Here is a 288,358-nt window from a genome sequence, read left to right on the forward strand (position 1 = left end):
GATGTCAGAAAGAACTGAACTGGGGAGGGAGGGGCTGAGTGGCCTAGTCGGGCAACCCAGAGGCCCAGGGCCAGTCAAATGGTGACATTTGAATTCAGTAAAAAAAACCTGGAATGAAAGGTTTAAGGATGAGCATGAAATCATTGTTGTAAAAACCCACCTGGTTCACTAACGTCCTTTGGGGAAGGAAATCTGCCGCCCTTACCCGGTCTGGCCTACACGTGACTCCAGACCCACAGCAAAGGCTGCCCTCTGAAGTGGCCGAGCAAATCAGTCATTTCGAGGGGGGTTAAGGATGAGCAATAAATGCTGGTCCAGCCGGCGATGTCCACACTCCATGAAGGATTTTTAAAAAAAACTTCCTGGAAGAAAAAGGTGGTGGAAATCCAGAGCGCTCTTCCCCAAGAAGCTACTGAAGGTGGTGCTGCCGTGCATCCTGTAGGTTGTGGGCACTAACTCCAGCCTGGTCCGAGGCAGGTGAATTGACTGGATCCTGGACGGAATGAGGCAGGTTTACCCCACTGGAGGAAAGTGAGTGAGCACCAGGCGGAGAACAGGAACCCCCAAAGATCGATCAGCCGTTGGCCCGTTTGATTTGCACAGTAGGTGGGTGTGTTTGGGATTTGTGACACCATTTGTTGAGGGCGCTCGGGTGCATGTTGCTTATTGGGTGGGATGCACTTGGTGTCCGTGGACCCAGGGTCCCAGCCACACCCTTTGCCTTCAGCAGGGGTGATGTCCAGTGTTCTGTTGTTGCTGCTCTCTGCCCTTCACAGGTGAGCACGTTTTGAGCACTAATGAACCTTTTACCTGTTGAATTCCCCACAGCCTTACAGAATGGAAACTATAACTACATCATCAATGGGAACTGGGCCATTAACTGGCCAGGGACGTACACTGCAGCCGGAACCAAGATCCACTACAGGCGGTCAGCTGATCTTGGCGAGAGCTTTGAGGCGATTGGGCCCACTAAAGAGGACCTACATCTGCTGGTAAAATCAATCATTGTGATCGGCCAGAACTCCTCACTCACAACTGTGTTGAAATGGAGACTCCTCGCTCCGTCTCCAACTCAATAACTCCAAAGACTTTGAACCTGTGGAATTCCTCACTCATCCCCACCTCCCACCATTAGGTGACACTTAAAAACTCAGTTTGATGTTTCCCAACCGTCTGAATTCTGAACATTCTCCCTCAATATCTCCTGTGCGAGCATTTAGATATTTGGTTGTCAGCTAACCCCGCATTAGGAATCAAAGTATCTTACCACAGATGTGTCCAATCGAGTGATGCCCCCAACTTTAAAAGGGTTGGCAAGGTAGAATTCATAGAATTTACAGTGCAGAAAGAGGCCATTCGGCCCATCGAGTGTGCACCAGGTCTTGGGAAGAGCACCCTACCCGAGCCCATACCTCCACCCAATCCCCATAACCCAGTAACCCTACCCAACTCTATGGGCAATTTTGGACACTAAGGGCAATTTAACACGGCCAATCCACCTAACCTGCACGTCTTTGGACTGTGGGAGGAAACCGGAGCACCCGGAGGAAACCCACGCAGACCACGGGGAGACTGTGCAGACGCTGCACAGACAGTGACCCAAGCAGGGAATCGAACCTGGGACCCTGGAGCTGTGAAGCAACAGTGCTAACCACTGTGCCACCATGTCGTCCATATTCAGGCCCTCATTTGGCACTTTTGCCAATCACATTAAGTCCATGTGCTCTGGTTACTAACCCTCCTGCCTCTTGCCCTATTTCAAAGACTAGCTGACATTCCAGTCGGTACCTGTTGGAGGCGCTGCAGCTCCATTTAGTGACACAGTAACTGAAGTCCCCTGTGCGTGTGGAAGATCCCATGGCCACCATTGCACAGAAGGGCAGGGAGTTCCCCCCTCCCCCCCCCCCGGTGTCAGGGAGTGTGTGTCCCCTGGTGTTAGGGAGTTTCCCCCCCACTGGTGTTAGAAAGTCCCCCCCCCCCCCCCCGCCTGGTGTCAGGGAGCCCCCCCACCCCCCCGGTGTCCTGTTCAATATTTATCTCTCAATCAACATTGCAAAAAACAGATTGTCTGATTATTATCACATCGCTCTTTGTGGGATCATGCTGTGCACAGCATGATCCCACAAAGAGCGATGTGATAATAATCAGACAATCTGTTTTTTGCATTAGTAAGTAATAGTTATCTACATTAGTAAGTACACTTCCAAAACTGTGTCATTGCCGGTAAAGCCCTTTGGGACATAGCATAGAATCCCTACAGTGCAGAAGGAGGCCATTCGGCCCATCGGGTCTGCACCCTCAGCACACCACACCTTGAGGTTGTTGATGCAATTTAAATGGGAGTCTTTCTTTTCACAGGTTCTGGCTATGGAGCAAAACTCTTGGATTGATTATGAATACTGGCTTCCTAACGATCGATACTGGCTGTACCACGGAGAGCGGAGTGCTCTGCAAGAGGCCTATCGGACGGTTATCCAGACGCCTCGATCAGTCACACACACACCGCAAACTGTGACCACCACCATCCCGATGACAAGCACAATCACCTCCGGTTAGTTTCTGAGCCATTGGGGTTGCCAACATTGGTTAGTGATTTTCAAAGAACAAAGAAAAGTACCCATGATGTGGAGATGCATTGGACTGGGGTAGCACAGTAAGAAGTCTTACAACACCAGGTTAAAGTCCAACAGGTTTGATTCAAACACGAGCTTTCGGAGCGCTGCTCCTTCCTCAGGTGAATCTGAGTTCACCTGAATCAGGTTCACCTGAGGAAGGAGCTGCGCTCCGAAAGCTCGTGTTTGAATCAAACCTGTTGGACTTTAACGTGGTGTTGTAAGAAAAGTACAGCACAGGAACAGGCCCTTCGGCCCTCCAAGCCTGCGTTGACCATGCTGCCCGTCTAAACTAAAATCTTCTACACTTCCTGGGTCCGTATCCCTCTATTCCCATCCTATTCATGTATTTGTCAAGATGCCCCTTAAACGTCACTATCGTCCCTGCTTCCCCCACCTCCTCCGGCAGCGAGTTCCAGGCACCCACTACCCTCTGTGTAAAAAAACTTGCCTCGTACATCTCCTCTGAACCTTGCCCCTCGCACCTTAAACCTATGCCCCCTAGTAATTGACCCCTCTACCCTGTGGAAAAAGCCTCTGACTATCCACTCTGTCTATGCCCCTCATAATTTTGCAGACCTCTGTCAGGTCGCCCCTCAACCTCCGTCGTTCCAGTGACAACAAACCAAGTTTATTCAACCGCTCCTCATAGCTAATGCCCTCCATACCAGGCAACATCCTGGTAAATCTCTCCTGCACCCTCTCTAAAGCCTCCACATCCTTCTGGTACTGTGGCGACCAGAATTGAACACTATACTCCAAGTGTGGCCAAACTAAGGTTCTATACAGCTGCAACATGACTTGCCAATTTTAGGGCAGCACGGTGGCGCAGTGGGTTAGCTCTATAGACTCACAGCGCTGAGATCCCAGGTTCAATTCTGGGGCACTGTCGGTGTGGCGTTTGCACATTATCCCTGTGTTTGCGTGGGTTTCACCCCCACAACCCAAAGATGTGCAGGGTAGGTGGATTGGTCACGCTAAATTGCCCCTTGATTGGAAAAAATGAATTGGGTACTCTAAATTTATTTTTTTAAATGACTTGCCAATTTTTATACTCAATGCCCCGGCCAATGAAGGCCTTCTCCACCTGTGTTTCCCCTTTCAGTGACCTGTGGACCTGTACACCTAGATCTCTCCGACTGAGGGTTCTACCATTCACTGTATATTACCTACCTGTATTAGACCTTCCAAAATTCATTGCCTCACATTTGTCCGGATTAAACTCCATCTGCCATCTCTCCGCCCAAGTCTCCAAACGATCTAAATCCTGCTGTATCCTCTGACAGTCCTCATCGCTATCCGCAATTCCACCGACCTTTGTGTCGTCTGCAAACTTACTAATCAGACCAGTTACATTTTCCTCCAAACCATTTATATATACTACAAACAGCAAAGGTCCCAGCACTGATCCCTGCGGAACACCACTAGTCACAGCCCTCCAATCAGAAAAGCACCCTTCCATTGCTACTCTCTGCCTTCTATGACCTAGCCAGTTCTGTATGCACCTTGCCAGCTCACCCCTGATCCCATGTACCAGTCTGCCATGAGGGACCTTGTCAAAGGCCTTACTGAAGTCCATATGGACAACATCCACTGCCCTACCTGCATCAATCATCTTTGTGACCTCTTCGAAAAACTCTATCAAGTTAGTGAGACACGACCTCCCCTTCACAAAACCATGCTGTCCATCGCTAATCTGTCCACTTGCTTCCAAATGGGAGTAGATTCTGTCTCGAAGAATTCTCTCCAGTAATTTCCCTCCCGCTGGAGAGGTTTAGGGTAGGAATTGCAGAGTCCGAGGCCCAGACAGCTGAAGGCACGGCCGCCAGTGACGGAGCGATGGGGGGGTCGGGGGAGGAAATTCGGGGAGCCGATCCCGATTCTCCGAAATGGGAAATCGAGGATTGGGGTTGAGTGGAGGCTGGTAGCGAATGGGAAGTGACATCCCGTAGGAATCCATACTGTTCACCATTTCGATCAGAAATTGGAGGGATGGCACTGATATTTGCAGCTGGTACCAAGTTGGGCAATGGAGCTCTTAATGTAGAGAACAGCAACAAAATACCAGCAGTTAAATAAGCTTCCAGAGGGAACAGATCAACAGCAAGTGAAACTCAATATAGTGAAGCATGAGCTGATGGGTTTCAATTGGGAGGATTAAGGCGGCTGCTTATTCCATGGAAGGTGAAAATTATATGAGGGAGAGGAACGAAATAATCAAGATGTAAAGATATGGAAATCATTGAAAGTAGCAAAACAAGTTGACGAGACCATAAAGACACAAACAACGTAATGGGGGTCCGTTACTGAAGGAATTGTGGTCGGCTATATTAGGGGTATCGCGGTACCTAGGTGGGATGTCCCTTATACTGTAGTATGAGTGGTAGAACCTGCCTGTTGGTTCCGCCCAGCAGGCGGAGTATAAGAGTCTGTGTTTCACCCACAGCAGTCATTCTGTACCGGAGCTGCTGGGGTAACTACTTGTTCATTAAAGCCTTCAATTGGACTACAATCTCGCTTCAGTAGCGATTGATCGTGCATCAGGAATAGAAGGCAAAAAAAAAATAGGGGGGTAAATAAAAAGGAAGGCGATCTCCCTTGTGTCCTTGTCAATGTTTTTCCCCAACCAACAGCAATAAATCAAGCAGATTGTGTTATTAACATTGCTCTTTGTGGGATCTTGCTGTGCAAATCAACTGCTTAGTTACCTCTACAACAACGACTATAATTCAAACATACTCCACTGATTGTAAAGCAGTTTGGGTTACACTGAGGACAGGAAAGGCGCTATAGAAATTCACATATTTCTTTACATCTTTCTAATGTGCTGTTATTTTTTGATTCTCAGCTGGAAGGCCCCCTGCTCTCCCTCGCTATAACTCAGCTTCACTGAGAAACCGTCTTCCATCACCATATAGACCAGGTTAGTGCAGCTCCTGCTCTCCCTCGCTATAACTCAGCTTCACTGAGAAACCGTCTTCCATCACCATATAGACCAGGTTAGTGCAGCTCCTGCTCTCCCTCGCTATAACTCAGCTTCACTGAGAAACCGTCTTCCATCACCATATAGACCAGGTTAGTGCAGCTCCTGCTCTGACACTCAACAACTCAACTAAACTTGTGAAATTGCCAAATGTATTGGAATTTCTAAGTAAATATGAAGTTGTATTTTTTGTCCCTAATTCATGGGGAAAGTAAACTCCGAAAGAGGTAGCTTCCTCCACAGCATGAACGCGAGTGTGCGCGATTGCAAGGGGATCGAGGGGTACAGATTCGCAAATCATTAAAGGTAGCCACACAGGATAACCAATCCATGAAAAATTAATCAAAACCTTGGGTCTAATTGCTAGAGGAATAGAAATGAAAAGTATGGAAGTTATGTTAGGCCCACACACACACCCATGGCCACACACACGCCCGTGCACACACACACGCCTGTGCCCACACACACGCCCGTGTTCATGCACACACCCATGGTCATGCACACACCCGTGCCCACGCACACACCCATGGTCACGCACACGCCCGTGCCCACACACACGCCTGTGCCCATACACACACCCGTGCTCATGCACACACCCATGGTCACGCACACGCCCGTGCCCATGCACACCCATGGTCATGCACACACCCGTGCCCGCACACACGCCTGTGCCCACACACACGCCTGTGCCCACACACACCTGTGGTCACGCACACGCCCATGGACACGCACACGCCCGTGCCCACGCACACACCCATGGTCACCCACATGCAGTCACGCACGCACATTCATGTACATGCAGTCACACATACATAAGACATGCACGCACAGCCATACCCACAGACTTAACACACATGCACACACATGTGCCCAGATTCACACACGGGTCCACACACAGACACGAGCGCACACGCCTACAGACACAAGTGCACATGCCCACAGACACGAGCGCACACGCCTACAGACACAAGTGCACATGCCCACAGACATAAACATATGCACACACTCAAGGGAATTGTCAGTAACAGGAGGCTGAGTGTGTCTTGTGCCCCAGTAATAATGGTGAGGTACAAGAGAGGGAGCTATTGTGGGGATGCCTGTAACCTCCATACCCGCTGACACAGACACTGTTATGCATGAACAGCTATGACTCGGAGTTCAGGCTGCTGGATCCCAGTGGACTTTAATCCTTTAAAATCTGCCTCCGAAGCTTCTAAACTCAGAGTGTTGACCTTTTTCTACTAAAGCTACAGGCAGGGATATGATCCACGAGTCACGGGAAGCTGGTTAAGAGGATTAAATACGTCAGCTCCACTTAAAGTTAGTAAATGTGAATGAGTATCTGCCTGCTGTGAAGGACAGTCCGCCCCCTTTACATCCCAACACATCTTAAATTATTAAGAGAAAGGCAGACTTGTGGCACCTTTCATGACCTGTGTCCCAAATTGTCTCACGGCCAATTAAATGCTTTTACCGGTGTAGCCACTTGTCTGTCCGACATTACCAGCTGGAAAGTAGCAAGTTGCCATAAACAGCGATGCAACGATGACCAGAATCTGGTTCTCGTGATGTTTGTTGAAGGGTAAATATTAACCAGCTCACCGGGGAGAACACGTCTGCTCTTTGCCGATTAGCGATGTGGGACTTAGTACAACCCACCCACCCGAGGGAGAAGCCAGAGGGCCTCAATTTACTGTCTCCTCAAAGAGGTACCTCGACTGATATTAACTTTAATTGACCTCGCCTCTCATCCACCAATCGCACAATAGTTCACCACACTGTACATAACCTACACTCCCCCCCCCCCCCCCAGTCAGGGAGAAGCCTTCGGGGTTTTTGATCTTTTGGTAAAGTCCTTTTACATCGGAAGTCTCAAAGTTTTTTTTTTCTTTTTTTTAAATAAATTTAGAGTACCCAATTATTTTTTCCAATTAAGGGGCAATTTAGCATAGCCAATCCACCTATCCTGCACATCTTTTGGGCTGTGGGGGTGAAACCCACGCAGACACGGGGAGAATGTGCAAACTCCACACGGACAGTGACCCAGGGCCGGGATTCGAACCCGGGTCCTCAGCGCCGTAGGCAGCAATGCTAACCATTGTGCCACCGTGCTGCCCTGGAAGTCTCAAAGTTAAGCCACAAAGGTGGAGAGATGAAGGAGATTGGGAAGATGTGTTTGGATGGTGACATCATGACACTGAAGAGGGTAAAAAGATGAGGAGGCTGACGACAGTGAGCGTACTGATGCATTGGGAAATGTTTAGCCCCGATTTACCATCGTACCTTCTCCTAATATGGCGATGTGCTCATGTCTGAGAGAATGTTCCAGAATCTCCGCCTTTTCAGACCCTTGTTGTTTGTACTGCCAAACAGCAGGAAGATTTCTGGCAGGTATTCAGTCGATGACTTAACCCCAGCGAACCCATCAAATCCCTCGTTAATTGAGGATAGTTATGGATGCCAAAGATTTCACTGCTTTTGACAAACTTTTAATTTTTTTTTCGTTCGAAATGCACCCATTATCGCTGAAAACTAACCGTCTTGCTGGGATTTCCTTCAATGTGCAAAGTTAGAAACATTGAAATGTTTCACCAAGGGCCAGGAACTGAGGGCTTTGAACCCCCTGGATCTCAGTTGATATCTAGACTCCTGGAATGGAACCAGCTGGCAGTAATGGGTGAAATGAGTTTAACCCTATTCATTCCAGCTCCACAGGCTGGAAGATTTGCGGAAGAATTAAATAGAATTTGCCCACATCCACAAGATGTCGCCTTGCAGGAAGTTGCCAAACCCACAGTCGCTACCGTCTAGGACAAGAGCAGCAGATACCTGGGAACCCCACCACCTGGAGGTTCCCCTCCGAGTCACTCACCGCCCTGACTTGGAAATATATCGGCCGTTCCTTCACTGTCGCTGGGGCAACATCCCGGAATTCCCTCCCTAACAGCACAGAGGCTGTACCTACACCACATGGACTCCAGCGGTTCAAGAAGGCGGCTCACCACCACCTTCTCAAGGGCAACTAGGGCTGGGCAATAAATGCTGGTCTAACCAGCGACGCCCACGTCCCGTAAATCAATTTTAGTCCAACTGATCAATGCTCCTTACGGGTCACCTCCCAGCTGCCTCGTTCCCATCCTATCACCTTATTTTCCTTTTCTCCTGCATCTCTATCCTGCTTCCCTTTAACTTCTTCAATATTATTCAACCCAATTCCTCGCTACAAGGTTTTATTTTTTATTCTTTAACGGGATGTGGGAAGTCCACGTTCTCCCCATTCTCCAGGTGAAGACCTTTCTCTGCATTCCCCACTGGATTTATTCGCCACTGTCTCAGTCCTCTCTGCTCTGCTCACAAGGGCAAACCGTTCCTCCAAGTCGTATTCAATCAAACACTTTTTGAATTTAAAAGCCTTGATCAGGTTTTACTCTTCTTGCGATAAGCCAACACGATCATTCCTGCTCGCGAAGACAGGAGATTGTGCGATGATTCTTGCTTCCAGGCTGGAGATAGAGGGAGGAGGGCGAGGAGGGTGGGAGGAACAAGGGGTTTATCAGAGTAAAGCAGAGTGAGGTGATGTTGTGATGTTAAGTTTGATTGGAGAAGAGCACCAGGGTATCTAAGGAGGAATGTCGAGGGGTGTGGACAGAGGCCCATGTTCTGTTTTGTTTCTAATTAAAGGGGCAATTTAGCGTGGCCAATCCACCTACTCTGCCCATCTTTGGGTTGTGGGGGCGAAACCCACGCAGAAACGGGGAGAATGTGCAAACTCCACACGGACAGTGAGCCGGGGCCGGGATCGAACCGGGCCCTTGGTGCCGTGAGGCAGCAGTGCTAACCACTGCGCCACCCTGCCCACCATGAGGGCCATGTTCTGTGATTTTTTAAAATATATTTTTTAAAATTGCGTTTTTGAACAAAGTATATTTACCGTTATGTACACAGATTAAGAAATATATCTATACATATGGAAGGGAAGGGCACACCCAAACATACCAAAACAAAGTTATAATAAAAAATAAAATAAAAAACAAAATAGAATAACTGGTAGGGTATTGTGCACCAGCTCAACAGCAGCAACTCTGGGCAATTGGCAAAAGTATTTACAACACATAAGTAGGCATCTGTTTGTGGGGGCGTGGGGGGGAACTGGGCAGGTAGATATACATTTGGGTGCCAGAGAAACAATTACAGAGGGTTCTTGTGATACTCGAATGGGTCTGGTGTTGGTGTTGTCACTTGCTTCTCCCGGACGGATCTCGCTGTCGTCTCGCGCTCACCTCCGCTTCAGCCGTTCCTCCCATCTTTCGCCTGGATTCTCCTTGTTCTCTGTTCCTGGAGATGCCAAGTTTGTTTTCGTATCCCGTGCCCTCCGTCCAGCCCTCATTTCCCTGCCTCTCCCCCCACCTCCCTGGTTCTCCTCTCTTGTTCCCTGTCCCTTCCCTCTCCCCCCTCCTCCCCCCGTTTCTTCCCCCCTCCCCTGTGGTTCGCCTATGTTCTGTGATGTTACTTCATTCATGTTGATTGAACATAAGATTAGTGAGTAGAGGAGGCCATTCAGCCCCTCGGGCAGCCTGCTACCCCACTCAATAAGATCATGGATGATCTGGTAGTAACCTCAAATCTGCATCTCGCCCGCCCCCAATAACCTATCACCCCCTTGCTCACCCAGAATCTATCCACCTCGGCCTTAAAAATATTCAGACTCTGCTTCCACCACCTGCTTAGGAAGAGAGTTCCTGACCTTCTGAGAGAAAAACAATTCTCCCCATCTCTGTTTTAAATGGCCGACCCCCTTATTGTTAAACAGTGGCCTCAAGTTCGAGGTTCTCCCACACGAGGAAATTTCCTCTCCACGTCCACTCTGTCAATACATACCCCTCACTAAAATAAACACTTCATAAAAGGAATGATCTCTATCAGTCTTGGTGGACAGCTGCATCCCCACTAACTATTCCCTAACATTTTATACTTAGTAACAGCAGGAGGCAGCTGTGAAAGTGAAATGTGGGCCAGGAGCATTGGCACGGTACGAGATAGTTTAACTCTGCCCTGGGCACGTGCCAACGTCAACTCCGGAGTCAACGGCAACCAAACAATGTTAACACCACAAGGTTAAAAATGGTGGCTGCAATCTTTGTCTCCATTGGCAACAGATTTCCAAAACCAAATGAAACAAAGAACTTGCCTTTCGCAACCTTGGGACATCCCAAAGCGCCAATGAAATACTTCAAACATGTAGTCACCGTAAATGTCACCATAGTCCCAGAGGACCATGGGCTGCTTTTCTCTTTGAGGGGGGGGGAGAGCTGACTGGTGGTGGTTTAACTCGAGGGTCACCGCACCTCAGGCGAGGGGCAAGGGTTGAGAAGGCGGGGCCTTCACGGAAAGCCTCAGCCGATACGGGAATTGAACCCTCGCTGTTGGCCTCGCTCTGCATCACGAACCAGCCGTTAACTGAGCTAACGAGATTTCTTTCTGCGTTCCAGCCCTGGAGTGCGACGTGAACCCTGTAACCTCTGATCCAGCGACAGCAGAGTTATCCCTCGGGCCACTAACTGCAGAGGGGCAGAGAGTTCCCGGCGGGAATCCAAGGCTAGTATCAATCCCTCAACCAACATCAGGGAAAAACAGATTGTTCGGGAAACGGGCACATTGCTGTTAGTGGGAGCTTGCTGTGCACAAATTAGCTGCCGCATTTCCGACAATGGTGACTTCACTTCAAAAGTACTCCAATGGCAGTGAAGCACTCACTCTGCGACTTTCCGAGGAGGTAAAAGGTGCTGAATAAATATGGGCAAACCTTCCTGCTCCCTCGGTACCAATCTCAACCCAGTTCCTTCCTTCACAGGAAGTGAGCATCGCTGGCTAGGCCCAGAATTTATTGCCCATCCCTAATTGCCCTTGAGAAGGTGGTGGGGGCAGCATGGGTGGCGCAGTCGGTTAGCACTGCAGCCTCACGGCGCCGAGGTCCCAGGTTCGATCCTGGCTCTGGGTCACTGTCCGTGTGGAGTTTGCACATCCTCCCCGTGTCTGCGTGGGTTTCGCCCCCACAGCCCAAAAATGTGCAGGTTAGGTGGATTGGCCACGCTTAATTGCCCCTTAATTGGAAAAACAATGAATTGAGTACTCTAAATTTACAAGAAAAAGATGGTGGTGAGCTGCCTCCTTGAACCGCTGCAGTCCCTGTGGTGTAGGTACACCCACAGTGCTGTTAGGGAGGGAGTTTGATCCAACAACACTGAAGGAACGGCCAAGTCAGGATGGTGAGTGGCTGGGAGGGGAACCTCCAAGGGGTCGTGTGTCCATGTGTCTGCTGACCTCATCCTTCCAGGTGGTGCAGGTTGTGTTTGGAACGTGCTGTCGGATGAGCCTTGGTGAGCTTGGTGAATCCTGTGCTGTGATCTGCCATCTTTCTTTGTGTCCCAGACAATTGTGGAAAGTGTCGAAAGGTTCGTGGGAAGTGGAATCGGGTCAGGCAGTACTGTGAGAAAGATTTTGGTGAGTCTGTCCTCAATATTTCATTGTCCTCACTCAAACTGAGGGTCATTGGTTCGGCCAAGGGATGAGGTTTCCAGCTTCCTTAGCAAGGCTCAAGGTTGGATTGCAAGCCAGATGTTTCCATGTAGAAGATGTTATTCACTAACGTTTTCTCATCGCCTCACCGTCAGGCACTGGGGTATGATGGGAAAGGATGGATCAACAAGCTCCATGACAGGGTCACAGGAAAATGATCAGTCCATACATCTATTGAAAGGCCCCATAATTCCAATTGAATCAATTGATCATCGAACCCTCCATAAATTTGATACTTTCGCATTTATATAGATTCCATCACTGGGGCAGAGCTGAGGCCCAAACCTAACCTGCAATGGTCATAGAATCATACAGCACAGAACAGGCCATTCGGCCCATCGAGTCTGCACCGGTCAAAAACAACCACCTATCTATTCTGATCCCATTTCCCAGCACTGGGCCCACAGCCATGTCTACCCTGGCTTAGCAAGCGCACATCTAAATACTTCTTCAATGCTATGAGGGTCTCTGCCTCCCCCACCCTTTCAGGCAGCGAGTTCCAGACTCCCCCCACCCTCTGTGTGAAAGGTTTTTCCTCACATCCCCTCTAACCCTCCTGCCCCTCACCTTAAATCTCTGCCCCCTGGTCACTGATCCCTCCACCAAGGGGAAAGGTTTCTTCCTGTCTACTCTATCTGTGCCCCTCATAATTTTATACATTTCAATCATGTCCCCCCTCAGCCTCCTCTGCTCCAAGGAAAACAATCCCAGTCTATCCAATCTCTCTCCATAACTAACACTCTCCAGCCCAGGCAACATCCTGGGTAAATCTCCTCTGCTCCCTTCCCAGTGGCTATCACATCCCTCCTATAATGTGGATTCCAGAACTGCCCACAATACTCTAGCTGTGGCCTAACCAACATTTTATACAGTTCCAGCATAACCTCCCTGCTCTTAAACTCTATGCCTCGGCTAATAAAGGCAATGTTACCATTTGCCATCTTAACCTCTGTACCCACCTGCTCTGCTACCTTAAGGGATGGGTGTACATGCCCACCAAGCTCCCTCTGATCCTAGGTGCTTCCCAGAGTTATCATGTATTCCCTTTGCCTTGTTTGTCCTGCCCAAGTGCATCACCTGACACTTATCTGAAGTGAATTCCATTTGCCACCGATCAGCCTTGGTCAGGCTGCTCTGGGCTAGAGATCCAGGGACTTGTTAGCCTGGGGTTTGGCGAGATGACCAACATGTGAGTTACGTGGGGAGAAATGAGTAGGTTCTCAACATGACATTGGCTCCCTGTGTGAGTACAAGCTGAGGACAAGCAGGGTCAGATTGTGCTGTTGATGAACAGTGAGCTGTTGCATGGGGATCTTGATGCTAATGGAATCTCATGGTATTCCCATGGGGAGTCAGCACCTTCAGGTGAGCAGGGAGGACATTGATAGTGGTGCCTAGATAGCGCACTGCCCTGAGGAACTATACTGAATCTTCTCTTCTCTTTTCCTTCCCAGTTTTACATGTGAAGATTATTAGCAAGAGAATCATTGGATCAGAAACACGTTACGATGCTCATGTGGTGACCAACTATAAGACAAGGTTCGCTGTCCTTAGGCGGGAGTTTCTGTGGGTCCCAAACATCTGTGACTGTCCCAGAATCTTCACTGCCAGGGAGTACGTGGTGATGGCACTTAGACATGTGAACTATGAACGGACGCTGAACAGGATTCTCCTGGCACCGGACAGCTTCGTCAGAGCCTATAGGCCCAAAGAGGACAAACTCCTGAAGGGTTTAGACGAAGAGTGTGAGAGGCGGGGATACCAGCTCAGGGTGAATGCATCTGGATAGGGTTCAAACACACATCAGTGTGGTCTGCGGCCGTTAACCCTGCGCAGACTGGACTCAAGCTAGATCGAGGGGCAAATGGGATCTCTGCCACCTCAGAGTTAGTTGGCAGACAACAAGCTGTGGATCAGTTGGCATTACAGACCAGTTAGAATCTTCACATTGGGCATTCTGCTGCACCTTCACACACCAGAGAACATAGAACATAGAAAAGTACAGCACAGAACAGGCCCTTCGGCCCTCAATGTTGTGCCGAGCCATGATCACCCTACTCAAACCCACGTATCCACCCTATACACGTAACCCAACAACCCTCCCCCCCAACCCCCAACCCCCAACCTTACTTTTATTAAGACACGACGGGCAATTTAGCATGGCAAATCCACCTAACCCGCACATCTTTGGACTGTGGGAGGAAACCGGAGCACCCGGAGGAAACCCACGCACACACGGGGAGGACGTGCAGACTCCACACAGACAGTGACCCAGCCGGGAATCGAACCTGGGACCCTGGAGCTGTGAAGCATTTATGCTAACCACCATGCTACCCTGCTGCACCAGAGATAACAATCACCAAACTGACCCGGGGGTCACGCTGCTGTTTGCACTGAATGAAGTTAAAATCCCGTCACCCCTGACCCAGAATCACACACCTTGTTATGGAATGAAATTCATTGCATTTTTCATTCCGTGGGAAGGTTCGAGAAGAGTTTTAGCCTTTTATACCCACCTGAACTCTCTCCGGTCAATCTCGCGCTGGACAGACTGGGTTGAGATTGATTATTGTGACCAATACGATCGGATTGTATGAAGTGTTCAGATGGAGTGGGTCTGAAATTCCTGACATTACAGGAACTTTGAGCAGAGAGTCCAAACCCGCTATCTATCCATAACCTCACGGGGAATGAAGAATTATATCTTCCTCCTGACATAAACCTACCTGTAGGTTTGCAAAGTAGAATCCACTGCAGGACGTTACTGGTCGAAATTCAGCGTCACGAGAGGCTGTTCAGCTCACAGGGCTAAATCGCTGGCTTTGAAAGCAGACCAAGGCAAGCCAGCAGCACGGTTCGATTCCCGTAACAGCCTCCCCGAACAGGCGCCGGAATGTGGCGACTAGGGGCTTTTCACAGTAACTTCATTTGAAGCCTACTCGTGACAATAAGCAATTTTCATTTTCATTTCACAAACTGCTTGATAAGACAATGGTCATTTTTGACCTTTCTCCGGGCAGCACGGTGGCGCAGTGGGTTAGCCCTGCTGCCTCACGGCGCCGAGGTCCCAGGTTCGATCCCGGCTCTGGGTCACTGTCGGTGTGGAGTTTGCACATTCTCCCCGTGTTTGCGTGGGTTTCGCCCCCACAACCCAAAAAGGTGCAAGCTAGGTGGATTGGCCACGCTAAATTACCCCTTAATTGGAAAAATGATTGGGTACACTAAAATTTAAAAAAAAAAAAAAATTTTGACCTTTCTCTCTCTATTTCTAGCCAATACTGTAATTAGTGCATACATCTACGTCCAGCCTAGTAGGTGGCATATTGGCACCCCTGTCAGAAGTTGTGGGTTCTAATCCCACTCCAGAGGCTTGAACCAAAACTGAAGGCCATGCCCCGTGCAGTACTGAGGGAGTGCCACACTGTCAGAGGGTCAGTACTTAGGGAGCGCCACACTGACAGAGGGTCAGTACTGAGGGAGTGCCGCACTGTCAGAGGGTCAGTACTGAGGGAGTGCTGCACTTTCAGAGGGTCAGTACTGAGGGAGTGCCGCACTGTCAGAGGGTCAGTACTGAGGGAGTGCTGCACTGTCAGAGGGTCAGTACTGAGGGAGTGCCGCACTGTCAGAGGGTCAGTACTGAGGGAGTGCCGCACTGTCAGAGGGTCAGTACTGAGGGAGTGCTGCACTGTCAGAGGGTCAGTACTGAGGGAGTGCTGCACTGTCAGAGGGTCAGTACTGAGGGTGCTGCACTGTCAGAGGGTCAGTACTTAGGGAGTGCCGCACTGTCAGAGGGTCAGTACTGAGGGAGTGCTGCACTGTCAGAGGGTCAGTACTGAGGGAGTGCTGCACTGTCAGAGGGTCAGTACTGAGGGTGCTGCACTGTCAGAGGGTCAGTACTTAGGGAGTGCCGCACTGTCAGAGGGTCAGTACTGAGGGAGTGCTGCACTGTCAGAGGGTCAGTACTGAGGGAGTACTGCACTGTCAGAGGGTCAGTACTGAGGGAGTGCTGCACTGTCAGAGGGTCAGTACTGAGGGAGTGCTGCACTGTCAGAGGGTCAGTACTGAGGGAGTGCCGAGGGAGTGCCGCACTGTCAGAGGGTCAGTACCGAGGGAGTACTGCACTGTCAGAGGGTCAGTACTGAGGGAGTGCTGCACTCTCAGAGGGTCAGTACTGAGGGAGTGCTGCACTGTCAGAGGGTCAGTACTGAGGGAGTGCTGCACTGTCAGAGGGTCAGTACTGAGGGAGTGCCACACTGTCAGAGGGTCAGTACTGAGGGAGTGCTGCACTGTCAGAGGGTCAGTACTGAGGGAGTGCCACACTATCAGAGGGTCAGTACTGAGGGAGTGCCACACTGTCAGAGGGTCAGTACTGAGGGAGTGCCGCACTGTCAGAGGGTCAGTACTGAGGGAGTGCTGCACTGTCAGAGGGTCAGTACTGAGGGAGTGCTGCACTGTCAGAGGGTCAGTACTGAGGGAGTGCTGCACTGTCAGAGGGTCAGTACTGAGTGAGCGCCGCACTGTCAGAGGGTCAGTACTGAGGGAGTGCCGCACTGTCAGAGGGTCAGTACTGAGGGAGTGCTGCACTGTCAGAGGGTCAGTACTGAGGGAGTGCTGCACTGTCAGAGGGTCAGTACTGAGGGAGTGCTGCACTGTCAGAGGGTCAGTACTGAGGGAGTGCTGCACTGTCAGAGGGTCAGTACTGAGGGAGTGCTGCACTGTCAGAAGGGTTGTCTCTCAGGTGAGATGTCAAACAAGTGGAAATAATGGTCTGTCGAGAAAGGTTAAAGGCGTTTTTCCCCAGCCAATAATTATCCCTCAAATAATGATCTCAAACAGAGGATGTCACGGTGGCGCAGTGGTTAGCACTGCTGCCTCATGGCGCCAAGGTCCCAGGTTCGATCCCGGCTCTGGGTCACTCTCAATGTGGAGTTTGCACATTCTCCCTTTGTCTGCATGGGTCTCACCCCCACAACCCAAAGATGTGCAGGGTAGGTGGACTGGCCATGTTAAATTGCCCCTTAATTGGAAAATAAAATAATTTGGCATTTATTTATATTTTAAAATAATCTAATACAGATTGTCTGGTTGTTATCAGATTGCTGTTTGTGGGATCTTGCTATGCGGAGATGTGTTTCAATGTTTCCTGCAGTGACTGCGTTACAGAGCACTTTGAGATGCACAAGACACGAGTTAATAAATGACCTCCAATTAAGGGACAATTAAAAAAAAAAATTTAGAGTACCCAAATCATTTTTTCCAATTAAGGGGCAATTTAGCCTGGCCAATCCACCTACCCTGTACATCTTGGGGTTGTGGGGGTGAGACCCACGCAGACACGGGGAGAATGTGCAAACTCCACACGGACAGTGACCCAGAGCCGGGATCGAACCTAACTCATAAACATTTACAAATCAAAGTTGGGACGGTTTTCCTTGAAGAGGGAAAGTCTGGGAGATTTGATTGAGGTATTCAAAATCATGAAGGGTGTGGGCGGCGGAGAAAGGGGGATACCCTTCCCACTGCTGGAAGGATCAGGAACGAGAGGGCCCAGGATTAAACTGAGTGACAAAAGAAGCAAATGCGACACCAGGAAAATTGACTCCAGCCAGCAGGTGGTTGGGGTATGGAACGAACTGCCTGAGAGTGAGATGGGGGCAGGATCAATCGCAGAATTCCCAAATGAATTGAACTGTTATCTCGAAAGGAAGACTGGACAGGGTTACGGGGAGAAAGTGTGGGGAATTGCACAGAGGGCCAGCACTGACATAATGGGCTGAATGGCCTCTTTCTGTGCTGTAATGATTCTGCGAGACCAGGAGGGAAAGGCTGGGATCGGTGGCAAATCGCTGTCGGGGAAACCCTTCAATGCCACCTGAGCAGTGAATGCTGGGCTGGTGAAGATTATTTTTTAATCTTGTAAGGTCCACATTGGTCTATATGGAACATGACTAAAGTCCCATCCCACTGACCTGGCAGAATGTGCAGTGAAAGCAGAGTAAATAACCATTAATATCTGTGCTGTGGGTGATGGGATGAGTCAGGGAGGGAGTGCATGATTCGAGGAGCCACAAGGTGAACCATCCACAGGTCGAGTGCAGACTGACCATTTTAGGGATGAAAACCACATTTATTTGCTTCAATTTTAAAATGCTAACAGTCACAAAAACGGTGACTGCTTTGGCGTGGGGTCATTCTGTATTCGAAACGGGGAGTACAAATCCCTATTCGGATATCCGTGGACAGTTCAAATTACATCAAAGTATTTATTGGGGCACACACTTTATTTCAGTAATTGGATTTAATCGCGTTCATTAATCTGAGAAAGATTCAAGCGATGGGCACCTGGGGGAGGGGTGCAAGGCCAGGGAAGGGATGAGAGGGATTGGGAGGAGCAGAGGGGGTCTGGGAGAGGTGAGGGGTCCGGGGAGCTGCTGAGGGGGCTAACGCGGGGCAGGAAACGGGCAAAGCGACATATCAAGGGCTTCCTGGACTGAGTGTCTTGTGGCCAGTCTGAAATGTGTCATCAATGCTGACTGCAGCAATTTGAACCCCATGCCTGCCTTGTAACCTGCAAGAACTAATCCAATAAATATATTAGATTTTTAAAAAGCCTTGTTTCTTTCCCTACTGTGCATATTCTGCAGTGAGGAATAATAGCCGGTAAATAGCCCATTCTGCATCATTACAGACAAACATGTGAACATACGAATTAGGAGCAGGAGGAAGCCATTCAGCCCCTCGAGTCTGCATTCAATAAGATCATTGGCTGATCTGATTGTATCCTCAACAACACATTCCTGTCAACCCCGATAACCTTTCACCCCTGGTTAATCAACAATCTATCCAGCTCTGCCTTAAAAATATTCAAAGATTCACGGCGCCGAGGTCCCAGGTTTGATCCCAGCTCTGGGTCACTGTCCGTGTGGAGTTTGCACCCCCACAACCCAAAGATGTGCAGGGTAGGTGGATTGGCCACGCTAAATTGCCCCTTAATTGGAAAAACAATGAATTGGGTTTTCTAAATTTATAAAAAATATCCAAAGATTCTGCTTCCCCCGCTTTCTAAGGAACAGAGTTCCAGAGAGTCAAGGCTCTCTGGGAGAAAACAAATTATCCCCAGCTCTGTCTTCAATGGGTGACCTCTTATTTTTAAACAGTGACCCTCCCCTATTTCCAGATTCTCTCACAAGAGGAAACATACGCTCCACACCCACCCTGTCAACACCCCTCAGGATCTTAATCAAGGTTTAATCATCAGGTTTCAATCAAGTCGCCTCTCACTCTTCTAAACTCCAATGATACAAGTCTAATCTCTCGAACCTTTCCTCATAAGACCACCCACCCATTCCTGGTATTAGTCTGCTAAACCTTCTCTGAGCTGCTTCTAATGCATTTACATTCTTCCTTCAATAAGGAGACCGATAATGTCCATGATACTCCAGATGTGATCTCACCAATGCCCTGGACAACTGAAGCACAACCTCCCTACTTTTGGGCTCCACGGTAGCACAGTGGCTAGCACAGTTTCTTCACAGTGCCATGGTCCCAGGTTCGATTCCCGGCTTGGGTCACTGTCTGTGCGGAGTCTGCACGTTCCCCCCGTGTCTACGTGGGTTTCCTCCGGGTGCTCCGGTTTCCTCCCACAAGTCCCGAAAGACGTGCTTGTTGGGTGAATTGGACATTCTGAATTCTCCCTCAGAGTACCCGAACAGGCGAGATTGCCGTGGCACGTGAGCCGCTGTGGAACCGGAATCTCGATCATCTTGCCTGGGTGTTGTTGCTGGTTGTCACTGTTCGCTGAGTTGTAACTATATAGATTGAAACAGTCACTCACTGGTACCGTGTCTTGTTATGCTCTTGTCGTAGCATAAGCTGCTTCCTTGATGTTCACTTTGACAAAGGAAGGTTCAGAAATGGAGATAGCTTCAACACGTTTATTGACCTATTAACAATTCTCCTACTCTGATTCGGCTCCACTGTTAATCCTTCTATAGCTACTCAGACTGACGAACCAGTCTGCTACAATCCACGTGGTGGGTGTGATGTTGAATCAACCCTGTGTCTGTATTCACTGAGTGTCTCCACTGGAAAGGGGAAGATCATGTGTACTGTGTCCTTTACATATGTGATGCATATCACCACACTTATCACAGTAACTTCATTGCAGTGTTAATGTCAGCCTACTTGTGACAATAATAAAGATTTATTATTATTAATAATAAATAATTCCCCTCAATAAATTATAACATTCTATTAGCTTTTCCTAATTACTTGCTGTAACTGTTTTATTGAGATTCATGTACGAGGACACCCATTCTTCCCCCACAACGTTATCCTTTAGCACGGCACCGTGGTCAGTCAGCTCGCCCACCCTCCACCCTCATTCAAACCAGCTGAAAGAACTTCAAACCCGTCAGACAATTGCTGAGGGTCTCTGATTCCTGTCACCTGCCTCAACTGCAGTCACACCCGCCCCCTGTCCCTGACCGCCTTGCAAATCAGAAGACTCTGGGTGGGATTCTCCGATTGCCGCCGCTGAAATCGCGTTTGGCGATTGGCCAGAGAATCCGTTTTTACGCCGAAATCGGGGGCCACGCCGGTTTTCGGGGAGTGCGCCGCTCGCTGCATGGACGTAACCTGAGGCCCTCCTCCGATGCTCCACCCGTGACGGGCCGACTTCCTGACGGCGCTGCTCGCGTGTGCTCACACCGATCGGGGACCTCGCGTGGCGGTTGCGGACTGTGTCCAGCACTCCACAGTCGGGGGGGGGGGGGTTGTTCTGCTGGCCGGGGGAGGGGGGGCTTCAGTGGGGGCTGGAGGGACTGGTGGGAGGAGGCGAGGGGGGTTACAGGGAAGGCACTATCTGGCAGGCTGGGTCCCCATGTAGCCATTGCAGGTCGCCAACGTGTGCATGCACAGCCATGTACCGGGCAATTCTCCATCCGTATCTGCCGCTGAAGCTGGGGGGCTGCTAGTCCCGCACTGGGCGGAGCATCGGTGCGGGGGGTGGGCGCCAACTTTTTGGTCATAAGACTAGATACAAGCTCTGGACAGAGCCTCGAAATGAGAGAATGCAGCCCTCTGTCTAATAGGGTGTGATCACTTCCTGTTACAAAGCATCCAGGTGATTCGTGCCCTCCCTGTTGTGTCGCAGTGTTCCCAGCTCAGCCTCTACCTCATTGACCTTGAGCCAAAGCTCCTCAAGCTGCAAACACTTACTGAAGATGATTTCTTTCCGGATCACACTGGTATCCGGGAGCACCCACATGCTGCAGCCGTGACACCTCACGCGTCCTTCCATACTTACTGCTTCAATTAATTGCTTCATTATTTTATTTATTTCTTTTTCTTTTATTAATCTTCTTATTTATAAATCATTACTAATCTTATCACAAATTCCTGTACTATTTTAAATCCCGGGAATAGAATAGACTTGACCACTTACCAGATTCCCACCAAGGTGCTCACACTTCCCCTCACATCGAGCAGGAAGCAATCCCGACCCAGTGGAAACAATATTTTCACAAAACGAAGACTTTGGTGACAGCGATGTTAACAGGTTGAAAAATAACCTGATTTTCCAAAATATATTTACTTCTTTCCAAACGGTGAGGGGCTGAAACTAACAACAGTCAACCGGTTTCCAGCTCAGGGAAGTAAATTATTTTAAACTTAATTCTTTAGCGGGTGACACACAAACAGGTGGTGAACAGTGTAGAAACAGACAGCTGTTTGTGTAAAACACAGTGGATGTGTCTGTCAGCTTAGCTGTGTCAAAGTATTTGTGCCTGTCTGCCTGTGTGTTTGTTTCAGTGTGTGTGTCTGCCTGTGTCAGTGTGTGTGTCTGCCTGTGACTGTCTGTTTCAGTGTGTGTGTCTGCCTGTGTCAGTGTGTCTGTCTGCCTGTGTCTGTCTGTTTCAGTGTACCTGTCTGCCTGTTTCAGTGTACCTGTCTGCCTGTGTCAGTGTGTCTGTCTGCGTCAGTGTGTCTGTCTGCCTGTGTCAGTGTGTCTGTCTGCCTGTGTCTGTCTGTTTCAGTGTACCTGTCTGCCTGTGTCAGTGTATCTGTCTGCCTGTGTCTGTCTGTTTCAGTGTACCTGTCTGCCTGTGTCAGTGTGTCTGTCTGCCTGTGACTGTCTGTTTCAGTGTGTGTGTCTGCCTGTGTCAGTGTGTCTGTCTGCCTGTGTCAGTGTGTCTGTCTGCCTGTGTCTGTCTGTTTGTGTACCTGTCTGCCTGTGTCAGTGTGTCTGTCTGCCTGTGACTGTCTGTTTCAGTGTGTGTGTCTGCCTGTGTCAGTGTGTCTGTCTGCCTGTGTCTGTCTGTTTCAATGTACCTGTCTGCCTGTTTCAGTGTACCTGTCTGCCTGTGTCAGTGTACCTGTCTGCCTGTGACTGTCTGTTTCAGTGTGTGTGTCTGCCTGTTTCAGTGTGTATGTCTGCCCGTTTCAGTGTGTATGTCTGCCTGTTTCAGTGTGTATGTCTGCCTGTTTCAGTGTGTATGTCTGCCTGTTTCAGTGTGTATGTCTGCCTGTTTCAGTGTGTATGTCTGTCTGTGTCTGCCTGTTTCAGTGTGTGTCTGCCTGTGTCCTGCCTGTTTCAGTGTGTGTCTGCCTGTTTCAGTGTGTATGTCTGTCTGTTTCAGTGTGTGTCTGCCTGTGTCTTGTCTGTTTCGGTGTTTATGCCTGCTTGTCTGTCTATGTCAGTGTGTGTGTCTCTCTGTACCTATGTGATTTTCTCTGTGCCTGTTTGTCAGTGTGTCTCCCTTTGTGCCTATCTCTGTGTCGGTGCCTTGACTAGTTTGTCATCTTGAACTGGGTGAAATTGTAAATATTTATTCTCTGATGTAGATCCGTGTTACATGGCAGAGGGTCAGAGGTGAAATCAATTACCATACCCCTCCCTGCGGAAAGCTGGAGATTCCCAGGAAATGTGAGGGGAGGAGCCAATACTGAAGCTCAGTTAGAGTCAACAGGAGATGGCAGCACGGTGGCGCAGTGGTTAGCACTGCTGCCTGACGGAGCCGAGGTCCCAGGTTCAATCCCAGCCCTGGGTCACTGTCCGTGTGGAGTTTGAACATTCTCCCCGTGTCTGCGTGGGTCTCACCCCCACAACCCAAAAGATGTGCAGGGTAGGTGGATTGGCCACGCTAAATTGCCCCTTCATTGGAAAAAATTCAATTACCTATCGAGTGTATGGGGTCAGTTGCCAGTGTCTGGGGGTCAGCTGCCAGTGTCTGGGGGTCAGCTGCCAGTGTATCGGGGTCAGCTGCCAGTGTCTGGGGTCAGCTGCCAGTGTCTTGGGTCAGCTGCCAGTGTATCGGGGTCAGCTGCCAGTGTATCGGGGTCAGCTGCCAGTGTATCGGGGTCAGCTGCCAGTGTATCAGGGTACCAGCTGCCAGTGTATCGGGGTCAGCTGCCAGTGTATCGGGGTCAGCTGCCAGTGTATCGGGGTCAGCTGCCAGTGTATCGGGGTCAGCTGCCAGTGTCTGGGGTCAGCTGCCAGTGTATCGGGGTCAGCTGCCAGTGTATCGGGGTCAGCTGCCAGTGTATCGGGGTCAGCTGCCAGTGTATCGGGGTCAGCTGCTAGTGTATACTCAGGAATAGACTCCATTGCGAAATAGAACAAATCTGATAAATAAACTAAATTGACAAATATAAAGCCTATTTGTATCAGTGTCAATTAAAAAATGAGAACAACATTGATGAATGGAGGGTGGGAGAGGGATATTTAGCTGCAGTGATCTGAGCCCGTGTTGAATAATGTGAAAGACACAAAACTGATGTAGCAGGTTTATTGACAATGTTCAATTCATTGAACTCTCCCGGAGAATGTGTCCAGATGTGAGGGCTCCCCTTCAGGACGTCTAATTCACTGGGTTCCCCTGGAAACAGCAGAGCTCAGTCACCCATCACCTATTGTCTGGATTTCTAATGTTGAATGATTCCAGCCACTGACCTTTCCAGGTATTTGGAATGCTGTGTCGGGATACTGCATCGGAATCCAAGCTGCTGGATCTTAATGATGGACCGTCAAGTGATGGGGGCATCAGACGGCGAGTGTCCAGGGCCATCACCTCCACAGATTCCACAAATTCCCAACTCTGACGTTGACCTCACAAATGCCCATTGTTGTCTTTACTTGTTGCCCTGAGGAGTGGCTGTAGCTTCACAGCACGCTAGCTACAGCTGGAGACCACTTATATCTGTGCTGGCTCTTTGGAAGAGCTATCCAGTGAATCCTGCAGTTTATTTTTCCCCTTTAAGTATTATCCAGTTCGCTTTTGAAAGTTCCTATCGAACCTGATTCCACCCCCCTTTCAGGTAGCACCTCCCAGAACCACAACCCACCGCGTAAAACATGTTTCCTCGTCGTTTTCTGGTTCTTTTGCTCAGCTCCTTGAACCAGACTTCCCCTGGTTAATAATAAAAATAATACCAAGTCTCCTGCCTGTTCCTCCTTATTTACTCCATCCAAACCCTTTGTAACTTCCTTTTCCCTGTTGTGTGTGGACAGATTGTTCAGTTGCTTCACAGGACGTGTAGGGTTCACACACACACACACACACACACACACATACACATACACATACACAAACACACATACACATACACACACACATACACACATACACACACATACACACACATACACACACACATACACACACACACACACACACACACACACACACAGACAGAGTGGGACTGGAGTCACATGGAGGGTAGGCAGAATGAGGAGGGTAACAATTTCCCTTCTCTCAGCGATACTGATCAGCTGTTGGGTTGTTTTTTTTTGCTACAATCCAGCTGATTTTTCTGGGTTAATAGTTTTGCTCCCGGCTCACCCGAATGTCAGAATTTGATCTCTCAGCTCGTCCTGGCGGGATTTAAACTCTCTGAGTTTCTCGACCAGTAACAGAGTCACAAGGCCTTGGTGCCCGTTTCTACGGGAGAGCCAGCTGCTCTTTGCGATCTAAAGGTTCCTTTCCAAACTGCCTCTCGGGGTTGGGCCCGTGTCACCTGCTCGGCCGCAGGGGGAATCCGCGAGTTGACGCTCCCCGATTACTGGAAGATTCCGTCCGCCTCACTCTTGCCGCTAAAAGCGCTCAGTCCGGGTGAGCGGCAATTTGGCATGGACCACACGCCGCCTTTCACTGTCCACGCAGCAGGGGGGAGCCAGGAGGATGAGCAGGTACAGCAGCAGGCACAGCCAACACGAACAACTCTTCACCCAGAACGTCGACCAGCTGCCCTGGGAAAACACCGTCTCCAGGGTGGCAGATTCATAACTGAAGCATTAACCGAGGGACAGGGAGAGAGACAGACAGAGAGTCAGAGGCAGCAGAGGGAGAGACGGAGAGAGTGAGCGAGAAGAGCAAGATGGAGAGCAGAGAGAGTATTAACAGTGAAACAAGCCCCGGGGAAATCAGAAATGCTCCATAAACTGTTTCAAAATGTTACACAGAATCATAGAATTTACAGTGCAGAAGGAGACCACTCGGACCATCGAGTCTGCACCGGCCCTTGGAAAGGGCACCCACCACCCTATCCCCATAACCCAGTAACCCCACCTCACCTTTTTGGACCCTAAGGGCAATTGATCATGGCCAATCCACCTAACCCGCACATCTTTGGGCTGTGGGAGGAAACCGGAGCACCCGGAGGAAACCCACGCAGACACGGGGAGGACGTGCAGACTCCGCACAGGCAGTGACCCAAGCCGGGAATTGAACCTGGGACCCTGGAGCTGTGAAGCAATTGTGCTAACCACAATGTTACCGTGCTGCATCGTTACGGTGTAGTATTCACCTGGAGCATTGACAAAGAGTCATCGGACTCGAAACGTTGGCTCTTTCCTCTCCCTACAGATGCTGCCAGACATGCTGAGATTTTCCAGCATTTTCTCTTTTTGGTTTCAGGTTCCAGCATCCGCAGTAATTTGCTTTTATTTATTGACCTGGTCTTTCAGTGCCTGGTTTGCACACTAAAAATGAAGAAGAGGCACTGACCCCATCCACCCACCCCGGAGGAATTGATCGAACCTGCACCCCACAAACAGGCCATTTGCTCCAAGTGTAGGTAATGGTCTCGGGGCAGCTGGTCACGTCCCACATGAACTTCGTCCCAAAACTCTGTTCACCAAACTGTCTCAGCATCTCCGAATCCTTCCCCTCGACCCCTCGTGATCACCCCAACTGCCCCTTTATTTATTTTTTTAAAATTTAGATTACCCAATTATTTTTTTCTATTAAGGGGCAATTTAGCGTGGCCAATCCACCTACTCTGCACATTTTTGGGTTGTGGGGGCGAAACCCACGCAGACACGGGGAGAATGTGCAAACTCCACACGGACAGTGACCCAGAGCCGGGATCGAACCTGGGACCTCAGCGCCGTGAGGCGGTTGTGCTAACCACTCGGCCACCGTGCTGCCCTAACTGCCCCTTTATTTATTCCCCTCCACCATTCCACATTCTCCACACTCTCCAAGTAAAGACGTTTCTCCTGATCTTTCAGTTGGATTTAACAGTGACTGTCTCAAACTGTCGGCTCTGAGATCTGCTCCCCCTTCACTCACTCACCACACTGAGTGTCCCCTTGCTGAAACTTTCCCTGTTTGACTCCGACACTGACTCTCACAGGTACAGTCCCACCCTCTGGCTCCGCTCCAGAATCTCGCACAAGTGTCGAGACTCTAAGGGCACAGACTGGGAGGGTAGACAGGTGACTTCTACCCTGTTCCTACACAACTCTCCTGGACGGACACACATTCCCCACCGGGAGTCAGTACCCCAAGGGCACTGAGGGCAAGTGCAGAGCCCCCTGCCCGACTCAGTACCACAACAGTGGCCCCTTCAACACTTGGACTGAACTGTTCCCACATTCAACTTACTTGAACCAGTTGGTCAATGTCATCATGACGTAGAGGGAGGCGAGGAAGAAAGCAAAGTGAAAGCAGGAGTAACTGTATGTGACTTGCTCCCTCTCGTTGTGGATCACTTTCTGTCCTCCTGTCTTCTCCACGTCAAACTTGGGCACTGTAGGTCACCAAAATACAGTTCAGGCACGGAGGTAAACACATTAATCTCTGGAATACAGTGCACAGCTTTCTGGGGGAACACAACACTTAAGAAACATTTCTTTTTAAAAATAATTTAGAGTACCCAATTATTTTTTCCAATTAAGGGGCAATTTAGCGTGGCCAATCCACCTAGTCTGCACATCTTTGGGTTGTGGGGGTGAGACCCACGCAGACACGGGGAGAATGTGCAAACTCCACACAGACAGTGAGCCAGAGCCAGGATCGAACCTGGGACCTCAGCGCCGTGAGGCAGCAGTGCCACCGTGCCGCCTTACTTAAGAAGCATTTATAATGCATATTGCACAGGGCCCACAGGAACTGTCCCCCATTGAGAGTTAGCAACTTCAGGAACTGTCCCCCACTGAGAGTCAGCACCTTCAGGAACTGTCTCCCAGCGAGAGTCAGCACCTTCAGGAACTGTGTCCCAGTGAGAGTCAGCACCTTCAGGAACTGTGTCCCAGTGAGAGTCAGCACCTTCAGGAACTGTGTCCCAGTGAGAGTCAGCACCTTCAGGAACTGTCCCCCAGTGAGAGTCAGCACCTTCAGGAACTGTGTCCCAGTGAGAGTCAGCACCTTCAGGAACTGTGTCCCAGTGAGAGTCAGCACCTTCAGGAACTGTCCCCCAGTGAGAGTCAGCACCTTCAGGAACTGTGTCCCAGTGAGAGTCAGCACCTTCAGGAACTGTGTCTCAGTGAGAGTCAGCACCTTCAGGAACTGTGTCCCAGTGAGAGGCAGCACCTTCAGGAACTGTCTCCCAGTGAGAGTCAGCACCTTCAGGAACTGTGTCCCAGTGAGAGTCAGCACCTTCAGGAACTGTGTCCCAGTGAGAGTCAGCACCTTCAGGAACTGTGTCCCAGTGAGAGTCAGCACCTTCAGGAACTGTCCCCCAGTGAGAGTCAGCACCTTCAGGAACTGTCCCCCAGTGAGAGTCAGCACCTTCAGGAACTGTCCCCCAGTGAGAGTCAGCACCTTCAGGACTGTGTCCCAGTGAGAGTCAGCACCTTCAGGAACTGTGTCCCAGTGAGAGTCAGCACCTTCAGGAACTGTCCCCCAGTGAGAGTCAGCACCTTCAGGAACTGTCCCCCAGTGAGAGTCAGCACCTTCAGGAACTGTCCCCCAGTGAGAGTCAGCACCTTCAGGAACTGTGTCCCAGTGAGAGTCAGCACCTTCAGGAACTGTGTCCCAGTGAGAGTCAGCACCTTCAGGAACTGTGTCCCAGTGAGAGTCAGCACCTTCAGGAACTGTGTCCCAGTGAGAGTCAGCACCTTCAGGAACTATCTCCCAGTGAGACCCAGTCAGCACATTTGAGGTAATCTTGATTAAAATTCTGTCCCTCACCTTCCTCATCGAGACAGCAGAAGCAACAGGAAGCTTTCTGTAACAGACAAGAGTGTCACAGTGAGTGAGTGTAAAACCCCAAGTGAAGGGAAAGAGACATGGCACATTGGAAACTGTCGTGATAAAATATAAGCAGATTGGAGAAGAGACAGATATTATGAAAATGAACTGAAAAACGTACCGAAAATCAGAAAAATTTGGAATGCTGCAGAACTATGTGGAGTAAACGCTTTGAAACTGGGAGTGATCTCCGGGTACCAGACCAAGGTGGTCGATAGAATAAAGAAAATGGTCATCCATGATCCAAATGAATGCTGGAACAGACTTTTTTTTTTAAATTTAGAATATCCAATCATTTTTTTCCAATTAAGGGGCAATTTAACGTGGCCAATCCACCTAACCTGCACATCTTTGGGTTGTGGGGGTGAAACCCACGCAGACACGGGGAGAATGTGCAAACTCCTCACAGACAGTGACCCAGAGCCGGGATCCGAACCCGGGTCCTCAGCTCCATAGGCAACAATGCTAACCACTGTGCCACCGTGCTACCCCTGCTGGAACAGACTTAAGGGGCAGAATGGCCTCCTCCTGTTCCTACGAGCAGCCAGAGAAGTCAAGTGATGGAGGGATGAATAATCGCGGAGGAGTGGAGTGAGGCAGGGTTAACAAGAGAGTAATTACTGACCTTAAACTCATATCTGTAAACTCGGAACATCCAGGTTGGTCCAAACACCTTGGCCAGACAAGATGCTTCATTACTACCCAGGGGGCATTGAGAGGGTCAGCGACGGCCAATCAGATTGATTGAAAGGAGAGTAACGATTGGGTCATTATTGCAGAACAATCACACTGACAGCAAAAAATGTTTGATTACAATCACAATAATGTTCTTCACTTTCGCACCATTTTACCAGCTTACAGGAAACACTTAAAGGTTACACAAGAAACGTTGCAATCGCTCAGGATTTGTTTACTGAATTAGAAACTAAATTTACCACATCTGGATTCTCCGCTAACCACAGTGAATGGGTGGTTGACATTGGTCACAGCACCAGGTTGCGACTGGCAACGGCAGTACCCTTCACTCATCACTCCATGTGGTGTAGGTGCACCCACTGTGCTGTTAGGGAGGGAGTTCCAGGATTGTGACCCAGCGACAGCGAAGGAACGGCCGATATATTTCGGCGATATACCTCCAGGCGATGGATTTGTGGAGGTAAGACCATGCCTGACTAACCTTATTGAATTTTTTGAAGAAGCGACTAAAGTAGTGGACGGGAGAATGTCTATATATCGACTTCCAGAAGGCATTTGATAAAGTTCCACACAAGAGGCTGTTCACTAAAGTGGAAGCCCATGGAGTTGAGGGCAAATTATTGACATGGTCAGGAATTGGTTGAGTGGCAGGTGACAGAGAGCGGGAATAATGGGTAATTACTCCGATTGGCCAGAGGTGACTAGTGGTGTATCACAGGAATTTATGCTGGGACCTCAATTATTCACATTCATTAATGACTTGGATGATAGCATAGAAAATCATATATCCAAATTTACCAATGATACAAAGTTTTTTTTAAATTTAGAATACCCAATTATTTTTTCCAAGGGGCAATTTAGCATGGCCAATCCACCTACCCTGCAAATCTTTGGGGGTGAAATCCACACAGACACGGGGAGAATGTGCGAACTCCACACGGACAGTGACCCAGGGCCGGGATTCGAACCCGGGTTCTCAGCGCCGTGAAGCAGCAATGCTAACCACTGTGCCACTGTGCCGCCCTACAATGATACAAAGTTAGGCAGCATTGCAGACAGCCTAGTTCTCAGTAGAAACTTACAAGGAGGTATTGACAGACTAGGTGAATGGGCATGGGAGCATAGTCTAACATTTAGGGCTGGATTCAGGAGAGATGTTAGGAAGAACTGCTTCACTCAAAGGGTGGTGAAGGTTTGGGACTCTCCCATAAACACCAGTTGAAGTTGGATCAGTTGTTGATTTTAAATCTGAGATGGTTTTTTGTTAAGCAAAGAGATTAAGGGATATGGCCATAACAACCTAAGAACTAGGAGCAGGAGTAGGCCATCTGGCCCCTCGAGCCTGCTCCGCCATTCAATGAGATCATGGCTGTTCTTTTTGTGGACTCAGCTCCACTTTCCGGCCCAAACACCATAACCCTTAATCCCTTTATTGTTCAAAAATCCATCTATCTTTACCTTAAAAACATTCAATGAAGGAGGCTCAACTGCTTCACTGGGCAAGGAATTCCATAGATTCACAACCCTTTGGGTGAAGAAGTTCCTCCTAAACTCAGTCCTAAATCTGCTCCCCCTAATTTTGAGGCTATGCCCCCTAGTTCTGCTTTCACCCGCCAGTGGAAACAACCTGCCCGTATCTATCCTATCTATTCCCTTCATCATTTTATATGTTTCTATAAGATCCCCCCTCATCCTTCTAAATTCCAATGAGTACAGTCCCAGTCTACTCGATCTCCCCTCATAAGCCGATCCTCTCAACTCTGGAATCAACCTAGTGAATCTCCTCTGCACCCCCTCCTGTGCCAGCACGTCCTCTCTCAAGTAAGGAGACCAAAACTATACACAGTACTCCAGGTGTGGCCTCACTAACACCTTATACAGCTGCAACATAACCTCTCTGCTTTTACATTCCATCCCTCTAGCAATGAAGGACAAAATTCAATTTGCCTTTGTAATTACCTGCAAACCAACATTTTGCGATTCATGCACAAGGTCACCCAGGTCCCTCTGCACAGCAGCATGCTGCAATTCGCTACCATTTAAATAATAGTCCAGAATAGTGAGCTAAACCAGCCCCTGGTTGGCTAAGGGCTAATCGCTGGCTTTTAAAGCAGACCAAGCAGGCCAGCAGCACGGTTCGATTCCCGTACCAGCCTCCCCGGACAGGCGCCGGAATGTGGCGACTAGGGGCTTTTCACAGTAACTTCATTGAAGTCTACTCGTGACAATAAGCGATTTTCATTTTCATTTCATTTTGCTGTTATTCCTACCAAAATGGATGACCTCACATTTACCAACATTGAACTCCATCCGTCAGACCCATGGCCACTCACTGAAACTACCGATATCCCTCTGCAGACTTTCAGTGACCTCTGCACACTTGGCTCTATCACTCATTTTAGTGTCATCTGTGAACTTTGACACATTACAGGGCAGCACGGTGGCGCAGTGGGTTAGCCCTGTTGCCTCACGGCACCGAGGTCCCAGGTTCGATCCCAGCCCTGGGTCACTGTCCGTGTGGAGTTTGCACATTCTCCCTGTGTCTGCGTGGGTTTCACCCCCACAACCCAAAGATGCGCAGGGTAGGTGGATTGGCCACGCTAAATTGCCCCTTAATTGGAAAAAATGAATTGGGCAGTCTAAATTTATTTTTAAAAACTTTGACACATTACACTTGGTTCCCAACTCCAGATCATTTGTGCAAATTGTGAACAATTTCAGACCAAATGCTGCAGACCACTGGCCACTGATTGCCAACCAGAAACACACCCATTTATCCCCACTCTTTGCCTTCTGTCAGTTAACCAATCCTCTGTCCATGCTAATACATTACCAAACAGACTCGAGGGGCTGAATGGCCTACTTCTATTCCTATAGTGTTCCCATGTATCTGCTTTCCTTAGCCTTCTAGACGGTAGAAGTTGTGGGTTTGGAAGGTGCTGCCTAAGGAGCCTTGGGGAGTTACTGCAGTGCATCTTGTAGATGGTACACACGGCTGCCCACTGTGCGTCGGTGGTGGAGGGAGTGAATGTTTAAGGGAGAGTGCGGCGATCGATCACTTCATTCACAAGAAGACTGATGTACCATCAATTGTACGCGAGGCGAGTGATTTACCAAAGTCTGGCTTTAATTGACTAGAACACAGCTCTGCGATCGTCTACAGTGGAAAGGGACGATCGTCAGGCGTCTGACCATTTATACCTCGTTAATAGAGGTGTGGTTAACTCAGCCTCTCAGCCAATCGGTCGAGATGCACATGACCGACCAGGGCCAATGGTAAGCCGACGTTCTGGCCCAATGGCAGACAAGTATGCAGATCATATCACCACAAAGACTCACCAAGCAAAGAGGACGCAGCAATACATGATGACGGCTCCGATGATTGCAACAATCTTTCCCTCTTTCTGAACTCCATCGTCACTGATATTGGGGAGACAGATACTGATGTTCTGACCCTGAAATTCCACTGAGAAAATGGGAGAACATTACTCTGTACTCATTCACAAAAACAGCTCCAAAGTTATCTCCTGTGTGACCGGTTTCATCCCCATCTTATTACAGGGTGCACATCCCAGCCAGTACCGCCTGAGGAATGAAACTTCCTGCGATGAGGGAGTGACGCATTGCCAAAGATGACCCCTGGTTTTAAACAAAGACTCTCTCTGGCCTCTCTGTAAAAGATCCCGTGATACTATTTTGAAGAACAGCAGAATCTCCTAATCCTAAAACCACTTCTTCAACCCAACCAACATCATCATAAACGGAATAACTGTGAGATCTGCTGTGTACAAAATGGCTGTTATTCACCTACAAATCCGTTACTACACTTTAAATTAATTAATTATCCATGATTCATCCCCTTCCCCATGCCCCACCCCCTCCCCAACCCCCTCCCCATGCCCCACCCCTTCCCCTCCCCAACCCCCTCCCCATGCCCCACCCCCTCCCCAACCCCCTCCCCATGCCCCACCCCCTCCCCACCCCTTCCCATGTCCCACCCCCTTCCCCTCCCCAACCCCCTCCCCATGCCCTACCCCTTCCCCATGCCCCACCCCCTCCCCAACCCCCTCCCCATGCCCCACCCCTTCCCCTCCCCATGCCCTACCCCCTCCCCATGCCCTACCCCCTCCCCATGCCCTACCCCCTCCCCATGCCCCATCCCCTCCCCATGCCCCACTCCCTCCCCAACCCCCTCCCCATGCCCTACCCCCTCCCCATGCCCCATCCCCTCCCCATGCCCCACTCCCTCCCCAACCCCCTCCCCATGCCCCACCCCCTCCCCACCCCCTCCCCATGCCCTACCACTTCCCCATGCCCCACCCCCTCCCCAACCCCCTCCCCATGCCCTACCCCTTCCCCATGCCCCACCCCCTCCCCAACCCCCTCCCCATGCCCTACCCCTTCCCCATGCCCCACCCCCTCCCCAACCCCCTCCCCATGCCCCACCCCCTCCCCATGCCCCACCCCCTTCCCCTTCCCCTCCCCAACCCCCTCCCCCTGTCCCACCCTCTTCCCCTCCCCATGCCCCACCCCCTCCCCATGCCCCGCCCCTTCCCCTCCCCATGCCCCACCCTCTTCCCCTCCCCATGCCCCACCCCCTCCCCATGCCCCGCCCCTTCCCCTCCCCATGCCCCTCCCCCTCCCACCCTCTTCCCCTCCCCATGCCCCACCCCCTCCCCATGCCCCGCCCCTTCCCCTCCCCCACCCCCTTCCCCGCCCCATGCCCCGCCCCTTCCCCTCCCCACCCCCTTCCCATGTCCCCTCCCCTCCCCATGTCCCACCCCCTCCCCACCCCTTCCCCTCCCCATGTCCCCTCCCCTCCCCATGTCCCACCCCCTCCCCACCCCCTTCCCCTCCCCATGTCCCCTCCCCTCCCCATGTCCCACCCCCTCCCCACCCCCTTCCCCTCCCCATGTCCCACCCCCTCCCCATGCCCCGCCCCTTCCCCTTCCCCACCCCTCCCCAACCCCATGTCCACCCTCTTCCCCTCCCCATGTCCCACCCCCTCCCCATGCCCCACCCCCTCGTGCCCCACCCCCTCCCCATGCCCCACCCCATGTCCCACCCCCTCCCCATGCCCCACCCCACCCCCTTCCCCACCCCCTTCCCCATGTCCCACCCCCTTTCCGTGTCCCACTCCTTCCCCGGGATCCTGCTGTGTACTAACCTGTTTCTGGGGGGCGGCTGGACAGTGCAGAGAAGGTCAGGTACATAACGTAGCAGCTGATGATTGAGGCTTGGAGCAAACTGCTGTGTGTCTGCCCTGTAATCAAACCCAAAGATTCATCAGGAAGGGGAGAGTTTGGGAAACACCTTTCACTCCCCCTGTTTAACACCATCCCCAGATTGCCCTCTGTCTCAGAGGTGTCAACTCCCCCTCAGGGACAAGGGAGGGGTACACTCCAGCCCCTCTACCACCTCACTCTAGAGTCTAGACTCTATGAACAGGAGTATTGAGAGGACATCACTCTCTCTCTCACTCTCTCTCTCACTCTCTCTCTCACTCTCTCTCTCACTCTCTCTCTCGTTCTCTCCCTCTTGTTCTCTCTCTCTCACTCTCTCTCTCTCTCGTTCTCTCTCTCGTTCTCTCTCTCGTTCTCTCTCTCGTTCTCTCACTCTATCTCTCTCTCTCTCTCTCTCTCTCGTTCTCTCTCTCTTGTTATCTCTCTCGTTCTCTCACTCTATCTCTCTCTCACTCTCTCTCTCACTCTCTCATTTTGTCTCTCTCTCATTCTGTTACTCTCAGCCTCAGTCTCTCTCTCGTTCTCTCTCTCATTCAGTCTGTCTGTCTCTCTGTCTGTTTCTCTCTCTCTCTCTGTCTCTCTCTCTCTCTCTCTCTCTCTGTGTCTCTGTCTCTCTGTCTCTCTCTCTGTCTCTCTCTCTCTGTCTCTCTCTCTCTGTCTCTCTCTCTCTGTTTCTCCCTCTCTGTGTGTCTCTCTCTCTCTCTCTCCCTCTCTCTGTCTCCGCCTCTCTGTCTCCCTCTCTCTCTGTCTCCTCTATCTCTCTCTGTCTCTCTCTCTCTCATTCAGTCTGTCTGTCTGTCTCTGTCTCCCTCTCTGTCTCCCTCTCTCTCTCTGTCTCTCTCTCTGTCTCTCTCTCTCTGTGTCTCTCTCTGTTTCTCTCTCGCTGTCTCCCTCTCTCTCTGTCTCTCTGCCTCTCTCTGTCTCCCTCTCTCTCTGTCTCCCTCTCTCTCTGTCTCCCTCTCTCTCTGTCTCTCTCTGCCTCTCTCTGCCTCTCTCTGCCTCTCTCTCTGCCTCTCTCTCTCTGTCTCTCTCTCTGTCTCCCTCTGTCTCTCTCTCTATCTCTCTCTCTTGTCTGAGCCTTTACTGACCTGCCCCAGTATGTCCATAACAGTCTCAATGACAGTGTTTGGCCCTCCTCCAGATGCTTGTGTCTGTGTGAAGGAAGCTATTTAAATGTAAGTTGTTGTTATGTTACTCACTCTGCTGAACACACTGACTCCTGGATAAGAAAGACACGAAGAAACAGAGGCTGATATTGAGGATGAGGAGAGCTTTGTTAATCAGACAGCCTGCTGGGTGGGTGTAGAACCTGTACATCAGTGAGAACACAGTGACAGCGATGCTGTAGAAAAGCAGAGTGACAGCCAGCACAGCAAGACTCCACAACTTCCCATCAGCAGCTCCAGTCATCCTGTTGGAGACACAGACCATTCAATGGGAGCCACAAGTGATCAATGACATCTCAATCAAAACACACCTCCCAGTCCCATCTCAATCAAAACACACCTCCCAGTCCCATCTCAATCAAAACACACCTCCCAGTCCCATCTCAATCAAAACCCACCTCCCAGTCCCATCTCGATCAAAACACACCTCCCAGTCCCATCTCAATCAAAACCCACCTCCCAGTCCCATCTCAATCAAAACCCACCTCCCAGTCCCATCTCAATCAAAACCCACCTCCCAGTCCCATCTCAATCAAAACACACCTCCCAGTCCCATCTCAATCAAAACCCACCTCCCAGTCCCATCTCAATCAAAACCCACCGCCCAGTCCCATCTCAATCAAAACCCACCGCCCAGTCCCATCTCAATCAAAACACACCTCCCAGTCCCATCTCAATCACCCATTCAATCTTCTCCCCTGCTAAACATGACATTCATACGGAGGAGAGAGACGATACAGAGTAAAGCTCCCTCTACACTGTCCCCATCAAACACTCCCAGGGCAGGTACAGCACGGGGTTATACAGAGTAAAGCTCCCTCTACACTGTCCCCATCAAACACTCCCAGGACAGGTACAGCACGGGGTTAGATACAGAGTACAGCTCCCTCTACACTGTTCCCATCAAACACTCCCAGGACAGGTACAGCATGGGTTAGATACAGAGTAAAGCTCGCTCTACACTGTCCCCATCAAACACTCCCAGGACAGGTACAGCACGGGGTTAGATACAGAGTAAAGCTCTCTCTGCACTGTCCCCATCAAACACTCCCAGGACAGGTACAGAACGGGGTTAGATACAGAGTAAAGCTCCCTCTACACTGTCCCCATCAAACATTCCCAGGGTAGGTACAGCACGGGGTTAGATACAGAGTAAAGCTCCCTCTACACTGTCCCCATCAAACATTCCCAGGGTAGGTACAGCACGGGGTTAGATACAGAGTAAAGCTCCCTCTACACTGTCCTCATCAAACACTCCCAGGACAGGTACAGCACGGGGTTAGATACAGAGTAAAGCTCCCTCTACACTGTCCCCATCAAACACTCCCAGGACAGGTACAGCACGGGGTTAGATACAGAGTAAAGCTCCCTCTACACTGTCCCCATCAAACACTCCTAGGACAGGTACAGCACGGGGTTAGATACAGAGTAAAGCTCCCTCTACACTGTCCCCATCAAACACTCCCAGGGTAGGTACAGCACGGGGTTAGATACAGAGTAAAGTTCCCTCTACACTGTCCCCATCAAACACTCCCAGGACAGGTACAGCATGGGGTTAGATACAGAGTAAAGCTCCCTCTACACTGTCCCCATCAAACACTCCCAGGACAGGTACAGCACGGGGTTAGATACAGAGTAGCATTGCGAAGAGAGGATTACAGTGAAGTTAAATACTGTAACCATTTGCAATCTCTGCGCTTCCCCAATTCCGGCCTCTTGTGTATCTCCAATTTCTCTCATCTTGTTTAAAGGAGTTCCTCAAAGCCCTAACTCTCTGAATGAACATTTGGTTATCCGTCCCAAGATCTCCTGAATGTGACAGCGTCCAATTGGTGTTTAATTATCGCTCCTGTGAGGCTCCTCGAGATGTTTCTCTCTGCTGTAAATCCCAGTTCTTATTCTGGTTGACCTCCGCACTGGCCCTTGCAGCTGGGGTCACTGCTGGGTGACCTTGGGCTGTCCTGTCGCTGGCCAAACCCCGAGGGTGCTGAGCGGAGCCCCGCTCACTGACCCACGCTGACAGCAGTATAGTGACCACAATGCTGGGGTCTATCTGTCCTCAGTGATTCTGATTGGAGACGTCCCCCTCCTCCAGAACGATTGGGAAAGGCCAGAGGGACTTTGACATTGACCAATAAACTCACCAGTTCTTGTTCCAGAAGTGTGCGAAGACGGTGATGAGCGAGAGCTGCATCAGGATGAAGAGCAGAGCGCCGGTCACACCGACATAACGCCAAACTGTCCGTCACACAGCGACCCAGTCCACAGGAGAGAGACAGGGGAGAAAAGAGGAACATTCGTTAGACAAGAATGAAGAAATGCAGGTGAGGGATGGGATCCAAACTGCTGGACAAAAGTAAAATTAACCTTCCATCTTCCCGATAGTCACACCATACAACAATGATGGAGTTGTTGACTAATCACAGCGATCAATGAGTTTACAACATGAGGTGGGAGAAACCTCACAGTGCTGGAGAGATTTGGGAAGCAGAGGTCCCAAATCAACTGTTCCATCTGGGTACGTTCCACCCCCCACAGGTCACGTCACAAATTCCTCACATCCTGGATCCTTCCACACCCCCCCCCCCCCCCCATAACCCCCCCCCCCCCCCCCGTCCACACATCCCCCCTCAACACCCTCCCTCCCCATCCACACTCCCCTCCCTACCCACCTCCTCCTCCCTCCTCCTGCCCCTCGATTTCCTCGGTCGTAGAAACATCCCAAAATCCTGTTCAAATTATCCCGACTGGTTACAGCCCCGGCCCCTCCCCTCCTGGGCCTGTTCTCATTCGAACCTTCCTGCCCCTCTCATACTATCCCCTCTCTGAGCTCGTGGATTCTTGGGTATTCCTGGATTCTCATCGGGAGCAGGGGGGGGAAACCAGCCAGGGTTGCTGTCTCCTATTGAAAGCCCATTGGCTGCCAGACGTTGGAGTTGAGTTTGATGCTTCTATGGTGGAATAGCAAATGCCCGTCACCATTCGACCTCAAACCAACCAGTTGAAACCATTTGTGCCACTAAAGCTAGTACTTTAAGGGGGGAGGGAAAGAGCGAGATGATTGTGATCCAGGCGCGGGGACAGGAAAGGAGACTGAGGGAAGTGTTGGCGGGGAGTTTCAGATATTTAGGGGGTTCAAGTGGCTAAAGAGTGGGGGCAGCTCCACAGGTTAAATCTGGGCAAAGCGGGCGACCAAATGAAAAGGGATTTCCACAGACGGGACATATTCCCGCTGACGTTAGCGGGAAGGGTCCAGACGGTAAAGGTGACCCGAGACTGCTTTTCTTTTATCAATGCCTCCCGATTTTTGTCCCAAAGGCTTTTTTTAGAAAAATAAATGCGGCGATTACAGGTCTTGTATGGACGGGGAAAACCCCCGAGAGTACAGAGGGCACTTCTGGAGCGGGGTCGCGGAGAGGGGGGCCTGGCCCTCCCGGGCTTTATTAATCGTTACTGGGCGGCCAACATATCGATGGCCAGGAGGTGGGTCGTGGGGGAGGGGTCGGCCTGGGAGCGAGTGGAAGCAGCATCCTGTAAGGGTACGAGTTTGGAGGCTTTACTGACTCCGCCCCTGCCGTTCTCGTCGGCTCGGTACTCTACAAGCCCCGTGGTGATGGCAGCCCTCGGGTATGGGGGCAATGGAGGCAGCACATGGGATTGGAGGGGGCGTCAGTGTGGTCTCCAATCTGTAACAATCACCGGGTTTATCCTGGGGAGGCTGGATGGGGGCGTCAGGAGGTGGCAACAGGCAAGGACCGAGAGATTTGGGGACTTATTTATCCAGGTGGGCTTTCCGACCTTGGAGGCACTAGAGTAGCAGTTTGAGTTACCGGGTGGGAATGGGTTTCAATATCTTCAGTTCCGGGACTTTGGGGGGGCAACAACCTGAGATGTGAGGAAGGGGAAAGGGGGTTGGAGGGAAACTGGTTGGGATTTTGGTGCTTTCCTGCCATCTGCTGGTCATCAGTTGACAATACAACAGCTTTAAATTCCAATAACCTTTGGAGCACAAGAAATATGTCACTTGGCCCAGTCAGTCCATGCCGGTGATTATGCTTCACATTAGCCAGTTCTACACAGAATACACATGGCACCCGTAGATAAAAATCTTCTTCATCCCAGCCCTCAGTTCTCCATAAGGCAGGAAGAGGTTAATACAAAAACAAGCCAGCACTCCTCACAGTGAAATAACAGAGTGGCAGGAAAGTGAATCACCGTTCACAGCTCAGACGGAGGCCATTTGGCACATTGTGTCTGTGCTAGCTCTCGTGGCACTCCGCCCATTCTTCCTTTGCCGATAATTATCCAACTCTCTTTGAAAGCCTCCACCACGCTATTCGACCGTGCATTCCCGATAAGAGCCACTCGCTGTGTGGGAAAGTTTTCCTCACGTCGCAGTTGCCTCTTTTGCCAATTGCCTTAAATCCGTGCCCTCCGGTTCTTGATCGTTCAACGCCAAAGGGAACAATTCCTCCCCGTTGAGTCTGTCTGGATCCCTCATGATTTTGTACAACTCTGTCCAATCTCCTCTCTAACAAGGAAAGCTGTAATGACCTCCAATTAGCATTATTGGTTGGCCAATTGGAGTATGAGCTCCCAGCACGGTAGCATTGTGGATAGCACAATCGCTTAACAGCTCCAGGGTCCAAGGTTCGATTCCGGCCTGGGTCACTGTCTGTGCGGAGTCTGCACATCCTCCCCGTGTGTGCGTGGGTTTCCTCCGGGTGCTCCAGTTTCCTCCCACAGTCCAAAGGTGTGCAGGTTAGGTGGATTGGCCATGCTAAATTGCCCTTAGTGTCCAAAATTGCCCTTAGTGTTGGGTGGGGTTACTGGGTTATGGGGATAGGGTGGAGGTGTTAACCTTGGGTAGGGTGCTCTTTCCAGGAGCCGGTGCAGACTCGATGGGCCGAATGGCCTCCTTCTGCACTGTAAATTCTATGAAAATTCTATGAAATTATAGCTCATTGAGGGGGCCCATATAAGCACCTGTGTAGGCTTTGTGATCCAGTCTTAAGTTGACTGGACAGCTAGCAGCACTGTTGGAGCTGCTCTTGTATATAGTTATTGGCAATAAATATTGGTGTGGTGACGGGACTTCTGCCTCCTGTGGATTATTACAAAAGCCATCCCAGCTTCTCCAATCTATCTGCGTAACTGAAGTTCCTCTAGAACTCTCTCTGCAACCTTCCCATTTTTTTTAATATAATAAATTTAGAGTACCCAATTCATTTCTTCCAATTAAGGGGCAATTTAGCGTGGCCAATCTACCTATCCTGCAGAACTTTGTGAAACCCACGCAGACACGGGGAGAATGTGCAAACTCCACACGGACAGTGACCCAGAGCCGGGATCGAACCTGGGACCTCGGCGCCGTGAGGCAGCAGGGCTAACCCACTGCGCCACCCTGCTGCCCACTCAGTTTTATTAACCCTGCTCTCTCACCCTGTCCTGCCACCTTCAATGATTTATACACATGTACACCCAGGTCCCTCTGCCCCTGAACTACCCTTTTTTTAAATATTGTCTCTCCGTGTCCTTCTGACAGAAATTAATCTCTTCACATTTCTCCGAGTTGGATTTCATCTACCAATTGTCTGACAATCCACCAACCTGTCTATTTCCTTTTGTCCTCCTCATATTTTACAATACTTCAGAAGTTATACAGTCTGAAAATTATGCCCTGATCGTCAATATATACATCAGGAAGAGCAGGGGCCGTAACATCAATCCCCGGGGAACTCCATTACAAATCCTTGTCCAGTCTGTCATGTGAGAGTATCTTTAAGAAATGGGTGTTTATAAATGGGTGTGTATATAAATATCTGTAGTGAGAGTACCTTTAAGAAATGGGTGTTTACTACTGCAGTGATGTCAGAGAGTGGGTGGAGCTGGGCTGTCTGTCAGCTTTTTACTTTCGTTTTAGGCTGTTTGCTGCAGAGTGTGTTTTAGTTTTGTTTTCAGAGCTGGATAGCTGCAGTCACAGCCAGAAGGTGTATGAATCTCTCTCTGTAATCTAAAGACTGTAAATGCATCCTGGTGATTTAAAACTAATAACTGCTCTCAGTAGTGACTTTAACCTGATTTGCTTCTGTTAAAAGTTTTTTTTTAAAGTCTTATGGATGTTAAAAGAACAGTTTAAGGATTACTTAGTGTTGTATCCTTTGGGGGGTTGCATTTGAATTAATGGTTGCTAAGATGTTCACTGTATGTTTTAAAAAGGTTAACTTGAGTTCATAGAATAAACATTGTTTTGCTTTAAAAAATACTTTCCCATTTCTGCTGTACCACACCTGTAGAGTGGGCAGTGTGCTCCCCATACCACAATCTAGTAAAAGCTGTGGGTCAGGTGAACTCCATCATACACTTTGGGGTTCTCTAAACCCTGGCCCATAACCAGTCCAAACAAAACCCAGCGGCTACTACCCTCTGTTTCCTGCCACTCAGCCTATCTCGAATCCATGTTGCTACACTCCCTCTTATTCCAGGAGCTATAACTTTACCCAAAATTCTGTTGTGCGGCACTGGCTAAAAGGCCTTCTGGACACTACATCAACAGCATTACCCTCATCAACCCTCTCTGTTACCTCTTCAAAAAAACTCCACAAATTCAATTGAACACAAATTGTGCTTAACAAATTCTCTCCTTAATTAACCCAGATTTGTCCATGTGGCTATTAATTCTGTCCCGGAATATTGTTTCCAGGAGATTCCTCCATTTCACGATGACTGGCCCAGCATTGCCCTTGGTAAAGATGGAGGGCAAGAGATACACAGAGCTTAGACAAGGTTAGGGGATGACACTATCCGGGAGAACCTTGCAGGGCTATTGCATAAGAGCATGAAGATAAGAAATAGGAGTGGACCATTCAGCCCCTCACATATGCTCCACTTCAACACGATCACGTCTCATTATTAACTTCAACCCCGTTTCCATGCCCGCTCCCAGAAATCAGAAATCTGTCTGTTGCGGCCTTAAATATTTTCAACAATGAAGCAGCCAGACTCTCTGGGGCGCAGAATTCCAAATTTCACACCGTTGTCGCAACTCTTGCTTTGACATTTCACTTACCGTGAAGGAACGATTCATCGGGAATAAAAAAGGCTGCAGCGGAAATCCCGACGAGGATCAGGAACTTCAAAAACCAGAACCTGCAGCAGAGACAGCACAGTGACTGAGAAACACAGTGACTGAGAAACACAGAGACTGAGAAACACTGAGACTGAGAAACACTGAGACTGAGAAACACTGAGACTGAGAAACACTGAGACTGAGAAACACTGAGACTGAGAAACACTGAGACTGAGAAACACTGAGACTGAGAAACACTGAGACTGAGAAACACTGAGACTGAGAAACACTGAGACTGAGAAACACTGAGACTGAGAAACACTGAGACTGAGAAACACTGAGACTGAGAAACACAGTGACTGAGAAACACAGTGACTGAGAAACACAGTGACTGAGAAACACAGAGACTGAGAAACACAGTGACTGAGAAACACAGTGACTGAGAAACACAGTGACTGAGAAACAGTGACTGAGAAACACAGTGACTGAGAAACACAGTGACTGAGAAACACAGTGACTGAGAAACACAGTGACTGAGAAACAATGACTGAGAAACACAGTGACTGAGACACACTGAGACTGAGAAACACTGAGACTGAGAAACACAATGACTGAGAAACACAGAGACTGAGAAACACTGAGACTGAGAAACACTGAGACTGAGAAACACAGAGACTGAGAAACACAGAGACTGAGAAACACAGAGACTGAGAAACACAATGACTGAGAAACACTGAGACTGAGAAACACTGAGACTGAGAAACACAATGACTGAGAAACAGTGACTGAGAAACACAATGACTGAGAAACACAATGACTGAGAAACACAATGACTGAGAAACACAGAGACTGAGAAACACTGAGACTGAGAAACACTGAGACTGAGAAACACTGAGACTGAGAAACACTGAGACTGAGAAACACTGAGACTGAGAAACACTGAGACTGAGAGACACTGAGACTGAGAAACACTGAGACTGAGAAACACTGAGACTGAGAAACACTGAGACTGAGAAACACTGAGACTGAGAAACACTGAGACTGAGAAACACAGTGACTGAGAAACACAGTGACTGAGAAACACAGTGACTGAGAAACACAGAGACTGAGAAACACAGAGACTGAGAAACACAGAGACTGAGAAACACAGTGACTGAGAAACACAGTGACTGAGAAACACAGTGACTGAGAAACAGTGACTGAGAAACACAGTGACTGAGAAACACAGTGACTGAGAAACACAGTGACTGAGAAACACAGTGACTGAGAAACACAATGACTGAGAAACACAGTGACTGAGACACACTGAGACTGAGAAACACTGAGACTGAGAAACACAACGACTGAGAAACACAGAGACTGAGAAACACTGAGACTGAGAAACACTGAGACTGAGAAACACAGAGACTGAGAAACACAGAGACTGAGAAACACAGAGACTGAGAAACACAATGACTGAGAAACACTGAGACTGAGAAACACTGAGACTGAGAAACACAATGACTGAGAAACAGTGACTGAGAAACACAATGACTGAGAAACACAATGACTGAGAAACACAATGACTGAGAAACACAATGACTGAGAAACACAGAGACTGAGAAACACAGTGACTGAGAAACACAGTGACTGAGAAACACAATGACTGAGAAACACAATGACTGAGAAACACAATGACTGAGAAACACAGAGACTGAGAAACACAGTGACTGAGAAACACAGTGACTGAGAAACACAGTGACTGAGAAACACAGAGACTGAGAAACACAGTGACTGAGAAACACAGTGACTGAGACACACAGTGACTGAGACACACAGTGACTGAGACACACAGTGACTGAGACACACAGTGACTGAGACACACAGTGACTGAGACACACAGTGACTGAGACACACAGTGACTGAGACACACAGTGACTGAGACACACAGTGACTGAGACACACAGTGACTGATCAGGTTAGTCCAGTTAGTGACGGCTCAGAGTCAGGCTCTCTCTCTCACACACAGCCACAGATCAGGTTAGTCCAGTTACCCATTGTGGATTAAAGCCCTGAAATCCCGACTCGACTTGACATTGAAGAGAAACACACACAGCAGCAGGTAGAAGCAGGACGTTCCGAAACAAACCCTGTACACGGCTGAATATCCAATTAACATGTCACAGTCGGAGCCAGGCTGAAGATGCTCACAGAACATCCTGAAGAAAGGCACCTGAAACAGAGACAGAATCAAACTGAACAGACTGGGAGCTGGTGGGAGCTTGGGATGGGAGCTGGGATGGGGGATGGGAGCTGGGATGGGGGATGGGAGCTGGGATGGGATCTGGGATGGGGATGGGAGCTGGGATGGGGGATGGGAGCTGGGATGGGGGATGGGAGCTGGGATGGGGGATGGGAGCTGGGATGAGGGATGGGAGCTGGGATGGGGGATAGGAGCTGGGATGGGGGATGGGAGCTGGGATGGGGGATGGGAGCTGGGATGAGGGATGGGAGCTGGGATGGGGGATGGGAGCTGGGATGGGGAATGGGAGCAGGGATTGGAGCTGGGATGGGAGCTGGGATGGGAGCTGGGATGGGGGATGGGAGCTGGGATGGGGGATGGGAGCTGGGATGGGGGATGGGAGCTGGGATGGGAGCTGGGAGCTGGGATGGGGGATGGGAGCTGGGATGGGGATGGGGATGGGAGCTGGGATGGGGGATGGGAGCTGGGATGGGGGATGGGAGCTGGGATGGGGGATAGGAGCTGGGATGGGATCTGGGATGGGGATGGGAGCTGGGATGGGGATGGGAGCTGGGATGGGGGATGGGAGATGGGAGCTGGGATGGGGGATGGGAGCTGGGATGGGGGATGGGGGATGGGAGCTGGGATGGGGGATGGGAGCTGGGATGGGGGATGGGAGCTGGGATGGGGGCTGGGATGGGGATGGGAGCTGGGATGGGGTGAGGAGCTGGGATGGGGGATGGGAGCTGGGATGGGGGATGGGAGCTGGGATGGGGGATGGGAGCTGGGATGGGGGATGGGAGCTGGGATGGGGGATGGGAGCTGGGATGGGGATGGGGATGGGATGGGGAATGGGAGCTGGGATGGGGGATGGGAGCTGGGATGGGGATGGGAGCTGGGATGGGGGATGGGAGCTGGGATGGGGATGGGAGCTGGGATGGGAGCTGGGATGGGGGATGGGGATGGGAGCTGGGATGGGGAATGGGAGCTGGGATGGGGAATGGGAGCTGGGATGGGGAATGGAAGCTGGGATGGGAGCTGGGATGGGGGATGGGAGCTGGGATGGGGATGGGAGCTGGGATGGGAGCTGGGATGGGAGCTGGGATGGGGGATGGGAGCTGGGATGGGGGATGTGAGCTAGGATGGGGGATGTGAGCTGGGATGGGGATGGGAGCTGGGATGGGGGATGGGAGCTGGGATGGGGGGATGGGAGCTGGGATGGGGGATGGGATGGGAGCTGGGATGGGGGATGGGAGCTGGGATGGGGATGGGAGCTGGGATGGGGATGGGAGCTGGGATGGGGGATGGGAGCTGGGATGGGGGATGGGAGCTGGGATGGGATCTGGGATGGGGGATGGGAGCTGGGATGGGGGATGGGAGCTGGGATGGGGGATGGGGGATGGGGATGGGAGCTGGGATGGGGGATGGGAGCTGGGATGGGGAATGGGAGCTGGGATGGGGGATGGGAGCTGGGATGGGGGATGGGAGCTGGGATGGGGGATGGGAGCTGGGATGGGGGATGGGAGCTGCGATGGGGGATGGGATGGGAGCTGGGATGGGGGATGGGAGCTGGGAGCTGGGATGGGAGCTGGGATGGGGGATGGGACATGGGGGATGGGGATGGGAGCTGGGAGTTGGGATGGGAGCTGGGATGGGGGATGGGAGCTGAGATGGGGGATGGGAGCTGGGATGGGGGATGGGAGCTGGGATGGGGATGGGAGCTGGGATGGGGGATGGGAGCTGGGATGGGGGATGGGAGCTGGGATGGGGGATGGGAGCTGGGATGGGGGATGGGGGCTGGGATGGGGATGGGAGCTGGGATGGGGGATGGGAGCTGGGATGGGGGATGGGAGCTGGGATGGGAGCTGGGATGGGGGATGGGAGCTGGGATGGGGGATGGGAGCTGGGATGGGGGATGTGAGCTGGGATGGGGGATGGGAGCTGGGATGGGGGATGTGAGCTGGGATGGGGATTGGGAGCTGGGATGGGGGGTGGGAGCTGGGATGGGGGGTGGGAGCTGGCCCACGCTGAACCAAACCCACGGAGGATAAATAGCTATCCTTCACAGTATCCCGAACCAACACAGACCTTTAGAAAGACATTTGCATGGGAATGGTAGATAACGGAGGGAGGAAAGCGAGTTCAGCACATCATTCTGATCCTGTCACATCCCCATGTACACTCTCCCCATCACTGACTCTACCCACCCCCTCCCACACCCCCATGTACACTCTCCCCTATCACTGACTCTACCCACCCCCTCCCACTCCCCATGTACACTCCCCCCATCACTGACTCTACCCACCCCCTCCCACACCCCCATGTACACCCTCCCCTATCACTGACTCTACCCACCCCCTCCCACACCCCCATGTACACCCTCCCCTATCACTGACTCTACCCACCCCCTCCCACATCCCCATGTACACTCTCCCCTATCACTGACTCTACCCACCCCCTCCCACACCCCCATGTACACTCTCCGCTATCACTGACCCTACCCACCCATTCACTCCCCTCCCACATCCCCATGTACACTCTCCCCTATCACTGACTCTACCCACCCATTCACTCCCCTCCCACTCCCCATGTACACTCTCCCCTATCACTGACCCTACCCACCCCCTCCCACATCCCCATGTACACTCTCCCCGATCACTGACTCTACCCACCCCCTCCCACACCCCCATGTACACTCTCCCCTATCACTGACTCTCCCCACCCCCGCCCACTCCCCATGTACAATCTCCCTATCACTGACTCTACCCACCCATTTAATCCCCTCCCACATCCCCATGTACACTCTCCCCTATCACTGACTCTACCCACCCATTCACTCCCCTCCTACATCCCCATGTACACTCTCCCCTATCACTGACTCTGCCCACCCCCTCCCACATCCCCATTTACACTCTCCCCTATCACTGACTCTACCCACCCCCTCCCACTCCCCATGTACACTCTCCCTATCACTGACTCTACCCACCCCCTCCCACACCCCATGTACACTCTCCCCTATCACTGACTCTACCCACCCCCTCCAACTCCCCATGTACACTCTCCCCTATCACTGACCCTACCCACCCATTCACTCCCCTCCCACAGCCCCATGTACACTCTCCCCTATCACTGACTCTACCCATCCCTCCCACATCCCCATGTACACTCTCCCCTATCACTGACTCTACCCACCCCCTCCCACTCCCCATGTACACTCTCCCCTATCACTGACTCTACCCACCCATTCACTCCCTTCCCACATCCCCATGTACACCCTCCCCTATCACTGACTCTACCCACCCCCTCCCACACCCCCATGTACACTCTCCCCTATCACTGACTCTACCCACCCATTTAATCCCCTCCCACATCCCCATGTACACTCTCCCCTATCACTGACTCTACCCACCCCCTCCCACACCCCCATATACACTCTCCCCTATCACTGACTCTACCCACCCATTCACTCCCCTCCCACAGCCCCATGTACACTCTCCTCCAAAGATGGAAGAATAGGGATTTGGGATGTGTGCAGGCACATTTGAGATATCTCGGGGTGGGTTGTCGGGCTGATGGAGGTTCGGGATGTCAGTGAGGCCTACATCAACTGGTGGGAGGCTGATCGACGAGGTACATGGCAAGTTTACGGTGGAGGTGGGTAGAGTGTTGATACTTACTCTCTCCCTCACTGACTCTGTGACGGTTCTGGAGAGCAGGAGGCAGCAGCCAGTTGAGCTGACAATGTGATACAGGGTGTACATCATCCGGGTGCCGGACGACACTTTAATACCTGGGAGAAAAGGGCAGCAGAGAGAGCAGGGAGAGGAGCCACAGCAACAGCAGATCTATGGCAGGAAGAAAAGACACAGCTGGTTACACGAGACAACATGTGAAAGATAATCTCAACACTGTCCCCATCAAACACTCCCAGGGTAGGTACAGCACGGGGTTAGATACAGAGTAAAGCTCCCTCTACACTGTCCCCATCAAACACTCCCAGGACAGGTACAGCACGGGGTTAGATACAGAGTAAAGCTCCCTCAACACTGTCCCCATCAAACACTCCCAGGACAGGTACAGCACGGAGTTAGATACAGAGTAAAGCTCCCTCTACACTGTCCCCATCAAACACTCCCAGGACAGGTACAGCACGGGGTTAGATACAGAGTAAAGCTCCCGCTACACTGTCCCCATCAAACACTCCCAGGACAGATACAGCACGGGGTTAGATACAAGTAAAGCTCCCTCTACACTGTCTCCATCAAACACTCCCAGGACAGGTACAGCACAGAGTTAGATACAGAGTAAAGCTCCCTCTACACTGTCCCCATCAAACACTCCCAGGGTAGGTACAGCACGGGGTTAGATACAGAGTTAAGCTCCCTCTACACTGTCCCCATCAAACACTCCCAGGGTAGGTACAGCACCGGGTTAGATACAGAGTAAAGCTCCCTCTACACTGTCCCCATCAAACACTCCAAGGACAGGTACAGCACGGGGTTAGATACAGAGTAAAGCTCCCTCTACACTGTCCTCATCAAACACTCCCAGGGTAGGTACAGCACGGGGTTAGATACAGAGTAAAGCTCCCTCTACACTGTCCCCATCAAACACTCTCAGGACAGGTACAGCACGGGGTTAGATACAGAGTAAAGCTCCCTCTACACTGTCCCCATCAAACACTCCCAGGACAGGTACAGCACGGGGTTAGATACAGAGTAAAGCTCCCTCTACACTGTCCCCAGCAAACACTCCCAGGACAGGTACAGCATGGGGTTAGATACAGAGTAAAGCTCCCTCTACACTGTCCTCATCAAACACTCCCAGGGTAGGTACACCACGGGGTTAGATACAGAGTAAAGCTCCCTCTACACTGTCCCCATCAAACACTCTCAGGACAGGTACAGCACGGGGTTAGATACAGAGTAAAGCTTCCTCTACACTGTCCCCATCAAACACTCCCAAGGTAGGTACAGCACGGGGTTAGATACAGAGTAAAGCTCCCTCTACACTGTCCCCATCAAACACTCCCAGGACAGGTACAGCACGGGGTTAGATACAGAGTAAAGCTCCCTCTACACTGTCCCCATCAAACACTCCCAGGACAGGTACAGCACGGGGTTAGATACAGAGTAAAGCTCCCTCTACACTGTCCCCATCAAACACTCCCAGGACAAGTACAAATAATTCCCCTGCACTGTCCTCAGTCTCTACCTTGGCAAAGCTCCGATAACTGGACCGATGTGATATTTCTCAGTTCCCTGACCTGTGGCCTTCCCACATCAGTAACAGGTTTGAGACCATGCTCACTGGCCCGGGACTTGGCAAATAGCTCAGAGGAAGAGTCATACGTACTCGACATGTTATCTCTGCTTCTTTCTCGACAGCTGCTGACGGACCTGATGGGTTTCTCCAGCAATTTGTGTTTCTATCTGAGATCTCCAGCATCCTCGGTATTTTGCTTCTAGCTTCACATGGGGCCCCTAACAGCTGGGAGGGACCCAACATCTAATCTTTTCATCGTATGGAGAACGGGGAGGAGTAAACCTGACCTTTCCTCTCCCCGGGGCTGCGGGACGTGCTGTACAGTTGCTGCATTCTGCCTCTGCCATAATATGCAGGATAGGCCTGGAAAACAGGCACCGACCCACTCAGGAACCAGGGTCTCCACGTTTGTTGGTCATGACTCAATAGTTTTACATCTCCGACATGAAGAAGCAAAGTGCTGGCCATGGGTTCAAATCCCATCTTCACTTCATCTGACAATTTGTAAAACTTGCATCAGAAAGCTGGGTTCAAATTTTCCAGGTTCTCTCATCTATAATGAGCCCAGGAAATGTCCTTCAGAAAACACCAACATTACTTGCTCTAAACCAGTGGGAAACTTCACCATGTGGTCAACTCAATATCTCGGCAAGAGGTTTAACAAGTGACCAGTCACAAACACCACTCAGGCAAGGAAGTGAAACTTTAAGATATTGTCATGTCCCAAGGGCAGTAAACGCACAGGTCACACTGGGGTGGAAGGTTGTTTCAGATAATGCGGACTAGAAATTCCCCTGAAGGTGCTGACTCTCACTGGGACACAGTTCCTGAAGGTGCTGACTCTCACTGGGACACAGTTCCTGAAGGTGCTGACTCTCACTGGGACACAGTTCCTGAAGGTGCTGACTCTCACTGGGACACAGTTCCTGAAGGTGCTGACTCTCACTGGGGGACAGTTCCTGAAGGTGCTGACTCTCACTGGGACACAGTTCCTGGAGGTGCTGACTCTCACTGGGACACAGTTCCTGAAGGTGCTGACTCTCACTGGGACACAGTTCCTGAAGGTGCTGACTCTCACTGGGGGACAGTTCCTGAAGGTGCTGACTCTCACTGGGACACAGTTCCTGAAGGTGCTGACTCTCACTGGGACACAGTTCCCGAAGGTGCTGACTCTCACTGGGACACAGTTCCTGAAGGTGCTGACTCTCACTGGGGGACAGTTCCTAAAGGTGCTGACTCTCACTGGGACACAGTTCCTGAAGGTGCTGACTCTCACTGGGGGACAGTTCCTGAAGGTGCTGACTCTCACTGGGACACAGTTCCTGAAGGTGCTGACTCTCACTGGGACACAGTTCCTGAAGGTGCTGACTCTCACTGGGACACAGTTCCTGAAGGTGCTGACTCTCACTGGGACACAGTTCCTGAAGGTGCTGACTCTCACTGGGGGACAGTTCCTGAAGGTGCTGACTCTCACTGGGACACAGTTCCTGAAGGTGCTGACTCTCGCTGGGACACAGTACCTGAAGGTGCTGACTCTCACTGGGACACAGTTCCTGAAGGTGTTGACTCTCACTGGGGGACAGTTCCTGAAGGTGCTGACTCTCACTGGGGGACAGTTCCTGAAGGTGCTAACTCTCACTGGGACACAGTTCCTGAAGGTGCTAACTCTCACTGGGAGACAGTTCCTGAAGGTGCTGACTGTCACTGGGACACTGTTCTTGAAGGTGCTGACTCTCACTGGGACACAGTTCCTGAAGGTGCTGACTCTCACTGGGACACAGTTCCTGAAGGTGCTAACTCTCACTGGGAGACAGTTCCTGATGGTGCTGACTGTCACTGGGAGACAGTTACTGAAGGTGCTGACTCTCACTGGGGGACAGTTCCTGAAGGTGCTGACTCTCACTGGGACACAGTTCCTGAAGGTGCTGACTCTCACTGGGAGATACAGTTCCTGAAGGTGCTGACTCTCACTGGGGGACAGTTCCTGAAGGTGCTGACTCTCACTGGGACACAGTTCCTGAAGGTGCTGACTCTCACTGGGACAGTTCCTGAAGGTGCTGACTCTCACTGGGGGCAGTTCCTGAAGGTGCTGACTCTCACTGGGACACAGTTCCTGAAGGTGCTGACTCTCACTGGGACACAGTTCCTGAAGGTGCTGACTGTCACTGGGACACAGTTCCTGAAGGTGCTGACTCCCACTGGAACACAGTTCCAGAAGGTGCTGACTCCCACTGGGAGGCACAGTTCCTGAAGGTGCTGACTCTCACTGGGACACAGTTCCTGAAGGTGCTGACTCTCACTGGGGGACAGTTCCTGAAGGTGCTGACTCTCACTGGGACACAGTTCCTGAAGGTGCTGACTCTCACTGGGACACAGTTCCTGAAGGTGCTGACTCTCACTGGGGGACAGTTCCTGAAGGTGCTGACTCTCACTGGGACACAGTTCCTGAAGGTGCTGACTCTCACTGGGGGACAGTTCCTGAAGGTGCTGACTCTCACTGGGGGACAGTTCCTGAAGGTGCTGACTCTCGCTGAGACACAGTTCCTGAAGGTGCTGACTCTCACAGCCCCTCGGTCTGCATTGCCAAGATCAATAAACTCAGCACTGGTCAAAGATTGAGCCTACTTCGTATCCATGTAGAAGGTGCACCTTCCCAATGAGGCAGCAAGGTTGATGACTGAGCTAATGTTAAAGAAAGAATGGTCACTGACATAAATCAGATATTCTACTACTAAAAGAAGAACTTGCATTGATATAGACCTTCTATAAACAAGGGTCATCCAAAAGTGCTTTCCAGCGAATTGATTATTTCTTGATACACGGTCGCTGTCATAAAAAAGCGCTGCCTCATTCCCCCCACCTCCAACAGTGCAGCACTGACCCTCTGTACTGACCCCCTGACAGTGCAGCACTCCCTCAGCACAGACCCTCTGACAGTGCGGCACTCCCTCAGTACTGACCCTCTGACAGTGCGGCACTCCCTCAGTACTGATCCTCTGACAGTGCGGCACTCCCTCAGTACTGACCCTCTGACATTGCAGCATTCCCTCAGTACTGACCCTCTGACAGTGCGGCACTCCCTCAGTACTGACCCTCTTACAGTGCGGCACTCCCTCAGTACTAACCTTCTGACAGTGCGGCACTCCCTCAGTACTGACCCTCTAACAGTGCGGCACTCCCTCAGTACTGACCCTCTGACACTGCAGCACTCTCTCAGCACTGACCCTCTGACATTGCGGCACTCCCTCAGTACTGACCCTCTGACAGTGCAGCACTCCCTCAGTACTGACCCTCTGACAGTGCGGCACTCCCTCAGTACTGACCCTCTGACAGTGCAGCACTCCCTCAGTACTGACCCTCTGACAGTGCGGCACTCCCTCAGTACTGACCCTCTGACAGTGCGGCACTCCCTCAGCACTGACCCTCTGACAGTGCAGCACTCCCTCAGTACTGACCCTCTTGACAGTGCGGCGCTCCCTCAGTACTGACCCTCTGACAGTGCAGCACTCCCTCAGTACTGACCCTCTGACAGTGCGGCACTCCCTCAGTACTGACCCTCTGACAGTGCAGCACTCCCTCAGTACTGACCCTCTGACAGTGCGGCACTCCCTCAGTACTGACCCTCTGACAGTGCAGCACTCCCTTAGTACTGACCCTCTGACAGTGCGGCACTCCCTCAGTACTGACCCTCTGACAGTGCGGCACTCCCTCAGTACTGACCCTCTGACAGTGCGGCACTCCCTCAGTACTAACCCTCTGACAGTGTGGCACTCCCTCAGTACTGACCCTCTGACAGTGCGGCACTCCCTCAGTACTGACCCTCTGACAGTGCGGCACTCCCTCAGTACTGACCCTCTGACAGTGCAGCACTCCCTCAGTACTGACCCTCTGACATTGCAGCTCTCCCTCAGTACTGACCCTCTGACAGTGCAGCACTCCCTCAGTACTGACCTTCTGACAGTGCAGCACTCCCTCAGTACTGACCCTCTGACAGTGCGGCACTCCCTCAGTACTGACCCTCTGACAGTGTGGCACTCCCTCAGCACTGACCCTCTGACAGTGCGGCACTCCCTCAGTACTGACCGTCAGTCTGGATTCCTACTCATGCCCAGTCAGACCAGGGGGAAATGTCGATGACCTGGTTGCCAAGCGATGGGTTGATTCTGAGGGAGGGATGCACCTTTCGGCCTGCTGGCTTTAATTTTCAGCATTTTCCTATCCAACTGCTCATTGCACTTTCCCTTAATCTAAATGGACTCCTTCGTCCCCAATTGAGGGGAAATCAGACTCATCTCTGACTCAGATTCATTCTCTCTGAATACTGTGGACCTGCTCACATCCATCGACCTTCTCTGCCTCCTAAACCCCAACTCCCCCTTAGCCTTGTCCCCTTCCCCGTTCAACCCCGCCAGTTACCTGTGCTCGAAAACTGCGCTCACACATTCCCCCACGGTCGAAGAGCTCGGGGTTCAGGGTACCCACAAGTCGAATACACCCCGATTTCGTCCTTGACTCTTTTGTAACAGGCTGTGCAGTCTGGGGAATGCCAACACCATGCTGCAGTGAAGCACCACAAAAATCACAGGCTGGCAAAATCAGACTCTCCCACCTCCAATAACCAACTCTCGATGAAAAGGGTTCTGCGGCCCGACAGCTTTCTGCTCAGCGAGGATGAGATGTGGACGGACCCCGAACTCGGAATGTCAAACTGTGTCGAGGCAGCATTAAAGAAGAGATTAACTGCAAATCCTTTGAGGCTCTTTAAACCTGCTTATTATACGGAAATAGAACTTGGGACAACACTTTAAAACGCTCAGCACACCAATGACCTGGAGGTTGTTGAGTAGACGGCGCAGGATGAAATGGATTCTGAAATCACACTGTGCTCCCCTTGGTCACACTTTACCTTGCAGAAGCTGTGGTCATGTTCCAGGGCAAGTTGTTCCTCTTCTCCACTCTGTCTGGGCAAACGACCCGGAATCTTTCGGGACAATTGCATTTTAAAACCAGAATAGGCCCCGTCCATAGCTAGACAAAGCGATCTCCTTTATTTAAATTAACTCTCAGGACGTGGGTACCATTGGCAGGACCAGCATTTGCTGCCCATCACTAATTGCCCTCGAGACGGCAATGCTGAATCATTGAATATGTGCAGATGAATAAGGAGTGGACCATTCGGCCCCTCGAGCCTGTTCCGCCATTCACGGTTGGCCGGATTGTAACTCAACCCCACGTTCCTGCCGACCCCCGATAATTCCGCGTTAATCAAGGATCTATCAGGGGCTGGTTTAGCTCACTGGGCTAAATCGCTGGCTTTTAAAGCAGGCCAGCAGCTCGGTTCGATTCCCGTACCAGCCTCCCCGGACAGGTGCCAGAATGTGGCGACTAGGGGCTTTTGACAGTAACTTCATTGAAGCCTACTCGTGACAATAAGCCATTTTCATTTCATTTCAAGCTCTCCCGTACAAATATTCCAGGGCACTGCTTCCAGAGAAAGAGATTTCCAAAGACTCTTAAACCTCAGAGAAAGAATTTGCACCTTTGAGTTAAATGGACGACCCCTTATTTGTAAGCTGTGATCCCGAATTCTAGATTCTGCAAGAGGAATCATCCTCTCCACATCCAGTAAACCTTCTCTGAATTGCTTCCAATGCATTTACATCCTTCCTTAAATAAGGAGACCGATACTGTCCACAATACTGCAGTTGCGATCTCATCAATGCCCTGTACATCCACAGCATCTCCTTACTTTCGTAATCAATTCCTCACTATAAACAAAACATTCTATTAACTTTCCCAATTACTCGCTGTACCTGCAGACTAACATTTTGCAATGCATGCACTAGGACACCCAGATCCCTCTGCAATCTCTCCCCATTTGGATAATAAGCTTGCTTATTCCTCCTGCCAAAGTGGAAAATTTCCCATTTTCCAACTTTATACTCCATTTGCCAGATCTTTGCCTGCTGACCTAACCTATCGATGTCCCTTTGCAGCCTCCTTATGTCCTCTTCACAACTTACTTTCCTCCCTATCTTTGAGTCAGCGGCAAGTTTAGCAACCTGACCACTGGTCCCATCATTTATACAAATTGTAAAGTTTTTAGAAATATATTTTTATTCAGCTTTTTCAAATTTTAGACATAGCAACAGCAAAAACAGGTAATAACAAACGCCACCCCAACCCCTCCCCCTAAAAAATGTGTAGGATCGCCGACATGGTGCCAGAGGATGAGACCCAGAAACCCACAAGCTTAGGACACGACCAGAACATGGTTAGCCAGGCCCCTCCCACAACACTCACCCCCTCAAGTAGCCATTGGACTTGGTCAATGGAGCCCCATGCACTCCCTTCAACTCTATCAGCCCTAACCTCGCACATGACGTTACGTTCACCCTCCACAGAATCTCACGCCACACCACCGCCTCGATCCCCAACTCCTCCTCCCTCTTGGCTTTCACCCCTTTCAAGTCAAGGTGGTGTGTGGCTTGGAGGGGAACTGGCAGCACTGTTGCTGGTCAATGCAGGATGTTGACAGAGGGGAGGTTCGGCCATGGTAATGCGGTTGAACTTCTCGCGTTAGAAACGATCATTGCCTGGCAGTGGTGTAGCGTGACTGTTACTTTGCTACTTCTCAGGTGAAGCCTGCGGTCGTTCAGGAAATGTTACCTGTGGGTATGGACCAATTCGGTAAGTGCGGAGGTGCAAATGGATATGCACACATTTGTACATGCAGAAACTGGGATCCGTTTATGACTTTGAATACATGGTCTATGCCAGTGTGTGTGTGTGTGTGGGGGGGGGGCGGAAAGAGGGGGGGCAATGTGAGGCCCACCTGGGTTGAGCCCCATGAGACATTTGGACCGTTGCCCGCGCAAAATGCCACCACATTCCACTGATTCCTGTCCGTGTAGTATTTTTCCTACCAGGATGACTGAAATGGTTCTCACGTAAAGCGAGGGTGAGTGAAGTGAGGAGTGTGCTGATTGCTCACAACACTGACTGTGAGAGCCGTGCGCTCCCTCTGCGCCCAATGTTTAATTGTTTCTTTTGTTTTTACCATTTGAAGTTAGTGACAGTTCTATGAATATATTAATTATTAAGCATTTTCTATAACTCGTTCTGAAATATTTGGCGTGTATTAAATGTATTCAATCTTATTCATGGGGTCATGATGAGTGAACAAGCCCCGATTTCAATCTCACAACCCACAGATGGAGGGTCACTAATGCGGCCCATCCTAGGTCAATGCGCTGTTCCTGTCATAGGGGGGAGTTGGGGACCCTTTTATAACTGCATTTTGAATCAAATACAAATTACAACATGGAATCTGCCCATGTTAGTGTTTATTTTCCATATGACAAGTCGCTCGTCACACATCCTTTTATTCCCCTCGCCTTTAACCATCTATTTTTAAACGTTGACACTTTCTGCCTCAGTCACTTGCTCCACAAGCTCTCAAACATGGGTGTAAGGAAGTCAACCCTAGGTCTTTCGGTGTAACCTTTCCCTCTTGTTCTAGAACTCCCTATCACCGGAAATGTATTACTATCTGCTCTGCTCCATCAGTCCATGTTTCTGCGCCCCCATCTTTAGAATTCTTTCCATTTTAATTGTTCACATGGTGAATTTCCACCTTGCTATCTCTGCACTATCCAGATTGCAATCTACTCAAAGGCTGTGGGCTGCACTAAGATTTTATAGATTCCCCATTATGTCCTGACTGTTATATCCCGTACTTTCATTACCAAACCCAGCACTCCATGGTCACCCATTTGGAACAGCTACTTTTAATATCGCGTAAAACTTTTTTTTTAAATGTATAATTTTTTTAAAATTTAGAGCACACAACTCTAACCACTGCGCCACTTGCCACCCCGAATGTCGAGAAACATAAAAAACGACTGGAAAAGTTTCTACAGGAATGTGAAAACGAAAAGATTAGTAAAGACCTATGTGGGTCCGTTCCAGGCAGACACAGGAGCGTTTATAATGGGGTGTGAGGAAATGGCAGAGAAACTAAACAACATGTGTCTGTCTTCACAGAGGAAGATAAAGAAATTGTCCAAAAAACACCAGAGAACCAAGGGACTGGCAGAGATTAGTATTGGTGAAAAAGTAGCACTGCAGAAATTAATGGGGTTGAAAGTACCGGAGGCCGGTACGGGAATTGAACCCGCGCTGCTGGCCTTGTTGTGCATTACAAGTCAGCTGTTTATCCCACTGTGCTAAACCAGTCCAATTTAGCGTGGCCAATCCGCCTACCCTGCACATCTTTTTTGGGTTGTGGGGGTGAAACCCACGCGCACACAGGGAGAATGTGCAAACTCCACGCGGACCGTGACCCAGGGCCGGGATCGAGCCCGGGTCCACGGTACAGTGAGGCAGCAATGCTAACCACTGCGCCACCATGTAATACATGACCCCCAATCACTCTGCCCTTCCAGTGCATCCTTTCTGCCATCGTCCAACTTGCTGATCATAACGTACTGCCTCGTATTCACCAACACGAATTCGACCCAACAGAGATTTTTGTGCAGTCCACAACCTTAATATCCTTCATTTTGCTCTCCATATTAGGTACTGCACTTCCTACTTTATAGAGATTTACAGAAGAATGAGGAGTGGGCCATTGAACCATCCATGCCTGCTTTGCCGTTCCATGAGGTGACAGCTGATCTGATCCAGGCCTCCCCATAACCCAAGGTTTGTAGCCCAGAACCATGGACAGTTAAGGTAAAGGCTCCAACTGCCTTCCCTCAGACGACCGATCAGGGATTCCTCCGACTCTTACCAGCTGCCATTGGCATGTGATTTGCAGGTTGATACTCAATCGGTTATGAACTCACCTTCCTCGGCCTGGGATGGGACTCAAATCTCCAGACTCTGGCTCAAAGGGCAGGGATCTTACCCACTGCACCCAAGACCTAACAACACTCCCTCAAATTATTTTTTTATATAATAAATTTAGAGTACCCAATTCATTTCTTCCAATTAATGGGCAATTAAGTGTTGCCAGTCCACCTAGCCTGCACAGCTTTGGGTTGTGGGGGCGAAACCCACGCAGACACGGGGAGAATGTGCAAACTCCACACGGACAGTGACCCAGGGCCGGGATCAAACCTGGGACCTCGGTGCCGTGAGGCACGAGTGCTAACCCACTGCACCACCGTTCTGCCCACTCCCTCAAATTATAGATGAACAGCTGTCTTAGAAAACTCTGTGGGACACCACCAAACATCTCCAACCACTGAGAATCTTCTGGTGTCGGCATCTTTCCTCAAATGGAGGGAAATGATTTGTGTTGATTGGACTAAGGGGACAGTGAAAAAATAGAGCCAGTTGGACAGCGCAGTGGTTACCACTGCTGCCTCCCGGTATCGAGGTCCCAGGTTCGATCCCGGCCCCGGGCCACTGTCTGTGCGGAGTTTGCACATTGTCCCCGTGTCTCTGACCTCCCACAACCCAAAGATGTAGGTGGATTGGCCACACTAATTTGCCCCTTAATTGGAATAATTAAAAAGAAAAATAGAGCCAGGCCTTTCAGCAGTGAAGTTAAGAAGCACACCAAAGGTGGTAGAAGTTTGAAACTACCTTCCACAAACAGGGCCACACCCGTGAATCATTTAACTCTGAGATGGGTGAGATTTCTGTTATGTACGGGGCAAAGTTCAGTCACAGATCAGCCATGATCTCATTAAACGGTGGAATGGCCACAATCAGTAAAATGCAATGTCCCGATTCCAATGTTTTTTTTTTAAATCGCAGTTTTTCAATTTGCCACACTCCCCTACTTTTCTCTGTGCGTAATTGCGACAACGGCTTTTTCAAAGACCAAAGCTGCATAATGGGGCCAGCTGGGGTCCTGGCACGATGAGGGGCTCAGTCTATGCATTAAAAAAGGGGTAATCAAGGTACAGCAGAGGTGGAATACAATCAGGGAATCTTAGAGGCAGGGCAGCCAGAAACAAGGAGGTCCAGAATATTACTTTAAATTGAGAAGCTGAAGAAGAAATTACTGTTTCAAACTTTAATGGGCGAATGTGGGGCTGATCGACCATTTTTCACACTAAGAATCATCTTCACCTCCACATTGTTAAATGTCCAAAGGCAAGTAGACATCAAGGCCAGGTTTGAGTCAGTGAGCTTGTATTTTATTGATTCAAGTCCTTTCGTTCCTTCCCATTCGGAAGGCTTTGCCCGTCTTCAGGATTCAGTGTTGGATCGCGAGCAGCACGTGTGCCAGCAAAGCATTCACCTCACCATGACCATCCCAGCCACCAAACAGTGGGCAGTGTTTGCACAGATGGATGGACCTCCACTTCCATCCACCCCTGCCCCCAATCTCTTTACAGTCCCCCCCACTCCCTCACCAACATGTCCGAGACAGTCCCAGGAAACAAGCCGTGACTCAGTCAGTGAGAGCGATCAAAGCTTCGACGACGTTGCCCAAATGTTCCCGTAGACCTCGTTCGGCTGCATTTCGAGAAATCTCCATCTCATTCATCTGGAGAAAAAATGACAAACAAATGTGTCACAGGGGGTGGCGTTTACATGGTTTCCCCTCACCTTCACTGGCTTGTGCTGGACATGTTTTGTCGGAGACTTTTAACAATATACGGAGTTTTTAATGATCTGGTGACGACAGCAGAGTAAATTACTTCAAATTCAATAAATATTAATGGGGGGGGGGGGGGGGGGGGACTATGGGGACAGAAGAGGGGTGTGGGACTAATCGGATTACTCTTTCAAAGAGCTACCGCAGGGGCGATGGGCTGAATGGCCTCCCTCTTGTCACAAGATTCAATAAGGTTAAGAAAGCCCTGCGTTATTCCAATCTGACATGTCAGGCCAGCACACACATTCTGCAATCATTTGGTTGTTATTCAAAAACTGCAGCCATTCTGCTTCAGGTGAATCAGTAGGGTCAGGGATTCTTAAAACCCACCTGACGTGGCAGACAGAGCCTCGCTTTAATGGCGTACCAGTAAAACAACATTTCTTAGAAATTGTCAGTCCCTTGTTCTGCAGTGGTGCTCAAACCCACATCCTCCTGTGGTGGGAGCAGACTGAAGCAGACAAACAATTTTTTTTCTGATTCCATTCTGAGTTAATTGGACTGAAGCCACTATGAAATTTGAATGGTTAATTGGGCCAACACCCTAAATCCTTGCAATACACAATGAACTGACTGCAACATAGAATATAGGAGGGCATTCGGCCCTTCGAGCCTGTTCCACCACTTATCATGATCATGGTTGATCATTCAACTCAGTAACCTGTTCCCACTTTCCTCGCCTTGGGGCTAATGATCCCATTAGCCCCAAGAGCAACATCTAGCTCCTTCTTGAACATGTAACGTTATGGCCACAACTACTTTTTGTGGTAGCGATTTCCACCGGCTCACACTCAAGTGAAAACATTTAAATTCATCTCTGTCCTAAATGGTCTACCCTGTAACCTCAGACTGTGACCCCTGGTTCTGGACTCCCCGACATCGGGAACATATCCTTCCTGCCTCTACCCTGTCTAGTCCTGTTACAATTTTCTAAGTTTCATTGAGATCCCCGTTCATTCTTCTGAACCCCAGTGAATATAATCCTAACTGACTCAATCTCCTCATACGTCAGTCCCGCCATCCCAGGAATCAGTCGGTAAACCTTTGCTGCACTCCCTCCATAGCAAGAACATCCTTCCTCAGATAAGGAGACCAAAACTGCACACAATATTCCAGGTGTGGCCTCACCAAGGCCCTGTATAATTGCAGCAAGACACCCCTGCTCCTGTACTCCAATCCTCTCGCTATGAAGACCAGCATAACATTTGCCGTCTTTACCGACTGCTGTACCTTTCAGTGACTAGTGTAGACACTCAGGTCTTGTTGCGCATTCTCATCCCTCAATCTGTGGCCATTCAATAATAATCTGCCTTCCTGTTTTTGCTACAAAGGTGGATAACCTCAATTTATCCAATTATACAGCATCTGCCATGCATTTGCCCACTTACTGAACTTGTCCAAGTCACACTGAAGGATCTCTGCATCCTCCTCACAGCTCACCCTCCCACACAATGTGGTGTCAAATTTGGAGATATTTAGTTCCCTCATCTAAATCATTAATATATATTGTGAACAGCTGGGGTCCCAGCACCAATCCATGTGGCACTCCACTATTAGTTATCATCCAATCTATAGGATCTAACTAGCTTGCAAAAAAATATTTTAAACATTTACATAAGATTTACCAAACCAGTCCCACCACCATGCTGGTGATAATAGGCCATCAAGCCTCCTCCCTCCATCTCCCCTTGCTATTCCTTTACCCCTCATGCAGTTACCGAAATGCATCTGTTTCGGCTGAGCCTTTGAGGAAGTACAGATGCAACCAGACACGGAGTACTGAGCGGGAAACTCTACCCATTTTATTTTGCATGGGGGTTTTCTTTTGCCCCGTCTCCAATGAACATCAGCATTGAGCAGGAATCTCCCACGTTTAACTTGGCACGGTATCATACTGGGGACCTGGCAGATAAAGCTGTCTTGAATCATTTTTTTAAAAAAATGCTTTGTGTAATTGCAAACATGACTTACAATCAATTCGACATCTTCCTTCCTGATGGTCACTTTTGCCAGCTCTTTCTCCCTGAAGGGAAAATGGGGGGAAAAATTAACCGCAGTTCTTACCCAGGCTGACTAATACAAGGCACAGCGAACTGGAAGAATGAACTTTCACCTCTCAGATGAAAGCAATTGGTCTGAAAGCCTTAAAAACAGCAGGACAGCACAAGAAGCTGGATCAGGTAGGAGAAGGGGTGCTTCAGGGAAAAGACTGAGAATGTGTTTTCAAGGGTAGGACCCATGTGCAGAGAGCATCTGGACGTTAGGATATTGGGAAATGGGGGGGTCAATCAGTGACGTTAATGAAGGACCATGATGACGGAGGTTCAGCTACTGACAATGAGATGGAGGAGATTAGAATCAGAACACAGAAGGTGTGACCGAGGAGGTATTAATTACAGTAAGAAGTCTTACAACACCAGGTTAAAGTCCAACAGGTTTGTTTCAAACACTAGCTTTCGGAGCACTGCTCCTTCCTCAAGTGAATGTTGATTCACCTGTTGGACTTTAACCTGGTGTTGTAAGACTTCTTACTGTGTCCACCCCAGTCCAATGCTAGCATCTCCACATCATGGGTATTAATTACATTGGAGGAGTGGGAGGGTCACAAGAGGTTGCACGGGCGACAATCAGAGATCTGTAAACAACATTGAGGACATCAGAATCAATGTTTTGAGGTTCTGAGTCAGCAAGGGGCTACACCACTTCAGCCTGAAGGAATGGCCAGACGGGGATTGCAGCAGGGGCTCAGGTTTGTGACAGGAGCTGGACTAAAGTTGGAAGGTTTTTCACTCCCCGGTACCATTCCTGCTTCCCTTCCTTCACCAACCCCCAAAGAGTAACCTGCAAACATCGAATGGGTGATTCAGACCTTTCCTGTTTCGCTTTCTGTTCACGCGACCTTCTGTCTCCAATGACGGACATCGCCTGTGAACAAACACACACCAGTCACAATCCACATTCACTGTTGTAAGTAAACTCTCCTCAGCCATTTTATGTCACCACCCACAGCAGTGCCCTCCCCTTTCAAATTCCTCAGTATTGATATATTCACGGTGCAGTTAGACAAATTTTCAATAAGACAAGGGAGTCAAAGGATACAGAGACAGAGAGATTAGTGCAATTGACACCAGCAAACAGATCAGCTATAATCTTATTGAATGGCCTCTGCCTGCCAGAAAGCCCTGTGAGAGTATGGCAGGGCAATGAGATTGGGAGGGGGAGATTCATGGGGAATTCAATCTCCCTCTCCCCTATTTCCAGTGTCACTCTCCCCTCCTACTCATCCCATCGCCATACTCTCAGCTCCCTCTCTTTACCCGACCCTCTATTCCCCAGAACCTCCTTTACTCATTCACTTTCTAAGGTCCCTCCACCTCTTCCACTCCCCAGAACCTCCTCCCCCACAAAACCCCATACCTCCCAGAACCCCCCTCCCCATATATCTCCCTCCCCCATATATCCCCTTGACCCCATAGCTCTCTGATCCTCCTTCCCCACAAAACCCCATACCTCCCAGAACCTCCTCTTCCCAACCCTATAGCTCCAGAATAACCCCCCGACACCATACCTCTGAATCCACTCCCCCTGTAGCCCCCCTCCCTAGACCCCATAGCCCTCCCATCGTGCCGCCCTTATGCCCCCTTCCCCTCCCCATGCCCCCCTCCCCTCCCTCCTGCCCCCCACCCTCCCTAATGCCCCCCTTCCACTCCATGCCCCTCTCCCCTCATGCCCCCTCTCCTCCCCTCCCTCCTGCCCCCCTTCCCCTCCACGCCCCCTCCCTCCTTCTACCCCCGCATGCCCCCCTCATGCCCCTCCTCCTCCTGCCCCATGCTCCCTCCCCCCTCATGCCCCTGTCCCTCCCCTCCTCCTGCCCCATGCTTCCTCCCCCCATCCCTCCCCTCCCGACCCCCTCTCCTCATGCCCCTCCTCCTTCCCTCATGCTCCCCTCTTCCTCCCCTCCCTCCTGCCCCCATCTCCTCACCTCCGTCCTGCCCCCTCCTCCCCTCTGCCCCCTCCCCTCCCTCAACCCCCTTCCCCTCCCCTCCCTCATGCCCCTTCTCCCCTTCCTCATGCCCCCCTCCGCCCCTCCCTCATGCCCCCTCCTCCCCTCCCTCATGCCCCCTCCGCCCCTCCCTCATGCCCCCTCCTCCCCTCCCTCATGCCCCCTCCTCCCCTCCCTCATGCCCCCTCCCCTCGTGCCCCCTCCCCTCCCCCATGCCCCCCCCCCCCCCCCCCCTGCCCCCCCTCCCCTCCCCCATGCCCCCCCTCCCCTCCCCCATGCCCCCCCTCCCTCCTCCCTCATGCCCCCCCTCCCTCCCCTCCCTCCCCCCTCTCGCCCCCCATCCCCCCTCTCCTCCCCTCTCGCCCCCCATCCCTCCCCCTCCTCCCTCCTGCCCCCCCTCCTCCCTCCTGCCCCCTGATCCTCCCTCCTGCCCCCCCTTCCTCCCTCCTGCCCCCCCTCCCTCCTGCCCCCCTCCTCCCTCCCGCCCCCCCTCCTCCCTCCCCCTCCTCCCTCCTGCCCCCCCTCCTCCCTCTTGCCCCCCCTCCTCCCTCTTGCCCCCCCCATCCTCCCTCTTGCCCCCCCCCATCCTCCCTCTTGCCCCCCCCCATCCTCCCTCTTGCCCCCCCCCATCCTCCCTCTTGCCCCCCCCCCCATCCTCCCTCCTGCCCCCCCCCATCCTCCCTCACGCCCCCCCCCATCCTCCCTCACGGCCCCCCCCATCCTCCCTCACGGCCCCCCCCCATCCTCCCTCATGCCCCCCCCCCATCCTCCCTCCTGCCCCCCCCCATCCTCCCTCCTGCCCCCCCCCCCATCCTCCCTCCTGCCCCCCCCCCATCCTCCCTCCTGCCCCCCCCCATCCTCCCTCCTGCCCCCCCCCCATCCTCCCTCCTGCCCCCCCCCATCCTCCCTCATGCCCCCCCATCCTCACGCTTCCCCCTCCTCACCGTCTCCAGGTCCGAGCTGAGAATCTCTTTCTCCTCCGCATAGTCGGTCACCCTCTCCAGATCCGCCGCCCCGCTGTCGTGTTTCCGCGGTTTCTCCGCCGGCCGCTCGGTCTCCTCATTCTCCAAATCCAGGTCGCCGTCAGCCTCCGCCATCTGCCCCGCGCCGCGCCGCCGGACACACGTCAGAACCCCGCGCCGGAAAACGCGTCAGCGCGCAATCCCCGCCGCCGGAAACTGCGTCAGCGCGCAGCCCCGCCCCCGCGCTGCTTCCGGGTTGTGCTCAGTCTCAGCTCTGCCCCTGTCAGTGTTGGCTACCATGGTGGGCAACTGGAGGCTCCAAACTCATGAATCCGTTCACTGCTCATCCAGGTTTACTTATGTTTAAAACACAATCGGAAATAGCATTCTGGAAATGTTTCCAAAATCATTTCAAATTAGTGAGGTTGGAATAAGTAAGTAAGGAGTCTTCCAACACCAGGTTAAAGTCCAACATGTTCGTTTCAAACACTAGCTTTTGGAGCACCTTCCTCAGGTGAATGACCAGTGCTCCGAAAGCTAGTGTGAAGGAGCTGCGCTCCGAAAGCTAGTGTTTGAAACAAACCTGTTGGACTTTAACCTGGTGTGGTAAGACTTCTTACTGTGCTCACCCCAGTCCAACGCCGGCATCGCCACAGGCTGGAATAAAACTGAGAAACACCCAGCACCGAGCAGCAACTCTTACCGAGTGGGGGGGACACAAACTGTCCAGGCATTGATCGTGGAGAGGATAGCTGCTGAATGATATCAATGGTTTAGTTGAGTGGGCAGAGAAGTGGCAAATGCAATTCAGTCTGGAAAAGTGAGGTCATGCATTTGGGGAGGGCAAACAAAGCAAGGGAATACTCAATAAACAAGACTCAATAAACAAGATATTGAGGGGTTGAGGAAGCACAAGACCTTGGACTACATGTCCACAGCTCCCTGAAGGTGTGACATGAATGTATGAATTTCATATATATATATATATATATAGTATTCTATGTATTTGGTGCTGTGAGGGATAACAGCCTGGGTTAGTGTCTGACTGCCGCAATAGTGTTTTCAAAAATCCTGGTTTGCAATACAGCTCGGATTCAGGGGATCCTGAGGTGCTCGTAAAAGTTTGGGCTAATGGATTTTTGCTGATATGAAGAGTGATGCGGAGTGAATAATTAGAGACATTGTGTTCAGTTCAGTGAGATGATACAGTTAATGGGAGAAGCCGGGGTTAAAGCAGTCAGATATTAAGGTTCAGAGTTTGTCTTTGTGTGGAAGGCAAGCTGTGATAGTTCCTGACAAAATACCGCCAGAAATTATGCACTGTTTTGACATTGTTCAGGTTTTATCTTTTCAAGCAGTCTCAAAAGACATCTCCAAACAGCAAGTATTCATGAGTCGACTAACTATTTTAAAGCGGATTGTAACGGGAGATCTTCTGTTGATGGAAGTAAAGATAGCAGTTAAGGGTTACAGTATTCACTGTATTACAGTATTAACATTATTTAAGGAGTCATTGTAAGCTATTTTCATGTGATGTAAAGATATTTTAATACTGCGTCAGTAAGAAAGTTTGTTTTAATTTACCTTATCCCTATTTTGTGTGAAATCATCCCTGGAGTGAGGTATCCTTTCCTCAGACTTACAAAATTTAAATAAAATATTGATGTTTCTGTCCAGCATCGTCGCCACTGTTGGGGTCTGGTCTGGGATCGTAATGGATAGCAGGACAGGTGGACAGGAAAGGACATGAAATGCTTTCCTTTATTGCACGAGATATAGAATACAAAAGCAGGGATAACATAATGATGGAGCTGTATAAAACTCTGGTTAGGCCACAGCTGGAGTTGTGTACACAGTTCTGGTCACCACATTACAGCAAGGCCCTGGAGAGAGCGCAGAGGAGATTTACAAGAATGTTGTCAGGGCGTGAAAATTGCAGCTCTGAGGCGAGATTAGATAGGCTGGGGTTATTTTCCTTGGATCAGATCAATGAGGGTTGCCCTAATTGAGGTGTACAAAATTATGAAGGGCCGAGATAGAGTAGACAAGAAAAAAAAAATTGCCCCGAGCCGAGGCTCCAATTACCAGGTGGCAAAATCTGAGGGGACATGACGGGAAACATTTTCACCCAAAGGGTAGTGGATGTCTGGAATTCCCTTGGGTAAGTTGATAATTGAGGCTGAAACACTCAATTAATTTCAAAGACACCTGGATCTACAACCAAAGTGCTGCAACCTGCAAAAGGCCACGGACTAGGTGCTGGAAAGTGGGATTAAAATGTGCAGCTAGTTTCTTTATTTCTATATTGGCCAGCATGGACACGATGGGCCAAGTGGCCCCTTTCTGCACCAGAACATTTCTATGGTTCTATGCGAAGCACTGTAGTCAGATCTGACCCCTAACCCCCCCCCCCCCCCCCCCCCCCCCCCCCACCACCCACCACCACACCCACCCAACTTCCGGTTGCGTGATGTAGATGAAGCGTGCACACACAGTATCTTCCCCCGACATTCTCGCTACTTATGGTGCCGCAAATCAACCACTGACACCGCAAAACCCGCTGCAGACGAGCAAGCAACAAACTGCGTCAACAAAAAAAGTAAAATAATTTTAGCCAAAGAACTCTGACTGATATCGATACCCCAGCCGATTTGGGTGCAACCAAGATGGCGGCCGCCTCTCCTGCGTTATTAACATCCTATACTCTTAGCAAAATTCTGATCGAACACGAGCCAAACCGAAAACCCTCTGGAGGCAGCACCGTCATGGATATGGAGACGGCAGTAACAGGATCACCGCACTGGAGTCCGAGTGGGTTGCAGCGGTTAAAGAGAACGTGGCGCTACGGATCAGAATCGAAGACCTAGAAAACCAGTCCAGATGACAGATCCTGGGCGAGATAGCAAATAATATGGAAAAGATTTCCTTGCTAAGATTAATATGGGGAATAGGACAAGGGGAGAGTGTTTAAGACTGAGATCAAGGAATTCCTTAGACACACTGACCAGCACCTGGAATGTTAGCTTAAGCGAAGTCGAAAACTGTGGAAACATTTGAAGGAATTGGATCACGTATTGGGAAATGGTGGGCAGCACGGTGGCGCAGTGGGTTAGCCCTGCAGCCTCACAGCACCGAGGTCCAGTTTCGATCCCGGCTCTGGGTCACTGTCCGTGTGGAGTTTGCACATTCTCCCCGTGTTTGCGTGGGTTTTGCCCCCACCACCCAAACGATCTGCAGGCTAGGTGGATTAGCCACGCTAAATTGCCCCTTAATTGGAAAAAATGAATTGGGTATTCTAAATTTATTGAAAAAAAATGTATTGGGAAATGGCGAGGGTTTTTTCTGAAGAAATTAAAATGAGCAAGTTCACTCACCTTGTGACCAATTTAGTATCTTCTCCATTAGAAATTCCCAATAACTCGTAAAATAAGTGGGATAACTACACCAGACAGATTAAAATAAAAGGAAATGGATTTGAATTTTCACCACTGACAAAATGGATGTTTTAAGCTACTATCTTTTTAAGCTGGTTGAATTATAAAATATATATATAAATTTGGAGTACCCAATTCTTTTTTTTTTCCAATCACTCCAGGGATGATTTCACACAAAATAGGGATAAGGTAAATTAAAACAATTTAGCGTGAACAATCCACCTACCCTGCACATCTTTGGCTTGTGGGGGGTGAGACCCATGCAGACAGACGGTGAATGTGCAAATTCCAGACGGACAGTGACCCGGGGCCAGGATGGAACCTGGGACCTCGGCGCCGTGAGGCAGCAGTGCTAACCACTGAACAAAGAACAATACAGCACAGGAACAGGCTCTTCGGCCCTCCAAGCCTGCACCAACCATGGTACCTGCCTAAAGTAAAACCGCCTGCACTTACGGAGTTTGCATCCTTCCATTCCCACCCTATTCACATATTTGTCTAGATGCCCCTTAAATGCCGCTATCGTACCGGCTCCCACCCCCTCCCCAGGCAGCGCGTTCCATATATTTACCACCCTCTGTGTAAACAAACCTGCCCTGCACATCTGTTCTAAACTTTTCCCCACGCACTTTAAACCTATGTCCCCCTAGTACTTGATTCTCCTATACTAAGAAAGAGCATCTGACTATCCACTCTGTCCATGCCACTCAATCTTGTAGACTGCGCCATCGTCCTGCCCCTAAGCTGGTTTCATGACCCCAATGTAAAGTGTTCCTTTCTTTCAGAGCCTACCCTGACCACCAGCTGGTTGTTAGGCCTTGACTCTGACAACATGTATTGGAGTTCTCTCTATCTCTCTCTCTATCCCTACAAAAGGTGGCGTGCATTTCATTTCAACCAGGAGCTGGCAACATCAAACTATCAAAATCTCCTGTAACTATAACCGTAGAATCATACAGCACGGGAAGGTATTGGTCCATTACAGAGGGTGCGGTTGGGGATTATCAAGTCTGATCAGTCATGATCTCGAATGGGAGAACAGACTCGATGGGCCGAATGACCTACTTCTGCTCTTGTATCTTACGATATTATTATGCCCATACACCTATCGTCAAACCCAGACCAAAAAATATTTGCAGTACCAAGTATTCCCTGCACAGCCAGACCATTCAATTCCACTAGTCCACGGTGGTAGTTACCCTGCACACAAGTCTCCTCACCACCGGCCAGCTTAGTCCCACCCTGTCCTTCTGGTCCTTGCTCCTTTAATTGCATCAGATAAAATGTCCTTGAAAATTACAATAGAATCCAGTTCTCCCGCCCCTTCAAGCAGTGCCTACCAGATCATAACAATGTGCTACATCTTTTTCTGATGTTATGTTAGAATTTCTATGGATCTTGGGAAGGGGCATGGATAAATTAAACCCAGGGTTATAATTTACAGTGTCCAGGCTTGCTGAACACCAATGATTCTCTTTCCAGATGGTGTGTGGCCCATCCCACAAGAATGAAACAAGAATAGAAATAGATTCACTAACTCACTATTTTTATCCTCCTCAACAAAAACAACAGGAAGGGGAAAAGGATACATGATTACAAAGTTGTAAACTTTCCAGAAAATAGGTTTTTAAAAAGCAAGTTTTAAATTAAATGTGAACAGCACATTTGCCAGGGGGAAACAATCTTTGAACAGAAGGTGACTTAAAGAGTTTTAGAAACTGGAGCTCCGGGGTGATAGGGTTCACCATGTCAAAGATATAACGCTTGGCCTAAAACACAAAGTTCATCCGGCCACAATGGCCCTGCTGCCCCAAGATTATGTGGTCTTCCTCTTCTTGGCTGACGGCCTCTCAAAGACGTCACGCACGCCAGCTGCCCGCTGCTTGAAGAATTTGCTGTTCTGAGCAGACTCCTGGGCCCATGCCGAGTCAAAAGAGGTGGTGTCCTGGTCGACCAGGTGAGTGTATTTTGTCCGACCTGAACGGCCAAAGTTTTTGACCTGGTGGAGAGAGCGAAACGAGGCCCAAGCTTAGTTTAATCAGCCAAACAGATTTGTTCAAACAGCAGCAAAACAAACTTGACAAAGTACTGGAAATACACAACCCATTGGTCACAGAATTGCATGGCACAGGAGGCCATTCATCCCAGCACGTCTGTGCTATACAATTAGATCCACTCCCGGCTCTTTCCCGATAATCACAATTTTCCTTCAAGTATTTATTGAATTCCCTTTAGGAGGCTACTATTCAATCATCACCACCCGTTTAGGCAGCACAGTCCATACAGAATTCCTACAGTTCAGAAGGAGGCCATTCTGCCCATTGAGACCCTCTGAAACAGCACCGTAACTAGGCCCACTTCCCCACCCTAACCTGTAACCCCACTTAACCTACACATCTTTGGACACTAAGGGCAATTTAGCATGGGCAATCCAACGAACCTGTACATCTTTGGACTGTGGGAGGAAACCGGGGCACCCGGAGGAAACCCACCCAGACATGGGGAGAATGTGCAGACTCCACACAGACAGTGACCAGAAGACGGAATTGAACCCAGGCCCCTGGTGCCGTGAGGCAGCGTTGTTAACCACTGTGCCACCCATTGCTTAGCATAACTCACTGAACACTTTTGAACAGCATTTTCCTCTCTCAGTAACTAAAATTTCTAAAGTCTGAATCAAAGGCTTAAAACAAAAGTACAAATAAAGGAATCGTATATCGTGAAGTTTCTGGTGTCTCTTTCATCGGCTCAGATTTCAGCCCTCGCAACTTTCTCATGTGGGGAAACGTGACCCAGTTAATAACTCTTTACACACTTGATTAATTGAAAAGGGAGCAACTGTGATTTCTCATTGCTCTATCCGTCACAACGGGCTGTTATAGTGCCAGGAAAATGCACAGCGGAGGTCAACTGATATCTGAAGAGCGGTTTTAAAGCTACTGCTCCATCGAAACATACGGCAATCTGATAGAGACTGCACAGCAAACCAAGTCAGCTTCTTCCTTTCAAATTATTATTTTTAAAAAATTGTTCATGGGACGTGGGCGCGTAGGCTGTGCCAGCATGTATTGCCCGTCACCAATTTCCCTCGAGGGGGCAGAAGTTAAGAGTTCACCACATTGTTGTGGGTCTGGAGTCACATGTGGGCCAGACCGGGTAAGGACGGCAGATTTCCTTCCCTAAAGTGAACCTGACAATCGATTCATAGTCACTTGTAATTCCAGATTGAATTCAATATTTCACCCTCTGCCGTGGTGGGATTTGAACCCGGGTCCCCAGAGCTTTACTCTGGGTCTCTGGATTACTAATTCAGTGACAATACCACTATGCCACTGCCTCCCCTGATGCTGAATAATGTGCTCTGCATTTTATTAACTGGAAGTGTAGGTCAGTGAGACGGTGAGTAAGTTTCTCACTCGAGTCTTGCTCCTCTTGTCCAATATGTTCTCGGGGTCCAGTGGGACCTCAGCAATAACCTTCAGCCACCAGAGCGCAGGGCACTCTGCTGATGCTCAGCTTGATCTCCACTTGAGCATCCAGAGCTGCTGCTGTCTCTGAACATCAGTTACTTTGGCATTGTCACAAGATCTCCCAATATTTGCATTATCCCCCTCCCACTCCACCCTGCACCCCCTCCCACTCCACCCTGCCACAATAAGGGTACCCCTCAGGTACTCCGAGGCATCCAGTTATCTAAGGGGAGTGATGCAGGAAGGCATGCACTTGTTGAGCAGTGTCTTGTGGGCACACAGCCGCGGGTAATCCAGGCGGACTGTACCTGCATGACTTTGGGCAGGATGGTCTTGTTGAAATGATCCTCCAGTGTTGGGGAACTGAAGTCGCGTTTGTACAGATCCTCCTCTTCATCCTGTTAAACAAGAGAGTCAGTTAGTGTAAGACACTAGAGGGTGTTTGACATCTATTAGCAAGTGATGCATATCCCAGGATAGACAAATATAATTTGTAATAAAATAAAACACATCCAATTCCTCCCATGGACCAGTTTATGCAAATAATCGGCACTTATTCAAATATTCCACGAGAGGTTAATGCTTTAATCTCTATCTCCCAAAGGTGCTGCGTCTCACTAGGGGCTCGTATCACATGCAGCCAGTGTCCTTCACAACTCTTTTGAATAACTATTACTGTTGGGTCATAGCAGTCGGTGAATGTCAGCAAGTTTTTAAGAAAAAATTCCAATTAAGGGGCAATTTAGCGTGGCCAATCCACCTGCCCTGCATGTCTTTGGGTTGTGAGGGTAACACCCACGTAGACACGGGGAGAATGTGCAAACTCCACACGGATAGTAACCCGGATCTGGGATCGAACCCGATCCTTGGCACCGTGAGGCAGCAGTGCTAACCATTGCATCACCGTGCTGCCTGGAACGTCAGCAGGTTAACCTGGTGTATACACCGTCACACTGGAGCCCAATCCTGTCCCCAATAGCAGTTTCTGAATATTAACAAGGAGCATGTGCACAGGCTGATGCATCTACTGCCAGAGCTACCAGAGAACCCCAACACACTGGGGTTTGTGTTTAGCGTTGGCTGAAATCAGCCCCTACTCACCATGAAGAAAGCTCCTCTGTGGTAGTATTTCTGCAGGAACTTGTACTTCCCTTTGCTGGCTTTGTTAGTGATGGCTTTGCTGTTGGCTCGAAGTTCTGCTCGTCTCTCCTCCTCTGTCAGATTGTGCATGCGATCAATCTCAGCTTTCTCCTTCTCCATGCTGTGAAATGGGCAGGTAATTAAACAAGGAATGGCCCATCACAACACAAAATAATTATTTCATCCACAGCGAGAGAGAGAGAGGGGGAGAGAGAAAGATGGAAAGACGCACAGAAAATCAGATGAAGAGGGGGAAAGCTGAATTTTATTCAAAGCCAGCATTATCGCACTTACTGCAGATAAACACTCACTGAAGGAAATAAAATACTGATGCATTGGACACAGACTGCTCATAGAAATGCCCAACTTACTTGTAGATTGAGTAAGGATTCAGCAAAGAGTGAGTTGGCTATGCAGCATATATACTGTTATCATGTTTCTGCACGATTTAAGGTAGATGGGGAGGGTGCGGCAGTAACAAAGAGGTGGTATATAGTGATTAAATACAGTACTCACGATTCCCGCTCTTCACGGTCACGTTTAATGCGTTTAAGTTCCCGAACTTTCCACGACTCGTATTCCTCTTCATCGTTCTCATCATCGGTGTTCAGTGCATCAAGAGCTGACAATGTTCTTCGTGACTCCTCGATCTCCCGCCTGGCCTCCTCCTCCACAATCTGCAAAACGGCAACACATGTCTCAGTAATACACCATGGTAACCACTGGTACTCTCTCTGCCCTCACTCAAACCACCCATCCCCAACCCAGTGGTACTGCCCTCCCTCAATCAGTGCCTTCCCTTTGCCCAACTGGACCCCCCCCCCATGGGGTGTCGGCACACCCACAGTGCTGTTAGGGAGAAGGTTCCAGGATTTTGATCCAGCGACAGTGAAGCACGCTTCCCATAACGGTTCTGACGTGCATGAAACTTGATCACCATTCTGTGACCAGTGCTGGAGGGCGGCAGGATTTCACACTGCACACAGGTCTGCAGCCTGCACTCAGTACCTTCAGCGTATACTTGCGTTGCTCCTCGCTCAAGCGTTTTGCCTCCACCTCCAGCTCCTTCTGCTTTATGGCCTCAGCCTCACGTTCCTGCACAGTAACACGGTCCTTTCTGGGGAAAAATCAAAAGGGGGCATTCATCAAAAGACCTCCATAGATAAGTTCATAATACAAACTCAGGTAAACAAAATTGGCTAAAATAGTTTTAACGTCCCCAAAGCCAATTGGTTTTTTCATTTTTTCATGGGGCGACAGCGTCACTGGTTAGATCAGCATTTATTACCCATCCCTAATTGTCCTCGACAAGGTGGTGGTGAGCCGTCTTCTTGAACCGCTGCAGCCCATGGGGTGTCGGCACACCCACAGTGCTGTTAGGGAGATGGTTCCAGGATTTTGATCCAGCGACAGTGAAGGAACGACGATGTAGATACAAGTCAGAATGGTGTGGGGCTCGGAGGGGATCTTGCAAGTGATGGTGTATCTACTGCCTTTGTCCTTCCAGACGGTAGAGGTAGTGGGTTTGGAAGGTGTTCTCAAAGGAGTCTTGGTGGGACAGCACAATGGCGCAGTGGTTAGCATTGCTGCCTCACGGCACCAAGGTCCCAGGTTCGATCCCGGCCCCGGGTCACTGTCAGTGTGGAGTTTGCACATTCTCCCCGTGTTTGTGTGGGTTTCGTCCCCACATCCCAAAGATGTGCAGGGTAGGTGGATTGGACACACTAAATTGCCTCTTAATTGGAAAAAAAAAAGAGTTGGGTATTCTAAATTTGTAAAAAAAAAAAGTCTTGGCGAGTTGCTGTAGTGCATCTTGTACACAAAGCTGCCAGTGTGTGTCTGTGGTGGACGGAGAGTGTTTGTGGATGGAGTGCCAATCAAATGGACCCTGGATGGTGTCAAGATTCTGGAGTGTTGATGGAGCCGCATTCATCGAGGCAAGTGGAGAGTATTCCATTACACTCCTGACTTATGGCTTGTAGATTGTGAACTTGCTTTGGGAAGTGAGGGCAGCACGGTAGCACAAGGAGATAGCACTGTGGCTTCATAGCGCCAGGGTCCCAGGTTCGATTCCCCGCTGGGTCACTGTCTGTGTGGAGTCTGCACTCCCCGTGTCTGTGTGGGTTTCCTCCGGGTGCTCCGGTTTCCTCTCGCAGTCCAAAGACGTGCAGATTAGGTGGATTGGCAATGCTAAATTGCCCTTGGTGACCAAGAAGTTTAGGAGGAGTTATTGGGTTACTAGAATAGGGTGGAAGTGAGGGCTTAAGTGGGTCGCTGCCGACTCAATGGGCCAAATGGCCTCCTTCTGCACTGTATGTCGGCATCGGTTTGGGTAGGGTGCTCTTTCCAAGGGCCAGTGCAGACCCAATGAGCCGAATGGCCTCCTTTTGCACTGTAAATTCTATGAAATCTATGAAAATGTCTCCACTTCATTCCCAGAGAAGCCTCCCTTACTGCATGAGGTTGATTAGGGGTTATGGGAGAAGGCAGGAGAATGGGGATGAGAAAATATCAGCCATGATTAAATGGCGGAGCAGACTCAATGAGCCGTGTGGTCCAATTCTGCTCCTATGTCTTATGTTCTCTGGACAATGTTATTATTTGTAGAACAAGCCAAGTGAATTGCTGAATGTCAGTTTAAGATGGTGTTGTCCCCTGTGCCCCCACACACTGCAGGCCCTTTTCCCACACTTGCTTCTTTGCGTGAGAAAGGTTGTGTGTCAGGCAGTTTCACAGATCAATCATACCTTCTTATAAAGACAGGCTTTAGCCTGGGTTCAGTTTCATCCTCACTGTCTGTATATTCTTCGTACTCCGACTCCTCCTCCGACTCTTCTCCGGATCGGCCCTCATCCTCCACTTCCAACAGTTCCAATTCCTCGTTCTCCCTCTCCTGAGCCCGCTGTCTCATCATGGCACGGCGGCGCTCGATTTCCTGGCAGGGTGGGAAGGGGAAAACTGTAAGTCTGCCTGGATTCCTTCACTACAATAACTGACCAAAGCTGTCCGCACACAGTCACAACTCTTTCCACTCGCCTGAAGCGAGGCCATCAATACAAGATCGTCACTAACATATCCAGTCGGGAATTCAGAAGAAACTTCCTTCCTCAGTGTGGGGAGAATGTGGAACTTGTCACTACAAGAAGCAGTTAAGGTGAATATAGTTGATACACCTGAAGGGAAGCTGGCTGAACACAAGTGGGAAAAGGGCAGAACAGTCGTATTGAATGGCAGAGAAGAGGGGCTGAATTGTCTATTTCTGCTCCTATTCAATGCTTATATGTTTTGATATGAATTTGAGGCTCGTGCAGAGCATAAACACCAGCACAGACCAGCCGGGCTGAATGTGCTCCAAATGATTTCTTAAGACGTCCACAGATCCAAAGGACAATGAATCAGTTCTGTTCTCTCCCGCCGCCCTAATCTTGTCCAGCCAACTTTACCCAACCTATCTGCAGACGCTGACCATCTCTTGATCCCCCAGTCAAGTGGCCTTAACTTGTTAACCCAGTAAAGCTATTTGACTGTGGCAGATATTCAGAGCCTGACCATGTCCTCATCACACCACAGCCTCAGCCGGAGCCCTGGTTCTCGCATTGCTCCAGGGAAGTTAACTGCAGTCTATCTACTTGCATCTCAGCTGCATTCAGCTAACTCAGCCAAGGTGCCAGCACCTTCCTGGGCATGGCTGCTCAGTTTTAAACCCATTACCCACATCAGTAATTAACGGTGAGGGAAGCCGCGTACCCCCATCAGACACACGCAGCACTGACCAGCGTCTCCGAGCCGCTGTGTCCCAAGGGTCTTGGCAGCTTGATCACCACGATTGCGTTCACCACCCTTGTTGCTGCACACGTACCCTGATCATACACCCAAAAACACAGGTGGCAGCAGCTACAATCTGTCTGTCAGGCACAGTACAGAAACCAGCCATTCAGTCCAACAGCTCAGTCTGCCTTTTTAATCTCTGCTCTACTGTAGTCACTCGATCAGCATATCTTTCTCTGTCTTGCTCACATGTTCCCATCTAGCTTCCTCTTCAATACGTTACGTTGTTTGCTTCTCGTGTTGCCTTTCTTCAACTGCAATAACCCAACAATATTCTGAAGAAAAAAAAGCGGTCAGCACCTAAAGAGACAGGCCTGTGATTCAGCTTAGAATCTGCACGAGTCCCGTCTCCGCCCAATCTTCACTGTCACACAGACTCCTGCTGTGGGCCGTCCAGCTTTTAAAACGTCATCGATGCCGGTGAGACCCATACACACCTCATCGTCCACCTCCTCCTCCTCTTCCTCGCTGGTGTCCTCTCGATCCATGTGCCATGGCTCACCCTCGTCCTCCGATTCTGCTTCCATCACCACCTCAGGCTCAACGATCATCCGATGCCTTGCCAGCCTGGAGAAAGGCAAAAGAAAACACAACCGTCATCTTCACAGAGAGCAACGGAACTCGAACGCTGATCATTTCTGCAGCCCCTGTCTCACACTCAGGATGTCCAGAGTGAACGTTCGTCATTGTTAATACGGTAAATGCAGCAGCCGATCTGTACGATCCACAAGCTGCAATTAAATAAACTGTTAGTTTTGGTTGAAGCATAAATATGTCAGGAAAATCGTGCCGTGGGATCTTTGACATGGACTTGGATTGGCCTTTTGGTTAACGTCACATTTGAAAGATGGCACCGTGGACAGCAAACCTCCCTCAGCCTGGTTCACGCTATGTTCAATTCTGGCTTAGGAACTGCAATCCACTTTAACTCCTTAACCGAGGGGCACTGAAATCATGAATCAGATCCCATTGCCTTCAACTGAGACCAGGCATTTCAACTGTGACCTTCTCTGATCTGTACAGTTTGGGAGCAGGCTGTATTTTTAAGGAGGAAGAAGTTTTACAAACAGAACAGAAACCACTAAAAATTAGCAAGACCTGCCTGGCAGGTCATGCGAGATCTCGGAGATGCGAGAGTCCCTTACCTCTCCTCCACATCCTCAGAGAGCCGGTTCTGGAGACGCTTCAGACGCGGGTCATTTACCAGCTCCTCTGTCACCTCAGGTTCTGCTTCCGCCTCCTTTGGCTTCTTAACAAACTGGAAGTCCTCCTCCTCCTCATCCGAGGACTCCATTGGAGCATAATCGGGTCGCTTACCAGAAACATAGCGTTTCACCTTCACCTTTTCCATCGACACCTCACCTGGGCACAGAAGACAGCTGGGTTCAGTAAAGAGCATCACTACAGTAACTGGACAATCATCGGCAACGAGGATCAAAATGGGCCTGGGTTTCAGGTCTCCTGCCCCAGCCCCTCGGGGCTGGTTTAGCACAGTGGGCTAAATAGCTGGCTTGCAATGCAGAACAAGGCAGCAGCACGGTTCAATTCGCGTACCAGCCTCCCCAAACAGGCGCCGGAATGTGGCGACGAGGGGCTTTTCACAGTAACTTCATTGAAACCTACTTGTGACAATAAGCGATTATTATTTTTGCGTTACTGAACTTAGATATCAAGATTAAAGTCATCACAGATGAACTATCACAGAGCAGAAATATCATAGAATCTTTTCTCTTCTTTTTAAAATAAATTTAGAGTACCCAATTATTTTCTTTTCCCAATTAAGGGGCAATTTAGTGCAGCCAATCCACCTGACCTGCACATCCTTGGGTTGTGAGGCAGGCACGGGGAGAATGTGCAAACTCCACACGGACAGTGACCCGGGCCAGGATTGAACCCGGGTCTTCAGCACCGTAGGCAGCAGTGCTAACCACTGCGTTACCATGCCGCCCCATAGAATCTTTAAAGTGCAGAAGGCGTTTGATCACTGGTGTAAAACTAGGATGGTGTAGGGTGTCATGAAAGTGTCTTGAAGGGGCTAAACCAGTAGGTGTTCGAAGGAAGGTGCCAAACAGGTGATTTGGTGATGTGGGGGACAAGGGGTGGAATGTAGTCACACAGGAAAGTTCCTGTGAAACCCAGATATCAATGCAATCTTCCACAATTAGACGACATTCCACGAGAGGTACATAGAAACATAGAAAATAGAAGCACGAGTAGGCCATTCAGCCCTTCGAGCCTGCACCACCATTCAATATGATCATGGCTGATCATACAAATTTAGTATCCCACTCCCGCTTTCTCTCTGTACCCTTTGAACCCTTTAGCCCCAAGGACCACGTTCAGCTTGAATATATCCAACAAACTGGACCCGACAGCTTTCTGTGGTAGCACGGTAGTTAGCATAAATGCTTCACAGCTCCAGGGTCCCAGGTTCGGTTCCCGGCTATCTGTGCGGAGTCTGCACGTCCTCCCCGTGTGTGCGTGGGTTTCCTCTGGGTGCTCCGGTTTCCTCCCACAGTCCAAAGATGTGCGGGTTAGGTGGATTGGCCATGCTAAATTGCCCGTAGTGTCCTAAAAAAAGTAAGGTTAAGGGGGGGTTGTTGGGTTACGGGTATAGGGTGGATACGTGGGTTTGAGTAGGGTGACCATTGCTCGGCACAACATCGAGGGCCGAAGGGCCTGTTCTGTGCTGTACTGTTCTATGTTCTAATTCCACAAGTACACAACACTTGGAGAGGATGTTATTCCGCATCTCAGTCCTGAATGGCTGACCCCTTATTCTTAGGCTGTGACTCCTAGTTCTGGACGTCCTCAACATCGGGAACATTCTTTCCACATCTAGCCTGTCCAGTCCCATCAGGATTTTATATGTTTCTATGAGATCCCCTCTCATTCTTCCAAACTCCAGTGAGTACAAACCCAGTCGATCCAGTCTTTCTCCATCTGTCAGTCCTGCCATCCCGGGAATTAGTCTGGTGAACCTTCACTGGACACCCTCAATAGCAGGAATGTCCTTCCTCAAACTAGGAGACCAAAACTGCACCCAATACTCAAGGTGTGGCCTCACCAAGGCCCTGTATAACTGCAGCAAGACATCCCTGCTCCTACACTCAAATCCTCTCGCTATGAAGGTCAGCATGCCATTAGCTTTCCTCACCGCCTGCTGTACCTGCATGCCAAACCTCACTGCCTGCTGTACCTGCATGCCAACCTTCACCGCCTGCTGTACCTGCATGCCAACCCTCACCGCCTGCTGTACCTGCATGCCAACCCTCACCGCCTGCTATACCTGCCAACCCTCACCACCTGCTGTACCTGCCAACCCTCACCGCCTGCTGTACCTGCACGCCAACCTTCAGCCACTGTTCCACCGTGACACCCAGGTCTCGTTACATTTCCCCTTTTCCTAAACTGCCACCATTCATGTAATAATCGGCCTTCTTGTATTTGCCACCAAAGTGGATAGCCTCACATTTACCCACATTATACAGCGTCTGCCAAGTATTTGCCCACTCAGCCAGCCTGTCCAAGTCACCCTGCAGCCTCTTTGCATCCTCCTCACAGCGCACACTGCCACCCAGCTTAGTGTCATCTGCAAATCTGGAGATATTGCATTCAATTCCTTTGTCCAAATCATTCGTGTATATTGTGAACAGCTGGGGTCCCAGCACTGAACCCTGCGGTATCCCACTAGTCACTGCCTGCCACTCCGAAAAGGACCTGTTTATTTCCACTCTCTGCTTCCTGTCTGCCGACCAGTTCTCGATCCTCGTCAATACATTACCCCCAATACCAATGGCTTTAATTTTGTCTCTTGTGTGGGACCTTGTCAAAAGATTTTTGAAAGTCCAGATACACAACATCCACTGGTTCACTCACCCGTGTCCACTCTACTGTTCACATCCTCAAAAAATTCCAGAATATTTGTCAAGCATGATTTCCCTTTAGTGAATCCATGCTCACTTGGACCGATCCTGTCCCCACTTTCCAAATGCTCAGTTATTTCCCCACCACCGATGTCAGGCCAACCGGTCTATAATTCTCCGTTTTCTCTCTCCCTCCTTTTTTTAAAAAGTGGGGTTACATTAGCTACCCTCCAATCCATTGGAACTTTCCAGAGTCCATAGAATGCTGGAAAATGATCACCAATAAGTCCACTATATCTTGGGCCTTAAGCACTGTGGAATGCCCTGGGGACTATCAATTTCCCCAATACAATTTCCTGATTATTAAGGATTTCCTTCAACTCCTCCTTCATGATAGACTCGCTGTCCCCTAGTATTTCTGGAAAGTTATTTGTGATCGCCTTAGTAAGACAGCTCCAAAATAAATTGTTCAACGGGTCTGCCAATTCTTTGTTACTCACTATGAATCCACCCGATTCTAACTGTACGGGACCTACATTTGTCTTCACCAGTCTTTTTCTCTTCACAAATCCATAGAAACGTTTGCAGTCAGTTTTTATGTTTTCTTCAAACTTACTCTCGTATTCTATTCTCCCCTTCCAAATTAAACCTTTGTCCTCCTCTGCTGAATTTATAAATTTCTCCCAGTCCTCAGGCCTGCTGCCTTTTCTGGCCAATTTATATGCCTCCTCTTTCTCTTTAACACTATCTCTTGTTAGCCATGTTTGGGTCACCTTACCCTATCTTACTCTTGTGCCATTAAAGAGACAGATGGCATTTGTTGCTCTGTAGTGGTGAAGGTTGATGAGAGCAGGATCAATTGCCAACAAAGGGCAAGACAGTCTGAATTGTTTCTCACAAGGAGGAAGCAACATCTTCCTCAAGACAGAGAAAGCTTGGGGGGGGGGGGGTGGAGAGATTATCCAGGGAAGACACCAGGAGTTAGGGGCAAAAGTACAAAGAAAAGATCTAAGAGTACAGGTTCATAGCTCCTTGAAAATGGAGTCACAGGTGGATAGGGTGGTGAAGAAGGCATTCAGCATGCTTGGTTTCATCGGTCAGAACATTGAAAACAGGAGTTGGGACATCTTCTTGAAGTTGTACAAGACACTAGTAAGGCCACACTTGAAATACTGTGTTCAGTTCTGGTCACCCTATTATCAGAAGGATATTGTTAAACTAGAAAGAGTGCAGAAAAGATTTACTAGGGTGCTACCAGGACTTGATGGTTTGAGTTATAAGGAGAGGCTGGATAGACTGGGACATTTTTCCAGGAGCAGAGGAGGCTTAGGGGTGATCTTATAGAGGTCTATAAAATAATGAGAGGCATAGATAAGGTAGAGAGTCAACATTGAGAGGGCATAGGTTTAACGCGAGAGGGGAGAGGTTCAAAAGGGTCCAGAGGAGCAAGTTTTTCCATACAGAGGGTGGTGAGTGTATGGAATGAGCTGTCAAAGGCAGTAGTAGAGGCGGGTACAATTTTGTCTTTCAAAAAGCACTTAAGACAGTTAAATGGGAAAGATGGGCAGATGAGGGATATGGGCCAAGTGCTGGAAAGTGGGATTAGAATAGTTAGGTGGTTGTTTTTGACTGCCGCAGATGCGAAGGGCCAAAGGGGCTTTCCTGTGATGTCCCAGGTTCGATTTCTGGCACTGTGTGTGGAGTCTGCACAGTCCCCCCGTGCAGCAGGGTAGCACAAGTGAATAGCACTGTGGCTTCACAGCACCAGGGTCCCAGGTTCGATTGCCTGCTAGGTCACTGTCTGTGCACGTTCTGTGTGGGTTTGCTCCGGGTGCTTCGGTTTTCCCACAGAGTCCAAAGAGGTGCAGGTTAGGTGGATTGGCCATGATAAATTACCCTTAGTGACCAAAAGGTTAGGAGGGGTTATTGGGTTACGGGGATAGGGTGGAAGTGAGGGCTTTAGTGGGTCGGTACTGAATCGATGGGCCGAATGGCCTCCTTCTGCACTGTTCTACGTATGTTCTATGTGCCTGCGTGGGTTTCCTCCGGGTGCTCCGGTTTCCTCCCACAAGCCCCGAAAGACGTGCTGTTAGGTGAATTGGACATTCTGAATTCTCCCTCCGTGTACCCGAACAGGCGCCGGAATGTGGTGACTAGGGGATTTTCACATTAACGTTAATGTAAACCTCCTTGTGACAGTAAAGATTATGTAGATGTCCATGAGCCCGAAGGCGATGGCACTGACGGGAACCTGCTGGGTTCTGATGCACTGGGGAAGGGGTCGGACTTGGCAGTGGCCGGACTCGGCTCTCCCTCAACCCAGAGCTCAGGTCTCCTCTCCTCCCCGGGGCCCCTGAACCCAGAGCCCGGGGTTCAGGCCTCCTCCCCACCCCGGGGTCCCTGAACCCAGAGCCCGGGGCTCGGGGCTCAGGCCTCCTCCCCACCCCGGGGTCCCTGAACCCAGAACCCGGGGCTCGGGACTCGGGGCTCAGGCCTCCTCCCCTCCCCGGGGTCCCTGAACCCAGAGTCCGGGGCTCAGGTCTCCTCCCCTCCCCGGGGTCCCTGAACCCAGAGCCCGGGGCTCGGGCCGCGCCTAGGCCCCAATCCCCGGGCTGGGCCGCTCACCTTTCTCATTGAGGACGGGCACGGCTCCGGCCGTGGACTGGATCGGCGGCTGTTTGGTGTTGAGGCCGAGCGGAGCCGCCATGATTGCGCCGCCGCTTCGGGAGAGAAAACCCGACTGAGAAAGAACAACAACCGGAGCAGAAACTGGCAGCTGGAACGGCCGGCGCGTACTGATGATCTCATCAAGAAGCGACCCAGTTCGGCTCTGCTCGCCTCGCGTCGCCCCGCCCCTCTGCTTCTATTGGCTGGTGGCGGGGGCCTGGGTTGTGAGGTCATATAACAGTGGGCGGGCGTGTGGAATGGGGGCGGGGCGTGTGGAATGGAGGAGGGGCGTGTGGAATGGGGGCGGGGTGTGTGGAATGGAGGAGGGGTGTGTGGAATGGAGGCGGGGCGTGTGGAATGGGGGTGGGGTGTATGGAATGGAGGCGGGGTTTGTGGAATGGAGGAGGGGTGTGTGCAATGGAGGTGGGGCATGTGGAATGGAGGCGGGGTGTGTGGAATGGGGGCGGGGTGTGTGGAATGGAGGAGGGGTGTGGAATGGAGGAGGGGTGTGTGGAATGGAGGAGGGGTGTGTGGGATGGAGGCGGGGTATGTGGAATGGAGGCGGGGTGTGTGGAATGGAGGAGGGGTGTGTGGAATGGACGAGGGGTGTGTGGAATGGAGGAGGGGTATGTGGAATGGAGGCGGGGTGTGGAATGGACGAGGGGTGTGTGGAATGGAGGAGGGGTATGTGGAATGGAGGCGGGGTGTGTGGAATGGAGGAGGGGTGTGTGGAATGGACGAGGGGTGTGTGGAATGGAGGAGGGGTGTGTGGAATGGAGGAGGTGTGTGGGATGGACGAGGGGTGTGTGGAATGGGGGCGGGGTGTGTGGAATGGAGGAGGGGTGTGGAATGGAGGAGGGGTGTGTGGAATGGAGGAGGGGTATGTGGAATGGAGGAGGGGTGTGTGGAATGGACGAGGGGTGTGTGGAATGGGGGCGGGGTGTGTGGAATGGAGGAGGGGTGTGGAATGGACGAGGGGTGTGTGGAATGGAGGAGGGGTATGTGGAATGGAGGCGGGGTGTGTGGAATGGAGGAGGGGTGTGTGGAATGGACGAGGGGTGTGTGGAATGGAGGAGGGGTGTGTGGAATGGAGGAGGTGTGTGGGATGGAGATGGGGTGTGTGGAATGGAGGAGGGGTGTGTGGAATTGGGGCGGGGTATGTGGAATGGAGGTGGGGTGTGTGGAATGGAGGCGGGGTGTGCGGAATGGAGGAGGGGCGTGCGGAATGGAGGAGGGGCGTGTGGAATGGAGGAGGGGTGTGTGGAATGGAGGAGGGGTGTGTGGAATGGAGGAGGGGCGTGTGGAATGGAGGAGGGGTGTGTGGAATGGAGGAGGGGTGTGTGGAATGGAGGAGGGGTGTGTGGAATGGAGGAGGGGCGTGTGGAATGGAGGAGGGGTGTGTGGAATGGAGGCGGGGTGTGCGGAATGGAGGAGGGGCGTGCGGAATGGAGGAGGGGCGTGTGGAATGGAGGAGGGGTGTGTGGAATGGAGGCGGGGTGTGTGGAATGGAGGAGGATTGTGTGGAATGGAGGAGGGGTGTGTGGAATGGAGGAGGGGTGTGTGGAATGGAGGAGGATTGTGTGGAATGGAGGAGGTGTGTGGAATGGAGGAGGGGTGTGGAATGGAGGAGGGGTGTGGAATGGAGGAGGGGTGTGTGGAATGGAGGAGGGGTGTGGAATGGAGGAGGGGTGTGTGGAATGGAGGCGGGGCGTGTGGAATGGGGGTGGGGTGTATGGAATGGAGGCGGGGTTTGTGGAATGGAGGAGGGGTGTGTGGGATGGAGGAGGTGTGTGGAATGGAGGAGGGGTGTGTGGAATGGAGGAGGGGTATGTGGAATGGAGGTGGGGTGTGTGGAATGGAGGAGGGGTGTGTGGAATGGAGGAGGGGTGTGTGGAATGGAGGAGGGGCGTGCGGAATGGGGGTGGGGTATGTGGAATGGAGGTGGGGTGTGCGGAATGGAGGCGGGGTGTGTGGAATGGAGGAGGGGTGTGTGGAATGGAGGAGGGGCGTGCGGAATGGAGGCGGGGTGTGTGGAATGGAGATGGGGCGTGTGGAATGGAGGAGGGGCGTGTGGAATGGAGGCGGGGCATGTGGAATGGAGGAGGGGTGTGGGATGGAGGAGGGGTGTGTGGGATGGAGGAGGGGTGTGTGGGATGGAGGAGGGGTGTGTGGGATGGAGGAGGGGTGTGTGGAATGGAGGAGGGGTGTGTGGAATGGAGGAGGGGTGTGTGGAATGGAGGAGGGGTGTGTGGAATGGAGGAGGGGTGTGTGGAATGGAGGAGGGGTGTGGAATGGAGGAGGGGTGTGTGGAATGGAGGAGGGGTGTGTGGAATGGAGGAGGGGTGTGTGGAATGGAGGAGGGGTGTGGAATGGAGGAGGGGTGTGTGGAATGGAGGAGGGGTGTGTGGAATGGAAGTGGGGTGTGTGGAATGGAGGAGGGGTGTGTGGAATGGAGGAGGGGTGTGTGGAATGGAGGAGGGGTGTGTGGAATGGAGGAGGGGTGTGTGGAATGGAGGAGGGGTGTGTGGAATGGAGGAGGGGTGTGTGGAATGGAGGTGGGGTGTGTGGATTGGGTTTGTCCCGGGGCGGCAGTTATTGGCTCATATCCAGCGGGTGTTGAATGTTGGCCTCTCCTCCTCTTTAGCCCCTGAGCCTGATATCTCTGGATGTTGAGGAAGTGTTCACAGGGCGGACTGGCAGCACCTTTTTGAGGTGTTTGCGAGATTTGGATTTGGGTAGAAGTTCACCTCATGGGTTTAGCGACTGCACAGACCACCTGGGACCTGTGTACGCACTAATGTGTTGCGGTTGGGGTATTTCCTAATGAATAGCGGTGCCCATTGTCGCCACTCCTGTTTGCGTTAGCGATAGAACCTTTGGCCATAGCGCTAAGGTCCTCGGGTGAATGGAGGGGGATAAAGAGTGGGGGGAGGGAGCACAGGGTGTCTTTATATGCTGATGATCTGAGGGGCTGTTCAGCTCACAGGGCTAATCGCTGGCTTTGAAAGCAGACCAAGGCAAGCCAGCAGCACGGTTCGATTCCCGTAACAGCCTCCCCGAACAGGCGCCGGAATGTGGCGACTAGGGGCTTTTCACAGTAACTTCATTTGAAGCCTACTCGTGACAATAAGCGATTTTCATTTCATTTCAACTCGTATGTTACGGATCCTGTCTTATCGATGGCCAAAATAATGAAGCTACTGAGGAGCTTTGTCTCCTTTTCAAGGTATAAATTGAACCTGGGGAATAGTGAATAATGCCCTGTTACTCCAAGGAGGAGGGGAGCCAATCTGGGGGTATTGCCTTTTTGTCTTGCCAAAGATAGCTTCCAGTATCTGGGTATCCGAGTGTCCCATGATTGGTCTATTCCTCACGGGTTAAACTATACATTCTGGTGAGTAGGGTGAGATCTGACTAACAGATAACCTTCCACTGACCTCGGTGGGCAGAGTCCAGACTGCTGTTAAGATGATCATTCTCCCAAGGTTTTTATTTCTATTTCAATGTCTTCCAGTTTCCTTTGCTAAGTCTTTCTTTGCCAAGGTTAACAAGTTAATCACCTCTTTTATTTGAGCGGCTAAGTCACAATATGTAGGGTATTCCTTCAGAGGGAAAGCAGATAGGGGAGGCCTGCTGTTGCCCAATTTTTTTGCTTATTACTGGGTCGTAGGGCAGCACGATGGCGCAGTGGTTAGCATTGCAGCCTCACGGCGCCGAGGTCCCAGGTTCGATCCTGGCTCTGGGTCACTGCCCATGTGGAGTTCACACTTTCTCCCTGTGTCTGCGTGGGATTCGCCCCCACAACCCAAAACAGGATAGGTGGATTGGCCACACTAAATTGCCCCTTAATTGGAAAAAATTAATTGAGTCCTCTAAATTTATTTTAAAAATTACTGGGTGGTATTGAGAAGGTACTAGGGTGGTTGAGGGAGTCAGATTCTATATGGGGGAAGACGGAAGTGAGTTGTGTAGGGGCTCGAGTTTACGGCCTTTCGTAATAGCTTCGCTCCCCAGCGAGATATTCCTCGAACCCAGAGATAATATCTACTTTAAGGATATGGAAGCAGTTTAGGCAGCATTACAAGCTGAACACCATGTCACTGTTGGTCCCTATCTGCGGCAACCATTTCTTTGTGCCGTCAGGTCTGGATGTTATGTTTAAGTCGTGGGTGTGACATTATCATAAATGTAAAGAACTGGAAGGTTTAATGCTATGTTCAATCATCCACTAGGGGGAGCTAGATGTACAACTATATAAGGCATCGATGCTAAGCCTTGTGGGTGAGAGGTTGAGGAGAAAGCTGGAGGACAGACTGAAGGAAAGGTAGTGTGAGTGAGAGCAGATCGTAGTTAATGTAATAATGTAGAGATTAGTAGTAGATGAGTGTAGATTGTATATTTATTATCAACTATTATATAGGAGTAAGTGTCGAATCCAATTAAGTAGTTTTAATAAATCTACAGCTTTGTACAATATAAAAGGTATTTGTGGTCTTTGTGACCACTACGCCAACCATCCTACAACTGGCAACACAAAGAACATCACAGTGGGAAGGAAGGGGCCTTGTGTATTGTGGGGATCTGTTCATGGAAGGGCGGTTTGCTAGTTGGGAGGAGACTTCGGTGAAATTTCAATAGTCAGGGTGCTCCTGTTCCGCTACTTCCAATTACCATGATTTTGTCCAGGCCTGTCCTACATTTCCCTGAGACCGCAACCCTCCCTGCTGGGGAGAATCCTATTGCTGGCAGGATTTTGGGGCGGGGGTGGGGGGGCAGCGTTCCAAATATTTATGGGCAGATTATTTCAATGGAAACTATCTCACTGGACCAGGCAAGGGAGAAATGGGTGGGTGGGGGGGTGCTGGCACTGATTTTGGATGAGGACATGTGGGGGTGAGGCCCTTCTTAGGTGAACTCCACTTCCTCCTGTGCGTGTCTCAGCCTGGTTCAGCTTCAGGTACATAGAGCTCACCTGACTAAGGCTAGGACGAGTGGGTTCTTTGCGGGAGTGGAGGACAAGCGTGAGCGGTGCTCCCTTGGGCCTGCTAATCACACCCACACTGTTCTGGTTGTGCCCGAGGATGGTAGGTTTTTGGGTCTCTTTCTCTAGCGCCATGTCAGTGATTCTTAACATTGATCTGGAGCCTTGTCCGTTGGTGGCCATTTCTGGGGTGTCGGACACGTCGCGGCTGCAAGCTGGGATGATGGCGGATGTTCTTGCCTTTGCCTCGTTGATAGCCGGAGGTGAGTTCTGCGGGGTGGAGATCTTCTACTCGGCCCAGTGTCTGGGTCTGGTTGGGTGATCTGATGGAATTGTTATATCTGGAAAAGTCAAGTTAGGGGGTCAGTTGAGGGTTCCACCATTCATTTCCGACTTTAAAGAGTTAATCACCATCAACTGTGAAGGAGGGGGGAGATGGTGTGGGGGGAGGGGGGGTAGTTATTAATATTGGAAATGGGTTATTTTTGTTGTTCGTTGGGTGGGAGTAAAACATTTGGACTATTGTACGATTTGATAGTCGTTATCTGGGCTGTTTGGTGTTTCTTTTTGTTTTTTAAAAATAAATTTAGAGTACCCAATTCATTTTTTCCAATTAAGGGGCAATTTAGCCTGGCCAATTCACCTACCCTGCATATCTTTGGGTTGTGGGGGCGAAACCCACGCAGACACGGGGAGAATGTGCAAACTCCACACGGACTGGCGTTGAAGGTTAGAATCGGACCTGGGATCTCGGCGCCGTGAGGCAACAGGGCTAACCCACTGCGCCACCATGCTGCCTGGCTGTTTGGTGTTAATGTCGTCTTTGTTATAAATGAAAAAGTTTCAATAAAAATATATTTCTTATAAAGGTGAAACACTTTACATTGCTAAATTCCACTATTGGAAAATGAAATGAGGAGAGATTGAGTCGGTTAGGATTGTATTCGCTGGAGTTTGGAAGATTGAGGGGGGATCTCAGAGAAACCTATAAAATTCTAACAGGACTGGATGGACAGGATTGATGCAGGAAGGATGTTCCCAATGGTGGGGGTGTCCAGAATCAAGGGTCACAGTCCGAGGATACGGGGTAGACCATTTAGGACAGAGATGAGGAGAAATGTCTTCACCCAGAAAATGGTGAACCTGTGGAATTCGCGACCACAGAAAGCAGTTGGGGCCAAAACATTGTATGTTTTCAAGAAGCAGTTCAATATTGCACTTGATGCGAAGCGTCACAAACATTATGCGGCGAGGGCAGGACCAGGCTATTGAGTTGGTTGATCAGCCATGATCATAATGAATGGCGGAGAGGCGGCAGGTGGCGCAGTGGATAGCACTGGGACTGTGGCACTGAGGACATGGGTTCAAATCCCGGCCCCCGGGTCACTGTCCGTGTGGAGTTTGCACATTCTCCCCGTGTCTGCGTGTGTCTCACCCCCACAACCCAAAGATGTGCAGGTTAGGTGGATTGGCCACGTCAAATTGCCCCTTAATTTGAAAAAACATAATTGGGTACTCCAAATATATATTTTTTTAATGAATGGCGGAGCAGGGCAGCACGTTGCCGCAGTGGTTAGCACTGCAGCCTCGTGGCGCTGAGGTCCCAGGTTTGATCCTAGCTCTGGACCACTGTGTATGAGGAGTTTGCACATTCTCCCCACGTAAGCATGGGTTTCTTTGTACTGTACCCCAGTGAGAGTCAGTTTGTGTGGAACCCGTTCCCCAGTGAGTCAGTGTGTGTGTGGGACCCGTACCCCAGTGAGAGTCAGTGTGTGTGGGACCCGTACCCCAGTGAGAGACAGTGTGTGTGGGACCCGTACCCCAGTGAGAGACAGTGTGTGTGGGACCCATACCCCAGTGAGAGTCAGTGTGTGTGGGACTCGTACCCCAGTGAGAGTCAGTGTGTGTGTGGGACCCGTACCCCAGTGAGAGTCAGTGTGTGTGGGACCCGTACCCCTTGAGAGTCAGTGTGTGTGGGATCCGTACCCCAGTGAGAGTCAGTGTGTGTGTGGGACCCGTACCCCAGTGAGAGTCAGTGTGTGTGTGGAACCCGTTCCCCAGTGAGTCAGTGTGTGTGTGGGATCCGTACCCCAGTGAGAGTCAGTGTGTGTGGGACCCGTACCCCAGTGAGAGACAGTGTGTGTGGGACCCGTACCCCAGTGAGAGACAGTGTGTGTGGGACCCGTACCCCATTGAGAGTCAGTGTGTGTGGGACTCGTACCCCAGTGAGAGTCAGTGTGTGTGTGGGACCCGTACCCCAGTGAGAGTCAGTGTGTGTGGGACCCGTACCCCTTGAGAGTCAGTGTGTGTGGGATCCGTACCCCAGTGAGAGTCAGTGTGTGTGTGGGACCCGTACCCCAGTGAGAGTCAGTGTGTGTGGGACCTGTACCCCAGTGAGAGTCAGTGTGTGTGTGGGACCCCTACCCCAGTGATAGTCAGTGTGTGTGGGACCTGTACCCCAGTGAGAGTCAGTGTGTGTGGGACCCGTACCCCAGTGATAGTCAGTGTGTGTGGGACCTGTACCCCAGTGAGAGTCAGTGTGTGTGGGACCCGTACCCCAGTGAGAGTCAGTGTGTGTGTGACCCGTACCCCAGTGAGAGTCAGTGTGTGTGGGGGACCCGTACCCCAGTGAGAGTCAGTGTGTGTGGGACCCATACCCCAGTGAGAATCAGTGTGTGTGGAACCCGTACCCCAGTGAGAGTCAGTGTGTGTGGGACCTGTACCCCAGTGAGAGTCACTGTGTGTGGGACCTGTACCCCAGTGAGAGTCAGTGTGTGTGGGACCCGTACCCCAGTGAGAGTCAGTGTGTGGAACCCCAACCCCAGTGAGAGTCAGTGTGTGTGGGACCTGTACCCCAGTGAGAGTCACTGTGTGTGGGACCCATACCCCAGTGAGAGTCGGTGTGTGTGGGACCCGTACCCCAGTGAGAGTCAGTGTGTGTGGGACCTGTACCCCAGTGAGAGTCAGTGTGTGTGTGGGACCCGTACCCCAGTGAGAGTCAGTGTGTGTGGGACCCGTACCCCAGTGAGAGTCAGTGTGTGTGGGACCTGTACCCCAGTGAGAGTCAGTGTGTGGGACCCCTACCCCAGTGAGAGTCAGTGTGTGTGGGGACCCGTACCCCAGTGAGAGTCAGTGTGTGTGGGACCCGTACCCCAGTGAGAGTCAGTGTGTGTGGAATTATACCCCAGTGAGAGTCAGTGTGTGTGGGACCCGTACCCCAGTGAGAGTCAGTGTGTGTGGGACCCGTACCCCAGTGAGAGTCAGTGTGTGTGGAACCCGTACCCCAGTGAGAGTCGGTGTGTGTGGGACCCGTACCCCAGTGAGAGTCAGTGTGTGTGGGACCCATACCCCAGTGAGAGTCAGTGTGTGTCAGACCCGTAGCCCAGTGAGAGTCAGTATGTGTGGGATCCGTACCCCAGTGAGAGTCAGTGTGTGTGTGTGTTGGACTCGTACCCCAGTGAGAGTCAGTGTGTGTGGGACCCGTACCCCAGTGAGAGTCAGTGTGTGTGGGACCCATACCCCAGTGAGAATCAGTGTGTGTGGAACCCGTACCCCAGTGATAGTCAGTGTGTGTGGGACCTGTACCCCAGTGAGAGTCAGTGTGTGTGGGACCCGTACCCCAGTGAGAGTCAGTGTGTGGGGGACCCGTACCCCAGTGAGAGTCAGTGTGTGTGGGACCCATACCCCAGTGAGAATCAGTGTGTGTGGAACCCGTACCCCAGTGAGAGTCAGTGTGTGTGGGACCTGTACCCCAGTGAGAGTCACTGTGTGTGGGACCTGTACCCCAGTGAGAGTCAGTGTGTGTGGCACCTGAACCCCAGTGAGAGTCAGTGTGTGTGGAACCCCAACCACAGTGAGAGTCGGTGTGTGTGGGACCCGTACCCCAGTGAGAGTCAGTGTGTGTGGGACCTGTACCCCAGTGAGAGTCAGTGTGTGTGTGGGACCCGTACCCCAGTGAGAGTCAGTGTGTGTGGGACCCGTACCCCAGTGAGAGTCAGTGTGTGTGGGACCCGTACCCCAGTGAGAGTCAGTGTGTGTGGGACCCCAGTGAGAGTCAGTGTGTGTGGGACCTGTACCCCAGTGAGAGTCAGTGTGTGGGACCCGTACCCCAGTGAGAGTCAGTGTCTGTGGGACCCGTACCCCAGTGAGAGTCAGTGTGTGTGGAACCTGTACCTCAGTGAGAGTCAGTGTGTGTGGAACTATACCCCAGTGAGAGTCAGTGTGTGTGGGACCCATACCCCAGTGAGAGTCAGTGTGTGTGGGACCCGTACCCCAGTGAGAGTCAGTGTGTGTGGGACCCATACCCCAGTGAGAGTCAGTGTGTGTCGGACCCGTAGCCCAGTGAGAGTCAGTATGTGTGGGATCCGTACCCCAGTGAGAGTCAGTGTGTGTGTGTGTGTTGGACTCGTACCCCAGTGAGAGTCAGTGTGTGTGGGACCCGTACCCCAGTGAGAGTCAGTGTGTGTGGGACCCGTACCCCAGTGAGAGTCAGTGTGTGTGGGACCCGTACCCCAGTGAGAGTCAGTGTGTGTGGGACCCGTACCCCAGTGAGAGTCAGTGTGTGTGGGACCCGTACCCCAGTGAGAGTCAGTGTGTGGGACCCGTACCCCAGTGAGTCAGTGTGTGTGGAACCCGTATCCCAGTGAGAGTCAGTGTGTGTGGGACCCATACCCCAGTGAGAGTCAGTGTGTGTGGGACCCGTACCCCAGTGAGAGTCAGTGTGTGTGGGACCCATACCCCAGTGAGAGTCAGTGTGTGTGGGACGTGTACCCCAGTGAGAGTCAGTGTGTGTGGAACCCGTATCCCAGTGAGAGTCAGTGTGTGTGAAACCCGTACCCCAGTGAGAGTCAGTGTGTGTGGGACGTGTACCCCAGTGAGAGTCAGTGTGTGTGGAACCCGTATCCCAGTGAGAGTCAGTGTGTGTGGGACCCGTACCCCAGTGAGAGTCAGTGTGTGTGGGACTGTACCCCAGTGAGAGTCAGTGTGTGTGGGACCCGTACCCCAGTGAGAGTCAGTGTGTGTGGGACCCGTTCCCCAGTGAGAGTCAGTGTGTGTGGGACTCGTACCCCAGTGAGAGTCAGTGTGTGTGGGACCCGTACCCCAGTGAGAGTCAGTGTGTGTGGGACTCGTTCCCCAGTGAGAGTCAGTGTGTGTGAGACCCGTACCCCAGTGAGAATCAGTGTGTGTAGGACCCGTACCCCAGTGAGAGTCAGTGTGTGTGGGACCCGTACCCCAGTGAGAGTCAGTGTGTGTGGGACCCGTACCCCGGTGAGAGTCAGTGTGTGTGGGACCTGTACCCCAGTGAGTGTCAGTGTGTGTGGGACCCGTACCCCAGTGAGAGTCAGTGTGTGTGGGACCCGTACCCCAGTGAGAGACAGTGTGTGTGGGACCCGTACCCCATTGAGAGTCAGTGTGTGTGGGACTCGTACCCCAGTGAGAGTCAGTGTGTGTGTGGGACCCGTACCCCAGTGAGAGTCAGTGTGTGTGGGACCCGTACCCCTTGAGAGTCAGTGTGTGTGGGATCCGTACCCCAGTGAGAGTCAGTGTGTGTGTGGGACCCGTACCCCAGTGAGAGTCAGTGTGTGTGGGACCTGTACCCCAGTGAGAGTCAGTGTGTGTGTGGGACCCCTACCCCAGTGATAGTCAGTGTGTGTGGGACCTGTACCCCAGTGAGAGTCAGTGTGTGTGGGACCCGTACCCCAGTGATAGTCAGTGTGTGTGGGACCTGTACCCCAGTGAGAGTCAGTGTGTGTGGGACCCGTACCCCAGTGAGAGTCAGTGTGTGTGTGACCCGTACCCCAGTGAGAGTCAGTGTGTGTGGGGGACCCGTACCCCAGTGAGAGTCAGTGTGTGTGGGACCCATACCCCAGTGAGAATCAGTGTGTGTGGAACCCGTACCCCAGTGAGAGTCAGTGTGTGTGGGACCTGTACCCCAGTGAGAGTCACTGTGTGTGGGACCTGTACCCCAGTGAGAGTCAGTGTGTGTGGGACCCGTACCCCAGTGAGAGTCAGTGTGTGGAACCCCAACCCCAGTGAGAGTCAGTGTGTGTGGGACCTGTACCCCAGTGAGAGTCACTGTGTGTGGGACCCATACCCCAGTGAGAGTCGGTGTGTGTGGGACCCGTACCCCAGTGAGAGTCAGTGTGTGTGGGACCCATACCCCAGTGAGAATCAGTGTGTGTGGAACCCGTACCCCAGTGAGAGTCAGTGTGTGTGGGACCTGTACCCCAGTGAGAGTCACTGTGTGTGGGACCTGTACCCCAGTGAGAGTCAGTGTGTGTGGCACCTGAACCCCAGTGAGAGTCAGTGTGTGTGGAACCCCAACCACAGTGAGAGTCGGTGTGTGTGGGACCCGTACCCCAGTGAGAGTCAGTGTGTGTGGGACCTGTACCCCAGTGAGAGTCAGTGTGTGTGTGGGACCCGTACCCCAGTGAGAGTCAGTGTGTGTGGGACCCGTACCCCAGTGAGAGTCAGTGTGTGTGGGACCCGTACCCCAGTGAGAGTCAGTGTGTGTGGGACCCCAGTGAGAGTCAGTGTGTGTGGGACCTGTACCCCAGTGAGAGTCAGTGTGTGGGACCCCTACCCCAGTGAGAGTCAGTGTGTGTGGGGACCCGTACCCCAGTGAGAGTCAGTGTGTGTGGGACCCGTACCCCAGTGAGAGTCAGTGTGTGTGGAACTATACCCCAGTGAGAGTCAGTGTGTGTGGGACCCGTACCCCAGTGAGAGTCAGTGTGTGTGGGACCCGTACCCCAGTGAGAGTCAGTGTGTGTGGGACCCATACCCCAGTGAGAGTCAGTGTGTGTCGGACCCGTAGCCCAGTGAGAGTCAGTATGTGTGGGATCCGTACCCCAGTGAGAGTCAGTGTGTGTGTGTGTGTTGGACTCGTACCCAGTGAGAGTCAGTGTGTGTGGGACCCGTACCCCAGTGAGAGTCAGTGTGTGTGGGACCCGTACCCCAGTGAGAGTCAGTGTGTGTGGGACCCGTACCCCAGTGAGAGTCAGTGTGTGTGGGACCCGTACCCCAGTGAGAGTCAGTGTGTGGGGGACCCGTATCGCAGTGAGAGTCAGTGTGTGGGACCTGTACCCCAGTGAGAGACAGTGTGCGTGAAACCCGTATCCCAGTGAGAGTCAGTGTGTGTGGGACCCTTACCCCAGTGAGAGTCAGTGTGTGTGGGACCCGTACCCCAGTGAGAGTCAGTGTGTGTGGGACCCGTACCCCAGTGAGAGTCAGTGTGTGTGGGACGTGTACCCCAGTGAGAGTCAGTGTGTGTGGAACCCGTATCCCAGTGAGAGTCAGTGTGTGTGAAACCCGTACCCCAGTGAGAGTCAGTGTGTGTGGGACGTGTACCCCAGTGAGAGTCAGTGTGTGTGGAACCCGTATCCCAGTGAGAGTCAGTGTGTGTGGGACCCGTACCCCAGTGAGAGTCAGTGTGTGTGGGACTGTACCCCAGTGAGAGTCAGTGTGTGTGGGACCCGTACCCCAGTGAGAGTCAGTGTGTGTGGGACCCGTTCCCCAGTGAGAGTCAGTGTGTGTGGGACTCGTACCCCAGTGAGAGTCAGTGTGTGTGGGACCCGTACCCCAGTGAGAGTCAGTGTGTGTGGGACTCGTTCCCCAGTGAGAGTCAGTGTGTGTGAGACCCGTACCCCAGTGAGAATCAGTGTGTGTAGGACCCGTACCCCAGTGAGAGTCAGTGTGTGTGGGACCCGTACCCCAGTGAGAGTCAGTGTGTGTGGGACCCGTACCCCGGTGAGAGTCAGTGTGTGTGGGACCTGTACCCCAGTGAGTGTCAGTGTGTGTGGGACCCGTACCCCAGTGAGAGACAGTGTGTGTGGGACCCGTACCCCAGTGAGAGACAGTGTGTGTGGGACCCGTACCCCATTGAGAGTCAGTGTGTGTGGGACTCGTACCCCAGTGAGAGTCAGTGTGTGTGTGGGACCCGTACCCCAGTGAGAGTCAGTGTGTGTGGGACCCGTACCCCTTGAGAGTCAGTGTGTGTGGGATCCGTACCCCAGTGAGAGTCAGTGTGTGTGTGGGACCCGTACCCCAGTGAGAGTCAGTGTGTGTGGGACCTGTACCCCAGTGAGAGTCAGTGTGTGTGTGGGACCCGTACCCCAGTGATAGTCAGTGTGTGTGGGACCTGTACCCCAGTGAGAGTCAGTGTGTGTGCGACCCGTACCCCAGTGATAGTCAGTGTGTGTGGGACCTGTACCCCAGTGAGAGTCAGTGTGTGTGGGACTCGTACCCCAGTGAGAGTCAGTGTGTGTGTGACCCGTACCCCAGTGAGAGTCAGTGTGTGTGGGGGACCCGTACCCCAGTGAGAGTCAGTGTGTGTGGGACCCATACCCCAGTGAGAATCAGTGTGTGTGGAACCCGTACCCCAGTGAGAGTCAGTGTGTGTGGGACCTGTACCCCAGTGAGAGTCACTGTGTGTGGGACCTGTACCCCAGTGAGAGTCAGTGTGTGTGGGACCCGTACCCCAGTGAGAGTCAGTGTGTGGAACCCCAACCCCAGTGAGAGTCAGTGTGTGTGGGACCTGTACCCCAGTGAGAGTCACTGTGTGTGGGACCCATACCCCAGTGAGAGTCGGTGTGTGTGGGACCCGTACCCCAGTGAGAGTCAGTGTGTGTGGGACCTGTACCCCAGTGAGAGTCAGTGTGTGTGTGGGACCCGTACCCCAGTGAGAGTCAGTGTGTGTGGGACCCGTACCCCAGTGAGAGTCAGTGTGTGTGGGACCTGTACCCCAGTGAGAGTCAGTGTGTGGGACCCCTACCCCAGTGAGAGTCAGTGTGTGTGGGGACCCGTACCCCAGTGAGAGTCAGTGTGTGTGGGACCCGTACCCCAGTGAGAGTCAGTGTGTGTGGAATTATACCCCAGTGAGAGTCAGTGTGTGTGGGACCCGTACCCCAGTGAGAGTCAGTGTGTGTGGGACCCGTACCCCAGTGAGAGTCAGTGTGTGTGGAACCCGTACCCCAGTGAGAGTCGGTGTGTGTGGGACCCGTACCCCAGTGAGAGTCAGTGTGTGTGGGACCCATACCCCAGTGAGAGTCAGTGTGTGTCGGACCCGTAGCCCAGTGAGAGTCAGTATGTGTGGGATCCGTACCCCAGTGAGAGTCAGTGTGTGTGTGTGTTGGACTCGTACCCCAGTGAGAGTCAGTGTGTGTGGGACCCGTACCCCAGTGAGAGTCAGTGTGTGTGGGACCCATACCCCAGTGAGAATCAGTGTGTGTGGAACCCGTACCCCAGTGATAGTCAGTGTGTGTGGGACCTGTACCCCAGTGAGAGTCAGTGTGTGTGGGACCCGTACCCCAGTGAGAGTCAGTGTGTGGGGGACCCGTACCCCAGTGAGAGTCAGTGTGTGTGGGACCCATACCCCAGTGAGAATCAGTGTGTGTGGAACCCGTACCCCAGTGAGAGTCAGTGTGTGTGGGACCTGTACCCCAGTGAGAGTCACTGTGTGTGGGACCTGTACCCCAGTGAGAGTCAGTGTGTGTGGCACCTGAACCCCAGTGAGAGTCAGTGTGTGTGGAACCCCAACCACAGTGAGAGTCGGTGTGTGTGGGACCCGTACCCCAGTGAGAGTCAGTGTGTGTGGGACCTGTACCCCAGTGAGAGTCAGTGTGTGTGTGGGACCCGTACCCCAGTGAGAGTCAGTGTGTGTGGGACCCGTACCCCAGTGAGAGTCAGTGTGTGTGGGACCCGTACCCCAGTGAGAGTCAGTGTGTGTGGGACCCCAGTGAGAGTCAGTGTGTGTGGGACCTGTACCCCAGTGAGAGTCAGTGTGTGGGACCCCTACCCCAGTGAGAGTCAGTGTGTGTGGGGACCCGTACCCCAGTGAGAGTCAGTGTGTGTGGGACCCGTACCCCAGTGAGAGTCAGTGTGTGTGGAACTATACCCCAGTGAGAGTCAGTGTGTGTGGGACCCATACCCCAGTGAGAGTCAGTGTGTTGACCCGTACCCCAGTGAGAGTCAGTGTGTGTAGGACCCATACCCCAGTGAGAGTCAGTGTGTGTCGGACCCGTAGCCCAGTGAGAGTCAGTATGTGTGGGATCCGTACCCCAGTGAGAGTCAGTGTGTGTGTGTGTGTTGGACTCGTACCCCAGTGAGAGTCAGTGTGTGTGGGACCCGTACCCCAGTGAGAGTCAGTGTGTGTGGGACCCGTACCCCAGTGAGAGTCAGTGTGTGTGGGACCCGTACCCCAGTGAGAGTCAGTGTGTGTGGGACCCGTACCCCAGTGAGAGTCAGTGTGTGTGGGACCCGTACCCCAGTGAGAGTCAGTGTGTGGGACCCGTACCCCAGTGAGTCAGTGTGTGTGGAACCCGTATCCCAGTGAGAGTCAGTGTGTGTGGGACCCATACCCCAGTGAGAGTCAGTGTGTGTGGGACCCGTACCCCAGTGAGAGTCAGTGTGTGTGGGACCCATACCCCAGTGAGAGTCAGTGTGTGTGGGACGTGTACCCCAGTGAGAGTCAGTGTGTGTGGAACCCGTATCCCAGTGAGAGTCAGTGTGTGTGAAACCCGTACCCCAGTGAGAGTCAGTGTGTGTGGGACGTGTACCCCAGTGAGAGTCAGTGTGTGTGGAACCCGTATCCCAGTGAGAGTCAGTGTGTGTGGGACCCGTACCCCAGTGAGAGTCAGTGTGTGTGGGACTGTACCCCAGTGAGAGTCAGTGTGTGTGGGACCCGTACCCCAGTGAGAGTCAGTGTGTGTGGGACCCGTTCCCCAGTGAGAGTCAGTGTGTGTGGGACTCGTACCCCAGTGAGAGTCAGTGTGTGTGGGACCCGTACCCCAGTGAGAGTCAGTGTGTGTGGGACTCGTTCCCCAGTGAGAGTCAGTGTGTGTGAGACCCGTACCCCAGTGAGAATCAGTGTGTGTAGGACCCGTACCCCAGTGAGAGTCAGTGTGTGTGGGACCCGTACCCCAGTGAGAGTCAGTGTGTGTGGGACCCGTACCCCGGTGAGAGTCAGTGTGTGTGGGACCTGTACCCCAGTGAGTGTCAGTGTGTGTGGGACCCGTACCCCAGTGAGAGTCAGTGTGTGTGGGACCCCAACCCCAGTGAGGGTCAGTGTGTGTGGGACCCCAACCCCAGTGAGAGTCAGTGTGTGTGGGACCCCAGTGAGAATCAGTGTGTGTGGGACCCCAGTGAGAGTCAGTGTGTGGGACCCGTACCCCAATGAGAGTCAGTGTGTGTTGGACTCGTACCCCAGTGAGAGTCAGTATGTGTGGGACCCATACCCCAGTGAGAGTCAGTGTGTGTGGGACCCGTACCCCAGTGAGAGTCAGTGTGTGTGGGACCCGTACCCCAGTGAGAGTCAGTGTGTGTGGGACCCGTACCCCAGTGAGAGTCAGTGTGTGTGGGACCCGTACCCCAGTGAGAGTCAGTGTGTGGGACCCGTACCCCAGTGAGAGTCAGTGTGTGTTGGACCCGTACCCCAGTGAGAGTCAGTGTGTGTGGGACCCGTGCCCCAGCGAGAGTCAGTGTGTGTGGGACCCATACCCCAGTGAGAGTCAGTGTGTGTGGGACCCGTCCCCCATTGAGAGTCAGTGTGTGTGGGACCCGTACCCCAGTGAGAGTCAGTGTGTGTGAGACCCGTACCCCAGTGAGAGTCAGTATGTGGGACCCGTACCCCAGTGAGAGTCAGTGTGTGTGGGACACATACCCCAGTGAGAGTCAGTGTGTGTGTGACCCATACCCCAGTGAGAGTCAGTGTGTGTGGGACGTGTACCCCAGTGAGAGTCAGTGTGTGTGGAACCCGTATCCCAGTGAGTGTCAGTGTGTGTGGGACCCGTACCCCAGTGAGAGTCAGTGTGTGTGGGACTGTACCCCAGTGAGAGTCAGTGTGTGTGGGACCCGTACCCCAGTGAGAGTCAGTGTGTGTGGGACCCGTTCCCCAGTGAGAGTCAGTGTGTGTGGGACTCGTACCCCAGTGAGAGTCAGTGTGTGTGGGACCCGTACCCCAGTGAGAGTCAGTGTGTGTGGGACTCGTTCCCCAGTGAGAGTCAGTGTGTGTGAGACCCGTACCCCAGTGAGAATCAGTGTGTGTAGGACCCGTACCCCAGTGAGAGTCAGTGTGTGTGGGACCTGTACCCCAGTGAGTGTCAGTGTGTGTGGGACCCGTACCCCAGTGAGAGTCAGTGTGTGTGGGACTGTACCCCAGTGAGAGTCAGTGTGTGTGGGACCCCAACCCCAGTGAGAGTCAGTGTGTGTGGGACCCCAACCCCAGTGAGAGTCAGTGTGTGTGGGACCCCAGTGAGAATCAGTGTGTGTGGGACCCCAGTGAGAGTCAGTGTGTGCGACCCGTACCCCAGTGAGAGTCAGTGTGTGTGGGACCCGTACCCCAGTGAGAGTCAGTGTGTGTGGGACCCGTACCCCAGTGAGAATCAGTGTGTGTGGGACCCCAGTGAGAGTCAGTGTGTGTGTGGGACCCGTACCCCAGTGAGAGTCAGTGTGTGTGTGGGACCCCAGTGAGAGTCAGTGTGTGTGTGACCTGTACCCCAGTGAGTGTCTGTATGTGTGGGACCCGTACCCCAGTGAGAGTCAATGTGTGTGGGACCCCAGTGAGAGTCAGTGTGTGTGGGACCCGTACCCCAGTGAGAATCAGTGTGTGGGACCCGTACCCCAGTGAGAGTCAGTGTGTGTGTGGGACCCATACCCCAGTGAGAGTCAGTGTGTGTGGGACCCCAGTGAGAGTCAGTGTGTGTGGGACCCCTACCCCAGTGAGAGTCAGTGTGTGTGGGACCCCAGTGAGAGTCAGTGTGTGTGGGACCCATACCCCAGTGAGTGTCTGTATGTGTGGAACCTGTACCCCAGTGAGAGTCAGTGTGTGTGGGACCCGTACCCCAGTGAGAGTCAGTGTGTGTGGGACCCATACCCCAGTGAGAGTCAGTGTGTGTGGGACCCGTACCCCAGTGAAAGTCAGTGTGTGTGGGACTCGTTCCCCAGTGAGAGTCAGTGTGTGTGAGACCCGTACCCCAGTGAGAATCAGTGTGTGTAGGACCCGTACCCCAGTGAGAGTCAGTGTGTGTGGGACCCGTACCCCAGTGAGAGTCAGTGTGTGTGGGACCCGTACCCCAGTGAGAGTCAGTGTGTGTGGGACCTGTACCCCAGTGAGTGTCAGTGTGTGTGGGACCCGTACCCCAGTGAGAGTCAGTGTGTGTGGGACCCCAACCCCAGTGAGAGTCAGTGTGTATGGGACCCCAACCCCAGTGAGAGTCAGTGTGTGTGGGACCCCAGTGAGAATCAGTGTGTGTGGGACCCCAGTGAGAGTCAGTGTGTGGGACCCGTACCCCAGTGAGAGTCAGTGTGTGTGTGGGACCCCAGTGAGAGTCAGTGTGTGTGGGACCCTGTACCCCAGTGAGTGTCTGTATGTGTGGGACCCCAACCCCAGTGAGAGTCAGTGTGTGTGGGACCCCAGTGAGAATCAGTGTGTGTGGGACCCCAGTGAGAGTCAGTGTGTGGGACCCGTACCCCAGTGAGAGTCAGTGTGTGTGTGGGACCCCAGTGAGAGTCAGTGTGTGTGGGACCCCTACCCCAGTGAGAGTCAGTGTGTGTGGGACCCCAGTGAGAGTCAGTGTGTGTGGGACCCATACCCCAGTGAGTGTCTGTATGTGTGGAACCTGTACCCCAGTGAGAGTCAGTGTGTGTGGGACCCGTACCCCAGTGAGGGTCAGTGTGTGTGGGACCCGTACCCCAGTGAGAGTCAGTGTGTGTGGGACCCGTACCCCAGTGAGAGCCAGTGTGTGTGGGCCCGTACCCCAGTGAGAGTCAGTGTGTGTGGGACCCGTACCCCAGTGAGAGTCAGTGTGTGTGGGACCCGTACCCCAGTGAGAGTCAGTGTGTGTGGGACCCGTACCCCAGTGAGAGTCAGTGTGTGTGGGACCCATAACCCAGTGAGTGTCTGTATGTGTGGAACCTGTACCCCAGTGAGAGTCAGTGTGTGTGGGACCCGTACCCCAGTGAGAGTCAGTGTGTGTGTCACCCGTACCCCAGTGAGAGTCAATGTGTGTGGGACCCCTACCCCAGTGAGAGTCAGCGTGTGTGGGACCCATACCCCAGTGAGAGTCAGCGTGTGTGGGACCCGTATCCCAGTGAGAGTCAGTGTGTGTGGGACCCATACCCCAGTGAGTGTCTGTATGTGTGGAACCTGTACCCCAGTGAGAGTCAGCGTGTGTGGGACCCGTACCCCAGTGAGAGTCAGTGTGTGTGGGACCCGTACCCCAGTGAGAGTCAGTGTGTGTGGAACCTGTACCCCAGTGAGAGTCAGTGTGTGTGGGACCCATACCCCAGTGAGAGTCAGTGTGTGTGGGACCCGTACCCCAGTGAGAGTCAGTGTGTGTGGAACCTGTACCCCAGTGAGAGTCAGTGTGTGTGGGACCCATACCCCAGTGAGTGTCTGTATGTGTGGAACCTGTACCCCAGTGAGAGTCAGCGTGTTGAACGTGCGGAAACAATTTTAGACTAGGAAGGTAAAAAAAAGGGGGGAAATCCGTTGAGAATAATCAGAAAAACCGGAAGTGGAAATTCTTGCCCGTCGACCTAACCAAAATGGCAGGAAATTAGCTAACTCAATAGTTTTTTTGCTTTTCCAAGAACCTAGTCCGACCACAGCGTATTTTCCCGAAGGTGGTAACGTGTGTATCTTTTGTTGCTGACACAGTTAGATGCCGATCAGTCCTGTGGTCAAGTCAGGACTGCCAAAACCACAGAGAGAAGCAGCTCAGAGGTAAAAGCATGTTTGAACGTTGGAAATTGGAACAGGTGTATAGTGCTTCAGGGCAATTCCATCCTCCCAGCTTACTGAGCCGATGAATAGGATGATAACCAATCTTCTGCTTCAACTCCACTGTACTGGGAGGGCCCCAAATTCCTGGATTCCACTCGTGCCCAAAATCCATTGATCTATGGCTTGAAAAACTGAATGACCTCTGTTGTTTGGAGCAGCGAATTCCAACCTTGCACATCCACTTTTAGATTAATTTAAGTTGTCATTGCTTTGTCATTAATATGTTTTCTGGCTTCAGCATCAGTCTTCTAATGACCATCATTAAACACTTTTCCGTGCAATTATATTTGTCTTCAAAACCTGATCTCCAAAGTTTATTTTTGAGCTCATCGAAATCTTTGCTGCCCCCTCTCCTAACTGGCACCAACTCCTGTTTACTCTGCCCTCTGTGCCCACTAGTCCATGTCAGCTCCGAGCTCGGAACATTTCAGTTTAAATTCTCATCCCCAGGAAGTCTTACCCTTCCTTATTTCTGTAATCTCCTCCAGCTCCACAGCTTCTCTATTTCTGGGCTCCTGCACATTCCTGATTCTAATTGCTTCCTCATCAATGGCTGTGCGGTTAGCTGCCTGGGCCTAATCTCGCTGATCCCTCTCGAAGACTTCTCCACCTCTCTCTCCCCATTTCTGTTCCTTAAAACCTACCTCTTTGACCGAGCTTTGACCTGACTCAACATCTTGTGGCTTAATGTCGGTCGTTATCTGATAATGTTGTTATGAAATGCTTGGGGGGAGATTCCCAATGTTTCTAGATAAATGTAAGTCGCTGTTCCTTTTTCATTTTGTGTGAGATCCAATAATTCCTCCCAGCAGCCACATTTAGTGAGTGAGTTCTGACAGTTTCACAAGGGACGGCACGGTAGCACAGTGGTTAGCACTGTTGCTTCAAGCGCCAGGGTCCCGGCTTCGAATCCTGGCTTGGGTCACTGTCTGTGCGGAGTCTGCACATCCTCCCCGTGTGTGCGTGGGTTTCCTCCGGGTGCTCCGGTTTCCTCCCACAGTCCAAAGATGTGCAGGTTAGGTGGATTGGTTGCGCTAAATTGCCCTTGGTGTCCTAAAAGTTAGGTGGGGTTACTGGGTTACGTTATGGGGATAGGGAGGAGGTGTGGGCTTGGGTAGGGCGCTCTTTCCAAGGGTGGTGCAGACTCGATGGGTCGAATGGCCTCCTTCTGCACTGTAAATTCAATAAAAAAATATTAAATGTACCCTATTAACATGGGCCTTGGAGCTCTGTTGGGTCTTTGTTTGGACAGTCTATGTATCCGCTTGAAGAAACTGTTGAGGGAATGACCTCAAAAGGTGACAGCAGGAAAGCCTTCCAAAAAGGTTTTACTTCCCACCAACCCCCTGACCACCCTCGCACTCAATCCCCCTCCTTGGCATCTCAGTTTTTTGCCTTGGTATCAATCCTCTGACTGTTCTCCTGGGAGACACCTTGGGGCTTTTTGCTCTGGCAACGTGGTATAGAGCTGAAGTTTCTGTCCAATTTGCTCTAAGGATCTGTACCTCTTTTGAGTAAGTTAGTAACAAAGTTAAACTAAGTGGCCCTTATTACCAGGGATGACGATGCAGTTCAGTCCCCCTCGGTGATGGGAGGACCCGACAGCACCGGTGAACACCTAGCCCCGCCTCTCCAGGAACACCTGGGCAGAGACCTTGGCAAAGGCACGAGGCGGGCAGTCAGTCCAAACAGACCCCTTGACCCGTCCACGGCCTGGACCTTCCGATGGCTACATTGGCCATGTTCAGGATCCATACTGTGGATTTATGTGCCTCTATCTGAACGATATGATGAAATGCTTTATCTCAGCTGACGTTTCATTCAGTTAGTTATACAAATATGATGTACTCGGGGAAGCGATGGTCTAATAAGGCGAGTAATTCTGAGACCCTGGCTAACTGCTCTGGGTAAATGGCAGCTGCTGGAATTTAGTCGATTGCTAAAACCTTGAATTAAAAAATATATATTCTTGGTAATAGTGAGAATTGTTGATTGTCGTAAAAACCGATCTGGTTCAAATGAAGAGGCATTGTGAAAGGGGAATAGAGTACAGGGCACCTATGTACACTGATGATCTTTGGTTGTATGTAAGGGATCCGGGGACAGTGGTGGGTGATATTCTGGGATACTGGAGAGGTTCGGTTTGTTTTCGGGATATAGGTTGAATATTGGGAAGAGTGAGTTTTTTGAGGTTGGCCCAATGAGAGGGGCAGCTGAGGTGAGGGGGCTGCCCTCGCGATGAGCTTTCGCTATTTGGGGTTCAGGTGGCGCGGGACTGGACGTGGCTTCGCAAGCTGAACTTTACTGGTTTGGCGAGGAGGGCGAGGGTGGATTTGCAGTGGTGGGACAGCCTTCCACTGTCTCTGGCGGGCCGGGTGCAGGTGATTAAGGTGAATATCTGGCCAAGATTTGTGTTCTTGTTTCTGTGCCTTCTGGTCTTTCTGCCCAAAGTGTTCTTTTGGGGCCTGGTGCAGCTCACAACAGGGTTTATATGGACGGGGTGGCCATATCAGATTCGGAGGGGTTTTTTGGAGAGGCAGGATGGGGGGTTGGGGGGAGGGCTGGCGCTGCTGAACCTGTTGTTTTACTATTGGGTGACCAATGCGGAGAAGGTGTTGGGTTGGTTTGGGAACCAAAAGGTTGTCTGGGTTCGGATGCTTGACACCATCCAGGACAAAGCAGTCTTCTTGATTGACACCCCATTCAGCACCTTAAATATTCACTCCCTCCACCTCCAGTGCACAGTGGAAACTGTGCGTATCATCTACAAGATCCACTTCAGTAACTCACCAAGGCTCCTATGACAGCACCTTCCAAACCTATGACTTGTATCACCTAGCAGGACAAGGGCAGCGGATTCCTGGCAACACCAATATTTGCCAAGTCACACATTTCCATTTCTTCACTGTCGCCGAGTCAAAATCCAGGAACTCCCTTCCTAACAGCATTGTGTATGTACCTACACCCCATGGTCTGGTGGTTCAAGTAGCTAACTCACCACTAACGTCTCAAAGACAATTTGGGATGGGCAATAAATGCTGGCCGAGCTAGCGATGCCCGCATCCTCTGTAAGAATAAAAACAAGGAGCAAATATAGGTCGGTGAGTAAAAGGTGAATGGAACTCATGCGAGCCAGGACTGTGTGTGTGTGTAGTTGTGTGTGTATGAGTGTGTGTGTGTGCGTGTGTGTGTGTGCGTGTGTGTGTGTGCGTGTGTGTGTGTGCGTGTGTGTGTGTGCGTGTGTGTGTGTGCGCGTGTGTGTGTGTGGGGGGGGGGGGGTGTTTGCATGTGCATATGGTGAGGAATCACAGACAAGAATCAAAGTAAGGATGTTTTGCTTCAGTTATACAGGACATTGATGGGATCACATCTGGAATACAGTGTGCAGTGTTGGTCTCCTTATTTAACTAAGGGTATAAAAGCAGTGGAGGTTCAGAGGAGGTTTACATATTTCCAATTTCCATCCGTCTCACCTTCACATAGTCCATCTCTGACACTTCCTTTGCCTTCCTTGACCTCTCTGTCTCTATTTCGGGTGATAGACTGATCACCAATTTTCATTACCAGCCCACTGACACCCAAAGCTACCTCGAACACAGTCCGAACACCCAGCTTCCAGGAAGGACTCCATCCCATTTCCCAATTTCTCAGTCTCTGCTACATCTGATCCAATGATGCCTCCTTCAATAACAGTCCCTCTGACATATCTGTCCTTTTCCTCAATTGAAGTTCCCCCCCCCCCCATCGTGATTGACAAGGCACTCAAATCGGTATGACTCATCTCCCACACCCCTCCCTCCCAGAACCCTCCCTCTTGTCCTCACTTTCCATCCGACCAACCTCCACATTCAAAGGATCATTCGCCGCCATTTCCACCAACTCCAACATGATATCACAACTTACCCCTCACCCCCACCCCTTCCTTCAGCATTCTGCAGGGACCGCTCCCTCTGTGACACCCTGGTTCACTCCTCCATCACCCCCAAATCTCCATCCCCTTCCCATGGCACCTTCCTTTGCAATCGCAGGTGCAGCACCTGCCCCTTTATCTCCTCACTGCTCAAGGCCCCAAACTCTCCTTTCAGGTGAAGCAGTGTTTCACTTGTACCTCCTTCAATTTGGTTCACTGTATTGGCTGCTTCAAACGCTCTCTCCTCTACATTGGGTAGACTAAACACAGATTGGGTAGAATGATGCAGACGTGATGGTTATATAGATTTATTTACAGTGGTCTGCATAATGCAGCATCTCTTTCCCAGTGCAATCCTTCGCTGGGAGGACGTAGATGGGTCTGCCTTTAACCTTTGCTCATAACGAGTCCCAAGTGTAGGCGTCTGCCCCCTATGTGAAGAGATTGTACTCCACGCGCCCCATGTGGAGATCAATGAAAACTTCCCCGTGGTCCTCATGGAGGGTATGACACAAGACGATTGCTTTGCAGAATCTTCCGCAGGCATGAGCCCACCTTTCCTGTTTCTTGTCATTTAATAATAATAATCTTTATTATTGTCACAAGTAGGCTTACATTAACACTGCAATGAAGTTACCGTGAAAATACCCCAGTTGCCACACTCGGTGCCTGCTCAGGTACACTGAGGGAGAATTCAGAATGTCTAATTCATCTAACAAGCACGTCTTTCAGGACTTGTGGAAGGAAACCGGAGCACCCGGAGGAAACCCACGCACACACGGGGAGAATGAGCAGACTCCGCACAGACAGTGACCCAAGCCGGGAATCGAACCTGGGACCCTGGAGCTGTGAAGCAATTGTGCTATCCACAATGCTACCGTGCTGAATGCCCTTCACTGCTGATTCCGCAGATCTCCGGGTAAGCGTTCTCCAAGGCGGCCTTCAGGACGCGCGACAACGCAGAATTGCCGAGCAAAAACTTATAGCTAAGTTCCGCACGCATGAGTGCGGCCTCAACCGGGATCTTGGATTCATGTCGCATTACATCCACCCCCCACCATCTGGCCTGGACTTGCAAACTCCTACCAACTGTCCTGGCTTGAGACAATTCACACCTCTTTAACCTGGGGTTACCCCCATCTCTGGATCTGTAATGATTTAATTACCTGCAAATGCTCGCATTCCAAGCATTGTCTGGCATCTCTGACTTTGTCTATATAAATGTTTCTGGAACATACCTCGCCATTCACCTGAGGAAGGAGCAGTGCTCCGAAAGCTCGTGTTTGAAACAAACCTGTTGGATTTAACCTGGTGTTGTAAGACTTCTTACTGTGCTCACCCCAGTCCAACGCTGGCATCTCCACACCATTTTATACAGTTTATAATCCATTGTATCTCTCCCTCTCTTTAGCTCTGAAGAAGGGTCATACGGACTCGAAGCTTTAACTCTGTTTCTCTGGACAGCACGGTGGCCTAGTGGTTAGCATTGCTGCCTCACGACGCCGAGGTCCCAGGTTCGATCCCGGCCCTGGGTCACTGTGTGGAGTTTGCACATTCTCCCCGTGTCTGCGTGGGTTTCGCCCCCACAACCCAAAGATGTGCAGGGTAGGTGGATTGGCCATGCTAACTTACCCCTTAATTGGAAAAAATGAATTGGATACTTTAAATTTATTTTAAAAAACTCTGTTTTTTCCATCCAGACGTTCCAGACCTGCTGCGCTTTTCCAGCATTTTCTGTTTTGATTCAGATTTCAGACATCCGCAATATTTTGCTTTAATTTACCAGCTTGATACCTGGAACGAGGGGATAGGTTGGACAGACTGGGCTTCTTTCTATCAGAGTTTCTAATAATAATTTTTATCAGTGTCATAAGTAGGCTTACGTTAACACTGCAATGAAGTTACCGTGGAAATACCCTAGTGGCTACGCTCTGGCGCCTGTTCGGGTACATGGAGGGAGAATTCAGGATGTAATATTCACCCAACAAGCACATATTTCGGGATTTGTGGGAGGAAACCGGAGCACCCAGAGGAAACCCACGCAGACACGGGGAGAAGGTGCAGACTCTGCACGGGGAGAAGGTGCAAACAATGCTAACCACTGTGCTACCCTGTCGCCCATGAAGAGTGAGGGGGTGACTTGATTGAAGTGCATAAGATCCTGAACAGCTTTGAGAAGGTGGATGTGGAAAGGCTGTTCCCTCAGGAGTGGGCCCCAGAATTAGAAGGCACTGTTTTATAAAGGCCCTTTTTTATTCTTTCAGAGGGTTTGCCAGTTACCAAGCCTCAACATCCCTTCTCTCTCTCCACAGATGCTGGCAGGCTTGCTGAGATCGTCCAACATTTTCTGTGGATAGATTCTTGCCAGGTTAGGATATTGAAGGCTATGGGGGGTGACCGGGACAGGAAGGGTGGCATGGTAGCACTGTTGCTTCACAGCGCCAGGGTCCCAGGTTCGATTCCCGACTTGGGTCACTGTCTGTACGGAGTCTGCACGTTCTCCCTGTGTCTGCGTGGGTTTCCTCCGGGTGTCCTCCCACAAGTCCCGAAAGACGTGCTGTTAAGTAAATTCTGAATTCTCCGTCGGTGTACCCGAATAGGTGCCGGAGTGTGGGCACCAGGGGATTTTCACAGTAACTTCATTGCAGTGTTTTTTTTGATAAATTTAGAGTGCCCAATTCATTTTTTCCAATCAAGGGCAATTTAGCGTGGCCAATCCACCTACCCAGCACATCTTTTTGGGTTGTGGGGGTGAAACCCACGCAGACACAGGGAGAATATGCAAACTCCACACGGACAGTGACCCAGAGCCGGGATTTAACCTGGGACCTTGGCATCGTGAGGCTGCAGTGCTAACCACTGTGCCACCTTGCGGCCCAATAAAGGTTATTAACTGGAAACAGGGTGGCGGGGGTCGGGGCCAGGACAGAGGGGGCGAGGCCAGGGGGAGGGGGCTGGGGCCAGGACAGAGGGGGCGAGGCCAGGGGGAGGGGGCTGGGGCCAGGGGGAGGGGGCTGGGGCCAGGCCAGAGGGGGCGGGACCAGGGTGGTGGGGGCGGGGCCAGGGTGGTGGGGGCGGGGCCAGGGGGCTGGGGCCAGGAAGAGGGGGCGGGGCCAGGCCAGAGGTGGCGGGGCCAGGATGGCGGGGGCAGGGCCAGGCTGGAGGTGGCGGAGTCAGGCCAGAGGAGGCGGGGCCAGGATGGTGGGAGTGGGGCCAGGATGGTGGGGGCAGTGCCAAGGTGGTGGGGCCAGGACAGAGGGGGTGGGACCAGGGTGGTGGGGGCGGGACAAGGGTAGTGGGGGCGAGGCCAGGGTGGTGAGGGCGGTGCCAGGGGGCTGGGGCCAGGACAGAGGGGACGAGGCCAGGGGGAGGGGGCTGGGGCCAGGACAGAGGGGGCGAGGCCAGAGGGGGAGGGGGCTGGGGCCAAGGGGGAGGGGGCTGGGGCCAGGCCAGAGGGGGCGGGACCAGGGTGGTGGGGGCGGGGCCAGGGTGGTGGGGGTGGTGCCAGGGGGCTGGGGCCAGGAAGAGGGGGCGGGGCCAGGGTGGTGGGGGCGGGGCCAGGGTGGTGGGGGCGGGGGCCAGGGTGGTGGGGGCGGTGCCAGGGTGGGGGCGGTGCCAGGGGGCTGGGGCCAGGCCAGAGGTGGCGGGGCCAGGATGGCGGGGGCAGGGCCAGGCTGGAGGTGGCGGGGCCAGGCGAGAGGGGGCGGGGCCAGGATGGTGGGAGTGGGGCCAGGATGGTGGGGGCAGTGCCAAGGTGGTGGGGCCAGGACAGAGGGGGCGGGACCAGGGTGGTGGGGGCGGGACCAGGGTAGTGGGGGCGAGGCCAGGGTGGTGAGGGCGGTGCCAGGGGGCTGGGGCCAGGACAGAGGGGACGAGGCCAGGGGAGGGGGCGGGGCCAGGACAGAGGGGGCGGGACCAGGATGGTGGGGGCGGTGCCAGGGTGGTGGGGGCGGTGCCAGGGTGGTGGGGGCGGGACCAGGGTGGTGGGGGCGGTGCTAGGGGGCTGGGGCCAGGACAGAGGGGACGAGGCCAGAATGGCGGGGCGGGGCCAGAATGGCGGGGGCGGGGCCAGGCCGGAGGGGGCGAGGCCAGGCCGGAGGGGGCGAGGCCAGGCCGGAGGGGGCGGGGCCAGGCCGGAGGGGGCGGGGCCAGGCCAGAGGGGACGGGGCCAGGACGGTGGGGGCGGGGCCAGGACGGTGGGGGCGGGGCCGGCTAGATGTTTTCCCTTTGCCGTCCGCGTCCCCAGCCTGCACGCATGCGCCCGCGGAGGTGGTGGGGGGGAGGCTTAGGGAGCGCGAGCCGAGCGGGAACCGGGTCGTTCGCTCGGAGCTGAGGGGGGGGCGCGAGAGGCCGGTGTCCGTGTCCCGACCCCCAGCCACCCCGCACCATGGACACCCGGCACCGCTGCTGAGGGCCCGGCGCCGGCCGCTGCTGCCCATATTGTTTTCTTTTTTTTGTTACCTCACGGAGTGAGTGACCGGCTCCTCATTCTGAGGGGGTGAGAGTGAGTGAGTGAGGGAGGGAGTGAGGGACGGAGGGACGGTGCGGGCCGGGCTCTCACCAACCCCCTCCCCTGACACCCGCACCCCCGGCGGCGAGACCCCGGAGGGAGCCAGCGGGCAGTCGGTGGCCGGAGCGCGGGGCCAGCCGCTCACTGAGCCTCGGGCATGGGGTGGGGGCCGCGGGCCGCCCTCTCCTGCTGGACCCTGGCCGCGCTCTGCGCCGCCTCCGCGGCCGCTAAACTTTACAGCAACACCTGGGCGGTGAGGATCGCCGGGGGGCAGCAGGAGGCCGAGCGGGTGGCCGCACAGCACGGCTTCACCAACCTGGGCAAGGTGAGCGGAACAGCAGCAGCAGCGTCTCCGCGCTTCACCGCGTCTCACCCCCTCCTCCTCACTCTCCACCCCCTCACTCTCCACCCCCTCACTCTCCACCCCCTCACTCTCCACCCCCTCACTCTCCACCCCCTCACTCTCCACCCCCTCACTCTCCACCCCCTCACTCTCCACCCCCTCACTCTCCACCCCTCACTCTCCACCCCCTCACTCTCCTCCCCCTCACTCTCCTCCCCCTCACTCTCCACCCCCTCACCCCTCCCCTCACCCCCCCTCCCCTCACCCCCCCTCCCCTCACCCCCCCTCCCCTCACCCCCCTCCTCCCCTCACCCCCTCCTCCCCTCACCCCCCTCCTCCCCTCACCCCCCTCCTCCCCTCACCCCCCTCCTCCCCTCACCCCCCTCCTCCCCTCACCCCCCTCCTCCCCTCACCCCCCTCCTCCCCTCACCCCCCTCCTCCCCTCACCCCCCTCCTCCCCTCACCCCCCTCCTCCCCTCACCCCCCTCCTCCCCTCACCCCCCTCCTCCCCTCACCCCCCTCCTCCCCTCACCCCCCCCTCCTCCCCTCACCCCCCTCCTCCCCTCACCCCCCTCCTCCCCTCACCCCCCTCCTCCCCTCACCCCCTCCTCCCCTCACCCCCCTCCTCCCCTCACCCCCCTCCTCCCCCCTCCCCCCCTCACCCCCTCCCCCCCTCACCCCCTCCCCCCTCCCCCCCTCCCCCCTCCCCCCCTCCCCCCCTCTCCCCCCCTCCCCCCCTCTCCCCCCCTCTCCCCCCCTCTCCCCCCTCCCCCCCCTCCCCCCCCTCCCCCCCCCCCCCCCCCTCCCCCTCCCCCCCTCCCCCCCTCCCCCCCTCCCCCCCTCCCCCCTCCCCCCCCTCCCCCCCCTCCCCCCCCTCCCCCCCCTCCCCCCCCTCCCCCCCCTCCCCCCCCTCCCCCCCCTCCCCCCCCTCCCCCCCCCTCTCCCCCCTCCCCCCCCCTCTCCCCCCTCCCCCCTCCCCCCTCCCCCCTCCCCCCCCCCCCCTCTCCCCCCCCCCCCCCCCCCCCCCCCTCTCCCCCCCCCTCTCCCCCCCTCTCCCCCCCTCTCCCCCCTCTCCCCCCCTCTCCCCCCTCTCCCCCCTCTCCCCCCTCACCCCCCACCCCCCTCCCCCCTCACCCCCCTCCTCCCACACACACACACACACACACACACCCACACACACCCACACACACACACACACACACATCCTTAAATATACTCCAAACCAACTCCACCATCACTTCTTTTAAATGGGATCTAATGAAACCGGTGCAATGTCAAATTGGAAAAGGGAATGGGCAAAGTAATGGTGAGATGTGACACAGATGATGGGCTGATTGACTTCCTTGGCGTAAAGTTGCCCCTGATTTTGCTTCAAGTAGCCATTTGCTACTCATTCTGTATTGCACTAACCCTTTGTATGCAATAGTATTTTCAGTCTCAATTTGTTTTGTTTCTATACATGTAATGTAGTTACAAACATAATTGCCCCCGAGTTAGATTTTCTGTTTCTCTTGTCTACAAGACCAAGCCAAGCATTTGCCACATAAAGATGTTGTGAGCAGGAGATTTGTGCAATCAGTGATCTTTATCATTGTGTCCTGAGGCTCTAATTTTTGTTCTGCATCAAAAAGTTCTCGCAACCCGTTCTCAGGTTTAGAATATAGTTCAATGGAATGGGCAAAAATGATTTGTTTCAACAGCATATGTGCTTTCATCTGGAATTTTTCATCTCTTGACTCTTGGTTGCTTTTGGAAATTTAAAACGTGAGAAGTTGAATAGAATAGATGGCTTCCTCTGTAATTTCATGACCCATGACTTATTTTGCCATGTTGTTTTGGTTTAATGTTGCAGGACTGATGCAGTATCTGAGGATCAATATTATACTCCTGAATCTGCCGTGTGTTTAAATAAGTTTTGGAATGAGATCTGCTACTCTGTTAGGACTCCACATGTTTTGAGTATGGGATTATGTACTGTAATAAAATAACACCTTTTGTATAATTTTGATTCCTTTTGGCATTATTTTGCCGTAGTATCAAATCTCTATCGACCATGTTGTGTACTTTGTTGATGTATGTTGCCACTTGTTCCTATCTTGTATTACAAGTGTGGAGCAAACTAGCATTCCTGGAACTCGGCAGAATCTAATTTCCTAGACCATTGGACAAGGAGTGTTTCACACTGCTATAAACTCATTTCTAGATATTAGTCAATATTCCGTATACCCAAGTTCAGAATTATGTTGCAGACCTATTCACCTTTTGTCTTTAGCCCAGAGATACCCAGGAGTGGGTCCCATGAACTGATGCATTAATCATTGAGTTTAATATGAAATACACCTTAATTTACCCGTGTGAATATTCTTATGTTCTAATGTGTACTGGTTTTTTGGTATACCTTGAATTAAAAATAATGATTGCACTATCTACAGATGCTCGTGTTTCCAGTACCAGTTTTATAGAATTTTATATAATCTTTATGGGAATATCTCGGAATGCAATTTTTAAAAAAAATATCGAAACTGAAGATGAGTATAGCAGTTTCCTAATGTCATTAAGTTTCAGCGCTATCAACTATCCCACATGGCATTTTTTAAACAATTATTAACCCATGTTTTGAAGTGATCAAAGTCTTGACGCGAGTTAACGGCTGTCTGCTTGTGATGCACTCGCCTCTGTGGAGTTTCTCTTTCTGCAACTTGTATATTCCTGACTTTGGCCTTGTTTAAACTCTTGTTTAGGGAGGCTCAGGTTGTTGTATTACATAGAACATAGAAAAATACTTGTTATTTCTTGTGTTCAGAGATGGGGGTGCAGAATGTGCAACATAAATTGGAACACTAAACAGATTATTCTTTCATGACATTTTGAGCTTCAGATTGTGAAATGTAGCAGAATGTTGTCTGTGCAATTTGGGAAGCAGGGAGTACAATCATTGTAATGTCAGGGAGGTTTAAATGAGTATTGCTGTTTTGTTAATCTCATAAAGCGTCAGGGAAAGTGTTATGGTGTCTTGCGATCTTGGTGTGCTGTTCACGCCTTTCCATTACCTGGTGTTGCTGGTCTAGAGACCTGTTTTGAAGCTTTAAATCTCCAATAAAAGAGGGAAGTGAATTAGTGTGGGAAAAAGTATGATGGAAGCTCATGAAAGGCTTGAGAATGTGCGTGCCTGGTGACATTGGCTTCTTTATATTGTATCACACTTGTGACATTTTAGGTTGATATCCGAGCTCCTTGATTTTAGTTAGGACTTTACAGTATGCATTCAACCCATATTAAACACCGTACTTCCTGCAGAAATGTACTTCATTGGGGTTAGAACAAGGAAGGTTGCTGACGAAGCGGTTAGTGTTTAATGTCAATTCTGTACCATGACCTTCAATACACAATACACTTTTAAACCATTTTTGTCATACTGTTAAGTCATTTCTATATAGTGCAAACTGAGTAGTTTTCCTGAGTGAGCTTGATGAAAAATTCATGAGTTTAATTTTGCTCAAGGCTACATTTGGCCTTTTCATAGAACATGGCAGTCGCTTACAATGGTTTGTTTCTTTTCAATTACAAGAGTAGGCCATTGAGCCCCTCGAGCCTGTTCTGCATCTGCTGAGATCGCAACTGGCCTGCATTCCATCTCCATTACCCGCCTTGACTCCACATCTCTAAATTGCAGAAACTGAATCCACAAAAGTAAAACCCACTTTTACAGTTGTTTCTGTGGTTCATGTATAGATTCAACATACACCCTGATTTTAAGTTGAGCAATGGTATCTTTTTTTTAAAAAAATTTTTTTAGAGTACCCGATTCTTTTTTTTCCCAATTAAGGAGCAATTTAGCGTGGCCAATCCACCTACTCTGCACATCTTTGGGTTGTGGGGGCGAAACCCACTCAAACACGGGGAGAATGTGCAAACTCCACACGGGCAGTGACCCAGAGCCGGGATCGAACCTGGGACCTCTGTGCCGCGAAGCAACTGGGCTAACCCACTGTGCCACCATGCTGCCCGAGCAATGGTATCTTAAACATCATAATTGGAACAAGTTAAACAATCTCGATAAATAAATATTATTCAACTCTCATTGAACAATATATCCAGGTTTGTACTTTGTTCCCCTGTCTGCGGGGGCTTCCCCCGGGGTGCTCCTGTTTCCTCCCACAGTCCAAGATATGCAAGTTAGGTGGGGTTTGGGGAATAGGGCAGGGGGTTATTGTAGGTCTGGAGTTTGCACATTCTCCCTGTGTTTGCGTTGGTCTCACCCCCACAACCCAAAGATGTGTTAGATGAATTGGCCACACTAAATTGCCTCTTAATTGGGAAAAGAAAATAATTGAGTACTCTAAATTTATTTTAAAAAAGAAGTCTTGAAGTCAAACCCTTGTCCAAAACTGTAGGAGGGAAAGTGAACAGAATAAGTCACCTGTTGAAATTGAATCTTCTATTGCAATTTGTAACGTGTTTTTTATCATATCAGGAAATGTGGCATCCAATTTCCTCACAGCAAGGTCCCACAAATAACAAAGATGAGGATATTGTGATTCTGCAACGGGACATTGATAGGTTCTGGCAAATGGAGTTCAATGTGGGGAAGTGAGGTCATGCAATTCCGTAGGAGGAATCAAAAGATAGATTGTTATCTAAATGGAGGGACTGCAGGTGAGTGAAGGACAGAGGGATCTAGGTGTTCTAGTGCATGAATCACAAAGCTAGCAGGCAGGTCCACCAAGGAGTTAAGAAGGCAAACGGCGTTTTGGCCTTTGGCAAAGGAGTTGGAGTTTAAAAATAGGAAGGTTTCATTGCAATTGTACAGGGTGTTGGTAAGGCCTAATCTGGAATACGGTTTGCAGTTTAAAAAAAAATACATTTAGAGTACCCAATTCATTTTTTACAATTAAGGGGCAATTTAGCGTGGCCAATCTACCTAGCATGCACATCCTTGGGTTGTGGGGGCGGAACCCACGCAAATACGGGGAGAATGTGCAAACTCCACACCGTCAGAGCCCAGAGCTGGGATCGAACCTGGGACCTCGGTGCTGTGAGGCAACAGGGTTAACCCACTGCACCACTGTGCTGCCCCTACTGTGTACAGTTTTGGTCCCCTTGCCTAAAAACAGGTACAGTAACATTGGAGGCAGTCCAAAGGAGATTCACCAGGCTAACTCCTGGGATGAGAGGGTTGTCCTAGAGAGACTAAATAGTCTAGGGTCTCTATTCCTTGGAGTTTGGAAGAGTGAGGGGTGACCTTTATGCAAATATACAAGATCCTGAGGGGGCTTGACAGGGTAGATGCTGAGATGTTTTTATCTTGTAGCTATGCCCCCTTGTTTGAGACTCTCCCACTCGTAAAAGGCCAGTCATTTAAAAAGGAGGTGCGTAATAATCTCTTCTGAGGGTGGTGAATCTCTGGAATTTTCTGTCCTGGAGTGTGGTGGAGGCTGGATCACTAGAAGTATTTAAAGTGGAGGTGGATAAATATTTGATAAATCGAGGAATGGAGGGCTGTGGGGAAATGGCACAGAAAAGGAGTTGAGGTCAGCGTAGATCAACCATGATGGTATTGAATGGTGGGGCAGGCATGAAGGCCCTGGTGGCCTACTCCTATTTCTTGGCAAGATAATTTTATTTTGATTGAAGGCTTGGTCAGGAGAGCTTTATTGCTCTTTGTATTGTACCATGGAATTTATTTGCATTTACCTGCACGGTTTTGCATTACACTGCACCCCAAAATGTATGAGTCATTTAAAACACTTTGGGTTAAGTGGAAATGTGTTGTTTTGTTTTACTTGGAATGGGTGGTGTTTGGGTTTGTATCTTGAAGGGCATGCTTTTTGGGTGATTGGTACTGTATTTGTTGTTGGTTTTCTTTTGTTGTGTATTTGATGAAAATGAGAATAAAATGATTTATTTAAACAAAGTGTAAATCTGTGGCAGGAACAGGTGACATTGGACCTATATTTCCCAAAGTTGTTCACCACTGGAATTTTCCAGGTACCATATTGTCAAAGAATTGATGGATATTAATTGCAATGGGTAGCCAGCAACTCCTTTTATCGTTGTATTGCGCAACCAGCAGGATGGTAGAAAGTGAACTCGATGGATTTTGGTCTTTTCTAGCCAGCGATTTGTATGTTCCTGTCATCTGAAAAATGGCTATTGACACTACTAGTGCTGGTACTGTTGTAAAATGTCAGCCTAGACTATGTTTTCAAAACTATGGAGCGAGGCTTGAACCCATGATATTCTGACTCTGGTGAGTTCAAGTACTAAGCCAGGGTTGATTTTTGAAAAGCTGTTTGTTTAAAGTACCCATTGAGAACAGGAAAGCTTGTGCAAAATAATCCTTTTTATCTCAGTTAGCAGAACTGCTGCTTTCAGAGGTCAGGAGTTGTGCTTTATTTTGAGTACTGGTCCCAAAATAGTGGGTATCTTCTTAAAAAAAAATCAACTTCTAAGTTACAAATATTTAAACAACATGTTTGAGGTGCCTTGGATTGCAGTAAATCTTGTGTATTGCACCATGGAGGGGAAAATATTTGTATGCTAATAATGACACCACCTGTGCTGGCAGATCCCACCATAATGTCCAGCCACTACAGCTAGTGATGGGTGCCAATATCCAAAATAAAACCCCCCAACATTGGAAAGCAGTTTTGTGTGTGATGCTTGCACAGACCCTGTCCCGCAAGGATTGACCTTCACAGCCACCTGCAATGAAGCACCAGATGAAGACCTTTCCAGTAAATGGATTTTTACTGTGTCCATCATATCATATTGGGCTGTTTAGCACAGGGCTAAATCGCTGGCTTTGAAAGCAGACCAGCAGCACGGTTCGATTCCCGTAACAGCCTCCCCGAACAGTTGTCGAAAAGTGGCAACTAGGGGCTTTTCACAGTAACTTCATTGAAGCCTACTCGTGACAATAAGCGATTTTCATTTCATTTCATCTTGTAGAGGCAATTATGCCAGCAACAATATTCACTGTACAAAGTTAAATTTTGCTCGCATCATATTTGACCTCTTCCCAATCATGCAAAAATAATCGAGTGGTTGCTGCTCAAATTCCTGGATTAAACAAAGCCTGTGCTCATTTCCTGAAACTTCAGGCGTGCTTCTGAGTAAAAACAGTTACCATTTACCAGGAAAGAGATGTGGTGAATTTCAAGTGGTTTGCTTACAAAAATGTGCGTGTCACGTAGTGGTGCGGCTTGAAGCAGCACCCATTTGAATACTTGCTGTGTTTGAAGAAGATGCATCTTTTGGTTCACTTTTAAAAACAAAATGGACTAATGTACAAAGATTACATAATTATAACATTTACTGATTTTAAGATCTTTAGGTCCATGGACCTGATACTTCAAATTTCTAAGATTTAATTTGTTGACTTTGAATACGTCTCCTATTTTAGTAGTCGTTGCTGTCGTTATTTGAACCGAATTATCAACATTTTGCAGCAATGTGGTTTTTGTGCAGTGACTGATTCAAATTCAATACAGTCACAGTTCAGTTTTGTGATTTTTAAGTTCTCTTACTTTTGGAAGTTGTGGATATAATTAAGTAGACTCATCAGGCATGACCTAACCTTTACAAGACCATATCTTGTGCAGCACGGTAGCATTGTGGATAGCACAATCACTTCACAGCTCCAGGATCCCAGGTTCGATTCCGGCTTGGGTCACTGTCTGTGCGGAGTCTGCACATCCTCCCCGTGTGTGCGTGGGTTTCCTCCGGGTGCTCCGGTTTCCTCCCACAGTCCAAAGATGTGCAGGTTAGGTGGATTGACCATGATAAATTGCTCTTAGTGTCCAAAATTGCCCTTCGTGTTGGGTGGGGTTACTGGGTTATGGGGATAGGGTGGAGGTGTTGACCTTGGGTAGGGTGCTCTTTCCAAGAGCTGGTGCAGACTCGATGGGCCGAATGGCCTCCTTCTGCACTGTAAATTCTATGTTAATATCTATGTTCTATGTTAAACTTGTGATTGTGTGAAACATGGGAATGTGTATAATCCTGAAACCTGATTCTCCATTTATAATAAATATTGGGGAGGATGTCAGACCAAGGGAGCATTGAGGTGGAATTATATTGTTATTAGTTTTTAAGAGGTAATTGATGCTACAGTTGAATGGCATTGTGGCACAAGTATTGTTGCATATTGGTATCAGCAAGGAACAGAAACATTGTTTAAAAGCAAAGTGCTTACTTATATTTAAAAAAATATAATCTTTATTGTCACAAGTCGGCTCACATTAACACTGCAATGAAGTTACTGTGAAAAGCCCCCTAGTCACCACATTTGGTGCCTGTTCGGGTACATGGAGGGAGAATTTGGAATGTCCAATTCACCCAACCGCACGTCTTTCGGGACTTGTGGGAGGAAACCGGAGCACCCGGAGGAAGCCCACGCAGACACGGGGAGAACGTCCAGACTCCGCACAGACAGTGACCCAAGCCGGGAATCGAACCTGGCACCCTGGCGCTGTGAAGCAACAGTGCTAACCACTGTGCTGTTGTCTCCATAGCACAAAACTGCCCCTATAACCATCAGTACTTCACCCTATTTTTTAAAGATGCTTTCTCCAGATGTAATCACATTTGATGGGATAAACTGATTCTTTAAAAAAAAATGTAAAGTGCCCAATTCTTTTTTTTCCCCATTAAGGGGCAATTTAGTGTAAATTGGGTTGTGGATTTGAAACCCACTCAGACATGGGGAGAACGTGCAAACTTCACACAGACAGTGACCCAGGGCCGGATCGAACCCGGTTCCTTGGCGTCGTGAGGCAGCAGTGCTAACCACTACGCCAAGGGATAAACTGATTTTCTGATTGCAAATGGAGTTGCAATATTTTCCAAGATCTTTGGGAATTTTCATTAGGAAAAGCCTTGTGTAAGAGTTATTTGTTCACTGTCATCGTATTATTGAATTTTTAAAAAAATCATTGTTGTTCTTGTAATTACATTGCCATTCTTGTGCTAAGTGTATTGCTGCACTGCATGTCGTGCACTGTAATTTGAATGCTGAGAAATTTATTTTGAATGGTATTTTCTCTGTATTCCAATCACTGCAGTTATTTGTTTCCCAAGGGGAAAGAGAAGTTAAAATGAGTCTTTTCACATAGTCAAAGCAAATAGCCTTTGGTTTCTTTTTACACATTACAAAAATGTGGCATTTTGGTTTTTACAATAACCACGTGTGTGTTATATTTCTACTGTTACAGTAAAAGTTCACACTAGTTTTAAAACAACTGTGGCAGTGTTTGCATTGAATTGTTACTACAGAAACACCCAAGAGTGCAAATGATTGTTGATTGCCATTCCCCATCACACATTGGACTAGAATGTCAGTGTTCTGTTGTTTTGCCTTGCAAGATACTGCTTTGCATTCTAATTTTTGCATATGTTTGTATTGTGTTGAAACATTTTGTCTTTAAATCAGACTACGTACACTGTCCCAACCTTTTGGATGTTATGTGGAATGTATCAAACTTTGATATCAGAGAACAGTTTAAATTCTTGTTTTCCCCAACTCGACTGCTCTTTTGTTCCCATCCCCCAAACCTGACCCATCCCAATCTAAAGTTGCTGATTCATGTTGTGATTTAGTTCTGCAGTAGTGGCAGTCTTTTTATTTCACCCGAGTGTTGACCTGCTTTTGAAGCGGGAGACGTTAACGTCAGCTCCAGTCCTGTCCTCGTGGACTGGGCGAAAAGATCAGATGTTCAAGTCAATTTAGCAGCCCTGCTGCTTCAACAGCTGAACAACTAACTCCACACAGACGGGGGATTGAATCTGGGGCTTCCTTAGATTGTGCTGATTTACTCTGCTTTTAGCAGCTGAACCATTGTAGAGTCAAGTCAGATTGGTACTGTAAATTGATTAATATCGCCACTATAGTATATAGGGTTGTTGCCATTTTGGGTAAAACTATTGTAGCATGATATAACTAGAGGAACTGTTGGGCCATTTGGATAACTGCTGCATTGCACAGTAAACAATGCAGTACTTCATATTTGTAGTGTCTGGCTATGTTCAAAGAGAATTAGAAAACCATTGGGTGACACGAGGTTGGAATGCCTCGCAATGTGCCAGATTTGTTTTAGTTAATTTGTGTGCCACTTTCTCTGGTGCTAATAAATAAGCTTATAGACTTGAGGTTTCAAAATTTAATGACTTTGACTTCGTTCTGTTAGTAATTTGAATGAAACCAACATAGACATCTGTGCGCACTTCGAGCAGGAATTGCTGCATAGCAATTGGGAATGGATATTGCATTTTGAGCTATATAACGCTCAAGTGAAATACTAGTGGAAGCAATTAAAGGAGATGAATGAGGATCATGCAAGAAGCTTATTGGCGCAACATTAAAGTGCATTAACATAAATTTTTCCCAGAGCATTTTGGTACCAGTACTCTAAATAAACCATATAGCAACACTAGAATCTCTGTCTGCTCGGACTGGGTTACTGCCTGCATCATCAGGAAGTACTGCGTTAAATGTTTCCCAAAGGAAGTTTATTGGGATAAAATAATTATCAGAATGAAAACAGCAATAATTTTTACAAGGTTAAACTTAAGCTTTAAAATGTTCAACTGTCAGTTTATAAGTGATTAGGAAGAGAAGACTGTACATTTTGCCCAATTTAGGGCAATTGAAATGGGATATCACTGAGGTTTCATTTCCCAGTGTTGTGACTGTAGTGTAATAATTTAAATTACCTATTCATTTTGTGCTAGCAGTTTAAATTCCAGCTGGTCTGTATATTGACAATGGTTCGACTGTTCAGCTGTCTGTGCGACTCACATTGAGGGCTTTTTCTCTCCAATTTATGAAGGGATTTTTGAAGTTTTGTGTACTATAATTGTTGGAAAAATCCACATGCATTTTTTTTTGCATATTCTGTCAGGACAAATCTAATCTTTGATCAACAATACATGATGTCAGCAAAATGTAGATTGTGGCTTTGCCCTATTGAGATCTGCATTTAAATTGGAAGAAGCTGTTCTGATGTGGGTATTTGTGTAATCAAACCTTGTTATGAAGCTGAGATGATGGCATGTTCTTGTTTGAAACAAGTGGAGGCTATTGATGTCGGGCCTTTACTAAAATATATAGTTTTTAGGAAGTCCGTATGTATTGTTAATGCAACTTTCAAATCTTGCAAAACAGTTTCTAATTCATATTTTTAAACCGTTTTAATAATGTTCTCGATTGGTTATCTGTTGAAGATTTTTCTTGGCATCTATATATTGTCTTTAGTGTTGAATGTTTTGTATCACTGAAGTGATATGCAGCCATTGTATTCGGCTCAAGATGGAATGTCAAATGAGTATTTGTATCAGTGCACTTAGTTTATTAAAACTCATCAAGACTGGATCCCCATAGAATTGGCTGGTGTATTCTTTTCTTGTCTAATGGATTTAATCTACACATGAAAATTGCCCTTAGTGTTGGGTGGGGTTACTGGGTTATGGGGATAGGGTGGAGGTGTTGACCTTGGGTAGGGTGCTCTTTCCAAGAGCCGGTGCAGACTCGATGGGCAGAGTGGCCTCCTTCTGCACTGTAAATTCTATGATCTATGATTATCTGTTCTGTGCTGTATTTTTCTATGTTCTATGATGAGCATGTACCAACCTAGCCCGTTGCATTATATGTGAAGTGTTTTAGGGTAACTCATGGCATTATTAAGTAATATTTAACAGGTTAACTGTCTTGTTAATGGTGTTTGCAATGCTAGTGTGGTGGAAAACCACATCAAATGAAAAAGTTAATCTTCAAATTACCTTGTACAATTTTAAAATCTTTTATCTGGTGAATTATTGAAGTTTCTTGATACTGAAGTACTTCTGTGGCTAAACTGGAATCTGTAGTAGATAGACTTGTTAGTCCATATAACTGCAGAGTTAAGACCATATACATTTGGCAATTGCATTTCAAAAAAATTTATCTTGGAGTTTGGTCTCAAATTTCCTACTCGGTAGGATTTTTTGTTGGCAATTTAACATGGTCAATCTACCCACCCTGCATATCTTTGGGTTGTGGGGGTGAGACCCACAGACGCGGGGAGAATCTGCAAACTATACATGGACAGTGACCCGGAGCCTGGTATCAAACCTGGGTCGTCGGCACAATGAAGCAGCAATGCTAACCACTGCGCCATGATGCCGCCACTACTACATAGGATTTAGCAGAATGGAAACAGCATTTGGCCCAGCAAGTCTGTGCTGGTGTTTATGTTCCACCTGAACCTTTTCCCACCCTAATTCATCTTACTCTATCGGCATATCTTTGCAATCCTCCTTCATGCACTTATCTCAATTAATCCGTGTGGTTGGTTGTGAATTGCCACTCTTTGTAAAGAAGTTTCTCCCCAAATTCCTCAATCGATTTATGAGTGACTACCTTACACATTCTGTTTTCCAAAGCTTTACACTTTAGCAAGTATAACTCATGGGTTGGCAGAATAAGGATATCATATTTTCTTGGAAGCTGTGATTTTTTTTTTTTTCTTTGCCGCCCTCGTTGTCAAGTTTTGTTTCAATTCAACCAAAGGCCTGCATTCCTACTCAGGCACAGGTAAAAAGATCCTAAAGCATTTTTTAAAAAGCAGAGCAGGGGTTTTTTCCTATTTTCTTGGCATGTATTTGCCTCCACCCAAAACAAATCATCTGATTGTTTATCTCTCCTGTTTGTGGGACTGTGCTGTGCAAAGCTGGCTGCCACATTAGCCTCCGTAACATTTAATCAATTAGCTTTGGGGTATTGAAAATGGGGTAGGTATGATATAAAATTCCTAAAATTTTGTATTTGAAAATGTCTTTTGTCGGCGATACGGTGGCAGCAGTGGTTAGCACTGCTGCTTCATGGCGCCACGGACCCAGGTTTGATCCCGGCCCCAGGTTACTGTCCCATGTGGTTTGCATATTCTTCCCATGTCTGCCCAAAGATGTGCAGGGTAGGTGGATTGGCAATGCAAAATTGCTCCTTAATTAGGGGAAAATAGAGGGAGCAGTCTGTTAACCAGCCATTAGGCTAATCTATCAATTTAGGCTGGTTAGAATATATTTAATAATCTTTTACTGTCACAAGTATGAAGTTACTGTGAAAAGCCCTTAGTCGCCACATTCCGGCGCCTGTTCACGTAAGCCAGTTCAGGAATTCAACCCGTGCTGCTTGTTCTGCATTACAAACCAGCTGTCCAGCCCACTGAGCTAAATCAGCCCTTTAATGTTGGAACTTGACACAGGAGGGAGAGGCAAATAGTTCCTGAGCTGTGGCCAGATGCTGTTATGTGTTTATTGGTTGGATGTTGCCAAGTTTCTGAACCTCTATGTTTGTAGATAGGAAAGACTGGGAGGTTAAGGAGTGCCATGGTTTCCCAGCATGAGGAAATAATGTGGGTCTCTTTTCAACAAAGCGAAGGCACGGAGGATGATGCATTTGAAGCTTCAAGAGGAGCAGTTACAATGCTAATGATGAAACAGAAATATAAACGTTGCACTGCATTGAGTACAATATGCTGTCGATAAAAAAGTACACTGGAGAATTCTACTGCTGTTTTCGTGCTATTCTGTTGCTGTTACTCAGCAGGAAGTTGGAATGCATAGACTTTCTGATGGTTAGCAATATCTAAGTAAAATTAAAATATTCGTATTGGCATTTATTTTATGCCAATATATTAAAACTGAAAAACCAAGGTGAAGGCCTAAGAGATGATCCAAACTTGGGAAATGAAAGTTGGTTGACACAGGCTTATAAAATGCAAGATATTGGAGTCAAAAAGATGATCTGGTTCCTGGCAAGGGATGAGCATATTGTGTATATACTTCAACCTAAAAGTGTTTTTGCAAACGACGGGTTCACTCTGCTTTCCATTGCCTTGCCAATCCAATGGAATCTTTGTAAAATTTAAAGTGACCATTTTTTTGTTTTCCAATTAAGGGGCGGGGCAATTTAGTGTGGCCAATCCACCTGACCACATTTTTGGGATGTGAGGGTGAGACCCACGCAGACACTGGGAGAATGTGCAAACTCCACACGGTCAGTGATCTGGGGCCAGGATCGGACCCGGTTCCTCGGTGCTGTGAGGCAGCAGTGCTAACTGCTGCCACCATGCCGCCCACTCCAATGGAATCTTAATTTCATAAGAAGTACTTAACAGCTTCAACATGCAAAATCCCTTCCGCTTGTTCTTTGGTACCATAATCTTGATCCTCCACTGCATGCGGATTTGATGGTAAAAGGAGTGGATGTCTAAAAGCTTATTCTGCATCTATCTGGGGATGGACTTCTATGCATATATCCCTTGACTTGTTACTTTGACAAAGGATTCTCTGGTAGTGAAGCTCCAAGCAAATTTTTTAAAAACTTAATCCAGTTGCCCTATATATCTCATGGAACTAAATCTGCTGTTGAGTCAGGATTCTTTCGGGGGAGTCAGTGCATTAATAAGTTTTACTCCTAACCCAAACAACTGATCTGAACTTAGTTCAAATTTGGAGGACATTCAATGTCTTTTCAATTGATGCTGCCAGAACCAAGCTTTCCTTATCTGACTTTGCAGTCTCTTAAAGCAGGTTCTGCAAGTTGTGTACTCTGTTTTCCAGACTTGCTTTGCTCCATTTTAGAAGCTGAACTAGCCTTCGTCGCAGGAAAGTCGAGTTTGCATGTTACACATAAACACGGGTAAATTGAAATAAAGTTGCTGAAGTAAGAGCCTGGTTTCATTTTTTTTTAATGCATGTGGATTACTTGCCTCTTTCTGGTTGTATAATAATTAAAGCTGGCTGTCTGATTATTTCCATATTACACAAGAATGGGAGGTCACATCATTCGAGTTTTCAAGTATATTCACTTTTTACATTTCTGCTTCTTCCCCTCTCCCTTCCCGATTTTCTTCCAAACACTTGAGTAAGCTAGCTACCATAAGACTGTACAGTATTTCTGTTAAAGAATGCCCAGTACTCTTAAATCATTAGGTGTCAATGATGAAAATATTTTACTGATCTTTTACATGAGAAAAGCTTGGTTCATTTTCTGTTTGAATAGATTCTGCGATTGTCACTGCTAAGTTTGAGTATACGTTGACTATAGCTGCAATTGCTCACAGCAGGCAGTTTCACATTTGCATTTCAGATAGAATGAGGTGAGGGAAACAATCTGTGTAGTACACTAACACTGTCACACACATTACTTTAAAGAATTTGGTCTGGCAGATGATTTAGTGAAGCAGTAGGTGTATTTTCCCTCGCTGCCCCACATGTTCTTAAGAGTCTGCATGTAAATGATAGGCTGAATGATCCCCACCTGTGCTTAGCCTTCCATGATTCCCAATCTTTAAAATTCTTGTGTCTGGCAAGGCAAGGATTGACCAATCATAGAATCCTTACAGTGCAGAAGGAGGCCATTTGGCCCATCAAGTTTGCACCTATCCTCTGAAAGAGCACCCTACCTGGACCCACGCCCCCACCCTATTCCCCCATAACCCCACCTTAATACCTTTTGGGCACTTAAGCAGAAGTTTAGCATGACCAACCCACCTAACCTGCACATGTTTTGGACTGTAGGAGTAAACTCGGAGGAAACCCATGCAGGCACTTTGGGAACATGCAAACTCCGCAGTCACCAAAGGCCAGAATTGAATCCGGGTTCCTGTTGCCATGAGGCAAGCAGGAGAATTATACTCTGCCATTTCAGCCAACTAGTGTTGGCATCAATTGATATGCAGCAGTGAGGCATTCTTTCCTTACCAACATTTAAGTGAAATTATTGGTGCGAAGTTTGGGACAGTTTTGTCTGCCCAACCTACAACATGTCTGATCTTTTTGAAGTTCAAGACTGTTTGTAAAAAATGTTGAAATTATGCCCTGAACATCAAGGTCGTTTATATCAGGAAGAGTAACGGTCTTAACATTTTCCCCTTGGGGACTGTACAGGATAACCAGCCTTCCTGTTGTCTGAAAAATAACTATTTGTCACCACTCTCGCTTATCACTGAAAGTGGAAACACATGTGGATAAGATGGTCAAGAAGACATACAGCATGCTGGCCTTCATTGGTCGGGGCATTGAATATAAAAATTGGCAAGTCATGCTGCAGCTGCTCAGGACTTTAGTTAGGCCTCATTTGGAATATTGTGTACAATTCTGGTCGCCACACTATCAGAAAGATGTGTGTGCTTTGGAGAGGATACAGAAGCGGTTTATGAGGGTGTTGCCTGCTAGGAAGTGCATTAGCTGTGAGAAGAGGTTAGATAAACTCGGCCTGTTCTCACTGGGACAATGGAGGTTGAGAGGCGACCTGATAGAGATGTACAAGATTGAGTGGCATGGACAAAGTGGATAGTCAGATGTTCTTTTCCAGGGTAGGAGAACCAAGTACTAGGGGCATGGGTTTAAAGTGCATGGGGAAAAGTTTAGAACAGATGTGCGAAGCAAGTTTTTTTTTTAAACATGAGGGTGGTAAATATATGGAACAAGCTGCCTGGGGAGGTGGTGGGAGTAGGTACAATAGGGGCATCTAGACAAATATATGAATAGGGTGGAAAAGTAAGGATACGGACTCCGAAAGTGCATACGGTTTTAGTGTTGGCAGATGCCATGGTCAGCGCCGGCTTGGAGGGCCGGAAGGCCTGTTTCTGAGCTGTATTGCTCTTTGTTCTTCCTTGTCACTCAGCCAATTTCTTATCCAAATGCCTACTCTCGTTTTGACCTCCAGTCTGTTAACACTATCAAATGTCTTTTCAAAATCCATATACACCACATTATCAGCATTCTCTGTTACCAGCTCAAAACTCCCAATTTAAAAAAAAAAAAATTTAGATTACCCAATTTTTTCCAATTCAGGGGCAATTTAGCATGGCCAATCCACCCACCCTGCACATCTTTTGAGTTGTGGGGGTGAAACCAACGCTGACACAGGGAGAATGTGCAAACTCCACACGGACAGTGACCCAGGGCCGGGATTCGAACCCAGGTCCTCAGTGCCGTAGGCAGCAATGCTATCCACTGCCACGTGCTGCCCTCAAAACTCCCAAGTTAGTTGAACATTGTTTTTTCCCCCTTAATTAATCCATGCTGGCTTCCCTCATTTATCCTGCTCTTGTTTAAGTGACTCTTGATTCCCAAACTAAGTTTCATGAGGTTTCTCTACCACTGACGTCAAACTGACTTCAAACTGACTGGTCTGTAGTTGCAGGCTTCATCCTCGTTTGAAAAAGGGTGTAACATTTGCAATTCTCCAGACCTCTGGCACCAGGCTAGATCTTCGAAAGTGAAAAGTTGAAATCCTTTGTGAAAGAGATAGTTTTAATGAAATATTGTGGCTCTGTGGTTGCTGATGTCTGGGTGGGTTGCCAAGAAATCCGTGGAAACTTTTTTGGTTGCATTTGCCATTTGCTGAGCAGTGTGGTCTGTTAACCACAATTTACTTAATTTCTATTTGCTGCATATATTGGTACAAACCAGATATTGTCCATTTTTAAAATCTAACTTTGCATAATTTGTTTTGTTTAAAGCCATGGAATCGGGTGACTTTATTTTGCTAGTGGGTAACTAAAGGATTTCAAACTTTTGTCTACTGGAAACAAAAAATGTAACTAATTGGGTTGTAACAAACTTTTGTCATTTGATGTGAAAATATTTGTTTCCATGAAGTAAAAATATTTTAAATGGCCGTTCAGTTGTCTGTTGTTGCAAATTACCTTGAATCTAAAGTGGATGCCCTGACTCTGGGATGTAGTGAAGGGAAATCCTTTGGACATTGACTCATTCACCTAGCTGGGCTTGGGATTGGTATGAAAAAAAAGGCTGCTTCATGCTGCTAAATTAATAGTAAATCACCAATATCCTCTCACTGGAATTAAAGTATAATCTAAAAGGTCACATTTTGCAAGCGTTGAGACACCAGACCAGACCCCAATATTTACTTGGATACCAGTCGAGCCCCAAACAATTTTTTTTACATTTGTGAAACTGAGGACAGGATACAAGGAGCGATTACATGATTCTGACCAATAGGTATCTTTTATTTTAAGACAAACTTTAATTTAAACACAAAATTAACCACATTAACATCAAAGCCAATTTTTTTGTAATTATCAGTTAAACACAAGTTCTTAAACACAAGGTAAAACTTTAACTTAGTATTTAAACCTGCTACAAACTCTATGCAACCTAATATAATTCAAATGCCACTTGCAAATAAAGTTAACAAACAGATTACTTGCTTAGCTGTGTAGAGACCTTTGGAGAGGGACCCTTTCAGGAGCAGAACCAGTACACTTCTCAACCTCGCAGTATTTGGCAAAAACTGTCATTCAACTTCAAATCCTTCTGCCTTGGCAGACTCCAATCCTATGGCAAACTGAGAACCTATCGACAGACCTGGCTCCTCCCATTAATTATATCTGTATCCTTGTTGCACGTTTTGCTATGGGTGCAAAACGCGTTTATTGGGGTGTATTAACTTCCAAGTGCTTAACACCACTAGGCTCTGTTCTATGTATTTATTCAGCTTTAGGAGTCGCCAGGTGCTGTATAGACACCGTCACGAGTATTCCAAGGTCAAGTTCAAAGTAATAAAGACGATACACCGATTAGTAAGGTCCAAACGATAATATTTATTATACAGTTATAATAAATACTCATGCACACACTAAGAGACTAAGCTATGACTAAACTAAAGTAATCAGAATACTTATCTAACAGGAACAGGCAAGGTCAGGGAGCGAGGCCTTCGTCCTGGTCTTGGGCTGCAACCTTCAGCAAGCGTTCTGGTCACTGGGGGTTCTAGCGGGCTTAGTTCGCGTAGCGAGCGTCGTACTGGCACTTACGGTTCGGCGGCTGGTGCTCAACGGCTGGAGTCAGAGTGTAGCTTCAAGGTCTTGGTCAGGGCCGGAGCACGGAATAACAGACCGGACAACACGAGGTCCCTGTCTTTTATAGGGATCCCAATGTCCTTCCCTCTTCTTGGGCGGGCTTTAACCTTTGGTTATCTATTGGGTCGATTCCTCATCGATACTGTTTGAATTCCCCAATGCGAGGGGGTCTCCGTGATGGGGGGGGGGGGCGTTTCTTATGCCCTTTTGTTTGGAGGTTTCTGGTGCCTCGATGTCTGGGCCTGGGTTCAAATGTGTCCATTCAGAATCAAATGTTTCTATTGTGTGGGTGTTCTGGTCTGATTGCCTCATTAGCATGCAAAGCGTTTTGCCATTTGCACCTAACTAAGGTCTTCTCACCTGAGCCCAAACTGGTTTCTGCTACTTGCAGAATGCAAAATGCTGTCTTTGCAGACTGCTGTTTTGGCTAAACTGCCTGTTTCCCTGCAGTCTTAGCGCTTGGCTTACTTTGTAGCTCAGCGTCCATTTTAGGTGGCTACAATCCCAATGAGATGTCACATGATCTTAGCTCGGACTGAATATGACCCCTCATAAATTATCTACTCTCCAGGGAATCTCCAGCAATCATAAAACTATCCCATTAGCCCTCTATATGTAAACAAGTAAATAGTTAGAATTAATCATGATCTCACCATTTACAACTCTTTAATTACAACTTTAGCAGACACAGTCTGGATACCTTAACCTGGGTTACATATCTACTGTAGCCGAGTTTATTAAAAACATTACTGCAGCAGATATAAAATACAATGTATAACAATTTCTACATTTGTCTCTAGTGCCACTGTAATTAAGCCTGAATTTTCTTTCTTTTAATAAATTTAGTGTACCCAATTCATGTTTTTTCCAATTAAGGGACAATTTAATGTGACCAATCCACCTAGCCTGCACATTTTTGGGTTGTGGGGGCCGAAACCCACGCAAAAACGGGGAGAATGTGAAGCCTGAATTTCAGCCTCTTAGTTAGCAATGGCAAAGAACAATACCAAGTCTGCAGCAGCAGTTTGGAGGTCATATTAATTTGAAATTCAGACAAGCTAGAGAACTGAGGTGATGTGTATTATGCTGTTGATTCCTGTGCCAGAAAACATTTGATTAAATTGAAGTCAATTAGCTGAACTTATAAATATGTTAAATCAGCCATTTATTTTAGAACCTTTAACATTTATTAATGTTGTTCATCAAACTTCTAAAGTTGCAGTGAATGCTATTTAGTTAAACGTTAGCCTTTCCTAAATACTGAATTTTCCAAGGACCAAATGATCTTGAATGCCAAAAATGCATGGGATTTGCTATGCTTCACATAAGCTTAGATGGTGGTTGAGTAGTGCAACATTTTCTTTTTTATTTGTTCTTTTATAGTGCCATGAAATTTATTGATCTGTGTCCCTGGGTGTTAAGTTAAAACGTCTGTGATCTGTGTCCCTGGATGTTATGTTAAATGTACTGTAACATTTAGGTACAAGATCATGTTCCTGCGCTTTATTATTCCCCAGATCACTTCAAGAGTCTGTTTCGGGAACTGGACAGGAAAGTGGCCAAGACAGGGACTGGAACAGGTCCCAGTAAAATAAAGTAAGGATAGGGTTGCAAGGAGCTCACTGAATAAACAGTGCCATTGCTGATTTATCCCGGGGAGAATGGATGGGGGGTTCCTGAGCTGGCACAGGGCAGGTATTAGAAGGATGGGGGACCTGTTTAGACGGGACGTTCGCGAGCCTTGGGGCGTTGGAGGAAGTCCTCGGTGGAGGAGCTAAAAGGTAAATGGGAGGATGAGCTTGGGGAGGAGATAAATGGGGGTACGTGGGCGGACGCACTGGGTAGGGTAAATTCTTCCTCTTCTTGCGCCAGGCTTAGCCTGGTACAATTTAAGGTTCTGCACAGGGTGCATATGACTGGGGCAAGGCTGAGTCGGTTTTTTGGAGTAGAGGACAGATGTGTGAGGTGTTCGGGGTGCCTGGCAAACCATGCCCACATATTCTAGGCGTGCCCAGCACTGGATGAGTTCTGGAGGGGCGTTGCGAGGACGGTGTCGAAGGTGGTGAACACCTGGGTTAAGCTGAGCTGGGGGGGGGGCTCGCAATATTTGGGGTATCGGATGAACCGGGAGTGCAGGAGGCGAAAGAGGCCGGTATTCTGGCCTTTGCGTCCCTGGTAGCCTGGCGGAGAATTCTGTTGCAGTGGGAGGATGCGAGGCCCCCCCAAGTGTGGAAGCCTGGATCAGCGACATGGCAGGGTTTATTAAATTAGAGAAGGTAAAATTTGCCTTAAGAGGATCCGTGCAAGGGTTCTTCAGGCGATGGCAACCGTTCCTAGACTTTCTAGCAGAGCGTTAGGTGATGGTCAGCAGCAACGTGGGGTGGGGGTACTTTGTGTTTACTATTGTATTTATTATTGTTTATCGTTTAATGGGGGGAATGTAGTCTGGGGGAATGTGTGATATAGCTATAATCTGTTTATTTATGCGTTTTTTGTTGTTTCTCTTATTTTTGTTTGTTGTTGAAAATGTGAAAAATTTTGAATAAAAATTATTAAACAAAACAAAACAGTGCCATTGGGGAAAAGTACACATTTGGAACAGTGGTGTTCTGCTTGGCATAAAAGTGTGCTTGTAAACTGTGTTTGTGTACTCTAGAATCTAGGGAGAAGGAATCTTGGAAGGTGGGATTGAAACCCTGTGAGGTGGGCTTTTGCTAAAGCTATCCAAGTGGGAGCGACATTTGGAGAGAAATCCAAGGCAGGCAATCTGAAGCTGGCAATCCTTTGAGATAGTTCCAATGCATCATTTACTCCAGTGTGACGTGCGTCTGTTAATTTGCTTCGCACTTATGTTAAGGAGTATAAGATACATATTGTAAATTGTTTTATTCTTGTGTAGTAAAGTTTGTTGTTTGTTTAAAACCTGTGGCTTTATTTTAAAAATAGGTGTCTTGTATCTCTCCCTATTTTAAACAAAAGATTATTGGTCCCTAACCGATATCTCTCTCGCCCTCTTCTTCAACTACCTACTGCCTCTTTGTTTGCTTTGTTTGGCCCCTTGTTCCGCACTAACCAATCACTGTTTTGTCAATGTACCATCTATCAATGTTCTCTCTTTATTATTCTTGTGTCTACTGTATGCATACTGTACGTTCCTCAGCCGCAAAAAAATACTTTTCACTGTACTTCGGTATTTGTGACAATAAATCAAATCAAAAATCCCTCCAATACCAGCACTGCCATTGCAGTGGAGTCTATTCCCCACAATTTTCAGGCTAAAAGCCCAATCCACAGGTCAGCCCATGGTAATCTTTCCGTTCCACAGTAGCATTATAATTCTAACTTCCCAGTTGTAAAAGTTATTCAAACCTAATCTGCAAGTTCAAATCTGGTTTTCCAATTGGGTTTCAGTTTTGTATTCTGTGTGTATGAATGGGTTAACTTGAATGTACTTTTTGGGGTGGCACAGTGGTTAGCACTGCAGTGAGGACCCGGGTTTGATCCCCACTCTGGATCACTGTCTGTGTGGAGTTTGCACATTCCCCCTATGTCTGTGTGGGTCTCGCCCCCACAACCCAAAGATGTGCAGGGTAGGTTGATTTCTCATGCTAAATTGCCCCATAATTGGAAAATAAAGAATTGGGTAGTTAAATTTATATTTTAAAAAACTTGAATGTACTTTGCGATTCCACTTGTGGATTTCCAGTGATTGTCACTTCGACAATCTCCACTTGATTTAAATTAGACTTTAACATTTGAACCTGCAGTCCACAAAAGCGCTTTTTGAAATTAATTTTTGAACCAGGCAACAAGTCCTTTTTAAGACTTCATTTAGCTCTGGAATGTGTTTTAACAAATGCAAAATCCAGCCTACACTCTTAATCAAAGTATCACTGAACATGGGCTTTTCTGTACAAAAGCAGAGTACTGCAGGAAATCTAAAATAAAAATAGAAAATGCGAAAGGTGATCAATAAGACTAGTTAGTCCCGGCGCTGGAGGAGTTCTGGAAGGGGGTGGCGAGGACAGTGTCGAGGGTGGTAGGATCCAGGGTCAAGCCAGGCTGGGGACTCGCGATTTTTGGGGTTGGGGTGGAGCCGGGAGTGCAGGAGGCGAAAGAGGCCAGTGTGCTGGCCTTTGCATCCCTAGTAGCCCGGCGAAGGATCTTGCTACAATGGAAGGATGCGAGGCCCCCCAAGCGTGGAGACCTGGATCAATGACATGGCGGGTTTCATTAAGCTAGAGAAGGTCAAATTTGCCCTGAGAGGGTCGGTACAAGGGTTCTTTAGGCGGTGGCAACCTTTTCTCTACTTTCTGGCTCAACGATAGGGTACGGGGACAGTAGCAGCAGCAACCCGGGGGGGGGGGGGGGGGGGGGGGGGGGGGGGGGACGATGACTATGTTTGTTTATTTAATTTAAATTTATTTTGAAGTTCTTTTGTTGTTCATTGGGGTTGGGGGGGGTGGGGGGATGTGATACATGCGTCGATACGGTTTGGGGGTGGTACAGTTATTATGGGTTATTTTGTTTATTTTGTTGCATTTCATTGTTTGTCGTTATGTTTTATATTTTCTGTAAAAAAATTCCAATAAAAATTATATTTAAAAAAAAAAAAGAAAATAAGACTAGTTAGTGTCTGTGGACATTAACAGTTAAAGTTTCAGGCTGGTGATGACCCTTTAGAACATCTGTGGTTTATTTTCCCGTACCATTCCTGTGGATACCTTGCAAAGATGAGTTAACTTTTGAAATTATTGAATCTGGCTCTTTAGTGACATTAGCAAAGAAACCTTGCATTTAGAAATGTTGAATTTGAAATTGCTTCCACTTCAAATTTATCTTGTGCCATTATACTCTGGTCGCAAACTGATGGTTTACTTGAGAGCTCAAAATTATAATGTTGACCCAGATTCCATTGAAGTTTGTGTTTTGGAGGAATCAGATTTCCTTGAAGCTTCATTGTGATGAATAGATGTGAATAACTTTTCCATGAGATGCATTCTTGCTTTGCAGGCACCCTTTTTGAACCATTATTATTTAGTGACCTTACATTTTGTTTAAAATAGCTCTACCCCTGTCCTTTGTTTCATTGCATTGTACTGTGGGCTCCTTAGACCTGTTACAATTGAATTTGTTTTAAACTTGTATTGACATCCTCTGAGGGGAAGCAGGATTCTGATTTCCTTGCATATTAGCTGTTCTTCCTTTTTAAAAAAACTTTTTTAATAAGTTTAGAGTAGCTAATTCTTTCTCTTCCAATTAAGGGGCAATTTAGCATGGCCAATTCACCTACCCTGCACAGATTGTGTGTGTGTGTGTGTGTGTGTAGGGGGGGGGGGGGTGGGTGGGTGTGAGACCCACGCAGACACGGAAAGAATGTAAAAATGCCACATGGGCAGTGACCCGGGGCCGGGATTGACCCCGGCGCTTGGCACTGTGAGGCAGCAGTGTGAACCACTGTGTCACCGTTCTGCCCTACTCCCATACTACTTTTAAAACGCAATTGTTTTGAGGAAGAATTATAGTTATTTTATTTGGCGAAATTCCTATGCAGATATGAGTGTAGTTAGCAAGGATGGGAATTATTGCTCTTGAGTCGATTTGCTTGAAGCAAGATCCTCCAACCGGTCTTGCAAATCATGCCAGTTAATATGCTTGAGTTCAGCAGTAGGTATTAACCAGAAAATCTGGAGAACTCTCACTTCAAATAATGCTGAGGTGTTTTGCATCTGCCTCAGCATGCAGATTTAACATTCCATCTGCGAGATGGAACCTCTGATTCATCAATGCGATGAGGTATCATGCTAGGCTATGTGCACAAATTCAGGATTCCTGCTACTCTCCTGTACCTGGATCAGAAGGGATGAGCAATTTTTTTTTCATTTCAAAAATCCTCATTGAGAAAAACATGAAAAAAGATGCCTGTTGTATAAATGAGTGGTGGCTGCCAGTTGTCAGAGTGAAGTAGTTTGATCTGATATGCTGTTGGGTTTTAACAGAGGATGTCACCTTTCTTGGAGAAAGCTTTTAAAAAAAAAAATGTACTTTTCTGAACAGTGGGGGAGGATAACCATTAGCTGAGCTTTGTTAGTTTATTTCCAATAACTTGAAGGTCTAAGAAGAGTTTTGTGAATAAATAAACATTTAACTTAAACAGTTCAGTCTGATTATTTTTCTTTCCCCCTTTGTAAAGTATGCATTTAAACAGAAACTTCAAAATTCCCTTTCCTGTCTTAGAACTAAGTTTTGTGGCATAAAAGCATGTGTAACATTCACTTCTGAAGCTTGATCTAAAATTCACACGTTGGGTAGGCTGAGAAGAGTATTGGACGCTGTCTTTAAGATACAGCAGATGAGCAGAATACTTTATTATTGCCCATTAGCATTGATCAGATTTCTACAAAATGTTGATTGAACTAATATTGATGGAAGAGATGAGAGAGAGAACCTCAGTAACCACAAATAACTCATTTTAATTTTACTGCACTGAATGGAGTGACAAGCATACATTAATGTACCAAATAAATACTACATTAATTCACACGCCTAAAAGCATTAGTTTACAAGATACTGAAACAGTTTAGGAAAACTGTCACTTGAGTTTTTATATGATTTAATGTTATGCCAATACACTACTTATGCTGTTATTGTAAATATCAACATTTTCCTCACTCTTCGATTCAACAAAATACCCTTCAGTGCCAACACTCTAGTTGGTGAATATGTAAACGAGCTGCGCTGCTGGTGGTTGTTCCAGTTGAAGTCTAAAATTTCTGCATGCTTGTTATGCTTTAAAGAAATGAGTGATAACACTTCATTTTAAATGGCATATTTTGCTAGGGCATTAAATGAAAATAGGATTTTACTTCAGGCACGGAACAGCGGTTGGCACTGCTGCCTCACAGCTCCAAGGTTACAGGTTCAATTCAGGCCTTGGGTGACTGTGGAGTTTGCACTTGCTCCCTGTGTCTGTGTGGGTTTCTGCTGGGTGCTTCCTCCCACTGTCCAAAGATGTGCAGGGTAGGTGGACTGGCCATGCTAAATTGCCCCTTAATTGGAAAAAATGAATTGGGTATCCTAAATTTAAAAAGAATTAAAGGTGGCATGCATCAGTGACGTTTTTCCTGCAGTACTGTTCTAGGTAGTGCTCCACCCACCGGTTCATTTGTTTGCTTTGGTTAGTGATTGTTTCCCTGACTTGGGGGTGGTAGTCTTGATGGCCCAAAGGATTTCTTAATATGGCCATACATTTCTCTTGTTTATGGTGTCAGAGGCCAGCTAAGAATGACTGTATAGACGTTACTAGTTTGCACAGTGCCTAGCTGTTCTTGGCACGGTGCTTTGGCGCAGTGCTGTTGGCAGCTTTCAGTGCGAAAGAGGTTTTCTTGCTAGGGGCTTGCTTGTAGTTCAGCAGTGCAGGACAATTGGCTATTGCATAGTTCTATCTTTTCAAAGTGGGCTTGAAAAGAGTCTATTGGGCTTCTAGTGTTTGCCAGAGTTTGTCATTGCTGAGTTATAATGTGGGCCCACTTGGCCTCTGCATCCCTATAAAGGTGTTTCGAAAGGCTTGTTTGAGGGAATTGAGAAACTCCTGTTTTAGAAGTGCGTGAGAAATCCTTGGTAGTGTTGATGCGGGGGCAACCATTTTACTTGGAATGATGTATCTTCTTTGGTTGTAGTCTTACTTTGCATACCAGGGCATGGTTGGTGTCACAGTCCATGCTGTGGAAGCTGTGTGTGATTAGAACAAAAGGCTCTTCTGGTGATGTCACTGGCATGATCTTGGATGTCTCCATGAATCCTGACGACAGGTTTTTGTTTGAAAGAACAAGTTGGTAATGCAGAGGCTGTGGCAAACACACAACTCCAGCAGTCTCAATCCTACTTGTCTTTCTAATGCCATGTTGCCCAAGGTGGGAGAACCATGAGTCATGGTTGACCCCAACCCTGGCATTCAATTCCCCCAGCAGGAACAGATGTACTGTGTTAGGGGTGCTGCTGATGATGTGGAGTTTCTCGTGGAACTGGCCTTTAACTTTAGGTGAGGAACGATGTTTGGACATAGATGCTGAGCAGGTATACTAGTCTGCACAGCAGGCAGTGGGATAGACTATGCATTCTGAACCATTTGCAGATTATTCTATTGTATTGAGCAAGGAGTTTCTGATGGTCTTGGCTCTTTCAGATGTACTTGCAGGGAGGTGCGTCTCTTGAAGTGCTGCAATGTCTATATTAAATTGGTTCAGATTATTAATGATAATGGCGGCCTTCCAAGAGTCGTCCATCTGTGTGAAGTCTTCAATTCATTGTGATGCCACAAAATTCAGAACTTCCTTGCTGAGCTCTCGGGTTTGCATTTTGTACATTGGATGATTCTTAAATCTCTGTAGTTTCATTCTACATCTTTGAGTTGCGTTTTATACAAGGGTCTGATTCAGTAGTTTTTGTAGCAGTTTAATTTTTTTTTTGCCACATTAGCTTATTCTAGCTATAAAACCCTTCAGAAGTCATCGATTAATTTTTTAGTTAAACTACTGATATATTTTTGAAGGTTATTATTGCGTTTCTTAATATATCTTTAAAAAATTAAACACATTTAAAAACAGCTTTTGAAGCATGGAAGGAAAAATGCAATCTGTTTTCAAATGACCCATGGAGATATCAGATTAACCTTTCCACGTGCTGGGTGAATTATCTCTGCCGAAAGGCCATGTGTTTGCATGAAAGACTTTTTATCAAACAAACAATTTGTTAGACAAAGTACTGTGCAAGGTTCCTTTGAACTATAAAAGAATTAGCAGCTGTACGTTATCTCAACACCTTTATATTCTGTTTTTATTGAGAAACATCAAAGGGTCAAGGCCTATAATAATATAGAGCACCAATAAGGTTAGAACAGAGGCCATAGAAAGTCTAGTGACTGCAAGGGTGGTGGTGGTGTCAAGCATGGGGTTTCACGAAACACCGATCTGTTACTATATTTTGGACCGGTTGGGCTGCATTGGGGGGACTTTGGGGAGTTTGGCCGGTTTTCGGGATATAGATTGAATATGGGAAAGAAGGGTGTTCCTGATCAATGTTGGGGGCAGGAAAGGAGGCTCGGGAGTTGTGGTTTAAGGTGGTGGGGACGAGTTTTTTAGATACCTCTGTATCCAGGTGCCACGGAGCTGGGCCCAGCTACAAAGGTTGAACTTGGCCTGATTGGTCGAGGGGCTGAAGATGATTTTTAGGAGGTGGGATGTTTTGCTGATGTCGCTGGCAGAGCGTGTGCAGACAGTGAAAATGACGGTGCTGCTCTGGTTTCTGTTTGTGCTTCAGAACCTCCCTATCTTTGTATGCCCCCCCCGCCCCCCTCCCGGGTCATTTTCCAGGAAAGTTAATGGGCTGATTTTGGGGTTTGTATAGGCAAGGAAGGACCTGTGGGTGTGGTGGTTTTTCTGGTGAGGGGGGCAGGCATTGCCAAATTTGATCAATTATTATTGGGCTGCAAACATTGTGATGGTGAGGAAATGGGGCCGTTGAGGAGAGGTCAGTTTGGGAGCAGGTGGAGGTGGCATCGTGTAGGTGAACATGCTTGAGTTTTTTTGTTGGTGCCACTGCCGTTCTTACCGGCCAGATAGTTTGTTAGTCCAGTGGTGGTGTTGGTTTTTGGGGGTGTGAGGGCAGTGTAGGGAGCACTTGGGGTGAGAGGGGATGTCGTTGTGGGTGCCTATTTATTATAACCATAGGTTTGTGTCAGCCAGACTGGATGCGAGGCTCCGGGGGTCGCGACAGGTGCGGATTAAGTACTTCAGGGACTTGTTTCTTGGGGGCAAATTTGAGGGGCTGGATGAGTTGAAAGCATTGTTTGAGTTACCTGATGTAGTGGGTTTAGGTACCTGCAGGTTCGGGATTTTGAGGAGAGCGGTGCAGTCGTTGCCGGGGTTGCTGCCTCTGGTGCTGCAAGATCAGCTTCTGCCAGAGTCAGATAGTTACAAGGAACTGATAGTGGAAGGGCATCCTAATGGAGAATGTTAAGTGCAAATGAAAGGAGGAGGAGTTTGGGACATGGACTGAAGCTTTGTGGCGGGTGACTGCATCCCCGTAGTGTCCGAGGTAAATTCTCATCCAGCTTGAAGTGGTGCATAGGGCTAACATTACGGGGGTGGAGGATGTGCTTGCGTGGGTGGAGGGCCACGAATCATGTTCACATGGGGATTGGTGGGGGGGGGGGGGGGGTGTGTGTGTGTGTGTGTGTGTGTGTGTGTGTGTGTAAGAACAGTGGAGAGAGGCCGATTTACTGGTCTTGATGGCCTGTAGACAGATTTTCGGAGACAGTTTAGAGCCTCAGAGCCGCCAAAGGCAGGTGTGTGAGTGAGCAACCTGGTAGAATTCCTGCGGTTAGAGAAGATCTAAGTTTGCTCTGCGGGGGTCAGTAGCAGGGTTCACTCGGGGTGGAAACCGTTCATCAATTTATTCAAGGAGAATTGAGGGATTGGCGAGAAGGGGAGTTAAAAGGGGGAGGGTGGGATGTTGTTGAGGGTCGGTGTCGAGGCGGCTGGAGGGGTGGCGTTGTATGTTAGGTTGATGTGATGTTCTTATGCTCTTTGGTTGTTATATTTTGTATATTTATATTTTGAAAAGCCTTGAAAAATTTTTTAAAAGTCAAGAAGTGTGGTAGCATTGCTGTGTTTTTAGAAGCTGCAATTTGAAGGGAGAAGGAAGACAAGAAACACAGTTCAAATCAGTACTGCAGTCTTACGAGTAAATCCAGTATGCCTTTGTGGTTACTGAAAATATATCCTTCAAAAGCATCTATTTGCGCAAGCAAAATTCCATAGCTGAGATATTTCGGTGCCTTGGCTGTCCATTATTACTCACTGCAGTATGATTCATTCATGTTCGTACTTTTTTAAATCAGGTGTTGGTGCAGCCTTAGTTAGAATGAAAAGCGCATTTATTAACTCCAATTTCTTCTTATGATTGATTTGGAAATAGTGGCTGCTATAGAGGTAAATGTAATAGTTCTTCATGCACAGCAAGATTCCAAAAACAATGAGACTAGTAAAATGTTGTCTTTGTCTTTGAACAAGGAAAGGTTTGCAGGAACAAATGTGTGCATATTTGTGAAGCTTTGAAATCCTTTCGCGGTCCAGCACCCATGCATCGTATAATTTTCAATATTTTGTGACCTGTGTTGCCCCATGAGAAGTATGGAAATATTTTTATTGGTTTATTCCACTCTATTTCAGGTGGGTGTATTTAAATATTGGTCTTTGATCTGTTATCGTGGTGAAAATTGGCGGAGCTAACTTTGCTCTCTGCTGAGCACCCTTCCTAACCAATGAAGAACATAGAATGAAGTACGTATTGCTGAAAAAACGTTTCGTTTTGCACTCGTGCAGATCGCAAGATTACGAACAGTGAAGGAACAACAATTTATACTGCATTAGCAGAGAACGCTGATTGGTTGGCAAATGGACTCTGGTAGAGGGGTTTCCATGGAGACTGCCGCAGGGTACAGTTAACTGCCAAACATTATTTCAAATTAAAAGGAGGCAGGCGAGCAAGGCAGTGCCATGGGGAATGAACCAGGGAATGGCTGAGTATATATTGTTCCCTTTACTATTGGTAATCTCACCATCTGTCCTAATGAGTGTAAGGTGAAAACTTAGGCAGCATGTCTCTTTCAGCAATACTCAAGAAAGAAAAGCTGCATTGTGTACATTTCTTGCCAGCACCTGAAAATTTAATTTTAATGGAAAATCCCACTGTTCTTGGCTAACATGTTTGGAGGTTCTTGAGTATGGCACTGGGTTTTCATGCGGGGAATAGCCAACCAGCCTAAAAGTAGAAGTCAAAATTACACCGTAAACATTTGAAACTGACCTTGCCTTTCTATGATATCCTGATTCCCCCCCCCCCCTTTTTGACATCCGATGTGGTTCGTGTTGATACAAAGCCAAAACTGCATCATAATTGAACTGTGATATATAACTACTGGGTTGTAACTGCAATTTTTAAAAAGAAAAATGTTTAATTTCCGCTCCAGTAGTTAATGTACTTGTCAATTAGAATGTCTTTCTTTTCTCTCCCCGCTTCCGCGCGCCAATATTTTTCTCCCCTTGTTCCCCCATAACAGCTTCTGTTCCTCCTTTCCTTCCCCATCCTTTTTCAAGTTGAAGGTTACTCCGGAACTTGAAGACTGAATCCGAGATGAAGGTGCTGAGTTACAAATAATGCAAGCTGACGTAAAACCTATGCAAAACTTCAATAAAATACTAACTTGTGCAGGTTCCAAATGGATCCTAAACCGTGAAGATAAAACAACTTGATAAGATTGGTGCTAATTAAATGTAGGGTTAAGATTGGTATTATTTAAATGCAGGGTTGGGGGCCGGTTAAGCTCAGTGGGCTAGACAGCTAGTTTGTGGTGCGGAATAAGGCCAGCAGATCAGGTTAAATTTCCATATCGGCTGAGGTTATTAATGAAGGCCTGCCTTCTCAACCTTGCCCCTCACCTGAGGTGTAGTGATCTTGAGGTTAAACCATCACCAGTCGGCTCTCCCCATCAAAGAGGAATGCAGCCTATGGCTTTTTGGGACTATGGCGACTTTACCTTTATTTCGGGAATCTGCAGCATCTTAATGCTTGTTTGGCTCAACAAGGAACATTCAAGCACTTTATTAAAAAAAAAGTTAATTCACTGCTAAGTCGAACTCTCCTCTGCTTAGGTTTCAATATCTTTAAAAAAAAAATTTTATTAAAATTTTCACAAAATATCAATAACAGAAAATAAGAACAGAAAGATCAACCCCCCCCCCCCCCCCCCCCCCCCCCCCACACTGCTGCCACGCTGCTGATTCCCTGGCCCGCCGCCATCTTGCCTTTCCTGCCTCACACCTTTCTCTGCTCCAAAGCCGATTTTCTGACCGCTCTGCTCCCGGCCATCCACCGGCGGAGAATCTTAGAGGAAGTGTTCCCACATGGGGAAAAGTCCAACCAGTACTGCTACGGGCCCTTAAAAGAGCCCAAAAGATCGAAAATAGCGGGAGCTACCGAACGTGCGGCTTAGCTCCGCATCACCGCAACCGGAAGTCCTTGGGCTTCAATATCAAAGATTTAGAGCATCCAATTCACTTTTTTGAAAATTTAGCGTGGCCAATCCACTTACCCTGCACATCTTTTTGGGTTGTGGGGGTCAGATCCACTCAGACATGGGGAGAATGTGCAAACTCCACATGGACACAGATCTGGGGTCTCTAGTTTTTACCTCGCCACTATTCTTAGAATTCCCCCTGTACCAAAAAGGGTCAATTTAGTCTAAATGGTGAGCAAGGATTCTCACTCCCTGACTCCTATACAGACTTAGGCGGGTGCTATTTGGGTCAAACTCGTGTTTCGAGTTATCCCCCGGCATAACCCATTTCTTCATAGAAGAATTTTATTTACTTACCACTTAGTAGCTTAGACACGGGTCCAGCTTCCTAAGTAAAGTAAACTTTCTAAAGAAAATAATAACCACTCTTTCAGGTTATTAATTTGAACTTAACTTTTATTTTCAAGTTAAAACGAAAACAACTACTTTTACAGAAAGGTAAAAAGATATTGTCTTGTTGGGACCAGTTGCAAACTTTCAAGTCTTTCTTGACAATCAGTTTGCTTTAACTTTGGATCTGTCCTGTTTCTCTGGGTCGTTAGGTCATCTGATGTTGCTTTCCAATCACCGAGTAAGTCTCTCTCTCTCTCTCTCGCTCTCTCTCTCTCTCTCGCTCTCTCTCTCTCTCGCTCCTCTCTCTCTCGCTCTCTCTCTCGCTCTCTCTCTCTCGCTCTCTCTCCTCGCTCTCTCTCTCCGCTCTCTCTCTCGCTCTCTCTCTCTCCTCGCTCTCCTCCTCTCCGCTCTCCTCGCTCCGCTCTCTCTCCCTCCGCTCTCTCTCTCTCGCTCTCTCTCTCGCTCTCTCTCTCGCTCGCTCTCTCTCGCTCTCTCTCTCGCTCTCTCCTCTCGCTCTCTCTCTCTCGCTCTCTCCTCTCTCTCTCTCTCGCTCCGCTCTCTCTCGCTCTCTCTCGCTCGCTCTCTCTCGCTCTCTCTCTCGCCTCTCTCTCTCCTCGCTCTCTCCTCTCGCTCTCTCTCTCGCTCTCTCTCTCCCTCTCTCCTCTCGCTCTCTCTCGCGCTCTCCTCGCTCCTCTCTCGCTCTCTCTCTCGCTCTCTCTCTCTCTCGCTCTCTCTCTCTCGCTCTCTCTCTCTCGCTCTCTCTCTCTCGCTCTCTCGCTCTCTCTCTCTCCTCGCGCTCTCTCGCTCGCTCGCTCTCTCGCTCTCGCTCTCTCGGCTCGCGCTCCGCTCCTCGCTCTCGCTCTCCGCTCTCTCGCTCGCTCTCTCGCTCTCTCTCTCTCTCTCAGCTCTCTCTCTCGCGCTCTCTCTCTCGCTCTCTCTCGCTCTCCTTCGCTCTCTCGCTCTCCCCTCTCTCCCTCGCTCTCTCCTCTCTCTTCTCTCGCCTCTCTCGTCTCTCGCTTCTCTCGCTCTCTCTCTCGCTCTCTCTCCCGCTCCTCTCTCCTCTCCTCTCTCGCTCTCTCTCGCTCTCTCCCCTCGCTCTCTCTCGCGCTCTCTCGCTCGCTCTCGCTCTCACTCTCGCTCTCTCTCGCTCTCTCTCGCTCTCCTCTCGCTCTCTGTCTCCTCTCTCGCTCTCTCTCGCTCTCTCTCGCTCTCTCTCGCTCTCTCTCCTCTCGCTCTCTTCTCGCTCTCTCTCGCTCTCTCTCGCTCTCCTCTCGCTCTCTCTCGCTTCTCTCTCGCTCTCTCTCGCTCTCTCTCGCTCTCTCTCGCTCTCTCTCGCTCTCTCTCGCTCTCGCTCGCTCTCGCTCGCTCGCTCGCTCGCTCTCTCTCTCTCGCTCTCTCTTCAGGCATGATTTGATTTCAATAGACGTGTGAATTTTGATCCCTGTCATTTCTATCGGTTTATTTTCAACTTGTGTCCCCAGCTCAAAATTTTGACTTTGATTTTGGCTTTAAATTATGTTTCTCATAGACTGATAGTCTCCAATTTTCTTTTAATTTACCTGATGTCAGCAGAGCTTCACATCTACTTATTTGACCCCCTATTCATTCTTTTCTATCTGCTGGTTTTAATTCAATGAAGGTGTGAATCATTGCTTTGAGCATTATGCTAAAAATCCACTTGGTTATAACTTGAAACATTTACATTTATCACCTAAGTCAACTGAAACCCTCGTCCATGCTTTTCCAGATGCTTACTAAGATGGTTAATTTCAATGAAGGTAAGTTAGGGTTTGCTAAGTCTGTTTGGGAGAAGGAATCTGCATTTTATAATCCTGTTCTTTGCAACTGCTGTTAACCCTTTGTGGGATCTTTCCCTGTATCCCCTCATATTTCTCTCAGACCAGATATTGCCAGACTTCCATGTTTCAAATGGCACATCTTTCCCTATTTTAAATTACAGGCCGTGATCAAACCTGAGTCCTTGGTGCCGTGAGGCAGCAGTGCCAACCACTATGCCACTGTGCCGCCCTTCAACCATGAATTATTTATGGTTTGTGGCAAATTCAGTTACTATAAATGGAAAAGGATTAAAACTGCCATATTTCTTACTAAATTTCAACTGTGCTTATAATCTAAAAGTTGTAAGATTTAGGTGTTTTAGGTTTTGGTTTGGTATTTTTTAAATTGAAGAACAGTAGCTCTTTTCTAATGCATTCGCTAGTTTAAAATGGCCAATATGTAAAATGCAATACATGAGGATATACTGGAGCAACCTGTCCAGGGTTTCTGTATTATAACAGTGCACACCCTATATTAAGTACTAAGATAGAGGAGCTTGTGTGTGACTAGAGCAGATATATTTTGTTGTCACATGTTAGACATGTGGAAGCTCGCAGTTACAGGATATTTGTAAGAGATGCTTGGAATGTGGCGACTAGGGGCTTTTCACAGTAACTTCATTGAAGCCTACTCGTGACAATAAGCGATTTTCATTTCATTTCATTTTGCAGTTCCAAATTTTGATTAATCCAGTGAAGATTGAAGTGCTAAATGTAAAAAGTTGATGGCTTTCCTTTGCAAGTTTGTTCGTTTGTCCTTGTAAAAAGTTTCCACTTGCAGTCACTGAAGGATTGGTTGTGACTGGCAAGTGTTAGCGATTGATCTCCCTCTGGGAAATTTTCTGTATGGGCCCACATGAGTAATCATTACTGTAGAATTACAAAGATCTTCATCTTTGCCTTTTGTGAATGACTTTCTTGAATTGAATTTTTGAGTCGAAATTATGTACATTTGAGCCTACTTTGCATTTTGCCTGCAGGGGAAAATGTAATTAGACGACTTGATGAGGCTGTGCAGTACTGTAGCTGTTTGTTTAAGGATTGAAGCAATTTGTTTAGTTGTGGAGTCTAAGTTTATTTGAGCCGTGGGAGTAAGGAGGTAATGTTTAACGAATGTTACTGAGTATTCACTGTATGTAATTTTTATAATTTGGCAACATCACACCATGAAGCGGCTTGTTCTTCAATTGGAGCTTCTCCATGGCATTTGAGCCCTGGATGTGAAAACAGATGTTCTGTTTTCAAATCTTGGCTTTCACTTGTATGTTTCCCATTTTTTTTTTTGCAGAGCGGAAAGGTGTTTTCAAATTTGGGGAATCTAGTTTGCTTCAGTTGAAAAGCCATCCATGTCGAAGCAGAAATGTGGGGGTAATTTTCCCCAAAGCACCGCAACGACTATAAACACGGACCTAACTATTAGGGAGGGTAAGGGGTCACTTTCTACCCCAAGAGTTTTTCAGACATGGTCTTTTTCTGCCCATCACCCCCCCCCCCCCCCCCCCCCCCCCCCCAAAATCCATAAATGATCGTGCCTTAGATTGCGACCTTATTTTGAAGAGTTGCTTTTCATGTGAAACTATGTAAATCACTAATTTAGCTAAAAGAAAAGTGAGCCCATGGGGAAAGAGTGCAGAAAATACAATATTTGAAGTATAATTTGGTTCAAATGTTGAAGAATTTGATCATATTAGATTTTACATGACTTAATTTGAGACAACTTGCCCAGAATTTGGACCAGAAATGGATGCGTCTCGATCAAACGCGCTCTATCTTCCCTCGTTACCTGTTTTCTTCCCTTGTTTTATTTCCTGAAGGCTATCATTCTTTTGGAGAACAGTCCCAGGAATGCTAAGACCATGTTGGAATTCGCCACACTTCAGGTTTAAGTAACACTGTTCACTTGCAAATGTCAATGGTTGGCAGGGGATAGGGGAAGATGAAGAAAGTACATACACTGTTTCTGTTTTCACCCAATTAACAACTTGGATTTATAGCATATTTGTAGAAAAACATCCAATGTGTTTCGTAGAACCCACACATGCTGAACTAAACTAGGAGGGAATGAATGACAAAGCTTGGTCAGGAAGGTCAATTTAGGAGGTTTTCGAGAGAAGACTGTAAAGAGGCAGAGAGATTCAGAGGCAATTCTAGAAAAGGCATGTCCGTCAGCGTTGGCATGGATGAAGCAGGAGTGGTGGTGGGTGGTGATGCAGAAATGGAAACAAGTGTTCTTTATGGTTGGGAGGGCATGGGGCACTGTGCCACCCTTACTGCACTATTCTAGAATTAGACAGCAAGAAGAAGGCAATTCAGCCCATGTGCTGTTTAGTCAATGTACTAGCTCCTTTGCAGGAGCTTTCAGTTTGGTTCCTCTCCCATTCCTCCCACAGTCCAAAGATGTGCAGGTTAGGTAGATTGGCCATGCTAAATTGCCCCTTAATGTGCAAAAGGTTAGGTGGGGTTACAGGGTTATGGGGATAGGGTGGAGTGTGGGCTTAGATAGTGTGCTCTTTCAAAGGGACGGTGCAGAGTCTATGCTGAATGGCCTCCTTCTGCACTGTAAATTGTATGATTATTTCTCATCAGGAATGCATTTTTTTTCAAGTAGATGCCCAATTTCCTTCTCAAAGTTACTGAGTCTGCTTCCAATATAGCATAATTTTCTTGCCTCTGTTCTTTTGCTCATTATTGCAATAGTTCTCAAAAATGGGGAAGGGCTGAGATTATGTTTCTATATGGGTTTTAAGTCCATGGTATTTTATTACATTATCTAATATTTTATTAAAAATGTGAAAAAGATGTGTGTGTGTGAAGTGCTGTATGGGAGCCTGAGCATTCAATAAGATGCTGCATAAATGCCAGTTTATTCTTTTCTCAGTCGGACAAGTTGTCAAACTTGATACAGTAATCTAATTGCATTTATAATGGTGTTAAATATACCTCATTTTTTAAAAGCCAATCTTACTATACTCTATTTTTCAAGAGCATTTAGATAGTTACATGGGAAAGGTGGGCATAGAGGGATATGGCCAAAAGCCGGGCAATTGAGATTAGCTTAGTGGTTTAAAAACTGGGTGGCATGGACAAGTTGGGCCAAAGGGCCTGTTTTCATGCTGTAAAACTCAGACTCTACCTTTACTTGATTTAAGTTGAATGGTTTGATCCTTTCAGGAAGGCTTCAAAAAGCCACCTTCTAGTTACTCATAGGTGAACAATCCTTTGGAGATTTATGAAACCAGCAGAATATTTAACTATTGCAAGACTTGTGTAGTTTATGAAGCTTTAGTGGAAAACTAACCAAGCAAATAATCTTAGTACCACTGATTTGCATGAAGAAAAAGTGGGTTCATAACGTTTGACCCTACTTGAAATTGGAAGTTGACTGCCATAATATCTTTGATTTCTCATTAAATTAAAATGTTGATTCCTGTTGCCCAATCTTTAAAGGCACAGAACACTATCTTGACATTGCTTATATATGCTATTAGTTTTATTGGCTTTATTCTTTTTTATTATAGGGGCTGTTTTAGCGCACCGGGCTAAATCGCTGGCTTTTAAAGCAGACCAAGGCAGGCCAGCAGCATGGTTCAATTCCCGTACCAGCCTCCCCGAACAGGCGCCGGAATGTGGCGACTAGGAGCTTTTCACAGTAACTTCATTGAAGCCTACTCATGACAATAAGCGATTTTCATTTCATTTTCATTTATTCTGTATGCATTTACACAAACATAAACAAAAGCGGAGTTTGTGAGATTCATGATGAAATAATCATCCCCGGATACCTTTGACACCACTTCTCTGAAATGCAAAATGATGAACCTTGCAGCTTGCCTGTTATATAATCTATCACTTGGTTTCAAGGACAGGTCTGTTAGTTGATAGCCAAGCACCTTGCCATTTCTTTTGGTTCATTTTTCGCATTTAGTTGTTCCTGAAGGGGTTAGTTGAGATGCAACAATTAATGTTTTATTTTTCATGGGAAAATGCCAAGGGGCATTGAACAAAATGAAACCATCAACTTTTAGATGAATTGCAATTGGTGTATGCAGTAACTGAGGAAAATAAATACAACTCTGCGTATGTGTGCTTTCGATAGGATATTTCCTACCCTTGCAGGAACATTCAGTTCCTAGAGTTCAGGGCTTGGAATGTTTATCCACAGTTTGTACAAAGAGAAATAACCCCGTGCTCACGATTGTTGGTTGCCATGGCAATTGGAGTTCAAGGGACGCTGGAGGTCCTTGCACTGTGATTCAGGCCTGAAATTGTCCATGAAAATGTCAGATTAACATGCTGCTGTTGCGCTTAACAGGGTGCCTGCATATGGTTTATATTTCAGGGCAGTGTTGTCATTGAGAAATGCGTGGCTGTGACATTATTTTAGCCAAGTGCATTAATTTTGATTAAACCCTATGCTCAATAGAGGTAAATGTGCTTTAGTTTATTTGCCATTGTATTCGTGCACTTAATTTCCAAGCATTTGTCAGCATTCCGTGAAAAACGTCAACCTTTCTCTTTTGCTGAAAGTTAGAATTGCGGCATGAATTTATCGGAACAAAGCACATCTTGGTGCAGATCCAATCTATTTGTCTTGCAGCTGCAGCTGGCACTTTGACTCCACAAGATTGTTGTCGATGTTGACTCGCGTGATGAGACGAGCCAGGCGCACCCCCCTCCCCTGCTGTCCACTCAGAATGGGGTTTAATGCTATCTGACTTACCTTTAACCATGACTTAGCCCGTTGGAGCTGCTGATTGTGTTCTGTTGTCCTGGGCTGGTTACTCCCAAGCTGGTGACAATAACTGCTCCCCTCTCCATGCAATGTTACTGGTGTTTCCATGGTAAGCTGGCATTTTTACCTACTTCACCATTTTAGCAGATAATAAGCAAGCAGAAACCAAGGAGGAAATCACATTAAAGAAAGCTCTTTCTCATTCTGTTTTCCTGCATGAAAGGTTTGGAGCATGCACCATGTAAATTAGAATTGCATTCACATACTCATTTTCTATTAAGTTTAAAAATAAATTCAATTGGCCCCATCCGCATTCCCAACTGTCTACTGTATTCGACAATGCCTTTTTAGTAAAGTAATCAACATTTCTAAAATCAGTTTAGTTGTGTGAAAATATTTTTGGTTTTGGGGAAAAAAGGTCTGCTAATTTCAGATGAGTCAACCTATCAATCAGCAGTCAACTCAGCAAGGGGGGGGGGGAAGAGAGAAGAGTATTAAACTAATATGGTAGGGGGATGGGAACGCATTTAAGGATTCCGAGCAGGAGAAATCAAGAACAAGAGAAAGGCGCAGCAAGGTGAATAAGGAAAGTGATAGGTAGAGAAACCAAGGGTTAGTATCAGCTAACGGCATCGTAAGACTGGTCAAGTAATATTAAAAGGACTAGCCTTAAAGTGCTTGGAGCATTCAACATAAAATGGATGAATTAGTTGTACAAATTAAAAATTATATATAAATTTTAGTACCCGATTCATTTTTTCCAATTAAGGGGCAATTTTGTGTTCAGTCCACCTACCTGCACATCTTTGTGTTGTGGGTGTGAAACCTGCGCATACACGGGGAGAATGTGCAAACTCCACATGGATAGTGACCCAGAGCCAGGATTGAACCTGGGACCTTGGTGCCATGAGACTGCAGTGCTAACCACTGAGCCGCTGTGCTGCCCTCTTAGTGGCACAGATACAGTGGTATGATATAGTTGGGATGACGGAGACGTGGTATCAAGGCAAGAATTGAGGGCTTTTCAGTTCTAAGGAAGGACAGACAAAGGAAAAGGTTGCATTGTTGATTAAAGAAGATATTGATACAATATTGAGGAAAGATATTAGCACAGGCGATGTGGAATCTGTATACGTGTGAGTTTCGCCCCCACAACACAAAGATGTGCAGGTAGGTGGACTGAACACACAAAATTGCCCCTTAATTGGAAAAAATGAATCGGGTACTAAAATTTATATATAATTTTTAATTTGTACAACTAATTCATCCAGAAACACCTGGGGCAAAAAAACATTTTGTAGGGATGGTATACAGATCACCAAACTCAAGTGGTAATTAGTCGCAGTACAATAGAGGAGGAATGTATGGAGTGTATACAGGATGATTTTCTGGACCAATACGTTGAACCAACAAGAGAACAGGCCATCTTGGGACTGTGTTGTCAACCATAATATGATTCTTTATCATGGTCGATAGGGAGGTAGTTGATTCTAAGACCAGGATCTTGAATCTCAATAAAGATAATACGAGGCATGAGTTGGCTTTGATAGACTAGGAAACATTACTGAAAGGAAGTAGTGGACAGGCATTCAAGGAGTGAATAGGTGAACTCCAAAAGTTGTTTATTCCTTTCTGATGCAAGAGTAGAAAGGAAACCGTGGCCAAACCATAGCTTACAAGGGAAATTAGAAGCATACAAGGTTAGCAAGAAAAAGCAATAGACCTGAGGATTGGGAACAGTTTAAAATTCAGCAAACTCAAACAAAGGGATTGATTAACATGGGGAAAATACACTATGGAAGTAAGCTAGCGGGGAACATATAGGTATGTAAAGAGAAAAAAAATTGATGAAAAACAACTAGGCACTTTGCAGTCAGAACCGGGGGAATTAATAACGGGCAGAAATGGCTGTGGAAGTAAATTCATGCATTTTTCTGTTTTCAAAGGAAGACATTAATAATGTACTGGAAGTTCTGAGAAACACCAGTTTTAATGAGAACCTGAAGGTTATTAGAAGTCAATGGTTTTAGGGAAATTAGTGGGATTCAAGGCGGATAAATTTCCAGGGCCTGCATCGCCACCCAGAGTACTTGAGGATGTGTCCTGAGAAATAGTAGATCCATGACTGTCATTTATGCTGTTGAAAAAAGGTGGAGGATCAGGAATCAGTTAAAGAACAGGAAACTAAATTACAAAGAGGAACAAACAGCAGAGTGGTGTTTTGTTATGCTCTTGACGTAGCATTAGCTGCTTCCTTGATGTGTACTCTGACAAAGAAAGGTTCAGACTTGAAGATAGCTTTAACAGATTTATTAAACTGTTAACGATTCTCCTACTTGGATTCTACTCTGCTGTTAATCCTGCTATAGCTACTCAGACTGACGAACCAGTCTGCTACACTCCAGGTGGTGGGTATGATGTGTTTCAAATCAACTGTGTACTCACTGTCTCCACTGGAAAGAGGAAGATCATGTGTGCTGTGTCCTTTATATATGGGTTGGTGTAATGCCCCCCTGTGGTGGTGTCACCCCTGTGTATCGTGAATGCCCATTGGTCGTGTCCTATCATACTGGCCTATTGGTTGAATGTCATGTGTCATGTCTCTGGCGCTCCCTCTAGTGTCTAGTCTATGTGTATTTACATTAACCCCTTGTGTGTGTATATATACAGTGATGCATATCACCACATTTCCCCCCCCCCTTTTTGTGTTAAAGAAAATTGAACAAAAAGAGGCAGATAAGTGATGCTATGTACAAGTTATGATGACTGTGATGACTATACAATAGTATACAAGACCAAATAATAGTTGCGATGACTTTGAAGATAAGACAATACAAAATAAAAGTTATGAATCTAATAGTTCATGAATTTATATGGTCTGGTATGGAAGTGTCAATGGTGATGTTGTCATTCCACTGTGAACGCCGTCAGTGTCCTGGTGTTTGGTCATCAGGAGGTGTTCAAGTGTTCAAATCACTTCATTGACTGATTTGGAGTCTGTTCTTTTTTTTTTTCGATGCTTATGTTCGCAATTCTTGATGTCATCTGTCCTGAAAGCTGGTTGCTTGTTGGTAATGTCGCAAACGTGAATTGGTAAGATGCATTGTCCTGCCATGGTATGTCATTGTACTGAGCTGAGCAGTAACAGTGTCCCGCAGTTGCAGCGTTGTACCATGTCGTACCAGTTGTAGTTCCATTAGTGTTGTTTTTGTCGTGCTTATTGACTTTGGTACGCTTCTTGCTATTGTCTTTGATGTTGTTGTTGTTGTTGTTGTGGTGGTTGGTTTTGTTGCCGTGTTTGCTGCTCTCAAGGACCACACTCTGTGGATAATACGAGTCCTTCACACAGTTACTCGTGTCAGCTTGCTTTGTGGCATCTGCAGTTTCCTTGAGCGTGCTGCCACTGAGACCGCAGCGCCCCCCGTCTGGAGTCAAGTCCGGCTTGCTTGAATTAACTTTGGCTTGTCGATTCTCCCCATCTGGAGTCTGGCCTGTTTCACCTGAGTCAGTTTTGGCTTGTCTATGCTCCCTGTCTGGAGTCATTGCAGGTTCACTTGAATGTTAAGTTTCGTGATGCTCCACATCCGGAGTCAAAACGTTCAGGAATGCATTTGCTTGTGGAGAGGCTCGAGCGGATGATGATTGAATTAACGTGGTGTCACCAGAGTCGCCAGTAGTCTCACTGTGATTGTCAAGTGCCTCTGTACACTAGCTGAGATCTGTCACGCTGCATATCTGGTACGGGAAATGGGATGTTGTCGGCACTTGTCGCACATACAGTGGGTAGAGCCTCAGTGTTGTCTTGTCGTTCACTTGAGCGTGGTAGACTGTCATAATCATCTTTCTGTGCACTTGAGCATGGTAGACTGTCATAGTCTTTCTGTTGTTCACTTGAGCGTGGCAGACCTGCATCGTCTGCTGCTGGTTGCTCAGTTAAGGTTGCTAAACCTTCATGGTCTTGTTCATGCAAGGACTGCGCTCTGGAGTCTTGCGTTCCTTCCATCGTAGAGTCCGTCCACGAGCTCGCTGTGGAGGCTTGTGTCACTCCCTCTGTGGGGTCTTGCAGCGTTCCTTGTGTGGAATCGTGCATTGATCTCGCTGTGGAGACTGTCATCACTTTCTGTGTGGAGGCTGGGACCCTTCGTGGTGCGTGGACCACTCTGTGTGGCAGCAGGCCTCTCTCTGTGGGCTTGTACCGCTCTCTGCCTGCTGGCGTCAGTGCATAATCCTGCACTCACGAGTCGGGATGTCATAATCCAAAGAACTCATCGTCTGTGTCTTCAATGTACAATCCCTCTAGTTGCGGTTCGGAGTTGGTATGGGGGTAGCCACCTCCAAGATGAAATCTTCGTCTGAGTCGTCTTTCAAGACCATATCACGTTTTGTCGGGGCTGGCATTGGGCTCGCGATGTCCAAAGAAGAATTCAAGGTCTGAGTCATAGTCTTCTAGGACTGTATCATCTCTTTAAGCGGTGCTAACTGCTTGTTGCAGGGTTCTGCGGAGGTTACTTTCAGCTACTGGCCGAATTTCAGGCATTGTGCTGTCTTTCCAGGTGAAAGAATCGGGTTTTATGGCTTTAAAACTTTTTTTTTGTGTTTTGGGACATTTCCCCTTTAAGTGGGTGTGGTCCAGGGCCTCTGACATCATGATGCTTGTGACGTAGAGCGTAGGAAGCGATTGCGCATGCACAGATCGCTGTTCCTTTACTTGGGGCCTTTTTTGCAATTGAGCATGTGCGGCTTCTCGTTCCCGTTTTGTGTGCTTATTGCGCATGTGCGGCACCTTTTCCTGGATGGCCGGAAATCAAAACTGCCGTTTTCTGCAAGCCTACCTCGTGGTGGGTGTTGGCGCCTCTTTTACCTTTTTTTTTTCTTCTTGTATCTTCCTCATAGAATTATTGGAATTTGTCCAGGACTGTCTGGAAGTCGCTCTTGTTTTGCCCCTTTTTTTTTTTGAAGGTCTGGAAGATTTCAGCTGCTCTTGGACCCGCAATGGTAAGTAGAGCTTTATTTTCTCTGCATCCGCCACGCCATCTAGGTCGGACGCTACCAGGTAGATCTCAAATCTCTGCCTGAACGCATGCCAGTTTTCACTGAGATTGTCTTGGTACCTGAGCTGATGTGGAACCGGAATCTTGAACATCACCTTGCCTGGGTGTTGCTGCTGGTAGTCACTGCTGAGTTGTAACTATATGGATTCAAACAGTCACTCACTGGCACCATGTTTTGTTATGCTCTTGACGTAGCATAAGCTGCTTCCTTGATGTGCACTCTGACAAAGGAAGGTTCAGACTTGGAGATAGCTTTAACACATTTATTAAATTGTTAACAATTCTCCTACTTGGATTCGACTCTCCTGTTAATCCTGCTATAGCTACTCAGACTGATAAACCAGTCTGCTACAATCCAGGTGGTGGGTGTGATGTGTTCAATCAACCCTATGTACTCAAGAGTGTCTCCACTGGAAAGAGGAAGTGTGTCTACGTGTATTTACATCAACCCCTTGTGTATTTACAGTGATGCATATAACCACAAGTGGGAATGGGAGTAAGCATTGGTCCAGTGTAAGTGTTAATAGATTGTACCACGTGAAATGTGCCCTAAATGGAAGGTGGCTGCTAATTATTGCCCACATTGGCTGCCAGGCCTGTGGTGTTAAAAGTTCCGAGCATTTTCATTGGTTTGCTCCTTTTAAGTCATCTTCATACCAAGGCACTTGCTGCCCAACTGAGTAGCAAATATGCTTTCTCTTTTTAAATTTAGAGTACCCAAGGGGCAATTTAGTGTGTCCAATCCACCTACACTGCACATCGTTGGGTTGTGGGAGCGAAACTCGTGCAAACACAGGGAGAATGGGTGCAAACTCCACACAGACAGTGACCCAGAGCCGGGATCGAACCTGGGACCTTGGTGCCTTGAGGCTGCAGGGCTAACCCACTGTGCCACCGTACTTCCCAAAAATGCTTTCTCTAGTGAATTGATGAGCTAAAACTTCGAGTAAGATTCTTTGCCGAGCATTGGTTGTTTCTTTCAGAAGCCTGGTTAATGTTTCTGTTCAAGCATCTTTGTTCAGAACTGGGTTGACCTGAAATATTAACTCTGCTTCTCTCTCCACAGGTGTTGGCAGATTTGCAGAGTATTTCGAGCATTCTTTTTAGTTCTGATTTACAGCATCTGCAGTATTTTGCTTTTGTTTCTTGCTAGTAATACCGTTCACTTACAGTAGCCATCCAGCTGTTTCAGCTATACTTGAGATTCAAAGTTTTGGTTTCAAGATTCTATTTTTTGATGATCCTTTCCCAGTAGCCTTGGCCAATGTTATACCACATCTAGAACATAGAACATAGAATGATACAGCGCAGTACAGGCCCTTCGGCCCACGATGTTGCACCGACATGGGAAGTCAAAAACTAAAGGCCATCTAACCTACACTATGCCATTATCATCCATATGCTTATCCAATAAACTTTTAAATGCCCTCAATGTTGGCGAGTTCACTACTGTTGCAGGTAGGGCATTCCACGGCCTCACCACTCTTTGCGTAAAAAGCCTACCTCTGACGTCTGTCCTATATCTATTATCCCTCAATTTAAGGCTGTGTCCCCTCGTGCTAGCCACCTCCATCCGCGGGAGAAGGCTCTCACTGTCCACCCTATCTAACCCTCTGATCATTTTGTATGCCTCTATTAAATCACCTCTTAACCTTCTTCTCTCTAACGAAAACAACCTCAAGTCCATCAGCCTTTCCTCATAAGATTTTCCCTCCATACCAGGCAACATCCTTGGTAAATCTCCTCTGCACCCGTTCCAAAGCTTCCACGTCCTTCCTATAATGAGGCGACCAGAACTGTACGCAGTACTCCAAATGCGGCCGTACCAGAGTTTTGTACAGCTGCAACATGACCTCATGGCTCCGGAACTCAATCCCTCTATCAATAAAGGCCAACACACCATAGGCCTTCTTCACAACCCTATCAACCTGGGTGGCAACTTTCAGGGATCTATGTACATGGACACCGAGATCCCTCTGCTCATCCACACTGCTAAGAATTTTACCATTAGCCAAATATTCCGCATTCCTGTTATTCTTTCCAAAGTGAATCACCTCACACTTCTCTACATTAAACTCCATTTGCCACCTCTCAGCCCAGCTCTGCAGCTTAGCTATGTCCCTCTGTAACCTGTAACATCCTTCCACACTGTCTACAACTCCACCGACTTTAGTGTCGTCTGCAAATGTACTCACTTCTGTGCCCTCCTCTAGGTCATTTATAAAAATGACAAACAGCAACGGCCCCAGAACAGATCCTTGTGGTACGCCACTCGTAACTGAACTCCATTCTGAACATTTGCCATCAACCACCACCCTCTGTCTTCTTTCAACTAACCAATTTCTGATCCACATCTCTAAATCACCCTCAATCCCCAGCCTCCGTATTTTCTGCAATAGCCGACCGTGGGGAACCTTATCAAACACTTCACTGAAATCCATATACACCACATCAACTGCTCTACCCTCGTCTACCTGTTCAGTCAACTTCTCAAAGAACTCGATAAGGTTTGTGAGGCATGACCTACCCTTCACAAAACCATGCTGACTATCCCTAATCATATTATTCCTATCTAGATGATTATAAATCGTATCTCTTATAATCCTCTCCAAGACTTTACCCACAACAGACGTGAGGCTCACTGGCCTATAGTTGCCGGGGTTATCTCTACTCCCCTTCTTGAACAAAGGGACCACATTTGCTATCCTCCAGTCCTCTGGCACTATTCCTGTAGCCAATGATGACATAAAAATCAAAGCCAAAGGCTCAGCAATCTCTTCCCTGGCTTCCCAGAGAATCCTAGGATAAATCCCATCAGGCCCCGGGGACTTATCTATTTTCACCTTGTCCAGAATTGCCAACACTTCTTCCCTACGCACCTCAATGCCATCTATTCTAATAGCCTGGGTCTCAGCATTCTGCACCACAACATTATCTTTTTCCTGAGTGAATACTGACGAAAAGTATTCATTTAGTATCTCGCTTTAGAATCTCGCTTATCTCCTCAGCCTCCACACACAACTTCCCACCACTGTCCTTGACTGGCCCTACTCTTACCCTAGTCATTCTTTTATTCCTGACATACCTATAGAAAGCTTTTGGGTTTTCCTTGATCCTACCTGCCAAAGATCTGTTTTAAATTTAGATATTGTAATCTCTTTGCTGTTTCAATAGTCCCCATAGAATGAACTCGTTACTTCCTACTATGACTATGAATTTTTTTTCTTGAATTGTTTAAAAAAAAAATTAATTTTGATGTGCTAATTTTCCAATTCTCCCCAACTGCCTTCAGGCATTGACTCAAAGATAGTCTACGTCTTTCAGGCCATTATTTGTACGAAGCATGTTTTGGCAGCCGCTTTGACTACAGATGTGGTTGACCATGGGGCAGAAGGGTGGTGCAATGGTTAGCACTGCTGCCTCACAGTGCCAGGGACCCGGGTTTGATTCCCATTTTGGGTGACTGTGTGGAGTTTACACTTTCTCCTAGTGTCTGCATGGGTTTTTTCTGGGTGCTCCAGTTTCCTCCCACAGTTGAAAGATGTGAAGGTGTATTGGATGTGCTAAATTGCCCCTTAGTGTGAGGTTACAGGGCAGGGCATTGGTCCCTAGGTAGGGTGATCTTTCAAAGAATCGGTGGACGAATGGCCTCTTTATGTACTGTACTGCAGGGCCTCTATGATTCTATGCCCATCCTAAGCTGAAAATACCATTAAAAATGTCAAAAGCCACAAATTCCAATAACACATTTTTTGAGATTGTTAAACTTTGAATTAAAGCATGAACCAAAGAATGCTTAAACACGCAAGATTCCATTTACACAGTTAAAATAAATTAGCCTTGCACAGCAGGTCCTTGATAATTGGAAGGCATAAATGTAGCCGTGGAACTTCTCCAAACCTATAACTAAACCAAGGCTTTTTTTTTTATTTGAGCGTACCTCGGTTTTGTTGGCGTCATGGATCATGATGCATACGTGACTGGTTTCCAATCGTCATGCTCGAGTGACAGAAAAACTGCTCCTAGACCACCTTTGGTCATGTCTATTGACACTTTAATCTGCTTAGATTGGTCAAAACATGCAAGAATCTGCGTGGTGATTAGTGAAATCTTGCGTTTCTTCCACTCTTATGTTGTCCAAGTGAAATCCGTTGTCTTGTGCAGGAGATCACATGGATGTGTTGCTTTTGCTGACAGGTTTGGAATGAATTTCCCTACAAAATTGATCAAAATCATAACGCATTGCTTTCTTGTCATGTGGTTTTAGCATGTTGACCATTGCTTGAATTTTGTCCTTGTCAGGGTAAGTGCCGTGCGATGAGAGCTTGTCACCTGGGAATGTGACCTCCGTTATTCCAAATTGGCACTTTTGCTTGTTGAGCTTCAGCTCATTTTTCCTGACGCTCATTAGAACTGTAAGCAACCTCGTATTGTGCTCTTCTATGGTTGAACCCAAACGTGGATATCATCCACGTACGCATATACATATTCGATGCCTTTGATTATGTGCTTCATGGCACGGTGAAAAAGTTCCGATTCTGAAATTATGCCAAACGGCATTCTCAAAGCAGTACTGTCCAAATGGCATATTAAAAGTGCAGTATTTTGTACTTTGTTCCTCTAGCTTTAGCTGCCAGAAATCTTGATGTGTCAAGTTTCGTAAAGAATTGTGCAGCAGCCATCTCGGATGTATGTGATTTCCCCTCACTGGTATTTGGTAATGTTCTCTTTTGATATTCTCGTTAAGATCTTTAGGATCCATGCATATGTGAATATTGCCATTCTTTTTCTTTACACAAACCATGGAGTTTACCCAATTGGTATGTTCTTCTATCTTTCTGATTACTTTTAATTTTGTCATTCTGTCTAACTCCTTTTTGAGGCACCCAAAGAGCTGCAGGTACTCTCCTTGCTGCCTGTGTCACAGGTTTTGCATCCTTTTTTTGAGTTGTATCTTGTAGGTGAATGGTAGTGGGCCAAAACCTGTGAACACATTGCTGAATTTGCTGATAATATTCTCCAAATGATTGGAGTGTTGATCCAATTCTTTGTGGATGCTACATACCAACTGCACTAGATCTAATTCTTCACAGGACTGATCACCTAACAATGAATCCAAGCTTTTGGTTACAGTGCAAAATGGGACAGAATTAACTCTGTTCTTCACCACCACACTCTGGTCACAAGCACCAAACGTTTAATGCTTGAACCATTATAATCTCAGGTATTTTGTGATTTCTTATTGGCTGAATTTTTTAGTTTTTAAAAAAATCAGTCATACTGATTAAATTAGCTTTGGAACCAGTGTCTAACTTCAATTGGACCACTACCGTCACTTCATGTGGTAGCAGCCATTTGTCCTCATCAACCGCATTTATTTTAAATGGAGTATTAGTTGACATTTTTAAGTGTTGGAGAAATTTTTGCTGTCTCCAGAAAATTATTCTTTTACTCCTTGATGTTCATCACAGGAGACTGTCTGCGCAAAGTGATTTTTTTTTCTTTGCACCTCGAACAAAACTTGCCAGATGTTGGACACTGCCTTAATTTGTGCCTTTGACCACATCTTTTACACACCAATGCTTTGTCCTGATCGTTAACCTGTTTATTGGTGTGCAAGAAGCTGCAGGAACGTTGCTGCCTTTTTCAAAGAAGGGCGGCAACTCGAGTGTTTTCCTCCAAGAGGACGTGCCATTAATGAAAAACATTTTAGACATGCTGTGCTGCTAGCTCGTGAGCCTGACAAATCTTAACTGTTTGTTCCAAAGACAGCTCCGATTCCCTCAACGACCTTTCTATTTGGTCCCGAATCATGAATAATTACAGATTTTAGCTTTTAACTTTACTTCGGGAATGAAATGATCTATGGACTCGTCTGTCTTCTGTAAACATGATCTAAACAGACAGCGTTCATAAATTTCACTCTTTCTGGAGGTGCAATGTGCATCAAATCCGCGAATTACTTCGTTAAAATTTTTACTATCTTTGTTGTTTGCAATTTAAACATATTAAGCACAGCTTTGTTCCCTGCTGCTGTTGAGTGCATTGCTACCGTACACAAATCTGATTGATCTCCTAAATTTGCTGCAGTAAGAAACAGATTAAATTGTTGTTTAAACACACGCCAGTTGCTGTCCTCCATTACTATGAAATCTGAGACTCCTTGGTCGTTTCAAAGACACTGTTGTTAATTCTTGCAGTCTGAAAAATCTCCAAATCTCTGTGGACCTCGTGGCAGGCGGTATTTAATACCATCCAACCCTGGTACCATGTAATGTTCTTGCTGGAAAGCACCTGGTACCATGTAATGTTCTTGTCGGAATGCCTGATTTATATTCTAAGAACACTTGTAGCTAAAGCTATAATCGATTTATTAACATTTAACGTTGGGTAAACTATATACAAAACAACAGATGAATAACAGTATGATCATGCACAAGTAACCTCTTTATCTCCAACTCTCCAGTCTGTCTGAGGCCACCTGACTCTAACATTCACTTATATACTAATGAGACTCCTAATGATCAGTAGGTGAATTACAACACAACCATGATATCACCACACAATCTACCCAACCTGAATTCCTGTGGACTATGCAAGGAAACCGAAGCACCCAGAGGAAACCTACACATGGGGAGAACATGAAAACTCCAGTCACCCGAGACTGGAATTTAACCTGGCCCCCTGTGCTGTGAGGTGGCAGCACTAACCACTGTGTGACTGTGCTGCCCAAATTGATTACTGGCTGGGGACTGACTTCACCCCTCCCTCCTCTTTGATAGCATTAAGAAAAGGAGCATTAATGGTGGCTAATGCCAGTTGTTATCACTAGCCCAAATCTGCAAATTTGGGAGCATAACAGAGTTGGAAATGTTTGCGGTACAATTTAGAATTTTATTACCTAAAGCTAGTAAGCTGGAGGCGATTTATAGCCTCTAAATATGAAAACATAGAGCACCACGTTGTTCTGGATGAAAGGGAAGTTGTATTGAAATGCAACTTCAGAGCCAAAGCTAATCTCTATTTGAACTGTACAATGTTTTTGCTGTTAGCTTTTGAAGAGTGTTGTTGTGCAACCAGTATGGCTACATGCCTGCATGTTAATTTAAAGATGTGTCAACACCAGCCTGCCCGGGTGCTTGAGACAGTAAACACGAACTGCAGTGCTCTGCAGAATGTACGCTTGTGCCATTTGTTTTCTTTTTAATGTGGCTTTGACCTGAACCTTGGATGTACTCATGGAAAGTGGATAGTTTAAAAAAAAAACTTTGGCTCCAGTGAGCTAAATCCGATGCTTTTGAAAAGACTGACGAGCACTATCTCATTTTTAAAATAATGGGGTTGAGCAAACTAGAAATCAGAATTTTACAGCAAGTCCACAACAGATCAGAGTCCCTGAAAGGGACATGCAGGTTAATATCTGAAGCTAGCCATATGAAACATAAGCCTGTTCTTTTTATGTTTCTATAATGCTGAGTTACCTTATTTCTCACATTTCCATAATCTGATTTGGTCTGACAAGTTTGTTCCTCCATTCTCTACAAAACAATAATACTTCTGATTAACGCTCAACATATGGCTGTTGAAATAATCACTTACCTAGAATTTGTTGTGCTGGGGTCATGTACTTAGTTTAAAAATCATTTTGCAGGGCAGCACGGTGGCGCAATGGGTTAGCCCTGATGCCTCACGGCACTGAGGTCCCAAGTTCGATTCCGGGTCACTGTCCGTGTTTGTATGGGTTTTGCCCCCACAACCCAAAGATGTGCAGGCTAGGTGGGTTGGCCATGCTAAATTGCCGCTTAATTGGAAGAAATGAATTGGGTACTGTAAAATTTGAAAAAATAATCATTTTGCTCGGAGTCAAAACTTCATATGAATTTATTTAATTTTTGTACGGCCAGGCTGATAGTTTCTAACAAATATTGGGCATATTGGATGTTTCATAACTTCCAGAATGTACAAACAACCCTCTGGTTGGGAAATCTTGGATTTGCTGTATTAAACATGTTATATTTATGAGGCATACTTAAATTGCCTCTGATTCATTCTTTTTCTTTTCCAATGTCAGCATAGTTATTGGGGGAAGTTGGCTGACTGTAAGGGAATTGAATTCACTTGCACATAGACAAAAGCAGTACCAGCATTTACAGTGCTCAAAGCGACTGCTTATGTAGGAATATGCTTTTCTATATTAAAGAAAACTTAAATAGGAGTTGTTAGCCCAATAAATAAAAACCCTATAAATTTGGCTACTGAAGTGAAAATAAAATATCCTTTAACTAATTAGATTTATAAGAGCTGTAAAGAGAAAAACGCTGGTTAATGTTTTAGTTTAGTCCATCCAGACCAATAAACATCCATGCCTGAAGGGGTTGTTCTTGTAGATGTTGTTGTACATCACAGCACTTCCTGAATTTGATTACTTTTTTGTTGTTGTTCAGAAACCACAACACGGGTTATTTTGTTTTCTAAATGAGCAAGCAGGTGGGTGAAATTTATTGTCGCCATTAATTATAGTTGCTCTCAACTCCCTGTCAACTAACCTTCTCCCACTGTCTGGAGGGCTGCGAAGAAGATTTGCACTTTTACAACCGCACTATGACATTGAAACCAAAAGACAGGCCTTCTCCCTAGGCATTTCAGTTGAGTATAGGTAAGTGGTTGAGAGTAGCTTCGCAGACTTCTGAAGTTGGGTGTCAGGCTTGGGGCAACTGGAATCGGAAAGATAGGACAGGTCACTCGAAACAAGCAGCCGATTGAGGAAATGATCTGTCTTTCTCATGGTTGAGGCTAGTGACTGAACAAAATTGTTCAGTCCAACCATCGTTTAAACAACTTTTCTTCCAAACAATACACGCACAAAAAAAGTTAGTGATTTTTCTGAAGTCATTATTTTAAAAAAACTTCAGAAAAATCACTAACTTTTTTTGTGCGTGTATTGTTTGGGAGTGAGGGAGAATTATACTGGAGAAAGTAGCTAGAGTTTGTGGCAAAAATGTTGGTCTGAAAGGGCAAGAATTAAGCCATTTTCAGGGTTTTTTCTTTATTGCCATTAACCTGTAGCTAATTAAAATCAATGGACGGAATAAACAATTTGTAATGCTATTCTGTGCAAATGTGGTGCCTGGAGATAATTCTCATTCAGATTGAGCAAAAGTAGACTGATCCAAGGTCTTCAATATTTAAATTCGCAATGCTGAATTAGATTTGACATAACCACAAACCTTTGTGCTTTTAACCGAGTTCAGGGAAGTGTGAGCAGTTCAGTGACTATTGGTGTAATGCGTTGTATTTCAAGTCTTTTTAAAGACCAGTTTATGTTGAAATATGCAGCTGTTTAATTTCAAATTGTCTCAAGTATTAGCAAGACTCCTTTTGTGCCACATGGTTCTTAAGTGCAGACGTATGTCTGGAACTTTAGTTAGTTGCATTTTCACATCTACAAAGAAAACTGGAGGAAATTTGTCATGTGCAATATGAATCAACACTAGTTTCATAAGTACTTTTTTATACATGTCTAGGGTATATGGAAAGCTTAAGATAGTGGGACATGCATCCTTTCTGCGCAATACATTTTTAAAAATGCAGTGTCTTCTCCCTCTCTTCCCCCTTCTTTCTCTTCCCCACCACCATTCTCTGAACTCCATGGAAACTGTCAGTCATGGAATGTAGGAAATTGTATTTTTGAAGTATCCATGTCGAAAGGGGTGCAGGTCTTTGGAGCTCCAGCCCGACTGTCATTATGCCACTGCCTCCCCATTGTTGTGTGATGCCAACACATACATATACTGCCGTCTGTGCTAACAGGGTAGTGATCAATGTAGAAACCCAGTTAACTTCCTCCCAGGTGCCAATTGCTGCACCATGCACCAGCAAACTTGAAATCAGAAGACCAGAATTTTAACTTGGGACCTTCGTAGTGAGGCAAGCTTAACAGATTCCAATTAATTTGCTTCTGCTTTAAGAATGAATTCCATTCGAATGACACCAGGGTATTGCATTCTAAGTTTGGGATATTAATGAAGACTTGCATGTGTGTAGCACGTTTCGAGTGGGGGGAGTGCTACTCGAGGTGCTAAGGGATAAGTGCAAAATATTTAGATGGTTTTCACCATCTTCCAATTGGTGTAAGAAATGTTTGAAATTGAGATGAGCCAAAAATCACTAAACTACCATGATCACATGCAAGTTCCATATGAGATGGACTGTTTGTTGAGGAAGGGAGACTAAAGTTGTCAGGGCCAAAACAGTGGACCAAAAAGTGGGAGGGTTGGTGGGCTGGGTGGGCAGTGTTGTGTTGCAAATTAAATGGGAAGGGGTGATCCCTTCTTGGTCTTGTCGTCTGATTTCTTAGGTTAAACAGCAAAATTAAGGTCGTCAGCCACTGGGCATCTGGTGCTTTTTTTAAAATGGAGTTCTTCAGGGAAGTGTTTTTTAAACAATAAACCTAAATGAAGGGCTGAAACCCACAGCAAAACAAGACAACTTCAAAGAGTAGCAGAGGAGGAAGGAGGCAGGGAAGCTAGCTCTATGTCGATGATAATCTTTTGTGTTAAAAACATGCGAAGCAATGAAAGATTGGTAAGGAGAGATATGAGACCTTGCAAAAGAACGAATTGGAGTATGCTGGTGGAGAGAGCACTGTAAATAGTATTGGGGCAACTTGAGAATTAATAAAGTTGTATTCAGTGGTGAGTTCCTATACAACTCTATATAGTTATATTGAAAGTCCGGTTATAACCACTTAAATATTCTGGGTGAGTGAATATTTCTCAGCGAGTGCTGTATAAAATATTCTCTGAATAAACAGTGCAGCTGAAGCAGCCTCATAGTGATAAGCAAAGGCGACAATAACAGTATCTTGTGCAATTGGGGATGGTGAAGAAGACTTGCAAGATGTGTTTATAATGGATCAAAAGAAACATTTGACATCTGACTGATATTGAACCCATTAGTTTGGCTCTAGTTGCACACTGCTGTACATTAATGCTTTAATCTGGTTGGAAAACAGAAACTTAAGTAACTATTTAAAAATAAGTTTAAAGTACCCAATTCATTTTTTCCAATTAAGGGGCAATTTAGCATGGCCAAACCACCTAACCTGCACATCTTTGGGTTGTGGAGGCAAACCCCACGCAAACACGGGGAGAATGTGCAAACTCCACAGTGACCCAGAGCCGGGATCAAACCTGGGACCTTGGCACAGTAGAGCAGCAATGCTAACCACTGTGCCACCATGCTGCCCGGCAGTAGTAACTTTTCTATTTTGAATGGAGAAAATGATGTGATCATCTAGAAATCCTAATCTTTAACCCAGTTTTTGAGTGTCGGGAGAAACGAAACAGAAGTATAACTAATTTGGCAAATCCCATCAGAGACGTGGAATAGCTGATGTGAAAATACTGATCCCATGGGGATGCCATGCTCCAGTTAAGGGTGAGGGATATTTGGAGAGAATTTTGACATGTATCTAGCCATCCTACCTGATCTGTTTTTTTTTTAAGTGCAGACACTAACACCTAAAGCACATGGTGTCTATTTCTCAACACTAGCTTATCTTCCCTTCATTTAATTCACAAATGTTTTCCATTTACTATAAAACCTTTTAATCCATTGTAACCCAAATTCTTAAATGGCTTACTATAAACGCTTAAGTGAGATTTCAAATTTACTAATGTAAATTAATTGAAAGATTTTATTCATAAAATGGCCATGTCATTAACCATGTCTCCTTGCCCTTGATAATCCTGGTTATGTTTTTGACCATTGTTTAATTTTCCAACAAGATACTGAATTTGAAGCCATTTGTAATTGCTGAAGAGAGTTTTAATTAATGGTTCATTTAAAATAGATCCACAGCTGGAAGAGATTTTCTAATGGTGGCAAAATAAAGTATGTGTGAATTTGCAATCTGCTGGAGCTCATGGAATCTCTTTATTTCACCATAGTGGTTTTGTTCGAATTTTTGTTTGATACTTGTATGTGGGTTTATCATGTGGTTGTGCGCTATTGACAGCTAGCAATACAGTAAGGGGCTCAGTGGACAGTGTAAAACCAAATCAGAAGCTTGATTTATGGGCCTGGACCCTACTTGCAAATATGAAATGAAAATCGCTTATTGTCACGAGTAGGCTTCAATGAAGTTAGTGAAAAGCCCCTAGTCGCCACATTCCGGAGCCTGTTCGGGGAGGCTGGTACGGGAATTGAACCGTGCTGCTGGTCTGCTTTAAAAGCCACCAATTTAGCCCAGTGTGCTAAACGAGCCCCTGGTATGACTGATATGTCTGACTGACGTGTGTAATGTACAGGTGCACTTTTGTACCCACTATTGCGATATGGTGACAGACGTGGCATTTTCTGTTTGCTTTTGCTTAAGAACGCAATTTGGGTATTACGGGAACGCCACGAAATTTGAGTAGTGCAAATATTGTCTGAATCTGATTTGTGTTTCTGTTATGCAGAGTGAATTCTGTTGCTTTAATTTCCTGTCAAATGCTTTCATTTGGGTACAAATCAAGTGGGACTGTTCTCTCTCTCCCTGCCATCAAAAGTTAGAATAGATTAAAGAAAAAAATATAAATTTATAAAGAAATTGTATTTTGACTGCTCGTTGTACTCAAGTATCAAAGCATCAGTCAAATAATTACCTTTTTGCCACTGTCCTTTTGATAGGCAAATGCACCAACCAATTTGTGGACACAAAGTTCCACAAGTAACAAATCGGCTAAATGGCTCTTTAATCTATATTTTCGTGGTTGTAATTTTTTTTAAGAACAGAGAATTTCAGAGCAGCACGGTGGTTAGCTCTATGGTTCTAATTTCCAAGCTCTCTTTTTATAAGTCTCCATGACATCGTTGTGTCTCCTGACCAGATTAACAGACCTCTATTTGCTGTCGATGCAACATTCCCTTTGTATTGCACTGAAATTTCCATTTGGAGGCAAAAGCTCTACTATTGAGATGTAGCAAAGTCTGTTCCTTATTCATAAAATTAATTTTCTAAATGGTTAATCAAGTCAGCTACTAAGGACTTTAAGACATAATTCTTGATAGCGGATAGAGGTCTGAACTTGAGGGAAAAGTTTAAAGTTGAATTTTGGACTTGGGATGAAAGTCTTAAAATTTGAGGTGTTGGGCATTTTTACATGAAATAATTGCAGACAGGTAGCGACAATGTGTAAATAATTCACAATAAATGGATGGTGGTGGATCACATTCTACTCCAGAGCATTCAACAGAAGTTTGGTTCCCTCAGCCAGTTCATACTTTGCTTCTCTTGTTAATGTATTAAGCATTTCACACACAGCTTCCTGATTTATACGCAGTTAATAATCGGGAAATAATTCTATAGGATCTACAAATTTTCTACCCACCCCAAGTTTTGTAGCTTTAGGCATTTAATTCAACCGTGCAATTGCTGTAAATTGTGCTGCCAAAAAAATCTTGGTTTTAAAATCCATTTTAAAATTCAGCCTCTCTTGGTGACAGCATTTAAAAAAAATCTCTATTGTCACAAGTAGGCTGACATTAACACTGCAATGAAGTTACTGTGAAAGCCCCTAGTCGGCACATTCCGGCGCCTGTTTGGGTACACAAAGGGTGAATTCAGGATGTCCAATTCACCTAACTGCACGTCTTTCAGGACTTGTGGGAGGAAACCCACGCAGACACTGAGAACGTGCAGACTCCACACAGACAGTGACTCAAGCCAGGAGTCGAACCCAGAACCGTGGAGCTGGGAAGCAACAGTGCCAACCACTGTGCTACTGTGCTGCCCCATTTAGAATTACTGGTGTTAAATCTGTTCCAAAAGTCCTCTGGTGTAAAGTCAGCCCACATAGAATTCAGCCTTCAAACTATTGTCTATGACTGTTGCTAAATATTGGGATTTATTTGTAACTTTAAATTATGCACTTTGCAATCTGCATATTATAAGCTTATTTGCGCACTTATTTTTAAAAAAAATCAGACGCTAAAATTAAAGCGGAATGAACTTCACTTCAAAAAATTGAGTTTATATGAAATCAGACTTGAATTGGGGAACTGAGTAAAAGCAGTAATTGTTGTGGAAAGGACTGAATAGATAGATAGTGGTGAGTGGAAGAAGAATGAGGTCAGCATCCAAATGAGAGTTTCAGGTAATGACGTTTGCCCCTGGGGTTTGTTGTTCGTCAACTCCTTATTCAGACAATTGGCTTCTGGCCTGGCATTACCTCAGTTTTAAAATTCCCTACCATTTTTTGTTTTAAATCCCTGTGGCCTTGCCCCGCCCGATTGCTCTAATCTCCTGCAGCCTGGTGACTCAGACTCCAGTGCTGCTTCATTTCAGGTCGCTTGCATGTCCTTGGTTTCTGATCTCTTCACCATTGGCTGCTGTAACTTCAGATGCTTAAGCCCGTGCTCTGCAATTGCCTCCCGAAACAGTCGTTTTTAAGCCACTCTTGAAAATGTACACTTTTTGTCCAAGCTTTTGGTCACCTCTTAATATCTCCTTTGGGATGCTTGTCAGACGCTTGTTTTGATCCTGCTCCTATGACATGTCCTTGTACGTTTTACTATATTGAAGGTGCAGTATAAATGCAAGTTGTTCAAATTCAATTTGTAAAATTCTCTTTTTGTTTCTCTAAATTTGTGATTCAAAATGACAGTTTTAAAAAAAGACATGACTAAACTACTGGTCATGGATCTCATTGATCCTGTATATATATCAGTTTATTTTGTGCACACAGGCTTCTACCTGCCTGTGCTTTATGTAGAGTTGAAATTAGCATAACGGGCCTGCCCAAGCTTGTCAATTTAATTTGTATATCACTCTTCCTTTTAGATTGAAAACTGTCATGCCCTCACCTCGCCGCACCTTGAATATCATCAAGTTTTGGTCATGGCACATGAGACGAATATATGAACACATGAGCATGCGAATTGGGAGCAGGAGCCATTCAGACCCTTTAACCCTTTAACCTGCTGCACTGCTTTATACGGTCTGATATCAGATGGATGATATGATTGTAGTCACTACTTTCCTGTCTACCCCTACCCTTTGACTCCCTTGTTGGTCACAAATCTATCCAACTCTTGCCTCATCTCAAATATTCAATGATCCCCACCTCCATTACTCTCTGGAGAATAGAGTTCCGCAGGAAAAAAATTCAAACTTTTATCTTTTTCCAACAGGTTTGAGATTCTTCTTCCCTTTGTGGATGAGAGGGGGATGTGGGAAGGATGAGCAAACTGACCACAGCACTGGTACAGGGAGCCATTCAAGTGGGGGAAGAGAAAAGAAATGTAGTAATCGGGCATAGGAGAGTTAGGGACATTGACACACTTTTTTTCTCTTTGACCAGGATCCAAGAGTTTCAAAGGTTGTGTTGCCTACCTGGTGCTCAGTATTGGGATATCTCATCTGGGCTGCAGAGGAACTTTTGAGTGGGAGGGTAAAGATCCTGTTGCCGTGATCCACGTAGGTACCAATGAAGTAGCTAGAACAATGACTGAGGTTCTGCTGAAGGAATATGAGCAGCTAGGGGCTAAATGAAAAAGCAGAACTAAAGGTAATCTCTGGTTTACTACCTGAGCTGTGAGCTAATTGGCATTCATGGCATATTGGCACCAGTACTGGGGATAGGAGGGGGGATCTTGTTCTAATGGGACAGTCTTCACCTGAATCATGCTGGGACCAGAGTCCTGGTGAATCTCATAACTAAGGCTGTAGATAGGACTTTAAACTATATAGGGGGAGGGTGGGAGAGGTTGAGTTGTATAGAAAATCAAAGTTAAAGGTGCAGATTAATGATGAGGACTTTAAACTAGTCAAAGGGGGTGGGGTGGTCCAAAGTTAGTAACATTTCCAGAACAAGTAAAGAACAAAGTAAAGCAGCAGGAATCTAACTTCGGGCACAGCAGATAAGGCGATAACCATGAGCAGGGGGGTCAACGTGGGACTGAGGGTGTCGTACCCAAGTGCACAGAGTACTCGAAACAAGGAAAATGAGCTTGTAGCACACATTGAAATTGGTGGGTACGATGTGGGCATTAGAGATGCAACCGCAAGGGGATCAGGGCTGGAATCTAAATATGCAAGATGTGTGTCCTATCACAAGGGCGGGCAGGGTTGACTTGTTGGTAGGAAATGAAATTAAATCAACAGCAAGAAGTGATACAAGGCTGGAAGGCGTAGAATCTGTCTTGGTTTTTTTTTTAAAGTAATTTTTATTGAAAAATTTTGTATTTATATAACAAACGAACTGCAATAAAATACCAACAATAACAATAATGATAACAGTCATAAACATTCGCCCATCCTCAATGAACAACAAAACATATTAACAACAACTTAACTTAACACAATATTAAGTTAAATAACCATAGAAAAAACATAGAAACAGTAAAGAACACCCGTCTTCTCTCTCGCGCTCTCTCTCTGACCCACACCCCCGAAAGTACTCTGTCCATCGCCCCCCGCGAGGGCAACAAAGGAAATTCCTCCACCTGTCGCCAAGCAAACTCCTTTACCTGCAAGTATCTGAACATGTTCCCTTGGGGGAGCCCAAATTTATCTTCCAGTTCCCCCAGGACCGCAAACCTCCCGCCAATAAACAGGTCCCTCAATTTACTGATGCCCACCCTATGCCACCCCCTAAATCCCCCATCAGTGTTCCCCAGGATGAACCGACGATTTCCACCTAATGGAGCCTCCATTGAGCCCCCTGTTCCCCCCCTATGCCGTCTCCACTGTCCCCAGATTCTTAGGGTCGCCGCCACCACCGGGCTCGTGGTATACCTCTTAGGAGAGAGCGGCAACGGCGCCGTTACCAGGGCACCCAGGCCTCGTACCTCTACAAGACGCCATCTCCATTCTCTCTCTCTCTCTCTCTCTCTCTCTCTCTCTCTCTCTCTCTCTCTCTCTCTCTCTCTCTCTCTCCTCTCTCTCTCTCTCTCTCTCTCTCTCTCTCTCTCTCTCTTCTCTCCCCCCCCCCCCCCCCACCACAAATCACCCATTTATGCACCATTGACACATTGGCCGCCCAATAGTACCCCAAAAGGTTGGGCAGCGCCAGCCCGCCTCTATCCCTCCCTCGCTCCAGGAAAACCCTCTTCACTCTGAGTCCCATGCGCCCACACAAAGCTCAAAATACTGCTAGTCACCCTCCTAAAGAAGGCCCTGGGGATGAAGATGGGCAGGCACTGAAAGAGGAACAAGGACCTCGGAAGCACCGTCATTTTGACGGACTGTACTCTCCCCGCCAACGATAATGGCAGCATGTCCCACCTCTTGAACTCCTCCTCCATCTGATCCACAAGCCTGGTGAAATTATGCTTGTGAAGGGTCCCCCAGTCCCTGGCCACCTGCACCCCCAGGTACCTAAAACTCTCCCCTGCCCTCCTAAGCAGGAGCCTACCAATTCCCTCCTCCTGGTCCCCAGGGTGCACCACAAACACCTCACGCTTGCCTAGATTTAGTTTATAGCCTGAAAAGGTCCCAAACTCAGCTAGCAGCTCCATCACCCCGGCATCCCTCCCACCGGGTCCGCCACATATAGTAGCAGGTCATCGGCATACAACGACACCCTATGTTCCTCCCCACCCTGCACCAAACCTCTGCACCTTCCTGAATCCCTCAACAACACCGCCAACGGTTCGATTGCCAATGCAAACAACAAGGGGGACAGGGGGCAACCCTGCCTGGTCCCTCGATAAAGCCGGAAGTACTCCGACCTCCTCCCATTCGTGGCCACACACGCCATCGGTGCCTCATATAGCAGCCTCACCCATCTAATAAACCCTTCACCAAATCTAAACCTCCCCAACACCTCCCATAAGTACCCCCACTCCACTCTATCGAAGGCCTTCTCCGCATCCAGCGCCACCACTATCTCAGCCTCCCCCTCAATCGCCGGCATCATGATGACATTCAACAACCTCCGCACATTCGTCTTCAGCTGCCTTCCCTTAACAAAACCTGTCTGGTCCTCGTGCACAACCCCTGGCACACAGTCCTCTATCCTGGTGGCCAGGATCTTTGCCAGCACCTTGGCATCCACATTAAGGAGAGATATGGGCCTGTATGAACCACACTGCTGGGGGTCCTTGTCCCTCTTTAAGATTAGTATGTCTTGGTAGAGTTGAGGAATCTCAAAGGAAAAAGACCCTGACGGGAGTTACGTACAGGTTCCCTAGCAGTCATCAGGATGTGGGGCAGAAACTAAATTGGGAGATAGAAGCGGCATGCAAAAAAACGACCATATTACAATAGTCATGGGGGATTTCTAAAGGGCAGGTCTGGTTGCTAGCGGATCCCAAGAAAATGAATTTGTGAAATGTCTGAAATGGTTTTTTTTGGAGCAGCTTGTGGTGGAGCCCATTAGGGAACAATTCTAGATTTGATGTGTAATGAGGCAGACTTGATAGAGAACTCAAGTGAAGAAACCCTTAGGGGGCAGTGAACACTGATAGAATTCACCTTGTAGGTTGAGGAGGAGAGGCTGGAAGCAAGTGTAAGGGTATTACAATTGAGCAAAAGTAACTACAAAGACATAAGGGGGGAGCGCACCAGAGTTGATTGGAAAGGGAGCGTCGCAGAGAAGATGATGGAACAGACTGGCTATTCGGGAAGCACAACAGAAATTCATCCCCAAGAAGAGGAAATCTGCTTGGGGGGCAGCGCGGAGTGACGTGAGGCAACTATGACTGACAAGGGAAATCAGGGCAACGTAAAAGAGAAAGCATACAAAATGGTGAAGATTAGTGGGAAGCCAGAGAATTGGGAAGCCTTTAAAAGCAAGCAGAGGACAATTAAAAAAAGCAATAAGGGAGATTTTTTCCAATTATATAAAAGGTAAGAGACAGACAAGAATGGATATTGAAGTAGTAATGGGGAACAAAGAATACTTTGTGTTGGTCTTCATGGTGGAAGACACCAGTGGCATACCACAATTCGAGAGTCGGGGCAGAGGTGCATGTAGTGACCATCACATAAAGAGAAGTTGCTGGGGAAGCTGAAGGGTTTGAAGGTGGATAAATCACCTGACTGGATGGGCTACACCCTGGGTTCTGAGGGAGACAGCTGAGGAGATTGTGGGACTATTGATGGTGGTCTTTCAAGAATAACTGGAGCTGGGGAGGGTCCCAGAGGACTGGAAAATGGCTAATGTAGCATCCCAGTTTTTTGTAAAATATTTTAATTCTCCATTTTCACATTTTCTCCAGAATTTACACCCCACCCACATGCAGTAAATGGTAACAAAATGCAACGTCAATTTCCTTAACAACAACGATCCCATCCTCCCACCACCCCAAGCAATGACCCACCTGACAATATAAGCATCAAATAGAACAAACCCTCCCACGGTAGGACAAACAAAGGAGAAATAAAAAGAGAAAGGAATTCGGAATCGCCTATGGTCACCATTAATCTATTGAGTCCCTCCCACCCTCCCCCTAACATTCAATGCCATCCAATCCTCGAAAGAGTACCGTGGATGACACCCATGCATTGCGAGGCGCCCCCCCCCGGCTCTTCCCCTCCACTTCCTCTTACAAAAATGCTCCCCCCGCCCTCTGTTCTCTCTTCTCCCCCACCCCTGCCAAATCTTTCCACCCTGGCTAGACTCATCGGGACCTATTCTGCCAGGCTCCGATGGCCGCAGCCCCCCCCCCCCCCCCCCCCCCACCCTCACTCCCGTGAATACCTCACTCCTACAGAATACTGAGGCCTAGGTAAAGTGGACATGGCGAAGATGTTTTCCATAGTGGAGAGACTATAAACCTCGGAGTGAATCTTTTCAAACTGAGATATGGAGGAATTTCTTCAGCCAGAGGGTGGTGAATCGGTGGAGCTCATTGCTGCAAAAGGCTGTGGAGGACAAGTTACTGAGTGTCTTTAAGACAGCTTCTTGATTAAGAAGGTGATCAGGTGAATGCAGGGAGAAGGCAGAAGAATGGGGATGAGAAATATATCGACCATGATCGAATGGTGGAGTAGACTCAATGGGGTGAATGGCCTAATTCTGCTCCTATAACTTAAGGTCTTATCTCACACAATGATGGAGGCAGTGCAGAAACAATCCAAGAGGCTAATTCCTCTGTGTCAGGTGTGAGATACAAGAAAAGACTAGGTAACTTGGAGATTTTCATCCTTGAAAAGAAGCAATCTTTCAGAGATATAAAATATCTAAAGCGAATGGAGAAGTAGGTTTGGAATATTATCGAATTGTGTGGATCAGGGGTCAGATGTTCACAATTAAGGTTTAGGACTGTTGTCAGAAAAGCATGTTTGTAGGGAAAGGAGTTCAGGAAGAGAATATGGTGGTGGAGGGGGAGAGCCTGGACTGTTTTACAAAATAAGCATATTCTGGAAGCCAGAGACTTGGGATTCCTCCCAATGAACAATGGGTGAGCAAAATGGCTTTTATTTTTATCAATAGAAAATTGTGACATGATTTCTGCTGTTTATTTATGCGGGTGGGGGGAATGAAACGGGTATAGCCTTCAAATTTTTAAAATAAATGTTTTTATTGGGTTTTTGAACAAAGTATATTTACCATATGAGAGTGCCTTTAAGCAATGGGTGTTTACTACTACAGTGATGTCAGAGTGGGTGGAGCTGGGCTGTCTCGGCTTTTTACTTTTGTTTTAGGCTGTTTGCTGCAGGGTGTGTTTTAGTTTCTTTTCAGAGTTGGATAGCTGCAGTCACAGCCAGAAGGTGTATGAATCTCTCTTTTTAATCGAAAGACTAAATCGATTCTGGTGATTTAAAACTAATGACAGTAGTGACTTTAACCTGATGTGCTTCGGGTAAAAGCTGTTTTAAGTCTTATGGGTGTTAAAAAGGAAAGCTTAAAGGTTTACTTAGTGTTGTAGTCTTTGGCGGTTGTATTTGAATTAATGGTTGCTAAGATGTTCACTATGTTTCAAAAAGGTTAACTTGAGTTCATAGAATATACATTGTTTTGCTTTAAAAATTACATTTCCATTTCTGCTGTACCACACCTGTAGAGTGGGCAGTGTGCTCCCCATACCACAATCTATTAGAAGTTGTGAGTCAGGTGATACATTTTGGGGTTCTCTAAACACTGGCCCATATAAGAAGAGAAGGGCACGCACAAACAAACCAAAAGTAAAATAAAAAATAAAATAACTGGTAAGGTAATATGCACCAATTTAACAGCAGCAATTCTGTACAACTAGCAAAATTATTTACAACACATAAGTAGGCAACTGTTTGGTGGGGGGGGGGGGGGGAGAGAACTGGGCAGGTAGATATACATTTGGGTGCCAGAGAAACAATTACAGAGGGTTCTTGTAATGCTCAAAATGGGTCTGGTGTTGGCGTTGTCACTTGCTTCACCCGGATGGATCTTGATGCCGTTGTCGTCTTGCGCGCACCTCCGCTTCAGCTGTTCCTCCCGTCTTTCGCCTGGATTCTCCTTGTTCTCTGTTCCTATAGATGCCAAGTTTCAGCTTCATAAATTTGACCTCTCTTCCTGACAATATCTCTGCATTCTTGCACATAATCTTTCCCTCACTACATAACTTCCATCGCATGCCTATTCTCATTTGTAAACTTAATATTTAATTGCAGATGTGCTAATTTAATACTCAGCTTCCAGATGATTTTTGACCGCAAATTGACCTGTTTGAGGAGGCAAAATTTCAATAAGGCCATGTTTGTGTGTTTTGTCAAACGAATTCTTGAAAATTACATCATAGCACCAGTTAGTGAAAGTTATTGCCCTTCACCTTCTCAAAAAGGTGATATTTCAATGTCTATTTAGTCAATCTTATTAGATTTAAGGTTTGTTTTTTGTTTTGGCGTAAGTGCTGAGGTTATGAAGAAAATACATCATTGCTGGCTGAGTAATTGTTCAGTCACTTCAAAGATTATTTTTTTTTTGGAGTAATCTGCAGGCAGTCACAGGGCAATGTTTTTGATATCGTCATGAATCATTTACACTCACGAACAAATGCTGATCCTCTCAATTTAAGCACTTGGAACAAGATGAAACCAAAATATTTAGTTGGCAGTCAGTTGATTTAGCCCATCATCCACTTCAAGTAGTAAATGGGAGCCCGTGAGCAAGTTAACCTGAATATTTGATTTTATTCGTATTGTAAACTGAGTGAAAGATTCTGCACAGTGCCTGCTCCCCCTGGGGTATAATTATGTGCATGTTGGTTTCTCACGCGAGGGCAATTCTTTATTGGGGAAAATGCTTTGATATGCTGAACCATCAGCCAAGTTGGTGAATTCTTTCTATTTTTAAAAATATTTTATTCAACTTTTTCAATTTTAACAAAAACAATAACTGGTAATAACCCTCCCCTCCCCTGGTGACCAGCTCTTCAAAGTACAAAATAAATGGCTGCCATCTTTGGTAGAACCAAAGTGTATTGAACTTTCTCGAGGTATAGAAATTTCATAAGATCCCCAGTAATACTGAGAGCGCTGGGTAGAGAAGCTGACCTCAAACCCATCAGCACCCACCTTTGAGCAATCAGTGAGGTGAAGGACAGAACATCAGCTGGCACCCTGTTTGCAGCTGCAGCAGGTCTGATAGCCAGAATATGGCCCTAAGGGGGCAAGGCTTCAGTCAAATTTGTAGGAGTGCAAACATGGTGCCAGAGAAGGAGACCCAGAACCCCACAAGCTTGGGACATGACCAGAACATCTGTACTTGGTTAGCCAGTCCCCTCCCACTCTGCTCGCACTCATTCTCCATTCCCACAAGCAGCCTGCTCATCCTGGATTGGGTCAAATGGGCCCCATGCACTACCTTCAACTGCATCAGCTGTAGCCTCGCAAATGATGTTGCAGTCATCCTACACAGCATCTCACAATACATCCCTTCTCTGGCTTGGCCCCCAACTCCTCCCCTAGTTTTTTTTTTTTTTTTTTAAATTTAGATTACCCAATTATTTTTTCCAATTAAGGGGCAATTTAGCGTGGCCAATCCACCTACTCTGCACATTTTTGGGTTGTGGGGGCGAAACCCACGCAGACACGGGGAGAATGTGCAAACTCCACACGGACAGTGACCCAGGGCCGGGATCGAACCTGGGACCTCAGCGCCGTGAGGCGGTTATGCTAACCACTAGGCCACCGTGCTGCCCTACTCCTCCCCTAGTTGATTATAGCCTCCTCCAAGGATATTGCCACCTCCGGTATAACCCTCCTATAAACCCCTGAGGTGCCTCCCTCCTTTCCTCCTCCTCCATCCCTTCCAGTGACAAAACCCTCTCCAACACAGAGGTCGAGGGCACCACCGGGAACATCGGAAGGATTTTCTTCATGAAGTCATACACCTGTAAACATCTAAATATATCACCTGTGAAAGTCCAAATTTCTCCACCAACTCGAAGCTCGGCCCTCGAAAAACATATCCTGCATCTCAGCAAAATCCTTCTCCTCCCATCCCCTAAACCTTGCATCCAACCTTGCCGACTCAAGCATGTGGTTCGCACAAATCGTCACCAACATGGATACCGCCCCCAATTTGAAGTGCTGCCAAAATTGTCTCCATATCTTCAGTGTGGAGGCCACCACCGCATTCCCGAGTGCTTCCCAGGAGAAAAAGGTAAAAAAGCCATCACCAACGTCCTTAGCCACGGCCCATTGCATGAGCCTGACTCCATCCATATCCATAAAGCCTCCTGATCCCCCAATAATATATCAATATATTGGTCTTGGTAGCACCAAGACACCCTCACCCCCCCCCCCCCCCCAACCCCAAAAAATTTTTTTAAAACCGCAAACACAAATAAAAACTGAATGTGGCAGGACATTCATTTTCACTGATTTGACTGCTGCCAGCCATGGACCGAGGGAGGCTGTCCTGTCTCTGTCCGCTTTCCTCCTGTTCGTCAAGCTTGTAAAATTCAATTTCCAAAGCTGGGCCTAATCCCGGGCCACCTGCAGCCCATAATATCTAAAATGGGAACCGCTAAGGCGAAATGAAATGAAAATCGCTTATTGTCACGAGTAGGCTTCAAATGAAGTTACTGTGAAAAGCCCCCCGTCCTCTTCTGTCAGGAAACACTCTTCTCCCAATTCAATTTATACCCCGAAAAAGCCCCAAATCGCTTCAGTGATGCCATGATATCATCCATTATGGGGATGGGATCCGTTACATATAAAAGATCATCAGTGCACAAGGATGCAGTGTTCACCTATCCCCCTCCACCTATCCAAAGCCCTCAGGGCAATGGCCAATAACTGAATTGCCAATGTGAACAAGGGGGAGGGGCAGGAGGGTGGGCGAGGGGAGAGAGAGAGAAAGAACACACCGGGCACCCCTGTCTTGGTCCCCTGTGCAATTGAAAATATGCCAAGCTCACATTGTACAAGCACTAGCCTTGTGTGCTTTTTATAATAACCAAACCCACGCCACAAACGTAGGCCCTGTCCCAAACCGTTCCAACCCTGAACAAATATCCCCACCCCTATCGAAGGCTTTCTGCATCCAATTCCACAATGACTTGCTGCCCCTTCTTCTGCCAGGGACAAAACCACATTGCTGATGGTGGCTTGGTCCCAAATGCTTTTCAACTTAATGGAGGACAAGAGCCTGGGCTAGCTTTGATGTACGTGAGAGTTGAACGAGGGTCTGTTGTGATTCCCTTCTGGAGGCAAATAACCTGCCACCTTGCTGTAATATAGGAATGGCTGCTAGAACAATGTTTCCTGTACTGTAATTGTCTCTGACTCCAAGAAGAAAAGGAAAAAGTTGCTATATATGCGCATAAAATTAAGACAACTTGGGTGTGTTCTGAAATCATCCTACATTAAGTGTATTGTTGAGAATGTTGTGAAGGATATTTGGAAAATGGTTGGATTAAAACATTGCAAGTTTGTTTTGAAGATTTGTCTTCATTGCACTAAAAAGATATTTGAAATATCCATATTGCTGTCCTGATTAACATCAACTAACTCAGAAACCAAGCTGTCTTCAGCAGCAACTTGCATTTATATATTGCTGTTAATGTAATAAACATCCCAAGGTTCTTGGGAGCCCTATAAATAAAATGTGATGCTCAGTCAAATGAGACAATATTGGGGCAGATGGCCCACTGCTTGGTAAAAGGGAAATGTTTTAAGTGTCTGAGGAGAGAGGGGTCGAGAGGTTTAGGAAGGGAATTCCAGAGATAAGGGCCTTGGCAGCTGAAGTCACAGCTGCCAGTGCTGGAGCGATTTTAAAATTGGAGATGTTCAAAAGGCCGCAATCAAAGGAATGCAGAGGTCTTGAGTGTTATGAGACTCTAAAATTAATCTTGCTATATATTACACATAGGGGCAGCAGGGTAGCATGGTGGTTAGCATAAATGCTTCACAGCTCCAGGGTCCCAGGTTCGATTCCCGGCTGGGTCACTGTCTGTGTGGAGTCTGCACGTCCTCCCCCTGTGTGCGTGGGTTTCCTCCGGGTGCTCCGGTTTCCTCCCACAGACCAAAGATGTGCGGGTTAGGTGGATTGGCCATGCTAAATTGCCCGTAGTGTCCTAATAAAAGTAAGGTTAAGGGGGGGGTTGTTGGGTTACGGGTATAGGGTGGATACGTGGGTTTGAGTAGGGTGATCATGGCTCGGCACAACATTGAGGGCCGTAGGGCCTGTTCTGTGCTGTACTGTTCTATGTTCTATGTATAACACAATACTCTTCCACTTCAAGTGTTAAGTTTGACTTGCTACACGTAAAAAGGCTTGTTATTTTTATAGTTAGTACTTTGCTGAAGTATAAATAAGTCTTTATGGTGTTTCTGTTTTGCAGATCTTTGATGATTATTATCATTTCCGGCACAGAGGGTTGGTGAAACGATCATTGAATGAACACACGTATCATCACAATAAACTGCGACTGGACCCTCAGGTACACAGGACTAAGCTTGAATTCATCTTTTCCATTCCTAAATTGGCTCTTGGGAACTTTGGCAACCAAACTAAAATTTGAAATTTTTAATAACCTGGGATATATGGCTTTTGTTTAAAGATTGTGCTCCCATGTTAAATGCAAGAACTATAAATTGTGTGCAGGTTTGTGAGAGCATAAGCAGTGTAGTAAATAGAATCTTAGTAAGCAAATCCAGCAGTGCAATCTGTAGGCTCTCTATTTCTGTACCTAGAGTACTTTCAAGCTGAATGACGCAGGGATGAAATGCTGGTGGTTGCTTGTGAATTATGAAAATCATGCAAGGAAGTGTATGACCTGGTGCTTCGTCAAAGATTATTGTGGAAAGTAAGAGCTCATGGTGTAGGGTGTAACATTGGCTAGTTAATAGGAAATGAAGTAGGCATTAATGGTTGGTAGGAGTGTCACAGGGACCAGTGCCGGGCATCAACCTGTTACAATTTATATAAATGACTTGGATGGAGGGACCAAACGTTGCTAAATTTGCTGATAAAATGAAGGTCGGTAGGAAAGTAAGTTGTGAAGAGGGCATAAGGAACCTGCAAAGGGTCATTGGTTAAGTGAGTTGGCAGAAATCATGCAAATTTGAGTATAATGTGGGTAAATGTGCAATTTTCCATTTTGACAGGAAGAATAAAATAAAGCAAATCAAACTAGTGGGAGATTGCAGAGCTCTGAGATGCAAAGGGCTCTATGTCCTAGTGCATGAATCACAAAAGGCGAGTATGAAGGTACAACAAGTAATTAGGGAAACTAATAGAATGTAATTTATTGCAAGAGGAATTAAATACACAAGGGAGATTGTGCTTCCGTTGCACAGGGTGTTGGTGAGACAACATCTGAAGTACTGTGTATAATATTGATCTCTTCATTTAAAGAAGGATGTAAACATGTTGAAAGCAGTTCGGAAAAGGCTTAGTAGACTAATGCCAGGATGAGCAGGTTGTCTTTGATGAGGGCTGGACAGGATAGGCTCATATCCTCTGGAGTGTAGAAGAGTAAGAAGCAACTTGATTGAAATTATTTAAGATCCTTGGGGGCCTTGACAGGATGGATGTAGTGAGGATATTTCCTCTTGGAGAATCTGGAACGAGAGGTCACTGTATAAAAATTAGTCCCTCTGAAGAGAAATTAGAAATTCTTTTGAGGGTCGAATGTTTGTGATTCTCTTCAAAAAGGAAGTGGAAACAGTGTCTTTGAATATTTTTTAAATTTTAGAGCACCCAATTATTTTTTTTTCAAATTAAGGGGCAGTTTATCATGGCCAATCCACCTAATCTGCACATCTTTGGGTTGTGGGGGTAAACCAGGGGCTGGTTTAGCACACTGGGCTAAATAGCTGGCTTTTAAAGCAGACCGGCCAGCAGCACGGTTCAATTCCCGTACCAGCCTCTCCGAGCAGGCGCCGGAATGTGGCGACTAGGGTCTTTTCACAGTAACTTCATTGAAGCCTACTTGTGACAATAAGCAATTTTCTTTTCCTTTTCATTTCATTCCAAACCCACGCAGACATGGGGAGAATGGTCATTGAATATTTTTTTTTCTTTTTTAAAAAATAAATTTGGAGTACCCAATTCATTTTTTTTTTCAATTGACGGGCAATTTTAGCGTGGCCAATTCACCTACTCTGCACATCTTTTGCGTTGTGGGGGCAAAGCCCACGCAAACATGGGGAGAATGTGCAAACTCCACACAGACAGTGAACCAGGGACCTCGGCGCCGTGAGGCAACAGGGCTAATCCACTGTGCCACCGTGCTGCCCTTTGAATATTTTTAAGGCAGAGGTTGAGTAAGGGGGTGGGTGAGAATGTGGAGATGCGTTACAGCCCAATCAGCCATGATCCTATTGAATGGCAGAGCAGGCACTCTGGGTTGACCATGGCTTCCTGCTAATTTGTATGTTTGTATTTATAATTTGAAATGTAACACTCCAGTGGACTGAATATCCCACATTTCAGCTATAGGGAACATCTTTCTTGACTAACCTTTGAATTTTTTGAGGAGTCAAGAATTATCTCCTAAGTGCACATAGTGAATACAGCGAGGGTGGAGCAGCAGAGGTTGGTGGACTTTTTTTTAAAAACGTGGCCAATCCATCCACGCTCCACATCCTTGGGTTGTGGGAGTGAGACCCACGCATCATGGGGAGAATGTGCAAACTCCACATGGACAGAATGTGCAAACTCCACATGGACAGTGGGATGTGAGGCAGCCATGCTAACCACTGCCACTTGCCGTCCTGTGGACTCCATTCTTGAAGTGGACCACCAGTACTCGCTTGCCCCAACCCTGAATTTGTTGGCAAGTAGGAAAAACTGAGACACCATTCAAACTATTGTCAGTGAACACCCCATGCTCAAGGGGTTAGTTTTATGAATACTGCGGAGAAGGCCAGTCTCCTCTTAGCACACCAGCTGAAGCTACAGGCAGCGTCCCAGAAGGTTGTACAGGTACGCAATACGAACAGCAGCCTGGTTTCTGCCCCCCCTCATGACAATCCGGTTTTTGAATCATTCAATTGGGGCCTCTATAGATCAGAACCTCCGGCTGAGGGAGTTCCGACCCTTAACAAAGCCCGTCTAATCCTTTGAGATCACCTCTGGGAGACGGGGCTCCAGCCACAGCACCAGCAGTTTGTCAAGTAACTTCACATTCACATTTTAAGAGTGACGCAGGTCGATACGACCAATACTCTGTTGGGTCTTTGTCTTTCGTTTGCACATTCTCCCTGTGTCTGCGTGGGTTTCACCCCCACAGCCCAAAGATGTGCAGGGTAGGTGGCTTGGCTGCACTAAATTGTCCCTTAATTAGGAAAAAATGAATTGGGTTCTCTAAATTTATTTTTTTAAATGAAAAGGCTGAGGGGTGGCATAAGAGTACTTAAAATTAGTTTCTATCAGGGCAGCGCGGTGGCACAGTGGTTAGCATTGCAACCTCACATCGCCGAGGTCCCAGGTTCGATCCCGGCTCTGGGTCACTGTCCGTGTGGAGTTTGCACATTCTCCCCGTGTTTGCGTGGGTTTCGCCCCCACAACCCAAAGATGTGCAGGGTAGGTGGATTGGCCACGCTAAATTGCCCATTAATTGGAAAAAATGAATTGGGTACTCAAAATTTTTTTAAAAATTAATTTTTATCGAGTGGATACAGAGAATGTTTCCTCTTGAGGGGAAGAACATAATTAATTAGAGGCCATCTGTATAGCATAGTCACCGAGAAATCCAATAGAAAATTCGGAGACAACTTCTTTACCTAAAGAGTGGTGAGAATGTAGAGCTTGCTCCCACTGGGTGGTTGAAGGGCACAGTATTTAAGGGGGAACCAGATGAGTATACAAGAGATGGGAATAAAGGGTTACAATGGCAGATTATGGATGAGAAAAGATAGGGGGATGCTCGAGTGGACCAAATGTTGGCATGGCCAGTTTGGGCTGAATGGCTTGTTTTTCTGCCTTGCATTGCATTTAATCTTGTGTCTGTAGCGCCTCTGGATCAGTAGCTAGTTCTGGATCAGTTCTGCAGCCTAATCCTTTGATGTACTGGACTGTATTTGCGTACTGCAATGTTTCTAGACTAGTTTTGGGTGCCTATAATCTGCTAACTGTAATTCACTGCCTGGGACCTGTGTTCATAGTTCACAAAAACAAAATCCAGCCTCTGGATGCATATGAACTGAATTTACTAGTCCTGCTTGTTTCCCTCGGGTGGAAGCAGTATTCAGTGTTCAGCTGACGCTCTGCTTTCACTCCCATACCAATTATTTAGATCCCATTGGGAGTTGAGGAAAACTTGAAACTGCTCCAGTTATGCTCTAGAGGCCTCGAGGTACTATTGTCGTCTACAAAACTTATTTCCTTCAATTTATCCATAGAATCCCTACAGTATAGAACGAGGCTGTTCGGCCCATTGGGTCTGCATCAACCCTCTGAAAGAGCACCCTACCAGGACCTCCCCATCCCTGTAACCCCACCTAACCTACACAACTTTGGGCACCAAGGGGCAATTTAACATGGCTAATTCACATAATCTGCACATCCTTGGACTATGGGAGGAACCTGGAGGAAACCCACACAGACGGTCATCCAAGGCCTGAATTGAAACTGGGTCCCTGGTGCTGTGAGGCAGCAGTGCTTACCACTGTATCGCCGGCAATGTTCTGCATTCACAACATTGATTCTAATTAAGGGCATATGGTCTGAATTCTGCTTGTGCATTTCAGCTTCTGGTCATGTTTTTGTGGACTTGTTTTCAATATAGGTGGGCTCAAACTCCCAATATTCTGGCTTCAATCCACTTCATGCGTAATTTAATTTGAAGTGGAGGCAGCATGGTCGACCAGTGCCGTGTTCTCAAGCTTTTGTGCAGATTCGATGACTGAACAGGACTGCAAATTTCAATGCTGTCTGCTTGGATGTTGGAAGCAGTCATTTAATCATCTGTATCTTAGTGGTATTGAGAATATAATCATGGATCATCTAAGAAGAGGCGTAACTGACTTTTCTGAAATATTCCATTTGCATGCAATATTGAGTGCCGCTTAACCTTTGTCCCTTTTAGGAGTAATAAACACATTTCAATTTAGCCAATGTCTTGTACTTTTTTCTTTTTGAGAGAGCATGCTGCACAGGATGTACAGAGAACGCAATGATTCTTTTTGAAGTCGCTCTATTCCAGTATCTAGCTATGTAACACAACACGGGATTTGGCAGTTCCCAGGTTCAGTTCTCCATCCCCAGCTGTTGGGCACTTCAAGTTTTCGACCAAGTTTGGAGGCGAGTCAGAATTAGCTAGGTGCCCCACTGCTGCTCCTTGCCTTGCGACAAAGTGTGGTGAAAGATCAGGGCATTGCTTGTGTGACTCATTCCAGGGAGGGGCAACCTGCCAACGCTTCATTGTGAAGAATTGCCACTTGGGTGAGATACTGCAGGGTGATGTTTGGAGTTGTTGTCCAGGAAGAGAGTGCTTTGAAAAGGTTCCCTGAGTATTTGCCATTTCGTCTTATTATTGTGTTTGGCAGTAATTGACTATGTTACTCCGTATCCCCATTAATGAAGCAATGAAGGAAACACGCAATACAGACTTGGGTTGAACTTTGATTAAGTAACAGAGGCAGTGGGTTTATTTCCTTTGGAGTAAACCAACAGGATGCAGCTGGCAGAGGCAAACAATGCACACAAAACAGTCGACCTGCAATTTGTGTAATATTCCCACGCAAAGAGGGCAAGGCATGCCAGTCGTATTGTTTTGGCTTCACAATTTGTCTCCTTTGATAAATATGAAAGAGGGTTGTTTCCAGTCTTTCAAGTCTGTCAGTCTGTTCAGCATTGTGTACACTCCTTTTTATTTAAGAAAACCAGGAGCAGGTAAGCTGACTTCCTTCTCGCGTGCAATTGGTAGAGATCGCTGGTTGGGGGCATGTGCAAACTGTCCCCTTTCGCAGCTCTCTATTGAGGCACCGTTTAACTGCAACTCCCTTCTCAGCTGAAGTACTGTCTATTTTTGCAGCATATGTGGTGTAAGGGCTGCATTGGTGATTATCATTGCGAGTATTGCAAACAGCTGCTTACAACATACACAACTTTTCTCATCTTGAGATATTTTAGGCTGAAGTATTGTTTAATTCTAGTTTCCCCGACATGGAGGGTTGCCAACTCTTGATGTATTCCTGGAAGTTTCAATCACAGACCTCGTCTCCAGTAGCCTCACCCAGTCAAACAGTCTTTTAAAAACTATCTCAAGTGTATTAGTTGTAAAAATATCGTTGAAAGAGAGTCAAAAATAACATTTAATGTCCATATGATTTTTCTCCTGGGTTATTTAGTTATTCACAAGTAACCAAGAGATTAATCTGAAGGGATAATAATCCTACCTATATAAGGTTTTAAATACATATTGGAGAAAGCCTGGGTGAAATTGGTGCAACAATCCAATCTCCAAGGGGACTCCGTGTTAATTTGGCCAAAGGATGCGAACAAGTGCTAAATGAAGACGTGCCTGTTTAAAGTCTGGATTTAGCACACAGCATTCCTAATTGTTGATGACCATAATTTCAATTTCTACCAGGGTGTTAAACCAGACACCTGCAGATTTGCCACTCGAGTGGAGCAATGTATATGGAGACCTTGCACGCACTTTGAATGTTGGGCTGCCTTCTCCTTAGGCAGTCCCTCGTGAGTAAGGATGGCTTGGTTCCTCTCTGGTTCTGAGATGGCTGATGAGTCCAATGTGCAATCTGCAGACTCCTCTCTTTGCTGAGCAGTTGGTGCTTGAAGGGTGGAGTGGATGAGCTGTTTGGAGGTTTGTGCACCTTTTTTGACTTTGTATTTTCATGACTAGCATGTTTGGTGCCTTTCTGGATGAACATTACCCATTTCGGTTGATTGCACGTCAGACTGTCCCATGAGTTGGCATGGATGTTTGACCCCTCCAGGACACGGCAAAAGTATTTTCCGTATCTTGGGAGCGTCTGCTGAGCGAAGGGAGATGTATACTGTTATGATGACAGAAGATGTTAATTTCTGAGCAAACCAAATCCCCAAGGGAAACTTGCCTTACCGGTCCATGTCCTTTTTCTGTATTCCGAAAACGAGAAGAAAACCTAATCTCGGCAACAAGTCGGCGGCATGGTGGCACAGTTGTTAGCACTGCTGCCTCACAACAAAGGTCCCAAGTTCGATCCCAGCCCTGGGTCACTGACCGTGTGGAGTTTGCACATTCTCCCCGTGTCTGCGTGGGTTTCGCCCCCACAACCCAAAGATGTGCAGGGTAGGTGGATTGGCAACATGAAATCCAGTAATGCTTTTGTGAATTTAAAATTAAAAATAGATGGTTTCTTAACAACAAAACTTAAACACACAAGATTACATAGTTAAAATTAGTCTTGCAGAAATTTCCCCCAAAAAGGTCCTACTTCGTCAGACCCACATGTGTAAGCAACCTAGGCAATGCTCCCTTCCAGTAGTATTCTCCCAAGGCAAAGTTGCAGTTGCTGTCACTTAAGGCATACAACACAACCTCTCAACACTTATTCCACTCTGCTGTGGAAATCCAAAACTTTAGAACAGGGCTGTGTTTTGCAGCCTCCACTTTTCTGCCTTGACTGGATGCTGATTCAAACTGCACCTCCTCTCCCAGCCTAGAGCTGTTGCCAACAGGCCTTCCTCGCACAGCCAATCTCCAAGTACTCCACAGTAACTAAAATACCCTTTTCCTTCGTATCGTCTCCATTCCATTGTTCTCGACACATTTTTGAATGCCACATTTCCAAAATATAAAAATCTTTAATGCATTCCTATGGCCCCTACTTTCGGGTTAAAGAAAATATCCTTGTTTACTTATAAAACCGTTGCAAATGCCCTTTGAAATGGCTGAAGACAACAGATCTCCAGGTACCTCTTCAAGCAAATTTCTAAACCCTAACCTGTACTTCGAAATCATGTGGTAACATTGGAATTGGGAGCAGAACAGCCAATTTAGCCCGTTGAGCCTGCTCCGCAATTCAGTCAGATCATGGCTGATCCTGGTATCGAATCCACCTGTTCCCCATATCTCTTTTTTTTTTAATATAAATTTAGAGTACCCAATGCATTTTTCCAATTAAGGGGCAATTTAGCGTGGCCAATCCACCTACCATGCACATCTTTGGGTTATGGGTGTGAAACCCACGCAAACATGGGGAGAATGTGCAAGCTCCACACGGACAGTGACCCAGAGCCAGGATCGAACCTTGGACCTTGGCGCCGTGAGGCAACAGGGCTAACCCACTGCACCACCTGTGTCCCCACCCCCCATATTATCAGAAGTATGCTATATCCTCCTTGAAACCATTTAATGATTCCGATTCCACCGCACTATAGGGCAGTGAGTTCCACAAATTCACCACCCTATGCAAGAAGTAGTTCCTCACCATCTCCGTTCTAAATCTACCGCCTCTCAAGCCAAATCTGTGACCTCTTCATTCTAGATTGCCCTACAAGGGAGAACATTTGGTCTACGTTTACTTTATCAACATCAATCCATTTTAGTATTTTATAAACCTCGATCAGATCCCCCCTCATTCTTCTAAACTCCACCGAGTATAGAGAACCCAAACTGTTCGATCTCTCCTCTCTACGTCAACCCTTTCATCCCCGGAATTAATCTGGTGAACCTTTGAACTGCCTCCAATGCCACTACATCCTTCCTCAAATAAGCAGACCAAAACTGGACACTATTCTAGATATGGTCTCGCAACACCCTATAAAATGGCAGCAACACGTCTCAATTTTTATACTCCAGTTCTTTTGCAATAAACGCTAACATTCCATTTTCCTCCTTAATTGCATGCTGTACCTGCGTACTGACTTTCTGCAATTCATGAACGAAGACATCCAGATCATTTGATCTGGAAAGTCTGCTTGCAGATGCATGCATTGAGCACCTTTAGTCCTGGCAAGAAGTCTCCATTAATCTTTTCCTAGCTTAATTCATTCATTTATGCGCACATGTCCGTGCACCCACCTTCTTTACAGAATAACACTGTATTCTCAAAGAAATAGATTTTAAACATCCATTCTCTTAAGACGACAAATTTTTCTTCACCTTTGATAAACTTTCTGCCAACTGAGGGAGGTGTGAAGTGAGTGATCTGGCTGGCACGTGATACTGTAGCAAGTTGCAGGATGCACAGGGACCAAGGATGGGGCGTAATAGGTCCTCATGGAGGAAATCCAGAGGAAAATGACTGCCCTGTACCTGCTGATGCAAAGAATTTCACCTCCCCTTTTCTGTCCCTCCCTCCTAGTACTGCCCTGCCTGGTTTCCTCCAAACCAAGGGGGATCATTTCGGCAAATGCCCATAACCAAGTGTTCCATTTGTCTTGCTGTCTCCAATAATGTGGAATAGCTCAAGATTTGCTCTTTAGGGATGAAGTCCTCAATCTCAGTAGTAAGGATTGCTGATGTTGATATCGTGATAGTTATCCAGCAAATCCCCCAATGAATTTCAGAGGCTGCCTTTACTGGTCTAGCATCACAAACATGAAAGGATGTGTATTATTTTAAACAACACTTAAAATCCATCAACGTCTTGTTTGCTTCCAGACAACTGGTTACTATTGGGAAAGTGCGTTGGGATAAGTGCTAACCACCATAATGCCATGCAGCCGCCTTTAAATGAGCAGTAGTGGGCATTTTAGGGTAATCAACCCTTTAATGAGCTGCTTGCCATATGTTGCGAGCAAGAGCTTCAGTTTCTTTTCCACAATGGCAACTGGAATTAAACATGGAGCAACTGGTTTCCGCTCGAGACTTGTAAAAGCTTTAGTGCCTGAACGCGATTTCAGAATTCAACCACTTTGTCTTGTGTGAAAGAGACGGCACAAGTAGTCAGCAGGATTGCAGACATATTCACTGAGTAGGCATCTTGCATAACCTTTCCAATTGCAGATGCTAACTGAAGCGGTTTCCTCCCACATTTCCTCCCACAGTCCAAAGATGTGCAGGTTAGGTGGATTGGCCACGATAAATTGCCAATAAGTGTCCAAAAATAGTTAGGGTGGTTATGGGGATAGGGTGGAGGTATGGGCTTAAGTAGGGTGCTCTTTTTACAAGGGCCGGTGCAGACCCGATGGGTTGAATGGCCTTCTGCACTGTATATTCTATGATTCAACAAACCTTTTTGCTCTTTGAGATTTAACTTTTTGCTGTATAATGGCAAAAATACAGGGGAAAGATCAGATTGGCAAGTTTGCTTTCCAGCTCTTTAGGGAAGGACATCTGAAGGAGACTCTGCTATCTTCCGTGCAAATATTTTGACTGCAGACTATGGAATACAGTTTGGGTGGAAACTGAAGTCATACATTGCAATGCAAGTTCTCAACCAACTTGTCCTTCATTATCTCTTCATGCTGATAATTCATTTTGTAGACTTGACCACCAGCTGATACTGTTTGCAGGAGTAATTGGGACCACAATAGTGATTTGCATTTCTCCCTCTCTTGAAACACCAACAGTAAAAGCTAAAATGGGTTACCAAGTTGGAGACCCTTGTGACTTGGTGAATTGAAAGGAAAACAGCAAACTTAAAGTAACAGGGATGTACACATTTCTGGTTCAACTCTTGTGCAGTTGTGTGGGTACAATGGCCATTAAGCTTGGAATAAGATCAGATTGGTTTATTGTCACGTGTACCGAGGTACAGTGAAAAGATGGTTAGGGTGAATCAGGTCATTGGGTTGAAACCTATGATCATGATGGCCTTCCACAATTTCTGCTGCCTCCACCAAACACCCTCCCCTTTCAGCATTCCAAAGGGACTGTTCCTTTAATCCACTCTTCCATCAGTGTCCCTTTCCTACAGCACCTTTCTGTGCAACTGCAGGAGATTTGGCTTATGCCCTTCCCCACCAGACCCCAAACACTCGTTCAAATTGAAAGTGATTTACATGCACTACTGTTACCCACAATGCGGCCTGCTCCACATAATAATAATAATAGCTTTTTATTGTCACAAGTATGAAGTTACTGTGTAAAGCCCCTAGTCGCCACATTCTGGTGCCTGTTCGGGTAAGCTGGTACGAGAATTGAACCCGCGCTGCTGGCCTTGTTCTGTATCACTAACCAGCTGTCTAGCCCACTGAGCTAAACCAGCCCTCATTGCGGTGATCAAATGTAGACTGGGTGGTCTCTTTGTGGAACAAAGCCATTTCATCCACAACCTTGACGGCAAGCTTCCAATTGCCTTTACCTTTAATTCTCCATCTTGCTCCCACCTTTGCGCTGACTGTTCTGTCCTTGCTTGTCGTGTTCCAGTGAAGCTCAAGGGACTGCACTCCATCTTTTGACTGGGTGCTTTTCAGCCTTCTGGACTTCACCTTGAGCTCAATTTTACGTTGGCCCAGATAACTAATCTGGCTTGTAGTGTATTTTTGGTCTTGCAAAGGGCTGACACTTGCGTGATGAACCAAAGACTGGCTCCTGTGGTGTAAACGTTTTAAATTAAACTGAAAGAGAAATTGGTACGACGCAATTCCTTTTATACATGGAAGGAGCTTCACGGTTCAATTCGCACTTTTCCCCCCTCCTTTCCACTGGCAACTGTTTGTTACGCAGAACCCTTATCAAAAGCTGAGAGGTCGGAGTTGTATCACCAATACTTTGCCATTCTTGGAATAGATGCTGGAATTTTGAAATTCACTGCAGTTTGAAATAGATTTACTGTGGATGGCCATGAAAGCATTAAAATTGATTCACTCTGATCTTAAACTCATTTCTATTGCAGGAATGAGCTTCTTTGTGTGGGATCATAGTTTAAGTCGGTCGCCAGTAAAAGAAAAATAATGACATGATATTGGTCTTTCATTAACTGGATCATTTCACTCCAGTGCTCCCATCTTATCCAGTCACTTGCTATCTGCTGTATTTCAGCCTATATCTTAAAATATAATTTGTTTACCCCTTCTACTTCTGTTGATGGAGCTGAAATTGTGGGTGGAAATCTTGAAATGTCACAATCCAGTGATCTGGGTGCTAAATTAAAAGTTTGTGGGGTTTGTAACATTGTACAGTGCAGGATGTTTTGATGCTCGTTACATTGTAGTAACCAGGGTGGGACCCTCTGGGAGTGTTTTGATAGGTTATCTGATCATTACTCGGGTCACCTTGAGGCAGTATGTTCAAGGGAATCTGCGAGCTGAGTGTCCCAAAGAAAAAAGGGATATGCAACAAGTTTCAGTCAAGTTAAAGGAAAGGTTCAAGTAAAGAGGGCTGCTGGGGCTAAGGTATGTGTTTGGAACTGTGGTGTTCTGCTTGGCACAACCATAGATCTGAAAATGTGCTTATAAGCTACTGTGAGTGTACTTGGGAATCCAAGAAGGTTGAATCTCTAAAGTGAATTGAAACCTGTGGGTGGGCAATTGTTAAAGCCACCCGAGTAGGGGTGACGTTTGGAGAGAATTCCAAGGCAGGATCTTCAAAGGGTGGAAATTGGAAACGTACAAGAAAGATTACGTTTGTGAGCATGGTTGACTCTCAGTGGGGCCAACATCTGGGTGATTGCGAAATTTATGTAACTTGTTTTGGTTGCATCCGTGATTTACTCAGTAGCGTGATGTGTCTGACTAGTTCTTTTTTTGTTAATTCATATGTATCTCATACTTACCCTGAAGAGTATAAGATGCCTATTGTAAATTGTTTTACCTTTGACCTTGTGTAAAAACATTTCTTCAAAACCTGTGGAATCTTGGGACTTTATTATAAAAGCAGGTGCCTTGAATATCAACCTTTATCATCTTCAACCAAAGCATTATTGGCCCCAACGGGATCACTCCACATGCCCTGGAGTCTGGCTGGCCAAAGATCGTAAGAAGTCACAAGAAACTTGAAGAATTTTATAATCAATAGTTAAGACTTTGTTTTTTAAGGCAGCTGTGGGCATTTATTTTAAAAAAGGGGGTGGCTGTGCCCACATGTGAAATAAGCCCAATTATGTACAGCCTTTAACTAGATCAGCCAAAAACTGTACTTCACTTTTCATTCCTCAAATTACTAGGCACCCCGGCGGAGCACCAGTATTATCTTTTTAATTCATCGACTGGATATGCAAGACGTCTCAGTCAAGTTATGCCAGCATTTATTGCCCATCCCTAGTTGCCCTTTAGATGGTTGTGGTGAATTGCCTTCTTGAACTGCTACAATCATTGAGGTGTAGGTACACCCACAATGCTGCTAGGGAGGGAGTTCCAGCATTTTGCCCCAGCAAAGAAGTAAATGGGCAATTTATAGCATAAAAGTTTATAACTTTTAGCACCTTTCTAGGACTTTGGGAGACCGAGTTGCCAATCCAGTGTTGAAACACAGGCTGTTGTCATTGTATACAGGCATAAGTGTCTTCCTAGTTTAAAAAAACCCAAAACCTTCCTTTGATCAAACTGCTCAGGCTAATAGTTCATGCAGGTCACATTACCTCAGTTTTGCCCTAAATTTGCAAACCGTCCCAAAAATAATTTTATAACTCTTCATAATTCATAGAATCCCTACAGTGCAGTAGGAGGCCATTCGACCCATCAAGTCTGCCCTGGCCCTTGTAAAAATCACCCTACTTAGGCCCACACCCCCACCCTATTCCTGTAATCCCACCTAATCTTTTGGGCACTAAGGGGCAATATAGCACAGCCAATCCACCTAACCTGCACATCTTTGGACTGTGGTAGGAAACGTGAGCACCCGGAGGAAACCCACGCAGACACGGGGGAGGGGGTAAAGTGCAGGCTCTGCACAGACAGTCACGCGAGGCCAGAATTGAACCTGGGTCCCTGGAGCTGAGGCAGCAGTGCTGACCATTGTGCCACCCATAATGCTGTGTAATTGTGACACCTTGGGAGGTACAAAGTCGTGGAGGGGAAAGCGTCTGGCTTGATAGGGTTGGTGTTGAGTAATGTGGTTTTAATTACAAGTGCTGTGACATGTCATCTGAATGCCAAGTGATTGGCTGGTTTGACTACTGCTGATATTTCTACCTGGAGTACTGGGATACAGAACACAGACAAATATATTCTACGTTACTTATTAGAATAATTGACTAAAATTTGATATTCCAATTTGAAATTCCAAATATCTAATTAAATTATTTTTGATCAGGTGGGAAGTTATGATGTTGGATCTTTGCTCTGCTGACTAAGGTTACACGGGTGGCCTGTGTGAATTAAAAAGTGTTTCTCACGTCTTTCTCAATGTCTGTCTCAGCCTGGGGGGATAAGTATGTACAAGCTGGTAGCTTTTGAGGTCTGGTAATTGTTGCTTAATTGATTTGGCTAAAATACCATTACTAGTTAAAAATGGACGTCAGAGAGCAGCATGGTGGCGCAGTGGGTTAGCTCTGTGGCCTCACGGCGCCGAGGTCCCAAGTTCGATCCCGGCTCTGGGTTACTGTCTCTGTGGAGTTTGCACATTCTCCCCGTGTCTGCATGGGTTTCGCCCCCACAACCCAAAGATGTGCAGGGTAGGTGGATTGGCCATGCTAAATTGCTCTATAATTGGGGGAAAAAATGAATTGGGTATTCTAAAAAAATTTTGAAAGAAAGAAAAAAAATGGACGTCAGCCTGTCAATATGTATAATCTAGAAAGGAGATATGAAATACTCCATTTCCATTGGCAATATATCTTGAATCTTTTGTTCAAAAAAAATTCATTATTTGTAAAGTTGTCACGTATGGGTGGAGTACCTTGAACAGAATGCCAAATCTGCCACCATTTCCTTCCACTTGAATTTGTGCACTTTTCATTAATCAGGTTTAACAAAATTGCTTTGTGATATCTACAGAGAAGGTTAATTTGTTCTTTCCTAAGATGCAATTTTAATTTTCTAACTAGGTCAAATGGCTGGAACAGCAAGTAATTAAGAAAAGGACAAAGCGGGATATTTACATAGAACCAAATGACCCCAAATTCACTCTGCAGTGGTACCTGGTGAGTAGTAATTTGTGTTGGCATCAGTTTATTAGAATGAAATGGTGCAGATCGTTCCCTGTGATTCTCCACATTCACAGAATCTTCACTCATTGGTGAAGACTTCTCCATGAACCGTAAGGAAAAGTAAAGAAATCCAACTTTATTTAAAAGAAATATATATATATCTACAGGGACTGGATCAAATTATAAGGAGGATAGTCGACAAGGTTGATTAATGCCGTCATTTTAAAATTAAGACGAGTAAATTTTTGTTTGACAATATTAAAACCGTGGCGTGCAGATTGCGCACAGATCAACCATGATCTAATTGAATATGGCACAGGCTCGAGGTGCTGAATGGCTTCCCCCTGTTTCTGTGTTTCAATGATTCAAACACTGCTGTAAATGTTTTGCTAATTGTGTGGTTTGTATTCTAATTTGATCAATCTTTGGGTGCTTTGAAGCCCTGAGAAACAACCATCAGCAACTGTTCCTCAGCCTCCTTAATTTCATGCTAGGGCAGCACGATGGCGCAGTGGGTTAGTACGGCTGCCTCATGGTGCCGAGGCCCCAGGTTCGATCCTGGCTCTGGGTCACTGTCTGTGTGGAGTTTGCATGTTCTCCCTGTGTTTGCGTGGGTTTCAGCCCCACAACCCAAAGATGTGCAGGGGAGATGGATTGGCCATGCTAAATTGCCCCTTAATTGGAAAAACTTAATTGGGTACTCTTGTATTTAAAAAAAAAAATTCTCCTCCTCTCGCGTGCTCTCTCTCTCTCCCCTCCCTCTCCCCCTCCCCTCTTCCCTCCCCCTCCCTCCCCCTTTCCTCTCTCTCTATCAACGTGTAGTGTCTCAAAATTTCAGCAAATTATGAACTTGGGGCAGAGAATGTTCTCCTGTTCAATCAGAGCCAGCCAGAGGAACACTGGTCAGGGCTGGTGTGATCTTCAGCTCCTGTTGGTCTGTTTTGTGTGTAATATTCCTGATTGACTCCATAGGAATCCAGAGATGCATCTTGATGTGGCCTAAGAGTACTTTTAGACAAATCATATATAAGCATCTGGGGGCACCAAAGACATGTCTTGTTTCCCCTGGTTTGCGTTGATCTATATCATATTTTTCATGAGGCTTTTAAACTATTGCTAAATTAGTGCAGACTCTGCCCATTAACTTCATTGAACTGCGCTACCTGCACTTGCAAGTCATTTTGCCTGTGTCTAGGATGGTGAGAGCCAGACTTAATGCACTTTAGGCAGCAATAATTTCACCAAACTCTGAAGGAAAATAAATATTGTACATTAATTAAATGCTAGCTTGTACATAATCAATGTGTTCAGGTTAATATGTTGTACCACTTGAGTAAACATTAAAGCAGCGCACTGTGCTAAAGTGTTTACTTTCCAGATAAATGATCAGTTCTGTTTGTATAGCACCTAATATGTGAAGAACTGTCCTAAGGTAGGAGTGGGAGCAAAGTTAGGGCTGTGGCAAGGCAAATGCAAAAAGGATGTGTTAATGTCACATGTAGTCAATTCGAAGCCAGGGTTAAAACGTCATATTTTAAAGCAAGGAAGGGCAGCTCACTTGCTGTGGTTGTCTATTATATAGCGTAACATGAATCGTCATGACCTGAATGTACAAGAAGCCTGGAAGCAGGGTTATACTGGGAAGGGTGTTGTCGTCTCTATTCTCGATGATGGAATTGAGAAGAATCATCCAGACCTATCAGCTAATTATGTAAGTATATGTGCGTGATATATTTTAAGTTTATATCTGGTATCCAAACAGTTGCTGCCCAATTCCAATTAGAAAGGAATGCTAATTCCCAACACTCCTCGGCGGGGGGGATAATATGTTCTGTCTTCCAAAACATGGGAAAAGTGTCATTAAAATCTTATATGATGATACTCGAGTATAACTTGTTCACAATAAACCAACCAATAATTCTTCAATGGATAGCCCAACACCTTTTCCCATTTAAAAGAAAAACAAGTTCAAAGGTGGCTCTCCAGACATATTTAACAGAGCTTCTCCAGAGCTGTGCACATCAGTAACATCCAAACAGCTCAGCAAATTGGAGGGGATCCAGTCTGCTCAGTCGAGCTGGAGTCAAATATTTTGCTGCTAGAGTTATTGTGCAATTTAATGTTGAAACAAAAATAGTCTACGTTAAATTAAAAACAAACACACTCCTTTCCCTACTTTAAATTTTCTTCTCCCCTTTAACATGAAAGGCCCTAATGATGCTTTCTGGACCTGGGGGAAGAGTTTGAATGCTGGTATCAGATGTTCAAACCTGCTTGAATACCTTTCACTGTTCTCAGCTTGACTGATCACACTAAATGCTCAATAATTCTGATCCGTACACTAGCAGGAGTCAACTGAGCTTCAATCCTTTGTTTTTGGGTGTAACATAGGGAAGGGGGAACTAAAGCTGCTTTCTCTCCTGTTCTAGGATCCAGGTGCCAGTTATGATGTGAACAATAATGACCCAGATCCTCAGCCTCGATACACACAGCTCAATGATAATCGGTAGGTCACTTCAAAGAGCGTATGTTGGTTTATACATGATTTTACTTCAGTGGTTTCCAAGTGATTTTGTCTGGGCACCCCTCTGTTGACATGCGCCAGACAGCCTCTGTTCCAGCTTCTAAGCTATGTTAGCTACCCACAGGAAACAGTACTGTTATTTTAAGTAGGGTGGAAAGATATTGCCGAGGATGGAGAAGAGATTCACTAGAATGGTTCCAGGAATGAAGGATTATGGTAACACACTGGCGATACTAGGGTTGCTCTCCTTGCATCAGAGAAGACTTAAGAGGAGACTTCGTAGAAAATCACAAATGGTTTAGATGGAGAAATTAAAGAGAAACTTTCCAATAGCTGAAGAATCAGTCGCCAGATTTTAGGTGGTTGGCAAAAGACCCAGAAGAAACATGAGGAAAATTATCCCATGCAATGAGTGGTTAGAATTGGCCTGGATAGGGTGATGGGCGCAGATTCAATAATCTTCAAAAAGGAATTGGATCATACTCGATGGAGGAAGGGATTTGAGAAAACAGGCGAGTGGGATTTAATTGGATTATTCTTTGTCAGAGTGTGTGCAGACTCATGGACTGTGCGGACCCCTCTGTGCAGATGAGTCAACACATATAGACGCATACAGAATTCTAATGAGTACTTTTACTTCTGTGGCGTTCAGACCCCAAATGTAAATACCATGAACTTCATGTCATCTCTGGTACCATAGTCCTGATTTTCCAAGGACCCTGAGGGTTAATGTAAGGAGAGCCTCTACTTGAGGACTAATCTCCTGGTGCTGCTCAACACCAAATAAGCAGTATTAGGAAAGAAGGACGACAAATTGTAGGAAAAAACTGACTTCTGAAACGAGCTTGCGGGATTTGTATTTTTTTTGCCTTGCATTTCTGGACAAATACCAATAATTGGGCAGCGATTAATTAGTGTTGTCACTGAAAATTTAGTAAGCAGTGCAAAGCACCAAAAGGGCATATTTATTCTTTCTGCCTTTCCAGCATGGGTTTTGCCTTGAAGATGCTTTACAGTAACGTTGGGATTAGGTACCAGTGGTTGCAAACTTGCTGCCAGCGGCTTCAAACTCGACAATGTATACTAACCTGTTATAATTGGTTAGGTAGAGAAGCAAATTCATATACAGTTGGTAATGTTGATGACCAGTTCTGACCTCCCCACAACATCGGTGTAGTGAAGTTTTGTTGACGTTGATTATGCCGAAGGAATCCATGGGGTTGTTTTACATTTCGGGCAATGGCACATGTAAGCACACTGCACATAGATGGGAATGAAAGGGATAGAGGAAGGAATGCATTCAGGTTTTTAAAAACATTTTCATGTACAACAGATTAAGTGATTTGTGGAGTTTTCATCTTTGCCATTTCTCCATAGACATGGAACGCGGTGTGCTGGTGAGGTGGCAGCTGTTGCGAACAATGGAATTTGTGGTGTGGGAGTGGCATATAATGCCAGAATTGGAGGTATGTATCAACTATTTTTATTCCCCCCTCCAATAACCCCTCTCTCTCTCTCCTCCTCTTCCCCCCCCCCCCCCCCCCCCCACTTATCATTCCCAAATACACTTCTTCCTGCAAATACACACCACTTTAGGCAATAGTCCTTGAAGATATTTAATTCCAGTAATATTACCACAAGACACCCTGTTGTTTCTGTAGGGGAGGTATGATGGGCTTTACAAGCACACGCACACTGTAGAAACTCACACATTTAGACCAGACACTACTCTGCGGTATCTGAAGGCTGCTCACTTTGCAGTTCTGCCCCAACACAGAACACACATCTGGAAGTCTTGCATAGCCACACTCCAACACAATTTAAATATGTTTTTTCCTCTTTTCCGATTGTTCTTACCCTTGTCTGAAACGTAGCTTTCCAAGATTATATTCTCCTTATGCCACCATGTTTGGGTAAAATAAACATTAATAACTTTGCTTTACGTATTTATTCATGACACTTTCCAAGTTGTAAACTGCTCCTTACCTCCCTTGTGAAATTCCACAGCTGAAAACCAAATCCTCACTTATCTTCTAATGCAAATTTCTACCCATTATGTATTCACTGTAGAACATCTAACATCATTTAAATGCCTGCCTTTTACACCTGGCCCTTGTGTCTTCAACTTTGTAGGCAGTCCTCAGCTTAGTCTCTCAATCCTGCTGTACAAAATATCACATTACACCCCAAAAATATTAAAATAATTTCTTCACAATATAGCAGCACGAGTTATTTGAAATTATTTGCCGACAGGCAGGAAGATTATTTTTCAGTTTCTAGAAAATCTCTGAGGATTATAGAATCTTTATACTACCTGATGCAAATGGTAATTGTGGCAAATTTGAGGCATCTGAGGAAAAAAACGCAGTGCTCTATTTTCCTGCCTCATCTGTTTTATATTGTTCAACTGTAATTAGTTTAATAGAAAACACAAGAATACACTTTGGCCTGCCTCCCCTTCCTCGCTGAGATCAGTACCTTCGGCACCAGTCTGTCTCTGGGTTGTTGCCAAAATGCTGGTTAGGTGTGAACTTTGTCAGCGGGTGCCATTGTGCCAAACCCTGAAGGGCAGTACAATTAAATTGCACTTGCAACATGAATAGCGATATAATCAGTGAGTGCAAACTGATCATTTTTTTAAATCTTCTTTTCTCCCTCCCCTCCTCACCACATACCTGCTGTTGAGTAAAGAATTCAAGAGTTCTGCTCCTATTCACAAACACCTTTATTTTCCTGGAACACACTCTGTACAAAACTCTATCACCGCATCACATCCACAAGAGCCACCTGCAGCCCCTATACATATTAGTGTCAATTATTGGATACTTAACATCAATGAGACATCTAATTGGAATGTCTCTTGACCCATTTCTTAACAATACCATTGGCAATATTAGCAGTCAAACGCTTGGAAGTGTTTGTAATATGTTCTTTTGTCCACTGTTTTAACATAGATGCTAATTAACGCTCCCTGAAAATATTTTGTGACGGATGATTTGTTAAGTGCATTATCCCCTTGTATTTTCGTGCCGAGCCTTGCATGCATGTTTTTTCTTCATGGGATGTGGCCATCTCCGGCAGGGCCTGCATTTCTTGCCGACCCCTGAGGGCATTGCCACATTACCGTGGATTTGGAGTTACATGTAAGACAGACGAGACAGATTTTCCTAGTGGAAGGACATTTGTAAACTAATGTTCTGGAGTTAAACATCAGTTGGCATGATGCCAGATTTGGCCCTAGTGGAGTGGGCAGGAAGACTTAAAGGTAGGACAGTTGATAAGCAGTGACAGTTGTTTAAGGAGATAGTCAATTCCAACTGAAATATATCCCAGAGAGGAAGAAAGATTGTAAGAGGGCGTGAACATATTGAATGGCAGAGGGGGCCCAAGAAGCTGAATGGCCCACTCCCACTTCTAACGTAAATGGACTTTTACGACAATTGACAATGGTTTCATGGTCATCATTACACTTTGAACTGAATTTCACCATAATGCCATGGTGAGATTGGAATCCAGATCCCCAGAGCATTACTCCGAGTCTCTGAGATTATTAGCCCAGCGCCAACACCATTCTGCTACTATGCCAGTGCCGCCTCATGTCAATTTGAAGGGGAAAACTTGTGCACAGCTTGCAGAGATTTTCAGGTTGTTGCCCAATTTAGCAGCTTTGAGGGAACGTTAAAAACCAGTTTATTTAAACAGCCAATTCTTTCACTAACCTTGTGGACAAAATAAATTGTCATATGCTCCAGAATCTTTAGCATTCAAAAGTGTTTTAAAGATGGGAACCATTGTGTTGGTGGAGGAAGGCATGGTGAGAAACCTGAACTCTGGAGTGCAGTGACCTGATGGATTGAATGGCCTTTTTTTTTGTACTGGAATTCCCTCCCTCACTATTTCTATCTCTCTTCCTTCAAAACTCTTCTTAAAATCTGTATTGGATCAAAATCTTAATATGTGGCTCAGAGGTCAGATTTAATTTCTATTAAGCACTTAAGGCGTTTGACTACATTAGAGTTTAGTACCCTATTCTTTTTTTTCCAATTGGGGGGCAATTTAGCATGGGTTGTGGGGGTGATAACCACGGGAATGTGCAAACTCCACACGGACAGTGACCCGGAGCCGGGATCGAACCCGGGTCCTCGATGCCTTGATGCAACAGTGCTAGCCACTGCATAACCGTGCCACCCGTGACCATATTATAGATCATGGAGTTTACATGCAGAAGGATTCCATTTGCCCCATCGAGTCTGCACTGGCCCTTGGAAAGAGCACCTTACTTAAGCCATGCCTCCACCCTATCCTAGTAACCCAGTAACACCACCTAATATTTTGGACACCAAGGAGCAATTTAGCATGGCCAACCTGCACATCTTTAACAGTGGGGGGAAACCAGAGCACCTGGAGGAAACCTACTACGCCGCAATGGGGAGAAAGTGCAAACTGCACACAGTCACCCAAGGCTACAATTGAGCATGGAGCTATGAGGCAGCAGTGCTAGCCACTGTGCCACACCATATATGTGATGCTATATAAATACAATCTGTTATTGTTGACCACTCTCAAACCAAACTAAATGAGCCTACAATAACTAGCTCCACGCTTTCACCCCAGCAACGTGATGACTCAACTCATGGCCAACAGCTTGTTGTTCACATGACCAGGTATGAAATCTCAGGATTTCAGTTTTACAATGTTCTTAAAATTATATTTCACTTTTCTAAAAAAAATACAAAGCACCAAACTGTTTGAATTTGAGTGGGTGTACTTGATTAAAGTGCTCCTGTTTTCACCACTATTGCTTCTCAAATAATTAATCATTCACATCAATAAACGTTTCTCACATTTTGCGCCGAATGTTAGCACACCGCAACAGTGGAGGCTATTATTTCCCATCTCATCTCTCATGTTTCCAATAAGAATCCTGGGGAATAGCTGAAATTCTACTTTCCCTTCCCTCTGTTTCTTGCACGTATTCTGTTCCCACTCTGCCCTTCCCCTCGGGTAGCTTGTCAGCTATGCTTTGGACCTGGAGCTGCCTTGTAGCTGATCCCCAAGCTGGCCAGCCCCACCATTTAAATGTTTGTTTTCTCAATTTTTGTAGGTGTGCGGATGCTTGATGGAGAGGTGACCGATGCTGTCGAAGCTCAATCTCTCGGCATGTATCCTCAGCACATTGACATCTACAGTGCCAGCTGGGGTCCAGAGGATGATGGAAAGACCGTGGATGGACCTGCTAAATTAGCACAGGCAGCATTTTTGAAAGGGATTTCTCAGGTCAATATTACTTCTGGGTGTTGTGCAGGAATATGCATTTTTGCATGAACTTGTTTGGTCTAATGACCTGTCTAATATGTTGTAAAATTGAGGGCTATGCTCAAATGGCGATCTAATAAATGCGAGCAGAAAACATTTTGCAACAAAATTATACAGCTAAACTTTGTTGAGTGCTCCATGAGGTGAACAATGTTGACTTGTTTTGTTGGAACGTTGACAGGGACGCAGAAATTTGGGCTCAATATTCGTGTGGGCTTCTGGGAATGGTGGCCGAGAGCATGACAGCTGTAACTGTGACGGGTACACAAACAGCATCTACACCCTTTCCATCAGCAGCACCACTCAGAATGGGAATGTGCCTTGGTACAGCGAGGCATGTTCCTCAACACTTGCTACTACGTACAGTAGTGGAGGTCAATTTGAAAAACAGATCGTAAGTTACAGTTTGGTGCTATCCAAAACATTTTTATGCCTTCTTTGTTCTTGATGCAATAATGCTGGAATAATCTATGCTCATTTTCAAAATGTTGCATTAAAACCTTTTTGTAAAGTGCCTAATAACAGTAGAATCTGAATTATTTTTCACATGCAGGGTTTACATTATGTTATGTAAGTGACCATTAACCTGTTTCAGTCACAAAATTTAAGAGATTATTTTCCTCTTCAAAGCATTGAAAGGCATGCAGTAACAACTGGGAAAACAAGATTAGAATGGACAGCTGAAGCTGGTAGTCGAACAGGCACACTCGTCCTGACCGTTCTTTTTCTGTGCTTTAAATTGATTTGTTCTATGCAATGTACTGTGGCACGAATAGAGTAATCACTAAGTTAGCTTGTATCGGCTGGGGGTAGAAAAAGTAGCAAATACAAATGGATTCAGCTTCATTTGAAGTGGCAGTAATGGACAAGGTTGGACGTAGTAATATTTTGAGCAAAGATTATTTGGGCTTTATCTACTCATTCAAGCTTCTCCGTTAGTTGCAGAATGCTATTAAGGAAACTAAAATCTATGTCCCTTTTCTCGCAGACAAATAGATTCAGTTGATTTTTTTCTTTAAAACCCTGCTGTGACTCTCTACTACCACCAACCCTGCTGGAAATCTGTTCCATAATTCTTTTGTCCTTTCTTGTATACTTAATATAGCTTGTTCCTGCCAAATCAGACTGAATCACAGTGGTGCCTTTCCATTAAAATCTGTACTGGCTGTGCAATGAGAAAACTTTGATCTCTCTCCACCCCAACCTGTGTATACTCCGCATGTGTTGCCTTTGATGTGTGACCAGCCTCTGCATGAAATGCCTTTGTTATTAATTGTCTAGATAGAAGTAAATGTTGGTGGAGGGAAGACTGTATAACACAGCTACTAATGCTGCATCATTCATTTTTGTTCTGATCACAAACACCTGGTCTGAAGTTGAAAATGAGACCCTTTTATTGGAGCTAACAGACATGTGTTTTTATCATACTTTCAGCTCTTAGTGCTAGTTTCTAGTACCTCATTAAGATTTTGCTCAGATATCTCATCACAGTTGTTCCCTTATTCCCCTTTAGGTTACAACTGATCTCAGACAGAAGTGCACAGAATCCCATACTGGAACTTCTGCCTCTGCTCCTCTTGCTGCTGGGATCATTGCTCTTGCACTGGAAGCAAAGTATGCATCTCTGTACCTCGTGCTGTTGGCAGCATAATTGTTTTGTGCCAACTTCCAAATTAAAGTTCAAATAAATTAGATATTTTAATTATGGGTATTTGCTATCAAAATTGCATCAGATATGATTTTGATTGCCAAACTAGGAACTGTATTGGTAATTTTGTTAGCCGACGGCACACCCTGTCCCCCTCTTCTTCTCTCCCTTCTGAGAGGTCTTTGGATTTTGCTGGGTTGGGTATCATTCAATTGGTCATTCTCCATTTAAGTCTGGTCTAATGGTCTTTTCTGACACCAGGACCAAGAAAGTATCGTTCAGGCCAATTGTGTTTGTATCTGACTTGTCAGAGATCACTGGATGCCTTTTATGTATCGGATAATAATCTCATATCATTTGTTAATTTCCCCCTCCCCACACACTAAAGCTCTTCCAAATCAGGCCAATGGTAGCAACCTGGTTATTTCCATGATTAACTTGTCTGCTACCTCTGCAAGCTGAAGATCGAACCTGAAATCGATCTGAATCATTCAGTGCATTTGACTACTGAACTATGAAAAAAACTTCATTAAGTTTATACTTCACATAATTGATGCAAGATTAAGCAGTTGAGCAAAAACGTAGTGTAAGTTTTTTTTCTCTTTTTTAAAAAATTGAGTACCCGATTATTTTTCCCCAATTAAGGGGCAATTTAGCATTGCCAGTCCACCTACCCTGCACATCATTGGGTTGTGCAGGTGAAACCCACACACACACTGGGCAAATGTGCAAACTCCACATGGGCAGTGTCCCTGGATCGAACCTGGGTCCTCGGTGCCATGAGGCAGCAGTGCTAACTTGAAGGTCTTATGTTGGACCCAATTAAATAAAAACAAATGTGTTAATTTTGATGTCTGCTGCAATTTAAATAAATTTTTAATAGTGATACAGAAGCATGGAAAGCTTAATGTTCTGTTGAAAATTGCATGTTGCATCACTGATGATGCTGAAAATATCTTCATTTTTTCCCCTTGTTTCCCTTTAGTAAAAATCTTACCTGGCGGGACATGCAGCACCTTGTGGTACGAACATCTAAACCCTCCCATCTTTCAACTAATGATTGGATTACAAATGGTGTTGGCCGCAAAGGTAGGGATAGCAGCTACTTGATTTGTCTGCTCGCATCTCCTGTTGAGACTCGCCTGGAAATGAAAGAAAAATGAGGGGCAAAAAAAAACATCATTGAAGCTTAACCATACAGTCCCCTAATTTTCTTACCGCCACAGCTAACTGCATCTTGTACAGGTCCCAGAATTTCTGTGACGTTTATTCGACCTGGCAGGTTATTCTATATATTTAATGAGCAACGGAGTTCTTTCTAATGACTGTATGAAATTATTAATCATAGAATTTACAATGCAGAAGGAGGCCATTCGGCCCATCGAGTCTGCACTGGCTCTTAGAAAGAGCACCCTATCCCCATAACCCAGTAACCCCACCCAACACTAAGGGCAATTTTGGACCCCTAAGGGCAATTTATCATGACCAATCCACCTAACCTGCACATCTTTGTACTGTGGGAGGAAACCGGAGCTCCCGGAGGAAACCCATGCACACACAGGGAGGATGTGCAGACTCCGCACAGACAGTGACCCAAGCTGGAATCGAACCTGGGACCCTGGAGCTGTGAAGCAATTGTGCTAACCACAATGCTACCGTGCTGCCCCCCCCTAATTTAGTTTGTTAGTTTGATCACTGGTTCCATTTTCCTGCATTGATTAGCTGCCTTCTCTTGTGTAATCCTTTCTCGAGGCCAAGGCCCTTGCTGAGAAATGCACCTCTTTTTGTCAGCATGTTGATGAAAGCCTTATTGGTTCACTGCATGCTTTGTGCAAGTTCATTGGATGCGAAGTGAACTTGCCTCACCTGATGAACGTTGTGTTTCATTGTATCATATTTATTGTCGGCTTTGAACCTCCTTTCCAGCCTAGTCATTTTAAGATGGTCATTAAACCATCATGGTAGCACAGCTGCTTCACAGCTCCAGGGTCCCAGGTTCGATACCTGGCTTGGGTCACTGCACAGAGTCTGCATGTTCTCTCCGTGTCTGCGTGGATTTCTTCCGGGTGCTCCAGTTTCTTCCCACAGTCTAAAGATTGCAGATTAGGTGGATTGGTCATGCTAAATTGCCCTTGGTGTCCAGAAAGGTTACGGGGCTAGGATGGAGGTATGGGCTTCGGTGGGGTGCTCTTTCCAAGAGCCGGTGCAGACTCAATGGGCTGAATGGCCTCCATCTGCACTGTAAATTCTACGATTCTATTAAAACCTATCCTGTTGACCAGGTTTTCTGTCACGTGTCCTTTGTGGTTTTATATACAATTTTGTTATGTAATTAATCATGGTGTTATTTTAATTCATTCATGGCATGTGGGCTGCCCATTTCTAACTGCCCTTGAACTGAGGCCAATTAAGAGTCAACCACGTGCTGTGGATCTAGAGTCGTCTGTAGGCCAGGCTTCCAGATTTCATCCCCAAAAGCACATTAACGAACTGGATGAGTTTTTTTTTATAAATGTTTTTATTCTCCATTTTCACATTTTCCTTCAATTTACACCCCACCCACAGACAGTAAACGATAACCAATACAAAATCAATCCCCTTAACAATAACAATGATCCCATCCTCCCACCACCCCAAACAACAGCCCACCTGTCAATATATGCATCCAATAAAACAAACCCTCCCACGGTGGAAACAAAAAACAAAGGAGAAAAAGAAAGGAGGAGTCCGGGACCGCCCATGGTCACCATAAAGTCCACTCCACGCTCACGCACACACTCAACGTCGTCCAACCTCTGAAAGAGTGCCGTACATGATACCCAAGAGTTGTAAACCCTCCTCCCCAACTCCTCCCGTCCACTGCCTCTTGTAAAACTCCTTCCCCCAACCTCGGTTCCTTCCCCCCAACTTTCCACCCCGGCTAGACCACTCTGACCCTGTTCTGCCAGGCTCCGATGGCTGCAGCCCCTCCCCCCCACCTCACTCCTGTTCACTGGCCGGCTTAGACCGGCTAGCGTGGAGGCCCCCGCCCGGGTCCCTTTCCCCTTGCCTGACCCTAGGAAAGCCCAAAAATCCCCTTTTAGCACACAAACCCTGCATATTCACCTACACCCCAAAGAGCCCTCACTTCGAGTGAAAGTCCCATCATTTCCCTTGTCCAAATATATACATCGGCTCCTTTAGCCCATACACCCGCATGCAGTGAAACAAAAAAAAAAAAGAAAATAGTCATGAGGTTACATCGGCACATGGCCATTTCTCAATTTCTCAGTTCTGCCACAGTCCTTCTGCCTTCGCAAACTCCCCTGCTGCCTCCGCTGTTCCAAAATAAAAGTCCTTGAGCTTGTAAGTCACCCTCAGCTTCGCTGGATATACAATGCCGCACTGCACCTTGCTAATGTACAGTGCCCTCTTCACCCGGTTGAAAGCAGCCCGCCTCCTCGCCAGCTCCACCGTAAAGTCCTGGTATACACGTATACCAGCTCCAGCCCACTGCACTGCCTGTTTCTGCTTGGCCCAGCACAGGACCTTCTCCTTCACACTGTACCTACGGAAGCAGGGTCACTACCCTTGGCGGCTCACTCGCCTTTGATACAGGCCTCCACGACCGATGAGCCCGATCCAGTTCATATCGGGAGGGATCCTCCCCCTCCCCCAATAATTTCACCAGCATCGCAGCAAAATACTCCGTCGGCCTCGGCCCTTCAACTCCTTCGGGCAGCCCCACAATCCTCAAATTCTGTTGCCTGGATCTGTTTTCCAGGTCTTCCATTTTTCCTCGCAGATCCTTGTTAATCTCCATCACCTTCCGCATCTCCTTCCCCGTCGATGTAAGTTGATCACCATGCTGCAATAATGTCTCCTCCACTTCCCTCAGCGCCTCCCCTTGCTCCCACACCTCTGCCACTGCGCTCGCCACCGCCGTCGTCACCGGGGAAATCGCCTCCTCCACCAGCTCACTCAAAACCTCCCTCATCTCCTTCCTCATTGTCTCCATGTATTTTGTAAACTGCCTTTCGAATTCTGCAGCCATTACCGTGGTTATTTCTTCAGCCGTAAGCAATGCGGCCTCCCCCGGTGCTCCAGCCTCCATTTTCCTTGGTGACCCCACGGTGACCTTTCTACTCCCCGACGAACGTTCAGCTGTTTCGCAGCCGTTATCTTACTGGACCTCGACATATCCCTTCCCTGAGCTTTCTCCTGGCCTTCACCACCTTCGCTGCCCCTAGGACCGGGCATCAATCCCTGACAATGCCATTCCCGAACGGGAGCCCTCCATCGCGCGGCTGCCTCCCGCCCGCTGTCACCGGAAGTCAGCTGTCACTGCTTCTTCAATGGCCTTGGTGAGATCTTTTCACAGTTCCCTCTACTGCTAGAATTCAGCTTTAATAAAGGCCCTCAAGTCAGCTTGAAGCCTTTAAGCTCACCCTTCCCCCGTCTGCATGCTGGAAGAGGCTTTGCTGCAGCTTCAGCCAAATCTTTCACTGTTTCTGCTGGGTCTGGTAACCAAGAAACATACCATTCCTGGGGGAAAAGTACTCTTCCAACATTCACCTACATCTTTTCATCAAAAATCCACCCCGTATTGGTTAAAAAATAGCTATTTTCTGTAACCGTGGGCAGGAGCTGCCTTGTGTGTGACCACTTACTCCATGGTCCACACCGGAAGCCGAACTGGATGAGTTTTTAAACAACAATTGACAATGGCCATCCTTAGACTACTGATTTCACCCCCCTCCCATCTCCTGCATTTTCTTTCTCGCTCGCGTGCTCGCTCCCCTCCCCTTTTCTCTTTGTCCCTACCCCTCCCCAACCACCAATATAGTTTCACTGGTTGGCATTCTTCCATTTGAGATGGTGGGATTTCAGCATCAGAATTTTGGTGATGTCAAACGAGTGAACCTGCAGGTCTCGTGGTTGAAGAAACCAATGTTCCTAATGTTAGAAAATTCCTGTAATAATTTTATTGTCAACTCGAGTGTAAGAAAAAATAGACAGAAATATTGCTGCAACCTCTGTTAAAAGGGCTTTCCTGTTCTCATACAGTCAGTCACTCGTATGGTTATGGCCTACTGGATGCTGGAGCTATGGTTGCATTAGCTAAGAATTGGACAAGTGTTGGAAACCAACGGAAATGTGTTATTGTTATCACCTCTGAACCAAAGTAAGTGGAGCTTCTCCTATAATTTGATATTGGTTTTTTGTGTGTGGATTGCAGTGTGCCTGAAGAGGGGTGTTTGAGTAAATTTCTGCTATGGTTATGTGTTCAAGATGAACTCTTGCCCCCCCCCCTTATTTATTTTACATCAATTTTTGAACTCCCCCCATCCTGAGGGTATGAATTTCTGCTCACAGTACAGTTCCTCTATTGCTGATTGTTCTCCCAGTACTTCCATTGAGTGGTCACTCGTCTGTGAAACCTGACAGTAAGTATTAACACTTCTTGGAAGATTCCTGGTCTGTGACCAATCCTATTTGGTGTCTGCATGCACCCTGTTTCCAACTGGATCACAGGATAGTAATCAGGCACAAGATCTCTGATTCTGGATCCCCCACCCCCAAACAAAATTTGTGGGGATACAATCAATTCTTGTGCCTGAAATACAGACCTAGATGAGTTAAATTACAAGTTTAGATTAAGATCAGTTTGGTGTGCAAGAATCAGCTACTCACTATCTTAACCAACCAATCAAAAGAGCCATGAGGAAAAAGCTTTTTAAAGCTGCTTTATCCCTGTGATTTAAGAATGGGTAGGCAGTCACTTCACAATCTCCAAGAAGCATTGTTGGTAAAGACGCTGGTTTGCTTGCAAATGAGCCAGTTTTTGATCCCTAATCAGCATTAGCCAATATTATCTGGAGTGACTTATTTTACCCTGGTGCCTGTGGACACAAAACAGTAGAACATTTCCCATTCCAGTCCTGTTTTCTGCCAAGTGTTGACATGACACTGCTAGAATGATCCCCCTCCCCACCATGTTAAGCCACTCACTCGTCGCTTATTAGCCTCTTGTCATGTAAGCATGGATATTTGGTCAGTAAGCTGAAAAGCTGGTCAGTGAGTTAGTTTCTAGCTTTATCAGATTCCGTTCCTGTATAGCTGCTCCTTTAGTCTTCACCAAAGAATTATGCCTTTAATACTCTCAAGCGACGGCATGTGGCGCAGTGGTTAGCACTGGGACTGCGCTGCCGAGGGCCCGGGTTCAAATCCCGGCCCTGGGTCACTGTCCGTGTGGAGTTTGCACATTCTCCCCATGTCTGCGTGGGTTTCACCCCCACAACCCAAAGACGCGCAGATTAGGTGGATTGGCCATGCTAAATTGCCCCTTAATTGGGAAAAAAAATAATTGGGTACTTTTTTTTTAAACCCTTATTTCCCTCATTCCCACCTCTGCCCTGACCCCTTTAATTAAAAGTCATCAATTTATAGCTGTTCACAAGTTATTGTCCACAGCTTTTAATGTTCCAATGAATCTGACCCAACTGACCCCTCTGTAGGTTCATGGTCAATTCTTGGCTGATAAGTGCAAGAGGTGTTGGCACACAAAACAAGTTCTTGAGGCGGCCATGGCTCCAACATACCAACACCATTATAAGCTCGGCTTGACACCGCACTGGAGTCCTACGCTATGCAATAAGCTGGGGCATGGTCATACTTCCCTCACCGCTGCTCTGAGGTTACATTGTGAGCTTATTTGGGTTGTGCTGCCTTTTTGTTTTTGCATCCTCACAGAAATGGCTGAGGCTTTGATGCACAGTAAATGTGAATGTTTATCCAAGTGCTATTCGAGATTTTAAAAAGCTATTTGACTGTATAGTTTATTCATGGAAGCTAAAAGAAGTTGAGCGTTGGTATCTGGTGAAAGTTTGCTCCTGGGCATCTCGTTTAGGTTTCATGTGTCTGGCCAGCTGTGCTTATTGTGCATAATCAGGTCAAGGCATGAATAGTCTTTTGTGACGAGTGTCTGACTGAAGATTAATTACTACAGAAGTGTAGTAGCAGGATTTAAAGACTAGCGTGTGTATGAACATAGTGTCCACCTATATGTGACTTGGCTGATGCACCTGTTTCTAATGAAGGGACAGTTGTTTATTACCTGTGCAAATAATAAGATCTTTGTATTGATCAGCCACAATTATTGTTTGTACTTTTGCCAAATTACCTTTACTGCAAGATATTATAAAAAGGAAAAATTGAAGCACTAACTTTAATAGCCAATTTATTATTTTTCCATTAAAGAAACACTTCAGTGTTACTATTTTGCTACTTTACACTGCTCATTTTAAATTACTCAGGCTATAGTATTTGAATATAATCCTTGCTTCTATTGCATTAGTATGAAAGGGGAAAATATTAACTTTTTAATAATCACTCAACCATGAAACCCGAGATCCCAGATTTGATACTCAGTCTGATCTTAGGGCAGGCAGCCGTAATGTGTGAAAAACATCACAACTTTGGCTGGATAATTGGCTAGGATTTGTGCTGTTGGTTATTTAGTGTTACCCCTACAGAGTGGATTCAGTAATAGTGTTGACACGTTTACATGGGCAGTTTCCCTTGTGAACATAAAAATTTATAATGTAAGTAGGGCAGAATGTACAATGGGGCCAAAATTATCTCTTGTGCAACCCAGTACAATTATTTCTCTGGACTTTTACCCCATTTCACTGAAGCCTGCATCTTTGCCTTGACTTCACATGTGCAGCACCATGAGAGGTTAACTCTAAACCCAATTCTTGTGCGATAGCATAAACCCAACCTTATTGTTGAAAATTCCGTGTCTGCTAATTAACATTTGTTAAAATAGGAAAGTAACTCATAAGATTTTTTTGTATAGTGATATCTGTACAATCCCTAGATAGAGGTGTGGGGGGGTGTATGTGGTGTGTGTGGCATGTTAGATGCAGCCGTTCTGTGACATTTTGAAAGAGTTGCATACTTTTGCTCCCATTGGATTCTGCCACAAATGTTTTGGCATCTCTGATAATTAATAATCTAATCCCGATCGTTTTCATTAAAAATGCACAAATTCAATTTGCAGTGTATGAAGATGAGATCCTGTTAGTATCTTGGCAGGTGAAACAGTAAATTACATTAATTACAGCAGAAATGGCACATCAATACCATAGGAATGTCCTCATGAGAATTCAAAGTAATGGGAATTTGATGACTTGAGTTTGTAGCATGGCTCTAAAGCTAGGAAATTTTTAAATAGACTTAACTCACCTGTCCTTATCAACGTGTTTTGATTTTGTATTGACTCGAGCTATGCACCATAACTCAAGTGAAGTTTGAACCATATTTTGAAATGCTGGAATGATGGGGCCGGATGTTGTCTTCAGCTTCACATCTGGTACAGCTTCAACTTTTTTGTCAACATTGGGCAGCACGGTGGCACAGTGGTTAGCACTGCTGCCTCACGGCACCAATGTCCCATGTTCGATCCTGGCTCTGGGTCACTGTCCGTGTGGGGTTTGCACATTCTCCCTGTGATTGCGTGGGTTTCACCCCCACAACCCAAAATATGCAGGGTAGGTGGATTGGCCATGCTAAATTTCCCCTTAATTGGAAAAAATGAATTGGGTACGCTAAATTTATATTTAAAACAACTTTTGTCAACATTGTGTGTAAAAAAAAAAAAAAAAAAAAAAAATTTTTTTAATTGTTTATTGTCATAAGTAGGCTTCAAATGAAGTTACCATGAAAAGCCCCTAGTCGCCACATTCCGGCGCCTGTTCGGGAAGGCTGGTACGGGAATTGTTGTGAAATAGCATATTGTCCTCCTGGTTTCTGCAATCCAGTTGGGGTTTGAGCAGAAGTGATGATATATAGCATTCTTTCAGCAATGAATTTGGGGAATTTAGATAATTTTGTTACATGCACATGAAAATGAAATGAAAATCGCTTATTGTCACGAGTAGGCTTCAATGAAGTTGCTGTGACAATCCCCTAGTCACCACATTCCGGCGCCTGTCCGGGGAGGCTGGTACGGGAACATATGTTGTATATTTTATCAAACAATTTTCTTCGAACGTCTGATCATTGGAGATTCTGATCACTGGAGATTTTGACTTGCTGTAATATTTCTTCCTCGTGGTGAAGACTATATCGCCAAATGCTTCTGGTGTGCAGAATTCTTAACCACCAAACCTGGTGCTTGGGCACTCATTACTGAAGTCTGTCAGCATTGATCTACCCTATCTTTTTTTAATGTTTCTACATTTGCTGTTCTATCCTTCCACCCATCTGCCCAATGAATAATTTTTGTATGCAAATTGGTGACTGACTCTTTCCTCCAAGGCTTGACGTATAAAAATGCAGCATTCAAGCCCATGTTAATGTAAAGTACGAGTGAAGAAAGGATTGTACTATCCAAACACATTTCGATGTTCTGCAGTATTACATATGAGTTTCCTTTAAGCCAATTTAAACATGGCAAAGGAATGCATGTCAAACACTGCAAGAATCATTCATTTGACTAGGGTAGGGGGATGTTGTTCTCCCAAACAGTCTTGGGGATCGTTTTAATGGTCATCTGAACCACTAGAGCAGATAAGTGGAATCTTTATGTCTATATAAGCTCATTGTAAGGTTTAGCATCTCTGCTAACACAGCATTCTTCCAATACAACACTAGTTTGTCAGTCTAGATTGTGTCCAAGCATAGGAGTGGGCCTTGAAACCAGAATGGTTTGAGCTTAAGGCAAGGGTTCTACCAACTAGGCCAAGCTAACGAGTGCAGGATTCAATCTGGAGTTTACACTGCAACAAATCACCCTGGGCCCAAATGACTGATGTTTGGTAATGTTCTGCATACTAATAGATTACTTCAATGGATATTCTGATGCTGCCTTTACATAATTCAGAACTCATGAATTTCTACAGTTCTGATGGTCAACTTGTCTTTTTAGGGATATTGGAAACCGATTGGAGATTCGGAAAAGGATTGATGCATGCCATGGAGGTTCAAATTTTATACACTCTTTGGAGCATGTGCAGGCAAGAATCACACTATCATATAACCGGCGTGGAGACTTGGCTATATACCTCAACAGTCCCATGGGAACTAGGTCAACTCTATTGGCACAGAGGTATGATTTTGCTATTCACTGTCAATCTGTAATTCAAGATGAGTGCATGAAATTTATGAATAATGAATGTCCTGCAGATTATGGAAATCAGTAGTGGGAGGTGGCACATTGGTGCAGTGGTTAGCACTGCTGCTTCACGGCGCCGAGGTTCCGGGTTTGATCCCGGCCCCAGGTCACTGTCCGTGTGGAGTTTGCACATTTCCCCTGTGACTGCATGGGTCTCACCCCCACAACCCAAAGATGTGTAGGGTAATTTCCCCTTAATTGGAGGAAAAATAGAATTGGACATTTTAAATTTAATTGAAAAATAAAAAAGATTATGGACATCAGCTTTCAATTCTGTATTATGTAGATTTTGTTTGTCACACTGTTTTGGCACCATTTTGTTCATTTGTAATTGGCAGAGAGGAGTTTAAAGTTCAAATGTTGTATGTAGCACCGCAATGTGGGGTGGCTGGATGACCCATTTGTCTCCTTTCCCATTCCCAAATATCATTAATGAAAGCTCTTGGAAGATAATGCAGCAAGAAAGGATGTATTTGCTGAGTTTGAACCATTTGAAATTTAGCCCCCAATCACTGGCTCACTGCTGGCGGCCAACTCATCTATTTCTGGGGAGTTGGTGGTGTAGTGGTATTGCCGCTAGACAATCCAGGGATCAGGGCAGATGGTGAAACTTGAATTCAATTAAAAGCCTCATGATGACGACATGAAACCATTGTTGATTGTTGTAAAAGCTCAACTAGTTTGCCCATGTCCTTTAGGGAGAGAAATCTTCCATCCTTGCCTCATCTGGTCTACCTGTAATTTCAGATCCACAGTAATAAATGCTGGCCCAGCCAGCGATGCCCACATCCATGAATGAATATATTTATTAAAATCTATAGTTGCAAACCAGTCACCTGCAGCAGGCTCCAGGCTAATCATCAGAGCCTTGAGAGCTCAAACAAAACTCTCGTTTGTGGCACTCCCACTGCCTTGAATCAATTTCTGTAGCCACTTGAAATGAAAATTGCTTATTGTCACAAGTAGGCTTCAAATGAAGTTACTGTGAAAAGCCCCCAGTCGCCACATTCCGGCGCCTGTTCGGGGAGGCTGGTACGGGAATTGAACCGTGCTGCTGGCCTGCCTTGGTCTGCTTTCAAAGCCAGTGATTTTAGTCCTGTGCTAAACCAGCCCCATTATCACTTTAAACCACTTTAAAGCTCACTCACCGTTTTACTGATTTTTTTGAGTATTGTCACGAGACAAAGTATACAAGCATTACTTAATTTCCACAAATAATCAAAGGAATGCCTTTATTTAGGTGCTGTAAAAAAACAGTGAAATTGGGCTGAGTCATCTTATTTAGAGGAGGTTGACCTTTAGGGCAGACAGTTGAAGAAGGTAAATCTGAAATGCCAGATCCTTGTGATGAAGGAGATTTTTGGCCTACATTCCATTTTGTCAGAGTAAATAGAACATGTTAGTGGATCTGCTGGGGCATCGGAGAGTCTGTATTCCGAGCAATGATTTGCACAGGGTATGAACTTTAATCTTGTTAATGTGGAGCTCCTGCTTTAAATGCTGTGGCATTCAACCTCTGAAAAGAGGGACTGTGAATTAGTGCTTTAGTCCTGCTCCCTAGGGTTCCAAAGATTTCCAAAAGCGTTACCTTGTGATGATATTGGAAGTGAGATTTCAGGAGTTTGTAATTAAAACCCTGTCCATCACTCAACAAATAGAGCATTCACATTGACTTTACCCATTTAGATGTAGAATATTGATTTTGCATGATTAATGGTGGGGATTAATTGGGAGAGGATAATAAACATTGCTTTGTACACTTCCTTAAATGTAGTGTTGAGTATGCAGTTGCTTAAACCCTTGTATTTTGAGATGAAAGAAAATGGTGCCAATTTTTCTTAGAATTTTGATGGAAGAACCATTGGGCTTTGTACTATCAATTGTGTTTTTAACTGCTGCAGACAGAACGACTACTCATCTGAGGGATTTACTGACTGGGCATTCATGACTACACATTCATGGGATGAAAACGCCTCTGGAGAATGGGTTCTGGAATTGGAGAATACATCTGGTGCAAATAATTATGGTTTGTGTTTGCAAAATTGGCATTAAGTAGTTGGCCTAAAACCCCTTTCCCCAATAGTCATGTGTGAATCGTAGAAATTACATTACTGGAGCTATTTACCCTTGTATCTTTGCTCTTTCCCCAATGTTTTAATATTTTCTGATATGTATTTGCTTTTAGATATTATTGTTTCTGCCTCGTGTATTTCATGACCCAATGATGCACCATGTGAAACTACTTCTTCGATTCCTTCCATTATTCACTGAGTCTGTAACCCCATGATACTGATACACTAACCAGCTGAAACATCCTTTTTTCAAGACTTAACGAGCAAAATTCTGCAGATGCTGAAAATACACAACACCAGAAATAGGAGAGTACACCATACACCCCCCTTGAGCTGCTCTATCATCGAATATGACCATGCCTGATCTTGGGCATCAACACCATTTCCCTGCCCACCACCCTTGATCACCTGTAACCCAAAAATCTATCTATCCTAGCTTTAAATGTATTCAGTGATGCAACATCCACAGTCCTAAAGATTCACAGGCCTTTAAATGTCCTTCATCATAGCCATAAACGATCAGCCCCCTAACCTGAGATTTTGCATTTTAGATCCCCAAGACCTAGGATAAAGGAGGAGAATTAGGCCATTCGGCCCATCCAGTTTGCTCTGCCATTCAATCATCGCTGTTATGTTTCTCATCCCCATTCTCCTACCACCCTCTCTCTCTTTTACCCCCCCCCCTCCCCAAACAAAATAACCCCATATCCTCATATTAGTCCTAAACCTATCTATCTCTGACTTAAAAACAGTGCTTTGGCCTCCACAGCCTTCTGCGACAATGAGTTAAACAGATTCACCACCAGGGCAGCATGGTAGCACAGGTGGATAGCACTGTGGCTTCACAGCACCAGGGTCCAGGTTCGATACCCCACTGGGTCACTGTCTGTGGGGAGTCTGCACGTTCTCCCCGTGTCTGCGTGGGTTTCCGCCAGGTGCTCAAGTTTCCTCCCACAGTCCAAAGATGTGTAGGTTAGGTGGATTGGCCATGATAAATTGCCCTTAGTGACCAAACAGGTTAGGAGGGGTTAGTAGGTTATGGGGATAGGGTGGAAGTGAGGGCTTAAGTGGGTCGGTACAGACTCGATGGAACGAATAGCCTCCTGCACTGTATGTTCTATGTTCTACCACCCTCCGGCTGAAGAAATTCCTCCTCATCTGGTTTTTTGTGCCCTCTGGTTCTAGTTTCTCCTACCAGTGGAAACATCCTCTCCACATTCACACTATCCAGCTTTCTCCATATTCTGCAAGTTACTACCTCCTTTTTTCCTAGCCCCCCACCCCCATCCTTCTAAACTCCATTGAGTACAGACCCAGAGTCCTCAACCGTTCCTCACATGACAAGTCCTTCATTCCAGGGATCATTCTTGTAAACCTCCTCCGAACCCTCTCCAAGGCCAACACATCCTTCCTTAGATGCAGGGACCAAAACTGCTCACAATATTCCAAATGGGGTCTAACCAGAGCTTTATACAGCCTCAACAGTACATCCTTATATTCTAGCCCTCTCGACATGAATGCTAGCATTGCATTTGCCTTCCTAACTGCCAACTGGACCTGCATGTTAACCGTAAGAGAATCCTGAACGAGGACTCCGCAATCAAGCTCCTTCAGAATCTTGTAGGTCTCAGTGAGATTGCCCCTCATCCTACCAAACTCAATTTACTCAGCCTCTCAACATAGGACAAACTCCCTTCAGTGTATTGCATCCAATGCAAATATATATTTTAAATATGGAGACCAAAACTCCACACACCACTCCAGCTGTGGTCTCTCCAAAACGCTGTGCTACTCTTATCAAGACCTCTTTATTTTTATTTTTTTTAATTTTTATTTTTTGCAGACCTCTTTATTCTTGTATTCAATTGCTTTCCAAGTCTGGGAGAATGTAGGAGATACTCTAGGTCTAGGAGCATATATGGAGAGTTAATGTTTCCGATGCTGCCAAACCTGCTGAGTATTTGCAGTACTTTCTGTTTTAATATCAAAATCTTTTCAATGTTTATGCTCTATGTTCTCCATTTTCAAAAGTAGTTTGATCTGGACGAGAAAAGGCAGCTTAGTTAGTGAGCACCTTTATGGAAATTGTATTTAAGGGCCACGCGCCAAATGGTGTCTCCATCCCCCACTTTCTGCCTCTCGGGTAACCCAAAACGGATTGAAAGTATCTTTGTCCTTTTGCATCTCGCTTCTCGCTGCTGCTGTTAACATGTCTGCTTCTACAACGTGTAGCAGATTTTTTTTTAACGCAGAAACTATCTATTCAGGTACACTGAGACAATTTACACTGGTTCTGTATGGGACGGCACCAACTAACTACAACCAGCAGAAATCTACCAACATCTCACTACCTGCCAATTGTAAGACTCTGAACTTTCAGCAAATGTGTGTGGGTGAGTAAACCAAAAAAAAGGATTTTAATTTAATGCGAGGAACAGCGATTTCTTTCTCTCAGGTGCCCTCTACAAACAGAAAAGGAAAATAATTATTGTATTGAAAAATCTTTAAACTCCTCCCTCCTCCCACAAACCCCCTAAAAAAGGTAATACAAATAGAGTAATTCATGAATGTTATGTAGAAGTTGTTTGTTTTAAGAGGTTTAGTAATTCTGACTCTAGGGGAGATCCGTTCCAAATTTATTTTTATTTGGTTTTGGCTTATTCATTTTTGCAAATTGTCGGTAATTAAATGACTAAAAATGAAAATTCTTTAAAATTCTGTGAAATTGGCATATATTTGGCCACGTTTAACAAAGGTTTTCTGTGAGTTTACCAGCCTGAATGATTGATGGTAACATTAAAAGATGCTTACAGTTGTATTTAGCACTTTGTTGATTCGTTTCTGCTCGAGTAGAATAAATATGCTGAGCCCCCAGTAATTCAGACACCACCTTTGCAACATTATTGGTCTATCTGGTACCATTTGGTGCTAGCACTCCCCATGAAAAGGTACTTGCATTTTTGTTTTTTTTTAAAAAAGTCCAGGGTAGAATTTTGTGGAGCGACAGTTGGGCTTAAGGGAAAAAGGCTAAGCATTTATTGTAAACACTAATTTGAAGCTATGCCCTGTATAGTTCCGAAAGATTAAGAATGTATAGTTTATAAGCATCTTAAAAGTAACTGCACCGTAAGATGAAGTATAAATCGAAAACTAATCTAACTGTGAACATGCACTGCAATAATCATGGGTGATTTTTAATGTTGTAGATTGAACCAATAAAATTTCAAGGTAGCCTGGAGGGGAGTTCATAGATTTGTATTCAGAACGGTTTCTCAGAAGATGATATTCTGGAAATTAAGATTGTTTGCGACCTGGTGATGTCTGATGGGATGGAATTAATTAATGACCTCATAGTAAAATCCTCTTGGTAAGAGTGATCACAACATGATAGAATTTCACGTTCCGTTGGAACATGAGAAATTAAATACTGACCCAAAGCCTATATTTAAGTTTGGAGTCCGGTTTGTGGCACAACAGCGCATCTGGCTCCAGATTAGAAGGTTGCATGTTCAAATCACGTCAAGCTCACAGATTTTCTGCCACTGGTTACAGGATTTTATATCTGGACAAAGTTCATTGTGTGGGTATGTTCTCAAAATAGTGAATTTCAAAACCATGACGACAATATATTTAAGTTAGAAGAGAGCTGGCAAAAGTGGACTGGGGAGGGGTTAAATAATAAGGCTATGGAGCAGCAGTGGCAGACATTGAACGAGATATTTCATAACTCAACAAAGATGTAGTCTTTCTTTCTCCATTAAATATGATGTACCATCCCTGGTTAACTAAGCAAGTTAAGGATGGTATCAGATTGAAAGAAGTTGTATGATACTACAAAAATCGATGGTGGGCCAGATGATTGGGAATTTTTTTAGAAATCAGCAAAGGATGACAGAAAATAGTGAGAAATTAGAGTACGAGAGAAAACTACCTAAATATACAAAAGCATTCAGGTAGTAAAGAGCTCAGTTTAGAAAAAGGAAGAGAGTAGCTAAAGTGAATGTTTGTCTTCTAGAGGATGAGACTCTGTAATTAATTTTTTTTTTTTTTTTAATAAATTTAGAGTACCCAATTATTTTTTCCAATTAGGGGGCAATTTAACGTGGCCAATCCACCTATCCTGCACATCTTTGGGTTGTGGGGGCGAAACCCACGCAGACACGGGGAGAATGTGCAAACTCCTCACAGACAGTGACCCAGGGCCGGGATTCGAACCCAGGTCCTCAGCGTCGTAGGCAGCAATGCTAACCACTGTGCCACCGTGCTGCCCGACTCTGTAATTAATAACGGTAAATCAGGAAGTGGCAGTGACTTAGTGCAAGTGTTTTAATATCTGTCTTCAAAATAGGAGACAAAAACTGCCCAAGAATAGTAGAAAATCAAGGGGCAAAAGGAATGGAGGAACTTGAAATAATTATGATCATTGGAAAAAAAAGTATGAAACGAAATGAAAATCACTTATTGTCACAAGTAGGCTTCAAATGAGGTTACTATGAAAAGCCCCTAGTCGCCACATTCCGGCGCCTGTTCGGGGAGGCTGGTACAGGAATTGAACCGTGCTGCTGGCCTGCCTTGGTCTGCTTTCAAAGCCAGCTCTTTAGCTCTGTGCTAAAACAGCCCCAGGGAACTATTGGAGAAACTAATTGGACAAGAAGCTGGCAAGCCTGCTGAAACTGATGGCCTGTTGGCCGCAGATAGTGGTACATTGTTTGTAATCAAAGTTTCCCTAGATTTTGGAAAAGTTCCAGCAGATTGGGAAATCGCAAATGAAACACCTGCTCAAGGAAGCAGTGAGACAGAGCAGGAAATAGTGACCATTTTGTCAGTTAGTCTAATATCTGCCATTTGGGGGAAATGTATTATTGAGTGTGTAGTAGCAGGATATTTAGAAAATCATAAAACAATCAGGCTGTGTTAACGTGGTTTTCCAAAAGGCAGTCACTGAGGCTCCACATGGACAAGATAAGAGCTCATGGCCTTGGGATGATGTATTAGCACGAAGAGAGGATTGACTAACAGGAAACAGTGACATGGCAAATGAGTCATTATCAAGCAGCAACAAGTGAGTGCTGCAAGGATCAATGTTGTGGGCTTTAACTATTTACCATCATTTTAATAACTTGAACAAAGGGACTGTGTAGCCAAATTTGCTGGCTATGCAAAATGGGTGGTGAGGAGAATGCAAAGTCAAACAGATATAGATGGATTGAGAGTGGACAAAAAATTGACATTGATTAATTGGGTCCATTTAGACAGGAAGTATAGAAAAACAGAATAATTAAATGGACTGCAGAATTCTCTTAAAGGGATCTAGGTGTCCCTGTTCATGAATCTCAAGTTTGCATTTACAGCAAGTAATTAAGGAGGCAAATGGAATGTTGGCTATTATTGCAAGGTAGCTGAAGTATAAAAGTTAAAAATTAGGTGCCACAGTGGTTAGCACTGCTGCTTCACAGCGCCAGGGACCCGTGTTCGATTCCCAGTTTAGGTCACTGTGCGGAGTCTGCATGTTCTCCCTGTGTCTGCGTAGGTTTCCTCCCACTAGTGCTTTGTTAGGTGAATTGGACATTCTGAATTCTCCCTCTGTGTACCTGAACAGGCACCGGAGTCTGGCGACAAGGGGATTTTCACAGTAACAGTGTTAATGTAAGCCTACTTGTGACATTAAGTATTATTATTAAGTAGGGAAAATCTTGTTACAAATGTACAGTAAATTGAGACCACACCTAGGGTTGTGTGTGTAGTTTTGGTTGTTTTACTTAAGGGGGATATTCTTGCATTGGAAACAGCTCAGAAAAATATCACATGGCAAATTCTTGGGTTGTAGTGGTTATCTTATGAGGAAAGGTTGAGTACAGTGGGCCTACATTTATTGGAGTTTGGGAGAATGAGAGGTGATCTTTGAGTCTGATCTGAGGGGGCTTGGGGCAGCTTCACAGTAGATGTGAAGAGGATATTTCCTCATGGAGGAATCTAGAACTAGTAGGGGGATGGTTTCAAAATAAGCAGTCACCCGTTTAAGGAGGAATTTATTCTCATTTGGGTCCTTAATGTTTGGAATTCTCTTCCTCAGAGGCTGGATCATTGAATATATTTAAGGCTGAGTTTGCCAGAATTTTTGATTGACAATGGGGTCTTGGATTATGGGGGGTGGAGAGGGAGGTAGACTTATAATCGTGTTTTACCTTTTTTTTAAAAAAACTTAGCATTTCACAGAATTGCAGGATTGTTTTTTCACAGAAGCCATTTGGCCCATTGGTGTCTGCACCAGCTCTCCAAATGAGCATCATGACAATGCCATTCCCTTCCTTTTTCCTATACCCTGCACATTGTTTCTATTCAAATAACCATGTAATGCCCTCTTGAATGCCTCCATTAAACCTGCCTCCACCACACTTTCAGGCAGTACATTCCAGACCCCAACCACTTGTGTAAAAAGTGTTTTCTCGCATCACATTTGTAAATCACTTTAAATCTCTGCCCTGTCGTTCTTGATCATTTTATGAGCGGGTTTCTCCCCATTGCTCATAATTTTGAATATCTCTGTCAAATCTCCTTTTGGCTCCCTCGAAGGAGAGCTGTCCCAGACCCTCCAATCTATCCTCAACTGGAGTTTCTCATCCCTGGAACCTTTCTTTTAAACCTCTTCTGTATTCTCCAATGCATTCACATCCTATCTGTAGTGTGGCGCTCAGAACTGTCACAATATTCCACCTGGGGCCTAGCCAATGTCTTGCGTACATTTGGCATAACCTCCTTGCTCTTGTACTCTATATATTCCTGTTAAAACCCAGAATACTATGCTTTATCAACTGCCCTCTCCACCTTTTAATGGCCTGTGCGCATATACACCCAGGTCCTATGCTCCTACACCCCTTTAAGAATTTTACCCCTCATTTTATTGTCTCTCCTGTTCTTCCTGCAAAAATGCATCACCTCACATTTCTACTTCTCGAACTTCATTTCCACTAACTGGAACTACTGCTTGAGAGTTTAGACCTTTAATTCCTTAAAGAATACTGTCATAAGATTAGAAACAAGCGCCATGGCCGTGATTATGGTGAGTAAACAATTATATAGTGAAATAAAATGTTACGTTAATTCATAAGTGTTGTAGCTTCTGGAATTTTTATTTTAACAGCACTCGAGTCCTGCAGTGACTGGACAAATATTCCAGAAAGAGACAAAATAAGGTCATTTTAGGAAGCATTAATTAGATGACTCCCAAATTTGAAAAGAGGTAGACTAGTGTGAATTTTAACATGTTTCCCATGGATCGGACAGCTGAGACTAAAATGAAATGAAATGAAAATCGCTTATTGTCACGAGTAGGCTTCAATTAAGTTACTGTGAAAAGCCCCTAGTCGCCACATTCCGGCACCTGTACGGGGAGGCTGGTACGGGATTGTAGGATACAATATTTGCACTTTAGGAAGACTAGTCAGGAATGAGTCATGATCATAAACGATGTTGATGTGAGAGACGGGGACAAGGAACTTTTCACCTGGAGGTTGAGGGGTGATTGGAGGCTTATGGAATAGAATAAAGTCAAGGCAACTGAACCGAACACAGATATCTCGCAGGCTGATGGTTGGGAATCTGTTGAGAGTTTGAACCTTGGCACCCTTTCAAAATGGCACCTTGATCTCTGAGGAGCCGGTCTTGTTGACGGGTTCCACTCCTCACTGCTGAAAAAGAAATTCCAAGTGTGGGCGAGACTGGGGAGAAACTGGCCAAGGCCCAAACAAATGACTGTGGGTGGTTCCAGGTCTGGGCCTCACCCAAAAAGCTGGTGGGAAACACCCTGCCAAACTGGCCCACAATTACACTTAGTCATTTTTGGGAGAATCGTACCCCATGTTTATAGTTACTCTTAGCTGCACAGCAATGGGGATGCTACAATAGAGACTGACATTTCTGGTCTATGGAAGATCGAACATGACTCCTAGCCCTGGTTAATCTCCAGTCTCTCAGTCTGTGTACATTGGGTGCAGACATGGATGAGATCAGTTGAGGTTCCACTGCATGTTTGAATAACTTGTGAACATTCATTGTTTGAGTGCGCACATAATGAATGGTTCCTTGGGCAAAACACGAGAAGTGATTTGCTAAATTTTAACAATCGAGGTAAGCACCTGGATTTTATCAGAAGAAAATAATTGGGAAAAATACTTTGAAAAACTTCAAAGTTTGTCATTTAATTTATGCACCCTGCTGAGCATTTTAAATGGCTTCTGTCTGCCCAATAAGGTTGCAGATGCAGCCAGTCCTGTTTTGTAAACTTATTGCTCTTTATAATCTGTTTGCTAAATGTTTCGAACCAATGCCTCAGCTTTGTTTTTGAATTGCGTTTTAAAGCGCACAATTATCTTTTTACCGTTGAGCCATTTTATATAGTTTTCAGCAAAAAATTAATCTGGTGTTTTGATCTTTTGAGCCATGCTTCAACAGGGAATATTTTAATAGGTCATTTTAAAAATAGTTTGTGGGTTCCTTTTGAAGTTCACTGGTTGTTTTCTAATTTTTACCTTGTCTGTTAGGATTTATTTTTGTAACCTTCTGTTTCATGTCGACCTTTTTTTCTGTATTTGCGATTATGGAAAGGCCTCTCCGTATTGTGTCTTATAAAAGGGAAAAGCTCTGGGAAATCTGATCCTTTCTCTACACCTTGCTATAACTGTTACATTATATTCTGCAGTCTCTCCTTCCTTCCTTATGTACGGTATCCATTGTTTGTACAGCATGCAAGAAACAATACTTTTCACTGTATACTAATACATGTGACAATAATAAATCAAATCAAAAAAATTGAAAACACAATACAACTACTGTTGGTCTAGCGAAGACGCCTTCAGACTGCAGATCCGGCATCACAAGTTCTGATGACGAGTGTCTACCTGAAATCTTATCCTTTTTCTCTCCCCTTATAATGGATGTCATAAATATTTATAGTGCTTTTGTGTATTTTCATGCATCAAGATTAGTAAGATTATTATATTTTTCAAATTTCGTATTGAGAATTAGTTGTGTACATCTTAATTTTTTCATTATTGCTGATTCTACTTTTATTCGGAGTAAAATGTGTATTTGCTCTGGTTTGTAGCTGGTGCTCCAGCAGCGCTTTTTCAAATTTGGAACAATTATCAAGCTCACTTCAAACACCATTGAATTTCTTACTGCTCATACTTCACACCAAGTTCCCATAATCTATTTTATACCAGGATTATTGTGCACAGTGTCAATTTTCCACTGCTAAGATGCAGCTGCATTTTAGTTTGTCTAGCTTTTCAAGGGCCAATATGTAAAATACTTTGATACTTTGAAATGTCTTTTTAAAATTTATTTATAAGGTGTGGCCTTTGTGGGTTTGACCAGAATTGATTGCCCCATCCCTAGTTGCCCTCCAGAAGGTGGTGGTGAGCTGTCTTCTTGAACCTCTGGTCCCTGAGGTGTAGATACACCCACAATGCTGTTAGGGAGGAAGTTTCAGGGTTTTGACCCAGCGACAGTGAAGGAACGGCGATATGTATCCAAGTCAGGGTGCTGAAGTCCTGGTTCAATCCCAGCAAGGGAGGGGGCCTCCCTTTCTTTTCCCTATAAATTTAGAGTACCCAATTTTTTTTCCCAATTAAGGGGCAATTTAGCGTGGTCAATCAACCTACCCTGCACATTTTTGGGTTGTGGGAGTGAGACCCACGCAGACACGGGGAGAATGTGCAAACTCCTCACGGACAGTGACCTGGGGTGACCCCAGAAGCTGTACGGTCGGAGTCAGAGAGTATTGACTCCAGTATGGAGCCAACCAGCTGCTGCCTAGCCTGCTGTCTCCGTGCTTCATAGGCAATAATCTCACCCCTGATCATGGCCTCCAGCGCCTCCCAGAACATGGAGGGTGAGACCTCCCCATTCTGGTTGCTGGTAGTGTACCCGTCTGTGGCCTGTGATATTTTCTAACAGAAAACATTGTTGACGAGGAGGGAAGTGTCCAACCTCCATGGGGCATTGCCTGTCTCCAACCTCATGTCCATGTAGTGTTGCCGGAGATCATGATTGCGGTGTATTCACATAGCACCGCTTTCCCACTACAAAGAAGTTGATGCATGTATGTACCTTATGTACTTGGGAGAAAGAGAATTGTTCTCTCCTGGGTGTGTAAATGTGCTGAGTTCTTTCGCCATGCTGGAGGTCTTTGTTTTGGGGTTCCACCTGCCTGTCCGTGGGTCGTGTACACAGCTGGAGCCCCCTCCCATGATGGGTCAGTGCATGTCTATGTCGGGGATTTTTGCCATGGTCTTCTTTATAAACTATGCGTCGTCGCAGTTGAGCGCGTATACGTTAACTAAGACTAGTGTTCCATCCTGGACACCGCTGACCGTGACGTACTGTCCACCTGGGTCTGTAACCGTCCTCGTCGCTGTGAACACCGTCCTCTTCCTGAGCAGTATGGCCACCCCCTAGCTCTCGTGCTGTAACATGAATGGTATGTCTGCCCCACCCAGCCCTTTATTACCTGCAGTCAGTCCTTCTCCCTCGGGTGTGTCTCTTGGCGTACGATTGTCAGCTTTCATACTTTTTAGGTGGGCATCTCTCTCTCACTGCACTCTCTCTCTCTCCTGCACTCACTCTCTCTCTCTCTCTCTCTCTCTCTCTCTCTCTCTCTCTTGCACTCTCTCTCTCTCTCTCTCTCTCTCTCTCTTGCGCTCTCTCTCTCTCTCTCTTGCACTCTCTCTCTCTCTCTCTCTCTCTCTCTTGCACTCTCTCTCTCTTGCGCTCTCTCTCTCTCTTGCGCTCTCTCTCTCTCTTGCGCTCTCTCTCTCTTGCGCTCTCTCTCTCTTGCGCTCTCTCTCTCTTGCGCTCTCTCTCTCTTGCGCTCTCTCTCTCTTGCGCTCTCTCTCTCTTGCGCTCTCTCTCTCTTGCGCTCTCTCTCTCTTGCGCTCTCTCTCTCTTGCGCTCTCTCTCTCTTGCGCTCTCTCTCTCTTGCGCTCTCTCTCTTGCGCTCTCTCTCTCTCTTGCACACTCTCTCTCTCTTGCGCTCTCTCTCTCTCGCACTCTCTCTCTCTCTCTCGCACTCTCTCTCTCTCTCTCGCACTCTCTCTCTCTCTCTCGCACTCTCTCTCTCTCTCTCGCACTCTCTCTCTCTCTCTCTCGCACTCTCTCTCTCTCTCTCTCTCGCACTCTCTCTCTCTCTCGCGCTCTCTCTCTCTCTCGCGCTCACTCTCTCTCTCTCGCGCTCACTCTCTCTCTCTCTCTCGCGCTCTCTCTCTCTCTCGCACTCTCTCTCTCTCTCGCCACTCTCTCTCTCTCTCGCGCTCTCTCTCTCTCTCTCGCGCTCACTCTCTCTCTCTCTCTCGCGCTCACTCTCTCTCTCTCTCGCGCTCTCTCTCTCTCTCTCTCGCGCTCTCTCTCTCTCTCTCTCTTGCACTCTCTCTCTCTCTCTTGCACTCTCTCTCTCTCTCTCTCTCTTGCACTCTCTCTCTCTTGCACATTGTGTTACCCAAAATGGCCGCAGTCACTATACTCACCATGAGGCCGGGTCCCTGCGCACTGGGGTTTCCCTTTGGCCAGGGGCGATTCAACATGACTGCCAACGATGTATATGCCATGTGGATGCGCCCCTGCACTGGGGTTTCCCTTTTGTTTGGGGACCCTCCAAAGTGGTTGCTTGCAGTGCCATCTTCTTCTCTGTTGTAGCCAGCCTAGAGCCCCCACACCCACCCATCCATCTACTGTCACCTGACACTTTTTCCTCCCCGGGAGATATGCCGTGGCCCGCCCCACTCCGTTTGTATCTCTTGACGCTAGCTTTTCTGCTAGTGCAGTGGTAGCCACTCCTGGGGTCCGTCTGAGCCTTTCCTTCGCCTGCTGTTGTTTTTTTCCCCTCTTCCACTTTCTCCCTTTATTTTCTGTGCCCCACTGCCCTCATCCCCTGCTTTCCTGGCCTTAGCGGTACAGTTCTGCACAAAATGCCTTTTAGTCTCAGTTTCTCAGGGTGACTGAGGTGGTTTACAGTTATGACCAACTCCTTGGAAGTTGGGAAATAACCAAATTGTTAATGTTGAATTGAGTCTCAAGGGAGTTGGAATTCAAGGAGTTGTATGGCGTTGTAGATCCTGTTTGGAGTACTCTGTAGACCCAAACATCAGGAAATATGATGATATATGCTTAAAGAGTTAAATTACAAGGAGAGGATGCATATATCAGTGGGATTCCTTTGAAATTAAGTTGTGACCTCATAGAGATGTTTAAAACCAGTTCTCTGTATCGACCCCATTGAATCTGTCTTTCCTCTTGTAGGGAAATCTAGAACAGGAATACATAATATTAGGTCGTTTAGGGAAATCAAGAAACCATTCGCAGAATAGTGAAAATCTGGAGCTCGCTTCCATAGGTCTGGATGCAAGGGCAGTTGGGGCTTTTAATATTGAAATTTTTATTATGTAAAGGTGTCTAAGTGTAGGAAACGAAAGCATGCAGATTAATTTGAAGTACCGATGACCCGTGATATAATTGAATGGCAAAACATACTTAAGTGGCTGAATGAAGATATGAAATGTGAATTAGGAGGAGGAGTAGGCCACTGTGCTGTTGGAGCCTGCTCCACCATTCAATAAAATGGTGGTTGATATAATTGCAGCCGCAACTCCATATTCCTGCCTGCCCCCGGAGTTGAGAATTGCCATCTTTTGTTACCTTGAGTTAAATTGGATTGGGCATGAGTTCACTCGATATTAACGTTAAAGTGGCCAGCTGTTGACTATGTGCCACAATCCGTCTTTGCTGACTGTTTCAGGTTGATTACTCAATTTTTAAAAAGGGGTACAAATAATACTCTTCAAAAACTGGAGAAGTGAAAGACCTTTGTTTTATCTGCCTATAAATGCATTTCAATCAAACTGGTGTTCAGTTAACCTGGCCCCTTCCTCCACTCCCGAGATGTAATATTAATATCAATTGTGTCTGAACCTGACTTTTAATCCTGTATAATGTGACAGAAAGATAGTATCACAGTGAACCTTCGACTAAATGCTTAATTCTTGTTGATCCTAATTCACCTCCAATTGCTTTCGCCTCTGTCACCGGTACTCCAATTTTATTCGGTTCAAAATATTCTAACTCAATGTTGAATGGTCAAAATCTCACCTTGCTTTAGTTTCAAGTGAACACAGTGAAAGCGGGTATGAAAGGTAATTTAAAATATTGCACAGACCTTTCCAGTCTTCAGCCAAATTAAACCCAAATTAATCGTACTGACTGAGTGAGCTGTTGGATCCTGTTTTATAATTAAATTCAATCAAGTCTTGAATTATTTTATTTTGCCTGAAGTCCTTTGCCTTGTCTGTTTGGAGCTTTGCTAAAGTTGAAAGGTAGTCACTACTGAATTTGTTCCTGAAGTATTTTTTTCTCTCCTATTCTGTCTTCTCAGAATGCGAAGGTGTGTTCTTCCTGCATCAGCAAAGCTGCGTGGAAAAATGTCCATCTGGCTTTTATAATGGACTCGTCAATGGTCCATTGGAAAACAACATTGAATCTCAACAAGTTTTGGCCTGCCTTCCTTGTCATGCTTCCTGCCGCACATGCAATGGGTTTACAGCCAATCACTGCCTTTCTTGCCTCCCTCATTCACGCTACAATGAAATTAAGTTGAGCTGCTCAGCCCAGATGCAAGTCAGCAGAGAGTCTCCCCTGGAGAAAGAGGAAGTTGTTGAACCGCTCACTGAATCACACGTACCTACATGGTTTGCGTTAACCATCTGTGCCTTCATTATAATGGTATTTTTTATAATATTTATAGTTCTTCAGGTCAGGTCAGGATTCCAGTTCAGCAAAGTGAAAGTCTACACTCTACAAAATGGGAAAGGGATTATATCTTACAAAGGAATTTCTGACGCCTGGAAAGACGGGGATTTATCCGAATCGGATTGTGAAGAATTTGATGTTGAGGGCCAAAGCGAGAGAACAGCATTTATAAAGAAAATACAAAGTGCCCTCTAATATTCCTCTTTTCAAATGTTCCACCCGTTGCTAATGAAGGGTTGTGTGTCTCATTTTCATGGACTTCTGAGAAAAGCGTCTTTAGGGGACAAGGAATCCGCGCACCCACTTTTATCTGGAAGGTGGGTGTTTAATTGGGCATTTTTCACAGCTGTTACTGAGGTAGGTTGGTGACTCTGGTTCCCAGCTAAACCTGGTCAGGGCCATAGAATGGTAAAGTGGAATTTTATTTTTTTGCAATTCAATATTATAATGGAAATTTTAGGACACTCACAATTGACAAGAACCTTCTTGTTTGCATAAATTGAGAATTAATTTTGAAGAATTTGAAATTGTGGTTTAGGAAACTTTCAGAAAGTTATTTCAACCACAACTTAATCAAAGGGGGCAGAAACCTCACTGATGCTTGGTGACACGTCAGATCCAGTTTCCGAGTAGCAAGAATATTGTTAGTTTCAAGGGGTACCATTTTTGCACTTTAAATTATTTTTCAGAAGCTTCAATCCCTTAAAACACTCATTGAACTGTAATTGAAGTTTGAATTAATTTTTAAAATACTTCTCTCCGTCCAGTTACTCTGACTCATTGGGTCACTCATTTCCTATTGTGGGCTGACTTATTTGGAGCAGCAAGATCCCAGATTAAAACTATGCAATCAGCCAGGGTTCCTTCTGCTCATGCTAAAGATATGCATCTGGACATCTGATCAGGTGTGGGCTTATTATAGATGACACTTCCTGTCAGAGCTGCGATGTAAAGATTGGCACTTGAGTGAGGCTGACAATCACTTGTGGATCTGTCATCCAGCAACAGCTGCTTCACGAGAAGGGAGAAATAAATATATAATTAGTCAGTGAAAACATCACCTTCCAGAGCAGATTGGTTTCTGGCCGTTTTGAGGCAAATAAAATAATTAGATGAAGACAACAAACCACACTAGAATTTGATTTGTTTTATGCATGATTTGAACAATTAATTTGTAACCCAGGGAACTGGTGATGCACATATTATACTTGGAGCCTGGATTTCAAATCAAGGCGAAGGTGTCCATCTGCTGTCTGTAAGGATTTTATGCAAAGTGACTGGTCTTAAATAGCTTGACGGCTAAAGAAGAAACCTCCCACTGACTTGCAGATCTCACCTTGAGAGACCAGAGGCTGATGCAGGAAACGGAGAAGTATTATCCGAGTGCAGCGGGAGGTGCTTTGGGGGTTCGTGCTGAGATATATGTTTGGCCAGGGAAAAGAGGCCTCATGTCCACCAACTTGGAGAAATATTTAATTTCTAAGCAGTAACACATCACTTTGATCACAAAAGGTCCTCTTGTGTAGTGTAAATATTTATTGCACATCACTTTACTTACTGAGGTGTTGATGCAACTCACCTCAATAGCACTTTGTACCAAAACTCCTGCTCCTATTTAGATCAGTGTCATTTTCAAATAGTGTCTTCCAGTTATTTTAATTGAAGGATTTTGCTGTAAGCATACTATATATTATTGATCAGGTCTGATCAGGAAAGGCTGACGCAGCTTTCATATAAAACAGAACAGAGCAGTCTGAAGTTGAACATTAAATATGCTTTAAGCTTGAGTCACATTTTCTTAATGCAGTAAAGCAGTCTGCAGTAAGTTTGGTATTCAGGATTAGTGAACACAACTATACTTTGTTCAACTGTTTCCAAATTAGCACTGAGCTTAAGGAAGGAGTATTATTTGAGTACGCTTTCATTTTAAGGAACATATGACTGGGAAATGGGTAACAAAGGACACCCGCGTGCTAATCCAGCCCAGTCTGATGCAATGGGAGCTTCTCCAGTTGTAAGACCCTTACTTAAAATGAGTCTGGATATTGTCAAATTAATTCTAAGTGGACACAGTGCCCTTAATTTGGTGCTAAATTGGCAATCTAATTCAAAGATTGCAGGGTGACTGGAGGGGGAAATGCCACACTGTAGGCAGGACAGTGTAGAGGAAGCTGAGCCTGCCCTGAGGATGTTTAATATTGGCAAAGACTATCTGAAATGGAAAGTGTCCCATTTCCAAGCTACCTTTACACACACTAACTTCGCAAGAACATGCCTGTTGATTGAATAAATCTAGACATGCAGAAAAACAGAACCCTCTAGGACAGCCGGGTCCACTCTGAACACGTCTATAGGGCAGGATTTTCCAGCCATTCCCACCAGCAGGATTTTCCAGTTCCGCTGATGGTGATCCCCACGCTGCTAGTTCCCTAGCAACCAAGGGTGTAAACAACGGAAAGCTACGTTGACAGCGGCAGGACCAAAAAATACTGCCAATGGCAGGCCGTCTCTGCTGCGGCAAAATATGTCGTGAGGGGTATAGAAAATCCCACCCTTAATCTCTACCCTCTGATCAGTATTTCTACCTCTTTAGTTAAATCTTCAGTTAAATTTTAGTTTTCCCCTTTAACCATTGGTGCCTCCTGACCTGTGAGTTTGCTGTGTTGAAATTTGTGAATATTAGCTGTGAAAAATGTTTATCTTCTCTGCTGTATGTCTGTTTTAAAAATTAAAAAAAATACAATGAGCACAAAACATTGGGGTTGGTGGGAAGTCTTTCCCTTCGAGAGGTATTGAACTGAAACGGGACTTTGGGACAGAAAAGCCTTCAGACATTTGAAACCCCCTCAGGGTGATTCATTCACATCAAGGTTTCATTTAATGAAGCAAAAGAACTGTCTCAAAGAATTGTTTTTTTTTTAAAAACTGCATTATTATTGATTTTATAATGCATCAACAATTATGAATAAAGTTAAGCATTCAGCATTCAAAAGAAAAGCTTCAGGGCTGGTCAGGGAAAAATCCTCTCAGAACCTAATTGTAACTGCTATAGGTTTTGTTTTTCCTAGCCCATGCTTAGTCCAATGATCCATTTGCTCCATATTTGGAAATAGACAACTAATCCTTTTTATTCCCAATCAGTTTGTCACAAGGCTTATGTAGCATAGTGACTCTAATTTTTTTTTCAGATTATAAAAGTTTCTTTTATTAACAAAACACAAGAACAGTTTTAATCACTATCAAACCACATTATAAGGATGTCATACTTTAAACAAGCATTCACACAAATAGGATGCTGGTATCTCCATGCTTTCATTTTCTTGTTTTCAACATTTTGTTGAGCCGACACTTTCTGGTCACAGGAGGAAGAATTTCATCTTCACTTATAATTTCATCACAGTCATTCCTTGCTTTACCTTTACCAAGTTTGTGTCTTTTGCTTCTCAGCGGTGCAGCGTCTTTCAAGGCCCAATTGGTCTTTGAGGTACCGGATCCCGTTTTAGATTCAGTATTCTTTACTTTGGGCTTCACATTTACTTTAGATCCATGGTTTGCATCAACATTTTCTTTGTCCTTCTTTGTGGCATTTTTCTTAACATCACTTCTTGCTGCAAGTTTGAATCTTCCTGTTGCCCCAGTTGTTTTGGAATTTGCAGGCCAAATCAGAAAGCCTTTCTCAAGGCCTTTAGAAAGGGCTCTCTTGAGACTGTTCTTAAAGTAGACTGGGTTCACTGTGGGGTAGGTTGACAGAATATAGTTCCTTATAGCTGGCACTGTTGTACCTTTCGGATCTTTGCTTTCCTTCAATGCATCAAGAACCATTTTTAATACAGGAGGGCGCTTGTGAAGAATCAACACAGTGCTGATTCTCTTGCTCACACCATGAATTTAGCAGAGCTTTGGAACCAACATACTCATCAACATGTTTTGGAAAACTAGGAGCCAGTGTAGAAACACCTGGATTCAGTATGAAGGGAAATCATAGGAGCTGTGTGCAGATGTGCATTCTCCCCTACCCGGCGCGACGGAGGGTGCCGGAGTAGGGGAGTGGTGCCAACCACTCAGGGGTTGCGCCTCCCCAAAGGTGGGGAATTCTCCCCACCTTTGGGGGCCAGCCCCGCGCCGGAGCGGTTTGCACCAGACACCCAGTGCCCCCGGCCGCCGCATAGTGACTCTAATACACTACAGAGAGAAATCAAAGTTAAATCAACATTTCAAGCTGTTATACTCTTCACTTGTGATTGCTTCCACCACTACCCAGCCAGTGACTAACTTGGTCCCTTTAGTAATTCATATTGTTGCAACAGTGCTTTCCATAAAACACCCATGTCTAGGAGGACAAAATCTCCGTTTAACACTCAGGGAGGTGGGTTTCTTTTCCCTCATGGTTCCATTAAACCTATAAATTTTGCGCACCTAAATCCTGTTGGGAAAAATGATGCATTTACACAACTTTCAACATTACCCATGTTGAGTTATACCTGTAAATGCGAAGTTACTGGTTTCACTTGAATTATGCGCAGGAGACTGATTTCAAACTTCTCAAGTATGGAGATCCTGTGAGAAGGGTTTAGGGCGGAATAAATTGTTGCCTTCAGCTAAAATGGAGGAGAATATTTTGCCAGTGGCTGAGTAGAATTGAGTGAATTTTAAATGCCCCAAATAATACTCTTAGCTGGGATTCAGGGAGCCTGAAAAGTATCCTGCTCCTGATTTGTTATCCAGTAGCCCTTTTTTTGGAAAGTGAATGTGTGGGGATACCTGTTAAGGATAGGGCTGAGGTTGGTTTTACTGTCTACAGATATGAGAAGGGCCACCTTGGTGAGGTATAGCAGGATAAACCCACCCTGATGAGAATTGGCATTCAAAAATTGAGGGCAGAAAGATGACCACGGGAAGAAAAAGCTATTTCATTTGATGCTTTTTGGCAAACCATGTTGAACAAATTGGGGTTTTACGTATTTAGTTTTCAGATGAAATAATATAATTTGCCTTATTAGTTGGGCTTCTATTATGGAACTTAAGTCGATTCTCTAAATCCCTGAGGATGTCCTGTGTGGTTTAGCAGCTTTGCTAACCATTCCTGATTGTTATCTATTGACTTTGCACTATATGCACAATATTATCTTCCCTTCTATTATGATGAATCTCTAGCACTAAAACAGTGTTGCAGAGGCATTGCTGAACTCCCAGGTGTTTAAGCGTTGCTGGTTCAGTCTGGCTTAAAGTGATGGCACCATGTGACTTTTATTTTAATAAAGCAATATGATTGTGGGCTTTTGGGTTGGTGGGGAAGGTCTATGATTGTTAATCAATGAATTCATGAAAAAAAATTGTAAATAATTGTAATATATATATTATAAACCATGATTTCATAATATGCAACCTCTATGTGTAATGGAATTGAGTAGTGCGTATGCGTCCATCAGGGAATCCCAATGTTGAGTTGATTGTCCCAGTGCTTTGGGTGATGAGAGGAAATGACTTTGCCCGTTCTGCTACTTTGTTTTTGCAGTGCATCGTGGGATACTTGATGGGGTGGGTTGGAGGACAAGGGACACAGAACTATACTTCAAAATGGTGTTGCGTTGTAGCAGTCTCCTCTTGTACAAGTGATCTATGGATCCTTTTACAGACCTGTCACCAGAGTTCCATCCTCTTTCCTGCGAGAAATTTACTGCTCGGACTCGGAAAGAAGGGGGTAATGCTTGTTGCAAGTGACCAATTTAGGCATTTGAGTTGTTCCGTCCATTCCCAATACATTTTTTTTTTTTTGCTGAATGTTAAACCGCTCCAAGTTCCCATATTGTCCACGCACTTTAGACTGAGTGACTTTTTTTAATGAACCCCTACCCCGCCCAGATGGTTTGCCCCGCAGATCACTATTCTGTGATTTTGTTGTTCAATCTTTGTGTCCCTACACAAACCCAAATCGTTTTTTGGAAGGGTTTGCAAAATAGCTGCCAAAATAGTTTAATATTGTTCTGGGGTGTTTCTTTTTGAAGAACGTATTGACGCACTAACATGCAAAAATTGTTGAAGCTGATGGGTCGTTTTGATTCTCTTTGCACAGCTCTAAATGGTGACAGTTTATTGTGCAAAAACTATAAATGATTAGTCATAGTTACCCCAGGGTCTTTCTGATTGAATTGGGTTGTGTGCGGGTCTCCATGAGTTTTACGCATTTTCTGGTGATTAATCAGTCATAATTACTTTTATCCTAACTAAGTAAAAACCAAGTGACAGAAATGTTTGCACATTTTGTTGGAGATTAGGTGTAGTTGGTAGTTCATAATAAATTATAACACTTCAGTGGGTTACCATGTTCTCATCTTCCCCTTCCCTCTCACAATGTGTAGTTGTGTTGCACTAATATATTTTATCATTCCAAATCTTGTCTTATGCATTAACCATTCACAAAGTCAAATCTTTAATTGAAAGTTCTACTTGAGAGACTCTCCCAGTGGCTTGGCCAGGATAGCAGTGAACTATACAGATGAGCAGGTCCTTTGTTTGACACTCAATCTGTGCTGAGTTATTGATTTCAGGCAAGGTGAAGCTAGTTGACCTCTGCGGAGGATGGTGGTGGTGAAATTGGAAGTGGAGCATGTCCACGTTGTATTCTGCTACTTGCTGTGGTACAACTCCCCAACTCCCTTTGCCTAAGCTTGCACCTGAAGACAGTTTGTCAGGAGCCTGGAAGCCAACCAGCACCAATTGAACCATACCCTAGCGGGGCTGGTTTAGCACAGTAGGCTAAATAGCTGGCTTGTAAAGCAGAACAAGGCAGCAGCGCAGGTTCAATTCCAGCCTCTCCGAACAGGTGCCGGAATGTGGCAACTAGGGGCTTTTCACAGTAACTTCATTGAAGCCTACTCGTGACAATAAGCTGTTATTATTATTATAGTGTGAGTCGAGCCTTTGGGAGAGATGGGGAGGAGGTGGGGAAAATAAGAGATGTGCAGCACCCAAAACCATTCACAAAACGAAATTGAAAGGGCTACATGAACTCAGTTGCAGTTATTATTCCACAGTGCAATGCACTAAAACATGAAATGATGGCTGCTTGCTGTGATGTGCAGTCCAATTGCTATAATACTGATATTGTGGATGATTTACAAAGATAAGTGAACAGACATATTTTTGTACAATATTATATAGTGCACAGTAATTTTCTTGTAATATAAAATTGCTTAAAACAAATTACTCTTATTTAATGGATGTGGAAATATTGTCATAGATCTACTTAAAGAAATTAAAGACTTTCAAAGCAAAATTGTGTTGTATTTTCTTTCTCGCATGACAAAAGTCTGATCTTTGCAGGAAGATGTTTGAAGTCTTTGCAGATCGCCTGTGCATTTTTAAAATCTGGGTTTTCTAACAATTAACAATTGCACTAACCTTGGTCGAGAGGTCTGATGTCGCAAGAGCTTGTGTTGCCACATGCACCAATCTTGAGGGGTTAGTGGAGTTGCAACTCCTTGGAGTGCAGGATGTGTTCATTATATAAAAGACAAAAACCAGAAGACTCTGAAGAGGGAGATAGACAGCCAGCTTCTTAAATATACTTTACTGCATTTGGAATTTAGCCTGGGGAAGTTGAAGAGCCTTTAACTGCACAGGGTTCAATGTGATCGACCAGAGTTAAAAGCAAGTTTTAAAAGTGCCAGAAATGGAGAAAAGGTAGGTTTTTGAGTTTTGTCACTGAATAAGGCTTACAGGTGACAGGCAGAGCAGGTAAATGGAGGTGAGGTACAGATTAGCATAATATAGAATGATGGAACAGGTTTGACTGACCTACTCTTGTTCCTGTGATTAATTTTTTTATATATAAATTTAGAATACCCAATTCATTTTTTTCAATTAAAGGGCAATTTAGCGTGGCCAATCCACCTACCCGGCGTATGTTGTGGGTTGTGGGGGCGAAATCCACGCAAACACAGGGAGAATGTGCAAACTCCAAACTGACAGTGATCCAGAGCCGGGATCGAACCTGGGACCTGGGCGCTGTGAGGCTGCAGTGCTAACCACTGTGCCACCGTGCTGCCCTGTTCCTGTGATTAATAACCTGCTACGGTGATAGTGTGTACACAAAATAACTTTGGGAAAGCCGGAAGCCAGCAACCATTTCTTCTCATTACACCTGTATCCATTTTATCTCCACAACCAATTGGACTAATCTTAATTTGTTCTTGAACCCTTTTTTATAATAGCTGCTTAAATAGCTACTGGTCCTATGACCAGGCTGATGATGTGGAATGTGAGGGCTGAATGGGCCAGTCAAGAGGTCTCGCGTGTTCATGCATTTGAGGAGTTTAAAGGCTGATGTGGCGTTGAAAGGGTTTATGGGAGGATGAACCCGTGGAGGTCCGGTAGGCAGAGTGTGAAGAAATTTTTGTTCTCCCATGTATATTCCCGGATTGACTATTTTGTTGACGGGGATATTCTGTTAGGAGTGATCTCGGGCCACATGCCATGTTGGGTGGACTTGCAGGTAAATTTCTTTGGGGGGAGGAGGGGGTTGCAGTCGAGGTTAGCTGTGGGATTATTAGCAGATGAAGTTTGTGAGCGGGTGAGAGCTATTCGGGGTATGTGGAGCTGAATGACACGGGGGAGGTTTCGGCCACTATGCTATGGGAGGCGCTGAAAGCAGTGGTGAACAGGGAGTTTATATCAATACGGGAGCAGAAAGACAAGGCAGAGATGGTGAGGTTAGTGGATAAGGTCCTCCAGGTTGATAGGTATTCAGAGGCCTGGGGACTGGGTTGTTGAGGAATGGCAGAAACTCCAGTTTGGACTGATTTCTACGGGTAAAGCGGTGGGGCAGCTGAGGGGGGTGCAATCCATTAATATGGGGAAAAGGCGAGAAGGATGTTGGCACACAAATTAGGGAAGCAATGTGGCGAGGGAGATTGGAACGGTAAAGAATAGGGGAAGGAATATTGTTTTCGACCCGGTGGGGGTGAATGGGATATTTGAGGACTTTTACAAGAGGCTTTATGATTCAGAACCCCCGGCTGGGGTGGAGGGAAAGAGGCGTTTCTTAGATCGGTTGGAATTTCCCACGGTGGAGGAGAACCTTCTTTACTCGTGGGGCTTTATCCACCCACAGAAACCCCAAAATCAGTGCTTTCACCCTCCTTTTTAAAAAAAAAAAGCCTTCGGAATAAAGATCGGGAGGTTCTGGAACACAAATAAGAACCTTGGGAGAACAGCCAACTTCACAGACTGCACTTGTCCCACCAACAACAGTGGGAGCATGTCCCATCTCCTATACTCCCCATTTATTTGCTTTAGCAGCTGGGCCTAATTCAACTCGTGTAGCTGCTCCCACCCCCGCGCTCCCTAAATGCTGAGATACCTGACACTTATCCCATGACCTTAACGGTAACTCATCCAACCTCCTCCCTGCCCCTTGTCTGGATCTGGAAAACCTCACTTCCCCCATGTTCAATTTGTACCCCGAGAACTGGCCAAAGTCCTCCAGTATGCCTACAATACCTTCCAGTGAGTTTGATATATAGAGCATTAGATTGTCCACATACAGCGAGACCCTATGGTCTACACCCCTGCACTATCCCCTGCCAACCCCTTGACGCTCTACGTGCCATTGCCAATGACTCTATCACCAAGGCAAAGAGCAATAGGGAGAGTGGGTATCAATGCCTCGTCGCTTGATGCAGCTCCTCCCTCTGCCTCATTTAATGCCATTACCTGCAGTCCCAGGTCCCCCGAGAACTTTTATAAAATTATACCGGGAAGTCACCGGGGCCTTCCGGGCCTGCATCGCCCTAAAACCCTCCATCAATCTAATGGCCACTCTCAGCCCATCCACCAGGTTCCCCCACCTTGGTGAATTCCAACCTATCTATGAAACACCTCTTTGCCTCCACCCCAGCCAGAGGTTCTGAATCATAAAGCCTCTTGTAAAAGTCCTCAAATACCCCATTCACCCCCAGCGTGTCTAAAACCATATTCCACCTATCCTTTACCGTTCCAATCACCCTCCTGCCAAACTCAATTACTACAGGGCAGCAAAGCCATGGTCAGGAAATGGGTTGTGGCGGAGGGGTCGGTGTGGGGGCGGCTGGAGGCAGCCTCTTGCAAGCACTGTGGCTTCGAGGCACTGTTGACAGTGTCTCTTCCGTTCTTGCTGGCCAGGTACTTCACAGGCCCGGTGGTGGTGGCGGCCCTGAGCGTGTTGGGACAGTAACTGCAGCACCTGAGGCTGGAGGGGGCCTCAGTTTGGGCACCGATCTGTGGGAATCATAGGATGGCTCCAGGTGGCTGGACGCAGGATTCCAGGGGTGGTGACAGGTGGGGATTGAGTGGTTTGGGGACCTGTCATTGGGGCAGCTTCTTAATCTTGGAGGGGTTGGTAGAGGAATTTGAGCTGTCCAGCAGGAATGGATTCCCATATTTGCAGGTGAAGGATTATGTTAGGAAGCAGGTGCTGTCCTTTCCTGAACTGCTGCCCCCAGGGCTGCAGGACAAGGTGGTGTTGAAAACGGGGGTGGGAGAGGGCAGTCATAAATCTATAATGAGCTAATGGATTGGGAGGGTGTCCCGATAGGAATAGTTAAGCGTGAGGCGGAGGAAGAGCTTGGAAGGGAGTTGGAGGCTGGGCTGGAGGAGGGCGAATGCATCCTCTTCATGTGCGAGGCTTAGCCATATTCAATTCAAGGTAGTCCACAGGGCACATATGATGGTGGCCAGGATGAGTAGGTTTTTGAGGGGGTCGAGAATGGGTGTGGGTGGACCCAAGAACCATGTCCACGTGTTTTGGGCCTGTCCGAAGTTGGAGAGATTCTGGCAGGCGTTTGCTGACATTACAGGCGGTGTACACCCCCCACCGCAGGGTGGGAGAATCGCCAGGGTGCCGCGCAACTTGCGCCAAGCCTCTCCGACCCCCGCAGGCGATTCTCCCACCCCCTGAAACCAGCGCTACAGGCCGCTCGTAGAATCGCCGCAAACGGCGATTCTCGGGCCGAGCGGCCGCTCCGACGCAACAGGGTCCCGCTGGCAGCGGCCAGGGGTGAACGGCACCGGCGGGAACGCTCATGCGGGGTGGGGGGGGGCTCCGAATGGGTCTGGCCCGCGATCGGGGCCCACCGATCAGGTGTGCCTCACCCTCCCTCTTCTCCCCCTCTCCCCTCTCTCCCCCCCCCCCCCCCCCCCCAGCCTACATTCCGCCGCGGCCGGCCCTGAACACCCACACCATATTGCGTTGGGGCCGGCACGCCTAAGAAGTTCCCCGCGCATGCGCACGATTGAGCTGTCACAACTGCATGCGTGGGTTGGCGCAGCGCCACAGAGGCTGGAGCGGCATGAACTGCTCCAGCGCCGTGCTGGCCCCCTGTGGGGGCCAGAATAGGACGTGCCTGGGCCCTGTTTGCGCCGTCATGAAACGCGACGGCGCGAACACTTGGCCGCCATATCGGAGAATCGCCTCCTATGTCTGGATTTTGAGGGTGAAGCTGGTCCCGAGTCCAGAAGTGGCAATTTTTGGAGTGTTGGGACTCCAGGGTGTGAGAGAGGCCGGCGTTTTGGCCTTTGCCTCCCTGGTTTGATTTGATTTGGTTTATTGTCTGGTAGCCCAGAGACTGATCTGATTGGAGGTGCAGGGTCTCGGGCTGCCGAATCCAGGGGTTTGGGTGAGCAACCTTGCGGAATCCCACAGATTGGAAAAGATTGCCTTGGGAGGGACTGTGGAGGGGCTTGCCCGGAGATGGCAGCCATTCATCGGCTTCGGGTTAAAAAGGAGATAGGGGAGTTGGAAGGCAGTGGCAGGGAGGATGGATGGTGTTAAGACATTTACATTTGTGTATTCATGTTTGCTTTCTTTTTGGTATGGTTGTGTTTGTGCATATATAAATGCCTCAAGTTTAAAATTATAAATCTGCACAAGATCTATTGGTTTCAGGAGCTTGAGATATCTGCAGATTAATGCAAACATGGATTTAACCTTTGTGTGGTCTGTGAAATATCTGGACACATGCAATAATAGCAAGGAATATCCTGCTGACAGCTGAATGGTACAGACACGGAGAGCCCAGTGCAAGATTGCTGTATATAAGTAGTCTTGGGCGTGTGTAATGAAGTGCTTCCACCTCAGTGTGTCACTGTTGCTGAATTAGTATTTGCAGCTTTTTGCTTTAATTTTATCCAACTGGTTTCTTGGCAACCAGTCACAATTTTGCCCCGGCCAACATTCCTCCCACCATTTTTTAAGTTTAGAATATCCAATTCTTTTTTTCCAATTAAGGGGCAATTTAGCATGGCCAATCCACCTAGCCTGCACATCTTTGGGTTGTGGGGGCGAAACCCATGCAAACACGGGGAGAATGTGCAAACTCCACACGGACAGTGACCCAGAGCCGGGATCGAACCTGGGACTTCGGTGCTGTGAGGCAACAGTGCGAACCACCGTGCTGCCCTGTTCCTCCCACCACCATAAGTAGATGCGTTGGATGTCAATCTCGTTGCCAGGATGTTTCTGGCACTCTAAGCTAGTTGAGACACTTTTAAAATATTTTGTTAAGAGGCATTTTTAGTTCTATGCAGAAAACAAAAAGAAATCAAAAAATCAACCCTCTGCAAACACCCGACCCCCTCCATCCTACCCCCTTCTCTGTTATCCACCTTGAATAACAAAATAATAAACCCCTGTGGTGATATGCAAGGGGTTAATGTAAATACACGTAGACTAGAGGGAGCACCAGAGACATGACACACAGACATTCAACCAATAGGCCAGTAAGATAAGATAGGACACGACCAATGGGCAGTCAAGACACACACACACACACACACACACACACACACACACAGTGACACTACCACAGGGGGGCATTACACCAACCCATATATAAGGACACAGCACCCATGATCAGTCTCTTTCCAGTGGAGACATTTGGTGAGTACACAGGGTTGATTGAAACACATCACACCCACCACGTGAATTGTAGTAGACTGGTTAGATAGTCTGAGTAGCTATAGCAGGATTAACAGGAGAGTCGAATCCAAGTAGGAGAATCGTTAACAGTTTAATAAATGTGTTAAAGCTTTCTTCAAGTCTGAACCTTCCTTTGTCAGAGTACACATCAAGGAAGCAGCTTGTGCTATGTCAAGAGCATAGCAAAACACCTCCCACCCCCAGCTGAAGTTTCACTACTTTAAGGAAGTCTATGAACAGCCTCCACCTCGAGGAACTCCTCATCTGTGCCTCTAGTCACAAATGTTATCTTTTCCAGGTGCAGAAATTCTGCCAGGTCCTTCAGCCGCACATTTGCTTTAGTCGACTCCCAAGTTCCAGCACCCAAACAATATCCGCCTCTGGGTTATCGGAGAGGCAAGTAGGCAAAGGACAGCATGTCAGCCTCTCTCCCCACCTGCACTCCCGCATCTTCCAACATGCCAAATATTGCCACCCATGTGCATGGTGCCACCTTCACCCCCAGCACCTTTGGTGTAGTTCCTGCAAGGACCTCCCCCCAACTTCAGGCAAGCCCAAAACGTGTGGACATGCTTCACCTTGTGCACCGCCCACACCTATCCTCTACTGAAAAGTATTGACTCATCCCTGAAACCATCATGCGCACCTTGTGCATAATCTTACATTGGATGAGACTCGGTCTCACACACAAGAACGTGTTTACCCTCCAGAGCCTCACTCCATAACCCTGCCACGATTCCCCCTCCCCCAGCACCTCTTCCCATTTCTGTTTTATTTCCTCACTGAAGACCGCCCTCCCTCTAACTCTCCATATATGCTAGGACAAGTGGATAGCGCTGTGGCTTCAGAGCACCAGGGTCCCAGGTTCAATTTCCCTGCTGGGTCACTGTCTGCGGAGTTTGCACGTTCTCCCCGTGTCTGCGTGGGTTTCCTCCGGGTGCTCCGGTTTCCTCCCACAGTCCAAAGACGTGCAGGTTAGGTGGATTGGCCATGATAATTGCCCTTAGTGACCAAAAAGGTTAGGGGGTTATTGGGTGGAAGTGGGGGCTTAAGTGCGACCCACTAGATGGGCCAAATGGCTGCCTTCTGCACTGTATGTTCTATGTCCTATGTTCAGGGGAAACTGCAGGCATCCCTGTCTCGTTCCCCGATACAGACCAAACTACCCTGAACTCACATGGTTTGTACAAACACTCTCTGTGGGGATCCTAAACAACAACCTAACCCAATCTACAAACCCCTGCACAAACCCAAACCATCTCAACACCTCCAAGAAATACACCCACTCATCCCGGTCAAATGCCTTCTCCGCCTTCATAAACACTATCACCCTGTTCCTTTACCCTCTGGGGCCATCATGGTCACATTCAGCATCCTTTGAATATTCGCTGACATCTGCCACCCTTTCATGAAACCAGTTTGGCCCTCACCTATCACCCCCAGCAGTGGCATAGTGGTATGGCCATGGACTAGTAATCCGGAGACACAGAGAAATGCTCTGTGGACCCGGGTTCAAGTCCTGCTAAAGCAGATGGTGGAATTAGAATTCAATAAAAATCTGGAATTAAAAGTCTAATGACGACCATGAAACAACTGTTGTAAAACCCATCTGGTTCCCGAATGTCCTTTGGGGAAGGAAATCTGCCGTCCTTACCTGGTCTGGCCTACATGTGACTCCAGATCCACAGCAATGTGGTTAACTCTGAAATGCCCTCGGGGATGGGCAACAATTTCTGGCCCAGCCGCATGTCCACATCCCATGAGCATTTTTTTTAAAAAACAGTCCTCTATACACATTGCCATCACCTTTGCCAACACTTTGCGTTTAATTTAGTAATGATATCGGTCGGTACAAGCCACATTCCTCTGGGTCCTTGTTCTTTTTGAAATGAGCGAATTTGACGCCTAGGATAATGTGGGTGGCAGCTCCCCCGACCCAACCAACTCCTACATCTCTACTATTAGGAGGTCCCAATACCATGCCAAACTTTTTATAGAACTCTGCCTGGAACCCGTCCAAACCCGAAACCCTCCCATGCTGCATTAACCTCCCAAACCCAATTACTTCACCCAGCTCGATCAGGGCACCAACCCTTGCACCTTCTTCGACCACCAGGAACTCCAGTTCATCCAGAAACCGCCTCATCCCCCACAAAGAACAAAGAAAATTACAGCACAGGAACAGGCCCTTCGGCCCTCCCAGCCTGCACCAATCCAGATCCTTTATCTAAACCTGTTGCCTATTTTCCAAGGTCTACTTCTCTCTCTTCCCCACCCGTTCATATATCTGTCCATATGCATCTTAAATGATGCTAATGTACCCACCTCTACCACCTCCACTGGCAAAGCATTCCAGGCACCCACCACCCTCTGCGTAAAAAACTTTCCACGTACATCTCCCTTAAACTTTTCCCCTCTCACCTTGAAATTGTGACCCCTTGTAATTGACACCCCCACTCTTGGAGAAAGCTTGTTGCTATCCACCCTGTCCATACCTCTCATAATTTTGTAGACCTCAATCAGGTCTCCCCTCCACCTCCGTCTTTCCAATGAAAACAATCCTAATCTACTCAACCTTTCTTCATAGCTAGCACCCTCCATACCAGGCAACATCCTGGTGAACCTCCTCTGCACCCTCTCTAAAGCATCCACATCCTTCTGGTAATGTGGTGACCAGAACTGCACGCAGTATTCCAAATGTGGCCTAACCAAAGTCCTATACAACTGTAACATGACCTGCCGACTCTTGTACTCAATACCCCGTCTGATGAAAGCAAGCATGCTGTATGCCTTCTTGACCATTCTATTGACCTGCGTTACCACCTTCAGGGTACAATGGACCTGAATTCCCAGATCTCTCTGCACATCAATTTTCCCCAGGACTCTTCCATTGACCATATAGTCTGCCCTTGAGTTAGATCTTCCAAAATGCATCACCTCGCATTTGCCTGGATTGAACTCCATCTGCCATTTCTCTGCCCAACTCTCCAATCTATCTATATTTTGCTGTATTCTCTGACAGTCCGCCTCGCTATCTCAACTCCACCAATCTTAGTATCATCTGCAAACTTGCTCATCAGACAACTTATACCTTCGTCCAGATCATTTATGTACATCACGTATACCACGGGAGGCTCCAAACTGTACAGCCTATGGTGAAAGACCTCAAACACCCCTTTACCTCCCCTGACTCCATGACCACCTTACCCATTCCCCACAAACCCTTCATCCAACTAATCTGCCTTGCTACCATCTGCTGCCTCAATTGATGTACGAACATTCTGCTGGCTTTTCCTCTGTTCGTACATCACCTTTCTGACCCGACGCAACTGCCCACCACCTTCCCCTTCAAACGCCATCTGAAGGTTCTTCCTCTCCTTTAGCAATGTCTCCTCAGGGGCTGCTGAATAGCTCCTTCCAGCCTCCCTCCGTTTGCTCCTGTGCCCTCCTGTATTCCTTCCACTTTGAGCAGAGTATTCCTGGAGTTGGACGTTCAGGTGGATGCTGGTCAGGGCCAGAACTGTGGGACGTATAACTGGCCCTCGCCCCCTTCCCCTTGCCCCCTTCCCCGTGCCCCTCGCCCCCGTCCCCGTGCCCCTCGCCCCCTTCCCTGTGCCCCTCGCCCCCTTCCCCGTGCCCCTCGCCCCCTTCCCCGTGCCCCTCGCCCCCTTCCCCGTGCCCCTCATTCCCTTCTCGGTGCACAGCTGAAGCAAAGGTTCTCCAGGCAAGCTAAAGGGCTTTGCTGGCCTCTCCACGTAGTTAATCCAAAAGAAAAGCACGGTGAGCTGCTGCTATTTCAATAGCATTAATCATTATTGATTAAAAATTCATTAATGGGACTGGGCATTGCTGGCTGGGTTGGTATTTATTGCCCATCCCCAACAGCCCTCTAAGGTGGTGATGTGCTACCCACTTGAAAATGCTGCAGTTCTCGTGTTGTAGGAACACCCACCGTGCTGTTAGGGAGGGTGCCCCAGGATTTTGACCCAGTGACAGTGAAAGAACAGGCAATATATTTCCAAGTCCAGGATGGTGAGTGACTTGGAGGGGAACTTGCAGGTGGTGATGCTCCTATACATCGGCTGCCTTTGTCCTTCTAGGTAGTCAAAGGTTTGGAAAGTGCTGTAGGAACAGTGTGCTAACTAATATCAACAATTTAAGACACTGTACTATAATCTTTATTAGTGTCACAAGTAAGCTGACATTAAAACTGCAAATGAAGTTACTGTGAAAGCCCCTAGTCGCCTCACTTCGGCACCTGTTCGGGTACACAGGGAGAATTCAGAATGTCCAAATTACCCAACAAGCACGTCTTTTGGGACTTGTGGGAGGAAACCGGAGCCCCCGGAGGAAACCCACGCAGACACGGGGAGAACGTGCTGACTCCGCACAGACAGTGACCCAAGCCGGGAATCGAACCTGGTGCTGCAAAGCAACAGAGCTAACCACCGTTCTACCGGCCGCCCACATGGGAGGACAAAGGTGATAAAACATTGTTCTAGCACCACATTCTGTACAAAGGTATTTAGAATGTACAAATGTGGTTTATCTAGTTTACTCCGGCAACTGATGCCTGAAAGGGAGTGCGATGTTTTTCCCCTTCATTGAGATGTTTCAATTTTAAGAAGCGTGTCCTGCAGTTGCTTTCTATAATGACATGCAACAAACCTCAGAAGCAATTGCAGCAGAAATATTATTCAATCTCTGCCTTCGATCTTAGCCCCAGGAGACGCTCTTCTGCATATTCAGTTGACGGCAACAGTGTTCACCCAAAAAACTGAAAAGGGACAATTCAGGACTTTGTTGCAGCCAACTATTTAACTCACTTTGCACAATGCAACAGGATACACTTTCAGGAACCTGGGTGTTAATTCTCAAGGTATCTTGTACCTCAAGGCATCTAGCAATTGAGAGAGTTTTGTGACTTCATTGAGTGCAATCTTTAATAATGTTTATAAGGGTATCAGGGGTTATGGGGAGAAGGCAGGAGAATGGGGGATGAGAAACATATCAGCCATGATTGAATGGCGGAGCAGACTCAATGGGCCGAATGGCCTAATTCTGTTCTTATGTCTTATGGTCTGGAGAGGGATCTCATTAAAACCTACAATATTCTGAAGGAGAGTTTGATAGGGTGGATGCTGAGAGATTGTTTGCGCTGGTGGGGGAATCTAAAACACGGGGCCACAGTCTTAGGAGAAGGGGGCTGATCCTTCAGGCCCAAGATGAGGAGAAATTTCTTCACTCAATATTTTGTGAATCTTTGGAATTCTCCACAGAGGATTGTGGGTGCGCCATTGTTTTTTTTTTCTAAATTTAGAGCACCCAATTCATTTTCTTCCCAATTAAGGGGTAATTTAGCGCAGCCAATCACCTACCCTGCACATCTTTGGGTTGTGGGGGGGAAACCCACGCAGACACGGGACGAATGTGCAAATTCCACACGGAAGTGACCCGGGGCCGGGATCGAACCTGGGACAGCAGTGCTAACCAGCGAGCCACCTTTCCGCCCTGTGGGTGCTCCATCCTTGAACACATTTAAGACGAGGATGGATAGATTTTTTGTGACGCAGGGAATCCGGGGATATGGGGACTGGATAGGAAAGTGGAGTTGAAGGCCAAGGTTAGCCTTGATTGTATTGAATGGTGGAGCAGGCTCGATGAGCAGGCTCGATGAGCGGTCTGCTCTCCTATGTTTTGTGTCCTTGTAAAAATTGGCGATGCAGAAAGACAGTTGCATTTGGAGCTTTGCGTTTACAAGACTATAAACCACAACCTGAAATAGATAAGGCCTTCTAATAAAAAAATAAACTAACGTACAATACTGGTCATTTGCGACAAATGGTCTAGAATAAAAAGCTAAGATGCACTGTTAGATCGATATAAAGTTAAGACCACAATTTGTGCACAATGCACTCTGAGGTCAGTATAGAAGGAAGCGGATTCAAGAGAGCGTACAGTGTAAATTAATTCAAGATCTCTTTGATTAGGAAGTTGAAAGAATTGGGTAAAAATAGCATTGTTTGCATTAGAACAGTGAAAGATTGAAGTGATCTCAGGTGCTTAAAGTGATGAAGGGATAGGATAGTAGATAAAGCAGGCTGGTACTTAGTCCAGTGATTGATCTCAACAAGGCAACATTGTTATACCATTGAGTATAGAATTTCGGACTGAAAATGAGGACTATAAGGAATAGGAACAAGATCGGCCCCTCGAGCCTGCTCCACCATTCAATAGGATCATGGCTGATCTGACATTCCTCACATCCACTTTCCTGTCCTTTCCCTCAACCCTCGATTCCCTGACTGATCAATAATCTGTCTATCTCAGCCTTAAATATACACATGGACTCTAACCCTGACAGCTCTCTGTGACAATTCCAAAGACGCTCAACCCTCAGAGAAGAAATTCCTCTTCATCTCAGTCTCAGAATAAATTGAAGACTGTGCTCCTTCATCCTAGACCAGGAGAAGTATGTTGTTCTTGCTGTGCAAGTGCACTGCTGCAATTGGGATCAAGATTCACTGCAATGGCTTCCCTTCCTGCACCCGTGTCATCATCTCTGATGTCTGCAAGGATCTATCGCTGACTGTTAGAACCTTGTAGATATATTTGCTCCTGGCCACATTGGCATCATCACTAAGACTACCCTATTTCCTCCATAACCCAACTAAGACACGGGCAGCACGATGGTGTAGTGGTTAGCACAGCTGCCTCACGGCGCCGCGGTCCGAGGCTTCATCCCAGCTCTGGGTCACTGTCCGTGTGGAGTTTGCACATTCTCCCCCGTGTCTGCGTGGGTTTCGCCCCCACAACCCAAAGATGTGCAGGCTAGGTGGATTGGCTATGCTAAATTGCCCCAGTAGTTGTAAAAAATTAATTGGGTACTCCAAAAGATTTTTAAAACCCAACCATTATCAGCTTGTCTGTTAAAGCCCTTACCCACACCTTTATTAGGTTCAGACTTGACTATTACAAAGCACTCTGGATGACCTTCCATAAACTTGAGCTGATCCAAAGCTCGGCTGCACTTAACGCATGCCAATTCCTGCTCACGCACCACTCTGTACATTGGCTTCTGCTTCAGCAAAACCTTCATTTTAAAATTCTCATCCTCACTTTCAAATCCCTCCATGGCCACCCCATGGCCTCGCTGCAGCAGCCTCCAGCCCTGTTATTTCACTCTCTGAATTATGGCCCCTTTCCTTGTCCCTGTGACTTTGGTGACTGAGGTCTGGAACCTTTGACCGAAACCTCTCTCCTGCTTTCACATGTTCCTTGAAAATAATCCCCGTGACCAATCTTTTGTCACCTGCCCTAATTTTTCTTTCGGTGATTTGGTTTTGTTAATTGCTCCTGTGAAAAGCATTCTCGGCAATAAAGATGCTGTGAAAATGTAAGTTTGTCTGAGAGGTTCGGTATTTTATTTGTGTGACGGACATTCACCTGTTTGGGCTAAAACGCTTGTTTCATGTTGTAATTTCTATCATTGTGAAGGCTGACAAATACTCCGTGTGCTCTCTCTGGAGGACGGCTATATTCAACTCCACCTCCAGTTTCCAACTCCTGCGCTTCCCATTTACTCCGCGTGATCTGCTTGGGTTGGGATCCACAGTTTCCATCTGGTTCGTTCTGGGTCTACGTCTATTCGGAGAGCTGACTGCGTCTCAAGACTTGTCACAAAGTGGGACCTCTGGTTAAGTGGCTACAACAATTAGGCATATAATCCAGGCTGACACTCTCTAATTCAGTACTAAGGGTGCACCACATTGTCGGAAGTGCTGTGTTTTTGTTTAAAGGGCTGGACATTTAACCCACGAGACAACTTGAAGAGAAAGTGGTACCAATGCCTTGTAGAGTATAACAATCAGCACTGGGCCAGCAAAGTAATGGGTGAACTGCCATTCATCTTGATGCTCTCTTTGAGATCTTGTCGCAAATTGATTGTCGTATTTTCTGCACAAGTGACTTCACAGGAATTAACTAGTTTATAAAGTGCTTTGAGACATGCTGTGGTAATTTTCTATATAAATGCAAATTATTCTTCCCTGTCTAAACAAGAGCAGCATAAATATTTGTGTTTAGTGAATTCTTAAACAAATTATTCAAGGGCAGAATGAATAAGAGGAAAGATTCATTACCTAAACTCACTCCCTGGTGTTTTTGTATCATTCTGGAAGCAGTCAGATGGCCATGACCCGATTGATTAAAGGAAAACAGAATTTTGTTTGTTTTTCAAAGTTAAGCTGACAGGTTAATTTTTAATAAGTTTATCTTTCATTAAAATCTTCTCTAAATTTGCACAGTGAATTGTTTATCAGTGTGTTGGACATCAGTGATGCAACAACAGAGGACAACATTCATTTAATCTTCGTAATGGCCCAAATCCTATTCTCTGTCCAGATGAAACCTTTGTGAGGAATCTTTGTAACAAATGCAAAAAGTGTTTACCTGGGCAGCACGGTGGCGCAGTGGTTAGCACTGCTGCCTCAGGGGCAGTACGGTGGCGCAGTGGGTTAGCGCTGCAGCCTCACGGCGCCGAGGTCCCAGGTTCGATCCCGGCTCTGGGTCACTGTCCTTGTGGAGTTTGAACATTGTCCCCATGTCTGCGTGGGTTTCACCCCCACAACCCAAAGATGTGCAGGGTAGGTGGATTGGACATGCTAAATTGCCCCTTAATTGGAAAAAAATGAATTGGGTACGCCAAATTTAAGGGGAAAAAAAAGTCTTTACCTCATCGGGAACCTGCAAAATCTTGGATATCCTTTCCCTTTATTTGAAACCTCTGGTGGCTTCTGACTTCCACACTCGTGTCTATAATTTCTTTTTTTTTTTTTTTTTTTTTAAATTTTTTTTAAATTTAGATTACCCAATTATTTTTTCCAATTAAGGGGCAATTTAGCGTGGCCAATCCACCTACTCTGCACATTTTTGGGTTGTGGGGGCGAAACCCACGCAGACACGGGGAGAATGTGCAAACTCCACACGGACAGTGACCCAGAGCCGGGATCGAACCTGGGACCTCAGCGCCGTGAGGCGGTTGTGCTAACCACTAGGCCACCGTGCTGCCCTGTGTCTATAATTTCTGCCAGTAACTGGAAATAAATGAAGTTCCTCGCCACTCTTTCCAACTTGGTCACATCTTTAGTGTTTTACCTCCAGGTCTGACAGTGATGAGGAGGCATTGATTCTCATAGGTTTTGATGCATTTGCTTCCTAAGCCTAATCCAAGGGAAAATGTACCTTAGTTTCCAGATGACCGCTGCAATACTTTTTTTTTTGTGAATTTCAACTTTGGCATGGAGTATTGATACCTGGGCTCTCTTGTGCAATGGAAATAAAAAGACTCCTTTTGTCTCCTAATAATATGCCCTTGTTGTAAATATGTATGTTAATTTTTGCGTGTTTGTTTTTTTTTCTTTTTTCTTTCTCCTAACAATTTGTAATTTGTTCAATATAAAATATGAAAACTGAATAAAAACATTTATAAAAAAAAAAAATAATATGCCCTTGTTGGTTTGTTTTTCCTACAATACCAAGAGAAAAAGAGACAGCACAGAACTGAATCTCAACTCAATTGATATTCACATTTGTTACATGAATAGAGACTGAACAACATGGGGAGCAGCAAATCTGTTCAGGCCACAAATGACCAGGGTGTGACCATTAAAGCTCCTAACACATATTTTGAGAGCTGCTTTCTTACAGTGTTAAGTTTCACCAGTTTTAAGTGCTCAGACTCCACCTACCCAATGGTAGGGATCCCCCTGAGCTACTTCGGAGTTCCATAGAAAGCATCCTATTGGGCTGCATCACAGCCTGGTATGGCAACTGCTCGGCCCAGGACCGCAAGGAACTTCAGAGAGTCGTGAATACTGCCCAGTCCATCACACAAACCTGCCTCCCATCCATTGACTCCATCTACACCTCCCGCTGCCTGGGGAAAGCGGGCAGCATAATCAAGGATCCCTCCCACCCGGCTTACTCACTCTTCCAACTTCTCCATGTTAAACGAATGGATGCTGTGGTACGAAGAGACAAAAGTCCAGCTCCTTTTCACAAACACCTTTATTTCACTTTAACAGACTCTGCACTAAACTCAATCATCACATCACCAGATCCAGAGTCCACCTGTAGCCCCTTTACATATCAGTGTCAATCATTGAACACTTAACATAAATGAGACAACTAATTGCAATGTCTCTTAACCCATTACTTAACATTCCATCGGGCAGGAGGTTCAGAAGTCTGAGAACACGCACGAACAGACTCAAAAACAGCTTCTTCCCCGCTGTCACCAGACTCCTAAATGACCCTCTTATTGACTGACCTCATTAACACTACACCCTGTATGCTTCAACCGATGCCAATGCTTATGTAGTTACATTGTATATCTTGTGTTGCCCCATCTCAAAATATGGTGTTAGGAGCTTTAATGGTCACACCCTGGTCATTTGTGGCCTGAACAGAATTGCTGCTCCCCATGTTGTTCAGTCTCTATTCATGTAACATATGTGAATATTGATGAATACTCATATTCTTGAATTTTGTTTAATTCCCTTTTCCCATGTACTGAATGATCTGTTGAGCTGCTCGCAGAAAAATACTTTTCACTGTACCTCGGTACACGTGACAATAAACAAATCCAATCCAATCCAATCCACTCTCGATTGCACAGCGCTGGAATCATACCTGGGACAAAGGATGATGCTTGTGATCGTTGACACAAATCATCTCGGTCCCAGAACACCACAATTACCTTCCCTTCATCAATGAACTTCCCTCTGTTATAAGGTCAGAAGTGGGGACTCTGCAATCAGCAGCAAGCCTGCTCAGCGTTTATGGCAACTCAGATACTGAAGCAGTCCATGTCCAAATGCAGCAAGACCTGGACAGTGTCCAGGCTTGGGGCTGACAAGTTACATTCATGCCACACAAGTGGCAGACAATGACCATCTCCAACAAGAGAGAAACCAACCATCCCCTCTTGATGTTCAATGGCATTGTCAGCACTGATTCCACCCCCACCCCACCCCCCTTTCAACATCTTGGGTGTTGCATTTGCCAGAAACTGAACTCGAGCCATGGAGCTGTATAAAAGTTATTTAACCCATAATTTTCTAACTGTAATACTTGTTTGTCAGCTGAGTTCCTGTTGATTCCGCTGAAAATTGAATCAACATAATCCTTTTGCTTGGGTCCATTCCATCTCTCCAAAAAACGCAACTCTTTTTGATCCAGTTTCCTGCCTATTTCTGTTCTGCCACCGTCCTAATTGTACTTTTGGGACAGGGTCAAGAAGCAGAAAACCTGTCATTTTAATTCTCCACCTTGCTCTCATGCTAATCTCTGTTATCTGCATCCTGCCATGTTCCAGTGAAGCTCAATGTAAGCTCGAGTAACATCATTGCAGCTTACAGCCCTCCTGATTCAACATCCAATTCAACAATTTCAGACTGTAATCTCTGCTCCCACTTTACTTCCTTACTCCTTTAGGTTGTGGTTTTATTTTTATTTGTTCCTCCTGTTTCTGCACTGGCCATTCGACACTTCCTTTAGATGCATCTCTTGTTTGTTGCTGCATTATCACTCATTCTGGTCTTTTGCACCACCAACTCTCGTCTTTATATCTCTCCCTGTCTTCCACCCCATTTCAGACCATCCCTTCTGTTCGCTCTTTCCACCCTTTCCCCTATTGTATTTGTAATTCTTCCCTCTAACATTAAAAAGTCACCAAATTTGGGCGTTAACTCTGTTCCTCCCTCAACAGATGCTGCGTGACCCGAGTAATTTCAACATTTTCTATTTTTATCTCATATTCTATCTTCTATGTCTCATTCATCCTCCAAACAAAAATGCTGCAACTCCTTCCTCCCAATATATAGGCTGAGAATTACAATAATAATCTCACCCAACCGGTTCTTGCTTTACTTTATGTTCTTTTGTCGTCTGCAGCCCAGTTTCCGTCCTAACCTCCCTGTTGCAATTTTGCCTGTCACTGAGGTCTCCATTTTTGGTGGCTCGGTAGCACAGTAGTTAGCACTGTTGCTTCACAGCGCCAGGGTGCCAGGTTCGATTCCCAGCTTGGGTCACTGTCTGTGCGGAGTCTGCACGTTCTCCCCATGTCTGCGTGGGTTTCCTCCGGGTGCTCCGGTTTCCTCCCACAAGTCCCGAAAGACCCATCAAGTCTGCACCGGCACTTGGAAAGAGCACCCTACTTAATCCCACACCCTCACCCTATCCCCATAATCCAGTAACCACACCTAACGTTTTTGGACACTGAGGGCAATTTATCACGGCCAATCCACCTAACCTGCACATCTTTGGACTGTGGGAGGAAACCGGAGCACCCGGAGGAAACCCACGCAGACACGGAGAGAACGTGCAGACTCCGCACAGACAGTGACCCAAGCCGGGAATCGAACCTGGAACCCTGGAGCTGTGATGCAGATTAATTTATAATGGGGGAGAAAGAAATGGCTGAGCAGCTAAACACATACTTTGGTTCAGTCTTCACGAATGAGGACACAAATAAGATACCAGAAATGTTGGGAACATAAGATTTAGTGAGAGGGAGGAACTGAAGGAGATCAATATTAGTGGAGAAATGGTGTTGGGAAAATTGATGGGATTGAAGGCTGATAAATCCACAGGGCCTGATTAACTACATCCCAGATTGCTTAAGGAAGTGGCTCTAGGAATACTGGATGCAATGGTCGTCACCTTCCAAGATTCTAGACTCTAATCCTACAGATTGGAGGGTAGCTAATGTCACCCCATTATTTAGAAAGGGAGGTAGAGCAAAAATGGAATTATAGACCAGTCAGCCTGACGTCAGTAATGGGGAAAATTCTAAAATCCATTATCAAAGATTTTGTATCAGAGCTCTTGGGAAAATAGTGGCAGGATCGGAGAGAGTCAGCATGGATTTATGAAAGGCAAATCATGATTGACGAATCTACTAGAATTCTTTGAGGATGTAACTGGTAGAGTTGATGAGGGGGAGTTAGTGGATGTGGTTTATTTGGACATTCTGAAGGCGTTTGTCAAAGTCCCGCAAAAGAGATTATTGTGCAAAATTAAAGCGCATGGAATTGGGGGGAGTGTATTGAGGTGGATAGAAAATTGGTTGGCAGACAGGAAACAAAGAGTAGGAATTAACGGGCCTTTTTCAAATTGGCAGGCAGTGACTAGTGGGGTACGACAGGGATCGGTGCTGGGACCCCAGCTATTCACAATATATATTAATGATTTAGATGAGGGAACGAAATGTAATATCTCCAAATTTGCAGATGACACTGCGTTGGGTGGGAGGGTGAGCTGTGAGGAGGATGCAGAGATCCTTCAGTGTGATTTGGGCAAGTTGAGCGAGTGGGCAGATGAATGGCAGATGCAGTATAATTTGGAGAAATGTGAGGTTATCCACTTTGGTAGCAAAAACGGGAAGGCAGACAATTATCTGAATAGCCATAAATTAGGAGAGGGGAATGTGCAACGAGACCTGGGTGTCCTCGTACACCAGTCACTGAAGGTAAGCATGCAGGTTCAGCAGGCGGTAAAGAAGGCAAATGATATGTTGGCCTTCATAGCAAGAGGATTGGAGTACAGGAGCAGGGATGTGTTGTTGCAATTATACAGGGCCTTGGTGAGGCCACACCTGGAATATTGTGCGCAGTTTCGGTCTCCTTATCTGAGGAAGGATGTTCTTGCTCTCGAGGGAGTGCAGCAAAGGTTTACCAGACTGATTCCAGGGATGGCAGAACTGACGTATGAGGAGAGATTGAATCGGTTAGGATTGTATTCACTGGAGTTCAGAAGAATGAGGGAGGAATTTCAACAAAACCTATAAAATTCTAACAGGACTGGATGGACAGGCAGGAAGGATGTTCCCAATGGTGGGTGCGTCCAGAGCCAGGGGTCACAGTCTGAGGATACGGGGTAGACCATTTAGGACAGAGATGAGGAGAAATTTCTTCACCCAGAGAGTGGTGAGCCTGTGGAATTTGTTACCACAGGAAGTAGTTGAGGCCAAAACATTGTATGTTTTCAAGAAGCAGTTAGATATATCTTTATGGTGAAGGGGGTCAAAGGATTTGGGGGGAAAAGCGGGATAGGTTATTGAGTTGGATGATCAGCCATGATCATATTGAATGGTGAAGCAGGCTCAAAGGGCCAAATGGCCTCATAGAACATAGAACATAGAACAGTACAGCACAGAACAGGCCCTTCGGCCCTCAATGTTGTGCCGAGCCATGATCACCCTACTCAAACCCACGTATCCACCCTATACCCGTAACCCAACAACCCCCCCTTAACCTTACTTTTATTAGGACACTACGGGCAATTTAGCATGGCCAATCCACCTAACCCGCACATCTTTGGACTGTGGGAGGAAACCGGAGCACCCGGAGGAAACCCACGCACCCAGGGGGAGGACGTGCAGACTCCACACAGACAGTGACCCAGCCGGGAATCGAACCTGGGACCCTGGAGCTGTGAAGCATTTATGCTAACCACCATGCTACCCTGCTGCCCCCACTGCTCCTATTTTCTATGTTTCAATGAACATGCATATGTAATAATTAGGAACAAATGTAGGCCACTCGGCCCCTCAAGCCTGCTCCGCCATTCAAAGATCATGGCTGGTCTGATTGTTACTCAACTCCACATTCTTGCCTAACCCCGATCACATTTCACCCTCTTTAATCCAGAATCTAACCAGCTCTGCCATTAAAACATCCACAGACTCTGCTTTCACTGCCTTTTTTGAGGAGGCGAGTTCCTTCTATCACCCCAGGATCTTATCATGGTGCAAACGTTAGCTCCTGTTGAATTCTGTTTGGTGAATGAGTGCGGTTTCTGGTCACAATCCAAGATGGTCTCTGGTCACTATTTAGGCCTGAGTTAGTTCAGACAAACTGGAGGCAGCAGATCTGGTCTTTATCTGGCTTTGACTCCTCAGCTGTTCCACAGGCGTGACCAATCTTTTATGTTAAAACAAACTTTAATTTAAACGCAGAATTAACCACAGTAGCAACAAAGAAATAGCTTTACAGTTAGCAGTTACAACAGTTCTTATTTAAAGAAGAAGCCTTGACTTCCTAAACCTGCCTCTATATTCCAATTAAGCAAACCAATATATATTAAATACCACTCATGAATAAAGTTAATGACCTGGGTTTTACTTTGTTTTTCTGAGCAATATTTTTGGAGAGAGAACTTTTCAGGACCAAATTGAAACACCTCTGTTCAGATTATGTTGTAGGACCTACTGACTCTTCAGACAGTCCTGGCTCCATTAACTACATCATCTGTACCCAAAGCATAAGGCAATCTTTTGTCTCCTTACAAGATATCCCTTGACCAGTCCAAACACAATACCTCTCATAAATGACCTATATCCCAGTTGTCCTTTAAACATAAACAATATTCCATTAGCTAGCTATCTGTAAACAAGAAAGTGGTTCTAAAGATCCATTGGCGGCACACTTCACTTGCAAATCAATGATGATCTCACTTTTAAGCCACCTTAATCACAGCTCTGGCAGTCATGCTGTCTGTATGCATCTTAGCACAGGTTTTAATAACATTACGATAAGAAAGTATAAAATGATTACGTTCATCACACAGGAAGAATGAGGAAGAACACGCCCAGAAAATATAAAATAAATTATTATTATGTTTGATCATCCTAAAATGTCAGCTCAGTTGGTAACACCATAATTGAAGGATTATGGGCTGCGTCACAACAAAAGGCAATGATTCAGAAACCTATCTGTTGTGCCAATCTAGAGGTGAATACATGTTGTATCACAACATGACTTTTTGCTGACCTGTGTTGTCAGCGATTTTGTCTAGCTCAGAATGGGAGAGTTGCGAACATCATTATTCTCAGCATGGTCATTCAGCTGAAGAATGTTGACCCAACAACAAGTAGAACTTTTCTTTTGTGTCGCCGGATCTCTGCTTTAAAAACACAACTTCCCTCGAGAATGGGTTGAGATCCAGGCTGGGGAACCACCCTCTACTCTCACTCTTTTCCCATCTTTGAAATGGCTTTCTCGCCTTCCACAGCCTTTCCTTCTTCGACAGGCTCCAGGGTTGGCTTTTCTTACCCATCATGCCCTGATTTAGCTTGCCCTTTCTTCTCCTCCTATCGGTCAACCTTGGTGTCTTGAACTATGAGCCTTGACCTTTCACCTTGGATTCTGAACATTAAGGAGTTTCAATAAACTGAAAAAAATTGGAGAATGAGGTCTGAAAGGGGGAACGATTGAAATGATGGAAGCTCTTTTCTTGAATTGCTCCACTGCGTGAGCAACAACACTGTAGCAGACATCCCATCCCGTCAATGAGGCACTGTGGGTGATCTGCAGCAGAATTGGATTCAATGATGCTCTAAACACGGTAGCACAGTGGTTAGCACTGTTCCTTCACAGCTCCAGGGACCCAGGTTCGATACCCGGCTTGGGTCACTGTCTGTGTGGAGTCTGCACGTTCTCCCCGTGTCAGCGTGGGTTTTCTTCGGGGGCTCCGGTTCCCTCTCACTAGTCCCGAAAGACGTGCTTGTTAGGTGAATTGGACATTCTGAATTCTCCCTCTGTGTACCCAAACAGGCGACGGAGTGTGGCGACGAGGGGATTTTCAGCATTAACTTATTAATAATAATAATCGCTTATTGTCACAAGTCGGCTTCAATGAAGTTACTGTGAAAAGCCCCTGGTCGCCACATTTCGGCACCTGTTCAGGGAGCCTGGTACAGGAATTGAACCCGCGCTGCTGGCCTTGTTCTGCATTACAAGTCAGCTGTTTAGCCCACTATGCTAAACCAGGGTTCACTGCAGTGTTAATGTACGCCTGCTTGTGACATTAATAAAGATTATTATCGATTATTAACTTGATGATCCGGTCTATCCCACCACCATAAAGATCAACCCTGGTTCAATAAAGTGAGGAGAACACGGCAGGAGTAAGACCAGGTGTAGCTGGAAACTGGGCCAACCTGGTGAAGCTACAACTCGGGAGTACCTACGACAAGTGATCCTACAACCAACGGAGCAGATCAAAGCTTTACGTCGTGCCCTGTCCTGTCATGAATGGGAAAAGATCATTAAAAATTTAACTGGGGGGGGGGGCCACAAATCTCCTAATCCTCAAATCATCGGGGAGTCCAGTGCGTCAGCGCAAAAGGTAAAGCTGCAGCATCTTCAGCGAGGAGTGGCGAGTCGATGATCCATCTCAGCCTCCTCCCGAAGTCTGCAGCTTCATGGATGCCAGTTTTCAACCAATTCAGAAGAACGTAACTAGGATTAGGCCATTCAGCCCCTCGATCCTGCTCCGCCATTCAATACGATCATGGCTGATCTCCTCTCGGCCTCAACTCCGCTCTCCTGCCCGTTCTCCGTAACCCTTCAAACCATCACTAATTAGAAGTCTGTCTATCTCCTCCTTAAATTTACTCAATGTCCCGGTTTCCACCGCGCTCTGGGGTAGCAAATTCCACAGGTTCACGACTCTTTGAGAGAAGTAATTTCTCATCTCCGTTTTAAATCTGCTACCCCTTATCCTAAAACTATGACTTTGATTCACTCCGCATGATATGAAAAAGGAAATGTGGCTGAAGGCACTGGATACTGTAAGGGCTCTGAGCCCTCACAACATTCGGGCAACGGTACTGAAGGTTTGTTCTCCAGAGCTAGCTGCACCCCAGCCAGGCTGTTCCAGTATAACGACAACACTGGCGTCCACCCGGTAATGCGGAAAGTTGTCCAGGTGTGTCGAACCCTGTACGGTGGCAAGTGGTTAGCACAGTTGCTTCACAGCTCCAGGGTCCCAGGTTCGATTCCAGGCTTGGGTCATTGTCTGTGCGGAGTCTGTACATTCCCCCCGTGTGTGTGTGGGTTTCCTCCGGGTGCTCCGGTTTCTTCCCACAGTCCAAAGATGTGCAGTTTGGGTGGATTGGACATTCTAAATTGCCCTTCGTGCCCCCCCCCCCCCCAAAAGAGGTTAGGTGGGGTTACTGGGTTACAGAGATAGGTTGGAAGTGTGGAAGTAAGGTGCTCTTTCCAAGGGCCGGTGCAGACTCGATGGGCTGAATGGCCTCCTTCTGCACTGTAAATTCTATGACTCTATGAAGCCAGCCAATTATCACCACATCAGTCAATCATCAACAAAGTGATGGAATGTGTTATCAGCAGTGCTATGAAGAGAGGCTTACACAGTGTTATAAAGACATACTTTATTTCAAAAATACCTTTACATATTTACTGGCATTCCAGCAACTTGGAATAGCAGTTTGCGAGATTCCTGTATATTTGTTTCACTTTCTTACAAATTCTAAAGCCATTAAAATGGAATTGGTCTTTCCACAAGAGCCTCTCAAAGATAATCACCTTGGAGGACTGTGAATAAGCCCCTTCTTCTATCCCATTTGGAAAGTATCTGCATATTCAACTAGGTGGGAAACAAGCCATTCAATATAATCACTTTGGACAATGGACCATTGGACAATGGTTAAGGGAACTGACTTGTCCACCCATAATCTAATGACAAACAAGTTTTGCTATGACCATGTTTGGATAACTGGCCAGTTGGTGAGGGGATTGTGTGATGTGCCAATCCAGAATCTGTCTCTCTTCTACATATTTTGGCCATGTCCGTAGCTGCAGTGCTTCTGGCAGGGGTTGGCGGACAGAATGTCCGAGGTGCTGGGGGTGAAGGTGGCCCCGAGTCCAGGGGTAGTAATATTCTGGGTGTTGGAAGACTGAAGTCCAGGGGGCGAGAGAGGCCGATGTCTTGGCCTTGGCCTCCCTAGTAGCCCGGAGCCTGGACCTTGCTGGGGTGGAGGGGCTCAGAGCCGCTGAAAGCAAGGGTGTGGGTGAGCGACCTGGCCGAGGTCCTGAGGCGGGAGGAGGTCACCTTCATTCTGAGGGAGTTGGTGGATGGATTCGCTTGGAGGTGGGAGCCGGTCATTGATTTCTTTAAGGAAGTTTGAGGAATCAGCTAAGGGGAGGGGGTAAGGGGGTTAAAATGGGGAAGGCAGGATGGGAGAAGAGGGGGAGTTTCGGGGAGAAAAAGGGGAAAATGACAAACTGTTTGAAACTTGGTGATTTTTTGTATTATTGATTGTGTTTGGAATCAAATATATTTTAAAGAAAAGAGGGAAAGATCTCCGATATCTCTGAGCAGTCGATGGAGAGGGCGAGGGTTCGCTGGAGGAGATGAAGCGGAAGTGGGAGGAGGAGTTGGATGGGGGCTTTCGAAGAGGGAGTGTGGAGTCAACCCTTACGGCGTAGCGAGGGATCTATTTCGTACCTCTATGGCCAGATTCTTTCATCGGATTCTGCTTCACTGATTGGTGTGAGGGTGAAATGGAGAATTGGGCCCCAATCTTACTGGTGAGGTTTGGAGTGAGGCCCTTCACAGGGTCAACTCCACGTCCGCATGTACTCGGCTGAACCTAATTCAGTTTCAGGTAGTACATAGGACGCACTTGACTAAGGTAAGGATGGGTGGGTTTTCCCCAAATGTTGAGGATAGGTGTGATCGCTGCTTTGATTGGCCAGCTAGCAGTAGGCATATGTTCTAGTCCTGCCCCATACTACAGGCTTCTGGGCTTCATTCTTTAACACCATGTCGGAGATACTCCATGTGGATTTAGACCCATGTCCGCTGTTGGCCATATTTGGTGTGTCCAATTCGCCGGTGATACAGTCGGGGGTGAAGGCGGGTATATCGCCTTTGCCTCATTCTGAGTCCTGAGACGGATAAAGCCTGGGTGGAGATCCCCCCACTCCGCCCAGTGCCTCTGCTTGGCTGGGTGACTTAATGTCATCTCTACATTTGGAAAAGGTCAAATCTATCACCAGGGTCGAGAGGTTTGAGCTAAGATGGAAGCCATTTATTTCCTTTTTAAGGAACCGTCAGGTGTTTGTGGGTGTAGGTTATGTTTAGTATTTAAGTTAATTATGGGGGGGGGGGGGGGGGGGTCTGTTTTAGCTATATGGGGCTTTTTTTTCTCTTTTGTATTCTATTGTTTTGGTTTGTATTTATTTTCTTTAATTTTTTATTCTCCTCCTTTTTCACATTTTCTCCCAAATTTACACCCAACAATCAACAATAATCAGTAACGAATGTAATGTCAATCCCCATATCAATAACAAGGCTTTCCAAGGGCCGGTGCAGACTCGATGGGCTGAATGGCCTCCTTCTGCACTGTAAATTCTGTGCACGTTACAATGTTGATTTTGCAAATGTGAGCCCAAGTTTTTAAAGAAAAAAAAAAGAATTCCAAATAGTTCTCCGGCAGGGTCCGTCTAGGAGTGAAACAGGGGGGAGAAGAGAGAGAGAGAGAGAGAGATGAACTGATGCACAAGTCCAGCACCTGCAGGGTTAAGCGAGGTTTGACACATTCACACTTTAACATCGAGAGGAAGGAAACTGGGGCAGAGAGTCCGAGATGAAGAAAGTGTTCATTTGAGAAATAGGAACGGCAGATACTGAAGTGAAGAGGGAGCAGGGAGTGTTTTTTTGGGGGGAAGGTGGGGACTGTTTCAGCGTTTGAGAGGATTAAAGAAAAGCTGAATGATTGGCAGCGGGAAGGACCATCTCCAGGGTTTACTGGGAAACTTACAGGCGCTGCTGTCAATTTCATCAGCTTAATGTTTGCTTAAACAATCAGACTTGCAACCGGATCCTTTCCCTAAATACTCTGCACCTTCGTCAGATTACTCCAGAAAGACAGAGAAAACCGGGACAACGAAGCAATTCCTACTCAACTCTCAGGAATCCAATTTCCGGTAACTCCACACTCTCTGTTAACAATTATTATTATTTTGCAACAGCAAAGTCACGGGATAAAGGCAGGGCAATGGGACTTGGTGCACATTTAATTCCCCCCTAAAGCAGTCCTCCACTCTTGCTCGGGGTTAAAAAAAAAAATTCAGGAGGTGCTGGCAAACTAGCACTCAATTTTAATTCTGTTCGACCCAAGTTAAACCATTGTAGTTGGCAGACGAGCCATTTCTTGGCAAGTTGCTCCGCAGGCGTCCACCTGGTGTTGGAAGGAATTTTGTGTAACCGGCAGAGGCGCTTTCGTATCGCGTCTGAGTTGGATTCTGTGTTTTGGGAAGGTGTGTGTATGTGTGTGTGTGTGTATGTGTATCAGCCCCGGGGGCAGCAACACACAATGCACCCAGATGTGGCAGGAACTTTGCACACTTGAACGGCGAGGTTTGAAAAGGCTGAACAGGGCCCATCCAGATGTTGCTCTTCCAGATGTTGATTGTGTCTGACGAGGAGGGTATTTTGAGCACTGTGCAGTACCATCACAGATGCTGACCTACTTTCGAATGAGACATCAAATTCTATCCGTTCAGGTTGAAGTGACCTGCAGCACTATTTAAAGTAAAATTGATCCTTGATCCATTAGCTAACACCCCCAAATTGATCATCTGTCTCATTATTTCTGACATAAAGCTAAATTTGGGTAAAATGGCTGCTGCCAATTTGCAAATTTTGACATTTTAAAAGTATTGAATTGTGTCTGAAGCACTTTGTTTTTTTAAGAAATAAATTTAGTGTGCCCAACTCTTTCCCCCCCCCCCCCCCCCCCCCCCGCGCGCAATTAAGGGGCCATTTAGCGTGGCCAATCGACCTACCCTGCCCATCTTTTTGGGTTGTGGGGGGTGAGACCCACACAGACACGAGGAGAATGTGCAGACTCCACACGGACAGTGACCCGGGATCGAACCTCGGCGCCGTGAGGCAGCAGTGCTAACCGCCACACCCCCGTGCCGGCCTGGTGTCTGAAGCACTTTGTGATGGTGCAGATGTGAAAAGTGTTGCATGAATTGATATTCTCATTGGGGCACAGCTGAATATTTACTGATGGAGCAGCTGTGGACTGACTCAGAGCAAACTACACATTTGTCTCTCTTTTGTTACATTGCTGCTCGCCAGCAATATTGGCTGAAATTCAGAAACAAGTCGGCACAAGAGGACTCACACCTTCTGTTGAGCCAGAGCTGCTCCCCCCCCCCCCCCACCCCCACCCACCCCCCACCACAACCAGGTGCAAACCATGATCCCACAAGGCCCACAGAGTGGTGCATGCTTTAACATTGCTTGATATTTTTGTGTAGTAGTCTTAATTCATCCCTTTCAGTCACTCATTACTCCCTATCCATTGGTAGATCTGAAAATATTGCCACATCTTTGGGTTGTGGGGGTGAAACCCACGCAGACATGGGGAGAATGTGCAAACTCCCCACGGACAGTGACCCAGAGCCGGGATTCGAACCTGGGACCTCGGCGCCGTGAGGCGGCAGCAATGCTAACCCACTGCGCCACCGAGCCGCCCAGAGCTGTCCCTGTATGTCATAGAATCATTGAATCATAGAATTTACAATTCAGAAGGAGGCCGTTCGACCCATCGAGTCTGCACAGCCCTTGGAAAGAGCACCCCACTTCTTCAAAAATTAATTTAGAGTAACCAATTGTTTTCTTTTCAAATTAAGGGGCAATTTAGCGTGGCCAATCCACCTACCCAGCACATCTTAGGATTGTGGGGGTGAAACCCACGCAGACACGGGGAGAATGTGCAAACTCCACACGGACAGTGACCCACGGCCGGGATTCGAACCCGGGTCCTCAGCGCCGTAGTCCCAGTGATAACCACTGCACCGCGTGCTGCCCCAAGACCACCCCAGTTAAGCCCACACCTCCACCCCACCCAACCTTTTGGACATTAAGGGCAATTTAGCATGGCCAAACCACCTAACCTGCACATCTTGTAGAGGAGGTACAGCAGGTTCTGAGCCATTGTCTGGTTCACCATCTGGAAAGTCCAACGATACATGTTGCAGACATTATTCACTTAGTAATGAGTGGATGCTGATGTAATTAGCATGCTCCAGGACCTCTGAGTTGGTGATTTTGCCTTGCCATGAGATCCCGAGGGTACATCTGAGCAAAGATTGGAACTGGTCACCTTTTTACTGACTAACCTCAAGATGTAAAAAATTCTTCTGCTGTTTTAAATTTCTTGTATTGTAGATTTTGCACACTTATTCAATCACACATTTGGCCCTAACTGAAATGCACTCCAAGTTCTTCCTGTGTAAGAATATTGCTGCAAACTTTATTCAAGCAAAGTTTTCATTATAACAAACAGATAATACCAGCCCATCCTTTTCTTAAACAACAGCCCCCCAAACCCCGCCTCCCGCCATAAAGAAAACAAAACCTTAGCAAACCCTGAACCCAACTAAGAAGACAAACTCCTTTCCCTCCCCCTAACCACTGACCAACCCCCGAGAAAAGGAGATGAAAACTACCGCCTCGAGTGGAACCCTTTCCCCGACCACCTCAACATAACTTAATCTTCTCCAGGTGTACAAATTCCGTCAAATACCCCAACCGAGCCGAGGATTTAGACGGAGTGGGGACCTCCAACCAAACACGACTTGCCTCTTGGCTATTTGTTTTTTTTTTAATATAATTTTTATTGGAATTTTTTACAGAAAATATAAAACATAACGACAAACAATGAAATGCAACAAAATAACCCATAATAACTGTGACACCCCCAGACCGTATTGGCGCATGTATCACATCTCCCCACCCCCCCAACCCAAATGAACAACAAAAGAACTTTAAAAAATATTCAAATTAAATAAACAAACATAGTCATTGTCGGCCCCCCCCCCTTTTCCCTCTTGGCTATTTGTGAGTTGAAGGCTCAGGCGTCCGCCCTCGTCCCCGCCTGCAGTCCCGGCGAGTCAGACGCTCCGAAGATGGCCGCCAACGGGCACGGGCTCCAACTGAATTCCCAAAATCCCTAATAACGTATCGGAAAAGGAGACCCAAGAAGCCGACAATCTTGAGGCAACACCAAATCACGTGCGTGCGATTCGCCGGTACCCCTGAACACTGCTCACACCTATCCTCCACCCCTGGGAAGAACCCACTCAAACACATCCTTGTCAGGTGCGCCCTCTGCTCCCCGTGTCTGCGTGGGTTTCGCCCCCACAACCCAAAGATGTGCAGGGTAGGTGGATTGGCCACGCTCAATTGCCCCTTAATTGGAAAAAAATGAATTGTGTACTCTAAATTTATTTTGAAAAAGGTGCGCTCTATGCACCACCTTAAATTGGATCAGACATAACCTCGAACACGAGGATGGGAAGTTGATCCCTACGCACAGTCTCACCCCACATCCCCTACTCCAGGACCAAACCCAACTCTTCCTCCCACTTCCTCTTTACCTCCTTGAGTGAAGCTAACAACTGACCATAAACCTTCCATGATCTTACCCTCCCCTACTTCACCCCCGGCTAGTACCATATCCATAATCGGTGGAGGAAATGAAGGAAGTTCCTTGCACAAAAAATCACGCATCTGCAACTATCTAAATACACTTCCCCTCCAGAGCTGAAACTTCTCCAGTAGCTTGGAGGGCAACATAACTACCCTGCAAAAAACATATCTCTAAACCTCTCCATCACTCCCTTTTCCCATACCTTAAACGATGAGTGTACGTCAGACAGCACAAACCTATGGTTTCTACAGATCGGAGTCAGAGGGACATGGAACCCAGCTTCTAATGCGGTCTAAACTGATTCCAAATCCACAAGGTAGCTATCACCAGCGGAATAGAAGAGTGGGGGAAATGTAAATGGCACTGTAACCAGAGTGCTCAGACTAGATCCCTTGCACGAAACGTCCTCCATCCACCCCCAAAAAGATCTCGAATCTTCGAACCACCCTGCACCTTACCAATGCTAGTAATAACTAAACAGATTGGGTAAAGCTAACGCGCCCCCACCCCCGGACTGCCTGTCCTTCTGCGAAAACGTCCCACCCACCCAAGGAGTCTTCGTTGCCCAAACAAAAGTAGAAGTCAACTTGTAAACCCTGCAAAATAAATTCTTGGGAAGAAAGACTGGAACAAAACAGAAACCTCGGGAGAATCTTTACTGCCTGTACCCTTCCCGCTGGGGTCAGAGGGAGGGCATCCCACCATTTCAAGTCGGAATCCACCCCAGTCACCCCACCAGAAAAATTGAGTCGATGAAACCCCCCCTCCCCCAGAAACCCAAACACCAAAAGCTAGTCTTGGCCAGACGGAACGGTAGCCTCCCCAGGTCAGCTCCCCTCCCCCGGGGTGGGGATGTGGAGGGGGTTCACCGGAAAAACTTTGCTCTTACTCAGATTTAGCTTGTCCCCCAAAAAGGAGCCAAAACTCCCGAGCGGCTCCATTATCGTCCCAACATTTTTGAGAGGGTCTGTAATATTTAGTAACAGATCGTCCACATGGAAGGATATCCCCCCCCCCCCCCCCCCCCCCCCCCCCCCCCGCCTCGCTCTATCCCCCCTCACCCAGTAGCCGACCTCAATGCAAAGGCCAGCGGCTCGATTGCTAATGCGGACAGCACCAGCAATAATGGGCACCCCTGTCTTGTACCCCTGCCCAGTTGGAAACAACCTGAACTCGGGGTATTGATACGTACACTTGAGGAGGGGGCCCAGTATAAAAGCTTAATGCATGACTCAGATATAGGGCTTGAACCCGGGACCTCGGCGCCGTGAGGCAGCAGCGCTAACCACTGCGCCGCCCTGCTGCCCCTTCACCAACAACGAGACCGGCCGATATGACCCATGTTCTCTGGGATCCCTGTCCTGTCTCAGGATGAAGGAAATTGAAGGCTGTGTTAATGTGGGTGGCCGGACTCCCCGAGATACAGAACCATTCAACATATTGAGCCAAACGAAACCAAAAGCCTCAGCTCGTTACTTTACAAAAATAAGATCAAAGTCAACAAAACAATATATCGACGATCACACCCCCCCCCCCCGCCCAAACCAAAATTTAATACAGAATCTTAGAGGGAAAGGCAACAATACCCAAACCCCTCCCCCCAAAAAAACGATACAATAGGTGGCAACGCAGGTCGATAGAGTGGTCAAGAAGGCATACAGCATGCTTGCCTTCATTGGACGGGGTATTGAGTACAAGAGTCGGCAGGTCATGTTACAGTTGTACAGGACTTTGGTTAGGCCACATTTGGAATACTGCGTGCAGTTCTGGTCACCACATTACCAGAAGGATGTGGATGCTTTAGAGAGGGTGCAGAGGAGGTTCGCCAGGATGTTGCCTGGTACGGAGGGTGCTAGCTATGAAGAAAGGTTGAGTAGATTAGGATTGTTTTCGTTGGAAAGACGGAGGTTGAGGGGGGACCCTGATTGAGGTCTACAAAATCATGAGAGGTATGGACAGGGTGGATAGCAACAAGCTTTTTTCAAGAGTGGGGGTGTCAGTTACAAGGGGTCATGATTTCAAGGTGAGAGGGGGAAAGTTTAAGGGAGATGTGTGTGGAAAGTTTTTTACGCAGAGGGTGGTGGGTGCCTGGAACGCTTTGCCAGTGGAGGTGGTAGAGGCGGGCACGATAGCATCATTTAAGATGCATCTAGACAGATATATGAACGGGTGGGGAACAGAGAGAAGTAGACCTTGGTAAATAGACAACAGGTTTAGATAAAGGATCTGGATCGGCGCAGGCTGGGAGGGCCGAAGGGCCTGTTCCTGTGCTGTAATTTTCTTTGTTCTTTAATACAAAATATCATCCCCAACTCAGCCCCTTATAAACACCCATCGACAAGCACAATCCTAAACCCACATTACAAAAATCCTCTGCCAGATACAGATGGATTTAACCATAAACAAATAACAAACTCCATAGTCCTCAAACACCTTCATTCATCCCCAGTCCATGCTTCCTGACAAATTTGCATCTTCCAGTGTATCAAAATAATAGTCTCTTTTCTTAAAAGTTACCCTCGGACGAGCCGGAGCCACCACACCAAAGCTCACGTTCTTGTACAGCGCAACCTTCGCCTTATTAAAACGCCGCACGTTTTCTCGCCAGCTTTGTCGCAGGATCTTGGTATATCCTGGTGGCTTGACCCTCCTATCTACAGTCCCGATAATCCTTCGCCCACCTCAGGACCCGCTCCTTGTCCAGGTATTGATGGAACCACCACCTGAGGTGGTGGCCCCAATCTGGGCTTCTGCCTCCGTGATCTATGGGCACGCCCCAAATCAGGAGGTCTTGCAAAGCCCTTCTCCCCCACCAACTCTCCAAATGTCTTGGACATAAAGTCCGCGGAGTTGGAGCCCTTCAGGCCCTCCAGCTGCCCAACGTTTTGCCATCTGGAACGGTTCTCCAGATGGGTAACCCTGACTGTTAGTGCCCTCCACTCTCCGTCACCCCTGCCTACAGAGACAATCCGATCACTGTGATCGGAGAGCACACTGCCTCCACCTGTTTTGAATCGTCTCCTCCTGTACCTCCATCTGTTGGCCCAACGTCTCCATGGTTGCCCGGATTGGGGCCAAAGCTCCCCCCTCCTCCGTTGCCTTTTTCAGCTCCTCGGTCATCTCCTGTCGCTGCTTCCTAAATTCATCGGCCGGGAACTAACCAAATTCTCGGTCCTCCATTGAGAGGCTCCAGCCTCAGCAGACGCCGCCACCGCCATGTTTTCCCTGCTGGCGCTCTCCGAGCTTCAGACCCTGCCGACGTTCCCTTATCCGCTTGGGACTGCTTCTGCTGGACATGACACGAACGGGGGGGCATCCTATACTACAGGGGTGGGCAAACTTTTCCGTGCAAGGGCCACATTCAGAAATTCACAATTTTAAAGGGCCGCATAGTATATTAAGTTTAATAATTAATATTTAAAATAGCCAAAATAAAAGGTTTTTAAAGGAAAAAAAGCAATTAATTTTTATTAATTAATATTTTAAAGTAGAAACTTCACATGAAACACATTTATTTGAAAAACAAAGTAACTCAGTTTAAAGAAAAAAAAGCAATTAATTTTTATTAATTAATATTTTAAAGTTGAAACTTCACATGAAACACATGTTGTGCCAAGCAATGATCACCCTACTCAAGTCAACGTATCCACCCTATACCAGTAACCCAACAGCCCCCCCCCCATTAATCTTAAAATTAAAAAAAAGAAATTTAAAATATAAAATTTTTATTTTTTTTTTTATTTTTTTTATGACTTGATCTTGGTGGGCCGCATAAAGACCTTTAGCGGGCCGTAGTTTGCCCACCCCTGCTATACTACCTCAAAAATAAACGCCCGTACATTGGGCGGAAAGGGCAGAAAACCCAGTGCCCCATCGGGAGTCACAGTGTGTGCGTCCGTTCAGCACATCGCCACCACCACAGGTCCGAGGCGTCTTGTCTCTAAGTGTGTTATAATAAAGGACCTCTGGCTGATTTCAGCTTTTCCTTGACGAATACCACTTTGAGGCAGTAGTGTGGGACTGCTGCACTGTCAAAGGTGCCCTTTATCATCAGAAACGTTAAGCCAACATCCTGGTAACCCTCTGTGCTGGGCACAGAAGATCCCACAGCATTGTAAAGAGTAGGGTAGTTCTCCCAGCATCCTGGTCAGGGTTTATCTCCAACCTAACCCGATTACCCAGCCTTTATTTCACCACTATTTGTGGGACCTTGCTATGAACAATTTGGCTGCATGTTTGACAGCGACTATACTTAAAAATACTTCATTGGCTGTCACTCACTTTGAACCATCCTGAAGGTGTGGAAGTTGCTATGGGAATGACCTTTTTTTTCTCCTTCCTCTTACCAGCCCTGATGTCAATATACGGCTCCCTACCCATGTATGAATGGGCCAGCTTGGTGTATGTACGAGTTCTTAAATAGGCCTCGAAACGCAACTTCAGACTTCAAGTCAAGCTTGCAGATCAACCAGCTGGCCCATTGCTACACCAGTGGTTGAGAATTTAAAATAATGTAACTGAGGTGGCCACTGAAACCAGACGTTGATTAAACTTCCTTCAGTTTGTTCTCCGAATTGATTGGTTTTAACACTAAAATGGACTAACTTTCACACTGCAGGTTTATCTCCCTCTGTGCGGAGTCTGCACATCCTCCCCGTGTGTGCGTGGGTTTCCTCCGGGTGCTCCGGTTTCCTCCCACAGTCCAAAGATGTGTGGGTTAGGTGGATTGGCCATGCTAAATTGCCCGTAGTGTCCTAAAAAGTAAGGTTAAGGGGGTGGGGGGTTGTTGGGTTACGGGTATAGGGTGGATACGTGGGTTTGAGTAGGGTGATCATGGCTCGGCACAACATTGAGGGCCGAAGGGCCTGTTCTGTGCTGTACTGTTCTATGTTCTATGTTCCCTCTGAGGCAAACAGTTTCAAATCGTTTGAAGCTTAGTAGAAAAGTGTACACTGAGTGTTTTCAATGTATTTAGTGTGATTGCATTAAATGCAGACATTATGGGAATGTAAAGCAATGGAACTGGAGCAGCTGATTCACCTGGCCATCCAGCTCCTTCCACAGGCGATCTACAATCTAACCCAGCCACTAAATTTACAGGTGATAGATCTCGGATCTGCTGGGCCAGAACTCAGCCCTTGTCAATATCCCCAATTTCTCCAAATATGAGAAAATATCCTTCAGTTGCTGCCTATTCTGCAGGATGGATCAGGATGGATGGATGGATTTGTTTATTGTCACGTGTACCGAGGTACAGTGAGAAATATCTTTCTGTGTGCAGCTCAAACATATCATTTCATACATGAAAAGAAAATACGTAATCGGGCAACACCAGGTCCACACTGTAAATACATAGACACCGGCATCGGGTGAAGCATACAGGGTGTAGTATTAATCAGGTCAGTCCATAAGAGGGTCATTTAGGAGTCTGCTTTAGGAGTGTGCGTGTTCTCAGACTTTTGTATCTCCTGCCCGATGGATGAAGTTGGAAGAGTGAGTAAGTCGGGTAGGAGGGGTCTTTGATTATGCTGCCCGCTTTCCCCAGGCAGCGGGAGGTGTGGACAGAGTCGATGGATGGGAGACGGGTTTGTGTGATGGACTGGGCTGTGTTCACGACTCTCTGAAATTTCTTGTGGTCCTGGGCCGAGCAGTTGCCATACCAGGCTGTGATGCAGCCAGATAGGATGCTTTCTATAGTGCATCTGTAAAAGCTGGTAAGAGTCAATGTGGACATGCCGAATTTCCTTAGTTTCCTGAGGAAGTATAGGCGCTGTTGTGCTTTCTTGGTATTGTGTCGACGTGGGTGGACCAGGACAGATTTTTTGTGGTGCGCACACCTAGGACTTATCTTCTCTCTTGCGTGCCTCCTAAGCTCCATATATCCCATCTTACACTCACCCCTCCTCCCTACTTCCTCACCGTGTTGGAAGGAAGCTTTATTGCGCCTGCTTTAGCTTATTATTTTCCACTATCTCACAATTGCATTACTTTTTCACCACTTTCCGTGATGGAAACAGAAGTTTGAGGGTTCACGCCCCATGTAAGAATTAGGAGCAGGAATAGGCCATTTCGTAAGACCATGAATGCTCTTCGTTCTTAGAACCTTCCTAAACTCTCCCCACATCCTTACGATTCCCTCTATAATACCCAAGAATAGATCAATCTCTGGCCTGAATGATTGAGCACCACTCTCCTCTGAGGTGGAGAATGAAGCAATTACATCTCGATCCTAAATGGTGGATAGTTCAGACTGTGGCCTGTGGTTCTCTGGTTAGTGCAAACGTGTAGACTGACACCCCGTCCAGTACGAAGGAAAGTGCAGTCCTGCCGATTAACCGTGAACTAGGCCTAAACGCATTGCCTTTAGCCTCGTCTCTCTCTCTCTCTCTCTCTCTGCGCTGGTCAATCCGGTCAAAATGAAACATCCCATGGCAATATTTGAGGAACAGGAAGTGATCCTCATGCCTTTCCTCAACCGACATCACCAGTAAACACAAAGTTAACCAGAAATTCATGACATATTGGGGGAACATTTCAGAAATAGCATGGTTTCCATATCCACAGCACATCCCTGGAAAACCCTGATTTTCTTTCAAACCCTTCTCTCAAGAATCCAGTTCCCTTTTGAAACAATTATGTTCCAGAATCTTGTTCTCTTTATTTGTTGCACCGTTTTACATTCTGTAGATAATGTGCAGGCTACAATTTCTTAACCTTAAAAAAAAAAGGGAAGTGAAATTTGCTGAATTTTCTAAAAGCCTTTTGCGGCCATTTCGGATGAATTATTTTCGTTTAGATTTTAAAAGTGCCCCGCTCTCGTAGGGTAAGCAGTCGCTATTCTTCCAGAAAAGCAGAGTTCCGCCTCTTGCAGAGGTTCCCAGCATCACCGATCTTTGACCAATTTGATTCACTCCATGTGAATCCTGAAAGGAAGGACAGTGGACAGGCAATGGCAGCATTCAAGGAACCAATAGGTGAACTCCAAAAGTTGTTTATTCCTATTTGGCGCGAGGGTAGCAAAGGGAACTGTGGCCAGACCCTGGCTTACAAAGGAAATTAGAGTTTGTATTAGATTCAAAGAGGCATACAAGTTAGCAAGAAAAAGTAAGACCTTATTTTATTAGAACATAAAAAAATACAGCACAGAACAGGCCCTTCGGCCCACGATGTTGTACCGAACTTTTGTCCTAGATTAAGAACAAATTAGTCTACACCCCATCATTCTACCGTAATCCATGTACCTATCCAATAGCCGCTTGAAGGTCCCTAATGTTTCCGACTCAACTACTTCCACAGGCAGTGCATTCCATGCCCCCACTACTCTCTGGGTAAAGAACCTACCTCTGACATCCCCCCTATATCTTCCACCATTCACCTTAAATTCATGTCCCCTTGTAAAGGTTTGTTCCACCCGGGGAAAATGTCTCTGTCTACTCTATCTATTCCCCTGATCACCTTATAAACCTCTATCAAGTCGCCCCTCATCCTTCTCCGTTCTAATGAGAAAAGGCCTAGCACCCTCAACCTTTCCTCGTAAGACTGACTCTCCATTCCAGGCAACATCCTGGTAAATCTCCTTTGCACCTTTTCCAAAGCTTCCACATCCTTCCTAAAATGAGGCGACCAGAACTGCACACAGTACTCCAAATGTGGCCTGACCAAGGTTTTGTACAGCTGCATCATCACCTTTTGGTTTTGTATTTCATATGACATATTTTTAGGGTTTTGGTTATTTACATATGACAGCACAATCTGAAAATGGGAGGGGGGGGGGGGGGGGTGTTACGTACAAGGTTACCCAGGTAACTTCCCCTCTATCCCTGCTCTCCTTTTGGATACATTGGCTTGGCTGTCTGCCAGTTTTATTTACATGTTGGTCCCATTCTGACCCCCACAACATGGGACATTGATTCAAAGAAGGCTGTCCAGAACTTGACAAGTCTGGGGCACGTCCAGAACATGTGGGTATGGTTGGCCCGGCCTCCCTGGCAACGTGCACATTTGTCCGCTACCTCCGAGAAGCTCCTGCCCATTTGAGTTCTAGTTAGCAGCGCCCTGCGCACCACTTTCATGTTGCATTCGCCTTAGCCTTGCCCATGTTGAAACGGGGGAATTTATAACAGGAACAAAGAAATGGCTGAGGAACTAAATTTGTACTTTATTTCTGCCTTCGTAAAGGACGACATGAATAATGTAAAGTTCTGAGAAATACAGGTTTTAATGAGGAGCTGAAGGAAATCGGTTTAGTGGGATTGAAAGCGGATAAATCTCCAGGGCCTGATAATCTTCATCCCAGAGTACTTCGGGGCAGCACAGTGGTTAGCACTGTGGCTTCACAGCGCCAGGGTCCCAGGTTCGATTCCCGGCTTGGGTCACTGTCTGTGCGGAGTCTGCACGTTCTCCCCGTGTCTGTGTGGGTTTCCTCCGGGCGCTCCGGTTTCCTCCCACAAGTCCCGAAAGACGTGCTGTTAGATAATTTGGACATCCTGAATTTCGCCCTGGAATGTGGCGACTAGGGGATTTTCACAGTAACTTCATTACAATGTAGGCCTACTTGTGACAATAAATATTATTATTAATTAAGGAAGTGGCCCTAGAAATAGTAGATCGATTGGTGGTCTTTTTCCAAAATGCTTTGGACTCTGGAATGTTTCCTACAGATTGGACGGTAGCGAATATAACTCCGCTATTCATAAAGGGAGGCTGAGAGAAAACAGGGAACAGTGAGCATAACAGCAGTAGTAAGGAAATTGCTGGAGTCCATTATCAAGGATTTCACAGCACAGCATTTGGAAAGCAGTGGTGTAATCAGACAAAGATTTACGAAAGGGAAATCATGCTTGACAAACCTACTAGAATTCTTTGAAGATGTAACTAGTGGAGTTGACCAGGGAGAACCAGTGGATGTGGTTTATTTAGACTTTCGGAAGGTTTTCGAAAAGGTCTCACATAGCCGATTACTATGTAAAGTTAAAGCCCATGGGATTCCAGGTGGTGTCTTGTGATGGATAGAAAGCTGGTCAGCAGACAAGAAGCAAAAAGGTGGAATAAATGGGTCTTTTTCTGATTGGCAGGCAGTGACTTGTGGGGGATTTGTGCTAGGATCCCAACTGCTCACATTATATATTAATGATTTGGATGAGGGACCTAAATGTATTATCTTTAAATTTGCTGATGATCCAAAGTTGGATGGGAGGGTGAGCTGTGAGGAGGATGCAGAGATGTTTCAGTGTGATTTGGGCAGGCTGAGTGAGTGGGCACATGCATGGCAGATACAGTATAATGTGGATAAATGTGAGGTTATCCACTTCAGTAGCGAAAATAGGAAGGCAGATTATTATTTGAATGGGTGTAAATTGAGAGAGGCGGATACTCAGCGAGACCTTGGTGTCCTCGTGCATCAGTCGCTGAAAGTAAGCGCGCAGGTGTATCGGCCGCTATTTTTAAAAACGGTTGCAGCTTTTTGTTTTACAAGTTCTGTAGTGGTTTTTATTCATTTATTTTATTCATTTTATTTTTTTTTTTTACAAGTTCGGGTGGGGGGGTTTATTTGATAAAATTTTACAGGAAAAAAATTCAGAACTTTGGACAGATGGAGACTCCATTCTTTCCGACACAGGAAGGCTTCACCTTCATCCAACAGGTTCCATTGGAGGAGCGTGTACGAGGGCCAAAGGGACCCAAAACCATTTCCTCCATTTTTGTCAGCAGCAAACAAGGTCAGAGAAAATGGTGGGTCGCGCAGGTCGGCCGGCCTGGGTCACAAAGGTCGGCCAATTGGTAAAAATGGGTCCCCGGAAAAACAGTTTGAAGGACACTGATCTAGTGAACCCCCTCTGAACTGCCTCCAATGCATCTACATCCCTCGTCAAATAAGGGGACCAAAACAGTGCACAATACTCCAGGTGTGGTCTCACCAATTCCTTGTACAGTTGCAGCAGCTCTCCCTTACCTTTACCTCCACCAGGCTGGAGAGGTTCCATTATGGAGCCTCTTCCAGATGTGGCTCACTTCAATCCCCAGGTACCTGAATGTGGTTTGGATCACTCATGTTGACCACCTTTATCCCAGTATGGAATTGATTTTGAAATATTTCCACTTTGTAAAGGTAGGTGCTAAGTGTCAGGTACAAACTCCTCCACACCCTTTCAAAGTGGCTGCATCAACCTTTTTGAATTGTGACAAAACAGCAGCCTGAACCTTTCCAGTAACTGAGCATGCAGGAAGCTGAGAAAAAAGGGACGTTTCAAGGTACAACTCCCACATGATCTGACAGTTTTTCACCAAGTCGATAAAGAGGAAGGGTTGAGGAGAGGTCAGATGCTCAGTTTGGTGTTTTTGTTGATGTTTTTGCATTGCGGAGCTGAGAGAGACTTTGCATTTATATAGCACCTTTCATGTCATCAGAATGCCTCAAAGTGCTTTGCAAAGTATCTTTGTAGTAACGGAGTCGATGCAAAAATATACTTGATTCTTAAAATATCTGCAAGAACAATTCAAAACATTTGCTAATGGCCACCACAGAAAGTGTAATTGTTCACAAGTTGTCTACATGGGTCACAAGGAATTTCTTCAGCCAGAGGCTGGTGAATCTGTGGAACTCCTCACCGCAGAAGGCTGTGGAGGCCAATTCACTGACTGTCTTTAAGACAGAGATAGATAGTGTCACGATATGCAAACATGCAACCAATGAGCACTCATATTAGGACACAACCAATGGGCAGTCAGGACACTCAGAGGTGGCATCACCACAAGGGGGCGCGACATGAACACTATAAAAGGGATGAGGCACTCACACCCTGTCTCTCTCCACAGACAGACATCTAGAGAGTTAGACAGGGCTGATCAGCAGCATCACACCCCAGCACGTGGCTTAGAGCAAGCTGCTACAGTTAGACGGAGTTACTACAGTTAGATTAGCAGAGAGTCAAACTCATTTGAGAACTGTGTTAATAGTTCAATAAACACGTTGAACTTATTTCAGAGTCTGGATCACCCTTTAATTAAGACTGCATCAAGTAGCAGCCAGTGTTATCCGAAGCAGCAGAACACAATAGAGAGGTTCTTGTTAATAAGGGGATCAGGGGTTATGGGGAGAAAGCAGGAGAATGGGGAAAATATCAGCCATGATCGAATGGCGGAACAGACTCGATGGGCCAAGTGGCCTAATTCTGCTCCTATGTCTTATGGTCTTATGGTCATGTTACACTCTGAGTGCTTCAACACAATCATGAGGCATGAAATGAAGTCAGTGGTGTAAAGTAGGAAACGTGGGAGCCACATTGTGCAGAGCAGCTGCCTTAAACAGTAATGCGAAAATAATCAGAGAATCTGTCTTTGAGACTGAGGTATAAATATTTGCCAGGACACTAAGCGGAAATATTGTCCCAGCTTGGATCTTTTATATTCACCTGATAGGCTGATGGGGCAATTTAATGTCTGACGTGAAAGATGCCACCTCCAACAGTGCAGCACTCCCTCGGTAAATGTGGCAGCCAATGTGTGCATGGCAAGATCCCACAATGAGCAATGTGACAATGAGCAGATCACTTTTTTAAAAATATTTTTATTGGCTTTTACAATTTATACACAGTAACATTTTACGTTCAATATTTACAGCACGTGTGGTTCTTATGTACGTATCATCAATATTGGCATTTCCTCCTCCCCCCCACTTTCCCTTCACCCCGTCCCCCCTCTCTGGCCCCTCCTTGGCATCTTTCTCTTTCGTTCTGGGTGTTCTATCCCCTAGCTCTTATTCTCCCTTTCCCGCCCCTCCTTCCCTTAATGTTTCCGGTTGCCGGCCTTGTGGCTTTGAGAGGGGGGGCTTTCGCCTCCCCCCACCCTGTGTTTCTCCCTATAGTTCCCCTGAGTTCCGTCCTCTCTTCCTCCCCTAAGAGTTGTGTCCCTGTCTATCTTCTCCCCTCTCTCACTTTTCCCCTACTCGCCGTTGGCTTCCAACAAGTCTTGGAACAGGCCGACGAATTGCCCTCACGCTTTGAGGAAGTCATCGTCCGACCCTCGGATGGTGGATTTGTTCTTCTCCAGGTGGAGAAGTTCCGAGAGGTCAGCGAGGCAGTCTGCAGCTTTGAGCGGTGCTGCCAATCGCCAGCCGAGCAGGATTCTCCGGCGTGCAATTAGGGAAGCGAAAGCGTGGGCGTTGGCCCCGTTCCCCATGTGTAACTCTGGCTGCTCCGATACCTCGAAGATTGCCACTATTGGGCATGGCTTCACCCTCACCCCCACAACCTTGGACATTGCCTCGGAGAGGCCCAGAACCCAGCAAGCTTGGGGCAAGCCCAAAACATGTGGGTGTGGCTGGCCAGGCCCCTCTGGCACCGTTCACATTTGTCCTCCACCTCCGGGAAGAACCTGCTCATTCGAGTCACCTGTTTTTTTTGATTGGCGTCTGTCCCATTGTCGATGAGGACTGGGTCAATATTAGAGATTCTCTTTTGAACCCCAGTTTAAGGATTCATTGTGTCTCTCCTGCCCCACCCTACGGGGCTGGTTTAGCACAGGGCTAAATCGCTGGCTTTGAAAGCAGACCAAGGCAGGCCAGCAGCACGGTTCAATTCCCGTAACAGCCTCCCCGAACAGGCGCCGGAATGTGGCGACTAGGGGCTTTTCACAGTAACTTCATTTGAAGCCTACTCGTGACAATAAGCGATTTTCATTTCATTTCACCCCCACCTCCTGACTGTACTCAGGAGATATCATTCTAACTATCATCAAAGAACAAAGAAAAGTACAGCACAGGAACAGGCCCTTCGGCCCTCCAAGCCTGTGCCGACCTTGCTGCCCGTCTAAACTAAAATCTTCTACACTTCCTGGGTGCGTATCCCACTATTCCCATCCTATTCATGTATTTGTCAAGATGCCCCTTAAACGTCACTATCGTCCCGGCTTCCACCACCTCCTCCGGCAGCGAGTTCCAGGCACCCACTACCCTCTGTGTAAAAAAACTTACCCCGGACATCTCCTCTAAACCTTGCCCCTCGCACCTTAAACCTAGGCCCCCTAGTAATTGACCCCTCTACCCTGGGAAAAAGTCCCTGACTATCCACTCTGTCTAATCTCATCACATTTTCTTATTCATACATTTTTAATTGTTCAAATGACACTGTGTGAGATGACAAACAACAGATTTGGTAAATCGGACTGAGTTGCATTGACATCGCAGCTGTCACTATTTCAGTGCTTGCGTGTTAGTATTTGATGTTCATGTCTGTTTGCGCACACAGATGGGCGTGTGTGTACATTTGCGTGTGCAAGCATTCTGTGCGTTTTGTCTCTCCCTTTGTCCTCTCCTTTTCTAAACGCTGCGTTATTTTCTCCTGTCTGAAGCTCGGCACCTGTCAGATCAGCTGGTTTGTGCTCTCGTCGGATCCTGACCTGCAGATTGTTTTCTGCTCGTTTTATATTCTGTTCCCTGGCACCTGGACCCTTCACACGAAAGAACAAATTACTTTACAATCCGTTCCAGTAACCTAATCGCTTGACTGCAGCCGAATGGAATTCTCCCCCCTTCCTTTCCTTCCCACAGCACAAACAGTTTCTCTCTTGCATATCCAATCAGCAGCTTTTTAAAAAAATTGAACCTGGGAACATTAAGCTCCGCATTCCTGGCTCCGCAGGCTGCCTGTGAGTCGGCCCCTCCAGTTCCCACCTGTCAAATGAGGAATGCCGCAGTTAATGATGGGAGACAGCTGTTAAAACAGGAATGGGCTGGGGAGTTTTGGGCTGAGGAAGAGGAGGAGAGATTTGACCAGGTGCGGACAGCTGGTTGATGCCACCATCAATTCAACCAGAGACACGAGTTGGTGTAAACTGTGGCTTTAATCGGCTTACAACTGAGCCTGCCTGCGACTGTGCTGAACTGAGGGCGGACTCACAGGACCGCAGCACTTATACTTCCTGCTGAGGGCGGAGGCCTGTACATGCTCTTCACCTCCCCCTGTGGGCAGAGCCGCGCAACGGCTCACAGACAGAGCCCACAGGGACACAGTAATGTACAGTGTGAATTATTTTTTTTTATTTTTAAATTTAGATTAGCCAATTATTTTTTCCAATTAACGGGCAATTTTAGCGCGCCAATCCACCTACTCTGCACATTTTTGGGTTGTGGGGGCGAAACCCACGCAGACACGGGGAGAATGTGCAAACTCCTCACAGACAGTGACCCAGAGCCAGGATCGAACCTGGGACCTCAGCGCCATGAGGCGGTTGTGCTAACCACTAGGCCACCGTGCTGCCCTACAGTGTGAATTACAGCGGTTACACATTCACCACATTGGGTGCTTTATGTCTGAGCTGCAAATTATACTTCGAGACTACACCAGGTGGTTGGGTTGCCAATGCTCGCTCTGGAACCTCCGGGAATAGAAGATTAATCTCCAGGATTAATCTGAAGCAAAGAAAAGTCCAGGAGAAAGATGAAGCAAAATAGTATTTTCTCAACTTTTCCAAACAAGTTCATAATAATAATCTTTATTAGTCACAAGTAGGCTTACAGGGGCAGCACGGGAGATCAGGTTATTTAGTTTGAGATCTAGGGCAGCATGGTAGCACAGTGGTTAGCACTGTGGCTTCACAGCTCTAGGGTCCCAGGTTCGATTCCCCGCTGGGTCACTGTCTGTGCGGAGTCTGCACGTTCTCCCCGTGTCTGCGTGGGTTTCCTCCGGGTGCTCCGGTTTCCTCCCGCAAGCCCCGAAAGACGTGCTGTTCGGTGAATTGGACATTCTGAATCCTCCCTCTGTGTACCCGAACAGGCGCCGGAATGTGGCGACTAGGGGCTTTTCACAGTAACTTCATTGCAGTGTTAATGTGAGCCTACTTGTGACACTAATAAAGATTATTATTATTATACATTAATACTCAATGAAGTTACTGTGAAAATCCCCTGGTCGCCACGGCACAGTGTGGCCGGTGGATTGCGCCCACTAGTTCTGTTTCCCTCTCCACAGATGCTGCCGGATCTGAGGTGGTTTTCCAGCATTTTCTGTTTGCATTGCGGGGAGATCTCCCTTGCTCCACTTTGAATAATGCTGCGAGATCCTGGACAGGCCCCTGAAAGGATAGAAACAGCCGCCAGTTTGACATCCGATCTAAAGGACGTACCTCCGTCCTTGCAGAGTGTCGGCCAGTATGCTGGGGTCAATAGTTTGAGGTGGAACCTGAACTTATTTGAAAAGCGAATCTAGGCTGACATCTAACCGGAAAGGTCAGGGGACGAGGCGGTGGAGGCAGATGGAATCACGTGTAACCTCAAACAGATAGCACAAGTTGCTGCAAGATGTTGCTTCAGATCAGCACTACAAAAGGCTGGGTGTTGCATTTACCTCGTGAGTCTGTGCAAACCTCTTCCATGGCTGTAAGGCAGTGAAGCAAGTGCAGCAAACAAAGCCGAGATGGTATCACGCGCATCCTGTGACTAACAACTTCTCTGTGTCTGTGAGCTGTGATTCGCACTGAGTCACTGAGTCCCGGCTCTAAACAACTCCAGGGGTGTCTGTACATGCCAGGTGCCAGCTGCCCCCAGAGCGAGGGCCCAGCAGCCACTGTGTGACCAGCTGCCCCCAGAGCGAGGGCCCAGCAGCCACTGTGTGACCAGCTGCCCCCAGAGCGAGGGCCCAGCAGCCACTGTGTGACCAGCTGCCCCCAGAGCGAGGGCCCAGCAGCCACTGTGTGACCAGCTGCCCCTCAGAGCGAGGGCCCAGCAGCCACTGTGTGACCAGCTGCCCCTCAGAGCGAGGGCCCAGCAGCCACTGTGTGACCAGCTGCCCCCAGAGCGAGGGCCCAGCAGCCACTGTGTGACCAGCTGCCCCCAGAGCGAGGGCCCAGCAGCCACTGTGTGACCAGCGGCCCCCAGAGCGAGGGCCCAGCAGCCACTGTGTGACCAGCTGCCCTCAGAGCGAGGGCCCAGCAGCCACTGTGTGACCAGCTGCCCCCAGAGCGAGGGCCCGGCAGCCACTGTGTGACCAGCTGCCCCCAGAGCGAGGGCCCGGCAGCCACTGTGTGACCAGCTGCCCCCAGAGCGAGGGCCCAGCAGCCACTGTGTGACCAGCTGCCCTCAGAGCGAGGGCCCAGCAGCCACTGTGACCAGCTGCCCCTCAGAGCGAGGGCCCAGCAGCCACTGTGTGACCAGCTGTCCCCTCAGAGCGAGGGCCCAGCAGCCACTGTGTGACCAGCTGCCCCCAGAGCGAGGGCCCAGCAGCCACTGTGACCAGTTGCCCCCAGAGCGAGGGCCCAGCAGCCACTTTGTGACCAGCTGCCCTCAGAGCGAGGGCCCAGCAGCCACTGTGTGACCAGCTGCCCTCAGAGCGAGGGCCCAGCAGCCACTGTGTGACCAGCTGCCCTCAGAGCGAGGGCCCGGCAGCCACTGTGTGACCAGCTGCCCCCAGAGCGAGGGCCCAGCAGCCACTGTGACCAGCTGCCCCCAGAGCGAGGGCCCAGCAGCCACTGTGACCAGCTGCCCCTCAGAGCGAGGGCCCAGCAGCCACTTTGTGACCAGCTGCCCTCAGAGCGAGGGCCCAGCAGCCACTGTGTGACCAGCTGCCCTCAGAGCGAGGGCCCAGCAGCCACTGTGTCACCAGCTGCCCTCAGAGCGAGGGCCCAGCAGCCACTGTGACCAGCTGCCCTCAGAGCGAGGGCCCAGCAGCCACTGTGTGACCAGCTGTCGCGGAGCGAGGGCCCAGCAGCCACTGTGACCAGCTGCCCCTCAGAGCGAGGGCCCAGCAGCCACTTTGTGACCAGCTGCCCCTCAGAGCGAGGGCCCAGCAGCCACTGTGTGACCAGCTGCCCCTCAGAGCGAGGGCCCAGCAGCCACTGTGTGACCAGCTGCCCCTCAGAGCGAGGGCCCGGCAGCCACTGTGACCAGCTGCCCCCAGAGCGAGGGCCCGGCAGCCACTGTGACCAGCTGCCCCCAGAGCGAGGGCCCAGCAGCCACTGTGTGACCAGCTGCCCCAGAGCGAGGGCCCAGCAGCCACTGTGCGACCAGCTGCCCCCAGAGCGAGGGCCCAGCAGCCACTGTGTGACCAGCTGTCCCCAGAGCGAGGGCCCAGCAGCCACTGTGACCAGCTGCCCCCAGAGCGAGGGCCCAGCAGCCACTGTGACCAGCTGCCCTCAGAGCGAGGGCCCAGCAGTCACTTTGTGACCAGCTGCCCTCAGAGCGAGGGCCCAGCAGCCACTGTGTGACCAGCTGCCCTCAGAGCGAGGGCCCAGCAGCCACTGTGTGACCAGCTGCCCTCAGAGCGAGGGCCCAGCAGCCACTGTGACCAGCTGCCCTCAGAGCGAGGGCCCAGCAGCCACTGTGTGACCAGCTGTCGCGGAGCGAGGGCCCAGCAGCCACTGTGACCAGCTGCCCCTCAGAGCGAGGGCCCAGCAGCCACTTTGTGACCAGCTGCCCCTCAGAGCGAGGGCCCAGCAGCCACTGTGTGACCAGCTGCCCCTCAGAGCGAGGGCCCAGCAGCCACTGTGTGACCAGCTGCCCCTCAGAGCGAGGGCCCGGCAGCCACTGTGACCAGCTGCCCCCAGAGCGAGGGCCCGGCAGCCACTGTGACCAGCTGCCCCCAGAGCGAGGGCCCAGCAGCCACTGTGTGACCAGCTGCCCCAGAGCGAGGGCCCAGCAGCCACTGTGCGACCAGCTGCCCCCAGAGCGAGGGCCCAGCAGCCACTGTGACCAGCTGCCCCCAGAGCGAGGGCCCAGCAGCCACTGTGACCAGCTGCCCTCAGAGCGAGGGCCCAGCAGCCACTGTGACCAGCTGCCCTCAGAGCGAGGGCCCAGCAGCCACTGTGTGACCAGCTGCCCCTCAGAGCGAGGGCCCAGCAGCCACTGTGTGACCAGCTGCCCCCAGAGCGAGTGCCCAGCAGCCACTGTGTGACCAGCTTTATCTGATCCAGACATAAAAGCAAATTACTGCAGATGCTGGAATCTGAAACTAAAACAGAAAATGCTGGACATTCTCAGCAGGTCTGATAGCGTCTGTGGGACGAGAACAGAGCCGGGGTTTCGAGTCTGGATCTCTCTTTGTCAAAGCTTTGCAGCACTCCCTCAGTACTGACCCTCTGACAGTGCGGCACTCCCTCAGTACTGACCCTCTGATAGTGCAGCACTCCCTCAGTACTGACCCTCTGACAGTGCAGCACTCCCTCAGTACTGGCCCTCTGATAGTGCAGCACTCCCTCAGTACTGACCCTCTGACAGTGCAGCACTCCCTCAGTACTGACCCTCTGACAGTGCGGTACTCCCTCAGTACTGACCCTCTGACAGTGCGGCACTCCCTCAGTACTGACCCTCTGACAGTGCGGCACTCCCTCAGTACTGACCCACTGACAGTGCGGCACTCCCTCAGTACTGACCCTCTGACAGTGCGGTACTCCCTCAGTACTGACCCTCTGACAGTGCGGCACTCCCTCAGTACTGACCCTGTGACAGTGC

The 288,358-nt window shown here is 47.2% G+C and overlaps 6 protein-coding genes across 6 annotated transcripts in view; 3 read left to right on the forward strand and 3 right to left on the reverse strand.

Annotated features, from left to right (window-relative positions):
* The window catches only part of adamtsl5 (ADAMTS like 5), a 54,070-nt gene extending 39,840 nt beyond the window's left edge, over positions 1–14,230 (forward strand). Inside the window, exons 7-11 of the mRNA XM_038784051.1 lie at positions 829–992; positions 2,359–2,551; positions 5,461–5,535; positions 12,025–12,096; positions 13,626–14,230. Coding sequence (XP_038639979.1) covers positions 829–992; positions 2,359–2,551; positions 5,461–5,535; positions 12,025–12,096; positions 13,626–13,960 — 839 coding nt within the window. The 3' untranslated portion in view covers positions 13,961–14,230. The remainder of the gene's footprint in view (positions 1–828; positions 993–2,358; positions 2,552–5,460; positions 5,536–12,024; positions 12,097–13,625) is intronic.
* A 9,715-nt stretch (positions 14,231–23,945) lies between these two features.
* On the reverse strand, positions 23,946–55,021 carry serinc4 (serine incorporator 4). The gene is made up of 12 exons (XM_038784390.1): positions 54,723–55,021; positions 48,719–48,886; positions 44,854–45,032; positions 42,821–42,900; positions 37,896–37,989; positions 35,785–35,996; positions 34,510–34,605; positions 32,682–32,808; positions 29,272–29,344; positions 28,587–28,623; positions 27,060–27,204; positions 23,946–25,457 (listed from the first exon to the last, which is right to left on the reverse strand). The coding sequence occupies exons 1-12, from the start codon at positions 54,747–54,749 to the stop codon at positions 25,265–25,267; spliced, it is 1,431 nt and encodes a 476-aa protein (XP_038640318.1). The 5' UTR covers positions 54,750–55,021; the 3' UTR covers positions 23,946–25,264.
* Positions 55,022–60,321: 5,300 nt separating this feature from the next.
* hypk (huntingtin interacting protein K) lies at positions 60,322–66,089 on the reverse strand. The gene is made up of 4 exons (XM_038784413.1): positions 65,872–66,089; positions 63,794–63,849; positions 62,896–62,947; positions 60,322–60,813 (listed from the first exon to the last, which is right to left on the reverse strand). Exons 1-4 carry the CDS (start codon positions 66,022–66,024, stop codon positions 60,718–60,720), a joined length of 357 nt encoding a protein of 118 aa, XP_038640341.1. The 5' UTR covers positions 66,025–66,089; the 3' UTR covers positions 60,322–60,717.
* Positions 66,090–70,848: 4,759 nt separating this feature from the next.
* mfap1 (microfibril associated protein 1) lies at positions 70,849–84,472 on the reverse strand. Its single transcript, XM_038784377.1, has 9 exons — positions 84,253–84,472; positions 78,907–79,123; positions 78,199–78,328; positions 76,681–76,868; positions 74,942–75,050; positions 74,450–74,610; positions 73,895–74,054; positions 73,102–73,191; positions 70,849–71,322 (listed from the first exon to the last, which is right to left on the reverse strand). Exons 1-9 carry the CDS (start codon positions 84,332–84,334, stop codon positions 71,140–71,142), a joined length of 1,320 nt encoding a protein of 439 aa, XP_038640305.1. The 5' UTR covers positions 84,335–84,472; the 3' UTR covers positions 70,849–71,139.
* A 27,739-nt stretch (positions 84,473–112,211) lies between these two features.
* Positions 112,212–239,921, forward strand: LOC119956907 (furin-like). Its single transcript, XM_038784466.1, has 15 exons — positions 112,212–112,799; positions 182,543–182,641; positions 197,028–197,123; positions 198,712–198,840; positions 199,559–199,635; positions 201,031–201,119; positions 204,758–204,930; positions 205,151–205,363; positions 206,483–206,583; positions 207,603–207,706; positions 211,664–211,781; positions 216,531–216,710; positions 218,678–218,802; positions 221,116–221,241; positions 232,272–239,921. The coding sequence occupies exons 1-15, from the start codon at positions 112,632–112,634 to the stop codon at positions 232,838–232,840; spliced, it is 2,367 nt and encodes a 788-aa protein (XP_038640394.1). The 5' UTR covers positions 112,212–112,631; the 3' UTR covers positions 232,841–239,921.
* A 30,208-nt stretch (positions 239,922–270,129) lies between these two features.
* The window catches only part of LOC119956715 (tyrosine-protein kinase Fes/Fps-like), a 69,736-nt gene continuing 51,507 nt past the window's right edge, over positions 270,130–288,358 (forward strand). The window contains exon 1 of the mRNA XM_038784052.1: positions 270,130–270,235. Within this exon, the coding sequence (XP_038639980.1) occupies positions 270,130–270,235 (106 nt within the window). The remainder of the gene's footprint in view (positions 270,236–288,358) is intronic.

Source organism: Scyliorhinus canicula, chromosome 24 (genome assembly GCF_902713615.1).
Source record: "Scyliorhinus canicula chromosome 24, sScyCan1.1, whole genome shotgun sequence".
NCBI classification, from domain to species: Eukaryota; Metazoa; Chordata; class Chondrichthyes; order Carcharhiniformes; family Scyliorhinidae; genus Scyliorhinus; species Scyliorhinus canicula.

Excerpts from the sequence above, each read along its gene's own strand:
- hypk (XM_038784413.1), bottom strand. The coding sequence starts at position 66,024 with ATGGCGGAGGCTGACGGCGACCTGGATTTGGAGAATGAGGAGACCGAG. Across the intron at positions 63,850-65,871 it reads TCAGCTCGGACCTGGAGACG|GCGATGTCCGTCATTGGAGA; the intron begins GTGAGGAGGGGG and ends GTTTGTTCACAG. Across the intron at positions 62,948-63,793 it reads CAGAAAGCGAAACAGGAAAG|GGAGAAAGAGCTGGCAAAAG; the intron begins GTCTGAATCACC and ends TTTTCCCTTCAG.
- LOC119956907 (XM_038784466.1), top strand. The coding sequence starts at position 112,632 with ATGGGGTGGGGGCCGCGGGCCGCCCTCTCCTGCTGGACCCTGGCCGCG. Across the intron at positions 199,636-201,030 it reads ACACAGCTCAATGATAATCG|ACATGGAACGCGGTGTGCTG; the intron begins GTAGGTCACTTC and ends ATTTCTCCATAG. Across the intron at positions 207,707-211,663 it reads AAATGGTGTTGGCCGCAAAG|TCAGTCACTCGTATGGTTAT; the intron begins GTAGGGATAGCA and ends GTTCTCATACAG.
- serinc4 (XM_038784390.1), bottom strand. The coding sequence starts at position 54,749 with ATGTGTGAGCGCAGTTTTCGAGCACAG. Across the intron at positions 29,345-32,681 it reads TGCTGCGTCCTCTTTGCTTG|TAATGAAGCATCTTGTCTGG; the intron begins GTGAGTCTTTGT and ends CCCCCTGGGTAG. Across the intron at positions 28,624-29,271 it reads TTTACAGATATGAGTTTAAG|AAAGCTTCCTGTTGCTTCTG; the intron begins GTCAGTAATTAC and ends TGTCTGTTACAG.
- mfap1 (XM_038784377.1), bottom strand. The coding sequence starts at position 84,334 with ATGGCGGCTCCGCTCGGCCTCAACACCAAACAGCCGCCGATCCAGTCC. Across the intron at positions 79,124-84,252 it reads GCCCGTCCTCAATGAGAAAG|GTGAGGTGTCGATGGAAAAG; the intron begins GTGAGCGGCCCA and ends TTCTGTGCCCAG. Across the intron at positions 75,051-76,680 it reads AAGCCTGTCTTTATAAGAAG|AAAGGACCGTGTTACTGTGC; the intron begins GTATGATTGATC and ends ATTTTTCCCCAG.